Genomic DNA, 285370 nt, shown 5'->3' with positions numbered 1-285370 from the left:
AGGTGTGATATGGGCCATAAAAAGGATTCTAGTGTGAAAATTGGCATTTCTTTAATCACTAGCACATGATTTTCTCTGTATTTTTCCATGTGTACAGAATCTGTTCCTTATCCTTGCTTACTTATCAATTAAAACCTGATGTTGGTCGGGCATGGTGGCTCGTGCCTGCAATCCCAGCACTTTGGGAGGCTAAGGCAGGCAGATCACTTGAATCCAGGATTTTATTTTTATTTATTTATTTATTTATTTTGAGACAGAGTCTTGCCCTGTCGCCCAGGCTGGAGTGCAGTGGCGCAATCTTGGCTCACTGCAACCTCCACCTTCTGGGTTCAAGCGATTCTCCTGCTTCAGCCTCCCAAGTAGCTGGGACTATAGGCGCCCGCCACCTCGCCCGGCTAGTTTTTTGTATTTTTTAGTAGAGGTGGGGTTTCACCGTGTTAGCCAGGATGGTCTCGACCTCCTGACCTCGTGATCTACTCGCCTCGGTCTCCCAAAGTGCTGGATTACAGGCATGAGCCACTGCACTTGGCCAGAAGACCTGTTTCATAAAAAGGGTTATAAAGATAAAAACAATCCTAAAGGCTGGCAATGGTAGCTCATACCTGTAACCTCAGTGCTTTGGGTTGCTGAGATGAGAGGATCACTTGAGGCCAGGAGTTTGAGGCCAGGCTGGGCAAAATAGCAAGACCCTGTCTTCAACAACAACAACAAAAAGCTGGGCATGGTGGTATGGTCCCAGCTGCTCAGAAGGCTATGGTGGGAGGACTGTTTGAGCTTAGCAGTTCAAGGCTGCAGTGGGCTATGATCGAGCCACTGCACTCAAGGCTGGATGACAGAACGAAACACTGTCTCAAAAAAACCCCGAAAACCAAAAACCAAAACAATCCTAAAGACTGCTATAGCCTAATGAGGTTGATATAGTTTGGGTCTGTGTCCCTGCACAAATCTCATGTCAAAATTAATTCCCAGCCGGGCACGGTGGCTCAAGCCTGTAATCCCAGCACTTTGGGAGGCCGAGACGGGTGGATCACGAGGTCAGGAGATCGAGACCATCCTGGCTAACACAGTGAAACCCCGTCTCTACTAAAAAATACAAAAAACGGCCGGGCGCGGTGGCTCAAGCCTGTAATCCCAGCACTTTGGGAGGCCGAGACGGGCGGATCACGAGGTCAGGAGATCGAGACCATCCTGGCTGACACGGTGAAACCCCGTCTCTACTAAAAAAATACAAAAAACTAGCCGGGCGAGGTGGCGGGCGCCTGTAGTCCCAGCTACTCAGGAGGCTGAGGCAGGAGAATGGCGTGAACCCGGGAGGCGGAGCTTGCAGTGAGCCGAGATCTGGCCACTGCACTCCAGCCTGGGCGGCAGAGCGAGACTCCGTCTCAAAAAAAAAAAAAAAAAAAAAAAAAAAAAATACAAAAAACTAGCCGGGCGAGGTCGTGGGCGCCTGTAGTCCCAGCTACTCGGGAGGCTGAGGCAGAATGGCGTAAACCCGGGAGGCGGAGCTTGCAGTGAGCTGAGATCCGGCCACTGCACTCCAGCCTGGGCGACAGAGTAAGACTCCGTCTCAAAAAAAAAAAAAAAAAATTAATTCCCACTGTTGGAGATGGGGCCTGCTGAGAGGTGATTGGATCACGGGAGCGGATTTCCCTCTTGGTACTGTCCTGAGTTCTCATGAGATCTTTTGTTTAAAAGTGTGTAGCACCTACCCCCCACCCCCCACCCCATTTTGGTCCTGCTCCTGCCATATAAGACACCTGCTCCCGCTTTGCCTTCCGCCACCAGTGAAAGCTCCCTTGAGGCCTCCCCAGAAGCATATACTGCCATGCTTCCTGTGCGGCCTGCAGAACCGTGAGCAAATTCAACCTCTTCTCTTTGTAAATTACCCAGTCTCAGGTATTTCTTTATAGCAGTGTGAGAATAGACTAATACAGGGGTTGAAAAACAGGATCATAAGGTGTGATATGGGCCATAAAAATGATTCTACCAACATGGGGCTGACGTTTGTAGGGAAGAACAATTATTTCCCCCTAATTTTTTTTGTTTTTGAGACGGAGTCTTGCTTTGTCGCCCAGGCTGGAGTGCATGGTGCAATTTTGGCTCACTGCAAGCTCCGCCTCCCAGGTTCATCCCATTCTGCTGCCTCAGCCTCCCAAGTAGCTGGGACTACAAGTGCCCACCACTATACCTGGCTAATTTTTTGTGTGTGTATTTTTAGTAGAAATGGGGTTTCACCACGTTAGCCAGCATTGTCTCTATCTCCTGACCTTGTGATCTGCCCTCCTTGGCCTCCCAAAGTGCTGGGGATTACAGGCGTGAGCCACCATGCCTGGCCCTAAATTTTTTTTTTCTTTTTTGTTGCGGGAGCAGAAAATGGGGGAAGAATTTATGGGGTCTGTGCTATTTGTACAAGACCTTGTAATGTTCCTGTTTCATCTCTGATGGTGTCCTAATTCTTCAGGACTCAAAAATGTGTTTTTCTTCCTCCCTGGAATGAAGTTGCTAGTCTATGCTTTCTAGTGTAAAATAATTTTTAAAATATGGGTAAAATTTCAACTCATTTAAAATTCATAGGCCGAGTGCAGTGGCTCATGCCTGTAATCCCAGCACTTTGGGAGGCCAAGGCAGGTGGATCATTTGAGGCCAGGAGTTCAAGACCAGCCTGGCCAACATGGCAAAACCCCGTCTCTACTAAAAATACACAAATTAGCCAGTCATGGTAGTGCACGCCTGTCGTCCCAGCCACTCAGGAGGCTGAGGCAGGAGAATTTCTTTAACCTGGGAGGCAGAAGTTGCAGTGAGATGAGATTGCACCACTGCACTCCAGCCTGGGCCACAGAGCAACACTCTGTCTCAAAAAAGAAAAGAAAAGAACTTTTTGGAGAGTATCTAACTTTTTTGTTTATTATTGGTCTTTATTTGTGGTCACTTTCTTTGTGATGTCAGTTTTAGTAGTCCTTTTCTGAAATACTTACTCATTCTACTTGTTTTCCTGAAAAAAATTTATGATCATATTTATAATAAGAGACTTGTATCCAGAATATGGAAGGAACTCTTAACAACTGAATAAGAAGAAATTTGCCAGGCGTGGTGGCTCACACCTATAATCCCAGCACTTTGAGAGGCCAAGGTGGGCGGATCATGAGATCACAAATTTGAGACAAGCCTGGCCAACATAGTGAAACCCCGTCTCTACTAAAAATACAAAAATTAGGGTATGGTGGCACATGCTACTTGGGAGACTGAGGCAGGGGAATTGCTTGAACCCAGGAGACGGAGGTTGCGGTGAGCCGAGATTGCGCCACTGCACTCCAGCATGGGCAACAGAGCAAGATTCTGTCAAAGAAAGAAAGAGAGAAGGAGAGGGAGGGAGGAAGGGAAAGAAAGAAGAGAGGGAGGGAGGGAGGAAAGAAGGAAAGGAAAGAAAGGAAAGAGAAAGAAAAGAAGACACATGCCAGGCACAGTGGCTCATGCCTGTAATCCTAGCACTTTGGGAGGCCGAGGTGGGTGGATCACTAGGTTAGGAGTTCGAGACCAGACTGATCAACATGGTAAAACCCCATCTTTACTAAAAATACAAAAATTAGCCAGGTGTGGTGGTGTTCGCCTGTAATCCCAGCTACTTGGGAAGCTGAGGCAGAAGAATCGCTTGAACCCAGGAGGCGGAGGTTGCGGTGAGCCGAGATCATGCCACTGCACTCCAGCCTAGGCAACAGAGTGAGACTCCATTTCAAAAAAGGAACAAGACACATAATCCAGTTAAAAAATGGTCAGCAAGCTGGGCTCATGTGGCTCATGCCTATAATCATAGCACTTTAGGAGGCCGAGGCAGGAGAATTCCTTGAGGCCAAGAGGTCAAGACCAGCATGGACAACACAGTGAGATCCTGTCTTTACAAAATTAATTAAAAAAAAAAAAAAACCTAGGCATGGTGGTGCATGGCTGTAGTCCAAGCTACTCAGGAGGCTAAAGTGGGAGGATTGCTTGCACCCAGGAAGTTGAGGCAACAGTCAGTGAGCAATGATTGCACTACTGCACTCCAGCCTGGGTGATGCAGTGAGATACTGTCCTTCTATTTTTTTGAGACACTCTTGCTTTGTCACCTGTGCTGGAGTGCAGCACAATCTCAGCTCACTGCAACCTCTGCCCCCTGGGTTCAAGCAGGTCTCATGCCTCAGCTTCCCAAGTAGCTGGGACTACAGGCATGCACCACCATGCCCAGTTAATTTTTGTATTTTTAGTAGAGACGGGGTTTCACTGTATTGGCCAGGCTGATCTCAAACTCCCAGCCTCAAATGATCCACCTGCCTTGGCCTCCCAAAGTATTGGGATGATAGGCATGAATCACCGCACTTGGCTGAGACCCTGTCTCTTTAAAAAAAAAAGGCAGAAGATTGGAATAGACATCAAAGCAGACATAGGAATGGCTAACATGCATATATAATTGCTCAACATTATTAGGGACGTGCAAATTAAAACCACAATGAGGACTGGGTGCAGTGGCTCACGCCTGTAATCTCAGCACTTTCAGAGGCCGAGGCGGGCAGATCACAAGGTCAGGAGTTCGATACCAGCCTGGCCAACATGATGAAACGCTGTCTTTACTAAAAATACAAAAATTAGACGAGTATGGTGGTCCCAGTCTGTAGTCCCAGCTATTTGGGGGGCTGAGGCAGAAGAATCGCTTGAACCCAGGAGGCGGAGCTTGCAGTGAGCCGAGATCACGCCACTGCACTCCAGTCTGGGCGACAGAGCAAGGCTCTGTCTCAAAAAAAAACCACCATGAGATACCACTACATAGCCACTAAAATGGCTATATCAAAAAGACTGACAGTAACAAGTGATGGCAAGGATGTGAGGAAATAGGAACCCTCGTACATTGCTAGTGGGAATGGAAAATGGGGTAGCCACTTTGGAAAATAATTTGGCAGTTACTTAAAATGTTAAACCTAAGCCGGGTGCAGTGACTCAAACCTGTAATCCCAGCACCTTGGGAGGCTGAGGTAGGCGGATCACCTGAGCCCAGGAGTTTGAGACCGCCTGGCCAACATGGTGAAACCCCATCTCTACTAAAAATACAGAAAATTAGCTGGGCGTGGTGGCAGGTGCCTGTAATCCCAGCTACTCAGGAAGCTAAGGCATGAGAATTGCTTGAACCCAGGAGGAGGAAGTTGCTGTGAGCTGACATTGTGCCACTGCACTCCCACCTGTGTGACAGAGCAAGACCCTGTCTCTAAATAAATAAATACTTGCTATATGACTCAACCATTCAATTCATAGCTATCTACCCAAAAGAAATGAAAACATAGTTCTACACAAATCCTTGTGTGGTGACAAAAGTGACTCCATCTTGGATGCTAATCTGCCATGTTGACCTCAGATTAACCCCAGCCCTGTGAATGCCTCCTGATTCCTTGTTTGTTTACTGTCTTTAATGTAAGAACATGTACTCACAATATATTCTACCTTTAGGTCAAAGCAACCTTGATGTTATTGTGCAACTCATTCTGGCCTGTTCTAGAGGGTTGCCTTTCATCGTCCCTATAGAGCACATACCCCTTTTTCCTATGGTATATAAGCCCTGGGTCAGGGGAATAATGGTGGGGAGATCTACCTGACTTGTTGCTGACCAAGACCATGCTTTTGTCCATAATTTCCCTAATAAATTGCCCTCTGCTGATAAACTGGGTATGTCTGCCTTGTTCTTTGGTTTCTCAGCTCCTTCTGCATTTGGGGGTCATTTTGCATATATGGTCCTTTCATGGAATAACTTGTATGTGAGTATTCACAACAGTGTTTATTATAATAGCTGAAAGGTAGAAAAAATCCAAATGTCCATCAACTGATGATAAAAATATAGTATATCTGTGCAGTGGAATGTTACTCAGCAGTAAAAAAGGAATTAAAGTCCCGATACATTCTGCAACATGGGTGAACCTTAAAAGCAGTATGCTAGTCGGGCACATACTGGTAGTCTCAGCTACTCAGGAGACTGAGGCAGGAGGATCACTGGAGCCCAGGAGTTCAATGCTGTAATGTGCTGTGATCCTGTCTTGTGAATAGCCACTGCCCTCCACCCTGGGAAGCATAGTGAGACCAAAAACCATCAAGCCAGATACAAAAGATAGGCCAGGTGCAGTGGCTCACACCTGTAATCCCGGCACTTTAGGAGGCTGAGGCGGGCATATCACTTGAGGTCAGGAGTTTGAGACCAGCCTGGCCAACATGGTGAAACTTCATCTCTACTGAAAATACAAAACTTAGCCGGGTGTGTTGTTGGGCTCCTGTAATCCCAGCTACCCAGGAGGCTAAGGCAGGAGAATTGCTTGAACCCAGGAGGCGGAGATTTACAGTGAGGCAAGATTGTGCCGCTACACTGCAGCCTGGACGACAGAGCGAGACTCCATCTCAAAAAAATATATATATATATATACACACACACACACACATATACATGGAATCATACCATATAGTATATATATAATGTGTATATATGTGTGTGTGTGTGTGTGTGTATAGTATGATTCCATGTATATGAAATGTCCAGAAAAGGCAAATCTATAGAGATAGATGATAAATTAGTTGCCTGAGGCTGGGAGTGAGAATGGGAAGTAACTCCATTAAGTTTCATCTTGGGGTGATGAAAATCTTCTAAAAGAAGATTGTGATGATAGTTGCACCATACATTTACTGAAAGTCACTGAAATATACACTGGAAAGGGGTGAATTTTATGGTGTTTACATCTATTGAGGTTAGGATCCTGACTCTGCCACTTACAGCTCTCCTATAGTAACAAATAGCCCTCAAATCCCAGTTGGCTTAAAACCGCAAGCACATTCCTCAGTCACATTACATGTTGGAGACCATGGGTTGTTTGCTGCAGTTCTGCTCCACATGGCTTCTCATCCTGGCACCTGGTCTGAAGGAACAGTTCCAACACAGGACTATGTTCTCCTGACTAAGGGGAAGAACAAGAGGCTCATTCACACAAGCTGTGGCTCTTAAAGCTTCTGCTAGACTTGGTAGGTCATGTTCACTCATGCTTTGTTGGACAAGGATGACAATGGAGAGGTGAGGTGCACTCACCCAGCTGGGAGGCTCCATAGCCACCGGACGGCAAGGGGTGCATGTGTATGATCAGCTTACAGAGAAGACAACAACCAAGTAACTGACTATAGTGATCTTACTGAAGTGATTGGACATTTTTTTTTTCTCTCTCTCTCTCTCGTCTCTCTCTCTCTCTCTCTCTCTCTCTCTCTTTCAGATGGAGTCTTGCTCTGTCGCCCAGACTGGAGTGCAGTGGCGTAATCTTGGCTCACTGCAAGCTCCGCCTCCTGGGTTCATGCCAGTCCCCTGCTTCAGTCTCCCGCCTCAGTCTCCCAAGTAGCTGGGACTGCAGGCGCCCGCCACCATGCCTGGCTAATTTTTGGTATTTTCAGTAGAGACGGGGTTTCGCTGTGTTAGCCAGGATGGTCTCGATCTCCTGACCTCGTGATCTGCCTGCCTCGGCCTCCAGGGTGTTGGGATTACAGGCGTGAGCCACCGCGCCCGGCGTGATTGGACATTTCTAGGCCCGTTTCTTTTACCTGTAAAATGCGGAGACAAGCCAAGTGCAGTCTCAAAAAAAAAAAAAAAAAAAAGTGGGGAGACAAGAGTGCCCATTTCATGGGTTTTATTGGGGTTGTTAGGATCAGTAAGTAATGACATGTAAAGTAGGCCTGGTAACTGGTTTAAGGATTAGCCACTGCTGCTGTTCTTTTTATTAATTTTTTTTTTTTTTTTTTTTTTTGAGACTGAGTCTTGCTCTGTCACCCAGGCTGGAGTACAGTGGCGTGATCTCATCTCACTGCAGCCTCTGCCTCCTGGGTTCAAGCAATTCTCCTGCCTCAGCCTCCTGAGTAGTTGAGACCACAGCGTGCACCACCATGCCCAGTTAATTTTTTTTTTTTTTTGAGACGGAGTCTTGCTCTGTCGCCCAGGCTGGAGTGCAGTGGCTGGATCTCAGCTCACTGCAAGCTCCGCCTCCCGGGTTTACGCCATTCTCCTGCCTCAGCCTCCCGAGTAGCTGGGACTACAGGCACCCGCCACCTCGCCCGGCTAGTTTTTTGTATTTTTTAGTAGAGACGGGGTTTCACTGTGTTAGCCAGGATGGTCTCGATCTCCTGACCTTGTGATCTGCCCGTCTCAGCCTCCCAAAGTGCTGAGATTACAGGCTTGGGCCACCGCGCCCGGCCTAATTTTTGTATTTTTAGTAGAGATGGGGTTTCCATGTTGGCCAGGCTGGTCTTAAACTCCTGACCTCAGGTGATCCACTCACCTTGGCCTCCCAAAGTGCTGGGATTACAGGCATAAGCCACCACACCTGGCTGACTGCTGCTGTTCTTATTGCCTAACAAGCTCTTACCCTATAAGGCCCTACCCAAAATCACATCAGCATCTTCGTGATTCCTGATCTTTGGTTTCCAAATCCCTTTCCCTCATAGCATTTGGAAACTCAGTGGCAGAAGTGCAGGGGCTTTGGGGATAGGTGGATCAACATTTGATGCTGCCTCTGCAACACAGCAACTGTGGAACCTCAGAGAAGTTGTTAGAGCTCTGGATGCAATGGTTTTTACAATTTAAAATGGGGTTTATCGGCCAGACGTGGTGGCTCACACCTGTAGTCCCAGCACTTTGGGAGGCTGAGGCAGGTGATTCACCTGAGGTCAGGAATTAGAGACCAGACTGGCCAACATGGCAAAACCCCGTCTCTACTGAAAAAACAAAAAACAAAAATTAGCCAGGCATGGTGGTGAGTGCCTGTAATCCCAGCTACTGGGGGCAGCTGAGGCAGGAAGATCGCTTGAACCTGGGAGGCGGAGGTTGCAGTGAGCTGAGTTCGTGCCACTGCTCTCCTGCCTGGGCAGCAGAGCGAGACTCCATCTCAAAAAAAAAAAGGGGGGGGGGTTATGGTTATCTTACCTGCTTCTAAAGGTCATCACAAGGATTATTTGAGATAAATATATTGTAAAACCTGCTTCTGGCAAGAACCCAACAATCAATAATTGGTTATTATTATGGGCTATTATGATCTCTGTAATAACCCTTATATTGCCTATAAGGTTTTGTTTAAAGGTTCAACACTAAGACAGTTAACTTCTTTAGTACAGGAAATTAACTTATTGTACTCTGGGTCTCTGACACATAGTAGGAATTTGATAGGTAATAAAGACATTGAATAAATGTATTCATTCAACTTTGACATTTTAAATATTTTTAAATGATTGTATCATGGTTATTGAAGCTACCTTTGGGGCCAGGCGCGGTGACTCATGCCTGTAATCCCAGCACTTTGGAAAGCCGAGGCAGGAGGATCATGAGGTCAAGAGATTGAGACCATCCTCGCCAACATAGTGAAACCCTGTCTCTACTAAAAATACAAAAATTAGCTGGGCATCATGGCGTGTGCCTGCAGTCCCAGCTAATCAGGAGGCTGAGGCAGGAGAATCACTTGAACCTAGGAGGTGGAGGTTGCAATAAGCTGAGATTGTGCCACTGCACTCCAGCCTGGGCGACAGAGCGAGACTCTATCTCTCAATAAAAAAAAAAAAAAAAAAAGCTACCGTTTATTTCAATGTAGGCATTTTACATGTGTTCACCCTCCAATTTTATTGTTTTCAAAACCCATAGCAGTTGGTGGTGTTTGCATCTCAGAACCTGACTCCTAATTTGAGGTTCCCTGAGGTGAAGTTAATTCTCCCAGTCACAGAGGTGCTGCTTGTGTCAGGGTCAGGATTTGAATCCAAGGAGTCTGGCCCTGAGGCAGCTCTTTCCACTTTAAGATGTTGCCAGCTGCTATCACTAATGGCTAATTCATGATAAGCATGATCCTCAGTGTGAGTGATTGCAAAGACAAATCCATATAATCATGAAACTCCCTTTATTGTGCTCGTGACAGGGTGAGGCAGCTGGGCAGTGAGCTAGAACCTGCAGTCTTGGGTCCCAGAAGAAGGCCCTCTGTTCGGTTCTCAGAGAGACCTTGGACACATCATGTCCCCTCTGCAGAGAAATTTTCTACATTTGTAAAATAAACTCAGTCTCTATATTTCAAGATTGTTCTGAGGATTGAGATCAGGTTTGAGAACTGGCCCAGGGTAGAAGCCCAAGTATTAGAAATTGTTATCATTTCTTGATTTCTGTGCTCCATTTAAAGTTTTTGAATTTACCTTTCCCTTTTTTTTTTTTTTTTTTTGAGAGTCTCACTCCGTCGCCCAGGCTGGAGTGCAGTGGCACAATCTCAGCTTACTGCAAGCTCCACCTCCCAGGTTCACGCCATTCTCCTGCCTCAGCCTCCTGAGTAGCTGGGACTACAGGCACCCACCACCACGCCCGGATAATTTTTTGTATTTTTCTTGGTAGAGACGGGGTTTCACCGTGTTAGCCAGGATGGTCTTAATCTCCTGGGATCCTCCTTGGGATCCGCCCACCTCGGCCTCCCAAAGTGCTGGGATTACAGGTGTGAGCCATTGCGCCTGGCCTGAATTCACCTTTCTCATGGGGAACAATCTGAAGTAAAGTTGAGCTCTACCTAGTTAGGGCTAAATGGAACCGTTCCATTTGAGTTATTATATGTAAAAACTAAAATCAGTGTTCTGCAACTTAACTGGAAGTGCATCAAAAATAAGATAGGGGCTGGGTATGGTGGCTCACACCTGTAATCCTAGCACTTTCGGAGGCCAAGATGGGAGAGTTGCCTGAGGCCAAGAGTTCGAGACCAGCCTGGGCAACAGAGAGACCCTCATCTCTATGAAGAAAACTCCAAAATGTATCTGGGAGTGGTCATACCCACCTATGGTCCCAGCTACTTGGGAAGCTTGCTTGAGTCCAGGAGGTCAAGGCTGCAGTGAGCTGTGATTGTGCCACCGCACTCCAGCCTGGACCATAGAGCAAAACCCTGTCTCTTAAAATAAAGGATTGATATGAAATCACCTTTGCAAAATTATGGCAGTAAGAAAAACCTGACGTGGTTGACTCCATGTTGCTTCTTTTTTTTTTTTTTCTCCAGAGTTTTGCTCTTTTTTCTCAGGCTGGAGTGCAATGACGCGATCTCGGCTCACCGCAACTTCTGCCTCCCAGGTTCAAGCTATTCTCCTGCCTCAGCCTCCTGAGTAGCTGGGATTACAGGCCTGCACCACCACGCCTGGCTAATTTTGTATTTTTGGTAGAGACAGGATTTCTCCGTGTTGGTCAGGCTGGTCTCGAACTCCTGCTCAGGTGATCCGCCCACCTCGGCCTCCCAAAATGCTGGGATTACAGGAGTGAACCACCGTGCCCAGCTCTATCTTGCTTCTAACCTCCAACCTGGGGATAGGCGAAGGTAACCTTGGGAGGAATTTATAGTTCAACCTTAAAGCAAGGATGACATTAGCCCTTTCCAAAACTAAACTGCCTTTGTAAAACTAATGAAAAGTCACAAGGCTAGGATTTTTATAGGAGGGGCCTGAATTCTGCTAAGGTGTAGGTGTAGTTAAACGATAACGATAACCAGTCATTACTCTGGAAGTCACAAGATTTGTAACTTACTCAGTTACTCCTATAGATAACATCACTATTGCAGAACCTAAAATTTGCCTTTTGAGATGTTTCCTTTTTTTTTTTTTTTTTTTTTTAGATGGAGTCGCCCAGGCTGGAGTGCAGTGGCGCAATCTCGACTCACTGCAAGCTCCGCCTCCTGGGTTCACAGCATTCTCCTGCCTCAGCTTTGAGTAGCTGGGACTACAGGTGCCTGCCACCACACCTGGCTAATTTTTTGTATTTTTAGTAGAGATGGGGTTTCACCGTGTTATCCAGGATGGTCTCGATCTCCTAACCTCGTGATCCACCTGCCTCAGCCTCCCAAAGTGCTGGGATTACAGGCGTGAGCCACCGCGCCCGGCCTTGAGATGTTTCTTTTCAGACTTGCTTTTCTGCTGACTCCACCCAGAGGCTGACTCAGCGCATGAGGACCCCTCCTATGATTGCATCCCCAACCAATCAACATTTCCCATTCCCTAGCACCCTGCCTACCAAACTATCCTTGAAAAACCCTAACCTCTAAGCCTTTGGGGAGACTGATTTGAGTAATAGCTCCATGCACAAAGCGTGGCCTTGTGCATGGCCAGCCTTGCGTCAGTGAAACTCTTTACTGCAATGCCAAGGCCTCAGTGAAGTGATTTCGTCTGTGCAGTGGGCAAGAAGCAGCCTTGGGCAATTACAGATAGATGGATAAAACGATAGATTTTTTAGATAGACATGAGATACTAAGCAAAACATTAATAGTTGTAGAATCTAGGGTATATGAGTGTTCACTGTATGGTTCTTTCAACTTTTCTGTTATGTTTCATATTAAATGTTGTAGGAGGCTGGGCATGGTGAGTCACGCCTGTAATCCCAGGATTACAGCGGGTGGATCAGTTGGGCCCAGGAGTTTGAGACCAGCCTGGGCAACATGACAAAACCTTGTCTCTAATAAAAATACAAAAATAAACCTGGTGCAATGGCGAAAGCCTGTAGTCGCAGCTACTCAAGAGGCTGAGGCACGGGAATCGCTGGAACCTGAGAGGTGGAGGTTGCAGTGAGCCAAGATTGTGCCACTGTGCTACAGCCTGGGTGACAAAGCGAGACTTGGTCTCAAAAATAATAATAATAAAAAAAGGGCCAGGCGAGGTGGCTCATGCCTATTATAATCCCAGCACTTTGAGAGGCCAAGGCGGGTGGATCCCACCTGAGGTCAGGACTTTGAGACAGCCTGGCCAACATGGCAAAACCCTGTCTCTACTAAAAATGCAAAAAAATTAGCTGGGCATGGTGGTGAACACCTGTAATCCCAGCTACTCAGGAGGCTGAGGGGAGAGAATCACTTGAACCTGCTGGGGGAGGTTGCCATGAGCCAACACCTCACCACTGCACTCCAGCCTGGACAACAGAGTGAGACTGTGTCTCAAAAAAAAAAAAAAAAAATGTTGTGGGAGAAGCCCTAAAATCACGGCCACTTCATTATACTCCATGGGGGGCATTCTGTAGCAGACTTACCAGGGCCCCATAAGCCCCAGCTTCCCCTTCCCCAGAGCCTCCACAGGGTTCTCAGTGGGTCCTCTCAGGGCAGTGGAGGATTGTTTGCCATGCTTCAAGGCACAAAGGTACTTAGCTAGGTGCTTGTCAGTTTTGGAGCCTCTTATTTTTTGTGGGGGAGTATCCAGACTTCGCTGACGGTCTGCGAACACAGCTTTAATGGAGTGGTGGGTGGGAAGAGGTGGTGAGTGAGGAGAGTGACAGCAGTTCCCAAGGCTGTCCGGCTAAGTCCTGCTGTGGAGGTGGTTAGAAGACAGGCTCCTGACCCTCTCTGGAGAGAAGACTTTGGTACAGTGGGCCTACGGCTCAGGAGGACTCCTTCATGCCCAAGGTTTCTGAGGGGACAAATGATGGTATTTCAAGGGATCAGACCTGGAGAGAGTGGTGTCAGGATAGGTAAGGGGGTGTAGGTAAGTTCCCCTGAATGCTCTCTATTGTTGCTTCTCTTTCATTGAATACATCAAACAGGATGGGCATGGTGGCTCACACCTGTAATCCTAGCAGTTTGGGAGGCCAACATGGGAAGGCTGCTTGAGCCCAGGAGTTTGAGAACAGCCTGGGCAACACAGCAAAAGACCCCTATTGATAAAAATAACAAAAACAAAAACGGCATGGTGGCGCTCATCTGTAGTCCCAGCTACTTGGGAGGATCACTTGAGCCCAGGAAGTTGAGGCTGCAGTGAGCTATGACCACGCCACTGCACTCCAGCCTGGGTAAAGGAGTGAGACCTCAAATGTAAAAATAAAAATAACCTTAAAAATTCATTTTTTTTTTTTTTTTTGATATGGAGTCTTGCTCTGTCACCCAGGCTGGAGTGCAGTGGCATGATCTCGGCTCACCGCAAGCTCTGCCTCCCGGGTTCACACCATTCTCCTGCCTCAGCCTCCCGAGTAGCTGGGACTACAGGTGCCCACCACCATGCCCGGCTATTTTTTTTTTTTTAGTAGAGATGGGGTTTCACCATGTTAGCCAAGATGGTTTCGATCTCCTGACCTCATGATCTGCCCGCGTTGGCCTCCCAAAGTGCTGGAATTACAGGCGTGAGCCACCGCGCCCAGCAAATTCTTTCTTTATAGGATAAAAATTCCCATATTAAGCCAAAAGAGAATGCTGAAAATGGCATAACCCTGAAGGTCACTTTGGGCCAAGGCCCACTGTTCCCATTGTTAATTTCATTGTGACAATAGTGTGGTGGGCAGAGAGGAACAGGGTTTTAGGAGGAGGTATTTGAAGAATGTGTAGAGGGTCAGGGGGCTGGTGCAGTCAGAAGGGCCACCTCTAATTTCTGCCTTGCATTGGTGACTAGATCTGCACTTTCTGGAACTCCCAGAGAGGTTTGCTGGTGCCTTTGAGGGCAGGTACAGGTCCTGCCTTAACCAGGTAGCCCTGGAGTGGGTGCGGGTGTCCAGGGCAGTAGGGAGGGGCTGAGGGGAGGCTTACCTCTGACACAAGACCTGGGTACAGCAAGGGCATGCAGTAGCATGATCAAAGTCCCCCCAGAGTGGTCCGGGCAGCGTCTCTGATTGGGGACCTGCGTTTCCCTCGCGGGGAAGCAGCCTCCCCTTACCCTTCTGTGAGGCCCTGTAACAAGGCCTACCTCGTGTTTTCAGGAGGGCCAAATGCGAGGACGTGTACAATACCAGCTTCGCACCAGACACCTAGTAAACAGTTAACGTAGCTGTTGCTATTATAACAAATACCTGTTCCCTGTGGAAAATGGTTAAATGCCAACTTATGCTTTTAAATGTCTATAGGGAAACTAGTTTTATGGACATTATTTATTCTTCTCATCTGCATTTGTAGTGTATCTCAGCCCGGCTGCTTCTAATTTTTTGCCATTATAAAACAGGGAACATGAGCATCTTGTGCAGGGTGGGTTTTTTGTTTTTGTTTTTGTTTTTGTTTATTGGCTCACTGTAGCCTCCCGGGATCAGGTGATCCTCCCACCTCAGCCTCCTGAGTAGCTGGGACCACAGGTGCGCACCACCACACCCGGTTATTTAATTTTACTTGTGGAGACGGAGGTCTCCTACGTTGCACAAGTTGGTCTCTAACTCCTCGGCTCAAGCGATCTTCGCGCCTTGGACTCCCACTGTGTTGGGATTACAACCGGGAGCCACCGCGCCCGGCTTTCTGCAAGTTCTTGATGACCGATGGGGGCCTGTGGGCCCTAACCCGGCGGGCCCTAACCCGGCTTCATGCTCCGCCCCGCCCGGTCCGGCCGCCCATACTTCCCACCGGTGTCCACCAGGGGGCGAACGGGAGCCGCGAACGGGGTTCGACTACGCATGCGCACGCCCTGGGAGCACGTGCCGAGGGCGGTGGGGCGGGAGGGTAAAGGTAGGAGGTGAGAGGTGAAGGGGCGGGCGCCCGGCGGCCAGGAGGGAGAGGGCGGGCGCCGCGCACCGGACTGCGGGCCGGGAGCGCGCACGCCGCGCTCCGCCCCCGCTGCCGCCCCCGTCGCCGCCGCCGCCGCCGCCGCCGCCTGGGAGCTGCTGCCGCCACAGGTACCATCAGGCGCCCAGGGCGCCTGCCCGCGGGCCCCAGCTCGACTCCAGCCGCGCGAAGCCGGGAGTTCCGGGATGGGGGCCGCTAGGGGAGGAGGGTGCGTGGGCATGGCGCTGTCCAGCAGCCGTGCGGACCGGCCCTGGAGACCGCAGGCCGGCAAGGAGGCAGGGCCGCCGCGTCCCCACCCCCAACCCGACCGCGCCCCTGCACGGGCCGGCCCCTGGAGCTCCGCGTCCCCACCAGACCTCCGCGGGCCCCTGGTGTGCCGGGGGGAGATGCGCGCCGTCGCATCCCCTGGCCTAGTTGCTCCGGGCAGCTGTTCTAGAACCTGCTTTGGTGCTGTCTGGGTTTTCCGGAGTGCGGGGGAGAGCATGCTTTCCACTTCTGCCTCTTTTGGAAGATCTTGAGAGAGAACGCTAGCTGCTTTGCTGGTTTTGCTTGGTTTCTAGTTTTCCGTATTGCTTAAATCTCAACTTTGCTTCACTAATGTTGCTTCTGTTTACTTCTGAGTGGGTTTATGACTGCAGTACTAAACCGGTTTATAATGTCACGATAGCGTTAGTTGCAGGGAGCCCTGGATCCGGACTGTTCGAAGTCCAGAAAGTTGTCCAGATGGGAATGCGGAGCGGGTGCGGGGGCAGTGAGTCCCAGTGAGGGCTCTGGCAGCAGTCAGCCCCTGGTTCAAGTCACTCACTGCTCCACCTTGTATGGCGACAGTCGGAGCTAGGTGAATAAACTCTGGGGATTTTGTAATACGTATTGTGAAGCGGCCATAGAAAAGGTTTAATGTTGTTAGCTTTGTGTGTTTCTTTTATTTGGCCAAAAGTTTTGTGGAGTTTGGTTATGCGGTGTCCTTATTGGTTTGCTGTCATGTCAGGATATTGTGCAAAAGACTGACGCTTTTATTAGGGAGTCAGGGTCGAGGGTGTCTAGTTAGTGCTGTATCTATTTTAGGTGTTCCTCAATGATGCCTAAAGACCTGTTTTTTGTTTGGAGACAGGGTCTCACTCTGTCTCCCAGGCTGGAGTGCAGTGGCGCGATCTCGGCTCACTGCAGCCTTGATTTCCTGGGCTCAGGTGATCCTCCCACCTCAGCCTCCCCAGTAACTGGGACAACAGGTGTATGCCACCACGCCCGGCTAATTTTTGTATTTTTTGTAGAGATGAGGGTCTTGCAGTGTTGCCCAGGCGGTCTTTAACTCCTGGGCTCAAGCATTATACAAGCCTTGGCCTCCCAAAAGTGTTGGGATTACTGGCGTGAGCCACCGTGCCCGGCCAAGACCTGTATCTTTTAAAATGTGTGCTAATATAGTTTACATTTTAGGTGTTTTACACATTTGCGGTATTCCCACTCAGCACATGATGTAAACAACACTATATACATATATTTCACACTGTATAAATATATTTCCATATTTATTCTTTTGGTCATAAATTGAAATGGAAAGAATTAGGCTTTTTAAATTTATTTATTTATTTATTTGAGACGGAGTCTCCCTGTGTCGCCCAGGCTGGAGTGCAGTGGCGCGCTCTCGGTTCACTACAAGCTCCGCCTCCCGGGTTCACGCCATTCTCCTGCCTCAGCCTCCGAGTAGCTGGGACTACAGGCGCCCGCCACCACGCCCGGCTAGTTTTTTTTTGTATTTTTTTAGTAGAGACGGGGTTTCACCATGTTAACCAGGATGGTCTCGATCTCCTGACCTCGTGATCCACCCGCCTCGGCCTCCCAGAGTGCTGGGATTACAGGCTTGAGCCACCGCGCCCGGCCTTTAAATTTATTATGAACTGATCTGATGTTTGAGTGCTCTCTCTTTTCTTTTTCTTTTTTTTTTTTTGGAGACGGAGTCTCGCTCTGTTGCCCAGGCTGGAGTGCAGTGGCGCCATCTCGGCTCACTGCACCCTCTGCCTCCCGGGTTCAAGCGATTCTCCTGCTTCAGCCTCCCGAGTAGCTGGGACTACGGGTGCCCGCCACCATGCCCGGCTACTTTTTTGTATTTTTAGTAGAGACGGGGTTTCACCGTGTCAGCCAGGATGGTCTCGATCTCCTGACCCCATGACTGCCCGCCTCAGCCTCCCAAAGGGCTGGGATTACAGTCGTGAGCCACCGCGCCCGGCTTGAGTGCTCTCTCTTTTCTTTTGCTATTGCGGTAAAAACAGCCCCTCTCTAGAGATCTCCGTGTACTTTATAATCACTGGTTCGGGGCCCTTCCCCTGTTCCCCCAGTCACTGTCATGAGGTGGGTAAAAAGTTTACTCCAAGTTTATTACTAGAAAAATGGAGGCATATGCTATTCAGGTATTAAATAAACTAAAAAAGGAAAGAAAATGGAGGCATAAAGATTGTGATTTACCTGAGGTCGTATATGAACAACTACCCAGTTGGGAAAGGAACCGTGCCTGTGGACTTCACTGCATATATGTTTATTAACATTTGGTGGTAGAATTTAGGGATATTTTCTCTCTCAGAATCTAGCCATGCATGTGAATGTGCCTCAGGGATCCTGGAATGACAGGTTCATGTGCTGTTTGCTTACTCTCACCATTGGTGGTTGCCAGTGTTTTACTGGCTCTGACAGGTACTTCATATACAGTTTGTGTTATCACCCCTCGTTGAACAGATGAAAGGACTCCTAATGGGTTCTTACAAGGTCACCCAGCGTGTCAAGGGTGGATCATCCTTCAAACCAGGTCTGCCACACCTCTGCCACCTGAGCTCCTTCCGTTAGAACTTGCTACCTTAATGAGTTGGCTAAAGAAACAAGGTTCAGGTGTTGTCTTTTGCCACCCAAAGTAATAATTCTGGGTGATATTGAGTGCTTGTGCTGTTCAGGCACTGTCCCAGGTACTGTAATACTAGCTTATCTCACTTAGTTTTCTTTTCTTTTTTTTTTTTTTTGAGACGGAGTCTCGCTGTGTCGCCCAGGCTGGAGTGCAGTGGCGCGATCTCGGCTCACTGCAAGCTCCGCCTCCCGGGTTCACGCCATTCTCCCGCCTCAGCCTCCCAAGTAGCTGGGACTACAGGCGCCCGCCACCACGCCCGGCTAGTTTTTTGTATTTTTAGTAGAGACGGGGTTTCACCATGTTAGCCAGGATGGTCTCAATCTCCTGACCTCGTGATCCACCCGCCTCGGCCTCCCAAAGTGCTGGGATTACAGGCTTGAGCCACCGCGCCCGGCCTCACTTAGTTTTCATAATAACCAGATGAGATAACTCTGTTATCACCCCCTTTACGGAGAGTTTTAGGCAAGTGATTTGACTGGCCCTGGGTCACCTAGTGAATTTGAGACAGAGTATGTGTGCAAACTGAGATTTGGCTGACAAAAGAGTCCATGCTTTTATGCTGTTCTTGTACCCGCTGGCTTCCACAGTCTGTTTTTTTTTTGGGATGGAGTTTCGCTCTTCTTGCTCAGGCTGGAGTGCAGTGGCGTGAGCTCAGCTCACTGCAACCTCCGCCTCCCAGGTTCAAGCGATTCTCCTGCCTCAGCCTCCCGAGTAGCTGGGATTACAGGCATGCGCTACCATGCCCGGCTGATTTTGTATTTTTAGTAGAGGCGGGGTTTCACCATGTTGGTCAGGCTGTTCTCAAACTCCCGACCTCAGGTGATCCGGCTGCCTCGGCCTCCCACAGTGCTGGGATTATAGGCGTGAGCCACTGCAGCCAGCCCACAGTCTTTTCTGTTGTTCATTGGCAGGTAAGGGTAGTGGAAGAAGGTGGTAGGGGTGATGGGAGGAAGCCTGCGTCACTGACTCGAGTGTCGGGATGGTGGAACTCAGCAAGGTGACAGCAATTTGACCACTGCCATTTGGCAGTTTCTGGTTAAGCAGTCAAGGGCACTAACTTAGAATGGTTGCAGGGATGCTAAGTCATAAGGCAGCTTTGCAGTGGGGTCCAAAGTTGGTGTGTAAGCATAAAGATGCACGTGGATCTCAGGAAAAAAATAAAACTAATTTTCCTGTTTATTTCAGTCTCATTTAATTTTTTTTTCTTTTTGAGATGGAGTTTCACTCACTCTGTTGCCCAGGCTGGAGTGCAGTGATGCTATCTTGGTCTCCTGCCTCAGCCTCCCAAGTAGCTGGGATTACAGGTGTGCACCACCACATCTGGCTAATTTTTGTATTTTTAGTAGAGATGGGGTTTCACCATATTAGTTAGGCTGGTCTCAAACTCCTGGCCTCAAGTGATCCACCCGCCTTAACCTTCCAAAGTGCTGGGATTATAGGCATGAGCCACCATCATTACAGGCATGAGCCACCATAATAATTTTAGCATATACTTTATAATGTACACTGTATTATCACTGTAGTACATATATATAATTTATATGTAAGTGTGCATGTATTAGGAGCATATACTTGAATTTTTGTTGTTTGGGCATTCATGATCAAAACATTTGGTAACCACTGGTTTATTTGATATTTAGCATTTTCAGAAAGCGTAAAATATACAAGGTGTTGGCCAGGTGCAGTGGCTCCTGCCTGTAATCTCAGCACTTTGGGACGCTGAGGTGGGCGGATCACCTGAGGTCAGGAGTTCGAGACCAGCCTGACCAACATGTGTGAAACCCCATCTCTACTATAAATACAAAAGTTAGCCAGGTGTGGTGGTGTGCGCCTGTAGTCCCAGCTACTCGGGAGACTGAGGCAGGAGAATTACTTGAACCTGGGAAGCGGAGGTTGCAGTGAGCCGAGATCCCGCCACTGCACTCCAGTCTGGTCAACAAGAGCAAGACTCCATCTTAAAAAGAAAAAAAAAAATTGCAGTCACTAATGTGAAAGAGGTCTTTGTGTCTCACACATAGCACCTGTCTTAAATTTGAAGCTATGGTGACCAGTAATGGTCCCTTAGACAAATCTAGATGTTAAAATTTTGTTGAACCTCTTCTATTTTAAACATCTTAATTTTGGTTGGAGGCCAGAGGGACTCAAATAATCAGTTCACACAAATATGACAATTACAGTGGTTGTATTTGTGCCATTCCCCAACTTCAGAGTATTTTCAAATCATCTGAATATTGAAATTTCAAATACGTTGATTTTTTATAATTTTACAAGTGAGACTTGGTTTTCTTCATTTCATTCCTCTGCATTCCTGATTTTTAAAATATCTTATTTCCCAGTTTATTTTACAGTTGAATAGATTAGTTTTTGTTTTGTTTGTTTTGAGACAGGGTCTTGCTCTGTCACCCAAGGCTGGAGTGCAGTGGCGCGATCATAGCTCACTTGCAGCTTCAGTCTCCTGGGCTCAAGAGATTCTCCCACCTCAAGCTTCCCAAGTAGCTGGGACTACAGGCGCATGTCACCATGCGTGGCTAATTTAAAAAATATATTTATTTTTTGAGATGGAGTCTCGCTCTGTTGCCCAGGCTGGAGTGCAGTGGTGCAATCTCAGCTCACTGCAACCTCCGCCTCCCCGGTTCACGACATTCTCCTGCCTCAGCCTCCCTACTAGCTGGGACTTTAGGTGCCTGCCACCATGTCTGGTTAATTTTTTGTATTTTTTAGTAGAGACGGGGTTTCACTGTGTTAGCCAGGATGGTCTCGATCTCCTGACCTGCCTCGGCCTCCCAAAAGTGCTGGGATTATAGGTGTGAGCCATCGCACCTGGCCTTAAAAATTTTTTGTAGAGACAGGGTTTCAGCTATGTTGCCCAGGCTGGTAGAGTTTGTGTTTTTTTTTTTCCAAGACAGAGTTTTGCTCCTGTTGTCCAGGCTGGAGGGCAATGGCGCGATGGCTCATTGCAACCTCTGCTTCCTGGGTTCATTCTCCTGCCTCAACCTCCCTAGTAGCTGGGATTACAGGTGCCCGCCACCATGCCCAGCTAAATTTTTTTGTCTTTTTAGTAGAGACAGTGTTTCTCCCTGTTGGCCTTGCTGGTCTTGAACTCCTGACCTTAGGTGATCTGTCCATCTTGGCCTCCCAGAGTGCTGCGTTTACAGGCATGAGCCACCGCGCCTGGCTGAGTTTGTTTTTAATTCAAGTCATCCTTGTTGCAAAATTAACAGGTAAGCAGAAAACCCCAAAGTTAAATTGTAACCCCATTGGTAACCACTATCAGGCTTCTTAGGCTTTTTATCATGCTTTCTTGCTTACTCGTTCTCTGTCTTATAGTGGGATCAGAATGTTTTGTATTCATTGTCTACATTATATTGTGAGGTTCTTTTTGTGGGTAAAACTGCATGACATTTTTGGTTTTTTTTTTTTTTTTTTGAGACGGAGTCTCGCTCTGTCACCCAGGCTGGAGTGCAGTGGCCGGATCTCAGCTCACTGCAAGCTCCGCCTCCCGGGTTTACGCCATTCTCCGGCCTCAGCCTCCCGAGTAGCTGGGACTACAGGTGCCCGCCACCTCGCCCGGCTAGTTTTTTGTATTTCTTAATAGAGACGGGGTTTCACCGTGTTAGCCAGGATGGTCTCGATCTCCTGACCTCGTGATCCGCCCGTCTCGGCCTCCCAAAGTGCTGGGATTACAGGCTTGAGCCACCGCGCCCGGCCAACATTTTTGGTTTTTTGAACATAAAATCTCATTTATTTTTATGTTTTTCAATAATTTTATCCATTGAGCAGCCTTGTTCAGCCCAGTTTGCTGCATTTGGCTGTGGGCTTGGATTGCACCTTTTGGAAGACTGCACTGTCACTCACCAGGTCTCCAGTCATAGTCAGTAGTTTCCCACTCTCATGATCTGCCCCAAGCTGGCCTACCTAGTTAACCCTTCCTCCCTCTGAAAGGTCATGTTCATGCCTCATCTCCATGTTTTGATTAGGTCTCTTCTTTCAGGCCTGAGCCCTGGTAGAGTTTGACAGTGATGTGCATTTGTCACCTCCAGAGACAGTGACTATTAGAGACATATTTAGGAGACAGTTGAGATGTTACATCTCATGTTCTTGCCAGGAAGGATAATCTTGAATTCAACTCCCAAAAGCCACAGCTGAGCTCAACTGTGGAAAGAATATCCACTGAGTTGTGCTTGAAGGTACTTCAGTGTACCTGTTTCAGATCTGCAGTGTTTTGTCTTTGGGTGAAGCTAGATCATGAGAAAGCACAATTCTGGCCCTTCTTCCAGTTGTTTTCACTCATCTCACTTTGCATGGCCCCATCAGTTTATATTGCAGTCTTTATCAGAAGTTCCCAAGGGAACCTCTGGGGCTGCTGAGAAAATTTCTTCAGGTTGAGTGACTGGGATCGCTATACCTCTAAGTATACTGGAACTATGTCATTGATGTTTTTGTCTGTCTGCCTTGGCCACTAGGAAGCTCAGAGTCAGGTTTGTATCCAGGGTCTTCCAGCTTGCGCTTAGTGTATTAATCTTCTAGATTGTTTTTAATGGTTTCTGCTCTTTGTCTCAGGTTTTACTATAAAATACATAACACATTTCCTTCCTGTTCTAAATATTACTGTGATCATATTCTTATAGCCAAATCTTTGTTCTCATTTTTATTTTCTATTATTTTTTTATACTGTTGAATCCCTCTGAGCCTTGCCTTTCCCTGCTTCCTCCTCTGTACTCATTTTTGCCAAAATTTGTAAGGGGATAAATTCTTGAAAAGCTTTGCACATTTTGAGGACTTGTTTTTTAATATTTATTATAGTAAAATTCAAATATACATCCAAGTAGAGAGCAATAAGCCCTTGTGTACCTATCACTCAGTTATATCTGTCATTTAGTCATTAACTCGGGGACACTCTTGTTTCATCTGTATCCTTTAATCCTCATTATGCTTTTTTTTGGGGGGGGAGAAGTTTATTAATTGATAGGTGTTACTTTGGGGTAAATGAGGAGGGAGCCAACTAGTATGCTGGGGAACTGTAAGGTTCTTTTTTTTTGAGACAGAGTTTTGCTCTTGTCGCCCAGGCTAGAGTGCAGTGGTGTGATCTCGGCTCACTGCAACCTCCGCCCCCCGGGTTCAAGCAATTCTCCTGCCTCAGCCTCCCAAGTAGCTGGGATTATAGGTGCCTGCCACCATGCCTGGCTAATTTTTGTATTTTTAGTAGATGGGATTTCACCATGTTGGCCAGGCTGGTCTTGAACTCCTGTCCTCCGGTGATCCGCCCGCCTCGGCCTCCCAAAGTGTTGGGATTACAGTTGTGAGCCACTGTGCCCTGCCAAGGTTCTTTTCTTTGGGATCCTTTCCTGTCCTTAGAGAAGACCTTTTAGCTTTCTGCCTGAGGAGCTGATGCCTAGTTGTCAGGCTTTCTTCTTGTCAAGATAGCAGTGTTAACTCCTGTCTACAGACATTCACTTAATCCTTTTTACCAATCCCACATCTCACTCCAGCCCTATGCTATACCTGGATTTCTCCATCCCAAGCCCCTTTAGGGTGTCTAGTGCCAGTCTTCTTCCTCATTGGCTGTGTCCCCCAGAGTTCTTTTTTATTTTTCCCAATGGTAATGCACTTACTGAGCAGATGCAGCAATCTTCTTACCTGATTGATCCTACATATAACCATTGGCCTAAATGTATGATGGTTTGCCAGCATCAGCAGTAAGACTTTTTTACCCCAGTAGTGGGGTAAAAAACAAGTTCTCTTAAGGCTAGATCTTGATCCCCTGTTCTAAACTGACCAACTTAATCTGAAAATAGTTTGCAGCATGTAAATATTTTAGGATTACAGCCATCTGTATACACACTTAAAAGTAGTTTTGCTACCATTACCTTAGTCTAAAAGAGCCATCTAAGAATGCCAAATGTTATTTTGTTCGAATGCCATGGTTATTTTAATTTAAAAGCATTTCTTTCAAAGCTGCTTCTCTCTTTACAACGTAGAACTCTGGCAGCGAATTAAGAGGTCAAAGATTCAGTGAAACTGTGGCTAATTTCTGGTTCCAGTCTGGGAGCTCTCTTTGTACTGTGATCAAAATGGAGTTTTGCCAGCTGCCCAGGGTAATAGCCTTGCAGGTCTCTTCCTTGTTGAGCAATGAATATAAGTTCCACATGGCTGGAGAGGCCTCACAATCACGGCAGAAGGTGAAAGAGGAGCAAAGGCATGTCTTACATGGTGGCAGGCAAGCCTCTTCTCATTATACTTTTAACATTATTTGGCCGGGTGCGGTGGTTCATGCCTGTAATCCCAGCACTTTGGGAGGCCAAGGTGGGCGGATCACTTAAGGTCAGAAGTTCAAGACCACCCTGGCCAACATGGTGAAACCTTGCCTGTACTAAAAATACAAAAATTAGCAGGGCATGGTGGCACACACCTGTAATCCCAGCTACTCTTAATTCCAGCTACTCGGGAAGCTGAGAAGGAATTGTTTGAACCTGGGAGGTGGAAGTTGCAGTGAGCCAGGATTGCGTCACAGCACTCCAGCCTGGGTGACAGAGCGAGACTCTGTCTCAAATAAATAAATAAATAAAAATAAAAAATAAATTAGCCAGATATGGTGGCTCATGCCTGTAGTCCCAGCAGTGTGAGAGGCTGAGATGGGAGGATCACTCGGGAAGTCGAGACTACAGTGAGCCACGATTGTACCACTGTATCCAGCCTGGGTGATAGAGCGAGACCCTATCAAAAATAAAAAACAAAAAAACTTACAAGTCAACAGATGCTTATTGAATTCTTCCTAAGTATCAGACACTGTTCAAGTTCTGGGGAATCAGCAGTGAACAAGGCTAAGCCCCTGCTTTCTTTCATTTTTTAATTTTTAATTTTAATTTTTTTTTTAGAGACAGAGTCTCACTTTGTCACTTAGGCTGCCAGGCTTGAGTGCAGTGATACATTCTCAGCTCACTGCAACCTTCGCCTCCTGGGTTCAGGTGATTCTCGTGCCTCAGTTTCCCGTGTAGCTGGGATTACAGGCACTACCACACCCAGCTAATTTTTGTAGTTTTAGTAGAGACGGGGGTTTCACCATGTTGGCCAGGCTGGTCTCAAACTCCTGACCTCAAGTGATCTGCCTGCCTCGGCCTCCCAAAGTGCTGGGATTACAGGCATGAGCCACTGGGCCCTGGCCCTCTGGAGTGTTTTGAGCAGGGTAGTGACATTAGTGATCTGTGCTTTAGAAAGATGTATCGAGGATGGAGTGAGGCAGGAATGAATAGAGGCATTCCTGCTGACCCCATGGTCAGTGAGGGGAGAGTAGCCAGGGCGATGACGATGGTTCGTCAGGTTGGGGATCTGATTTGGAGGTAAAACTGTTGCAACCAGCTGTTTCAGATGTGGGCTTGTTGTAGGATGTTTCCTAAACTTTGGGCCCAAGCAGTAAACAGGGTAGCTAGTAGTATAATTAACTGAGATGGCTGGGGAAGAACAGATACTTAGGAGAAATCAAGAGTTCTGTGTTTGGTCTTGTTAGATTTGAAGTACTTTTTTTTTTTTTTTTTTTTTTTGAGACGGAGTCTTGCTCTGTCCCCCAGGCTGGAGTGCAGTGGCTGGATCTCAGCTCACTGCAAGCTCCTCCTCTCAGGTTCACGCCATTCTCCTGCCTCAGCCTCCCGAGTAGACTACAGGCACCCGCCACTTCGCCCAGCTAGTTTTTTGTATTTTTTAGTAGAGACGGGGTTTCACCGTGTTAGCCAGGATGGTCTCGATCTCCTGACCTCATGATCCACCCGTCTCGGCCTCCCAAAGTGCTGGGATTACAGGCTTGAGCCACCGCGCCCGGCCAGATTTGAAGTACTTATTAGGCATCTGAGTGGAGATACCAAGTGGAAATAGTGTAAATAAGGAGCTTAGGGGAGAGGCTTGAGAGGTGTATATGTGAGAGACATCAGCAAACAGATGAGACTTGGACTCAGGAGTCAGGCTGAGAAGCCCTGGGGAGAAAGGGTAGATGAGGAAAGCTGGCCAGGAACAAAGCCTATAGGGAAGCAGTAAGGGAGGCTGAGAAGCACAACCTTCTAGGACACTAGTAGGGACATGATGTCACTCACAACTAGGAAATAAGTAGGCGTTTTTCTTTTTCTTTCTTTCTTTCTTTTTTTTTTTTTTTGAGACGGAGTTTCGCTCTTGTTGCCCAGGCTGGAGTGCAATGGCGCGATCTTGGCTCACCGCAACCTCCGCCTCCCGTGTTCAAGTGATTCTCCTGCCTCAGTCTCCTAAGTAGCTGGGATTACTGGCATGTGCCACCATGCCTGGCTAATTTTTTGTATTTTTAGTAGAGACGGGGTTTCACCATGTTAGCCAGGGTGGTTGTAGGCGTTTCTCATTTCAGCATAGTGTCTTCATGGTCAGCCCTTTCAGTGGCTGCCTCTGATGGTGTTTGATTATAAGTCATAACTCATCCATGAAGGTGTTTTACAGTCTGTCTTCAAGCAGTCAGGTCCTTAGATTGAAAGAATGGAGGCTTCACTGCGTGTGCCTTTGCTACACACATAGTGGATGGGACAGAGGCTGTCAGATGACTGTTTTACAGAAAAACCTTTGACAAGTTGTATGGTAAACTAGTTAAAAGAATAAGCTGATCTTTTAGCTAAGACGAAGGGTTACAGTTTAGGAAGATAAAAAAGATGGATGGTGGTGATGGCTGCACAACAATATTGTCACTGGTTATAGTAAACATCTAAATCTGAGTGCTAGATTGCCTTTTTGTTGTTGTTGTTGTTGTTGTTGTTGTTTTGAAACGGAGTCTCACTCTGTCGCCCAGGTTGGAGTACAGTGACATGATCTCAGCTCAGTGCAACCTCTGCCTCCTGGGTCTCCTGTCTCAGCCTCCCAAGTAGCTGAGATTATAGGTGCCTACCACCAAGCCCGGCTAATTTTTATAGTTTTAGTAGAGATGGGGTTTCACCATGTTGCTCAGGCTGGTCTCGAATTCCTGACCTCAAGTGATCTGTCTGCCTCGGCCTCCCAGAGTCCTAGGATTATAGGAGTGAGCCACCGGGCCCGGCCTAGACTGCTCTTTTTTTTTTTTTTTTTTTTTTTTTGAGATGGAGTCTCGCTGTGTTGCCCGGGCTGGAGTGCAGTGGCCAGATCTCAGCTCACTGCAAGCTCCGCCTCCTGGGTTTTTACGCCATTCTCCTGCCTCAGCCTCCCGAGTAGCTGGGACTACAGGCGCCCGCCACCTCGCCCAGCTAGTTTTTTTTGTATTTTTAGTAGAGACGGGGTTTCACCGTGTTAGCCAGGATGGTCTCGATCTCCTGACCTCGTGATCCGCCCGTCTCGGCCTCCCAAAGTGCTGGGATTACAGGCTTGAGCCACCGCGCCCGGTCTAGACTGCTCTTAAATGGGTTAAAACAAATTATTTTGTTGGGAGGTGCTGGGGAGTCAACTCTGTCATGGAAATGTTCCCCGGGCTGGGAGTTGGAACCAGAGTGTTGACTGTTGTCATTTGCTACATGACCTGGGTCATCTGGCATGACCCTCCCTAAGCCTCAGTTTCTTCCTTACCTATAGGATATTGTGCTGGAGGATCCCATCTCTCCTAGCTCTGAAATCTGGTAACTTTCTGTTCCTTTGCCTCTATAAATGTCTGGAAAGCAAGCATGTTCCAGTCTTAGAAGTGACTGTGAACATTTGGAAGAATTGTGTGGTCCCAGTGCATATCACAGTCCACAGCTGTCGTGTTAGCTGGAAAGTTTTACTTAGTACCAGATTATAGATATGAAAAAGAAGCAACTAAAACTTGCAGTAGGACTTAGAATTTGAAACAGAAACAAAATCTTTGTTTTTTAGACTTTGACCAAATATTTGGGAATGAGCACCATGTAGATGTGATTTGTTTATCTGTGAGGCTTCACACATTGTGACTTGACAGGCACCCACAGCACTTAGGTTTGTGAGCCCAGAGTACCACCCTTTGCCTTCAAGAGTGTGAAGGGAGTCTTAGGGCCAGTGGTGAGCAGGATGAAAGGCTCTTAGAAGCTGGTGGGCATGAAGCGGGTACAGAGGGGAGGCTCTCCTGGGAGATAAGGTGGTGAAAGGGGCTGGTGAAGTCTGGTGTGCTGGAGAGAGCTCTAGGGGCTCCTGGACCCTGACCCCAAGGAAAAGGGGCCCAGGTGAGCCTCATCTCTTGGCTGTCTTCTTTGCTACTTTTCCCCTCACACACTCCTCCTCTCTTTGCACTCTCTGTGTTTGGAACCATCTTCCATGCAATGTTTATATTGAGTTCTTGCTGGGTGCAGTGACTCATGCCTGTAATCCTAGCACTTTGGGAGGTCGTGGCGGGTGGATCACGTGGTCAGGAGTTTAAGACCAGCCTGGCCAAGGTGGTGAAACCCCGTATCTACTAAAAATATGAAAATTAGCTGGGCACAGTGGCAGGCGCCTATAATCCCAGCTATTCGGGAGGCTGAGGCAGGAGAATCGCTTGAACCTGAGGGCGGGGGTTGGGTTGCAGTGAACTGAGATTGTGCCACTGCACTTCAGCCTGGGGGACAGAGTGAGAGTCCGTCTCAAAACAAAAAACAGAGTTCTTGAAGTGTTGCAGGAAGTCAGGGACCCGAACAGAGGGACTGGCTGTCGTGGTGACAGAGGAACATAAATTGTGAAGATTTCATTTTAATATGAACATATTTCAGTTCCCAAAATGAATACTTTTATAATTTCTTTTTTTTTTTTTTTTTTGAGACGGAGTCTCGCTCTGTCGCCCAGGCTGGAGTGCAGTGGCGCGATCTCGGCTCACTGCAAGCTCCGCCTCCCGGGTTCACGCCATTCTCCTGCCTCAGCCTCCTGAGTAACTGGGACTACAGGCGCCGCCTGGCTAATTTTTTGTATTTTTAGTGGAGACGGGGTTTCACCATGGTCTCGATCTCCTGACCTTGTGATCCGCCTGCCTCGGCCTCCCAAAGTGCTGGGATTACAGGCGTGAGCCACTGCGCCCGGCTTACTTTTATAATTTCTTACGCCTGTCTTTAATCTCTTAATCCTGTTATCTTCGTAAACTGAGGATGTACGTCACCTCAGGATCACTATTGTGTTAGCTGTACAAATTGATTGTAAGATGTGTGTTTGAACAATATGAAATCAGTGCACCTTGAAAAAAAAACAGATTAACAGCGATTTTAGGGAACAAGGGAAAACAGCCATAAGGCCTGACTGCCTGTGGGGTCTGGCAGAATAAAGCCATTATTTTTCTTCTTGCAGAGGGACGATATCGTTAAATTCTTTCCCTAGCAAGGAATATTAATAATTAATACCCTGGGAAAGGAATGCATTCCTGGGGGGAGGTCTATAAACAGCCGCTCTGAGAGTGTCTCTTATGCGGTTGAGATAAGGGCTGAGCTATACCCTGGTCTCCTGCAGTACTCTCAGGTTTACTAGGATTGGGAAACCCTGCCCTGATAAATTTGAGGTCAGACTGGTTCTCTGCTCTCGAACCTTGTTTTCTGTTAAGATGTTTATCAAGACGGTACATGCACAACTGAACATAGACCCTTATCAATAGTTCTGAATTTGCCTTTGTCCTATTTCCTCAGAAGCATATGATCCTTGTTCTCCTTTTTGCCCTTTGAAGCATGTGATCTTGTGGCCTACTCCCTGTTCTTGCACCCCCTCCCCTTTTGAAATCCTTATTAAAACTTGCTGGTTTTGTGGCTCTGGTGGGCATCACACTCCTACCGATATGTGATGTCACCCCTAGAGGCCAAGCTGTAAAATTCCTCTCTTTGTACTCTTTCTCTTTATTTCTCAGCCGGCCAACACTTACGGAAAATTGAAAGAACCTATGCTGAAATACTGGGGGTGGGTTCCCCCAATGTTGAAGTAGTAATACAAGACTCATCACATCTCCCATTTTGGGATTTGATTGTATAAAATGTGAAGAGCTTTGATGCCCTCCAGCAAAGCACACTTCTTGTGGGAAATCAGGCAAAAGGTCTTCAGCCTGTGTAGCCTGATATGCTCATGTGTAGCTGGTGGCAGGAGGCTGTTCCTGGCTGTGCTCCTACGAGTACCTGCTGGGGCTGAGGCTGAGGGCCCTCTGTCCATGGGCTAAGAGTCTGATTGTGTGAAATGACAAGGCTGTCCCCATGGGCTCTCAAGTTTCTAGCTTTAAAACGGGTTCTTGGCTGGGTACAGTGGCTCACACCTGTAATCCCAGTACTTTGGGAGGCCAAGGAGGGCAGATCACTTGAGGTCAGGAGTTCGAGACCAGCCTGATGTGAAACCCTGTCTCTACTAAAAATAAAAAATTAGCTGGGCATCGTGGCGCATGCCTGTAATCCCGGCTACTTGCGAGGCTGAGGCAAGAGAATTGCTTGAGCCTGGGAGGCTGAGGTTGCAGTGAGCCGAGATCACACTATTGCACTTCCGCCTGGGCAACAAGAGTGAAACTCTGTCTCAAAATAAATAAACAAATAAATAAAAACAAATAGAACTGATTCTTAGCAGCAGAGGTTCAGTCCCTTTGTTAGTCATTCCTGACCAGGTCAAGAGGGAGTAAGAATGTAGGTAGCTGGCATTGTGGAATAAAATCTTTAATATGTTTGTTGGTGTTCTGCTGTGAAGAGGGTTGACATTATGCACGTGGTTATTTGTGACAACCATTACAACCAATTAATATAATTTGGTCTTCCTTCAGTTTGGGTGGTGGTGTGCCATACCAACAGTTACTCTATTTCTTTTTTTTTTTTTTTTTTTTTTGAGACGGAGTGTCGCTCTGTAGCCCAGAGCTGGAGTGCAGTGGCTGGATCTCAGCTTACTGCAAGCTCCGCCTCCCGGGTTCACGCCATTCTCCGGCCTCAGCCTCCCGAGTAGCTGGGACTACAGGTGCTGCCACCTTGCCCGGCTATTTTTTGTATTTCTTAGTAGAGACGGGGTTTCACCGTGTTAGCCAGGATGGTCTCGATCTCCTGACCTCGTGATCTGCCCATCTCGGCCTCCCAAAGTGCTGGGATTACAGGCTTGAGCCACCGCGCCCGGCCAACAGTTACTCTAAAATGTGCCAATACTCATCCTCTTGAATATGTGTGTTTTTAGGCTTTAAATTCTCTGAAATCAGTTTTTGTTCATTAACTGAAATTCCTTTATTTTTTCCATACTATTTAATTATTATTATTTTTTTGAGAGAGCGTTTCACTCCTGTTGCCCAGGCTGGAGTGCAGTGGTGCGATCTCGGCTCACTGCAACCTCTGCCTCCTGGATTCAAGCGATTTTCCTGCCTCAGCCTCCCGTGTAGCTGGGATTACAGGCACGTGCCACCACGCCCAGCAAATTTTTGTATTTTGAGTAGAGACGGGGTTTCACCGTGTTGGCCAGGCTGGTCTTGAACTCCTGACCTCGTGATCCACCTGCCTTGGTCTCCCAATGTGCTGGGATTACAAGCATGAGCCACTGTGCCCGGCCACGCCCTGCTAATTTTTGTATTTGTAGTAGAGATGGGGTTTCACCATGTTGGCCAGGCTGGTCTTGAACTCCAGACCTCAGGTGATCTGCCCGCCTCGGCCTCCCAAAGTGCTGGGATTACAGGCGTGAGCCACTGTACCTGACCTTTTTTCAATACTATTAACTTGATCTGCTGAAAATTCTCCCAGGTTACTGGCTAATTTTGAAGCTTAAGAGAAGCAGTTTTCTGCTCTGAGCATTGGTCCACTTGACAACTTTCAGGAAAACATTCCCCCAAAGGAATGAATTGTTTGCACCAGTGAACTAGTTTAGCACAGTGAGCAGTCCTGTAGTGACTTTCTGCTCGCCACCAGGTGAGGTGCTGGGTGCTCTAGGGAACTCAAGGTGATTCAGTTATGCCCTTCTCCCGAAGGGGAACACTGAGAGTCCGGGAGGCTGAGAGTCGGAATGAGCAAAGTGGAAATTCATAGTTAGAGAAGCTCAGAGAAGAGGACTGCTGCTTCCACAGGAGACTTTGTTCATTATTTTTTAATTTCAGCTTTTCAATGTAGAAATACATTTATGTGACACAAAATTGGAAAGGTAAACCAGTATACATGGGAAAGTTTCCCTTCCATCCTGCACCTGGCTACCAGATCCTCTCCCTAGAGGCTGCTGGTGCTGCTACTTCTCATGTGTCCATTCCCAGGTGTGTTGTGCATTTATAGACAAATAAGCAGAGACTTCTGTTCTCTTACATGAAAGTAGCACGCTGTTCCCTTGCTTTTTTCTCTGAATGTTTATTTATGATAGTTTATCATTAATACATTTCCTCATTGTCTTTTTTTTTTTTTTGACGGAGTCGCCCAGGCAGGAGTGCAATGATGTGATCTTGGCTCACTGCAACCCCCGCCTCCCGAGTTCAGGTGATTCTCTTGCCTCAATCTCCTGAGTAGCTGGGACTACAGGCCTGCACACCACCATACCCAGCTAATTTTTTATATTTTTGGTAGAGACGGGGTTTTATCATGTTGTCCAGGTTAGTCTCAAACACCTGACCTCAAGTGATCCGCCCGCCTCAGCCTCCCAAAGTGCTGGGATTACAGGCATTGAGCTACTGCACCCAGCCCCTCGTCTTTTATAACTAGATAATATTCCATTTTCAGGATGTCCTTTAATTTATTTAGTCAGAGCTCTATTGATGGAATTGTAGAGGAATTTTAAGTTTTGTTAGTACAGACAGCACTGGGATGAGTAACTTTCTGTGTGCATCAGTCAGTCCACGCATGGCCAAGTATATCTGTCCAGTTACTTACCAGAGGCAGAAGTGCTGAGTTGATGAGGATTTGCTTTTGTAATTTTGATAACTCTTACCAGATAAACCTCCATAGCAGTTTTATCCACATGTGCTCCTAAGCAGTGTATGGCAGTGCTTGTTTATTCACACCCTCTCCAACACTGTGGTACCACACAGTTTGATGTTTGCCATTGTGATGGGTGAAAAATTAGTTTCTCTGTTTAGATTCCACCACCCCCCCCCAAACTTGTTAGTGTAACCTACAGAAAAGTTGAAAGAGTAGTAGAATGAACACTCCTATTATCTCAGGAGGAGTTTTAATTTGTCTCTGTTTGGTTGCAGTGAGGTTGAAGGACCATTTACGTTTTATTTTTTGTGAAAAAAACTATTCAAGCTGGGCATGGTGGCTCAGGCCTGTAATCCCAGCACTTTGGGAGGCCAAGGTGGGCGGATTGCTTGAGTTCAAGAGTTTGAGACCAGCCGGGGCAACCTGGCAAAACCCCATCTGTAGAAAAAATACAAAAATTAACTGGGCATGGTTGTGTGTGCTTGTAGTCCCAGCTGCTCAGGAGGCTGAGGTGGGAGGATTGCTTGAGCCTGGGAGGTCAAGGCTGCAGTGACCTGAGATCATGCCACTGCACTCCAGCCAGGGTGAGACCTTGTCTCAAAAAAACCCCACAAAAACCCTATTCGTATCCTTGACCACTTTTCTGTTGGGCTTTTTTTGTTTGTTTGTTTGAGGTGGAGTCTCATCTCCGTCACCCAGGCTGGAGTGTAGTGGCTCAATCTCAGCTCACTGCAACCTCCACCTCCCGTGTTCAAGCGATTCTCCTGTCTCAGCCTCTCGAGTAGCTGGGATTATAGGCATGCACCACCATGCCTGGCTAATTTTTGTATTTTTAGTAGAGACAGGGTTTCACCATGTTGGCCAGGCTGGTCTTGAACTCCTGGATCCACCCACCTCAGCCTCCCAAAGCACTGGGATTATAGGTGTAAGCCACTGTGCCTAGCTGGGCTTTGGTGTTTTTAAATTGATTTTGTCAAAATTGCTTATATATGTGGGAACTTAACACCTTGTCAGCGATATGAATTGAAGTTGTGTTTTTCCAGATCTTATTTATCTTTTTTTTTTTTTTTTGAGATGGAGTCTCACTTTGTTGCCCAGGCTAGAGTATAATAGCATGATCTTGGATGATTCCGGCTCACTGCAACCTCTGCCTCCTGGGTTCACGCTATTCTCCTGCCTCAGCCTCCCGAGTAGCTGGGACTACAGGCGCCCGCCACCTCGCCCGGCTAGTTTTTTTTTGTTGTATTTTTTAGTAGAGACGGGGTTTCACCATGTTAGCCAGGATGGTCTCGATCTCCTGACCTCGTGATCTGCCCATCTCGGCCTCCCAAAGTGCTGGGATTACAGGCGTGAGCCACTGCGCCCGGCCGGCTATATTTGTTTTTCTATATAAACTTTAAGTTTGTTTAGTTAAAGAAGTCCTATTTTTATTGGGACTGTGTTACATTTCTAGATGAATGTAGGAAGAGTGACATTTTGGTTATGTTATATTGACTCTTCCTCATTAAGAATGTGGCATGCTTTTCTTTTTGTTGAAGTCATCTTTTCTGTCTTTCCGAGTTTCAGAGATTTGTTTTGGTTTCTTTCTTTTTTTCTTTTTTTTTTTTTTTTTTTTTTTGAGATGGAGTCTTGCTCTGTCACCCAGCCTGGAGTGCAGTGGTGCAATCCCGGCTCACTGGAACCTCCATCTCCCGGGTTCAAGTGATTCTTCTGCCTCAGTTTCCTGAGTAGCTGGAATTACAGGAACGTGCCACAACGCCTGGCTAATTTTTGTCTTTTTAGTAGAGATGGGGTTTTGCCATGTTGGCTAGGCTGGTCTGTAACTCCTGACCTCAGGTGATCCGCCCACCTCGGCCTCCCAAATTGCTGGGATTATAGGAGTGAGCCACTGCGTCCTGCTGGGAGTTTCAGAGATTTCTTACATTTCTTTTTATTTTCAAGTTTTTGGTTTTGTTATTTTAGTGTTACTGAATCGTTATAATCAATATTATCATTATTTTATTTTCTGCCTGCTTGTTGGTGATGTATGTGAAGGCATTGATATATATTAGTTTTCACTATCTTATGGTGATTCTTTTAACAACTGTAAAAGGTTTTCAGTTGATTATCTTGGATTTTGTATATAATATCATTTGCAAAAATGATAATTTAACTTTTTCCTTTCCAGTTGTATACCTGTGTTTTCTTTCTCTTGCCTAATTGTGATAACTAGTAGCTCCACAATAGTAATAAATAATGGTGGTTAAATGCATAGCCTGTATGGCCCCTGACATTAGTGAGAACACTTCTAGTGTATTCCCATTGGGCTTGATTTTTAGCTTTGAGATTGAGAAAGATGTAAATATTTAGTTGAAGTCTGTGTGTATGTATATATTTTTATTATTTTTCGAGACAGAGTCTCACTCTGTCATCCGGGCTGGAGTGCAGTGGCACAGTCTTGGCTCACTGTAACCTCTGCCTCCTGGGTTCAAGCGATTCTCCTGCCTCAGCCACCCAAATAGTTGGGATTACAGGTGCCCGCCACCATGCCTGACTAATTTTTGTGTTTTTTAGTGGAGACAGGGTTTCACCATGTTGGCCAGGCTGGTCTTGAACTCCTGACCTCAAACGATTCACTTGCCTTGGCCTCCCAAAGTGCCGGGATTACAGGTGTGAGCCACTGTGCCTGGCCTATATGTATGTATTTATGTATGTATGTAAATCAACATACACATATCTACTAAGCATTTGTCTATTTTTATTTTAAAAGGATGAGGGTTGAATTTTGTCAGATGTCTTCAGCATTGACAGAGATGATCTCTGTTACCATGTTAAACATAACATTGTTTTAACATTAGTACTTACCTGTTTCTGGCACAAAATGAATAGGATGATGTTTAGAGAAGGCTTATGGAGGAAATGGCATTTTATCTAGTGCCTGAAGGCTGAATAGAGAAAATTAGAGGTGAGAATTAGAGTGGGAAGATGGGAAAAGGGCATTCAGTAAAGAGAGAGCCTTGACTGCAAAGGTGTGGAAAGTGGGAATGCAGGTTATTTGAGGGAAGAATGCCAGCAACCCAACATGACTGTGATATTCATGGGGGCCTTCTAGATGGGTAACATGGGGGCAGGTTACACCTCTGGGCTTCAGATTCTTCATCTGTGGAATTGAAATAGTAAAAGTTGTTATTAGTTTAAGGGTTGTTATAAGGATTCAGGAGATAATGTAGGCAAAAGTCTTAGGCCAGAGGCTGACACATGGTTTGTAAATACTAGTTATTTTTATGGCAAGAGAATAAAGCTGGAAAGAGGTTTCAGTATATTTTGAGTGTGCCTGTATAATAAGCAAAGAAGTGTGGCCTCAAATGTGCAGGCACTGGAGAGCCATTCAAGACTTTTGTGCAAGGGGTGACCTAAGCAGGTCTTTTTTTTTTTTTTTTTCCCCATTAAAATATATTTTTTTAAAGAGATGGGGTCTCACTATGTTGCCCAGGCTGGTCTCGAACTTCTGGGCTCAAGCAGTCCTCCCATCTTAGCCTCCCAAAGTGCTGGGATTACAGGTGCGAGCTACTGCGCCTGGCCATGAGCAGGTCTTTATTTTAGGAAGCTGTCCACACTGACCGTGTGGGAAGAGAAACCAGAAGTGAAGTGCAAATGTAGGTAGCAAAATCAGGTAGGAGATTATTAGAATTTTTCAGGCTGGTGGTTTTGGATATCTGCCACTAGTCCAGTTCATTTTTTTATTTTTTATTTTTTAAGATAGGCCTTGCTCTTTTGCCCAGGCTAGAGTGCAGTAGTGGAATCACAGCTTACTGTAGCCTTGACCTCCTGGGCTCAAGCAATCCTTCCCACTCAGCCTCCCAAGTAGCCAGGACTCCAGTCATGAGCCACCACACTTGGCTAATTTTAAAACTTTTTTTTGTAGAGACAGGTTCTCTGTATGTTGCCCAGGCTGGTCTTGAACTTTCCTGGCCTCAAGCAATCTTCCTGCCTCAGCCTCCCAAACTGCTGGGATTGCAGACTTTAGTTAGCTACAGTGCCTGCCCTGCTAGTCCAGTTTAGACATGTTCCAGATGTGGGCACCATAGAGTTGACTGAGGCAACTCTTGGGCTCCAGGGTTTGGTAGGGCAGTGTTTCTCAAACTTGAGCGTATCAGTGTCAACTGGAGGGTGTGTTAAATACAGATTGCTGGGCCTCACCCCCAGATTTTCTGATTCACCAGGTCTGGGATAGGCCCAATAATTTGCATTTCTAACAAGGATTTAGATTGGGACATTTGTGAAGAACAGGATGGATGAAGTGTTCCTTGTCTATTATTTCATTCAGAGAGATGGGATTATTAGCTGTCTCTCTTTCTTCCAGAATGCCTGAGGTGCTTTGTATCACAGTTAGAAATTGAGAAGATATGTACTGAACACTGTCCTGATAATATCTGATCCTGGTTGGGTTGGTTGGTTTGCTCATCACTTATTCAACAAGTGGTTTGTTTTCAAAGACGGGGTCTATGTTGCCCAGGCTGGCATAGAACTGGGCTCAAGGGATTGTCCCACCTCAGTCTCCTGAGTAGCTGGGAGTATAGGTGCATTTAATAAAAATTTAACATACCAAGTACTATTAAAGACCCTGAAGAACAGACAGGGAGTTTATAATATAGTCTCGACAGAGGACAGATAGTAAACTAGGGAATGAGTCATTTGTACAGTTACAGAGTTTTAAATGCACTGAAAAAGAAGAAATAGGCTCTGTAAGGAACAATAGAGAGAACTACTGGAAGACAGGGGAGGTCTTTTTGTAGAAGTCATATTTCAGCTGAGACTTGAAGAGGAAAAAGAACCAGCCTATAAAGAGAAGAGGGAATAGAGGACGGAACAGTATGTGCCAGGCCCCTGAGATGGGAATGAGGTTGGCACACATAAGGCATTGGAAGAGAGCAGAATGGAGAGGTGACATGAGGTGAAGTTGGGGAGGACCGGGGTGGGTTGTGCAGAGCCCTGGGAGCTAGGGAGAGGCATTTGGACTTTGTTCTAAGTGCAGAAGGGGATCCAGCTCATGGCATTGGTAGAATCTGTGTCCACTCTGACCTCTGAGATAAGGTGAATTGGAAAGGGATAAGAAGGGGTCTGTGAGGGCCAGGCGTGGTGGGTGGCTCAGCCTGTAATCCCTGCTCTTTGGGAGACCGAGGCAGGAGGATGGCTGGAGTCTAGGAGTTCAAGATCAGCCTGGGCAACATGGTGAAACCCCATCTCTACAAAAAATAACAAACATTTTGCTGGATGTGGTGGTGTACACCTGTAGTCCTAGCTACTTGGGAGGCTGAAGTGGGAGAATTGATTGAGCCTGGGAGGTGGAGGCTGCAGTGAGCCATGATCATGCCACTGTCCTCCAGCCTGGGTGACAGAGTGAGACCCTGTCTCAAAAAAAAAAAAAAGGTCATTCCAGTACTATTTGAATATTTGAATATAAACATGTATATTTTTACTTTTATAATTGAAAAATAGTCAGCACTGGGGCTCATAAGGGGGACCCTTTGGGTTAATGTTCTGTTTCTTGATGGAGTGATGTTTAGGTTACATGGCTTTGTTTACTTGGTAGTAATTCATGGACCTGTGTGCTTATAATTTGTATGCTTTTCTGTGATATGTTATACTAAACTTTAAAAGTTTATTTTAAATAGGCTTGCACGTTGGCTCATGTCTGTAATCCCAACACTTTTGGAGGCCGAGGCAGGAGGATTGCTTGAAACCAGGAGTTCAAGACCAGCCTGGGCAACATATTGAGTCCCTGTCTCCCCCCAACAATTTTTTTTAAAAAAAATTAGCTGGCCATGGTGGCACATACCTGTAATCCTAGCTACACGGGAGGCTGAGCTGGGAGGACTGCGTCCAGGAATTCAAGGCTGCAGTAAGACACGATGGTACCCATGTACCCCAGCCTGGTTGACAGAGTGAGACCCCATCTCTAAAAAAAGAAAAATAAATAAATGAATGCTTATAGTGAACAATGTAAAGGTATTGAGATTTGAGTTAAAAAAATTTCTCGGCTCGGTGTGGTGGTTCACACCTATAATCAGTTTGGGAGATTGAGGCGGGAGGATTGCTTGAGCCCAGGGGTTTGAGACCAGCCTGGGCAACATGGCAAAACCCTGTCTCTACTAAAAATACAAAAAATTATCTCTCATGGTGGTACGCGCCTATAGTTTCAGCTAGTAAGCAGGCTGAGGTGGGAGGATCACCTGAGCCTGGGAGATTGAGGCTGCAGTGAGCTGTAATCCTGCCGCTGCCTGGGTGACAGAGTGAGGCTCTGTCTCAAGAAAAAAAAAATCCTGCATGTAATCACATTACACAAAGACAAGCAACCACTACTAATGTTTCCCTCTATTCTCCTTTTGTGCACTTTTTGTGTATAATTTTTATTTTTTCAAATTGTAAAAGTAATGTATGCTTTTTGTAGAAAACTTGTATTACATGCTTCTCACAATGAAATGATGTGATTGACAGAAAAATGCCAGTAGGCATAGTGTGAAAAGTTTCCTTAGGGCCAGGAGCAGTGGCTCACACCTGTAATCCCAGCACTTTGGGAGGCTGAGGCAAGCAGATCGATTGAGGTCAAGAGTTTGAGACCAGCCTGGCCAACATAGTGAAACCCCCTTTCTACCAAAAATATAAAAATTAGCTGGGTGGGGTGGCACAAGCCTGTAACTCCAGCTACTTGGGAGTCTGAGGCACAAGAATTGCTTGAACCCAGGAGGCGGAGGTTGTGGTGAGCCAAGATCACACCACTGCACTCCAGCTTGGGTGACAGAGCAAGACTCCATCTCAAAAAAAAAAAAAAGTTTCTTTAAAGGCAAAGAATCGGCTGGGCGCGGTGGCTCAAGCCTGTAATCCCAGCACTTTGGGAGGTGGAGACGGGCGGATCACGAGGTCAGGAGATCCAGACCATCCTGGCAAACACGGTGAAACCCCGTCTCTACTAAAAAAAAAATACAAAAAACTAGCCGGGCGAGGTGGTGGGTTCCTGTAGTCCCAGCTACTCGGGAGGCTGAGGCAGGAGAATGGCGTAAACCCGGGAGGCGGAGCTTACAGTGAGCTGAGATCCGGCCACTGCACTCCAGCCTGGGTGACAGAGCGAGACTCCGTCTCAAAAAAAAAAAAAAAAAAAAAAAAAAAGGCAAAGAATCCTGAAATGTATGAAGATTTTCACATTACAAAAAAGTTTAAGAGTTCTGATTGTGATAAAGATGGAGTAAACATAACTCCACCCTTTATGTCTGACAGAGAGCAACTGAAATCCCTGGACAGAATGCATGGATCAGTGGAGTAACCCCAGAAAGGTAAATGTTAGCACGCAAATTGGAGAAGGAAAGCAGAACTCCAAATACCAGTGAACTGGTAGTGAGTTTCCCATATTTTTTTTCCTCCATATAATATTTTCCAGCCTGGATTTAAAGTCAGCCCCAAACCTGGAAATATGTGCTGGATGTGCACGAAAAGAGGTCTAACAGAAGCTGTCTTTCTAGTTTGAGGAGCAGGAAAGGGGATCATCGTGGGTCAGGAACGGGGATGGAGGAAGAAGTCTCGTGTGTTGTTTGCTTTGTCTTTTCTCCTTTTCTCTTGCTCTGGCCCTCCATGTAATTCTGTAGCGGTGGAGACAGCAGTGACATTGGCAGATGGATAGGAGAGGAAGTCTTCTATTCATAGGGACTGTGGTCCCAGGAGCATGGAGGGAATGCTTGATTTTGTTGTTTCCTTTCTCTCATTGCTTTTCCTTGGAGGTAGTCACAGTTGTGGGAGGTACTCAGCAGGTCAGGGAAATTAAACCCCTGACTTTTAGCTAGAAGACCAGGAAAGGGGCCTTTGAGATCTGGAAAGTATTAGAAAGATTGTGTAGAGGAAGGAGCTCAACAAATTAAACTCATAAAGTTGCATATGAACTCCTGGGCTGTTCTTCAGAATTAACATATGTGCATCTGACCCTAAATAGCATACCAGAGGCTTTGAGGACCAAACTGTGGAGTAGATTACTGCTCAAGTAGTTCCACACTGGCCCCTGCGCAGTATGCTTGGGAAAAACCAAAATAATACTTCAGAGGCTTTTAAAACTGATCTCGGCCGGGCCCGGTGGCTCACGCCTGTAATCTCAGCACTTTGAGAGGCCAAGGCGGGTGAATCACGAGGTCAGGAGATCGAGACCATCCTGGCCAACATGGGGAAACCCCATCTCTACTAAAAATACAAAAAATTAGCCGGGCGTGGTGGCGGACGCCTGTAGTCCCAGCTGCTCGGGAGGCTGAGGCAAGAGAATGGCATGAATCTGGGAGGTGGAGCTTGCAATGAGCCGAGATCGTGCCACTGCACTCCAGCCTGGGTGACAGAGCGAGACTCCGTCTCAAAAAAAAAAGAAAGAAAACTGATCTCATATTGGTACCACAGCCCACAGAAGGTGGGTAGGAACTTGTGGACTGGACCTAATTAGGTTGATTGCTGCAAAGGCAAATTCAGAATTTTTCGTGGGACTTAAACAAGAGCTAGAGTCACATAGCATAATAATCAAAATGTCCAGTAATTCAGAATTACTTCAGCTATGAAGAATCAGGAAAATCATGAGGGGGAAAGACAGCCAACCGATGGCAACCGCAACATAACACAGATCCAAAAAATTAAAAGCCAAAGTATAATTAAAATGTTAATTAAAACCTTGCTATAGCAAGTAAGGGTGAATAACTCTTGAAATGAACAGAAAATTAGAAATTTATTTACTGCAAAATATGACAATCTAAATGAAAAATTAATTGGGTGGGCTCAATAGCAGAATGGAGAAGACAGAAGAGTCAGTGAACATGAAGGTAGAATAATAGAAATTATCCAGTCTGACTAACAGAAATTGAAATAAAATGAAAAAAACAAAACAAAAAAACAGAGCTTCAGGGACCCATAGGACAATAACAGAAGGTTTATCTTTTATGTTTTTGAAGTCTCAAAAAGGAGAAAGAGTGGTGCAGAAAAAATATTTGAAGAAATTATGGAAAGGAAGAAATAAATGTTTTTGTTCACAGATAACATGATAAGTCTTCGTAGAAATTCCCAAAGAATCTACACACACACAAAGACTCTGGCACTTAATAAGTGATTTCAGGACAGTTGCAGGATAAAAGATTAACATAAAAAAATCAGTGTACTAGCAATGAACATGTGAAAACCAAAATTGAAAACATAGTTGCTGAAAAAAGTGAAATAATAGGTATAAGTCTAACAAAACATGTACAGTCATGTATGCTGAAAACTACACAATGCTGATGAAAGAAGTCAAAGATCTAAATAAATGGAGAAATATACCATGTTCATGGATTGGAAGACTCAACATGCCAGTTCTTTGCAAATTTGATGAACAGGTTTAATGCAGTTTCTATCAAAATTCTATCAAGTTTTTTTTTTTTTTTTTTTGAGAGGGAATCTCCCTCTCGCCCAGGCTGGAGTGCAGTGGCGCGATCTCAGCTCACAGCAACCTCCGCCTCCTGGGTTCAAGCAATTCTCCTGCATCAGTCTCCAGAGTAGCTGGGATTACAGGCGTACGCCACCATGCCCGGCTATTTTGTATTTTTCGTAGAGACAGGGTTTCACTATGTTGGCCAGGCTGGTCTCAAACTCCTGACCTCAAGAGATCTGCCCGCCCTGGTCTCCCAAAGTGTGGGATTAAAGGCATGAGCTGCTGCACCTGGCCTTTTTTTCTTTTTTCTTTTTGTTTTTCTTTTTTTTTTTTGAGTCAGAGTCACGCTCCATTGCCCAGGTTGGAGTGCAGTGGTGCAATCTTTGGCTCACTGTGGCCTCCGCCTCCCAGGTTCAAGCAATTGTCCTGCCTCAGCCTCCCAGGTGGCTGGGATTACAAGCACTCACACCCAGCTAATTTTTGTCTTTTTAGTAGAGAAGAGGTTTCACCATGTTGGCTAGGCTGGTCTTGAACTTCTTTTTATTTTATTTTATTTTTTTTATTTTTTGAGACAGAGTCTTGCTCTGTCACCCAGGCTGGAGTGCAGTGGCGCGATCTCGGCTCACTGCAAGCTCCGCCTCCTGGGTTTACGCCATTCTCCTGCCTCAGCCTCCCGAGTAGCTGGGACTACAGGCGCCCGCCACCTCACCCGGCTAGTTTTTTTGTATTTTTAGTAGAGACGGGGTTTCACCGTGTTAGGATGGTCTCGATCTCCTGACCTTGTGATCCGCCCGCCTCGGCCTCCCGAAGTGCTGGGATTACAGGCTTGGGCCACCGCGCCTGGCCTGGTCTTGAACTTCTGACCTTGTGATCCGCCAGCCTCTGCCTCACAAAGTTCTGGGAATATGGGCGTGAGCCACTGCGCCAGGCCTTTTTCTCTTTTTTTGAGATGGAGTCAGTCTGTCACCTAGGCTGGAGTGCAGTGGCGTGATCTTGGCTTGCTCAACCTCTGCTTTCTGGGTTCAAGCGGTTTTCAGCCTACCAAGTAGCTGGGATTACAAGTGTGTGCCATCACACCCAGCTAATTTTTTTCTGTTTTTAGTAGAGAGGGGTTTCACTATGTTAGCCAGGTCTCAAACTCCTGGCCTCAAGCGATCCACCCACCTCGGTCTCCCAAAGTGCTGGAATTACAGGCGTGAGCCACTGTTCCTGGCCCAGACAACTGCTTTTTGACAAAGATGCCAAGCAATTCAATGGAGGAAGGATAGTCTTTTCACCAAATGGTGCTGGAACAATTGGCTATCTTTAGACCAAAGGGGAACAAAAGGAATTTATATCTCACACCTCATCTAAAAATTAACTCAAATGGATCACAGATTTTTATTTTTATTTTTTGAGACAGTCTTGCTCTGTAGCCCAGGCTAGAGTGCAGTGGTGTGGCCATAGCTCATTGTAGCCTCAAACTCTTGGTCTAAAGTGAACTTCCTACTTCAGCCTCCCAAGTAGCTAGGACTACAGGCGTGTGCCACCCTGCCCTGCTAGTTATTAATTTTTTTTTTTTTTTTTGTAAAGACAAGGTCTCACAGTGTCCAGGCTGGTCTCAAACTCCTGGTTTCAAGTGATTTCCCACCTCAGCCTCCCAAAGTGTTGGGATTACAGGCATGAGTCACTGCATCCAGCTGGATTACAGACTTAAACAAATGTGAAACTACACATTTTTAGAAGAAGATATTGAGGAAAATTACCTTATGACCAAGCATTTCCACTCCTAAGAATGAATATACTCAAAAGAAAACAAAAAGAAAAAAAATACAAAAAACCCCAACTGAACAACAACAGAAAAGTAAAAATAAGAATTGGGGGTGGCTGGGCACGGTGGCTCACGCCTGTAATCCCAACACTTTCGGAGGCCAAGGAGGGCAGATCATGAGGTCAGTAGTTCAATATAGTGAAACCCCGTCTCTACTAAAAATAAAAAATTAGCCGGGTATGGTGGTGGGTGCCTGTAGTCCCAGCTACTTGGGAGGCTAAGGCAGGAGAATCACTTGAACCCAGGAGGTGGAGGTTACAGTAAGCCAAGACTGTGCCACTGCACTCCAGCCTGGGAGACAGAGCGGGACTCCGTCTCAGACAAAACAAAACAAAACAAAAAGGTTGGCCAGGTGCAGTGGTTCATGCCTGTAGCCCCAGCGCTTTGGGAGCCTGAGGCGGTCAGATCACGAGATCAAAAGATTGAAATCATCCTGGTCAAGATGGTGAAACCCCGTCTCTACTAAGAATGCAGAAATTAGCTGGGTGTGGTGGCACACATCTGTAATCCCAGCTACTCAGGAGGCTGAGACAGGTGAATTGCTTGAACTCAGGAAACGGAGGTTGCAGTAAGCCGAGATAGCACCACTGCACTTCAGCCTGGCGGCAGAGCAAGACTCTGTCTAAAAAAGAAAAAAAAATTGAGACAGGGTCCGGTGGCTCATGCCTGTAATCCCAGCACTTTGGGAGGCCAGGCTGGCAAATCATCTAAGGTCAGGAGTTCTAGACCAGCCTGGCCAACATGGTGAAACCCCATCTCTACTAAAAATACAAAAATTAGCCTAGCGTAGTGGTTTGCACCTGTGCTCCCTGCTATAAGGGAGGCTGAGGCACGAATCGTTTGAACCACTGGAAGGCGGAGGCTACAGTGAGCCGAGATCGCACTACTGCACTCCAGCCTGGGCAACAGAGCAAGATTCTGTTTCAAAAAAAAAAGTTCGAGTTCGAGACCAAGTAAACAAGAATAATTTGACCCGGTGTGGTGGCTCATGCCTGTAATCCCAGCAATTTGGGAGGCCGAGGCATGTGGATCACCTGGTCAGGAGTTCGAGAGCAGCCTGGCCGACATGATGAAATCCCATTTCTACTAAAAATACAAAAAATTAGACGGGCGTAGTAGCGGGCACCTGTAATCCCAGCTACTTAGGAAGCTGAGGCAAGAGAATCGCTTGAACCCAGGAGGTGGAGGTTGCATTGAGCTGAGATCGCGCCACTGCACTCCAGCCTGGGCAACAAGAGCGAAACTTTATCTCAAAAAAAAAAAAAAGAAAAAGAAAACAGGTGTTCAAACAAATACAGGAATGTTAGAATGTTCATCACAGCACTATTCACAATAGGCAAAACATAGAAACTGCCCAAATGTTTATCAACTGATGAATGGATAAACAAAATGTGGCATGCTCATTTGATGAAATATTCAGCCATAAAAAGTAATGAAGTGGCTGGACTCAGTGCCTCACGCCTATAATCCCGGCATTTTGGGAGGCCGAGGCTGTGGATCACTTGAGGTCAGGAGTTTGAGACCAGCCTGGCCAACATGGTGAGCCTGGTCTCTACCAAAAATACAAAATTTAGCCAGGCGTGGTGGCGGCTGCCTGTAGTCCCAGCTGCTCGGGAGTCTGAGTCAGGAGAATAGCTTAAACCCAGGAGATAGAGATTTCAGTGAGCCAAGATTGTGCCATTACACTCCAGCCTGGGCAACCCCATCTCAAAAAAAAAAAAGTAGTGGAAGTACTGGCTGGGCATGGTGGTTCATGCCTATAATCCCAGCACTTTGAGAGGCTGAGGCAGCTGGATCATTTGAGCCCAGGAGTTTGAGACCAGCCTGGAAAACATAATGAGAACCTGTCTTTACAAAAAAATACAAAAATTTGCAGGGTGTGATAACGCACACCTATAATCCCAGCTACTTGGAAGACTAGGTGGGAGAATCACTTGAACCTGGGAGGCAGAGGTTGCAGTGAGCCAAGATGGTACCACTGCACTCCAGCCTGGTCGATAGAATGAGACTCCATGTCAAAATAATAGAAGGTTCTTGAACTGGAAACTTGCATGTGCACTTAAGGCTTCTGCTTTCGGAAAGGTAGAACGAGCAATAGGCATTCCTTTTGGCTTTTGAGTTGGCTGTGGTGTGACTCCTTTTACTTCTTGTTTCTGATCTTGACAGTTATGAGGAGTCATCTTTGAGTCTGGGTTTTCATCAGTGAGTACCATCAAGCCAAGACACGTGTCTGGGCAAGTTCCCTGTAGCACAAGAAAACAGCAACATGGAACAAGAGAAGTAGGTTTAAACTTGGATTCCATGGGAGGACTCAGTAGGGAAGATAATTCTAGATCCCTGGGCCTCCTGGAGTTTTCTATTCTGATTTTATTGGTTTAATGTTATTTGTTTGAAATCACCAGAAATTAACTTTGGCTAACACAAGCAAAAAGATAATTTATTGGAAGGATATAGAATAGCTTACAAAATGGAAAGAAAAGTTGATGAGCCAGTCCTCGGAAAGGATGGGAGCCAGAACAGCCTGGGGATCTTGGGAGCAGGAACCTCTGTGGGATGAATAAACATCATGAATATCCAAGTTCCTGTTTCTTTGTGTTCAGAAGTCAAAGTCCAGGGAGCGAGGCCCAATTGGTGTAGCTTGGGTCAGCACGGGGCACCTTGACTCATATAGTTAATCCAGGCTAAATCCTGTGGAGTGAGGTGGTTCCCCTGAGCCACACCAGGCTGCTGTTACTCGTAGAAGGGGACAGCTACTGGGCAGGCAGAACAGGAGGTGCTCTCTACCTTTATGTTCCCAGGAACGACTGTAGGACCAAGAGCAGAGAGTTCTACCAGAGTGAATTTTGCTTGGTGACCATTATGTCAGAGACCTAAGCTTTTTGGTGTTTTTATATTGAGGCATGACCTCACTGGACATTCTTCATGAGTGAATCACTATTTGTACAACAGTGTGTTTTGGGGAGGCCATCCCTATGTAAAGGTTTTTCCCAAGGACTTCTCTCAGTGGGGTTGGTGCATAGAGAAGGGTGGGGAAGAATGCCTGTTTGACAGAGAGCAGCTGAAGGTGACGTCTGTTACACAGGCATGGTTTCCTGTGCCACACATGAGAAAAATGCCCTTTGCGGGGTGGCCTTTTAGCATTGCCTAATATAGGAGGGAGAGAGTTGGGTCGGTGAGGGGGAAGAGGGAGAGAGAGAGAGAGTGTGTGTGTGTGAGTGTGTGTGTGTATTTTGGAATTGATGTCACTAGACCTTACATACAGGCATTCTGAAACCATTCCCCAGCCACATAACTATCGCCTCCCTCCAGCAGCCCTAGTGTGCAGAGCCAAGTACTCTTTGTTAACTGGCTTTTCTCCCTTCTGACCAGGTACCTGCACATGTTGTTCTTTGTCAGTGCCGTCAAGTGTGTGCCAGGGTGATCCATGGTCACTTTCCGGGATGGCAGCAAGGTGACTTCGGCTGAGGATGACCCTGACTGAAAGGCTGCGTGAGAAGATATCTCGGGCCTTCTACAACCATGGGCTCCTCTGTGCATCGTATCCCATCCCCATCATCCTCTTCACGGGGTTCTGCATCTTAGCCTGCTGGTATGTTTTTGGGTTGCCTTGGATATGGTGGACCAGTGTCGTAGGACAGTAGGTTTTCTAACCCTAACCACTATGGCGCTCTTGGCCTCTGTATGCTTTTTACACAGTGGGAGCTTGGGCTCCTTCTAACTGTGAGTGGAGAACTCTAGTCCTGGCATGGTTAGCTAATATAATAAAATAGTTCCGGCTGGCCCTGACCTACTGATTCACCAGATTTATTCACATCACTGGTACTCTATCTCAAAATAATGTTTAGATACTTCTAAGACACAGATAATTGAAAGATATGATATTTCAATTTTATTTCTCAGTAGTAGTGGTTTCCTTTTAGTACCGGGTTAAGTGCAGGAGCCTTCTTTGTGTGTTGCAAGGCAAAGTCCATTAGAACAGTACCTTGGGCAGCCTGTGGCAGGCTAACCTCAGAGACTTGCTTCTTTGCTCTCTAGTCATTTTTTTGTGTTCACATGGAGCTTGCTTCAGACCTCTTGTTGATTCTTGTGGCCAGCTGCACTTGCCAAGGACAGGATGTGAGAGCTGTAGCTGCCCTTGTTCCTGTCTGTCTTTCTCAAGGCCTCATAGAAGCCTGAAGGCTATGGCTGACAATGACGTTGTAAAGGAGGAGTTTGATATAAGATGGTATCTGATGACCCTTTTAGCTCTGAAACGCTGACAGTCGTGAAAAGAGCCCATCTTATTACTTTCTCTGGAAAGAATTCTGTTTTTCAGATTCATTGTCTTTCTAACATTTATAGATGTTTTCAGTGCTATGCTGAAGGGAGGATGAGAAGTCAGGAGGGAACTCTCTGTTCAGTTCAGTTGCTAATGATCTCAAGCTCTTCCCTGATTATCAGTAAGAAAGATGAATATTGGCCAGGTGCAGTGCTCATGCCTGTAATTCCAACACTGGGAGGCTGAGGCGAGAGAATCATTTGAGGCCAGGAGTTCAGGACCATCCTGGGCAATATAGTAAGACCCACCCTGTCTGTACAAAAAAAAAGAAAGAAAGATGAACATCACAGAGAGTTTCTTGCTGGGTGCTGTGTTGATGCTTCAGGTATAACATTAGGAAGTGGTGCAGTTATGTTTCCATTTAACAAAAGGGGATAGGGACTTAGAGATTTGCCTGGTCCACATAAAAATTAGGGAAACTGGGGTTCAAATTCAAATCCAAGCCATAGGGACTCTGGTGCTTGCACCTGTGTTACTGTCACCTGGTCTCACTCTGGCTCAGTATGTTTGTATTGGTGTTTAAACTGCTAAATTGTGTTGTACAAGATAAAATACTTATAGCTGTGTCCCATAAGTGATGAATTTGGAGTGCTCTGAGAACTCAGCTCTTGGGTTTTTTTTTTTTCTCTAAGTTAATTGACCTCTTTCTCTTTTCTTCTTTAAAAAAATTTTTTTTTGAGACATGGTCCCACTCTGTCACCCAGGCTGGAATGTAGTAGCACAATCACAGCTCACCTCAGCCTCAACCTCCTAGGCTCAAGCGATTCTCCCACCTCAGCCTCCTAAGAAGCCACGACCACAGGCGTGCGCCATCACACTTGGCTGTTTTTCATTTTTTGTAGAGATGGGGTCTCATTATGTTGCCCTCCTTTGGTTTCACTCTCTGATGGTACTATGGTTTCCTCTTTTGTAGTCACCCTGTTTTTCTTTTAAGAGGAAAGACCTGGCTGGGCGTGGTGGCTCACGGCTGTAATCCCAGCACTTTGGTAGGCCAAAGTGGGTGGATCACGAGGTCAGGAGATCGAGATCATCCTGGCCAACATGGTGAATCCCGTCTCTACTAAAAATACAAAAATTAGCTGGGTGTGGTGGCATACACCTGTAATCCCTGCCACTCGGGAGGCGTAGGCAGGAGAATCGCTTGAACCCAGGAGGCGGAGATTGCAGTGAGCTGAGATCACTCCACTGCAGTCTAGCCTGGCAAAAGAGTGAGACTCCATGTCCAAAAGAAAAAAAAAGAAGGAGGAAAGACCCTTCTGTATTATCCCATTCTTTTTCTTTTTTTCTTCTTTGAGACAGGGTCTTGCTTCCGTTGCTCAGGCTGGAGTGCAGTGGCTAATTGCAATCTCGACTTCATGAGCTCAAGTGATTCGCCTACCTCAGCCCTCTGAGTAGCTGGGACTATAGGCGTGCACCACTAATTTTTGTATTTTTAATGGAGCTGGGGTTTTGCCATGTTGCCCAGGCTGGTCTCAAACTCCTGAGCTCCAGTGATCCACTCGCCTCGGCTTCCCAAAGTGTTGGGATTACAGGCGTGAGCCACCACACCCAGTCTTGTACTGTCTCATTCTTAGTGATGTGTACTTATTTTCCCAAACCAGTATCTTTGTCATGTGATCTTAAAAGTTTTTTTTATTTTTTTTCTTAAAACCTGATTGACTTGAGAACATTTTTCCAAGGCTGGGTGAAGTCTCTCAACCTCCAAAGACTAATAAAAGGTTGTATAAGAGAATCCATAGATTCTGGGACTTGGCCAGAAAACCAGAGATTATGGACCCAGGGACACAAGCTTCACCATTGTCTTCAACCTCAGAAGCTTTTGTGTCCAGAGCAGCAGAGCAGTGCCCCCTTCTTCCAGAGCCTGGGATTGCCTACAGAAAACAAAGTATGGATATAGACTGCTTCTAAGTAGTTTTGCTCGACATTCGGTTTCCATACAGAAAATAAAGTATGGATATAGACTTCTTCTAGTAGTTTTGTTCGACATTCAGTTTCCATTTAATTGCTTAACCTTTTATTGTTCCTGGGATGAAAGGCTTGTACAGCCAAACCCAAAGGACTGCTGCACTTAATTTCCCTATTCAGATCTAACAGCCACCTGAGCTGCAGAAATACTTTTTGCACACCACTGGCTCACCACCACTGAGTCACCCCAGGGAAAGTACAGAGCAGCACTAGAGGGGGTGGTGGTCAATGACAGCTTGGGAATGTGTCGGTCTCCATCAGGCAGAAGAATCTGGAAGTAAGAGAGGGCATCTGTATATGAGGAGTCAGGCTCACCCCAAACAGCACTGAGGATGTGTGACTTTCTTCTCTGAGCTGCTGTTGAGGCTGCAGGTTTCAGTGACTGAGAGCCAAGGATACTACTTCAAATGAACCCGGTGCTGAGCCTTGCAGGTGAGCTAGAGTTAGCTGTTCTTCCTGCCTGGCCCCTGGGTGCAGTGACTGTTCTTTCCTCTGGGAATATCTGATGAAATGTGTAGCAAGTAGGCGTTATGGCAAGAGGTGTCTGTTTGTAACTCTTGGAGGTTAGACCACTGGGCCCAAGATATGTCCCAGCAGCAGCCCAGCAAGACAGAGGGTGCTGTTACTCTGGACCTGCCCTGGTAAGCGGTGGGTGCACCATGGGGTAAAGAAGAGCACCCAGGGCCGGGCGTGGTGGCTCACACCTGTAATCCCAGCACTTTGGGAGGCCGAGGCAGGTGGATCACGAGGTCAGGAGATTGAGACTATCCTGATCAACAAGGTGAAACCCCGTCTCTACTAAAAATACAAAAATTAGCCGGGCGTAGTGGCGGGCGCCTGTAGTCCCAGTTACTCAGGAGACTGAGGCAGAAGAATGGTGCGAACCCAGGAGGCGGAGCTTGCAGTGAGCCTAGATTGCGCCACTGTGCTCCAGCCTGGGCGACAGAGGGAGACTCCGTCTCAAAAAAAAAAAAAAAAAGGAAGAGCACCCATATGCCATGTTAGTTGGACTGCCCTACGTGCAGGTCAGAGAGTGATGTGAGTCATTGAGTCATTTGATTCAACAAGCTGCTGCTCATGGTGAGAGAAGGTGGATTTTAATTTGGAGAGGAAATTGGAATCACATTGTGTTGTTTTTGTTTCGAGACGGGGTCTCACTCTGTTGCCCAGGCTGGTGCAATTTCGGCTCACTGCAACCTCTGCCTCCCAGGTTCAAGTGATTCTCTTGCCTCAGCCTCCCGAGTAGCTGGGATTACAGGTGTGAGCCACCACGTCTGGCTATTTTTTGTAGAGATGGGGTTTCACCATGTTGACCAGACTGGTATCAAACTCCTGACCTCAAGTAACCTGCCCACTTCAGCCTCCCAAAGTGCTGGGATTATAGGCATGAGCCACCTTGCTCAGCCTAGTCATGCATTTTTGACTTAAGATATTTTCAGTTGGCCGGGCGCGGTGGCTCAAGCCTGTAATCCCAGCACTTTGGGAGGCCGAGATGGGCGGATCACGAGGTCAGGAGATCGAGACCATCCTGGCTAACACGGTGAAACCCCGTCTCTACTAAAAAAATACAAAAAACTAGCCGGGTGCGGTGGCGGGCGCCTGTAGTCCCAGCTACTCGGGAGGCTGAGGCAGGAGAATGTCGTGAACCCGGGAGGCGGAGCTTGCAGTGAGCTGAGATCCGGCCACTGCACTCCAGCCTGGGCGGCAGAGCGAGACTCCGTCTCAAAAAAAAAAAAAAAATTTATTTTCAGTTTACAACAGTGTTATCAGGACATAACCCCATCATAAGTTAAGGCATATCTGTACATGTCAAGTGCTTAGAATAGTGCCTGGCACATATTACATATCATGTAAGAGTATTTCATTGTTATTATTCACTGTCTTCCTAGTCTTCTACCTTCACAGCCAGAAAGCACAAGCAGACTCCAAAACATGTATAGTCTAAATATAGAACAAAAACTGACCATACTCTGTGATTACTATGCAAATGCTGTAGCCACAGCCTACATTTTTTTTGAGACAGGGTCTCTCTCTGTTGCCCAGGCTAGAGTGCACTGGCATGGCACGATCTCAGCTCACTGCAGCCTCCACCTTCCGGGTTCAAGTGATTCTCCTGCCTCAGCCGCCCGAGTAGCTAGGATTACAGGTGTGTGCCACTGCATCTGGCCAATTTTTGTATTTTTAATAAAGACGGGCTTTCACCATGTTGGCCAGGCTGGTCTTGAACTCCTGACCTCATGTGACCCACCCACCTTGGCCTCCCAAAGTGCTGGGATTTCAGGTGTGAGCCACCGTGCCTGGCCTAAATTAATTTTTTTTAAGTGGAAGCAAGTTTATTAGAAAAGTAAAGGAATAAAGAATGGCTACTTCATAGGCAGAGCAGCCCTAAATGAATTCTGATCACATTCTCTTGCAGTTGTTTCTCTCTTCCTACTTAGAGCATCTTGGAGGCAGACCGTAGTGTTATCTTTTATATCCCCAGTGCCCAGCATATAATACATACTTAATACATGGTTTTTGAGTGTAGGTAAAGATGGAAAAGCCAGAGAAAAGTAAAAATTGATTTTCATGAAGGTAAGGAGATTGTGTAATTGTTTTCTGTAATTAACATAATAAATGTATTTAAATTATTTAAAACATGGTATTGTCAAAAGACTTGAAGAGGCGTTTCACAAAAGAGGCTATATCCAAGTGGCCAGTAGTAAACTACAGCATGTGCATAGTAATCACAGAGTATGGCCAGTTTTTGTTCTATATTTAGACTATACCTGTTTTGGAGTATAGTCTGAAATAATTTTTTAAATTGTTTCTTATCAGGAAAATGTACATTAAAACCATGCTGAGATACCACTGTCTCTTCCTCTAAATGGTTAACATTAATTGGACTGACAATATCAAGAGGTGACAAGGATTTGAAGAAACTGAAACTCCTATTACACTGGTGATAGTGGGAACATAAATTTGTACAACTGCTATGGAAAACCGTTTGGTGTCATCTACTAAGCTAAACATGCATATAACTCCATACCCAGCCATTTCATCCTAGGAATATACCCAACAGAAATAAGTGCTTATGGGACTACCAAAACCCAATAAAAGATAATAGTTTTAGTCTTTTTTCTTTCTTTTTTTTTTTTTTTTTTTTTTGAGACGGAGTCTCGCTCTGTTGCCCAGGCTGGAGTGCAGTAGCGCAATCTCGGCTCACTGCAAGCTCCGCCTCCCGGGTTCACGCCATTCTCCTGCCTCAGCCTCCCGAGTAGCTGGGACTACAGGCGCCCGCCACCTCGCCCAGCTAATTTTTTGCATTTTTAGTAGAGACGGGGTTTCACTGTGTTAGCCAGGATGGTCTCGATCTCCTGACCTCGTGATCCTCCTGCCTCGGCCTCCCAAAGTGCTGGGATTACAGGCGTGAGCCACCGTGCCCGGCTCTTTCTTTTTTTTTAATTAAAAAAATTATCCAGCCCAAAATGTTTTTTTTTTTTTTTTTTTTTTTTGAGACAGGGTCTCACTCTGTCACCTAGGCTGGAATGCAGTGGCATGATCATGGCTCACTGCAGCCTCAGCCTCCCGGCTCAAGCAATCCTCCCACTTAAGCCTCCTGAGTAGCTGGGACTACAGGTGTGCACCACTATGCTTGGCTAACTTTTGTATTTTTTTTTTTTTCTGAGACGGAATTTTGCTCTGTCGCCCAGGCTGGAGTGCAGTGGCGCGATCTTGGCTCACTGAACACTCCACTTCCCAGGTTCACCCCATTCTCCTGCCTCAGCCTCCCAAGTGGCTGAGACTACAGGCGCCCGCCACCACGCCCGGCTAATTTTTTGTCTTTTTAGTAGAGACAGGGTTTCACCGTGTTGGCCAGGATGGTCTTGATCTCCTGACCTTGTGATCCGCCCACCTCGGCCTCCCAAAGTGGTGGGATTACAGGCGTGAGCCACTGCACCCGGCCATATTTTTTTTTTTTTTTGTAGGGATGGGGTTTCACCATGTTGCCCAGGCTGGTCTCAAACTCCTGGGCTCAAGAAATCCTTCTGCCTTGGCCTCCCAAAGTGCTGGGATTACAGGCATGAGCCACCCGGCCTGGCCAACTTTATTCTTTTTTTTTTTGAGATGGAGTTTTGCTCTTGTTGCCCAGGCTAGAGTGCAATGGTGCCATCTCAGCTCACCGCAACCTCCGCCTCCCGTGTTCAAGTGATTCTCCTGCCTCAGCCTCCTGAGTAGCTGGGATTACAGGCATGCGCCACCACACCGGGCTAATTTTGTATTTTTAGTAGAGACAGGGTTTCTCCCTGTTGGTCAGGCTGGTCTCAAACTCCCAATCTCAGGTGATCCACCCGCCTCGGCCTCCCAAAGTGCTGGTATTACAGGTGTGAGCCACTGCGCCTGGCCCAACTTTACTCTTAATAGCTCAAACCAGAAACAGCCAAATGTTCCTCAACCAGTGGAATAGACAAATGCACTATACTTTATTCATTAGTGGAACAGTATGTATCCAAAAAGGAATGATCTGCTGTATGCACCAGTGTGGAGGAATCTAGCAGATAGAATTTGAGTGAAAGCAGTCAGTCACAAAAGAGTATATAAGTAGAATGGATGATTTCATTTATATGACATTCAAAAATAGGTAAAACTAATTTATGGAGATTCTTTTTTTTTTTTTTTTTTTTTTTTTTTTTTTTGAGACGGAGTCTCGCTCTGTCGCCCAGGCTGGAGTGCAGTGGCCAGATCTCAGCTCACTGCAAGCTCCGCCTCCCGGGTTCCCGCCATTCTCCTGCCTCAGCCTCCCGAGTAGCTGGGACCACAGGCGCCGCCACCTCGCCCGGCTAATTTTTTGTGTTTTTAGTAGAGACGGGGTTTCGCCGTGTTAGCCAGGATGGTCTCGATCTCCTGACCTTGTGATCCGCCCGTCTCGGCCTCCCAAAGTGCTGGGATTACAGGCTTGAGCCACCGCGCCCGGCCGGTGATAGAGATTCCAATAGTTACCTTTGGTGGTTGGGGCAGTGTGCTGTTGACTGGGAGTGGGAACAAGGCTGCCTTCTGAGACTCCGGAAATGTTCTGTAGCTTGATCTAGATGGTAGTTACACAGATACACACATGTAAAAACTTACTGCACTTTATACTTAAGATCTGTACATTGTACTATATAGAAGTTATTTTTAAATTTTAAGAAAGTGAGATGTGAAACAAAATGTACATCTATTTGCCAACTTTTTCTTTTTTCTTTTTTTTCACTTGAGATGGGGTCTCACCGTGTTACGTAGGCTAGAGTGTAGTGGCATGACCTCAGCTCACTGCAGCCTCCACCTCCCAGGGTCAAATGATCCTCCTGCCTCAGCCAGTAGCTGGGACCACAGGTGCACACCACCACACCCCACTAATTTTTTGTGTTTTTGGTAGAGATGGGATTTCACTGTGTTGCTCAGTCTGATCTCAAACTCCTGAGCTCCAATGATCCGCCTACTTGGCCTCTCCCAGAGTGTTGGGATGACAGGCTTGAGCCATTGCACCCGGCTCATTTGCCAACTTTTTGATGCAAGGTCAGGGCTTTTCCTTTGCATATATTGGGTCCATTAACTTACTTTCCTCATGATCCTAGTATAAACCACATCCTTAGTAAATTACACAGAATTTTCATGGTCTGTCCCTTCAAGTGGAACAGTTGCTTAGCTATCCGAATTGGAATCCTGGATTTTTAAAGGTACCCCCAATTTTGTTTTTTATTGTTCCCTTATGTCTGATTTGGCAAGGTGATTTTTTTGTTTGTGTTTAGCATCTTGCCTTTATTAAGTCTCTGAAAACTTTTTTCTTTCAGAGACAGGGGTCTTATGTTGCCCAGGCTGGAGTGCAGTGGTGTAATCATGGCTCACAGCAGCCTCTACCGCTAGGCTTAAACAGTCCTCCCCCCTCAGCCTCCTGAGTAGCTGGGACCACAGGCTCATACTGCCATGCCTGGCTAATTTTTTTTATTTTCTGTAGAGAGGAGGTCTCACTATGTTGTCTAGGCTGGTCTCAAACTTCTGGGCTCAAGCAACCCTCCAGCCTGGGCCTCCCAAAGTGCTGCGGTTACAGGCATAACCCACTGCGCCCAGCCTGAAAAGATATACATAGTGTTATATATTATAACATGTTGGTGTTAATGTTGGTGTTTCCTTTCAGTAAAAGTTACTCATTAAATGTATAAACTAGCCAGGCATGGTTGCTCACGCCTGCAATCGCAGCACTTTGGGAGGCTGAGGTGGGTGGATCACCTGAGGTCAGGAGTTCAAGACCAGCCTGGCCAACATGACGAAACCCCGTCTCCACTGAAAATACAAAAATTAGCTGGGTGTAGTGGCGGGCGCCTATCTATCTATTTGTGTGTGTGTATGTGTGTGTGTGTGTGTGTGTGTATATGTTTATATATATTAATGTTATATATAATGTTATAACTAAGTATACTTATACATACTTAGCTTATACAGCCTGAAAACATTTAACAGAACAGTCTGTTTTACCAGTTGGGCTTCTCTGTAAGGTTTATGTGACTAAAATAAGTTTGAAAAATTCACTGGGGCGCAGTGGCTCAAGCCTGTAATCCCAGCACTTTGGGAGGCCGAGACGGGCGGATCACGAGGTCAGGAGATCGAGACCACCCTGGCTAACACGGTGAAACCCCGTCTCTACTAAAAACTACAAAAAACTAGCCGGGCGAGGTGGCGGGCACCTGTAGTCCCAGCTACTCGGGAGGCTGAGGCAGGAGAATGGCGTGAACCCGGAAGGCGGAGCTTGCAGTGAGCTGAGATCCAGCCACTGCACTCCAGCCCGGGCGACAGAGCAAGACTCCGTCTCAAAAAAAAAAAAAAAGAAAGAAAGAAAAATTCTAATCTAGATGACTTCTGAGTTTTGGCTTTGCAATTTTGTGATTCTAATATTTTGCACATTTGTACAGTCCTAACAGAATTTAGTTATTAACTCCAGTGGCTCCTGTGTCACTGCTGAGAGAGGACTGCCTCTCATAGTGTCTAACCTTTTCTCCTTTTTGTTCATCCCAGCTACCCACTGCTGAAACTCCCCTTGCCAGGAACAGGACCTGTGGAATTCACCACCCCTGTAAAGGATTACTCGCCCCCGCCTGTGGACTCTGACCGCAAACAAGGAGAGCCTACGGAGCAGCCTGAGTGGGTGGGTACTCGGCATGTTCCTGAGGCCAGCACAGAGCATTGGGTGGAGATTGGCTGAGGCAGGGATCTGCCAGTGAGATTGAGGTTGGTTAGCTTCTGATTTGTGAATTCATGTACTTTAACAGCTTTATCAGTGTACCATATAGATACTTAGTTTATACATTTTTTTTTTTTTGAGATGGAGTTTTGCTCCAGGCTGTAGTGCAGTGGCATAATCTTGGCTCACTGCAATCTCCACCTCCAGGGTTCAAGTAATTCTACTGCCTCAGCCGCCCGAGTAGCTGGAATTACAGGCACCCGCCACCATGCCCAGCCAATTTTTGTAATTTTAGTAGAGACGGGGTTTCATCTTGTTGGCCAGGCTGGTCTTGAACTCCTGACCTCAGGTGATTACACCCATCTCAGCCTCCCAAAGTACTACGATTACAGGTGTGAGCCACTGTGCCTGGCTAGTTTATACATTTATTGAGTAACTTTTTTTGAAAGGAAACACCAAATGATGCCAAAGCATAACTATTTTTTTTTTTTTTTTTTTTTTTTTTTTTTTTGAGACGGAGTCTTGCTGTGTCGCCCAGGCTGGAGTGCAGTGGCGCGATCTCGGCTCACTGCAAGCTCCGCCTCCCGGGTTCCCGCCATTCTCCTGCCTCAGCCTCCCGAGTAGCTGGGACTACAGGCGCCCACAACCGCGCCCAGCTAATTTTTTGTATTTTTAGTAGAGACGGGGTTTCACCGTGGTCTCGATCTCCTGACCTTGTGATCCGCCCGCCTCAGCCTCCCAAAGTGCTGGGATTACAGGCGTGAGCCACCGCGCCCGGCCAGCATAACTATTATAGTAAAACTGAGATCTGTGTTTGTTCTAGCTGTGGCCAGCCGGGTCTGGGTTCATAACCTGAGTTGCTCACACATGCTGCATGGGTGTGCGGCAGTATCCTGGCAGACACACAGGCTGTCTCCTTCTTGTCCCTGGGCAGTCAGAACAATTGCACATCCCTGAGAGTGGTCTGACATAGACTTCCAGTGCTATCTAGTATTTGTATCGTGCACCTAATTTTTTCAGATCTGTCAGGTCCTGTTTTATCCTCACAATCCAAAAAGTACAGATTCTAAATCTCTTTTCCAGGTAAGGAAGCTGGGGCTCAGAATGATTAAGTGCCTCAGTTACTTATTTATTTCTTTAATTTAAAAATTTTTTTATTTTAGTCTTGCTCTGTTGCCCAGGCTGGAGTGCAGTAGTGTGATCTCAGCTCACTGCAACCTCTGCCTCCTGGGTTCAAGTGATTCTCCTGCCTCAGCCTCCCGAATAGCTGGGACTATAGGTGTGCGCCACCACGCCCAACTAATTTTGTATTTTTATTAGAGATGGGGTTTCACCATGTTGGCCAGGCTGGTCTCGAATTCCTGCCCTCAGGTGGTCTGCCCACCTTAGCCTCCCAAAGTGCTGAGATTACAGGCATGAGCCACTGCGCCCGGCCAGTTATTTAGTTTGGAATTCTAGGTCTCCTGACCCCAGCCCTCTGTTCCTTCTGGACTGTACTGTTTTCAGTTGACTGTCTCTGGGCCGAGCACTGATATAAATGAGAAAAAAGGTCTTCAGTTGAGGGACTCAGTCAAGGGACCTAACTCACCATCACACCGCACTCATTATTTAGAGCTCATTGAAGCTTGACTAGCTCATCTCTGTACCTTTTGCCTGTCAGGTATGGACAAAGTGCCCTTTCTTCCTGTGGTGTTCTGTGGTCCCCGGATTGGTGCTGTACTTGCTGAATCTGTTGTTGAGGAAAACCAAAGCTCCGTGAACAGAGCTCCCCTCCCGCTTCTCTCTGACAGTCATAGCATATTCCCATTTCCTTTTTGGTTAACGTAGTAGTCAGGTAACTTGTTATGAACTTGACTCTGTGGCTGAAATAGAGGCATATCTAGTAAGATCGGTCTGTGGCACAACTATACATGGTATCAGTGTGGAGTGCACAACCCTGGCTTCATGGGGCTCTGCCTATGAAGGTCAAAGGGTGCATGGTCTGATGCTGGCTGAAACCAGTTTTGTGGTGAAACCAGTTTTGTGGCTTTATGGCCCTGGTTGGCCATTGGCTCACTGGCTCATTATGGGACCTTCTTGGTTAAACCTTTTACCTTCATTAACCATTTTATTTTTATTGTTTTGAGATGGAGTCTCACTCTGTTGCCCAGGGTGGAGTGCAGTGGTGTGATCTCAGCTCACTGGAACCTCTGTCTCCTGGGTTGAAAGCGATTCTCCCGCCTCAGCCTCCCGAGTACCTGGGACTACAGGCATGTTGCCACCACACCTGGCTAATTTTTGTGTTTTTAGTAGGGACGGGGTTTCACCGTGTTGGCCAGGCTGGTCTCAAACTCATGACCTCAGGTGATCCGCCTGCCTCAGCCTCCCAAAGTGCTGGGATTACAGGCATGAGCCATTGTGTTCAGCCTTCATTAACCTTTTAATTCAATTTTAGCACATAAGGGAGTATTTGTGTTTCCTGACTAGAAGAGTTCATTTGGCCCATTGGTGTGGAGTAGATGTTTAATGATGAGGTTGTAAGGGGTGTGTAGTGTTTGTGAGCTCTTTGAATGATGAGATGATGACAGAAAGTGTTGGTGCAGAGTAACAGGAGGGCTCTGGAATCAGGAGGATTGTCCATTTTCTCTCTCTCTGATTGGAGCCCTTATCCCCTGCAGGATTGAAAAGGAGACTTGGGCCCAGTGCAGTCACTTGGTGTCACACAGCTCAGTGGTCAGTTATCTCACCTCCATTGACTGTCCTTGATAAAGATACAGGCCAGCGATACTGAAGTGGGTGGTAAGGACTGTTTTAGTTATGAAGAACAGAAAATTCAACCCAAATCAGAGTAAGTGAAAGGGAGTTTTTGGTTCATATAACTCAGCCAGGTGCAGGGCTGACTTAAGTACAATATAGTTTGAGCCTCAAAAGGAATCCATCTCTTGACTTTGTCCTCTCTGGGTCAGCTTCACTCTTGGTCTTCCCAACAGTGGCCCTAGCAGATTCAGCCCTATGTTTTTGCATCATTCAATCCAATGGAAGATGAAAGGGAGCCCAGTTGGCTATGAATAAGGTTACCTGCCTGTCCCCTTCCCAAGCCCTATGGCTAAAGGCAGGTATTTCATTGTTGTCATCAGCACCTCGCTGGGAATGAGAGAGGATGGTTTCCAAAGGGACAACAGGGCTGGGTGCAGTGTTGCATACCTGTAATCCCAGTGCTGAGGTAGGAGGATCACTTGAGCCCAGCATTTCAAGGCTGCAGTGAGCCATGATCATACCATTGCAGTCTAGCTGGGGCAACAGAGTGAGACCTTGTCTCTAAAAAAATTTTTAAAAATAAAAAATAAAAGGGAAAATAGGAGACTCGGGCAGTAGACAGCACATTGCAGGCATCTGCTGCCTATACCAAGGAGCCAAAACTTCCCTCCCTGCTCTGCTCATTGCTCGGTTCAGCACTCGTTCGTTGCATGTGCGTGGTGTGGAATGATGTGGGGACAGATAGAGGCTTACTGCCCTTGAGGAGATCCTATACTGTTTGGGAAGAGAAGACAAATATTTTTCAAAGTTTGAAATGAATATAGTGTATGTCAAAGAGACATAAGGGGGCAAATTGAAAGAGCTCCCAGTGGTCAGTGCTAGAGCAATTTTTTTTCTTTTTCTTTTTCTTTTCTTTTTTTGAGACAGAGTCTTGCTCTGTCACCCAGGCTGGAGTGCAGTGGCGCGATCTCAGCTCACTGGAACCTCCGCTTCCCGGGTTCAAGTGATTCCCCTGCCTCAGCCTCCCGAGTAGCTGGAACTACAGGTACACGCCACCACGCCCGGCTAATTTTTTGTGTTTTAGTAGAGACAGGGTTTCACCATGTTGGCCAGGATGGTCTCCATCACCTCACCCTGTGATCCGTCTGCCTCAGCCTCCCAAAGTGCTGGGATTACATGCGTGAGCCACCGTGCCTGGCCTAAAGCAATTTTTGCAACAAAATAAACCAGTATTGAATTATAACCCAAAATATAAAATAATTCTTTGTGAGTCCCTCCTGAGTCCATATGCTTGAATAAATATAAATAAATGAATGGATGACAATAGACAAATTTCCTGGGCAAAATAATTCTAAGTAATGTATCCTAAAGTGTGGACTATGCCTGATGACTTTCTTTCAAAGAGGACAGTGTGATTGTGAGAAAAAGTAACTTTACAGTGGAGAAGCCTGATAGACACCTCCTACAGTAAGTGATTGGGGTTAAAGCAGCAGTGATAAATCACAATGATTGATTGTGCCCTTGGTATGTGAGGAGGAGGACATTTTACTGCTGATCTTCCTCCCCCAAACCCATAGCCCCAGTCCAATCATGAGTAAAACATCAGACAAATCCTAGTTGAGGGACACCCTACAAAATGCCTGACCAGTACCCCTCGAGCTGTCAATATCATCAAAAGCAAGAGAAGTCTGAGAAACTGTCACAAGCTACAAGAAGCCTCAGGAGACACTACAGCTAAACGTAACGTGGTTTCCTGGATGGGATCCTGGAAAAGAAAAAGGACATTAGGCAAAAACCTGAGAAAATCTGAATATACTTTGGACTTTGGTTAAGAATTTCACTGTGGACTTTGGTTTTCAGAATGAGGACTACAGAGATGAAATGTCCTTCTTTTTATATACCTTGGCCTTCTAAATTATTGAAAAATTCCCATACATTAAGGTTCAGTCTTTGTGCTGTAAAGTTCTTGGTGTATTCAGTTGTTTGGATTTTTTTAAAAGCCATATTCTAATATAGAGAAATCTCATTGTGATTGTGATGTGAATTTTCATTTCCCAGATGACTAATGACCTTAGTCCCTTTTTCAAGTGCTTATTGTATTTGCCTGTCTTCCTTTGTGATGTGTGTGTTCAGATGTCCCCATTTTGAGTTGTTTGACTTCTTTTTGTTGAATTGTGGATTTTTCTCTCTGTTGGAGATGGCTCTCTTTTTATGTAGCCCTCCTCCTCCCCTTTTGCTAGGTGCTTCTCCACAATGAGATTGATGGCTGCACCCTACAGTTAAACCTTTATGTGTCCTCCAGAAAGGACTCCAGTCAGTTCTGCCATGTCTTTGTGCTCAGAGTTAGGCTTACCCTGTGTCGTCACTGTGACCATTGGCCTCTGTGGCCACTCTTGGGGAAGGGCGGTTCTCTCTGGGCAGAGGGATGTTTTTACCAGAGGAAGAGAGGAACAAAGCAGAAACAGTAGAGACTACGTTTTCCAGCTTTGTGACCTTGGGCAAGTTACTATCACCTTGTACCTTAGTTTCTACATCCATAAAATGGGATAATTATACCTACATTATACACTGTAATTCATATGATTAAGCGAAAGAATGCAAGGGTTTAGCACAGTGCCTGGCCCGTCGCTTGCATTCAGCAGTGTTTGTGGCTGTCGCCATTGCCATCATTGTCATTGATCAAGTCTGGCTGGTCAAACAGAGGGGAGAATGAAGATTCGTGTGCTTGGACTGCCCTGTGGTGTGCACCAGGAGTACCCTCCTTAGGCTTTATCCCTCAGCTCCGTGAAGCTCCAGGAAGCCTTCCCCAGCTCTTGCATTGTGTCCTCTGCTTCTTCTCTGTGTTCTACATGACGACCCCGTTGGAGTCATGTTTCCTTCAAGTTTATATACTCCAGTGTTTTACACAGAGTAGATGCTCAAGAAAGGTTTCTTGTTGAGTAAAGAAACAGCGTGGCTTATTTAGGAGACAGTGAGTCTGCAGTTTTTCTTGGAGCATGGTAGGTGGAACCAACTTGAATCTCCTGGCCTGTGAAGTTTAAACTTTTAATTCCGTAGGCATTGGGAAGCCATTCCCTTAGAGGCAATGACTCGATGACAGTGGTGATAAGGAGACCCGTCGTATTGAATTTGGAGAAACTTGTAGACTGAGATGATTGTGCATGGGACACCAACTCCAGTTTTCATAGTTTTAGGGGATAATAGAAATGATATAACGAATACATTTTCAGATACTTTGCTAGATCTAGATGGTTCCCAGGAGTTGTTTTGTTTGGTCCTCACGGTGCTCTAGTGAGGTCTGAGGTTTTATTCTCATTTCCCTCAGTAAGGGACAAGGCTTGGAGAGTATAGAGACCATCATCCAAGGGACACAGCCAGGGAGTGGTGGCACTGGGATTGGAACTCAGGCAGGTCTCCTGAGCCTGCTCTTCCCACCATAGCCCTTGCCCACCAGGGTTGGAGGGCAAGGATCAGGAGGTCTTTTCTGTAGGAAGAGCTGAGTGGCAGGAGTCCTCCACATCCTGTTCTGAGGGAGCCCACGGGTGCACCAGTGTGAAGGTAAAATACCTGGAGCTCTAGGTTGCTCTATCTAAATAGAAAGGAAGGATTCTGTTTTTCAAAAACCTGAGGTCTCCAGCATTGCCTGGGTCCCCAAGACTGGCTCATTGTGAAAACTTGAGCCTCACACCAAGACCAGCTGGCAGGTCCACAGCGGTGGCTGGACTTGTTGCATGCCAGACTTCTACGGCCAACATTGCAGTGTTTATGGTGGCTGTGTGAGCGTGGACACAGGGTTTCCAGGAAGCTCTGGGTGGGAGCCTCATGCTCTGAACTATGGTGGCTGGAGACTCCAGGGCCCCCAGAACCTCAGCTCCTCTCCCACGCTGCTTGTGCTAGGCCTTTCCTTCTGCATGTTGTTCTCCATGAGACTCACATTCTTCAGAGCTACCCAGCTCTGAGTTTCAGTCCTGGCTCTGTTGCCTATCAACTGTGTGACCTCGGACACTTCATTTTATCTCTCTGAGCCATGGTTTTCTTATCTGGGTCCTTTAGCTCAGGGTCTCTCACAAGACTACAATAGAACCGTCAGCCAAGGCTGCTGCCATCTCAAAGGTCAACTCGGGGAGGACCCCCGTCCAAGCCCACTTAAAGGTAGGCTCCTTACAGGCTGTTGGGCTGAGGATCTCAGTTCCTCACTGTGCGTTGGCTGAAGGCCTCTCTCAATTCCTTGCCACATAGGCCTTCCCTGAGCAGCTCGCAGTGTGGTGGCTGGTTTCATCAGAGTGGTGGCTCCCAAAAGAACGGGGCCAGGGTGGGAGAAGGAGTCATAGTCTTTTGTAACCTAATTGGAAGAGTGATTTCTTGTTGCTGTGGCTGTATTTGTTTGTCAGAGGCAGATCATTAGGTCCAGCCCACTCTTAAGGGGATGGGATTACACAAGGGCATGAGCACCAGGAGGTGTGGACTGCTGGGGACTGTGTTAGAAGGCTGCCTGCCACAGCCTCTCACTGTTAAGAGTCTTTTGCCTAGGGGCATCTGGACCCCGCTGGCCCTTACTTCCTCCATCACCCACTCAAGATACCAGTGTTTCTATGTCCATTTCTCTCTTGAATATTAAGTGGAGACTGTGGGAGCTCAGCACAGTGAGTGTGGGCCGTGCCCACCTCTTCCTTACCAGGTTAGTGCTCCTTCCCTGCTCAGGCCTGTGTGAGCTTCTGGTCACAGCCTGTGGTGGCCAGCTCCATCCAGGTGCCTCTGTACCTCCCAGCAGCTTTTAGTGGCTGAGTGTGGTACAGAAGACAAAGTGGACGAGGCCTTTTGTCCCCAGAGCCCTCACTAAGGCACAGCCACATCAAGTTCACAAGGCTCAGACGGTTGCCTCTGGTTCCTTTGTGCCCAGGGTCCCAGGAGGCATTAACTTGCTCTGCTTGCTCAGCATCTTGGCCCTTGCCTATGCTGTAACCTGGAGTACTGCGTCGGTGAGTGGCCCTGTGACCTCCCCTTCATCCACACACATGCCCCTTGGAGTTCCTGACTGCAGCCCAGGCGTGGGGACAGCCCCTCATCCCTCAGCTGGGCTGGGCCCTGCCCCCTTCAGTCCATAGCTCGCAGTACACCACTGTCTAGGACCGTCTTTCCTTGTCTCCAGTTGTCACCACCTCCAGGGGAGTCTTTCCAGAGCACGGCTTTCATCAGGTTGCCCTTCACCTCAGAGACACTGGGCTTCACTTTGTCAATTGATTAAAATTCTGACAGCTTAGTCAGGCTTCAGTCTAAGCCTGCTTGTCATCTTCCTCATAATTTCTGTTATCCCCTGACAGGTTTCCTTGGTGCCTTCTGTGCTCTCAGCATCCCTTGCAACTCACATTCCCTCCTGCCCCTCTCCTACCTGTTCTTTTCTAACTTTATGGCTCCATTTAGCTTCTCCTGGGCCGTAATCTTGCCATGGCTGACCCAGCATGTTTTGGGGTGCTCCGTGACATGCCTGTCACTGAGGGTTGCATGTGTGAACATGCTTGTCATTTACATCCCTGTTAAGCTCTTGAAGGGTAGATGGCAGATTCTAGTGAGAAAAGTGTGTGATATTTAGTGAGGGAACCTTGGTTTGAGTCCTTGCACCACTCTGCCTGGAGTGTGAAGCTCTAGGCGGGCACGATGCCTGAGCCTCTCCTTGCTTCTCATCAGGCTGTTGTGAGGGTCGGATGAAGTGAAGTGCCTGATTGTTCATTACTGATATTTCTGCTAATCTCTCAGACACTGTGTGTATGCGTGTGTGGTGTGTGCATACATCTTGATGCTGCAGGGTGAATGTCGTCGTTCCTCTTTCACAGTGAGGAAATTGAAATCCAGAGATGTCAAAAGTGTTTCCAAGGTCATATGTTTGGAAAGCTGTGATTTAAAATTGGGTCCTTTGATCTTCAAAACCCGCTACTCGGCTGCAAGTGACGAAACCTGGATCAGTAAGACAGGCTACATGCTTTGGGGAGTGTGGAGTCTATAGTGCGGTCAGCAGACATGTTCCATAAAGGGCTAGATAGTAAGCATTTAGGCTTTGCGGGCCAGACGGCCTCTGTTGCAGCCATAGACAATAGTAATGGTAGGGGTGTGGCTGTGCTTCAGTAAAAATTGGAGGTGGAAAAACAGGCACTAACCAGCCTGGGCAACATAGTGAGACCCCATCTCTACAGAAAATAAAGAAGTTAGCCAGGTGTGGCACTTTGGGAGGCCAAGATGGGAGGATCGCTTGAGCCCAGGAGTTCGTGACCAGCCTGGCAACATAGTAATACCCTGTCCCTACAAAACATTTTTGAAAATTAGGCATGGTGGTGCACACCTCTAGTCTCAGCTACTTGGTGGGTGGGGGTGCTGAGGTGGGAGGATCTCTTGACCCTGGGAGATTGAGGTTGCAGTGAGCCACGATTGGGCAACAGAGCAAGACCCTGTCTCAAAAAGAAAAACAGGCATGGGCCCTGATTTGGCCTACAGGCCATAGTTTGCCTACACCTGGTCCCACATACGCTTTGCCCATAGTAGATGTGTTATTGAGCAAAAGAGGCTCGCTGCCCAATGTGCTAGAAGCCAATACTTATGACACTGAGATTTGGGGAAAAGAAAGCTTTATATTGAAGGTTGACTCCCTAGGAGACAGGAGTCCAGCTCACATCTGTCTCCCTGTGCTGGCTTTAAGGCAGTAATTTTATTAGAAAAGGTTTAGAGGGTGGATACTAGGATTAGCAGATGATTGGTGGAAGGAAGGGGGATTTCTGGAAAGTCCTTGAGCATGCCCAGTTATCTCTTGATGCCACCTCATGTGTCTCATGTGCAAATTCCAGGGAAGTCAGTATGAAACATGCAGTGGAAATTCAGGCTGTGATGGCGGCAGGGTCATTCTGCACAACTCCAGTCGGCCATCTTGGTTCCAGCTTATTTCAGCCAGTTCTTTTATCTCATAAGCGGAGAGAGTTTCTGGGTTTCAGCAAATTGTTTCTTTTCTTATCTACCATCCTGCAAACTCAAGAACTTGTGTTAGTCATTGGTTTCTTTAACTCTGTGGGGCATGGTTTCCAATGCCCATTAAATCCCTTGAATTGGACCGTGTTCCTTCCTCCTGTGCTCAGCTGCCCTTTCTGCCCTCCCTCATTTCTTCTGCAGTATGTGGGTGCCCCGGTGGCTTATGTCCAGCAGATATTTGTGAAATCCTCAGTGTTTCCCTGGCACAAGAACCTCCTGGCAGTAGATGTATTTCGTTCACCTTTGTCCCGGGCATTCCAACTGGTGGAGGAGATCCGGAACCACGTGCTGAGAGACAGGTACCCCCTCAGGGACCCTTGCCTCCCTGAATCCCATTCTGTACTGAAGGGAGAGTTACAGTCCTCAGTGTAACTCCAGTGAGCCAGTCAGCTCTGCAGAGATAGAACAAGCAAGAAGGGTGGAGGGTGAGCCAGCCTTGAATTTCTCAGCATCCTTGAGGGTCCACAGTGGCTGCATTCCCCTTACACCTATGCAGATGGCACACACATAGCCCTGAGTCTCATCCTTACATCTCAGATGGAGTCAGTGTCCACTGAGCTGACTCATGACCTGCATGGCCTCCTGCCTGTGGGTTATGGTGTGAATGTAATGGTGGTGTCTCTGCCGACGAGAAGCAAGCTCTACCGGGGGGTACCTTCTGAAGCCCCAGCCCAGGTTGTGCTCCCCTGCCTGTCAGTGGGTCCCTGGGTTATGCTGGCTCGGCATACAATGTGTGTAATTGGCAAGCTGCATCACTGCCAGGTTTTAGTTAGCTAGTGGCGTTGACAGATATTTTGGTGAACTAAATGAAGCCCCAGATTTACCCCCGTCCCTCCTCATCCACTGAACTGGCCAGGGTGTTTTAGTGGGCGGGATTGTGCATGCTCTCATAGTACACTTGCCTGTCCTCAGAGCTGATGGGCTTTTGGGCCTCAGATGCACTTGAAGTCAGACAGCCACATGGTTAGGTTATTGGCCACCTGGAAGTACTTTCCCCTGCTGCCCTAGTGGTCAGGCTCTTTGGCGTTACTAGAGAGCAAATATGGGGTATTGAAGAACAGACAGAGGACGTCCCCTAAGTACCGCAGATCTGCCCTGTGGTGGCAGACACAGCAGGTTCCTTGTCCTGTCTCCTGTGCAGCTCTGGGACCAGGAGCTTGGAGGAGTTGTGTCTGCAAGTGACCGACCTGCTGCCAGGCCTCAGGAAGCTCAGGGACCTACTCCCTGAGCATGGATGCCTGCTGCTGTCCCCTGGGAATTTCTGGCAGAATGACCGGGAACGCTTCCATGCTGATCCTGACATCATTGGGACCATCCACCAGCACGAGCCTAAAACCCTGCAGACTTCAGCCACACTCAAAGGTAGCCGCAGTACAAGTTCCCTTCAGACCTGCAAGGGTGCCCATTGGTCACTGTCTTTTTGATGTGTACTTAGGCAGATAAGGGTTTACCCTTTGTTCCCAGGGTGGGGGTGAAAAAGGGGTCCTTGGTGGCTCTGCGGTAGCTGTCATTTCTTTGTCAGTACCTGCTGGTTTCTACTTGCAGACTTGTTGTTTGGTGTTCCCGGGAAGTACAGCGGGGTGAGCCTCTACACCAGGAAGAGGATGGTCTCCTACACCATCACCCTGGTCTTCCAGCGCTACCATGCCAAGTAAGATTGACAGCACCCTGGGCTCTTGACTGGTCTGCTGGGTGACATGAGGCTTTGAGTAGTCCCTCTTCTGGTTAGAGTGTTCTGAATGCCCCGCTGGAAACTTGGAGAGTTTCCAGGCCTCCTGTTGAAATGTTTGCATCACTTACACTAGATGATACTGTCTACCACATTTTAATGGGGATGACCTGACAGCTGGTTAAGCATAGGGGACTAAGGCAGGGCTGGCAGTCTCAGTGTCCTGGTGCCTCCTCTGGTCTCTCCTGAGCCTAGGGCAGGCATCCCCAGCTGGTTGCTAGTGAGCCCTGTATGGCCTGAGTCCTTCCCAGTGGGGCACTGCAGGCACCTCCCCAACTGGCAACAGCACTCGAGGTGCTTCTGATCACCTCTCCTGGGTCTTTGGTAATCAAGAGTGTTGGAGGCCAGGCGTGGGGGGCACACGCCTGTAATCCCAGACGCTGGGAGGCTGAGACGGGCGGATCACAAGGTCAGGAGATCGAGACCATCCTGGCTAACACAGTGAAACGCCGTCTCTACTAAAAATACAAAAAATTAGTTGGGCGAGGTGGCGGGTGCTTGTAGTCCCAGCTACTCCGGAGGCTGAGGCAGGAGAATGGCGTGAACCTGGGAGGCGGAGCTTGCAGTGAGCCCTGATCTCGCCACTGCACTCCAGCCTGGGCGACAGAGCGAGACTCTGTCTCAAAAAATAAAATAGGAAAATAAATAAAAAGTGAGTGTAGAGTAGGTCCGGAAAGGGAAGCTGAGAAAGGAGCAGGAGGGGCTCCTGAGAAAACTTTGCCCCTCTGTGATTTTCCCAGCACCCCTGGAGACTACAGAGAAGCCCAGGCACCAGAGAGAAGTTCCCTTCCAACACAGGGGCAGGAGGGAGGTCCTAATGGACCCTCTGTCCAAGGATTGTCTTTGTCCCCGGAACCAAGAGCAACACTTCCATCTACCCCCACCCTACTCCTTGACCAGGTTCCTGGGCAGCCTGCGTGCCCGCCTGATGCTTCTGCACCCCAGCCCCAACTGCAGCCTTCGGGCGGAGAGCCTGGTCCACGTGCACTTCAAGGAGGAGATTGGTGTCGCTGAGCTCATCCCCCTTGTGACCACCTACATCATCTTGTTTGCCTACATCTACTTCTCCACACGTAGGTTCATGGCAGGGAGACCGGGAGCTTTCTCCAAGCTAAACGGGCATTTCTATGTCACCTGCTTCCCTGCCTCTGGAGGTGGCTTGGGGTAGAGAGATAGAACACACCTGGTGGTCGTCAGAGCTAGGGCTTTATCCCCCAGCAGGGTCTTAGGAGCTTGGGTGGGTCCGGGGCTCTTCTCACTTTCAGCCCCTTCCTGGGTTAGGGTTCCTAAAAGGTGTACTATGTCCATGACACTGGGAAGTACTTGTGCCTATCCCTTTCCTTTGGTGAAACCAGGAGCTTTCCCTTCCTCAACTGTCAGGGCAGCCTACTCCCGAGAGCCCCTGTGGGCCGGGGGCTGTGGGAGGGGCTGCCCTGATGTGCCCTCTCTGCCCTCCAGGGAAGATCGACATGGTCAAGTCCAAGTGGGGGCTGGCCCTGGCCGCCGTGGTCACAGTGCTCAGCTCGCTGCTCATGTCTGTGGGACTCTGCACACTCTTCGGCCTGACGCCCACCCTCAATGGCGGGTAGGTCCCCAGCAGGCTCCACTGGGCCACAGGGTGGGCTCAGGCCAGAGAGCCTTGCACTTCTGGGTACTTGGCCTTCCCTGGACTGGGTGTTTGCTGTGACCTCACATCTTCACATTGTCGTTTTTGACATTTAAGAGGTATATTTTCTTCCTCTTCTTTGTCTGGCTTGTATTCATACTAGTGTTTGTATATAGCATATCTAGCTATAGTGAGTGTCCATAGGTACAGAAGTGTGTATTTGTGGGCTGGGTGTGTATATATGGGGTGTGTGTTGGTATGTGTGTTTGTGTATACATGAGTATGTATTGCATGTGTGTAGTCGGATTTGTGCATCTGTGTTTATATATTCTATATACACACACCGCACACACACTGCAGCTTGATGGCTTAAGCCACTGGAGGTGTGAGATAGAGAACATTTCTTTTTTTTCGTAATTAGAACATTTAAATGCCTAATGAAATAGGTCATTTTAGAGGAAGCTCTTTGGAAGATATGAGCACACTGTAATTTGTTGCCTTTTCCACCGATGTTTACTTTCCCCTTGCCGCTCCTCTCTGAACCTTAGTCTGGAAGCCCTTCCCTTGGCTTGTCCTCAGGCTTTGATCTTGGCTCTGGATAGGCCCACCTTCCTGTCTGTCAATCTTTATTAATGGATTATGGATTGGCCTGTCCCCCACCTTGGACCGTCAGGCTGGTCGTATGAAAATCGACGTCGTGTTTTGTTTCTGGTAGTTTCCTTGCTCTTAGATACCTGCTCCCTTTCCTGAGCCTGATGGTGTTAAACACCGCCCTCCCATACCGTCTGCCGTACCCTCTACAGGGGCCCTCCCTTCCTTCGGCTCCAAAGCAGAGGTCCCGCAAGTTATAACTCAGCTGGCGTTCCTCGCACATAGACTTTCGTAGGTTCTGCCGCGGGGAGTGTGGGACGGTGGGCTCAGATAGCTGGTAGAGCTCTCTGTAGGAACAGTTGTTCTCTGCACACAGCTTCTCAACAAAGGTGAGTGGGCCTTCAGGGTGGTTTCATCTCCTTGCGTATTTAGCTGTGATGGGTCCACCCAGAGTTACTGGCGTGGGTTTTGGCAGCAGTCATTGTCTTTAGCCAGCAGTCCTCCTGGGAAGGGCAGGGAGAAGTGTGGTCTAGCAGTGGCGCTGCACAGCTCTCCCTGAGGGGCCTCTCCCAGCCCCCCTGAGCCAGATGGCTAGAGACAGGACAGCTGCTGGCCCCTCCGCAAGGCTCTGGAGCCTGCCTGAAAGCCGAGCACTGTGTAGATGCAGGCCTTGTTGGGTGAGGTGGACAGGGGAGGGTTTCTGCCCAGTGGTTGTGGGAGTCACTCAGCAGCCCCTGTAACAGGCTGGAAACCCCATAGCCTTCCTGAGGGCCCAAGTCTGTTGGGAACCACCACAGCACTGTCCTCACCTTCTCCTTCTCTGTCCCCAGCGAGATTTTCCCCTACCTTGTGGTGGTTATTGGGTTAGAGAATGTGTTGGTGCTCACCAAGTCCGTGGTCTCAACCCCGGTAGACCTGGAGGTGAAGCTGCGGATCGCCCAAGGTAACACAGTGGGAGAGTTGGGCAGGGGGCTGCAGGAGGGGCTGGAGAGGGGCCTGTTCCTCTTGCTGCTGACGCTCTGTGAGCAAACAGAGCCCCTGAAATGTCCCTTGCTCTTGCCTCCAGCATAATATGCAGTGGGCCACTGGGCCCTGGCAGCTCTTGAGTGTGTGCCCTGGGGAGCCATGGGGCCACTGGACTGTACTTCGTCCTGGTTCATGTGTCAGTAAGAAAGCAAACCAGGCTGCGTGCCATGGCTCACACCTTCACACCTGTAATCTCAGCACTTTGGGAGGCTGAGGCAGGTGGATCACTTGAGCCCAGGAGTTCGAGACCAGCCTGGGTAACATAGTTAAACCCCATCTCTACAAAAGATACAAAAATTAGCAGGGCATACTGGCATGCACCTGTGGTCGCACCTACTCAAGAGGCTGAGGTGGGAGGATTGCTTGAGCCTGGGAGGTCAAAGCTGCAGTGAGCTGTAATCACGCCACTGCACTTCAGTGTGGGTGGGGCTTGTATTTGGTGGTGACTTTCTGTTTGGGGATTTTAGTGCCTAGTATTTTCTCTTACTGCCTCACTCCAGCACACTAGCCCAAGCCCCAGGGTCTGGCCGTTTCAGAGATGCTGCCTTCATGGCTGCCAGAAAAGCTCCCTTTGGCCCTGCTGGTAGAAGCTGGGGATCTGGGGTTTTGGGGAAAATGAGAAAAGGGAGAAGCGGCCTTGGAGGTCTGGTCACTTGAGCGTCTTCCTCCTCATCACCTCCTGTCACCCTATGTCTGTGAGGAACAGGACTGTAGGCAGCTGTCCATTCATCCAGAAAACCTCTGTGAGCCTCTGTGATAAGCCAGGCCCCGTGCTGGATATGGAGTTAGGAAGACATGGGGCGAAATAGTCCTTGCCCAGTAGGAGCACAGAGCCTTAGACATGTGACAGTGTGATAGCATGGGATCAGGGCTCACCACAGGAAGGGGCTTGAGGAAGAACGCAGCCAGCTCCTCCACCCCCTGAGTGCTTCTGCCATGTGGCTGGTGGGCACACTGTCATGCTGGCCCATACAGACCAGACAAGAACCACATGCGGAGGTTGGATGTGGCTGGAGTGGGTGGCACTTGGCTTTCCTTGTGGATTTTCTCATCTCCACTCTGCTGCTTCCCCCTTCTGATGGTTATAGCTCTCCCCTGCACCCTCCAGGCTGTGAACACCTGTTCCCTGTAGCAGCTGTGTGGTGGTGACAGCCCCTTAGAGTCTGGGCATTAGCAGGGGCCTGAGGGTTGGGGTGCTTTGGTGGAATGGCTGCTTCAGAGGGCTGGGGGCCCTCCCCATGCCTCTGCCACTCTGAGGCTCTTGAGGTTGTGTGAGTCATGTCGCTGAGTGGCCACGTGCTGCCCTGTGCCCTCTTGCTGCCCTCTGCAGGCCTAAGCAGCGAGAGCTGGTCCATCATGAAGAACATGGCCACGGAGCTGGGCATCATCCTCATTGGCTACTTCACCCTAGTGCCTGCCATCCAGGTAAGGCCCCAAGGCCTGCCACCTGGATGAGCATGGAAACAACTGCTGTGCTCCCCAGCTGTGCAGCCATGGACAGGGTGCTCCCCTCTTCAGCACAGGCATCCTTGCCTCTGAGGTGGGACCTCTTTGCCTGGCAAGCGGATCACTATAGCACACAGATGGCCCCTGGCACGCCTGACTCAGAAGTGCTCAGCAAACTCTGGCTGGGTTCCGAGATTGAGTGCCTAGCCAGGCAGGCTCTGCGCTTGACCCTCTCTTCCTACCCCTCCCTGCCTGCTTCCCCTTCAGCCAGGTGGCAGGAGGAGGCTGCAAGGGCATGGCAGAAACTGGGGACTGTCTGTGCCATTTCAGTCACACCTGTTTCCCATTTCTGAGGGAGAAGCACCGTGGGGTTCCTAGACCCTTCCTCCGGTCTCTTCCTTTGGCCCTGACCCATGCTGCCATCTCCAGACAAGAGGCCTTGCCTGGCCTGACCTGTGGAGGGCCACCACCCATTGCCCAGAGTGACCCAGCTCTTGGCAAAGTGCCCTTGCTCAGCTGTGGGCTGTGAGCAGAGGTGGAGGTGGCCCTGCACTGAGCTGGAACCTCAGACTGATGCCGGCCATTCCAAAAGGAGTTGCAGGAAGGGGAGGATGCCATCTTTTCTCCCCCATCTTTCCCCCAGGGCTGGCAGGCCAGCTGAGAGATGGGGGTGAACAGAGAACAGATGGGCTGTGGGCTGCTTCTCCTGGAAAACAGTAGTATCTGCAGGATAGGGTAGCCTTGGGACGTTAGAGCTGAGACAACCACTGTGCCACTGTCTACCCCACGGTCTTACCCCAGATCCGAGTAGCACTGTGGTGATGCGCTAGAGGTCTCAACACCGACATCTCAGAAAATCCTGTCTGCTGACAGAGCTTGGGGAGCAGAGAGCTCACCCTTTTTCGATTTTAGAGGAGAGTTAATCCCTCTCTCTCTCTCCATTGTTCCAGGGCAGTTGCTGGCTAGGAACCTTTCTGAGAGCCCCTGAATCAGGCCTGGGCTCTGGCTGGGTTGGTGATGCATGAGCAGGGCAGGGGCTCAGTGGGGAAGGACTTTTTGGGGAGCAGGCTGGTGGGGCTTAGAGGTTGCCAGGTTGGATCAGGCCTTCAGTCCTCTCTAGGGGGACCGGAAGATTCAAGGAAGGTACTCCCCCCTCCCCTTTCAGCCCTTTCTGAAGAAAGTGTGAGGGTTTCTGCTGCCCCCTGGTGGAGACAGGGTGAGCTGCTAGTGGTATGTGAGCTGAGGACCAACCAGCATCTCTCTTCATCTCTGCTGTGCCCTGCCTGCTGCTGCCCTGCTGGTTCTGAGGTGGCTGCAGTCTGGGCACTGCTCCTCTAGGGCTGGGGCAGTCAGGTCATGGCACCGCCTCCCCTCCACCCCACCCTGTGTGCTCTGATTCCAGGAGTTCTGTCTCTTTGCCGTCGTGGGGCTGGTGTCTGACTTCTTCCTTCAGATGCTGTTTTTCACCACTGTCCTGTCCATTGACATTCGCCGGATGGAGGTAGGAGTGGGCTGAGCCTTGCCCCGCCCACCTCCTCAGCCCTGGCTGTACTGAGGGAGTCCTGGGTGAGAAGGGTGTGGACCTTGGGCAGGGCAGTGGTCCTGTGCGGGCGCCCTCTGGATGGTGGACTCGGGCCCTGACCACTGTGCCCCCAACAGCTAGCGGACCTGAACAAGCGGCTGCCCCCTGAGGCCTGCCTACCCTCAGCCAAGCCAGTGGGGCAGCCAACGCGCTACGAGCGGCAGCTGGCTGTGCGGCCGTCCACACCCCACACCATCACGTTGCAGCCGTCTTCCTTCCGAAACCTGCGGCTCCCCAAGAGGCTGCGTGTTGTCTACTTCCTGGCCCGCACCCGCCTGGCACAGCGTCTCATCATGGTACCTGCCACCCCTGCCCTGCCCTCTTCTGGAGGGCCAGCGCTCCAGGCCTCTTGTGGTGCTGCACTTGTCCTTAGAGTGGCGAGGGATGCTCCTCAGGCTCTGGTGGCCCCTGGAAACCTGGCTCTGGGGAGCTGCCTGTTGTGTCCTCCCTGCCCAGACCCTGGTGGCTTCTGAGGAGACAAGCCTGTGGGAGAAGCAGCTCCAGGGCTCTCAGGTACAGGAGCCATCCTCTCCCGAGAGTGGCCCAGGACAGGAGCCTGTTAGTCGAGTGCTCTGGGATGGACCCACCTGTGGCCACCACATTTCCCTGGGCCACATTTCATCGGCCGCTGTATGGTGTGCAGACAGTGGAAAGTGCTGGGCAAAATCAGTCACCAGCCAGGCTGCGCTGGCTGCGGGGCAGCAGTGCCTCTCCCAGGGAGCTGAACTGAGACGGGAAGAAGGCTGACGCTCCCTGAGACTAGGCCCTCTGGGGGACTCTGGAGCAGGTCAGGCAGCTGGCCCTCTGGCCATGCTGACCATATGAATGGTAGCAGCTTTCTGATCCCAGCTGAGGTGGAGATTAGGGACGGGGACATTCTGTGTCAAACCTCAGGGTGGTTCAGTCTATTTCCAGGCCAAGAAACTCAGCCCCTAACTGTGGAAAGGGAAGCAGGCCCTCCAGCAGCAAGTGCTGGCAGGTGTTAGCAGGAGGACTCGGAGAGGCAGGAGGAAAGCACACAGTGGGGCCTGTGTCCTCTCTCCATCCCTAGGCCTCAGGTCCCCGTGCTGCTTTCCTCTCAGCATGAGGGCTGAAGCTGCTGGGGTTGAGGCCCATTCCTCCCACTGAGTACCCTGCTCCACTGCAGGCTGGCACCGTTGTCTGGATTGGCATCCTGGTATACACAGACCCAGCAGGGCTGCGCACCTACCTCGCTGCCCAGGTGACGGAACAGAGCCCGCTGGGTGAGGGAGCCCTGGCTCCCATGCCCGTGCCTAGTGGCATGCTGCCCGCCAGCCACCCGGACCCTGCCTTCTCCATCTTCCCACCTGATGCCCCTAAGCTACCTGAGAACCAGACATCGCCAGGCGAGCCACCTGAGCATGGAGGTCCAGCAGAGGTTGTCCATGACAGCCCAGTCCCAGAGGTAACCTGGGGACCTGAGGATGAGGAACTTTGGAGGAAATTGTCCTTCCGCCACTGGCCGACGCTCTTCAGCTATTACAACATCACGCTGGCCAAGAGGTGAGCTGGGCCATGCCAGGTGCCACCTCCTCACTTGATGGTGTCAACTCACCATCCTCTTTCCCCAATGTAGGAGGCCCACAGTTTGAATTCTGCAAATAATTAAAACAATTCATAAGGTTGTAAGGTGGGAACTGGTGGTCTAGGCAGCCATAACCCAAGAGCAACCCCAGGTTCCTCTGAGGAGTCACAGGTGGCTGCCAGCCCTCGCTAGAATGAGACCCACCCACCTGTGCCAGGAGTGGGGAGGGAGATACCCCACACGGTCAGAAGGGCTGCTTGGGTGCTGGTATCTGGGACAGCAAGGTTGGCTGCTAGGCTGGGCTGGGGAGGGACCTACCTCTGTCCCCAACCCCCATGCTGGGAGAGTCTGGCCGGTGGAGCTGAGGCGTGCCTGGGGAGGAGGGAGCGGACTGGCTGGCAGGCACAGTAGGAGGAAGCCTTGGGAGGGGGCCCCCCGCTGAGGCTGCCCACTGTCTGGATCCAGGTACATCAGCCTGCTGCCTGTCATCCCAGTCACACTCCGCCTGAACCCGAGGGAGGCCCTGGAGGGCCGGCACCCTCAGGATGGCCGCAGTGCCTGGCCCCCACCGGGGCCCATACCTGCTGGGCACTGGGAAGCGGGACCCAAGGGCCCAGGTGGGGTGCAGGCCCATGGAGACGTCACACTGTACAAGTAAGGTTGCTGGGTGGGGTGGGGTGGGATAGAGTGCGGGGAGGGGGACAGGTGGGCAAGAGTAGGGGAGAGGGAGGAGGGGAGGGGACAGGCTATGAGGTGTGTCTCACAGCAGTCCGCCTTCCCGTGCAGGGTGGCGGCACTGGGTCTAGCCGCCGGCATTGTGTTGGTGCTGCTGCTGCTCTGCCTGTACCGCGTGCTGTGCCCGCGCAACTACGGGCAGCCGGGCAGCGGGCCCGGGCGGCGGAGGCGCGGAGAGCTGCCCTGCGACGACTACGGCTATGCGCCACCTGAGACGGAGATTGTGCCGCTGGTCCTGCGCGGCCACCTCATGGTGAGCAGGGGCACAACGGCCAGGCAGGGGAGGGCTGGGGCCTGGCCCACACCAACACCAGGCTCCCGCAGGATATCGAGTGCCTGGCCAGCGACGGCATGCTGCTGGTGAGCTGTTGCCTGGCAGGCCACGTCTGCGTGTGGGACGCACAGACCGGGGATTGCCTCACGCGTATCCCGCGCCCAGGGTAGGTGCGGCTGCCCTCTCCTCTGTGACCCCCCATCCCCCTCACCCCACCACCTACCCCGTGCAGCCATGTATCTCTCCTCCTTTCTCCCTCTGACGTATCCCCCAACCCCTCCAGGCTCCCTCCCACCCCCACACCGCACCCTCTCCGCTTGTCCCCTCTAATGGCCCCTCACTTCCCCCTCTCACCCTTTCCCCCTCCCCCACACCCCCTCTCCTACATCCCCTCTCACTCCACCATCCTGGCCCCCAGCAGGCAGCGCCGGGACAGTGGCGTGGGCAGCGGGCTTGAGGCTCAGGAGAGCTGGGAACGACTTTCAGATGGTGGGAAGGCTGGCCCAGAGGAGCCTGGGGACAGCCCTCCCCTGAGACACCGCCCCCGGGACCCTCCACCGCCTTCCCTCTTCGGGGACCAGCCTGACCTCACCTGCTTAATTGACACCAACTTTTCGGCGCAGCTACAGCCCTCACAGCCCACTCAGCCTGAGCCCCGGCACCGGGCGGTCTGTGGCCGCGCTCGGGACTCCCTAGGCTATGACTTCAGCCGCCTGGTGCAGCGCGTGTACCAGGAGGAGGGGCTGGCGGCCGTCTGCACACCAGCCCTGCGCCCACCCTCGCCTGGGCCGGTGCTGCCCCAGGCCCCTGAGGACGAGGGTGGCTCCCCTGAGAAAGGCTCCCCTTCCCTTGCCTGGGCCCCCAGTGCGGAGGGTTCCATCTGGAGCTTGGAGCTGCAGGGCCACCTCATCGTGGTGGGGCGGAGCAGCGGCCGGCTGGAGGTGGGCAGAGGGGCTAAAGGTGGGCAGAGCGGCTGTCCACCCCGGGGATTGTGGGCCTTTCTGGTGGGCAGGTGCTCACAGCCTCTGGACTTAATAGGTGTGGGACGCTATTGAAGGGGTGCTGTGCTGCAGCAGCGAGGAGGTCTCCTCAGGCATTACCGCTCTGGTCTTCTTGGACAAAAGGTGAGTGTGGCCTGATCCAGCCCCAGATGTCCCCAGCCTTTGTTGGCTAGGCCATACTCATCTTGAGTCTTGAGTCCTGGTTCCTGTCCACTGCTGCACTGTATGTTTCGATTGACCTTCTTGATGACCAGCCCCACACGTGTAAGCAGAGGGCAGTCCACTTGGATGGGAAGGTAACAAAAGCATTAGGGGTGTGACGTGCTCGGAATTGGGCCTGGCACAAGGTGACCTCCCAGGGCCTTAAGCAGTGACAGTGGGGAGTGATACACTCCTGTCCTTTCTCGCCCTTCTCAATGAAGCCAGTTTCTCTGATTAGCTTGTCAGTCTTGAGCCTCTGGGGTATCTTGGTTGCATTTTTAGTTACAGAAACAAAGTGTGCTTGCAGAACCCTCTTCTCCTTGGCTGCTGGCGGCTGTTCTCTGCTCTCCCTGGTCCTGTCGTGCTTGCCCTCCTCAGCAAGCCTGCTGGCTGTGGGCGTCGCCAGGGCTCCGTCTGCATGCACACTGCTTGGGGAGTCTCAGTCACCTGGGTTCTGGCCCCACCTCTGAGCTGGTGAACCTGGGTCTCCACCCAATGGCCAGGTGCCTTCCACCGAACGCCTTCGCCTGCCTGTCCCACACTGGCTCCTCCTCCAAGGCTCCTTGACTCTTGGTGGCAGCACCATCTGACCTAGAGCTGGAGTCTTTCTTTTTCCTTGGGGAGGGGGCGTCCCTTGCCCTTAGTGCTGTGGATTTCTGCCAGTGGCTGCTGCCGTCATTCCTGTCAGCACAGGTTCTGCATGGGCCTTGGCTGACATCCTCTCCAGCCTGGCCAATTTCCCCAGGTCCCTCTGTGCTTCTTGGAAATTCTCCTTTGCTGCTTGTTTTAGCTTTAAGGAAAGCCCCGAGGTCTCAGCCCTGATCCTCAGGGTTCCTGGTGACTGTGGTCTCTCTTTGTCCACCCACTTCCAATCATACAACTGTGGCTTCCCCAGGTCTGGTGTGGCCCTTCAAATTCATGGGCAGAGGTTGTAGGCATGCATTGCCTTTCGCTACATTAAGATTTTGAACCCCACCTGCTTTGAGGCTTTGGGGTTATTGGGCAAATATACCCATCCCTGCCTGTCAGACTGTACCTAGGAATTTTGGAGAGCAAAAAAAAAATCCTTCTTTGTGGAAAAAGGAATTGGTGTGGGCTGTGATTGGGTTGAAGCTGCTTTTATGTGGAGAATGCAGGCTTCCACAATGCCCAACATAGCCCACTCTGCATCCTGTTTCCCCTCAGCAGTCTTCCCTTCAGCTCCAGGCTACATGGAGCCCTCCGCTTGTTTTTAATTTACAAACTTATGTGACATTCACCAGGTACCACCTTACACGTTAGCTCACTTGATTCTCATGACCATTATGTGAGGTGGGTACTCTTATCCCTATTTTGCAGACAAACTGAGGCACAAGGAGGTTAATATTTGCAGTTGCCCTCTGGCTCCAGCATCTGTTCTGGTACCATGTGCTTTCCTCTTGGCCATGTCCCTCCTGACCCTTCTTGAACTGGCCCTTTATCTCTCTTGTGCCCACATGCTCAGCCCCAGGATTGGGGCTCTCCTGGGGCTCTAAGGGAGAGGCCCCTGGCAGCTGTTCTTCTCTTCCAGGATTGTGGCTGCGCGGCTCAACGGTTCCCTTGATTTCTTCTCCTTGGAGACCCACACTGCCCTCAGCCCCCTGCAGTTTAGAGGTCGGAGGGCCTGGGGTGGGCAGGTGTTCACACTTCGTGGGATGTGCAGGGGCCGTCTGCCCATTGCCTTCTCAGAGATCCTTCACTTGGCCTTTTGTCCTCAGGGACCCCAGGGCGGGGCAGTTCCCCTGCCTCTCCAGTGTACAGCAGCAGTGACACAGTGGCCTGTCGCCTGACCCACACAGTGCCCTGTGCACACCAAAAACCCATCACAGCCCTGAAAGCCGCTGCCGGGCGCTTGGTGACTGGGAGTCAAGACCACACGCTGAGAGTGAGTATTGTCTCATCTCTTGGGTGCTGGAGTGGCCTGGCGCAGGGTGGGAGCCTGATGCATTTGTCAGGGAGAGGCTGGAGGAGTCCTGGTGAAGGACAGAGGGCATTTCCCGGCCAAAGTATAACTTGGAAAATCCCAGAGACCAGAACCTGAGGTCCATCCCTGTCACAGGTATTCCGTCTGGAGGACTCGTGCTGCCTCTTCACCCTTCAGGGCCACTCAGGGGCCATCACGACTGTGTACATTGACCAGGTGAGGGGCCTGCGGGGCGGGGGTAGGGGGGTACAGAGCCTGTGGCCCATGTTTGCTGACTCCTGGGAGCTGGGCCCCTTCCAGGAAGCAGAGTCAGGGCCCCACCCACCAGGGCACAGGAACACCATTTTTGACAGAGGTACTCCACCACAGTGACCCCGCTCCCCTGACCTGTTTCCCCAGACCATGGTGCTGGCCAGTGGAGGACAAGATGGGGCCATCTGCCTGTGGGATGTACTGACTGGCAGCCGGGTCAGCCACGTGTTTGCTCACCGTGGGGATGTCACCTCCCTCACCTGTACCACCTCCTGTGTCATCAGCAGTGGCCTGGATGACCTCATCAGCATCTGGGACCGCAGCACAGGCATCAAGTTCTACTCCATTCAGCAGGTAGAGGGGGTGGGGATCATAGGATTCTTGGGACTTTAGGGAAGGACTCAGGACTGAGCTTGTCATGTCCTTGCCTCCAGGATCTGGGCTGTGGTGCAAGCTTGGGTGTCATCTCAGACAACCTGCTGGTGACCGGCGGCCAAGGCTGTGTCTCCTTTTGGGACCTAAACTACGGGGACCTGTTACAGACAGTCTACCTGGGGAAGAACAGTGAGGCCCAGCCTGCCCGCCAGATCCTGGTGCTGGACAACGCTGCCATTGTCTGCAACTTTGGCAGTGAGCTCAGCCTGGTGTATGTGCCCTCCGTGCTGGAGAAGCTGGACTGAGCATGGGGCCTCCCTGCCCAGGCAGGGGTCTGGGGTGCTGTGTGGGGGCCAATGCACTGAACCTGGACTTGGGGGAAAGAGCCGAGTATCTTCCAGCCGCTGCCTCCTGACTGTAATATTAAACTTTTTTAAAAAACCACATCTGTCAGGCACTTTGGGAGCTACTTGTCTCTCTCGGAATTGTTTGTGCACACACTCTGCCTGGACCCTCCTCAGAGCTGCTGAGGAAACATACAGCATGGCACAGGTAGCAAAGCGGGGAGGATGAGCAAGCCAGAACTGCAGGACCCTTAAAGAACTGTCCTGGTAGTATAACAAACAGTTTGGTACCATCCTGTTATCCACGAAAGGTGCTAAGTTCCTGCCAGTGCTACTGAAGCTGAGGCAGCAATGGGCAGACTCAGACATGGGCCACAGAACAGGGTGGTTTATTATTTCAATAGCAAAGAGCTGAAAAATGTCAGGTCTCATAAAGGAGCAGAACCTGACCCAGAGCCTGCAGTACATCTCCACCCCACAGGGGTGCGGACTGGGCCAGGCAGGCCAAAGGCAGCAGAAATGGGAGTAAGGGACTGTGCCCACTGAGAAGCTCTGCTGGGTGTGGGCAGGTGGGCATGAGAGATGATGTAGTGTAAGGACCAGGTAGGCGAAACCTGTTCAGGTCTTGTTGAGTGTCCACAGTGGATCCAGAAGGCTGAGGGGGTCGTCAGAGGGCTGGGTGGCCCGTAGCCCTTGCCCGTTATGGGCCTGCAGAAAGTTCTGCTTGCTCATCCGCTGCTTGCCCCGCAGGGAGCTATCCAGGGAGAAGGCCTCTGGGGTCAAGGAGGCCAGCAGCTCCAGGGAGGAGGAGGGGGGCCCCGAGCTGGGGGCTTCAGGCACTGGCGGCTCCTCCTTAGGCTGGGGAGCCTCAGGCAGCGGGGAGGAAAGGGGGGGCGGGGAGGAAGATGGGATTGGGGTAGACTCTGGGAGGCTGGCTGGCGGGAGGCCTGGGGGCTCTGCAGGGCCTGGCAAGCTGGCAACTGGGGACTCCAATCCCCCAGGAGGCCGGATGCTGAGCTTGGCAATGGTGGCCTGGATGGAGCTGATGGGCACATCCCCACCGAGGACCAGGTCCTGGGAGTCCTGAGGAAGGTGGTTCTGAGAAGACAGAGTGGGTGAGGAGAGGGAGTCCCAAGGTTGTGGCTGTCCCAGCAGCTTCCAGGGAACCTTCCTCACCTTCTGGCTGATGCTTGCGCTGGCCAAGGGTTTGCATGGAGGGGGCACACCATGGCGCTGCAGGACCTGCTCCACGTGTCTCACCACTGCCTCATAGCAGAACCTGAGGTGCAGCTGCACAGGTGCATTTGGCCAGGTCAGCCAGGCAGGGGCCCGTCACCCGGAGACAGAAGGCCCATCCCAGCCCCACCTGCCCAGATCCTCACCTTCTCCTGCAGCATGTGCTTCCTCTGCTGCCGCATGCGTCGCACCAGTTGAGGCAGCTCAGGGATTCCATTCCCAGCCTCCACCTCCTGCACAGCTGCGTAGAGCAGCGCAAAGGCTCCCGTGCGGCCCACACCAGAGCTGTGCCAAGAAGGGGGCATGAGGCTGGGGAATGAGGCCAGGCCAAGAGCCCGCATAGAGACTGTCAGGCCCACCCTCTACCTGCAATGCACAACGATGGGCGTGTGCAGCGGCCGCTGATGCAGGTAATGTGCGTGCACCTCCTGGATGAAGTGCAGCAAGTTGCTGGGGCTGTCGGGCAGGCCTCTGTGGGACAGGATGGGGTGGGGAAGAGCCTATGAGCCAGACCTGATCTCAGGCTCTCATCCCTCCCAGCACCAAGGACTGGACAGCACCCCAGACCCCCAGCCACCATCCAGAGCAGTGGACGCACAACTCAGGCCAAGTGGGGAAGTGGAGGTGCACGAGAGAGCGCTTGAGGCTCTGGTCTCGGAACTGCAGGCTCAGCACACGTTCCACATGCGTTTCAGTGCTGCGGACGCTGCTCAATGCCAGGCTCAGGGCACCGTGCACCATGGGCTGGCCCCTCTCGGTGGGGAAGTAGCGTGCCACTTTTTGCTGAGGGACAGACAAACCAAAACAGGGCTGGTTTTCCAGGATCCCCTGTCCTGCCACCCCACACTGCCCTCGTGGGCACCCAGCCCCTCTCTCACCTTCTCCATCTCAGCCTCAGAAACCAGCATGACAATGACTGACACTTTCTGCTCATGGACCATGAGCCAGAAGTCAGCAGCTGTGCCGGGCAGTGGGGCCTGGGTGGCCACTAGCGGCGGGCAGTATGGGGAGAGCCCCTCCACGCAGCTGGCATTGATGTAGTCATCCTTGCCTGAGCGCAGTACCACACGGTTACTGTCGTACGGCATGACATCCTGGTGCCGGTTTTTCAGTGAGTAGCAGCGGGCGATGGCGATGGAACGGCCTCGGGCATCATGTTCCTGCGCATCTTGCAGTTCCCGCCAGACAGTGTCCAGAGCCCCCACATCCCCCAGCTGGCCCCGAAAGGCCTCCAGCTCCTGCTGCAACTGCCGCAGCCTCTCAGGATGCTCATAGGGGTCCCGCTCAATCAGCCGCAGGGCCTGCGGCCGACGGCCCTCAGCTGCGTCCACCTTGGTGGGCTGCAGCAGGGGCTGCCCACCCCCAGGAGGCTGAGTGCTGCCATGCTGGCTCTCCGGGCTGGAGGAGAGCAGGTCTGCAGCTGCAGCGCCTCGGCGCAGGCAAGGGGGTGGTTCTGCTGCTGGGGGCCGAGGGGGCACAGAACCGGGCCCTGGAGATGGAGCAGGTGAAGGCACCAGGTGGGGACTGGGGGTGGGCTGGCCAGCAGGCGAGGGCCCTCGGATGGTAAGAGGGGCTGCCTGGGGGCCCACGGGTCTGGCAGAAGGGGCAGGACCATATGCCAGGGGGGGATGGGGAGGCTGAGGGGGCCCAGGGCTGGGGAAAGGCAGAGCCCCTGAGTGGGCTGGCAGAGGGTCTTGAGCAGGACCTGGGTAGAGCTGGGTGTGCAGGGGGGTTGGCGGCTGCCCCAGAACCCCAGGCTGAGGGGCATAGGAGTAGGGGGACTGTGGGGGTAGGAGTCCTGGGGCCTGGGGTGGGAAGAGGTGCGGATGCTGGAGTGGAAGGGGCTGCTGTGGGGGTTGAGGCCCAAATGCTCGTGAAGGATGGGGCTGGGGCTGGGGCCCAATCCTCGGGGCTGGAAAACCTGCAGGGATCCCAGGAGAGAAGTGGTGCTGGGCTGGGACGGGTTGCTTGGTCCCTACGGGGTAGGTGTAAGGTGTGGGCAGTGACTGTGGTGGGGGCACCGGGAAGCGGGGCTGGGGAGGAGCAGTCGTGGGGTTTGGCCGTGGGGCTGTGTGGCTGGGGATGGGCGCCTGGATGCTATCTACTGTGGTGGTGGCTGGCCGAACCACCATGGTCAGCTCGGGGCTTGAGAATTGAGGAGGTGGGGCGGAGGGCAGACCTGCAACTGGTGGGGCCGGCCCTACCCCCACATAGGGACTGCTCACCACGCCATGCTGGGGGGAGGATCGGGGCACAAGGCCCAGCTCCGGTGTGTAGGCAGGGGCTGGGTAGAGGGCAGGTCCAGGTGCTACGGGCATTGCAGTGGGCCCTGGGGCCCTGGGCTGTATCAGCTGGGTGGGGCCTGAGTAGGTACCAGGGGGCAAGGGGCCTGAGAGATAGTGGGGTCCTGGGCCTGTGGAGCTGGGGAAGGGGCTGGGAGGAAAGTGGAGTGGGGTGGCAGTTCCCAGGAAGGTGTCGGGCAGTCGTGGGCCAGCCACCATGTCAGGGGGAAGGCTGCGCAGCTCCTCGGGGGGGTCTCCTGCTTCCATTGCCTCACTCTCCTCCCTGCGGGGCAGCAGTGGCTTTGGGGCTGTGGGCCGTGGCGGCGGCTTCTTCTTCAGCTCCCTGTGGGACAGGCAGGGAAGAAGTGGGGCCAGGCTCCCATCACCCCAGCCTGTCTGGACCCAAGCCGCACCACAGCCCCAGGGCCACACGAACCTGTCCAAGAGCTGCTGGCGGGCAGCCTCGCGGGCCTGGCAGGTGGACTGCGTGCGCTCCAGCAGAGCAGCCACCTTGCTCTCCAGGTCTGCGTAGAAGTCCCTGCCCTCCTGTGACTTCTTCATCAGGTCCTCATAGGCTTCATACGAGGCCACCAGGGTCTGCAGCGTGGAGTTCCACCTGGTGGGCAGAAGGGCCAGCTCCAGGTGAACCATGGGGGTGGGCTCCAGGTGGCTCCAGACAAAAGCAGAGGACTGGGCACTGACTTTTGGTCCAGGTCACTGAGTACCCGCCGCACGGCTGCGTACTGCACGTTGGCCTCTGTCAGTGCGCGGAGGACACGGTCCTGGGCGGCCAGGTTCTGCTCCAGGTATACCTTCAGCTGGTCGTACTTTTTCAGCTGCTCCTCGAACAGCTTCTGAGGGAGGGGTGGGGGCCGGGGATGGACACTCAGGGCCTCGACTCCTAAGGGTGGGGCCCAGAGTCCCTCCACCCTGCTCACTCAGCCCACCTTCATCTCTGAGTGGTCTGTGGTGACCAGTGAGGCAGTGATGTCATCTTTCTGGATAAGCTCACGCAGCTGCTGCTCCAGGGACACACGCTGGTCCCGCATCTCCTGCACCTTGGCCAGGATGCGCTTTAGGTTCTGCAGCACAGCCTTGTCCTCTGTGGGCAACAGTGGTCAGTGAGGCCAGAGAAACCCCCAGCTCAAGTCTCCCAATGGGGTCGGGTGGGGCTCACCTGGGGTGAGGGCCGGTGTGGGCAGGGCAGCCCGGACCTGGTCAAGTGGCCCGCTGAGCAGGCGCAGGTTGCCGACGTGCAGGTTCATGGCACGGTGCAGCTCACTGTTGGTAAAGGAGGCCTTCTCGTGGACTTCCATGTACTTGGCCCATTCTCGCCTCACCTCTGCCAGCTCAGCCTTGGAGGGGACGGAGGTGGCCCCCGTCTGGCCCACCGCCTCCTGAAACTTCTGCTCTAGCAGCTCATCCTCCTCCAGCAGGTCTCTGATGTCCTTCAGGGAAGCCTCCACATCCGTGAACACACCTGACAGCACTGGGGGTGTGGATTGTAGAGGCAGCCCCTGAGGCAAGCTGACTGGGCACCCATGGGCCCCTCCCCAAAGAGACAGAACCGCCCCCTCAGGTCAGGGCTTGAGGTGTGCTGAGCAGGCTGCATGAGGTATGCGTACACTGAGCAGGGTGCATGAGGTATGCTGATCCAGAGGAGTGGGCATGGATACCCAAGCCAGGGCCTAGAGGGGTGCAGCCTCCATCCTCGGTGACCAGAGACATGGAGGAGGCCACAGCAGATGACCTCCACACTCCCCTCCACCTGCTTGCTCTGCCCCTTACTCACCTTGCATGGACTGGACAAGGTTCCTGACAGTGTCGGGCCGGACGCTGAGGGCCGCACATTTCTCCATGAGCTGGGGTGGGATGTGGCTGTAGGCATCAAGGTTGTCCACGGTCTCGGGATCCAACTGCATTGAATCCATGAATTGGCTGTGGGGGGGTAACAGGGCCAGGTGGGTGCTGGGTGCTGATCCAACTCTGACCATGTCAAAGGAGCCACTAGGGCAAGCCCCACCACTGAATCTGAGGTCTCAGCAGAGAGCAAATTGTGACCTCGGACCCCTACTACCAGGTCTGGCCTGGTCTCACAGAACATGCCCAGGGCACTGCTGGAAATAGTGGGACAGAAGGCACCTCCTCCTCCCAAGACATGACTCCTGCCTTACACACCAGCCCCACCACCCTGGGCGGGAAGGCAGTGTTGGGAAACCTGTTTGGAACGGACATTTCATTCCTTTCCCAGCATAGGCAGCCCTGGGGTTCCCAGAGCCCCAGGACGTGCTGCCTGCCTCCGCCTCCGCCTCCGCCTCCTGGCCCAAGTCCCACACTCACTCCAGGACCTCATTCTTGTCCTCAATCTTGGCCATCATCTCCCGGAGCAGCTTGGCCTTCTCCTCACTGCAGAAGCAACACAGCATTGGCTGGAGACCCACATCTCAAGACACCCAGCCTCCCTCTGTTCCACCCTCCACCCACCTGTAGAGTGACGAGGCCTCGTGGGCAGCCATGGGTACCAGTTTGGCAAAGATGTCAGGGCCTGTAACAGCTGGGTCTGTGGGGTTCACTGGCAAGGGCTTCACTAATGGGGCTCCTGGAGAGGTGGGAATTGTGGAGATCAGGCCCATGCAGAGTCCTTGAGGCAGCCTCCTGTGTCCTGTCTCCACCCCACCGTCACCTCTGCCCCCACCTCTCAGCTCCCCGACCTTTTACAGGCTGAAGGGTGTCTAATGCTGGGACAGCCTCATGGTAGATGAAGTCGTTGTCCTTCTTGGCAGAATTGAACCTGGGGGTCAGGAGCAGGGGGAGTGGGCAGTGACGGGGTGTCAGTGGAGATCCAGAACCTACTTCCCATGTAGGACATCGCTCTCTGGCACTGAAGGCTTCCTCCCAAAGATGCCAGCAGAGACACAGGACCCTTCACAAAAAGAGGGAACCAGGGCCACCCCCACAGACTCACTTTCCCCCAATGACATCCATAGTGAAACGAAGCGCGTCTTGCACCGTGTCAGGCTGGCCCTGTGGGGTTAGGGACAGGGGTGGGGTCTTAGCACCAACCAAGGCTGGCACCAACCAAGGGTCTGAGGGGCAGCCAGGCCTTCCTCAGCTTTACCTTGGCCAACTTGATGGCTTCATTGAGCTTGTCCAGGGCGCTCTGGAAGTACGCAACCTGTGGAGAGTGGCAGGAAAGCCTGCTCTGTCCTCCTCTGCTTGGACCCCTACTCCTCCTGCCTCCCACCCGGCCCTGCCTTTCCATCAGGTGACCCATCAGATGACAAGCAGCTCAGGAGGCAGCCGGGAGCAGCGCCACGCCCTGCCCCAGCCACCCGCTCTGTGGGGAGCCTGCCCCACCTCCTCAGACTCTGAGGGACGAGGGCTGCACAGATGGGACAACACTTAAGACACCAGGCCTGCAGCAGGTGGTGGCCAGGGTGAGACAGAGAAGGCCACCCCCTGGTGTGTAAGGAGTGGGAGCACACCAGCATCTCACTGAAGGCTGCTATCGGTCCCCAGTCCCCTCCTTGCTGCAGCTCACTCACCCGCTCCCCAAACTTCTGCTGCTCCTCGGCCTGCTTTCCCATGTGCAGCTGGGAAAGAAGAAGAGGTGCCATGACTTGCTTCCTGAGCTGTGGCCACTCAGCCCCACCCCACCCTGGGGCCCCAGGCCCTCACATGAGCCACGGCTGCAAAGTAGTAGATCTTCATCTGCACAAGCTTCTTCCAGTCCTTCTGGATCCGGCCCAGCAGTGAGGCAGTGTCGGGGTTCTCCAAAGCCCGGCATGCCTCCTTGTAGTAATCTACTACCTGGGGACAGGGTGGGGCTCAGTGAGTGGGGGGGTCAACAGTAAAATGAAGGCCTCCCATCAGCCCCGTCCCTACCTGTGCACTGATGCGGGCCACCAGAAAGCTCTTCCTGTTGTCCAACATCGACTTCTCCAGGAGGCACTCCTGAGCCTGGCCCTGGGGAGACACATGAGGTGTCCCTCACTCACCCAAGGCCTCACCCTTCCCCTTCCCCTTCCCCTTCCCCAGGGGCAGACTGAGGGATCCCTCTTCACTGCCCTCTCCCCCAGCTGACCCCACGCCAAGCAGCACCACTGTGCTCCTAGATTCAACAAAGCCAAGGCCCCCTGCTTGTCCCTCACTGCCATCAGCACATGGCCTGGTCCAGGATCCAGGCCCAACTGCCCCCTCCCCAGCCATCCCCTTCCCTGGATTCAACTCCACTCCAACCAGGGCACCTCCTCACCAGCATGAGGTTGACGTTGAGAGTAAGGATCTGGCGGCTCATGTCGACGCTGTAGGCTTGAGGGAAGTGCTCCCGCAGGTAGGCGAAGGCGCCGGCTGCGCACTGGAAGTGGGTACAGGAGACCTTCATGCCCTGGGAGGGAGTGGGAGGATGGCCTGTGTCCACTCCATGGGTCAGGATTCATCCATAACTGGCAGGCTGCCCCTCCCTGGTATGTCCACATGTTCCACCACTGCCCCTCTCCTCACCTCCTCAGACACCCGCTTGTCCATGGCCCCCAGCATGGAGTGCAGTGCTCCTGGGGAGGGAGGGGACACAGTGTTAGGGGGCCTGGGGCTGCTCATACCCATGTAAAGGTGAGGCAGAAGGGGCACTGTTGTCATCCACAGTCAGGAAAACAGGGCTCTGAGAACCAGGGCAATGAGTCCAAGGACACCCAAGCTGGAGGGAACAGCGAGACTCAGAAGTCCTGCCCAGTCCGCAGTCTCCTGCTCTGCATTTGGCAGAGGATGGAAGGGCTCCTGTCCAAGGGGTCCAATCTTGAAGCTTCAGGGATGTTTGCACAGAACTCTGGGGCTCCCCAAGCTTCTCCCTTGAGCCAGGCTAAGGCTGACTAGCAGGGCAAGCTGAGGCCAGCCTTGCTCTTCTCCTTCCTGAAGCAGCCCCAAACCACAGTGGGGAGGGGCTGTCCAGTCAAAGAAGAAAGGCCATCTCTCCCAGCCAGAGCACACAGTGGCAACTCTGTGTGGCAACCAGACCAGTAGAACCTCGCCCCAGCAGAGGCTCCCCATGGGCCCAGACCAGAAAACAGCAGAGGAGCTGGCAGGGCTGTAGGGAAGTCAGTGGAGGGGCGGGAATCCTGGAGTTCTCCCTTTATCAGCCCACTGCCTTCGTGGCCATCTGAAGAGCTGAAACCTAGGCTGGCAGGACTGGGGAGTAGGGCCATGGGGAAGGGATCAGGCAGCTCACCAAGGTTGTAGAGAATACAGGCCTGCTCGTACTTGATGTCCTCATGGGCCACAGACTTGCCTGAGAAGATCTCTGTCCTGCAGACATGGCACCCCAGTTATCTCGAGGGCAGGAACTGGCCAGAGCCCTGAGATTAGGTAAGGGGACTAACTACTCCAGTGTGGGGTTGTGGGGAGGCCTAGGGGGACCATACGAGGCCATTCCCCATCCTATGCAGCAAGGAGAAGGGGGAAGGGAGGGAAGGAGCACCCCCACCACCCAGACTCCCCCCCGGGATCCTCCAGCCCTTCCTGGGGCTCTCACCAGGTGACAGGGACAGCGGCCTCCTGGCCCGAGCCCATGGGGACCCGACTCTGCAGGTAATGAAGCTGGCCGAGGTACTTGCGGAGGACACTACAGCCCTCAAAGTCTCGTGGGACACGGACAGCATTCTGGGGGGGCAGGATGGGAGAAGCAGGCCTGTTGTCATATGGGGCAGTGGACAGGCAGGCCAGCTAACCCACAAAGCCAGGAAAACGCATCAGAGCTGGCCGACTGCACATGCCAAGGGATCCCAAAAAGTCCATGGCTACACCTATAGTCGTTCAACAAACCATTCCACAAGCCAGGGCTGGCAGCTGGCTGACTGAATCCATCCCACGTAGTTTTTCTTTTTTTTTTTTTTTAAGGAAAAAAAAAAACAGAGTCTCACTCTGTCACCCAGGCTAGAATACAGTGTTCACTGCAACCTCCTGGGTTCAAGCAATTCTCCTGTCTCAGCCTCCCTATTAGCTGAGACTACAGGCATACGCCACCATGCCTGGCTAATTTTTGTATATTTAGTAGAGACGGGGTTTCCCCATTTTGGCCAGGCTGGTCTCGAACCTTGTGATCCACCCACCTCCACCTCCCAAAGTGCCGGGATTACAGGTGTGAGCCACTGTGCCCAGCCCATCTCAAATATCTGAAAAGCAATTTGCAACATGTTTTAAGTTTTTTACTGTACTTAACTTTTGGCCCACAGTTTTTTGTTTTTAATAGAGACGGGGTTTTGCCATGTTGCCCAGGCTGTTCTCAAACTCTTGGGCTCAAGTGATCCTCCCACCTCCACCTCCCAAAGTACTGGGATTAAAGGCGTGAGCTGCCACTCAGCGTGACCCACAGTTCTATATCTCACAGTTTACAGTAACAGACATCCAGGAAAGTAAATGCTTGGATATGAATAGAAGGATATTTATCACAGCATTATTACCAGGGTCAAAAACTGGACTCCAGATCAGGTGCAGTGGCTCACACATGTGGTCCCAGCATTTTGGGAGGCCAAGGTGGGAGGATCGCTTGAGGCCAGGAGTTAGATACCAGTCTGGGCAATGTAGCAAGACCCTGTCTCAACAAAAAAGAATTTTAAAAATTATCTAGGTGTGATGATGCCTTTAGTCCCAGCTCCTTGGGAGGCTGACGGGAAAAGATCGGTTGAGCGGGAGGTTAAGGCTGCAGTGAGCTACGGTTGTGCCACCGTTTTCCAGCCTGGGTGATGAAGCAAGACTCTGTCTCTCAAAAAAAACAAAAAGGCAAAACTGGATACCCGCCAGAATTCCCATTAAAGAGGACTGTTTTAAATTAATTATGTCAAGGTGCCTCACAAGAGAATATTCTGCAACCATGAAAACTAAAGACAAGAGTCTCTAGTTATTCATATGTTAAGAAGCCTATGGCATGCTATTGGGCAAAAAAAAAAAAAAGAATGTAACAAATGGAATCATACAAATACTGATATCCATATCCAAATAGGTACATAGGCCAGGCAAGGTGGCTCGCGCCTGTAATCCTAGCACTTTGGGAGGCCAAGACAGACGGATCACCTGAGGTCAGGAGTTCAACACCAGCCTGGCCAACATGGTGAAATCCCATCTCTACTAAAAATACAAAAATTAGCCAGGCATGGTGGTGCATGCCTGTAATCCCAGCTACTCGGGAGGCTGAGGCAGGAGAATCGCTTGAATCCAGGAGGCGGAGGTTGCAGTGAGCTGAGATCATGCCATTGCACTGCAGGCTGGGCAACAAGAGCAAAACTCTGTCTCAAAAGAAAAAACAAACAAAAAACCACAAATAGGTACATAAACAAAAAGAAGATTCAGAAGATTGTATACCATAATGTTAACTGTGATTATCTCGGGATGATAAGATTTAAGTAATTTATCTTATTCTATATAAATAGATACATATGGCTGAGCGAGGTGGCTCATGCCTATAATCCCAACACTTTGGGAGGCCTAGGCGGGTGGACCTCTTGAGCCCAGGAGTTCGAGACCAGCCTGGGCAATGTGGTGAAACCCTGTATCTATTAAAAACACAAAAATTAGCCAGGCATGGTGGTGTACACCTGTAATTTCAGCTACTCAGGAGGCTTGGGCAGGAGAATCACTGGAATCCGGCGGGCAGAGGTTGCAGTGAGCTGAGATCCCACCACTGCACTCCAGCCTGGGTGACAGAGTGAGACTCGGTCTCAAAAAATAATAATTATAAATAAATAAATGGATATACATCTGACAGAAACATGTATTTACTTCTTCATATTGTTTATGTATTCTTTATATTAAACATTTTCAATATTTATGATAAACAACAGACCTATTCTTATTTTGGGGGGAAAACAACAAAAAAACAAATGAACCCTCTGCTTAAACAAACAGAAAAGCAAACAGTACACCCTCCAAGGAGCAGGTGCACAGTGAGGGGGACGGCTTGACACCTGTCTGCCCTCAGCCCCCTGCAGAGGACCAGAGCCCCTCACTAGGACTTAGCCAGAAGAAATCCTCCAGGACACTCCACTCAGGGAGCTCAGCTCTGAGCTGCTGGCAGAGATGCTCTCAGAAGGGGTACATACACCCTGGGGACAGCAGAACAGAAGAGTCAGGCATCAGTTGTACTCTACACCACTTCCCAGCAGTATCCTGGGAGACTCTGAAACTCAGTCTCTTCTTTAAACAGGGATGATAATCTCCCTGGTGGTGAGGCCTCTAGAATGCCCAGTGCAAGGATAAGGCATGTCACAGCCACAGCTTACAGCATTAGGGCAGTGCTTCTCAAATCTAGTCATTCTTATCATACCCCTCCATCATGACCTCTGCCATATCCAAATACCACTTGTACTTAACATCTTTCTTTAAACAACCCATTTTTAAAATCAAGAGCCACATCCTAAGCAATAACAGCTCTAAAATAATAGGTGTGATGCACTAGCCACACAGTTTTTTTCAATACTCACTAAAGTAGCACATATAAAAATATTTAAAAATCTTGGCTGGGCATGGTGGCTCATGCCTGTAATCCCAGCACTTTGGGAGGCCAAGGTGGGAGGATCGCTTGAGCCCAGGATTTTGAGACCAGCCTGGGGAACATGGCGAGACTCCACCTCTACAAAAAATACAAAAATTGGCAAGGTGCAGTGATGCACACCTGTAGTCCCAGCTACTTAGGACTACAGGCTTGGGAAGGGGGAGAAGTGATTGAGCCTGGGAGGTGGAGGCTACAGTGAGCCATGATCATGCCACTGCACTTCAGCCTGGGCAACAGAGTGAGACCCTATCTCAAAAAATAAAATAAAAGGCCGGGCATGGTGGCTCACACCTGTAATCCCAGCACTTTGGGAGGCCGAGGTGGGTAGATCACGAGGTCAGGTGGTCTCGATCTAAGACCATCCTGACAAACAAGGTGAAACCCCGTCTCTACTAAAATTATAAAAATAAGGCGGGTATGGTGGTGGGCGCCTGTAGTCCCAGCTACTTGGGAGGCTGAGGCAGGAGAATGGTGTGAACCCGGGAGGCGGAGCTTGCAGTGAGCCAAGATTGCGCCACTGCACTCCAGCCTGGATGACAGAGTGAGACTCCATCTCAAAAAATAATAATAAAATAAAATAAAAAATAAGACGGGCACATTGGCTCACACCTGTAATCCCAGCACTTTGGGAGGCCAATGTGGGCAGATAACCTGAGGTCGGGAGTTTGAGACCAGTCTGGTCAACATGGAGAAACCCCGTCTCTATTAAAAATACAAAATTAGCTGGGCATGGTGGTGGCTACTCAGGAGGCTGAGGCAGAAGAATCGCTTGAACCCTGGAGGCAGAGGTTGTGGTGAGCCAAGGTTTTGCCATTGCACTCCACCCTGGGCAATAGGAGCAAAACTCGGTCTCAAAAATAAATAAATAATAAAATAAAATAAAATTTGTCTTGTACTTCCTAAAACCATCTTTGGGAAACAATGGAAGCAGTCTCCCCTCCAGATCCAAGAGATCACCTGTACCCTTTAATCCATCCAAGAATGCAGCCCCCTGTGGTTGTAGCCTGGTCTGTCAGACTCTCAGACGAACTGCACAGAGGAGTCTGAGAGACAGCTTGATGCTGTGACACCCCCACAGCATCCTCTGCACCTGTCAGTTTTATTCCCTGTAATCACAGAGCCAAGAATGTACTCCAGAGTTTCAAAAGGGAAGTCTTCTTAGAAACAACTATTCAAACCCTGGTTTTACAGATGAGGAAACTGAGGCTCAGATGAGGGAAAGAGGATTGCCTAAAGCTCCCAATAACTTTTTCACTGAAAGATTATTATCAGTGTCCTATGTAAGAAAATTTGTTCTGGGGTTTCAAAAGTTTAAGGAACAGTCATCAAGACTAGGCATGGTGGCTCATGCCTGTAATCCCAGCATTTTCTGAGGCTGAGGCAGAGGATTGCTTGATTACAACAATTAGCCATGCCTGGTGGTGCATACTTGTAGTCCCAGGTACTCAGGAGGCTGAGGTAGGAGGATCGCTTGAATCCAGGAGGCAGAGGTTGCAATGAGCCGAGATAGACTGCATTCCAGCCTGAGCGACAGAGTGAGACTCTGTCTTTAAAAACAAAAACAAAAACAAAAACAAAAACAGAAACAGAAACAGTGATCTAGTCCAACTCGCACATTGCTGGGATAAATTAAACCAAGTCCCAGGAAGGGGAAGTGGCTACCCCAGATGGCCTTGTGTGAGCTTTTTTTGCGCTGGAAAAGCACAGGTCTGAAAGCTGCTGGCTCACAGCTCTCTCAGGGGCTGCTCTACCCAGCCCGTTGCTCTGTGCAGGTTGTCTGCCTTATGCTTTGGAGGATATGTCTCAGAGGACGCTTTGGAGATTGGTGGTAATGCTCCTTCTAGGGTGTGTTGCATCCTTGTGTATAGTGTATGCCTGTGTGTGCAAAATGATGGTTGTCCTAGAGGCTAAGATTATCTCAGTGGTTTTCTTTTCTTTTTTTTTTTTTTTTTGAGACGGAGTCTGGCTCTGTCGCCTGGGCTGGAGTGCAGTGGCTGGATCTCAGCTCACTGCAAGCTCCGCCCCCGGGTTTACGCCATTCTCCTGGCTCAGCCTCCCGAGTAGCTGGGACTACAGGCGCCCGCCGCCTCGCGCGGCTAGTTTTTTGTATTTTTTAGTAGAGACGGGGTTTCACCGTGTTCGCCAGGATGGTCTCGATCTCCTGACCTCGTGATCCGCCCGTCTCGGCCTCCCAAAGTGCTGGGATTACAGGCTTGAGCCACCGCGCCCGGCCAATCTCACTGGTTTTCAAACTTTGTTCAAATAAACCCTTTTAGAAGATTCAATTTATGAGGAGGGTTCTGAGAAGACAGCATAAGAAGCATCAGAAATCTGTCTCCCCACCAAGACAAGCTGCACTGGCAGAATCTGACTTAACTCTGGAGTCTATTGAAGGCTTGCAACTTCTAGGGGAAGGCTTTGACAGTGCAGTTCATTGCCATTAATTTTGGTCAATTTCAGCCCCTACCATAGTAGCAGTCACCCATCCCCCACCCCCAGCACCTGGGAGGTAGCTGTGCACCAGTTCCAGGAGCAGCTTGTGGGAGCCAGCATGGACAAAAAGGACTCTGTACTCCAAATACAGGAGATCTTGCTGATTGCTGCTTCTGATCACAGAGGTACAGAGAAAGAGGCAGCTCCTCCACTATTGCACCTCCCTCCATGGCTGTAAGCTTCTCCACCCCTAGCTGAAGTAACTTCCAAGGGATCTAAAGGCCTGGCATCTTTTCCCTTCTTCATTTTTGTCTTTTTCCTCTTTTGGGAGGCAGACATTCAAGAGTAAGATGTTCAAAAGCAACCACATATATAGGGGAAATGAGAAAGTCACTGCGCATGTAGAATGGTACAGGCTCAGAAAAGACCTGTGAAGACCTTAAGTTTACAAGGCCGGGTGCTGCGGCTCACACCTTTAATCCCAACACTTTGGGAGGCTGGGGCCAGAAGATCACTTGAGCCCAGGAGTTTGAGACCAGCCTGGGCAACAGAGGGGAACCCCACCTCTACAAAAAATTTAAAAAGTAGCTGGATGCAGTGGTGTGCACCTGTAGTCCCAGCTACCTGGGGGCTGAGGTGGGAGGATGGCTTGAACTGGGGAGATGGAAGCTGCAGTGAGCCGGGATTGTGCCACTGCACTCCAGCCTGGACGACAGAACGAAACCCTGTCTCAGGAAAAAAAAAAAAAAAAAACTTTAAGTTTACATTTCAGGCTGATTCTTGGCACAGGGGTAGCCTACAACAATCAAAAACACAAAAACAAAACTAGCAAATTCTGGGGAAGGGGGAGAATCTGATATCCAGAGATATGACATCATTCGATTATTTTTTAATTTCCTTCAAGAATTTTTTCTTTGCATTCCTAACTTGGTGATCTGGTGCAAGAGGCCTAGCTTTTGGCCTATCTCAGCTTTGTCACATGCCTTCCTCACTAAGTGTAATAATTTCTAGCTTTTCTTTTTTGAGACAGAATCTTGCTCTGTTGCCCAGGCTGGAGTGCAGTGGTACAATCTTGGCTCACGGCAACCTCTGCCTGAGCCACTGCACCTGGCCTTGTACTAACTTTGAATAACTGACAGAGAAAATATCTTCACCCAGGCCAGGCGCGGTGGCTCATGCCTTTGTAATCCCTGCACTTTGGGAAGCCGAGGCGGGTGGATTACCTGAGGTCAGCAGGTCGAGACCAGTCTGGCCAACAAGTTGAAACCCTGTCTCTATTAAAAATACAAAAAATTAGCTGGGCACGGTGGCGGGCACCTATAGTCCCAGCTACTTAGGAGGCTGAGGCAGAAGAATCGTTTGGACCTGGGAGGTGGAGGTTGCAGTGAGCTGAGATCATGCCACTGCACTCCAGCCTGGGTGGCAGAGTGAGATTAGGTCTCAAAAAAAGAAAAAAAGAAAATATCTTCACCCACTAGACTAAATGAAAATATATCCAAAAATTTACTGATGGGTAGTATACTGAAAATAGTTGCTAATGCTGCTGGGTTATTGCAAGGATTGGTATGTGGTCCATGACAGATAAGAAAACACTAACAGCTACTGATTTCTATGGCATGTATCTACATCACTGGTACTCAAGCTCAGCCATGCCAGTGCAGACTCTCAGACTTCTAACAAAAACATAAGGGAAAACATGTTGTTATCCAATAATACATAAAATAATCAGGGAAAAATACAGCATACGTCATTTTATTGCACTTAGCAGGTGCTGTGTTTTTTACAGACTGAAGGTTTGTGACAACTCTGCATCACACAGGCCTGTCGGCACCATTTTTCCAGCAGCATGCACTCATTTCATGACTCTGTGTCATATTTTAGTAATTCTCACAATATTTCAAACTGTTTTTTACTGTATATCTGTTATGGTGATCTGTGATCCGTGATCTTTGATGTTACTATTGTAATTGTTTTTGGTGCCATGAACTGCACCCATAGAAGACGGCAGACTTATAAATGTCCCGTGTGTTATCGCTGCTTCACTGGCTGGCCTTTTCCTGTTTCTCTCCCTCTCCTCAGGCCTCCCTATTCCTTGAGACACAATAATATGGAAATTAGGCCAATTAATAACCTTACAATGGTCTCTTAAGTGTTTAAGTCAAAGGAAGAGTCACTCATCTTTCATTTTTTTTGTTTTGTTTTGTTTTCTGAACAGTCAGGATCTCACTCTGTCAGTCAGGCTGGAGTACAGTGGTATGAACATGGTTGGCTCACTGCAGTACCAACCTCCTGGGCTCAAGTGATCTTCCCTCCTCAGCCTCCTGAGTAGCTGGGGACACAGGTGTGCACCATCATGCCTGGCTAATTTTTTTTTTTTTTTTCCTGTAGAGACAGGATCTCACTATGTTGAATTTGGTCTCAAACTCCTGGGCCTGAACTCCAGGAGGAACCGATCCTGCTGCCTTGGCCTCCCAAAGTGCTGGCATCATAGGCGTGAGTCACCACATCCAGCTGTCTTTCACTTTACAGCAAAAGCTAGAAATGGGCTGGGCGGTTTCTTTTTTTGTTGTTTTTGAGATGGAGTCTCGCTCTGTCACCCAGGCTGGAGGGCAGTGGCACGATCTCGGCTCACTACAACCTCCACCTCCTGGGTTCAAGCAATTATCCTGCTTCAGCCTCCCGAGTAGCTGGAACTACAGGCACATGACACCACATCCGCCTAATTTTTGTATTTTTAGTAGAGATGGGGTTTCACCATGTTGGTCAGGCTGGTCTCAAACTCCTGACCTCAAATGATCTGCCCACCTCAGCCTCCCAAAGTGCTGGGATTACAGGTGTTGAGCCACCGCACCCGGCCTAGGCGGTTTCTTTATCTCCCTATCAAACCAATCCTGTCTACCCATGCATAAAAAAACAATACTCTCCTCCTACCTGTCTGAGCAACTCCAGCTTCTTCAGTTCTTCATTGTAGGCTTCTGGGTTCTCTCCATAATTCTTCAGGACAAACTAAAGAAAGAGAAGAACATAAGCCAGTGGCAGAGAAAACCCGTGCCTCGCCCTCTGAGTCCTGGGCAAGCACCAACCAGGGCTCAGGATTAACTGCAGATCTACAACCATAAGCATGTCTCCTGGACCACCAGGAACTTGACTTTATGAAGAGGCAGCACCAAAATGCTGACCATGAGAGCCTTGACCCTGCACCAGCACTCTGGCAAGTCCTCCTAATGCTGCAGCCTCTCTACAAAGTCCAGGAGTCTGCCAGCTCAGGAAGCCAAGGAACTCAGCTGACTGAAATGGGGTCCTAGTAAGGATTCCAGAAAGGGTCACAAACTCAAGCCTCCCTAGATTGGGCCCTGCTGTGTTTTGGGGTCACAACCATAACCTTAAGCTCATAGCAAGTGCAGGCAAGAGGCACCAAACAAGAGTGGGAACAGAAAGCCTCTCTCACCAACCCATCCTCCTGGCCTGGGAAAGGACAGCATAGAAATATGTGATCTGCAGTGTCCTCATCTGTGAGGAAAGACCTGCGGCTATGTGAGGAGAATGGCCCAGGTGGGAGAAGGTGAGGAAGGAGAGGTCACTACCCGCATCAGAGAGAGCACTAGAGTGCCTGTCCACAGTGGCACTCACCACCTCCAGAGCAGACTGTCTTGGACAATGAGCATACACACCCGCCTGGAGGCACAGGCTCAGCCCAAAAGGCCCCCTGTTCAACTCAGATCACCAGACTAAGGCAACTGCAACTGCCCCTGTTGCAGTACTTGCTGCTGGTGTCTTGGCTAGCAATCTGGGGGGGCCAGATCCACTCACGCCACAAACACTAAGAGCACTGATACCCACCTCACAGGGCTCCTTAAGGCCATGACCAAGGTTTGCAAGGTGGAGAGAGAGGCTGGGAAAGGCTGAGATGAGGCAGCCTGCTCTGTCTGGGAGCACACTCACTCACACCATGTGTGTGGCCACCCATCTTTCCTGGGGTCCCTTCCCAGGATCCAGGAACCATGGCTAAGGAATCAGCCACATGGGAACCAGGAAGCCTGTGTGACAGCTTCTATCTGCCTGGTGAGCAAAGGGAGAAGAGGAACAGATGGCAGGGAGGTAACAGCTGAGCTCATTACAGCACCACGCAACCCTTTCCCAAACCTCTGAGTATAACCCTGGTTCTCCTGTTGGTTTCAGCTCCTGAAAGTCCCTGTGTCCATAAGTTCTTTTCTCTCTCCACCTCTGTCCTGGACAATCCACCCCTAAAAATCCGTCCCTTACCAAGTGGCCAGAATTGTTATTTCTAACACAACTCTGAGGTCACTTCTAGCTTTAAATCCTTCGGAAACACACATACACCCCTAGGGAGAAGATAGACCAAAACATGCTTACCTCAGGACAGTGATATGACAGGAAATGACGTATAATCTAAAAAGAATGTGTGCAGTAGCTTCCCAAAGCCTCTAGGACCAAATCTAATCTTGGCATAGAGTTTATGACCCTGCACAACCTGTTCCTGGCCGGGCGAGGTGGCTCAAGCGTGTAATCCCAACACTTTGGGTGGCCAAGGTGGGAGAATCACTTGAGGCCAGGAATTGGAGATCAGCCTGGGCAAAAGAGCAAGACCTGTCTCTACAAACATAAACAAAAATAAACAACCTGCTCCTCACAACCTTCAAGGATTGTCCTCTGGCACCTCCCAGGGACAACCAGCCCACAGTACTTGGGAATTACTGCTCTCAGGTATCAATGCTTATCTACATTGTCCCTACCTTCTCTACTAAGATTCAGCTGAAATGTCACTTCCTTGAATATTAGCTGCTGTTCGGCTCACATTCCAAACATGCCTCCATTATACTGTGTGCTGACAGCAGGGTCATGCCAGTGACCCCAACCTCAAACAACAAGCATTAAGGAATGGTAGGGGCCTTATCAGATGTGTTGTATACTCAGCAAATTATTGCTTTCACAGGAAATGCAGAGGACAGATGAACATGAAAAGGAAACACTCACAAAAATGAAGAAAATGGGGCAACAATGAACCCACTCTTCAAAAAATTAATGTCATTTAAAAGGAGGGGGTTGAGCAGTGGGCTATTCTAGATTAAAAACGATTAAACAGGTTGGACATGGTGGCTCAAGCCTGTAACCCCAGCACTTTGGGTGGCTGAGGTGGGAGGATTGTTGAGCCCAGGAGTTCAAGAGCAGCCTGGACAACATAATGAGACCCCATCTCTACAAATTAAAAAAAAAAAAAAAAAAAAAATTAGCTAGGTATGGTGGCCCAGCCTGTAGCACCAGCTACTCCAGAGGGTGAGGTGGGAGAATCAGCCTGGGAGGTTGAGGCTGTGGTGAGCTGTGTGCACATTCCAGCCTATTTCCAAATAAATAAATAAATAAGTGATTAAAGGGACAGAACACAACTAATGCAATATGAGAACCCCAACTGGATCTGAGTCTGCAAAAAAAGAAAAGTCATAAAAGATAGGGGAAAATTATGGTAGATTTTCTTAGGTATGATAATAATATTGTGATTGTGCAGGAGAATGTCCTCACTCTTAGGAAAAACGTGCTGAGATGTGTCCAGGAAAAGTGATGTCCAAAACTTACTTTCAAAGGGCTTGTGGGATCTCTATCTATCTATCTATCTGGAGAGAACACAAATATGGTGAAATACATCCATCAAAACTAGGTAGCTGGGGACGGTGGCTTATGCCTGTAATCCCAACACTTTGGGAGGCCAAGGCGGGTGGATCACTTGAGGTCAGGAGTTCGAGACCAGCCTGACCAACATGGTGAAACCCATCTCTACTAAAAATACAAAAATTAGCCAGGTGTGGTGGTGAGTACCTGTAATCCCAGCTACTCGGGAGGCTGAGATAGGAGAATAGCTTGAACTCAGGAGGGGGAGGTTGCAGTGAGCTGAGATTGTACCACTGCACTCCAGTCTTGGCCACAGAGCAAGACTCCATCTTAAAAAAAAAAAAAAAAAAAAAAAAAAGCCGGGTGCAGTGGCTCAGGCCTGTAATCCCAGCACTTTGGGAGGCCAAGGCAGGTGGATCACAAGGTCACGAGATCGAGAACATCCTGGCTAACATGGTGAAACTCCGTCTCTACTAAAAATACAAAAAATTAGCCGGGCATGGCAACGTGTGCCTATAGTCCCAGCTACTCGGGAGGCTGAGGCAGGAAGATGGCGTGAACCCGGGAGGCGGAGCTTGCAGTGAGCCGAGATCACGCCCCTGCACTCCAGCCTGGACAACAGAGCAAGACTGTTTCAAAAAAAACAAAAAACAAAAAACAAAAAACTAGGTGATCTGCTAGGTGCAGCAGTTCACACCTGTAATTCCAGTACTTTGGGAGGCCGAGGTCAGAGGATCACTTGATCCCAGGAGTTCAAGGCCAGACTGGGCAACATAACAATAAATCCCATCTCTACAAAAATTAAAAAATGAATCAGCCAGGTGCAGCGCACACCTGTAGTCTCAGCTACTCCAGAGGCTGAGGCAGGAGGATCACCTGAGCCTAGCAGTTCAAGTCCAGCCTGGTGAACATGGAGTAAATCCCGTCTCTAAAAACAAAACAAAACCAAACCAAAAAACTAGACAGTGAGAATTTGGGCAAGCACTGCATTATTCTTCCAACTTTTCTATATGTTTGAAATTTGAAAAGCAAATGTCTTAAGAGTTGCTAAAGAGCTAAATGGTATTTGAACACCACTTTCCCCTGTCAGCGGGTTTTACCTTTTGTGGGTCCTTTGAGAATATGATAAAAGCCATGAAATAAATCCCCCTAGAAATTTTCAACTATGCACAAACATAAGGAATTACCAAGAACTTTAGGGAGCTGACAGGCATTTAACAATCCTCACTCTGCTCTATCCAACTCAACCCCCTCTCCACTCACTCCCTCAAAAACCATGACAACAACAACAACAAAACCACAACGATAAAAAGTGGCCTTGGGTTGGGCATGATGGCTCATGTTTGTAACCCCAGCACTTTGGTAGGCTGGGGTGGATCACTTGAGGCTAGGAGTTCCAGACCAGCCCGGGCGATATGGCGAGACCCCCATCTCTATGAAAAAAAAATTTAAAAATTCGCCAGGAGCAGTGGTGCATGCCTGTGGTCTCAGCTAGTTGGGAGGCTGAGGCAGGACTGCTTAAGCTCAGGAGTTTGAAGCTACAGTGAGCTATGATGGCACCACCTCACTTCAGTTGGGGTGTCGGAGTGAGACCCTGTCTGTATTAAAAAATAAAAATAGGCCAGGCACAGTGGCTCATGCCTGTAATCCCAGAACTCTGGGAGGCCGAGGTGGGCAGATCATTTGAGCCTAGGAGTTCAAGACCAGCCTGGCCAACATGGTGAAACCCCATTTCTACAAAAAGCACAAAAATTAGCCAGGTGTGGTGGTGTGCGCCTATACTCTTGGTCAGTTGGGAGGCTGAGGTGAGAGGACTACTTGGCACCAGGAGTTCAAGGTTGCAGTGAACCATGATTGTGCCACTGTACTCCAGCCTGGGTGACAGAGTGTGACACTGTCTCAAAAATAATTAATTAACTAATTTTTTAAATGTGGCCTAAGCTATGAGGTAAAACTTGACTTTATGAGAGAATGTTCTGTGGTTAACCCCCTTGCAGTAAGAGGTTTTGCCCACCCTTTTAGGTTAGAGAAAATGAGTAAAAGTGTAGCTCAGAGGTCTCGTGGGATAGAGGCCAAAGGAATCAGATGGACATGAGACTCCTATGTCCTAGAAACAAGGCTTCCCGTGATACCACTAGAAACATCTGACCCTGCTGTTCACACAATGGTGACAGAAAGATGCTGCTCCCACCCCTAGCAAATCATGCCTAGAGGTCACATTCTATCTGAGTCTCATCTTGGTCCTCCTGTAAGATCAGCAGCAGATGCTTACTGAGAACCTACCACAAGTCAGGCACTGTGCTAAGTGCCTAGTAAGCACTCTGTCCTTACAACAACCCTAAGAGATAGACACTATTATCATCACCACTTTATAGATGAGGAAATGAGGAAACTGAGGCAAAGAGGGTATTCACCAAGGTCACTGCGCTAATAACTGATAGGGATATGATTGAAACCCAGGCATTTGGGCTCCAGAGCCCATGTTCTTTCCATATTAGACCAATCCATTTCTATTTAAATTTATTTTATTTTATTTTTATTTTACTTTATTTTATTTTATTTTATTTATTTTATTTTAGACAAGGTCTCGTCCTGTTGCCCAGGCTGGAGTTACAGTGGTACTGCAACCATAGCTCACTGTAGTCTCAAACTCCTGGGTCCAAGTAATCCTCCTGCCTCAGCCTTCCAAGCGGCCGGAACTACAGGCACATGCTAGCATACTCAGCTAATTTTCTGTAGAGGTAGTGTCTTGCTATGTTGCCCAGGCTGGTCTGGAACTTCTAGCCTCAAGCAATCCTTCTGCCTCAGCCTCCCAAAGTGTTGGAATTACAGACACAAGCCATCACACCCAGACTTTTCTTAAATTTTGTAGAGACAGGGGTCTCACTATGTTGTCCAGTCTGGTCTCAAACTCCTGGGCTCAAGCAATCATCCCACATAAGCCTCCCAAAGCATTTCTGTTTTTTAAAAATATGGTTCTTACAAACAACTCTGAAAAAACAGGCACAGAAAATGAATCCCTGCCCACACAATGAGTCAGTGGAGCAGCCAGGATATTTATGTTATTATTATTATTTGGAGCCTGTTAGAAGCAAAAAGGATATTTTTAAAACCCTAACAAAATCCTCTGTGACTTCTGATCACTCCTCCACTAAAAAAGAAGAAAGAGGCTGGGTGAAGTTCTTGGAGTAAGGGACAGAGACCTTGTCCTGATTTCGCTATGGTCTGGGACTCTGCAGAACTCGAAACAGTCTAGTAAGGAGTATGAGGCTCCAAAGGAGCCTGAGAAGGCAGGCCCAGCAGCAGACCAGGAGAAAGAACCAGAGGCCCTGACAGGACCCCAGTACCTACACACTAATGGCAGGAAGACCAGAGAACCTCCAAAAACAGCCAGGCTTTGGAGTAGCTGGGGATCCTTTTCTGAAGGAGTAAGAGAAGACCCGTGGAGAGCTCTCAGAGAGGGCACGTCCAGGGATCAGAGCCACCGAGGGGAAAAAGAAAAGAAAGGAGTTACCAGATTACAAGTAGGAAACAGTACCCCTGAGATGCTGTGAAATCTGGGCTTGGTTTTTTGTTTTTTATTTTTATTTTTTAGAAATGGTCTTGCTCTGTCAGGAAGGCTGGAGTACAGTGGTACTATCATAGCTCATTGCAGCCTCAAACTCCAAGTGATCCTCCCACCTCAGCCTCTGATGTAGCTAGGACTACAGGTGTGTGCCACCATGCCCAACTAATTTTTTTTTGAGATGGAGTCTCACTCTGTTGCCCAGGCTGGAGAACAAGGGCGCGATCTCAGCTCACTGCAACCTCCACCTCCCGGGTTCAAGCAATTCTCCTGCCTAAGCCTCCCAAATAGCTGGGACTACAGGCGCATGCCACCATACCCGGCTAATTTTTGTATTTTTAGTAGAGATGGGGTTTTGCCATGTTGACTAGGCTGGTCTCAAATTCTTTTTTTTTTTTTTTTTTTTTTTTGAGTCGGAGTCTCGCTCTGTCACCCAGGCTGGAGTGCTGTGGCTGGATCTCAGCTCACTGCAAGCTCCGCCTCCCGGGTTCACGCCATTCTCCTGCCTCAGCCTCCTGAGTAGCTGGGACTACAGGCGCCCGCCACCTCACCCGGCTAGTTTTTTGTATTTTTTAGTAGAGACAGGGTTTCACCGTGTTAGCCAGGATGGTCTCGATCTCCTGACCTCGTGATCCGCCCATCTCGGCCTCCCAAAGTGCTGGGATTACAGGCTTGAGCCACCACGCCCGGCCCAAACTCTTATTTTTTTCTTTTTTTTTTTTGAGATGGAGTCTCATTCTGTCGCCCAGGCTGGAGTGCAGTGGCGCCATCTCGGCTCACTGCAAGCTCCACCTCCTGAGTTCATGCCATTCTCCTGCCTCAGCCTCCTGAGCAGCTGCAACTACAGGCGCCCGCCAACACGCCCAGCTAATTTTTTGTATTTTTAGTGGAGACAGGGTTTCACCATGCTAGCCAGGATGGTCTCGATCTCCTGACCTCATGATCCACCTGCCTTGGCCTCCCAAAGTGCTGGGATTACAGGTGTGAGTCACCGCGCCCGGCCCTGGTCTTGAACTCTTGACTTCGTGATCTACCCGCCTTGGCCTCCCAAAGTGCTGGGATTACAGGCGTGAGCCACTGTGCCCAGCCTCAGCTAATTTTCATTTTTATTTTGTAGAGACAGGAGTCTTGCTATGGTGCCTAGGCTGGTCTCAAACTTCTGGCCTCGAGCTATCCTCCCACCTCGGCATCCCAAAGCGCTGGGATTACAGGTGTGAGTCACCATGCCCAGTCTAGGCCTGGCTTCTTTCATGTGTAAAATGGGGTTAATAGCACTTGCTACGTCTAGCTCAGAGCTGTTATAAGGATTCAAGTTATTTCCTAAACAGGGAAGGAAGATGCTCAGGTGAAAATATTGTTTACAATAGGCCAAGACCTGTACTAAGAACTTACAAGCATTAGAAAGACAAACTCTGAACAGGTTCTCACTTATTTGTAGGAGCTAAAAATTAACTCCACTGAATTCATGGAAACCAATAGCAGAATGATGAATACCAGAGGCTGGGAAGGGTAGTGGCAGTGTGGGGAGCGGAGTGGGAATGGTTAATGAGTACAAAAATATAGTTAGATAAAATGAATACAATCTAGTATTTCAGGCTGGGCGTGGTGGCTCACACCTGTAATCCCAGCACTTTGGGAGACCAAGGCAGGTGGATCATCTGAGGTCAGGAATTCGATACCACCCTGTCCAACATGGCGAAACACAGTCTCTACTAAAAAGACAAAAATTAGCTGGGCGTGGTGGCTGGTGCCTGTAATCCCAGCTACTTGAGAGGCTGAGGCAGTAGAATCGCTTGGACCTGGGAGGCAGAGGTTGTGGTGAGCCGAGATTGTGCCACTGCACTCCAGCCTGGATGACAAGAGTGAAACTGTCTCAAAAAAAAAAAAAAAAAAAAAAAAAAAGATCTAGTATTTGACAGCAAAACAGGGTGACTATAGTCAGCAATAATTTATTACATTTAAAAATAAAAGTATAATTGGATTGTCTGTAACACAAAGAAACGATAAATGCTTGTGGTAATGAATACCCCATTTACCCTGATGTGATTACTATACATGTATGGCCATATCAAAATCTCATGTACCCCATTAACTTTTGTGGGTACATAGTAGGTATATATACTTATACACCTACTTAAGCCCAGGTGTTTGAGACCAGCCTGGGCAACACAGTGAGACCTTATCTCTACAAAAAATAAGCAAAATTAGCGGCACATGGTGGTGTGTGCCTGTGGTCCCAGCTATTTGGGAGGATGAGGTGGGAGGACCACTTGAGACCTGGCGGTAGAGGCTGCAGTGAGCTGAGATCGCGCCACTGCACTCCAGCCTGGGTGTTACAGCAAGACCCAATCTCTAAAAAACTGAAAATAAAAAAGAACTTAGAAGCATTAACTTTTGATTCTCAGAAGCTTATGAAGTATATTACTAGTTTCATGTTTCAGGTAAGAAAAGTGAGGACCAGATTAGTTATATAATCTTTGTGGCAGCTGAAGGTCATTCAGCTATTAAAGGAATGAGAGGCCTAAATCAAGGTCTGATTCCAATAGCTATGCTGTTTACATGATGCTACTCTGCTATTTTACTGAGCACCAAACAGTAGAGAATTTTGTAACTAGATGAGATCACTGGAAACATCCATCCTGGTCCTGCCATGATTTTGCAGATTAGAAAAATGGGAAACCACAGATGAGCAATGATAGTGCTAGGACCCCAAGATGGATTTCCTGACTTTGGACCTAGTATTAATCCCTCTGCATCACCTTCTCTTGTACTAGTATGTTCTCATTCTTCTATGTATGCTTTACTCTTTTGCTCTTAATTTGATATAACATTTGGAATTTCATCATGCTAATTAAAGCAATAATCCAAGAAGAAAAGGCAATTAAAAGGCATCACATGTGTTAGTTTTACCTTTGTTCACCAATTACATTATGTTTCTTTTTTCTCCACTTCCAGAGTTGACTCAAATGTAGGGCATTCCTTGGGCTACTCCAAGAAACAAGCTTTTTTTTTTTTTTTTTTTTTTTTTGGAGACAGGGTCTCTGACACCCAGGCTGGAGTGGCGAGATCTTGGTTCACCACAGCCTCGACCTCCCGGGCTCAAGCCGTACCCCCTACCTCAGCCTCCCGAGTAGCAGGGACTACAGGTGTATGCCGTGACACCATGCCCATGCCTGACCTTTTTTTTTTTTTTTTTTTTTTGAGTGATCCTCCTGCCTTGGCCTCCCAAAATGCTGGGATTACAGGCATAAGCCAACGTGCCTGACCAGTATTGTTAATTAATACAGTATATGTTCAGTTACTAAATTTCAAATGAGACTAATTATATTCAGAGAATGGCGCATTGCCAAGTGAAATCTTCAGCTCCTTGGTCCATGTCAGCAAGCCTGAAAGAAAACCGCCACAGGCCAAGAGTACTGGGGACAAGAACGTACCTTCATCCTCCCCTTGTCTAATCCCTACAATAATACTCAAGGCCTCGTTCCCACATCTTTTCTGAATGGCCCCTTGCCTGTCTGAACAACACAGGTAACCTGAGTCTTCTCCCAGAAGGTCCTAGAACTAAACTAGGTCATTAAACCAATGCTTGTTAAGCACTCCCTATACACAGGTATTTTATTACGTACTGAGTAAAGGAAAGAATCTGGTCTAAACTCTTAAGTGAAATGGATATAGGCCTCTGGTGTATGAGATTCAAGTCAGAGAAGAATGGACAATCCAGGTCATCTGTGCCTGGAGCTGTTCTGCTACAAATACAAGTGAACAGACAGGCATAGGCAGACCAACTGGGTGACTCCAAATCTGTGACAAGAGATAAGACAGGTCACCACCACAGGTAACTGGCAATGTCCCATGCCCCTCATTGCTGAACAGCCAAGGGCCTTTAAGGCCTCTAGTCCTCTTATTTACCTTTCTATGTGTGTGTTTGTGTATGTACATACATGTGCAAGTTAGTTTTTCAAGAGCCAGCCATCCCATGGAAAATCTGGAAGGGGAAAAAATTCCATAAACCTGAAAAACCAGGCTTCTACCTGGATGTGAATAAAATGAACAGTAAGGCCGGGCGCGGTGGCTCAAGCCTGTAATCCCAGCACTTTGGGAGGCCGAGATGGGCGGATCACGAGGTCAGGAGATCGAGACCATCCTGGCTAACCCAGTGAAACCCCGTCTCTACTAAAAAATACAAAAAACTAGCCGGGCGAGGCGGCGGGCGCCTGTAGTCCCAGCTACTCGGGAGGCTGAGGCAGGAGAATGGCGTGAACCCGGGAGGCGGAGCTTGCAGTGAGCTGAGATCCGGCCACTGCACTCCAGCCTGGGCGACAGACCGAGACTCCGTCTCAAAAAATAAAATAAAATAAAATAAAATAAAATGAACAGTAAAAAAAGGCAACAAGAGTGTGCACTGTGGGCCAGGCACAGTGGCTCATGCCTGTAATCCCAACACTTTGGGAGGCCAAGGCAGGCGGATCACCTGAGGCCAGGAGTTTGAGACTAGCCTAGCCTAGCCAACATGGCGAAACCCCATCTCTATTAAAAATACAAACATTAGTTGGGCGTGGTGGTACATGCCTGTAATCCCAGCTACTCGGGAGGCTGAGGCACAAAAACTGCTTGAACCCAGAGGCAAAGGTTGCAGTGAGACTGCACCATTATACCCCAGCCTGGGTGACAGAGCGAGACTGTCTCAAAAAAAAAAAAGAAAAAAAGAAAAAAAACCAGTGTGCACTGTGTGGGGTGCAGTCTAGCCCAGTGGTGCAGAGCAAGACAGTCTGAATTCAGAGGAGGGTAAAGTTCTTTCTTATTTCTGGCCCTCACACTTGTTGGGCAGCTAAGAGGACCCTAATGAAGTACAGTTCAACCCGTGTGATAAACAGGAGGAAGGGAATTTGAGTAAGGGCCTGAGCAAGGGCAGTGACCAGATGTGGAAAAAGAGAAGCTGAAAGTTCTCATAGGAGAGGATTGGGGAGTGAAGTTAGAGAGGCAGGCTGAAGCGAGCTGGGGACAGGCCATGAGCAGCCTGATGGGAAAGTAGAGATTGAGAGATCAACTTAGCCAGAGTGGGAGGAAGGGAGATGAAGATAAGCCAAGTGACAGGCAGGGTGGCTACCAGCCAGACGTACACCTGCACTTGAGGATGAGGGTTACTGTGTAGATTTCTAGAAGGTAAGTTTGACAGGGTTTTGTGGGGTTTTTTTGGAGACAGGGTCTCACTCTGTTGCCCTGACTAGAGTACAGTGGTGTGAGCTTGGCTTAATGTAACATCCACCTCCTGGGCTCAAGTAATCCTCCCACCTCAGTCTCCTAAGTAGCTAGGCGCTCACCACCATGCCCAGCTAATTTTTGTATTTTCGGTAGAGATGGGGTTTCACCATGTTGGCCAGGCTGGTCTCAAACTCCTGGACTCAAGCGATCCACCTGCCTCAGCCTCCCAAAGGTTTGGGATTACAGGTGAGAACCACTGCTCCCAGCCAAGACACAGGTTTTTGTCACCACTGTACCCAGGGCTGGCACATGACAAGCACTCAATAATTATTTGTTCAATGAATGAATCAGGGATGAATGTCTAACAGCTCAGTCCAAGTGAGCTGGACTTGAGCTCAAGTACAGCTGGTTAAGGGCAAGTGTTTGGGTCACAAAGAAGAAAGAACTTTAAACAGTAATACCTGAGGCCAAATCACTCACTGATAAAGAGGACAAGAGTTATCCATCATCAGTTTCCTCCAAAGTACAAGTTAAGAAGATGAAGGGCCAGTAGCATTTCCCCACTAAAAAAATTACGTGGGTCTGGCTGGGTGTGGTGGCTCATGCCTGTAATCCCAGCACTTTGGGAGGCCGAGGCAGGCAAATCACCTGAAGTCGGGAGTTCAAGACCAGCCTGACCAACATGGAGAAACCCCATCTCTACTAAAAATACACAATTAGCCGGGCATGGTGGTACATGTCTGTAATCCCAGCTACTTGAGAGGCTGAGGCAGGAGAATCACTTGAACCTGGGAGGCAGAGGTTATGGTGAGCTGAGATGGTGCCATTGCACTCCAGCCTGGGCAACGAAAGCAAAACTCTGTCTCAAAAAAAACACAAAAAAACAAGTTACGTGGGTCCAATATCCTAACCTACAGTTAGCCACTGCAGTTCAAAACCATCCTGCTTTTCTGGCTTCTATTTCACATTATGCCTTAATGGAAGGCATGTCCCCTGGCCACCATGAAAGATGTGTCAAAAGCCCCGTCCTCTCAAACAACGAACCCCTTTACCTGTTTGGAAAACTCCTATTCATCCTTTAAAACCCATCTCTGGCAAGCCTTCTCTGATGGCCCCTCCTTAGGCTGGTATTTCTATACACTGCAAATACTTCTCTCTCTTTTTTTTTTTTTTTTGAGACGTAGCCTTGCTCTGTCGCCCAGGCTGGAGTGCAGTGGCGCCATCTTGGCTCACTGCAAGCTCCGCCTCCCGAGTTCTCCTGCCTCAGCCTCCCAAGTAGCTGGGACTACAGGTGCCCGCCACTACGCCCAGCTAATATTTTGTAGTTTTAGTAGAGATGGGGTTTCATGTGTTAGCCAGGATGGTCTTGATCTCCTGACCAGGTGATCCGCTCACCTCAGCCTCCCAAAGTGCTGGGATTACAGGCATGAGCCACCGCGCCTGGCCTACAAATACTTCTACTCTTACATTACTGTCATCACTCTAATTTTTAAATTTCCTTTATGAATTCCTTGAAAAAAAAAAAAGGCTGTCTCTTATTTGTCTGCTTATCAGGGTTCAGCATAGTACTTAACCAGCTGATGTAAACAGAACCAATTTTCACCCTTCTATCCTACATTAAATTCTAACCCTCGGCTCCAATTCACTGGCAGAGGTTCCCACAGCTCAGAGCAAGGATAAAGAAGGACAAGGGTACCAGTGGCAGAAGGCAGAGAAGGGGCTCTGCAGTTGGGGAAGGGGGTGCAGGTTGGGAAGAGTCCCCCAGGCTGCAGTGGTGTCTGCACAGTTTCCTCCAATGTCTATGGAAGGAAATGTTTCATATCTGATACCATCTCGGGCTAAAGGGCTAATGAGCAACTCCTCTCCTGGAGGCCCAGGTGCTTCGAGGGAAGTCACTGGTCACACAATACCCTTTCCGCTCCGTGTGAGTGGTCAGAGCAGCAAAGGCTAAACTCAAACAAAAATACGTCCTAGGAGTTTCTGGGCCAAGATCTTATCCACTGCATTCCCATATATTTATGGTCACCATCTCTAAATTTCCTCTCAGCTGTCATTCAATCATTTGAGAAAGATTTTTCTGACTGCCAACTATGTAGAGGGTACACTGTTAGGCTCTGAGGAACACAGGGATACTTCTCAGGTAACGCACACTTGAACAGCGGGGTTAAAACACGGTATACATAACTGTCACCAGGGAAAGGATGAAAAGAGTTAAGGAATTAAGAGAAAAGAAAGATTAATCCAGGTAGGAAGATTAAGAAAGGTTCTGCAGAAAGGAGAGCTTAAGCTGGACCTTGAAAGTTGGATGGGAGACAAGAAAATGAATTCACAGAGATTGAAGAAGGGCACCTCACCACCCCACAGGGCAAAATGAGAGCTCTTCTAGGCAGGAGGAATTCCATGACCAAAGGCACAGAAGAGGAAACAGTATGGTAAGGAAACAACAAGTGACTGCGAACAGAATCTAGGGTACCTCTATCAGATGCACACAGTAGATGAAGAACACAGTGGGAACTCAATAAATGCTGAAAGAACTGGGATAACTCTGGAAGAACTCTAATGGAAAAGTAAAGATACTGGCTCTATTCCAAGACTCCATCTCAAAAAAAAAAAAAAAAAAAAAGATACTGGCTCCATTCTGTAAAATAGAAAACAGGAGTTTTGGCCTGGCGCAGTGGCTCACGCCTATAATCCCAGCACTTTAGGAGGCCGAAGCAGGTAGTTCACGAGGTCAGGAGACCATCCTGGCTAACATGATGAAACCCCGTCTCTACTAAAAATACAAAAAATTAGCCGGGCGTGCTGGCGGGCGCCTGCAGTCCCAGCTACTTGGGAGGCTGAGGTAGGAGAATGGTGTGAACCCAGGAGGTGGAGCTTGCAGTGAGCCGAGATGGCGCCACTGCACTCCAGCCTGGGTGACAGAGTGAGACTCTGTCTCAAAAAAAAAAGAAAGAAAGAAAGAAAGAAAACAGGAGTTTTGTTGTGTCTTAGAAAAATTCATCCAATTGTATTTTTATGAAAGAGCAGAAGAAGGCCTGTAATCCGAGCACTTTGGGAGGCCGAGGCAGGCGGGTCACCTGAGGTCGGGAGTTCAAGACCAGTCTGACCAACATGGCGAAACCCCGTCTCTACTAAAAATACAAAATTAGTCAGGCATGGTGGCGCATGCCTGTAATCCCAGCTACTCGGGAGGATGAGGCAGGAGAATTGCTTGAACCCGGGAGGCGGGGGTTGCAGTGAGCCAAGATCGCACCACTGCACTCCAGCCTGGGCAACAAGAGCGAAACTCCGTCTCAAAAAAAAAAAAAAAAAAAAAAAACAGCAGCAGATGAAGAGAGTAACGTATGGATAACAGTTAACAAAATTCTAGAAGTTTGGATCAATTAGCCTCATTTCCTGGGCCCAAGAGGCTAAATGATGGACTCAAACACTGTCTGAACTAAGGCAATGGTGTATGGAGAGAAGAGGGGAGATAGCTTCTTGGGAAACTACTTCAAAACCCATTTTCTTTTTCCTATTTGTTTTCCCAAGCATCTCGCTAAGTGGTGCACCATCTAGACTGGGGCTTACTCTGGCATCTGCTGTGCTATGCCCACAAGGCCCCCCACCTGCGACAGCCTCCTGGTTGTTCCTTTTCACTTCTGCTCTATCTAGCCCTCAGTGCTACCAACACAGCGGATGTCTCAGAGGGCACCTGTGTTCAATCACCATACCTGGACCTCTCCACATAAGTTCCTTGCCTTAGTCAACGCCAAACCTGCCCGTCTGTTCTTCCAACACAGTAAGATTTCTCTAAGCTCTACAACACTGTTTATGCTCTCCAGTCGGTTACGAAAAGCAGTAACCCTCTAAAAATGTCATGGGATTGTATCGTTTGGTCCAAAGAGACTCCCGAATGAGAGACCATACAGCATCGCAGCAATTTTAAAACAAACCCTCACCGCACGGGTCGGGCATCTCCCTGGGTCACCGGGGCTCACGTCTTAAACACACGCCCTGAGCCATCCCCAGCGTCTGTCCCAGGAGGGCCGTGGACTTGACAGTGCACCGAGGGCCGGGCGCAGCAGAAGAATCCGCACGGTCAGGGCCGCCCACCGCTCCCGCGCGGGGCGGTCCAGCCATGGAGGAGGGGCGGGGCAGAACTGGGTCCCGAGCGTCAGAAGGAGGAAGTGTGGTGCCTCAGTGGGAACTGCGGATGACTCGGGGCAGAAGTCGGGAAGCGGGTTCAGATGAGGATGCAGGTGCTAGCACCGGGCTATCGGGGAGAAGAATGGCCTGCGAGCCCCTGGGTGTGGGACAGGTTGAGGAACACTGGCGGAAGCCCCTCCTGGCCTCACCGGACCCTGCGACGGGGCCTGAGGTGATGGGCGCGCAGGGGGCGTCACGCGCTGGCAGACGACGGAGATACGCGGCGGATGGGGGGGAAGACGGAAGGCAAGCTCACCTTCTTAACAGCTGGTTGGAAGTGGAAGTCACCAGCCTCCTTCAGATCCAGCCAGATCATAGGCATGCGGGGCACGGCCTCCATGGCGGCTGGCGCCAGCCGGCCACCCGGCCACTCCCGTAGCTGCTGCAGCTGCTGGCTCAGCCACGAGCCCAGCCCCGCCCCTTCGCGCCGGAAGTCACTGGTCACGGGAGGGAATGAAAAATACCACCTGCCTGCCGGGAGTTGCAGTTTCCTCCCCCGCCCGCGTGGTCTTTTGCGCAGGCGCAGTCCCTGTTGCGCAGGCTCAGTCTTCTTCGCGCGGAGGGAGTAGGGCGGGGAGGAGCTCGCCAGCCCGAGGCGAAAGGGTTTCTGGGTTAATAGTCTTCCTCTGCTAAACTGAGAGGCGCGGAGCGACCTTATTCCCCGCTCCCGGGCCAAGCCCGCCTGCCGGCCCCTCCCGCCGCGCTCCTCCCTCCTAGGAAGAGCGTGAGAACTCACCTATGAACTTGCCCTCCCAAGTATTGTCAAGGGCCGTGGAGGACTGGTGCTGTGGTAGAGATGACGTGGCAGGCGGGCCGCTGGGAAGAGATGACGCGAAAACTGGCTTAAGAGAGGGTGCGGAGGGGCCACCTGGCCTGAAGGAGTCGGTGCTGAGAGCAGGGGGTTTCATTCTCAGGGCTGCGAAGGCTTTCGAGCTTTGGAACAGAAGAATGACTGACCAGAGACTGGCCTACTCAGCCCAGCCTGGGAGGCCGGGCAGTGCCCAAGGGAGACGGACGATAGGGAGGGAGCGCCTGGATGGAGCGTCTCAAGCGGAGCGAGGAGGCCCCTGGCCCTGTAGGAAAGTGGGTGGGGGAAGGTATCCGGCCAGGTGAGCTCCCAGGGAGGCCCAGAATATCTGGAAGGAGACCACGGAATGGAGAGCACCTGTTGCCTCTGTAGAGAGGACCTGTAGAGCAGGAATTGTTAAATCGTATGGCAGTATCACCTACTTTTAGAAATAAATAATAGGCTACTCGGGAGGCTGAGGCTGGAGGTTCAATCGCTTGAACCCGGGAGGCGGAGGTTGCGGTGATCCTAGATCGCGCCACTGCTCTCCAGCCTGGGCGACAGAGCGAGACTCCGTCTCAAAATAATAGTAACAATAGAAACAAGTAACAGAGAATGGCCTGGAGATAGTGAGTGCAAAAGTGGGAGCTGGGAGACCAGTGAGTCTTTTGTAGTCTTCCAGGAGACAGGTGATTGTAGCAAAGCAGAGGGAAATAAAAAGTGGGCAAAGAAATATTTTGCCCACTTTGAGAAATATTTGAGGAATATTTAGGAGACAGAAGTATCAGAACTTGGAATGGATGGATGTAAGGGAATGAGGACGTCGAATATGTTTTCCAAGCTTCTGACTTGTGCAGCTGGGTGGCTGTGGGACTGTTTACTGATAAGGGAAAACGGGAAGAGCAAAGGTTCAGGTCTGTGTTAAGCTCAAGGTCAAGGCCTTTGACTGGTTCTAGATGAAATGTGGAGACCACCATGTTTGGCGCAGTGGCTCACGCTTGTAATCCCATCACTTTGGGAGGCCGAGGTGGGCGGATCGCTTCAGTCCAGGAGTTCAAGACTAGCCTGGCCCACATGGCCAAACCCCGTCTCTACAAAAAATACAAAAATTAGCAGGACGTGTTGGCTCATGTACACCTGTAGTCCCAGCTACTCAGGAGGCCGAGGCGGGAGGATCGCTTGAGTCCGGGAGGCAGAGGTTGCAGTGAGCCGTGATTGTGCCATTGCACTCCAGCCTGGGCAACAAAAGCGAAACCATGTGTAAAAAAAAAAAAAAAAAAAAAAAAAACATTGTGGAGACCGTGGGATGTGGGATCTGGGATTCTAAGACAGGCTTCACCCACAAGGTAGAGCCCAGGTCCCTTTGTTATGAGACTTTAAACCCTTTCAGGACTTAGTCAAGGGCCTAGCTTTATTCCAGTTGGAGTTAGAGCAGAAGAAAATGAAATTACATGAATGTTCATAGCAGTATCATTTCACAGTAGCCAAAAGGGAGAAGCAACCCATTCATTGATGGATGGATGCATGAATAAAGATGTTGTATGTACATACAATGGAATATTATTCAGCCTTAAAAAAGAATGAAATTCTGTTACATGCTGCAGCATGAATGAACCCTGAAGACATTATGCTAAGTGAAATAAGCCAGTTGCAAAAGGACAAATACTGTATTAGGCTTATTTGAGATACCTAGTTAGTCAGATTTATGGAGAAAGAAAGTAGAATGGTGTTTGTCGGGCTGGGGGAGGGGAGAATGGAGAGTTACTCTTTAATGGCTGTACAACAATCTGAACATATTTAATGCCATTGAACTGTACGCTTGAAATTGTAAACTTTGTGGCCAGGCACGGTAGCTCACACCTGTAATTCCAGCAATTTGGGAAGCCGAGGTGAGTGGATCGCCTGATTTGGGAGTTCAAGACCAGCCTGACCAACATGGAGAAACCCTGTCTCTACTAAAAATGCAAAATTAGCCGGTCATGGTGGCCCGTGCCTATAATCCCAGCTACTCGGGAGGCTGAGTCAGGAGAATCGCTTGAACCTGGGAAGCAGAGGTTGTGGTGAGCCAAGATTTGCGCCATTGCACTCCAGCCTGGGCAACAAGAGTGAAACTCCATCTCAAAAAAAAAAAAAAAATTGTAAACTTTGTTTTTTTATATATATATATATATATATGAGTTTGCAAATTATTTAAAGAGAAAGAAAAATTTCTCAGTTCTTCTAGCATCCTAGAAGGGTTTGTTTCTGGAAGATATATATATATATATATATTTTGAGACATAGAGTCTCGCTCTGTTTGCCCAGACCAGAGTGCTAATGGTGTGATGTCAGCTCACTGCAGCCTTGGCCTCCTGAGCTCACTCAATTCTCCAACCTCAGCCTCCCTAGTAGCTGGAGTACAGGCGTGTGCCACCAGGCCTGGCTAATTTTTTCTTGTATTTTTTGTAGAGATGGGTTTTTGCCATGTTGCCCAGGCTAGTCTTGAACTCCTAGGCTCAAGCAATCTGCCTGCCTCAACCTCCCAAAGTCCTGGGATTACAGACATGAGCCACTGCACCCAACCTGGAAGACCATCTTGAGGTCACCTGGTCAGAAGTAGAGAAATTTCAGGCAAAGCCGGGCATGGTGGCTCACACCTGTAATCCCAGCACTTTTGGAGGCCAAGGTGGGCAGATCATTTGAGGTCAGGAGTTCAAGACCAACCTGGTTAATATAGTGAAACCCCATCTCTACTAAAAATACAAAAATTAGCTCAGTATGGTGGTGTGTGGCTGTAGTCCCAGCTACTACGGAGGCTGAGGCAAGACAATCGCTTGAACTTGGGAGGTGGAGGTTGCAGTGAGCCAAGATTGCACCACTGCACTCCAGCCTGGGTGACAGAGCAAGACTCTGTCTCAAAACAAACACAAGAAAGAAATTACGGGAAGGCCCACACCCTGCAAAACTGCCCAAACACAATTTGTAGTGAAATACAAAAATATGAAGCAGCCTACCTTGGGGCTTTCTGATGGTGAAGCACTGGTCAGCCATAAGGGAGCTGCAAGACCTAGGCACAACAGCTGAGTCCAGAGCAGGCTGGGAATTGGGAGACTACATCATAGCATTACTGAGCAAAGAAGGAGGCGGCCGCTTGGCCACAGGACACAGGCAGCCCAGGACCCAAACTTGAGGCCAGCAAGGGGTCAGGATTAAGCTGTTGCAGTTCAGTATGGGCTGGAACAGGAAGTGAGAGAGGAAGGGGAGAAGTAGGAAGCCCTAAACTGGGCCTTGCAAGATGGAGAAGATCTATAGAGATGGGCATTCCAGGTAGGTGGAATTGCAGAGGCAAGAGGGAGCTCTGGCTAGCCTCCAGGATTCAGGAGAGCTGGGCAGATGGGTTCCTTCCTCATGAGCTTCCTAGAGTGATAGCTTTGGCCCTACTGTCTTTCCTTCGCCTGGCCTCCACTCCCAAGGTGGAATGGGAACAACTTGTCCCCACATGGTGCTTCTGGAGTTGAACTACAACAAATGAAATAAATTATTCTGGCCGGGCGCGGTGGCTCAAGCCTGTAATCCCAGCACTTTGGGAGGCCAAGACCATCCTGGCTAACCCGGTGAAACCCCATCTCTACTAAAAAATACAAAAAACTAGCCGGGCGAGGTGGCGGGCGCCTGTAGTCCCAGCTACTCGGGAGGCTGAGGCAGGAGAATGGCGTAAACCCGGGAGGCAGAGCTTGCAGTGAGCTGAGATCCAGCCACTGCACTCCAGCCTGGGTGACAGAGCGAGACTCCGTCTCAACAACAACAAAAAAATAAATTAAAAAAATAATAAATTATTCTGTGAGTTCAAGGGTGTATTCATTTGCTAGAGTGGCCATAGGAAAGTACCACATACTGAGTGGGTTAAGCAGAAATGTGTTTTCTCACAGTTCTGGAGGCTAGAGGTCTGAGATAAGGTATTAGCAGAGTTGGTTTCTTCTGAGGCCTCTCTCCTTGGCTTGTTAATGGCCATCTTATCCCTGAGCCTGGTGACCCTGCCTTTAAATTCAGTCACATTCTGAGGTACTGGAGGTTAGGACTTCAAACATGAAATGGGGAGTAATGGAGGGGGCACATTTAGCCCATAACACAGGGTCACAGTGACATGAAAGGCGATTGGTGTGAAAGGCATCAAAGACCAAGAGGACCTTCACAGGCCTCGAATGCTGAGGGTGGGGATGGGTTGGTGGAGGTGAGACAGCAGAAAGAATGACTCCGGGGCAGGGGATGCCCTCCTAACATGTATTTCCCAGCAGAGTTGGAAGTTAGAAGCCTAAGACTTGATGGTACTGGGGAAGAGTCCGCCTTGTCACGAGGGGGCAGCACACTGTTTTCTCAAGATAGCCTCTCCATCACACCCAACAGAGTCAGATGGGCCCTTAAAAACACACACACCCTTCCCCATTTTACCAATGTAGAAACCCAGGCCTGGACTCAGGAGGGAACCACACAAAGTCTCTCAACAAGTGAATATAAATGAGTCTGGGCTGCACTTTGGGAGGCAGAGGCGTACAGATAACCTGAGGTCAGGAGCTCCAGATCAGCTTTGCCAACATGGTGAAACTCCTTCTCTACTAAAAAATACAAAAATTCGCTGGGCATGGTGGCAGGCACCTGTAATCCCAGCTACTTGGGAGGCTGAGGCAGGGGAATCGCTTGTACCTGGGAGGCAGAGGTTGCAGTGAGCCGAGATCATGCCACTGCACTCCAGACTGGGGACAAAGCGATACTCTGTCTCAAAAAAAAAAAGTCTGGGCCGGGCGCGGTGGCTCAAGCCTGTAATCCCAGCACTTTGGGAGGCCGAGACGGGCGGATCACGAGGTCAGGAGATCGAGACCATCCTGGCTAACACGGTGAAACCCTGTCTCTACTAAAAAATACAAAAAAACTAGCCGGGCGAGGTGGCGGGCGCCTATAGTCCCAGCTACTCGGGAGGCTGAGGCAGGAGAATGGCGTAAACCCAGGAGGCGGAGCTTGCAGTGAGCTGAGATCCGGCCACTGCACTCCAGCCTGGGCGGCAGAGCGAGACTCCGTCTCAAAAAAAAAAAAAAAAAAAAAGTCTGGGCTGGACATGAGTCTCATCTCTCTCAGTTCTTTTATTCAACAGATATTTATTCAACACCCACAGTGTCCTAGACATTGTTCTAGGTGCTGTTGAACAAAACAGGTAAAGAGCTCTGCCTGCATGAGGTCCCATTTTAGGGAGGGACATAGACATTAACACAATAAAGAGTAGACAGTATGTTAGATGGCAACAACTGCTGTGGTAGGAAGAAAATCAAACAGGGAGAGGAAGGTGGGAATATAGGTAGAGGACAATGCAATTTTATATTGGGTGGTCAGGGGAGGATTCACTGAGAAGATACTATTTGAGCCGAGATCTGAACGAAGTGAGGGAGCAAGACAGGGCATAACTAGGGGAAGAGTGTTTCAGAAAGGGGGAACAGCAAATGCAAAGGTCTTGAACTAGGACTGTATCTGGCATGCCTGAAGAACAGCAGGGAGGCCAGAGTGTCTGAGGTTGAGTGAGTGTGTAGAATAGAGGAGATGGGGTCACAGAGGCAACAAGGAGGGGTGAGGCGAGGGGTTACAGATGGAGTCAGGTGTTGCAGATAGAGTCAGGTCTCGAAGACCATGATAAGGATGTGGGTTTTCTTTGGACAAGCTGGGGAACCATGGGGAGGGTTTGAATAGACCCAGGGATATGATATGGCCTAAGTTTGTTTAAGGGTTACATAGACTGAGTAGGGGATTAGAGAAAGGGGCCTGTTAGGCCTCTGAGCCCAAGCTAAGTCATCATATCCCCAGTGACCTGCACATGTACATCCAGATGGCCTGAAGCAACTGAAGATCCACAGAAGTGAAAATAGCTTAACTGATGACATTCCACCATTGTGATTTGTTTCTGCCCCACTCTAGCTGATCAATGTACTTTGTAATCTCTCCCACCCTTAAGAAGTTTCTTTGTAATTCTCCCCACCCTTAAGAAGGTTCTAATTCCCCCCACCCTTGAGAATGTACTTTGTGAGATCCACCCCTTGCCCCCAAAACATTGCTCTTAACTCCATCGCCTATCCCAAAACCTATAAGAACTAATGATAATCCCACCACCCTTGCTAACTCCTTTTTCAGATTCAGCCTGCCTGCACCCAGGTGAAATAAACAGCCATGTTGCTCACACAGAGCCTGATAGCTGGTCTCTTCACATGGACGCATGAGACATTTGGTGCCGAAACCCGGGACTCCTTCGGGAGACCAATCTGCTCTCCTCATCCTCACTCCTTGAAGAGATCCACCTACAGCCTCGGGTCCTCAGACCAACCAGCCCAAGGAACATCTCACTGATTTTAAATCGGGTAAGCGGCTTCTTTTTACTCTCTTCTCCAGCCTCTCTCACTATCCCTCAACCTCTTTCTCCTTTCAATCTTGGCGCCACTCTTCAATCTCTCCCTTCATTTCAATTCCTTTCATTTTCTGATGGAGACAAAGGAGACACATTTTATCCGTGGACCCAAAACTCCAGCGCCGGTTACAGAGGCAGTCTTCTCTTGGTATTTAATCATTGCGGGGATGCCTCTCTGATTATTCATTCACGTTCCATTGGTGGCTGATCTCCACGGGGATGCCTGCCTTGATCATTAACCCACGTTCCCTTGGTGGCAAGTCAGTTGCGGGGATGCCTGCTTTGGCTGCTCACCCACGTTGCAGCCCAGGGCTGCTCCCCACCCCACTTCTCCATGTCTTTACCCTTCTCTTTAAACTTGCCTCCTTCACTATGGGCAACATTTCACCCTCCATTCCTCCTTCTTCTCCCTTAGCCTGTGTTCTCAAGAACTTAAAACCTCTTCAACTCTCACCTGACCTAAAATCTAAGCGTCTTATTTTCTTCTACAATACCGCTTGGCCCCAATACAAACTCGACAGTAGTTCCAAGTGGCCAGAGAATGGCACTTTTGATTTGTCTATCCTAGAAGATCTAGATAATTTTTGTCGAAATATGGGCAAATGGTCTGAAGTGCCTGATGTCCAGGCATTCTTTTACACATCGGTCCCTCCCTAGTCACTGCTCCCAATGCGACTCATCTCAAATCTTTCTTCTCTCTCTCCTGTCTGTTCCTTCAGTCTCCACCCCAAGCTCTGAGTCCTTTGAATCCTTCTTTTCTATGGACTCATCTGACCTCTCCCCTTCTCCCCAGGTTGCTCCTCGCAAGGCCAAGCCAGGTCCCAGTTCTTCCTCAACCTCTGCTCCCCCACCCTATAATCCTTCTATCACCTCCCCTCCTCACACCCGGTCTGGCTTACAGATTCGTTCCACAACTAGCCCTCCCCCACCTGCCCAACAATTTCCTCTTAGAGAGGTGACTGGAGCTGAAGGTATAGTCAGGGTACATGTGCCTTTTTCTTTATCTGACCTTTCCCAAACCAGCCAGCGTTTGGGCTTTTCTCATCAGACCCCACTCAATATATACAGGAATTCTGATATTCTAACTCTGTCCTACAATTTAACCTGGAGTGATTTAAATGTCATCCTAACTTCTACCCTCTCTCCAGATGAACGGGAAAGTTTTTTCTCTAGCCCAATCTCGCACTGATAACCACTGGCTTCATGAGCCAGAACTCCAGGAAGGTATTAGAGCAGTTCCCCGAGAAGATCCCCAATGGAACTATCAGGCCAATTCCCCAGGTATAGCTAGGTGAGATTACATGGTTTCTTGCCTAGTTGAAAGGCTTAAAAAGGCAGCTTACAAAGCTGTTAATTATGACAAACTTAAATAAACTACCCAAGGTAGAGACGAAAACCCAGCCCAGTTCATGGCCCACTTAGCAGCAACTCTAAGACGCTTGTGGCCCTAGACCCAGAGGGGCCACAAGGCCGTCTTATGCTCAATATGCATTTTATTACCCAATCCCCTCCCGGCATTAGAAAAACCTCCAAAAATTAGATTCCGGCCCTCAAACCCCACAACAGGACTCAATTAACCTTGCCTTCAAGGTGCACAATAATAGAGTACAGGCAACGTATTTCTGAGTTGCAATTACTTGCCTCCACTGTGAGACAAACCCCAGCCACATCTCCAGCACACAAGAACTCCAGACGCCTGAACCGCAGCTGCCAGGGGTTCCTCCAGAACCTCCTCCCCCAGGAGCTTGCTACAAGTGCCCGAAATCTGGCCACTGGGCCAAGGAATGTCCACAGCCTGGGATTCCTCCTAAGCTATGTCCCATCTGTGTGGGACCCCACTGGAAATTGGACTGTCCAACTTGCCCGGCAGCCACTCCCAGAGACCCTGGAACTCTGGCCCAAGGCTCTCTGGCTCCTTCCCAGATCTTCTCGGCTTAGCAGCTGAAGACTGACACTGCCCGATCACCTCGGAAACCTCCTGGACCATCACACTTTGGGTAACTCTTACAGTGGAGGGATAAGTCTGTCCACTTCTTAATCAATACGGAGGCTACTCACTCCATATTATCTTCTTTTCAAGGGCCTGTTTCCCTTGCCTCCATAACTGTTGTGGGCATTGACGGCCAGGCTGCTAAACCTCTTAAAACTCCCTAACTCTGGTGCCAACTTGGACAACATTCTTTTATGCACTCCTTTTTAGTTATCGCCACCTGCCTAGCTCCCTTATTAGGTCGAGACATTTTAACTAAATTATCTGCTTCCCTGACTATTCCTGGGCTACAGCCAAACCTCATTGCCACCTTTTTCCCCAGTTCAAAGCCCCCTTCGCATCCTCCCCTTGTATCTCCCCACCTTAAAGCACAAGTATAGGACGCCTCTACTCCCTCCTTGGCGACCGATCATGCACCCTTTTTCATCCCATTAAAACCTAATCACCCTTACCCTGCTCAACACCAGTATCCCATCCTGCAGCACCCTTTAAAAGGATTAAAGCCTGTTATCACTCACCTGTTACAGCATGGCCTTTTAAAGCCTATAAACTCTCCTACAATTCCCCCATTTTACCTGTCCAAAAACTGGCCAAGCCTTACAGGTTAGTTCAGGATCTGTGCCTTATCAACCAAATTGTCTAGCCTATCCACCCTGTGGTGCCAAAGCCATATACTCTCCTATCCTCAATACCTCTCTCCACAACCCCTCCATAACCCATTATTCTGTTCTGGATCTCAAACATGCTTTCTTTACTATTCCTTGCACCCTTCATCCCAGCCTCTCTTCCCTTTCACTTGGACTGACCCAGACAGCCATCAGGATCAGCAAATTAGCTGGGCTGTACTGCCTCAAGGCTTTGCGGACAGCCCCCATTATTTCAGTCAAGCCCAAATTTCTTCCTCATCTGTTACCTATCTCGGCATAATTCTTCATGAAAACACATGTGCTCTCCTGCTGATCGTGTCTGGCTAATCTCCCAAACCCAAACCCCTTCTACAAAACAACTCCTTTCCTTCCTAGGTATGGTTAGGTACTTTCACCTTTGGATACCTAGTTTTACCATCCTGACTAAACCATTATGTAAACTCACAAAAGCAAACCTAGCTGACCCCATAGATCCTAAATCCTTTTGCCACTCCTCTTTCCATTCCTTAAAAACATCCCTAGATACTGGCTCTCCCTAACTCATCCCAACCCTTTTCATTACACATAGCCAAAGTACAGGGCTGTGTGGTCAAAATTCTTACACAACAGCTGGGACCATGCCCTGTAGCCTTTTTGTTCAATCAACTTGACCTTACTGTTTTAGGCTGGCCATCATGTCTCAGTGCTGCGGCTATTACTTTTAGAGGCCCTCAAAATCACAAACTATGCTCAACTCACTCTCTACAGCTCTCATAACTTCCAAAATCTGTTTTCTTACTCACACCTGACACATACTTTCTGCTCCCCAGCTCCTTCAGCGAGCTGTACTCTTTGTTGAGTCTCCTACAATTACCATTGTTCCTGGCCCGGACTTCAATCCGGCCTCCCACATTATTCCTGATACCACACCTGATCCCCGTGACTGTATCTCTCTGATCTACCTGACATTCACTCCACTTCCCCATATTTCCTTCTTTCCTGTTCCTCACCCTTGTCACACTTGGTTTATTGATGGCAGTTCTACCAGGCCTAATCGCCACACACAAGCAAAGGCAGGCTATGCTATAGTATCTTCCACATCTATCATCGAGGTTACTGCTCTGCCCCCTCCACTACCTCTCAGCAAGCCGAACTCATTGCCTTAATTCGGGCACTCACTCTTGTAAAGGGACTACTCATCAATATTTATACTGACCCCATATCCTGCACCACCATGCTGTTTTATGAGCTGAAAGGTTTCCTCACTACGCAAGGGTCCTCCATCATTAACGCCTCTTTAATAAAAACTCTTCTCAAGGCCGCTTTACTTCCAAAGGAAGCTGGAGTCATTCACTGCAAGGGCCATCAAAAGGCATCAGATCCCATCGCTCAGGACAATGCTTATGCTGATAAGGTAGCTAAAAAACCAGCTAGCGTTCCAACTTCTATCCCTTGGCAGTTTTTCTCCTTCTCATCTGGTCATTCCCACCTACTCCCCCACTGAAACTTCCATCTATCAGTCTCTTCCCACACAAGGCAAATGGTTCTTGTACCAAGGAAAATATATCCTTCCAGCCTCACAGGACCATTCTATTCTGTCATCATTTCATAATCTCTTCCATGTAGGTTACAAGCCGCTAGCCCGCCTCTTAAAACCTCTCATTTCCTTTCCATTGTGGAAATCTATCCTTAAGGAAATCACTTCTCAGTGTTCCATCTGCTATTCTACTACTCCTCAGGGATTGTTCAGGCCCCCTCCCTTCCTTACACATCAAGCTCGGGGATTTGCCCCCACCCAGGACTGGCAAATTGACTTTACTTACATGCCCCGAGTCAGGAAACTAAAATACCTCTTGGTCTCTGTAGTCACTTTCACTGGATGGGTAGAGGCCTTTCCCACAGGGTCTGAGAAGGCCACAATGGTCATTTCTTCCATTCTGTCAAACATAATTCCTCGGTTTGGCCTTCCCACCTCTATACAGTCCGATATTGGACCGGCCTTTATTAGTCAAATCTGTCAGGCCTCTGAGCCCAAGCTAAGCCATCATATCCCCAGTGACCTGCACATATACATCCAGATGGCCAGAAGCAACTGAAGATCCACAGAAGTGAAAATAGGCTTAACTGATGACATTCCATCATTGTGATTTGTTTCTGCCCCACCCTAACTGATCAATGTACTTTGTAATCTCTCCCACCCTTTAGAAGGTTCTTTATAATTCTCTCCACCCTTGAGAATATACTTTGTGAGATCCACCCCCTGCCCCCAAAACATTGCTCTTAACTCCACCACCTATCCCAAAACCTATAAGAACTAATGATAATCCCACCGCCCTTTGCTGACTCCTTTTTCGTACTCAGCCCGCCTGCACCCAGGTGAAATAAACAGCTATGTTGCTCACACAAAGCCTGATTGGTGGTCTCTTCACACGGACGCATGAAACAAAATCACCCAAGCAGTTTCTCAGGCTCTTGGTATTTAGTGGCTCCTGGTTTTACCTCAAACTGCCACCCTTAAGTCTCACTTGAAGTGGATAGAAGATCTTCAGTGACAAAGTACATTCCAATACTTTCACCCTGATGAAGTCCTATTCTTTACTTTTATACTTACTCTTATTGTCATTCTGTTCTTATGCCACCCTCTACCTCTCCCCAGCTTTCTCCACCACACTATCAATCTCAGTCACTCTCTCCTAGCCGTTTCTAATCCTTTTTTAACAAACAATTGCTGGCTTTGCATTTCTCTTTCCTCAAATTACGAGGTCCAACTTACTCACCACTTAAAAAAAAGAGGGGGGGACTCTGTATATTTTTAAACAAAGAATGTTGTTTTTACCTAAATCAATCTGGTCTGGTATATGACAACATAAAAAAACTCAAGGATAGAGCCCAAAAATTTGCCAACCAAGCAAATAATTACACTGAACCCCCTTTGACACTCTCTAATTGGATGTTCTGGGCACTCCCAATTCTTAGTCCTTTAATACCTGTTTTTCTCCTTCTCTTATTCAGACCTTGTGTCTTTCATTTAGTTTCTCAATTCAAACAAAACCACATCCAGGCCATCACCAATAATTCTATATGACAAATGCTCCTTCTAACAACCCCACAATATCACCCCTTACCCCAAAATCTTTCTTCAGTTGAATCTTTCCCACTGTAGGTTCCCACGCTGCCCCTAATCCTGCTCAAAGCAGCCCTGAGAAACATCGCCCATCATCTCTCCATACCACCCCCCAAAATTTTCACCACCCCAACACTTTACCACTATTTTGTTTTATTTTTCTTATTAATATAAGAAGACAGGAATGTCAGGCCTCTGAGCCCAAGCTAAGCCAACATATTTCCTGTGACCTGCACATATACATCCAGATGGTCTGAAGCAACTGAAGATCCACGAAAGTGAAAATAGCCTTAACTGATGACATTCCACTATTGTGATTTGTTTCTGCCCCACCCTAACTGATCGATGTACTTTGTAATGTCTCCCACCCTTTAGAAGGTTCTTTATAATTCTCCCCCACCTTTAAGAAGGTTCTTTGTAATTCCCCCCACCCTTGAGAATGTACTTTGTGAGATCCACCTCCTGCCCCCAAAACATTGCTCTTCACCACCTATCCCAAAACCTATAAGAACTAATGATAATCCCACCACCCTTTGCTGACTCTTTTTTTGGACTCAGCCTGCCTGCACCCAGGTGAAATAAACAGCCATGTTGTTCACACAAAGCCTGTTTGGTGGTCTCTTCACATGGACGTGTGAGACAAGCCCTACCAAGGATTCCTAAGACAATGCTCTGGGCTCTGTATAGGGGAGCCTGGAGACAGGATAACTGTGTCACTCAGATCTAGCTTTCAGGGTCTTCATAGTCAGATCTTGGTATGGACACACGCAAGAGACATGAAGGAGACTTTTGAAAGGAACATAACCTTGTGGTTTGCGGTATTCAGGCCAGTCAAGTGGGCCAGATCACCCCTACAGAATGGGGCAGGGATAGTGTGAACCCAGAGGGGACAGAGAGCCTAATGGGGCTAGTGAAGAGGGAAGGTTTCCTGGAAGAAGAGATGTGATCCATAGGCTCAGTGCAATTCCTGCCAAACTCCCAAGTTTTTTGTGAGAAAGTTGGCATACTGCTTGTCAAATTTATATGGAAAAGCAAAGACCATAGAAGAGCCTAGACAGTCTCTCTCTCTCTCTCTCTCTCTCTCTCTTTTTTTTTTAAAGAGACAAGGTCTTGGTCTATTGCCCAGGCTGGAGTGCAGTGGCATCATCCTAGCTCACTGCAGCCTGAAACTCCTAGGCTCGAGTACTCTACCGGTCTCAGCCTTCTAAGTAGCTAGGACTACAGGTGTGTGCCACCATGCCTGGCTAAGTTTTTAAATTTTGTGGAGAGAGGTATTGCTATGTTGCCCAGGCTGGTCTCAAACTCTGGCCTCCAGTAATCCTCCTGCCTCAGCTTCCCAAAGTACTGGGATTATAGACGTGAGCCACTGTGCCCAGCCACTAGACAGTCTTGAAGAGAAACAAAATGAGCAGACCTGTTTTACCAGATGTCTAGGCCTGCTGAGTAATTGGGACAGTGTGGGTGTTTGTTCAGGAATGCAACATTAGACCCTCAGAACTGAATAGAAAACCCAGAAATAGACCCAAGGCATCCACATCTATTTAATGGACTCAGAGGTAGTATTGCAGGCCAGTGAGGAAGGATGGCTACTGAATAAATGACGCAGGCTAACTGGTCATCCATATGAAAAACAAAACAAAACAAATTGGAGTCTGTGACAGGTTGAATTTTTCCCCTCAAAAGATATATTGAAGCCTTAGCACCCCCCACCAGTATCTGAATATGACCTTATTTGGAAATAAGGTCTTTGTAGACATAATCAAATTAAGGTGAGGTCATACTGGATTAAGATAGGTTCTAATCAGGCCAAGCATGGTGGGGCTCACGCCTGTAATCCCAGCACTTTGGGAGGCCAAGGTCGGTGGATCACAAGGTCAGGAGTTCAAGACCAGCCTGGCCAAGATGGTGAAACCCTGTCTCTACTAAAAATACAAAACTAGTGGGCATGGTGGCAGGCACCTATAATCCCAGCTACTCAGGAGGCTGAGGCAGAAGAATCGCTTGAACCCGGGAGGCAGAGGTTGTATTGAGCTGAGATTGTGCCACTGCACGCCAGCCTAGGCTACAGAGAGAGACTCTGTCTCAAAAACAAACAAACAAACAAACAAAAACCAAAGCCAACTAATAAATGTATGAAGTATGAGGAAGGATATTAGAAAATCACTATTTGGCAGCCATATTAATAATTCGATGGGCCGGGCGCGGTGGCTCACGCCTGTAATCCCAGCACTTTGGGAGGCCGAGGCGGGCGGATCACAAGGTCAGGACATCGAGACCATCCTGGCTAACACAGTGAAACCCCGTCTCTACTAAAGAATACAAAAAATTAGCCGGGCGTAGTGGCGAGCGCCTATAGTCCCAGCTGCTCGGGAGGCTGAGGCAGGAGAATGGCGTGAACCCAGGAGGTGGAGGTTGCAGTGAGCCGAGATTGTGCCACTGCACCCCAGCCTGGGCGACAGACCAAGACTCCGTCTCAAAAAAAAAAAAATAATAATAATAATTCGATGAAAACCATCAATGGACATAAAAACTAGTAGACTTGAGAAATAAAGTAATAGGGCAATTACACAGTCCATGGTATCTCCCCTAGATACTTAGTAATCAGAAAGGGAAAAACAGTAACTTTATATGGAGAAACTTAGTAGACCTCACCTTAACCAGGTGATGAAGTTTAATATCACCAGGAATGAGAGAAATCTAGATCATGTGCCTTCTGCTGATGCTCTGAGGACAGAGTGTCCAAAATGCATTGCCTTAATCTAATCATGAAACATTAGACAATCCCAAATTGAAAGACATTCTATAAAATAACTGGTCTATCATCTCCAAAAAGTCAGTCTCATGAAACACAAAGAAATACTGTTCTAGATTAAAGTATAGAAAGACATAGACATAACCTCTTTAGTATGCTAAAGAAGTAGAACACATGATATGGGATGTTCTTTTTGCTCTAAGGAAGTGGTCCCCAACCTTTTTGGGACCAGGGACTGGCTTCATGGAAGACGATTTTTCCATGGATGACGGGCGGGGGATGGTTTCAGGATGAAGCTGTTCCACCTCAGATCATCAGGCATTAGATTCTCATAAGAAGCACACAACCTAGATCCCTCACCTGCGCAGTTCACAATAGGATTCGCGCTCCTGTGAGAATCTAATGCAGCTGATCTGACAGGAGGTGGAGCTCAGGTGATAATACTTGCCACCCACGGCTCACCTCCTGCTGTGAGGTTCCTAACAGGCCATGGACTGATACCAGGGGTTGGGGACCTCAGCTCCAAGGGACATTACTAGTATGATTGATGAAATCTGAATAAAGTTTATAGATTAGATAATGGTAGTGTTTCAGTGTTAATTTCCTGATTTTGACAGTTGTTCAGTAGTAATGTTTACATGTAGGAGAATGTTGTTTTTTTTTTTTTTTTTAACTGAGGACGGAGTCTCACTCTGTCACCCCGGCTGGAGTGCAGTGGCTTGATCTCAGCTAGCTGCAAGCTCTGCCTCCTGGGTTCATGCCATTCTCCTGCCTCACCCTCCCAAGTAGCTGGGACTACAGGTGCCGGCCACCACACCCAGCTAATTTTTTGTATTTTTAGTAGACACGGTGTTTCACCATGTTCGCCAGGATGGTCTCGATCTCCTACCTTGTGATCTGCCCATCTCGGCCTCCCAAAGTGCTGGGATTACAGGCATGGGCCACCACGGCCGGCTGAGAATGTTCTTGTTTTTAAGAAATATACACCGGGCCGGGAGTGGTGGCTCACACCTGTAATCCCAGCACTTTGGGAGGCCAAGGTGGGTGGATCACCTGAGGTCAGGAGTTCGAAATCAGCCTGGCCAACATGGTGAAACCCTGTCTCTAATAAAAATACAAAAGTTAGCCAGGTGTGCACCTGTAATCCCAGCTACTCAGGAGGCTGAGGCAGGAGAATCACTCGAACCTGGGAGATTGCAGTGAGTAGATATTGCACCACTGCATTCCAGCCTGGGCAACAAGAGTGAAACTCCGTTTTTTAAAAAAAGAAAAGAGGCCGGGCGCGGTGGCTCAAGCCTGTAATCCCAGCACTTTGGGAGGCCGAGACGGGTGGATCACGAGGTCAGGAGATCGAGACTATCCTGGCTAACACGGTGAAACCCCGTCTCTACTAAAAAATACAAAAAAAAAAAAAAACTAGCCGGGCGAGGTGGCGGGCGCCTGTAGTCCCAGCTACTCAGGAGGCTGAGGCAGGAGAATGGCGTGAACCCGGGAGGCGGAGCTTGCAGTGAGCTGAGATCCGGCCACTGCACTCCAGCCTGGGTGACAGAGCGAGACTCCGTCGCAAAAGAAAAAAAAAAAAAAAAAGAAAAGAAATATACACTGAAGTATTTAGGAGTAAAAAGGCAGCATTCTGCCCTTTACTCCCAAGTGACTTGGAGCTCAGGGAAGGGGAGGGAAGATACGTGTGTAAATATGGGGGCACTGAAAGAGAGAGAGAGGGACACAAATGTCAAATGTTAACATTTGGGGAACTGGGGTAAAGGGTATGAAGACATTCTTTGCACTATTCATGCAACTTTTTGATGTAAATCTGAGATTATGTCAAAATAGAAAGTTAAAAAGAAAAACAGGACATCATAAAGAAAACGAACAGACAAGACCAAATTGGGAGAAGATATTTGTGAGACATAATCAAAAAAGGATTACCATTAAGGATATGTAAAAAAGTCTCATGAGTTCTCAAGAGACACAAACAATCCAATGGAAAAATGGGCACACGACTTGGATGGGAACTTAACAGGAACAGAACAGCCAAAACCACATGGAAAGATGTCCAACCTCATCAGTAACCAGGAAAATGCAAACCCCAACTACACTGAAATGCCACTTGAAATACACTGAAATGCTACACTGAAATGCCACTCATCATTCTGATGAGTATACGTCTGTCAATAATAAGTGTTGGTGAGATGGGGCTGTAGATAGGGCTGTGAATTGGTGCCACCGTTTTGGAAAACTGGCCTTATCTAGTCAAGTTGACACTATCAGTCCCTGTGACCTGCTGGGTGCCTGTATACCCTTGAAAGACTCCTGCGCACAGCACCAGGAGCTGTGTCAGGAAAGAATAGTCATAGCCACCCAAACAGGAAACATGGAGTCCTCCCCTGCTGCCATCTCCCATGGATGAGAATCCAGAACTACTGCATTACAGGTGGGGAAGCTGAGGTGTGCCATGGGAAAGGGACTGTCCAAAACACCACGTGGGCTCTGAGGGAGGGCCACAGGAGAGGTCTGCTGTGGCAGGAGAAGTGGGGAGGAGGATAAGACTTTGAAGGGGACGGGGGAAAGGGGGAAAGCGGGGAGCTCTCTTGGTCTCACACTTGGCAGAGTGGAGGCCAGAGTAGGAAGCATCCCCATCTTATTCCTTCCCTCCCAGCCACCGGCCAGGTTCCTAGAGCTCAGGGAGGGGCCTCTGAGGCAGCCCTCTTCCGCTGGCCTAGAGAGCAGTGGGGACCTTCCCACCAGAGCAGAAAAGAGGTTGCTCAGTGGTGCAGTACTCCTCTTCCCTCCAGAGGGTCCCAGACCCTCCAAGAACTCTTGGAGCACTGGGCACTTTCTACCTAGGAAAGGATCCAATATCTCGGGTTTGCAAATATTCAGGAAGGCCAGAAGCCTCTGAATTCATTCACAAAATCGCAACCCCTTCCCCAGCTCCCAGCCTAGGGGTGGGGATGGTGGGGGGGGGGGGGGGGGGGTGTCACTCAGCCAGCAGATGGCGCCAAGGCCACAGTGTTGCCACAACACAGCCACAATCCTGGGAGGCCTTTGGCTGCACAAAAACACTCCAAAATATTTAAAATCAGGGTTTTTTTTTGCTCAGGACCAGATTTAATTCTTATGCAAGGGGCCCTTTGGTACCAGTGTCTGTGAAAGGAAAGGTAGAAATGGAGAATTTATTCCTCTCCTGGCTGGTACAAACTCCCAAGTTCAGGCCATTCATTGATAGGAAGGAAGGGCCTCTGGGGCAGATGGGGTCTTTGGGATTGCCCAAGTACACCCTCCAAGGTTGTCTAGTGCCAGGCAGTGAGCTGCAGCACAGCGGAACGTGGTGGAACTTTGAGACATCCTCGCCTTTGCAGTGAGACCCTGCAGACTGGCTGGGCAGCAACCCCTTGAGGGTGCCAAAACCACTGGGTCAGGACTGGGATCACCTGTGGGACTCTTAGATGCAAAGCCTTCCTAGCCAAGGTCTCTGTGTCCATGGGTAGTAGAGTGACTTGTATCCACCATTTGGGTTTTGGAACATCAGGTGGTGCCCCATGTGGCCCCACTGTGGCCACAGCAGCTTTCTTCACCCCATTCGACTTGTGCAGGCCACTTAGGCAAGGGTTCCTAGAATCTGTGCCCACCTCCTGGCTACTTCATTACGGCAAAGAGAAGCTGCCACTGAGGTCCCGGGCTTACACAGGCCCACCGGGGTTCTTTCATCACAGTTCTTCAGTCCTTGTGAAAGCTTTTTGCTCCAGCCATCTTCTCAAGGGAGGTGTAGAGGCTTTGGGGACATCCAGAAGGAGTCACAGGTCTCGGCTGCCTGTAGTGCTGGCTCTATGCAGAGAAGATGGGAATAATAACTGGGGAGTGGGACTGCTCACTTGAATGGAACCTTTCATTTCCTGCAGGTGAAGACTTTTCCCAGGGTGAAGTGAGGGAGTCCACTTCTGGCTCTCTGCACCTTCCAGCTGCCACCCAACCTCAGGCCCCAGGGTCAAGTCACATGTGGGGTGGGTCTTGGAGAAAGCTCTTGCTGGGGGTCTGGAATCCTGCCCTCACCTTCTGCAGTTCAGGTCCCAACAGCCAAACCAACAGCAGACTGCCACTCCTCCTCTGAGGGCAGAGCAGCCTGGGGGGTGACACTACCCTGGGGTGGATCCGCAGCACCTCCACTTACCAGCTCTGTGCCTAGGTCCTGTTCTTTTTTTTTTTTTTGAGATGGAGTTTCACTCTTGTTACCCAGGCTGGAGTGCAGTGGTGTGATCTCGGATCACTGCAAGCTCCACCTCCTGGGTTCAAGTGATTCTCCTGCCTCAGCCTCTTGAGTAGCTGGGATTACAGGTGCTTGCCACCATGCCCGGCTAATGCTTTTGTTGTTGTTAGTAGAGACAGGGTTTCATCATGTTGGCTAGGCTGGTCTCGAACTCCTGACCTCCAGGTGATCTACTTGCCTTGGCCCCCCAAAGTGCTGAGATTACAGGCGTGAGCCACTGCGCCCAGACTGGGTCCCGTTCTTAACCTCCCAGTGTATTTGTTTCCTCATCTGCAAAAGCGGGTTAATGGTAGTCCCCTTGTCTATGCCTGGCAGGGGTAAGAGCTCCGTGCTTGATAAGGGTCTCCAGTGCATCTCTGCGCCATCACTGCAGCAAAAGCCACCATACCTGAAGCTTCTCCTATCTCCCACACTGGCCCAGGTTGCCCATATTAGCTTTCTGTCTGCTTTATAGATGAAGAAACTGAATCCCAGAGAGATCGACTAAGAAGCAGTGGGGAAGTGGCAGAGGTGGGATTTGAACCCAGATCTATGGGACCCTGGAGCAGAGGAAGGGCTCATACAGCTGTGCCCTGAAACTGCTCTGAGTTGATTATCAAGCACAAGTTACTGAAGGGTTTTCATGTAGCTATAATGGAGTTTGATCATTTGAACTCATATCCTATAAAGTCTACCTATCAAAAACACCTTTCTTCCAGTTGAAAGTCTCCCACCTGAGTTCCCAAGACTGACTCTACTGCCTTCCAACCTCAAGTCTTTGGACATGTTATAGAGGCTTAGGGTTTGACAGGATCATAAAGGCTACAAGGTCTTGTCCCCATCCCTCTCCATTGGATGCCAGAGTCCTATATTTATTGCATTCATTTTGCCAATAACAGAAAAGCCCACTCAAACTAGCTTTAACAGTAAACTCCAGAGGCCCCCTCCACCTTCAGGCAAAGTGTGACCCAGCAGCTCAGCGACATCAGAAAGGATTTGTTTCTTTCTCGCTCTCCTCTGTGCCTTCTGTGCTGCTGATCTCATTTTAAGGGCAGCCCACCTCATAACCAAGATGTCTTCTTTGTCACATCTAGTCAGGCTCCCTCGTTATTTCCAAGGAGAAGGAAATATCTTGGTATGGTGCAGTGGCACACACTGGTAACTCCAGCAGTTTGTGAGGCCAAGGTGGGACGATCGCTGGAGCCCAGGAGTTTGAGATCAGCCTGAGCAACATAGTGAGACCTTGTTTCTACCAAAAAATTAAGAAGATTAGCTGGGTGTGGTGGTGCATGCCTGTAGTCCCAGCTACTCAGGAAGCTGAGCAGAAGGATTGCTTGAGCCTGGGAGGTTGAGGCTACAGTGAGCTAGTATTGTGCTACTGTACTCCAGCCTTGGTAACAGAGTGTCTGTCTCAAAAGAAAGAAAGAGAGAGAAGAAAGGAAATAAAGAGAGTGAAGAAGAGGAAGAAGAGGACAAAGAAGAAGAAGGAGGAGGAGGAGGAAAGAAAGAGAAAGGAAGGAAGGAAGGAAGGAAGGAAGGAAGGAAGGAAAGAAGGAAGGAAGGAAGGAAGGAAGGAAGGAAGGAAGGAAGGAAGGAAGGAAGGAAGGAAGGAAGGGTGGCCAGACGTGGTGCCTCATGCCTGTAATCCCAGCACTTTGGGAGGCCGAGGTGGACAGATTACCAGAGGTCAGGAGTTCAAGACCAGGCTGCCCAGCATGGCAAAACCCCGTCTCTACTAAAAATACAAAAAACTAGCCAGGCGTCATGGTGGGCACCTGTAATCCCAGCTACTCGGGAGGCTGAGGCAGGAGAATCACTTGAACCCAGGAGGCGGAGGTTGCAGTGAGCCGAGATCGCACCACTGCACTCCAGCCTGGGCAACCAGAGCAAAACTCCTCCATCTTGGAAAAAAAAAAAGAAGAAGAAGAAGAGAGGGAGGGAGGGAGGGAGGGAAGAAAGAAAGAGAAAGTGTTCGGTGTCCTCACCAAAGGTTTTGAGATGTATTCTAATTGGACCAGCTAATCACATGCATACCCCGAACCACATTAATGGAGCGATGGGAGGCACTGGTAAACTTCGACTAAGTCTAGTTAGTCTAAGTTCCACTCCTAGAACCATGCAGATCCTCAAAAGGAAATTGGGGCCTGATTCGACGGGAAAAAAGGTAGGGGAAATAGATGCTGAAGAGGCCAAGCATCAGATGGCCCCTGCAGTTTCCTACGGTTTTCCTGCCAATGAATTGTCCAGACATAGTTCAGTGTCTCCCAAGCCGCCTCTGTCATGCTAGGCTCCAGCTGTTGTAAGGAGGCCTTTCCCATTGACATGTCTCCCTCTGAGAATCTAAACTCTCATTCTGGCTCTGAGGCCACAAAAACATTCTGGTTGTCTTGTTTGTCACAGCCTTTCAAAGGCAGAGCAGGGAACTGAAATCTCCTTGTTGCTCCTCTCCTCCAGATAAATCTTCCCAGTTTCCCATTATTCTACATAAGACTTGGCTGTGTCATTTGGACAAGTTTCCTAACTTTTGTTGCTGTTGTTTAGACAGAGTCTCACTCTGTCATCCAGGCTGGAGTGCAGTGGCGTGATCTCAGCTCACTACAACCTCCGCCTCCCAGGTTCAAGCGATTCTCATGCCTCAGCCTGCTAAGCAGCTGGGATTACAGGCACACACCACCATGCCCAGCTAATTTTTGTATTCGTAGTAGAGATGGGGTTTCACCATGTTGACCAGGCTAGTCTCGAACTCCTGATCTTAGGTGACCTGCCCGCCCTGGACTCCCAAAGTGCTAGGATTACAGGCATGAGCCACCATGCCTGGCCAACTTTTTTTTTTTTTTTTTAAGAGACAAGATCTTCCTCTGTCACCCAGGCTAGAGTGCAGTGGTGCAATCATAGTTCACTGGAGCCTTGAACTCCTGGGCTCAAAGAATCCTCCCACCTCAGCGTCCTGAGTAACTGGGTTACTCAGTAACTGGGTGGGCATGCCACCATGCCTGGCTAATTTTTTTTTTTTTTTTTTTTTTTTTTTGAGACGGAGTCTCGCTCTGTCGCCCGGGCTGGAGTGCAGTGGCCGGATCTCAGCTCACTGCAAGCTCCGCCTCCGGGGTTTACGCCATTCTCCTGCCTCAGCCTCCCGAGTAGCTGGGACTACAGGCGCCCGCCATCTCGCCCGGCTAGTTTTTTGTATTTTTTAGTAGAGACGGGGTTTCACTGTGTTCGCCAGGATGGTCTCGATCTCCTGACCTCGTGATCCGCCCGTCTCGGCCTCCCAAAGTGCTGGGATTACAGGCTTGAGCCACCGCGCCCGGCCAATTTTTTATTTTTTATAGAGATGGGGTCTTGCTATGTTGCCCACGCTGGTCTTGAACTCCTGGGCTCAAGCAATCCGCCTCAGCCTCTCAAAGTGTTGGGATTGCAGGCATAAGCCACCACACCCATCCAGTTTCCTAACTTGTACAGGTCTCATTTTCCTCATCTGTCAATGATGGGGGCAATCTAAGCTTCTCAAACTGATGCGGAGTCACACATTGGGAGAGAAGAGTCCCTGAACAAACACACTACAGCATCTAAAGGCTTGATTTTACTGGAGTTTCTGCTCCACCGTGGAAATATTAATACAAAATATTTCAAAGTTAAAACAGTTATGGACAACTCAACAATAAAAAATATAGTATTTTGGCCGGGCGCAATGGCTTACACCTATAATCCCAGCACTTTGGGAGGCTGAGACAGGCGGATCACTTGAGGTCAGGAGTTTGAGACTAGCCTGACCAACATGGTGAAATCCAGTCTCTAAATAATAATAGTAATAATAATAATTTTAAAATTTGCAAAGGACTTGAATTTCTCAAAGAAGTCCTTTGAGACTAGGCATTTCTCAAAGAAGATATGTAAATGGACAATAAGCACAAGAAAAGATATTCGACATCATTACCTGTTAGGAAAATGCAAATCAAAACCACAGTGAAATATCATTTCATACACACTAGGATGGCTGTAATAAAAAAAGAGAAAGAGGCCAGGCGCAGTGGCTCAAGCCTGTAATCCCAGCACTTTGGGAGGCCAAGATGGGTGGATCACGAGGTCAGGAGATCGAGACCATCCTGGCTAACACAGTGAAACCCCGTCTCTACTAAAAAATACAAAAAACTAGCCGGGCGAGGTGGCGGGCGCCTGTAGTCCCAGCTACTCAGGAGGCTGAGGCAGGAGAATGGCGTAAACCCAGGAGGCGAAACTTGCAGTGAGCTGAGATCTGGCCACTGCACTCCAGCCTGGGCAACAGGCGAGACTCTGTCTCAAAAAAAAAAAAAAAGAAAAAAGAGAAAGAGACTGGGCATGGTGGCTCACGGCTATAATCCTAGCAGTTTGGGGGCCAAGACGGGAGGATCGTGTGAGCCCAGGAGTTCAAGACCAGCCTGGGCAACATAGTGAGATAACATCTCTACAAAAAATTTTAATTAGAAAAAAATTAACTAGGTGTCATGACATGCACCTGTAGTCCCATCTACTTGAGAGGCTAAGATGGAGGATCACCTGAACCTGGGAGTTCAAGGCTGCAATGAGTCATGATCGTGCTACTGCACTCCAGCCTGGGCAACAGAGTAAGAGTCTGTCTCAGAAAAAAAAAGAGCGAGAGAGACAAATATTGGCAAGGGTGTGGGAATACTGGAACCCTCACAGATTGCTGGCAGAAATGTAAAATGGCACAGCCTCTGTGGGAAAGAGTTTGGCAGTTCCTCAAAAAGTTAAACATAGAGTTACCATATAACCCAGAAATTCTACTCCTAGCTATACATTTCTAGATAATTGAAAACATATCCCCATACAAATCTCATATGTGAATATTCATAGCAGCATTATTCATAATAGCCAAAACATGGAAACAACCCAAATGGCTATCAACTGATGAATGAACAAATAAAATGTGGACTATTCATACCACAGAATACAGTTCAGCCATAAAAAGGAATGATGTACTAACACACGCCAGAACATAGACGAGCCTTGAAAATACCACACTAAGTGAAAGAAGCCAGACACCAAATGCCACAGATTAACATGATTCCATTTACATGAAATGTCCTAAATAGGCAAGTCCATAAAGGCAGAGTGAATTGGTTGCTGGGGATTGAGAAGAGAGGAACATGGGAGAATGACTGCTAATGGTACAAAGTTTCTTTTTGGGGCTGATGACAATGTTCTGAATTGTACACTTTAAAAGGGAGAATTTTATGGTACATAAACCTTGTCTCAATAAAAAGAGTTCCATTGATTTTTTTTTTTTTTTTTTTTTTTTTTTTTTTTTTTTTTTTTTTTTTTTGAGACGGAGTCTGGCTCTGTCGCCCAGGCTGGAGTGCAGTGGCCAGATCTCAGCTCACTGCAAGCTCCGCCTCCCGGGTTTGCGCCATTCTCCTGCCTCAGCCTCCCGAGTAGCTGAGACTACAGGCGCCTGCCACCTCGCCCGGCTATTTTTTTGTATTTTTTTTAGTAGAGACGGGGTTTCACTGTGTTAGCCAGGATGGTCTCGATCTCCTGACCTCGTGATCCGCCCGTGTCAGCCTCCCAAAGTGCTGGGATTACAGACTTGAGCCACCGCGCCCGGCCCCATTGAACTTTTTTAAAAGCTGGTTAAGGGCCTCATTTTCCTCATCTGTCAATGCTGGGGGCAATCTAAGCTTCTCAAACTGATGGAGAGTCACGTATTCGGAGTACAGTGTCCCTGAGCAAACACACCACAGCATCTAAAAGCTTGATTTTACTGGAGTTTCTGCTCCACCATGGAAATATTAATACAAAATATTTCAATGTTAAAACATTTATGGATAACTCAACATAAAAAAATAATAATTTGGTCAGGCACAGTGGTTCACTCCTGTAATCTCAGCACTTTGGGAGGCCGAGGTGGGTGGATCACTTGAGGTCAGGGGTTTGAGACCAGCCTGGCCAACATGGTGAAACCCTGTCTCTACTAAAAATACAAAAATTAGCCAAGTGTGGTGGCAGGCGCCTGTAGTCCCAGCTACTTGGGAGGCTGAGGCACGAGAATCACTTGAACCCAGGACGTGGAGGTTGCAGTGAGCTGAGATGGCACCACTGCACTCCAGCCTGGGCAATAGAGCAAAACTCTGTCTCAAAAAAATAATAATAATAAATAAATAAATAAAAAGTTGGCTAGGCGTGGTGGCTCATGCCTGCAATCCCAGCACTTTGGGAGGTCAAGGCGGAAGATCGCTTGAGCCCAAGAGTTTGAGACCAGACTGGGCAACATAGTCAGACCCCTGTCTCCTCAAAAAATTAGTCAGGTGTGGTGGCACATGCCTGTAGCTACAGCTGCAGAGCACCCAGCTACAGAGCAACAGAGCAGGACCCATCTCAAAAAAAGAAAAAAAATGTTGCAGACGTGTTGTGGAATAAAATGCAGACTCCGCGTGGGCATTTTAAAAATACTTTTGTTATTTTTGTAAAACTGAAAGTTGTTTATTATTTTAAAAGTTTTCAAATAATAAAAGCTAAAGAAGAAACATAGAGATAATCATTGTTAACTTTAGTGAACCTCCTTTCAGATGTCCTACTAATGAGTTTGTTAGGATGTTAATTGGTGCTCAATTTTATATACAAGGAGTTATGACTAAATCGGGGGTTGGGTTGACATGCTATCTTCCTTGGTCTGTGCAATCCCCCTCTCTGCTTTTATTTTTATTTTTCCCACCCCATTTCCTACCCCATCCCATTTTCCACCCCCTCAACATTTAATCTTTTAAAAAATACATACAGTTGCATGATCATAGCTCATGCCATGAGCTATGAGTGTCTGTTCTCACACTTGAGCCTCTAACTCCTAGGCTCAAGCACTCCTGCCATCTTAGCCTCCCGAGTAGCTGGGACCACAGGCACATGCCATCATACCTGCCTATATATTTTTTTTTTGAGACGGAGTCTCGCTCTGTCGCCCAGGCTGGAGTGCAGTGGCCGGATCTCAGCTCACTGCAAGCTCCGCCTCCCGGGTTCACGCCATTCTCCTGCCTCAGCCTCCCGAGTAGCTGGGGCTACAGGCGCCCGCCACCTCGCCCAGCTAGTTTTTTGTATTTTTTAGTAGAGACAGGGTTTCACTGTGTTAGCCAGGATGGTCTTGATCTCCTGACCTCGTGATCCACCCGTCTCGGCCTCCCAAAGTGCTGGAATTACAGGCTTGAGCCACCGCGCCCGGCCGCCTGGCTAATTTTTATTTTTTTTTTGTAGAGATGGGGTTTCACCATGTTGCCCACGCTGGTCTTGAACTCCTGGACTCAAGTGATCCTCCCACCTTAGCCTCCCAAAGTGCTGGGATTACAGGTATGAGCTGCTGCTCCTGGCCTACTTATTTATTTATTTTAAAAATTGTTTTATCAACTCCCAAGTGCTTAGACTCCAAAGTCTTAACTCATTCCAGCATTAATTCAGAAGTCTCCCAGCCTGACCACCATGGTAAAAACACGTCTGTACTAAAAATACAAAAACTAGCCAGGCGTGGTGGTGCCCACCTGTAATTCCAGCTACTTAGGAGGCTGAGGCAGGAGAATCACTTGAACCCGGGAGCTGGAGGTTGCGGTGAGCCAAGATCGAGCCACTGCACTCCAGCCTGGGTGACAGAGAAAGACTCTCACTCGAAAAAAAAAAAAAAGTCTTAAGTCCAAAGTCTCATCTAAAGATGAGTCCCTTCCACCTATGAGCCTGTAAAATAAAAAAGAAGTTATTTACCCCCAAGATATAGTGGGGGGGAGGGTATAGGCAGTGAGTAAACATTATCATTCCAAAAGGGAGAATTTGGTCAAAAGAAAGGGGCTACAGGCCTCATCCAAGTCCAAAATCCAGCAGCCATTCATTAAATTTTTTTTTTTTTTTTGAGATGGAGTCTCACTCTGTCACCCAGGCTGGAGTGCAGTGGTGAGATCTTGGCTCACTGTAACCTGTGCCTCCCAGGTTCAAACCATTCTTCTGCCTCAGCCTCCCAAGTAGCTGGGACTACAGGCATGTGACACCACGCCTGGCTACATTTGTTTTTTGAGATGGCGTTTCGCTTTTGTCACCAGGCTGGAGTGCAATGGTGGGATCTCGGGTCACTGCAACCTCCTCCTCCTGAGTTCAAGCAATTCTCCTGCCTCAGCCTCCTGAGTAACTGGGATTACAGGTGCCCACCACCATGCCTGGCTAATTTTTTGTGCGTTTTTAGTAGAGACAGTGTTTCACCAGGTTGGTTAGGCTGGTCTCAAACTCCTGACCTCAGGTGATCCACCCACCTCAGCCTCCCAAAGTGCTGGGATTACAGGCATAAGCCACTGCACCTTGCCTAATTTTTGTGTTTTTAGTAGAGAGGGGGTTTCACCATGTTGGCCAGGCTGGTCTTGAACTCCTGACCTCAGGTGATCTGCCCGCCTCGGCCTCCCAAAGTCCTGGTGTTAGATATAAGTCCTAAATTTATCTTCAAAGAATCAATATGTCAGTATGTTCAATTCTTTGCCTTCTACTTTTAAACTTAACTTCCTCATAAAGCAACCTTTTTCGATTACCTGCTCCACCCTGACTCATTCTCCACCCTGACTCATTCCATAACCATTTTTCCTGCCAAACCACTCACCCCATCACTCTCTTTAAATTAACCAATTAGAATTAGTTTAGCCTGTGTGGTCTAACCCTAGCCAATAGGGGGATGACACAGCAACAAGGGCCATGTGCATCAGGAATAAGAAATTCTTCCCCTCCCTTGCCCAGGTGTGTGCTCACCATTGCTCCATCTGTGAGGGCACACCCTTCTATGGAATTAAATTGCCTTGCTGAGATGAAAAAGAGAAAATTTTTTATTCAAGTGCTATTTCTTTTGCTGCACCAAAAATTTATTTATAACACTGGGATTACAGGCATGAGCCACTGCGCCTGGCCCATTCATTAAATCTTAATGCTCCAACATAATCTTCTTTGACTCCATATCCTGCATTCAAGGCACACTGGTGGGAGGGGTGGGTTCCCAAGGCCTTGGGCAACTCTGTGCCTGTGACTTTTCCACACTGAAGTTGCAAGCCATTGGTGGCTCTAACATTCCTGGGTCTGGAGGATGGCAGCCTCCTTCTAACAGCTCCACCAGGCAGTGCCCCACTGGGGACTCTGTGTGTGGGGTCTAACTCCACATTTCCCCTTGGCACTGCCCTAGTAGAGATTCTCTGTGAGGGCACTGCCCCTGCAGCAGGCTTCTGCCTAGACATCCAGGCTTTCCTCATACATCCTCTGAAATTTAGGTGGAGGCTGCCAAGCCTTCGCTTTTGGACTCTGCACCCACAGGATTAACACCATATGGAAGCTGCCAAGGCTTACTGTTTGCATTCTCCAAAGTGAGACTGCAAAGTGGCAGCAGCTTGAGCTATACTTGGGCCCCTTTGAGCCCTGGCTGGAGCTAGAGTGGTCGGGGATGTGGGAAGCAGTGTCCTGAGACTGTGCAGGGGAGCAGGGCCCTAGGCCTCGCCCATGAAATCATTCTCCCCATTAGGCCTCAGGGCCTGTGATGGGAGGGGCTGCCACAAAGGTCTCTGAAATGCCTTCAAGACCTTTTCCCCATTGTCTTAGTTATTAGCACTTGGCTCCCTTTTAGCTATGCAAATATCTCTAGCAAGTGGTTGTGCCACAGCCTGATTGAATTCTCTCACTGAAAATGGGCTTTGCTTTTCTACCACATGGCCAGGTTGTAAAATTTCCAAACTTATACATTCTGCTTCCCTTTTAAATATAAGTTCTGGCCAGGCATGGTGGCTCAAATGGGCTTTGCTTTTCTACCACATGGCCAGGTTGTAAAATTTCCAAACTTATACATTCTGCTTCCCTTTTAAATATAAGTTCTGGCCAGGCATGGTGGCTCATGCCTGTAATCCCAGCACTTTGGGAAGCCAAGGCAGGTGAATTGTCTGAGGTCAGGAGTTCGAGATCAGCCAGACCAACATGGTTAAACTCCGATTCTACTAAAAATACAAAAAAATTAGCCGGTGTAGTGGTGCTTGCCTGCAATCCCAACTACTCGGGAGGCTGAGGCAGAACTGCTTGAACCTGGGAGGCGGACATTGCAGTGAGCAAGACTGCACCCTTGCACTCCAACCTGGGCAATAAGAGTGAAACTGCATCTGAAAAACAAACTATATATATATATGTATATATACACATATATACACATATATACATATATACACACACACACACATATATATATATATACACACACACACCAACTTTAAGTCATTTCTTTGCTCCCACATCTGAGTGTAGGTTGTTAGAAGCAGCAAGGCCGGCCGGGCGCGGTGGCTCAAGCCTGTAATCCCAACACTTTGGGAGGCCGAGATGGGCGGATCACGAGGTCAGGAGATCGAGACCATCCTGGCTAACACGGTGAAACCCCGTCTCTACTAAAAAATACGAATAAAAAAAAATTAGCCAGGCGAGGTGGCAGGCGCCTGTAGTCCCAGCTACTTGGGAGGCTGAGGCAGGAGAATGGCGTAAACCCGGGAGGCAGAGCTTGCAGTGAGCTGAGATCCAGCCACTGCACTCCAGCCTGGGCGACAGAGCGAGACTCCGTCTCAAAAAAAAAAAAAAAAAAAAAAAAAAGCAGCAGCAAGGCCATATTTTCAATGCTTTGCTGCTTAGTAATTTCTTCTGCGATACCCTACATCAAACCTCCCCAGATCCCTGTGGCATGAACACAATGCAGCCAAGCTCTTTGCTAAGGCATAACATGCGTTACTTTTGCTGCAGTTACCAATAAGTTCCTCATTTCCATCTGAAACCTTGGCAGCATGGACCTCATCATCCATATCACTATCAGCATTTTGGTCGCAGCCATTTAACCAGTCTCTAAGAAGTTCCAAACTTTCCCTCATTTTTCTATCTTCTTCCCAGTTCTTCAAACTCTTTTTTTTTTTTTTTTTTTGAAATGGAGTACCACTCTGTTGCCAGGCTGAAGTGCAGTGGCACGATGTCAGCTCACTACAACCTCCACCTTCCATGTTCAAGTGATTCTCCTGCTTCAGCCTCCCGATTAGCTGGGATTAGAGGTGCGCACCACCATGACTGGCTAATTTTTGTATTTTTAGTAGAGACAGGGTTTCACCATGTTGGCCAGGCTGGTCTTGAACTCCCAACCTCAGGTGATCTGCTCACCTCAGCCTCTGAAAGTGCTGGGATTACAGGTGTGAGCCACCATGTCCGGCCTGAGCCCTCCAAACTCTTCCAAACTCTACCTGTTACCCAGTTCCAAAGTCACTTCTACACTTTCAGGTATCTTTATAGCAATGCCCCAATCCTCACTATCAATTTTCTGTATTAGGCTGTCCTTGCATTGTTATATTAAAAAAAAATACCTGAGACTGGGTAATTTATAAAGAAAAGAAGTTGAACTGGCTCACAGTTCTGCAGGCTTTATAGGAAGCATGCTGCTGGCATCTGCTTGGCTTCCAGGGAGGCCTCAGGAAGCCTGCAGTCATGGTGGAAGGTGAAGTGGGAACAGGCACATGGTGAAAGCAGGAACAAGAGAGGGAATGGAGGGGGAGGTGCCACACAGTTTTAAATGACCAGATCTTGTGTGAACTCAGAGCGAGAGTTCACTTATCACCGAGCGTGGCCCAAGCCATTTGTGAGGGATTAGTCCCCATGATCCAAACACCTCCCACCAGATCCTACCTCCAACACTGGGGATTACAATTCAACATGAGATTTGGCAGTGAGATACACTCAAACTATATCATGACCCCTTAGGGTCGTACAGCTGTTCAAGTGGTATCCTTTGGCCACTTTCCAAAAGCTGAAGCACCTTAAACCTCTGCTGAGACCACTTAACAAGCCCCCTGGCTTTGGCGAAAAGTGCGGACCTGGGCTAAGACCCTTCCAGATGTGTAAACTTAACCTCTCTGTGCCTTTGTTCCCTCACCTGTAAAAGGGAGACGTTCATGACTTTTCTGTTGCTTCTTTAGAACTCAGCTTTATGATTTTTAGGATTAAAGAGATAGTATGCATTTCCAGCTGGGAGACAGCTCCAAAAATGTGCCTTCAGGGAGGGCAACTGAGTCTCTCATCCCTCCAGCTCCCAGCCCCTGTAAGCAAAAGGTCAACTCCTCTCTTGCTCGAAAGAAGATGTGTCTGCCTCCACCCACCTCACTTGACCACTTCACCTGAGGTTCGAATGTGGAAAAAATCGGATTTTTTCTAATTGTTTTTTCTAATTGTTTTTTCTTGCTATAAATTATTGCAAATCCTTATTTATAAAAGTAATACATACTTAAAAAATTACTAAACATAAAAAGAACACACCTGGCAGCGTGGCTCAAGCCTGTATCTCAGCACTTTGGGAGGCTGACGCGGCTGGATTGCTTGAACTCAGGAGTTTGAGTCCAGCCTGGGCAACATGGGGGAAACCCTTTCTCTACCAAAAATACAAAAACTAGCCGAGTATAGCGGTGCGGGGCTGTGGTAGCAGCTACTGGGGAGGCTGAGGTGGGAAGATCACTGCAGCCCAGGAAGTCGAGGCTGCAGTGAGCTGAGATCTCACCACTGCACTCCAGCCTGGGCAACAGAGCGACACCCTGTATCTAAATACATACATACATACATACACACATACACACACACACACACACACACACACGGCCATCCTTTATTTTAATGGATGCACATGTAGTCCCCTGGGGTTCTTCCCAGTGATTGTCTTTCGCTCCTGGCTCTGGTTTGCATCTATGGTTTGAGGACGACTTAGGGGAAAATCCCACGGTGGGGCATGGGATTCCCATGGGTCTACACGGCCCTCCAGGCTCCGGCCTCCCTGGACGGCTGGGGTCCTGGGTTTGGGCAGTCCCGCTACTCTCGGGTTGGTTGGCCCGGACCTTCCACCCCCTGCCCTGTCCCCTGCAGAAGAAGCCAATCTGCACGTGGGGGTTCCTGACCCTCGGTTGCAACAAAGATCCCAGCGCGAGCCAGATGTGAGCCTGCCCTGGTGCGGTCCCCCTGGGTCCCTCCTCTCACCCGCAGACGCGCCTCCCTGAAACTGCCGCGAACCCCTTCCGGCGGCTTTAGCTTGGTTACCTCCTGACCACTGGGGTGCCGCCGCCTGGGCCAGCAATTTAGAGCGTGGTGCCTCAGTTTGCTCATCTGGAAAGTGGGGCGGATCCAGCACTTCTCAACGCAAGCTGTTGGGAAGGGAGAGGCCTGTAGTGTGTAGGGAATGCGAGGGTGATTGCTAGTCCTTGGCAGGAGACGAGGAGGAGGGGCCCGGGGTCTGGGCTCGCTGAGGGCGCCCGGTGCTCTCAGGGCCCTGGCTGTGCTCTGGACCCTGGGCTCTGGCCCCGAGAGATTCCTTGGAAACCCACCCTCCCCCTAATCCCACATTTGGGAAAACTGGAGGCAGAAGTGGAGCCTCCTGGCAATTGAGAAGAACTGCGAGGACGGAAACAAGTCTCAGAGTCTGGGTCCTCTGGGCTCTGGGGAAGGGGATTCAGCCAGGGGCTGCCTCTAGTCCCATCCTTGAGCCCTGCCTGCCCGTGCCTCATCCCCCTCACCCAGGCCTTGAGGGGACGGGTCGGTCAGTGACGGCGATGGTGGTGACTATTCAGTGTGGCTTCTGCAGGTGCCTCCAGTGAGTTGCGGGTCCTCTGAGGCAGCCATGCCCTCCTCACGAGCTGAGAACACCAAGCTACCGCCTGTGGTCAGGGACCTATATGAGAAAGTCAAGTAGACACCATTACCAACATCCTAAGTCATTTCTAGGGCTGGAAAAGGGAGGGGAGGCCTGCCACAGACCTCCCCTTCCCCACCTGTCCAGCTCATTCTGGGGGCTTCAGCACCCCTTTCCTGCACAGTCCAGGGGTGTCCCCTTTAGAGAGCCCCCAAAACTCTGAGCCTGCCCACACTTCTCTGCCTTCGCACACCTGCTTCCCTCTGCCTGGAATTCCTGCCTCATCCTGTATCTGTAAACCCTACTCATCCTTCAAGGCATAGCTCAAAAGTCACCTCCTCCAGGAAACCTCTCTGCTTTCCCAGGTAGAAATGCCCTTCCCTCATCTTTTTACTCTCAATGTTCAGACAGTACTGTGTTGGCTCACAGCGCACCCTCCTAAACCAGCTGTAGGTGGCTGTGGAACAAGGTTCTCTATGAGGTGCTCCTGGCATCCTGGGAGGCAGTTTGTTTTGTGAGGAACCTGAACACCTCTGCTCCCTGCCCAGTCATGTGACAACCAAATGCCCTTTCACATATCCGGACACCCCCAAAGGGGGCAGCCCACCCCTGGGAGAGAACCACGAGAGGCTTAATAAAGCATTTCTGAAAAACATGATTAAGTGAATGAGTGAATGAATAAAGTGTTAGAGAGAGGCTGGACTGGCTTGACATGGGGTAAGGAGATCAATGAGTCAGGTTCTGGGTGGGGGTCGGGAGACTCCCTGAGGTCAGGGTTGGAACCATGGAGAGAAACTGGGGGCCATCAGAGGGTGGGCCTGGAGGCTCAGGAAGGCAGAGGAGTCGGCCACCAGCCCCCTCGACCCCTTTAGTTTCTTAATGCCCCAACTTTTATCACACAGCTCCAGCCAGAACTTCTCCCTGAATAGCGGACTAGGACTACAGGCACGCACCACCACACCTGGCTGATTTTTGTATTATTTGAGGAGACTTGGTTTCACTCTGTTGCCCAGGCTGGTCTCGAACTCCTGGCCTCAAGTGATCCACCCGCCTCAGCCTCCAAAGTGCTGGGATTACAGGTGTGAACCACCACACCCAGCCTGGTTGGCACCTAAATCCTGGTTGGCACTGACTGGTGGGTAAGAGGAGGGGAAAAGGGATGCTGCAAGGGGTGACTCTGGAGTGAGATTGGGAAATGGGCAGGTTTGGGCTGAGCGAGATAAGTCAAGACCCTCAGATCCTCTCCCCTGGTAGAGAAATGTTCAGCTGGTGAAGGCCACTTCCAACCCTTGCAGGCCCACAGAATGCAAACGTACCTCATTCACACCACATCACTCCCTTGCAGGACCCCCACTACCAAAAAAGAGTGCTTTCTGGCCTCATCCAGGTCTTCTGTGGGTCACTAGGCCCAGCCTCTTGGATCTTGAACACCATGGGGCTGGGTTGGGTGACTTCTCCCAGGAAACTCAGGGCCCATCTATGGTGGTCAACATCACACATCACACAAGATCTGGGGAAACTGGCCTTGCAAGATGAGGCTGGCCTGTAGGACCAGCCACAAGGCCCTGCTTCCCGGTGATGCTGATGCTGCCTGTCCATGGACTACACGTTGAGTAGTGAGGCTTTAAAGGACATGCACTTCCAAAATTATTTAAACTTTGCCAATAGTTTACATAAAATAATTTATGTGTAAGCACCTATAAAATAGTTATTTAATTTGGCCAGGCATGGTGGCTCACGCCTGTAATCCCAGCATTTTGGGAGGCTGAGGTGGGTGGATCATCTGAGGCCAAGAGTTCAAGATCAGCCTGGCCAACATGGTGAAAACTAGTCTCTACTAAAAATACAAAAATTAGCCGGGTGTGGTGGTGCATGCCTGTAATCCCAGCTACTTGGGAGGCTGAGGCAGGAGAATCGCTTGAGCCAGGGAGGAGGAGGTTGCAGTGAGTTGAGATCACTCCACTGCACTCCAGCCTGGGCAACTCCATCTAAAAAAAAAAAAAAAAGTTATTTAATTCAAAATCAAAGAGAAAGATGTAAAGTTCCTCAATCCATTTTACTAATCCCAGAATATGCTTAATACTAAAACTTAAAGATAGTGTAAAAATAACATTATGAACAAGTTTGCCATAGTCTACTGGCAAATAATAAAAGTAATGCTGGTAATAGTGTCCGTGGCCCTGCTCTCCCGGGGTCCTTCACCCACACTGTTACACCCAGCAGACATGAAGCCAAATCCTTTCCTACCTAAAACTCCCAGTTTAGGCTTCCTCTAGATTCTTGCAGATTAAGTTCAACCAAATTAGAGCCCAATCTTATTAAAACACATAAAATTAGATCTGAATAAGACAGAAAGACAAGTCTTATTCTAATTTAAGGTCTAAGATGCAGGGAATTTTTTATTTATTTTTATTTTTTTTATTTTTTATTTTTATTTTTTTTTTGAGACGGAGTCTCGCTCTGTCGCCCAGGCTGGAGTGCAGTGGCGCGATCTCGGCTCACTGCAAGCTCCGCCTCCCGGGTTCACGCCATTCTCCTGCCTCAGCCTCCCGAGTAGCTGGGACTACAGGCGCCCACAACCGCGCCCGGCTAATTTTTTGTATTTTTAGTAGAGACGGGGTTTCACCGTGGTCTCGATCTCCTGACCTTGTGATCCGCCCGCCTCGGCCTCCCAAAGTGCTGGGATTACAGGCGTGAGCCACCGCGCCCGGCCTATTTTTTATTTTTTTTGAGACGGAGTCTCGCTCTGTCGCCCAGGCTGCAGTGCAGTGGCCGGATCTCAGCTCACTGCAAGCTCCGCCTCCCGGGTTCACGCCATTCTCCTGCCTCAGCCTCCCGAGTAGCTGGGACTATAGGCGCCCGCCACCTCGCCCGGCTAGTTTTTTGTATTTTTTAGTAGAGACGGGGTTTCACCGTGTTAGCCAGGATGGTCTCGATCTCCTGACCTCGTGATCCGCCCGTCTCGGCCTCCCAAAGTGCTGGGATTACAGGCGTGAGCCACCGCGCCCGGCCGTAAGATGCAGGGAATTTTATCAGTTTTGTTTACTGCTTTATCTCCATACCTAAAATTCAGTAATTTTAATTTAAAAATCGTGAAGCTGGGTACAGTGGCTCACGCCTGTAATCCCAGTACTTTGGGAGACCACGGCAGGCAGATGACCTGAAGTCAGGAGTTCAAGACCAGCCTGGCCAACATGGTGAATCCCCCATCTCTACTAAAAATACAAAATTAGCCAGGCATGGTGGCACGTGCCTGTAATCTCAGCTAATCGGGAGGTTGAGGCAGGAGAATTGCTTGAACCTGGCAGGTGGAAGTTGCAGTGAGCAGAGATCGCACTACTGCACTCCAGCCTGGGTGACAGAGCAAGACTCTGTCTCAAAAAATAAAAATAAATAAATAAATCTTGAACAAGTAGGAAAATTAAATATCATGAATAAATCAGTTTTCTCAACACACACACACTTAATACATTAGAATCCATAAGCATCCTGGCTGGGCACAGTGGCCTATAATTCTAGCATTTTATGAGGTTGTGAGGCTGAGATGGGAGGATCACTTGAGGCCAGAAGTTCAAGACCAATCTGGTCAACAAAGTGAGATCCACTCCCAATCTCTATTAAAAAAAAAAAAAAAAAAAAAAGAATCCATTAGCATCCTAACAAGGTTTTTCTTTTTCTCTCTTTTTTTTCTCTTTTTTTTTTTGAGGCAGGGTCTCACTCTGTCTCCCAGGTTGGAGTGCAGTGGCACGATCTTGGCTCACTGCAACCTCTGCTTCCTGGACTCAAGCAATCCTCCCCTCTCAGCCTCATCCCTGGTTAATTTTTTTTTTTTTTTTTTTTTTGAGATGGAGTCTCGCTCTGTTGCCCAGACACGATCTTGGCTCTCTGCACGATCTCAGTGGCACGATCTTGTCTCTCTGCAACATCCACCTCCCAGGTTCAAGCAATCAAGCGATCCTCTTGTCTCAGTCCTGCTAGTAGCTGGGATTACAGGCATCACCATGCCCGGTTAATTTTTATAGTTTTAGTAGAGACGGGGTTTCACCATGTTAGCCAAGCTGGTCTTGAACTCCTGACCTCAGGTGATCCACCCGCCTAGGCCTCCCAAAGTGCTAGGATTACAGGCGTGAGCCACTGCGCTCGGCTTTTTTTTTTTTTTTTTTTTGTATTTGTAGCAGTGATGGGGTTTTGGCATGTTGTCCAGACTGGTCTCAAACTCCTGGGCTCAAGTGATACACCCACCTCAGCCTCCAAAGTACCTAGCCTTTAAAAATTGATTACAGGCTGGGCGCGGTGGCTCACACCTATAATCCCAGCACTTTGGGAGGCTGGGGCGGACGGATCACCTGAGGTCAGGAGTTTGAGACCAACCTGGCCAACCCACTTTACTGTGTTAAAATGGGTTCTGATGGGGCTACTAATAAAGGCGGTAGAACAAGAAGGGAATCAAGCAAAAGAGGAAGGAAAAAAGTGGGCTGCACTTTCACAAAGCGTGACTGTGAGGCATACTTCTGCATTTACGTGATATGGGGTGTATTATAAGGTGGGCATGTACATAAAGGAATTAAAAAATGTAAAACAGTGATATTCTTTTTTTTTTTTGAGATGGAGTCTCGCTCAGTTACCCAGGTTGGAGTGCAGTGGCACAATCTCAGCTCACTGCAACCTCCACCTCCTGGGTTCTCACCATTCTCCTGCCTCAGCCTCAGGAGTAGCTGGGACTACAGGCGCCCACCACCATGCCCAGCTAATTTTTTTTGCATTTTTAGTAGAGATGGGGTTTCATCTTGTTAGCCAGGATAGTCTCGATCTCCTGACCTCATGATCCGCCCGTCTCAGCCTCCCAAAGTGCTGGGATTACAGGCGTGAGCCACCGTGCCGGGCCAACAGTGATATTCTTGAAGACCATGTGACATCATGAAAGTGTGTCAAATGACAAAAGTAAGATCCTAAAATTTACCCATGTGAGAGAAGCAGGCATCAGATTCAGATATATCCCCACCGCAGCCCAGGAGCTGCTGGCTGGGGTGACCCCCACAGGATGAAGACCACAATGCCTTTGGAGCCCACTGGTCCCTTTACCATCCCAGCCTGACCCCTGCTCCAGGATCTAAGGCCCAGATGGTCACAAAGGGCCCCTCCACTTGGGAAAGGAGACAGCAGACTTTGGGGACTCAGGAGATGTGGTGAGAATCAGTGCTCTGCTGCTTTTTCGAGCTATAATTGACATATAATACCTTGTACATACTCAGTGTACATTTTGCTAAGTTTGACTTATTATATGCCATGACACAATCACGACAATCAAGTTAGTGAACATATCCACCATCCCAACCCCAACTCTCCTCACACCCCTGTAGTCCCTGCCTCTTTCTCAACACCACCACTACCCCCACTCTGGCCCAGTCCTGCTGTCTTCAGGTTGGAACGGCATCGCCAATCTGCTTTCTTTTGCTATAGTTTGCATTTTCTAGAGTTTATATGCATGGAATTATACAACATGTACTCTTTTTCATCTGGCTGTTCTCACTCAGCATCATTATTTTGAGATTCATTTATGTTGTTTTATCTATAGTCCATTCCTTTTGTTGTTGTTGTTGTTGTTGGAGACAGGGTCTTGCTCCATGCTCTGTTGCACAGGCTAGAATTCAGTGGCATGATCTTGGACCACTGCAACCTCTGTCTCCTCAGCCCTAGTGATCCTCCCACCTGAGCCTCCCAAGGAGATGGAATCATGCTCTATTGCCCAGGCTGAAGTGCAGTGGCTCGATCTCAGCTCACTGCAACCTCTGCCTCCCTGGTTTCAAGTAATTCTCCTGCCTCAGCCTCCTGAGTAGCTGGGACTATGGCAAGCACCACCACACCCGGCTAATTTTTGTATCTTTTTTAGTAAAGATGGGTTTTTGCCATGTTGCCCGGGTTGGTCTTGAACTGGATTCAAGTGACCTACCCACGTTGGCCTCCCAAAGTGTTGGGATTACAGGTGTGAGCCACCGTGCCTGGCCAATAGTCCATTCCTTTTATTGTCAAGTATGGATGTATCACAACTTGTTATCTGTTCATTTTTTATTTGTCTTTTTTGGAGCCACTTATTGAATGACCTTGGATAGGTCTCTTCTCCTGTCTTTAGCTTGCTTATCTATAAAATGGGGATACCTCTGCTATGTCCCTTCAACCAGGCTGTTGGGAGGATATGACAAGACTCAATGTGCAAATACTTTATAAAGAATCAAGGTCAGGTGCGGTGGCTCACGGCTATAATCCCAGCACTTTGAGAGGCCGAGGTGGGTGGATCACCTAAGGTCAGGAATTTGAGACCAACCTGGCCAACGGGGCAAAACCCTGTCCCTACTAAAAATACAAAAATTAGCCAGGCATCGTGGCACGTGCCTGTAATCCCAGCTACCCCAGAGGCTGAAGCAGGAGAATCGCTTGAACCCGGGAGGCGAAAGATGCAATGAGCCAATATCACGCCATTGCACTCCAGCCTGGGTGACGGAGCAAGACTCTGTCTCAAAAAAAAAAAAAAAAATCAAGAATGAAGGAGAGCTCTGCTTGGAATGCAGGTGCTAACTGTCCCAGCCCCTCCATCCTGGGTGGGGGGCACACATCCTGTCTGTTAGGGGCGTTATGTGTGAACTGTTCCCCAGGCCATCCCAATAGGAGAATAGGTCCTGAGGTCCTGGGAGCCACTGGAGGGATCTGAGCATGCTGCAATTTACAGCTTTACAATTTCATTCTGGCTGCTCTGCTGTCTATAGATTGGAGGGGGAGCAAGGGGAAGTAGGAAGACCAGTTAGGAGAGCATTGTAGTAATCCAGGTTCTTTTTTTTTCTGGTGGGGGAACGGAGTCTTGCTCTGTCACCCAGGCTGGAGTGCAGTGGTGCGATCTCAGCTCACTGCAATCTCTGCCTCCTGGGTTCAAGCAATTCTCCTGCCTCAGCCTCCCAAGTGGCTGGGATTATAGGCGCCTGCCACCATGCCTGGCTAATTTTTGTATTTTTAGTAGAGATGGGGTTTCACTATGTTGGCCAGGCTGGTCTTGAACTCCTGACCTCGTGATCCACCTGCTTGGCCTCCCAAAGTGTTGGGACTACAGGTGTGAGCCACTGCGCCCAGCCCGTAATCCAAGTTCTTTTTTTTTTTTTTTTCAGACGGAGTCTTGCTCTGTCGCCCAGGCTGGAGTGCAGTGGCGTGATCTCGGCTCACTGCAAGCTCCGCCTCCCGGGTTCATGGCATTCTCCTGCCTCAGCCTCCAGAGCAGCTGGGACTACAGGCACCCGCCACTGCGCCCGGCTAATTTTTTGTATTTTTAGTAGAGACAGGGTTTCACTATGGTCTCGATCTCCTGACCTCGTGATCCGCCCGCCTCCGCCTTCCAAAGTGCTGGGATTACAGGCGTGAGCCACCGCGCCTGGCCTCCGTAATCCAGGTTCTAAAAGATATGCTGATGGTGTGGACTAGTGTGGCAAGAGAGGAGAGAAATGGACGGGAAGTAGCATCAACAGAACTAGGTCATGACTTGGTTACTGGAGAGGAGGAAGAAGAAAATTAATGACCCTCAACTTCTCCCACCTCCAAAACCCACTGCTGGGTTCCTGAATGAGCAACTGGGTAGGTGAGAAGATTGGGAGAAACTGGGGGATGACCAGGTTTGAGGATAAAATCAAAGCTTCCACTTCGAACTATGATCATATTGGACATATCCAAGTGAATGCATGAATCTGGGACAGTTCAAAAAATAAGATTCCAGACACCTTCCTCACATGTGGGATAAGGTGGTACCAGCTAGGGAGAATGCATGGAGTGAAATCAGAATCCAGGGCTGAGCTCTAAGGCCTCTTATATTCAGAAGTTAGAAAAAGGTGGTGGTGGGCAGTACAAGAGTGGAGAACAGGGACGGTCTCCGAGACAAGGAGAGGTGAGCACCCTAAAGCAAAGGAGAGAGGAAAAGTGAGGAGCTTGTAAAGACACACATCACATTCACTCTGGTGATCTCAATCCCTGCTGGGGGCAAGAATCTCCCTAACCACAAGGGTCTCATCCCCTAAGAGAAGCAGATGCCCACCCTAAGGGGGACCCCAGACAAGTAAGGAAAATGAATTAGAAATTTAAAAATTTCTTGGGCCGGGCGCAGTGGCTCAAGCCTGTAATCCCAGCACTTTGGGAGGCCGAGACGGGTGGATCACAAGGTCAGGAGATCAAGACCATCCTGGCTAACACGGTGAAACCCCGTCTCTACTAAAAAATACAAAAAACTGGCCAGGCGAGGTGGCAGGCGCCTATAGTCCCAGCTACTTGGGAGGCTGAGGCAGGAGAATGGCGTAAACCCGGGAGGCGGAGCTTGCAGTGAGCTGAGATCCAGCCACTGCACTCCAGCCTGGGCGACAGAGTGAGACTCCGTCTCAAAAAAAAAAAAAAAAAAAAAAAGCAATTTAAAAATTTCCCACAAAAACAGAGGCCCAGATGGCTCCTCCGGTGAATTCTATCAAATATTTTAAAAAGAAAAAATACCAATCCTTCACACACTCTTTCAGAAATAGAAGTGTAAACAACACTCCTTAACTCATTCTGTAAAGCTGGTATTACTGACCAAAGACATCACATGGAAAGAAAACTACAGAAAATATCTCAAGTGAACATAGATGCAAAAATACTTAATATTAGCAAACCACATCTGACAACATAAAAAATAATTATACACCATAACCAAGTGGGATTTATCCCAGGAATGCAATGTTGGATCAACACCTTAAAAATAAATTAATGTTATAACAATATTAACAGGCTAAAGAACAAAAACCACATGTCACCTCATAGATGCAGAAAAAGCATCTGATGAAATCTCACACCAATTCATGATACAAACTCTCAAGAAACGAATAACAGAATGAAACTTCCTCAATTTGGAAAAGGTATAGATGAAAAACCTACAGGTTAACATCAGATTGAATGGTGATGGACTGAAGGTCTTCCTCCCTAAGATTGAGAACAAGGCAAGGATGTCCACTTTTGCCACTTTCATTCAACACTGTACTGGATTTCTAGCCAGTGCAATAAGACAGGAAAAAATTAAAGGCATACAGATTGGAAAGAAAGAAGTAAATGCCTTTATTTGCAGATGACATGATATTGTAGAAAATGTCAAGGAAGACACACACGGACTTTTTTTTTTTAAATGATAAAACTGACAGATTGAGTTTAGACAGGTCACAGGATATAAGATCAATAAACAAAAATCAATGGTATTTCTATATATTAGCACCAAAAAGTCTGGAAACAAAATTCAGCAAGCAATTCCATTCATAATAGCAAAGAAATATGAACATTTTAACAAAAGGAGTGTAAGACTTTTTTTTTTTTTTTTTTGAGACAGAGTCTCGCTCTGTCGCCCAGGCTGGAGTGCAGTGGCCAGATCTCAGCTCACTGCAAGCTCCGCCTCCCGGGTTCACGCCATTCTCCTGCCTCAGCCTCCCAAGTAGCTGGGACTACAGGCGCCCGCCACCTTGCCCGGCTAGTTTTTTGTACTTTTTAGTAGAGACGGGGTTTCACCATATTAACCAGGATGGTCTCAATCTCCTGACCTCGTGATCCGCCCATCTCGGCCTCCCAAAGTGCTGGGATTACAGGCTTGAGCCACCGCGCCTGGCCAAGGAGTGTAAGACTTATATACTGAAAATAACAAAATATTGCTAAGAGAAATCAAGGAAGATCTAAATAAATGGACATAAATTCTATGTTCACAGACCGGAAGACTTTATATTGTCAAGATGGCAATTCTCAAGTTGATATATAAATTAAACATAATATCTATTTAAAACCTCAGAAGGCTTTTCTGTCTAATTGACAATCTGATCATAAAAGTGACATGGGAATGCAAAGTATCTAGAAAAGTCAAAAGAATTTTGAAAAAGAACAAAGTTGGAGGCCTTACATTACCTGATTTAATGACTTACGAATACTTTAAAGCCAGGGTAATCAATACCACACAATCATGGACAGACACAGATCAATGGGACAGAACTAAGAGTTTAGAAATAAACCCTTATATTTATGCCCAATTGATTTAGACAAAGGTATCAAAGCAATTCAATGGGGAAAAGATACTCTACAACAAATGGTGCTGGGACAAATGGAAATCCGCTCGTGAAAAGGTGAATTTAGACTCTTCCCTTACACCATGCCCCAAAATGAACACAAAGTGGATCACATTCCTACATGTAAGAATAAAACAAGAAGACTTCAAAAAGTTCTTAAGATATGACATCAAAGACATGACCCATAAAATAAACAACTGATAAACTAAACTTCATCAAAGTAAAAAACTTTTACAATTCAAACACCACCACTAAGAAAATGAAAAGAGTCCTTGTTAGTATAGTGGTGAGTAAAAAAAAAAAGAGAAAGGACTGGGCACGGTGGCTCATGCCTATAATCCCAGCACTTTGGGAGGTTGAGGAGGGCAGATCATGAGGTCAGGAGATCGAGACCATCCTGCCCAACATGTTGAAACCTAAAAACACAAAAATTAGCCGGGCATGGTGGCGGGCACCTGTAGTCCCACTACTCAGGAGGCTGAGGCAGGAGAATCGCTTGAATCTGGGAGGTGGAGGTTGTAGTGAGCCAAGATCGCGCCACTGCACTCCAGCCTGGCGACAGAGTAAGACTCTGTCTCAAAAAAAAAAAAAAAAAAGAAAAAGAAAAAGAAAGAAAATGAAAATAAAGACAAGCCAAGACTGGGATAAAACATTTGCAAATCATATATTTGATAAAGGACTTGTATCCAGAATATGTAAAACTTTCTTACAATTCATTAATAAGACATGTGACCCAATTTAAAAATGGGCAAGAATTGAATAGATATTTCACTAAAGATATACAAATGGTTAACAATCACATGAAAAGATGCTCAAAATCATTAGTTGTCAGAGAAATGCAAATTAACCACAGTGAAATGCCACTTTGCACCCACTAGAATGGCTACAATAAAACAGAAAAGTCCAAGTGCTGACAAGAATGTGGAGGAACCTGAACCATTATACATTGCTGGTGGAAATGTAAAGAGGGACAGCCACTTTGGAAGAGCTTGGCAATTTCTTAAAAAGTTAAACCTAAACCTACTATATGATCCCAGCAGTTTCACTCCTAGGATCTACCCAAGAGGAATGAAAATATATGTCTACTAAGACTTATACATGAATGTTCATAGCAGTGTTATTCATAATAGCCCCAAACTGGAAAAAATCTAAACATTCATCAATTGGTGAATGAACAAAATATGGTATAGACATACAGTGGAATACAATTTAAAAACAATAAAAGGAACTATTGGTACATTCTACAATATGAATGAACTTCTACATTATTCTAAAGTAGGAAGCCAGACACAGAAGACCACATATTGTATGATTCCACTTACATGAAATATCCAGAATAAGAAAATCTATAGAGACAAAATAAAATAGTGGTTGCCTGATGATGCAGGTGAAAGAGGGAATTAACTGTAAAAGGCATTAACTGAGTGATGAAAATATTTTAAAACGAGATGGTGATAATGGTTGCACAGCTCTGTACATTTACTAAAAGTCATTGAGTTGGACACTCAAAATGAATGAACTTTAAGGTATGTAAACTATGACTCAATAAAACTAATTAAAAAAACAGTGATGTAAAAAGGAGGAAGACAAGGGAAGCATGATCAGGTGATATTTGAATGTGGATATACCTGATTGTCCCTAAATTCCTCAAGAAGCTATTGTTGAGCCTCTTCTTCATGCCCAATGCTGTGTCTACAGTAACGGAGAGTCTCACAGAGCTCACCACACAGCAGGTAAAACAGGCAAACAGGTTACTGCATGGTAGAATATGGCCAAGGGCCAGCACAACAGATGGAGAAGCGCCACGCCGACCAGAGATGTTTTCATGAAGGTAACATCTAAACTGAGATCCTGAAGACCGTTGCTGGGCAGCTGAGAAGTGTCAATATCTCAGTGACATTCTTTTCTTTTTTTTGAGACGCAGTCTCGCTCTGTCGCCCAGGCTAAAGTGCAGTGGCGCGATCTCGGCTCACTGCAAGTTCCACCTCCTGGGTTCACGCCATTCTCCTGCCTCAGCCTCCCGAGTAGCTGGGACTACAGGCGCCCGCTACAACGCCCGGCTAATTTTTTGTATTTTTAGTAGAGACAGGGTTTCACCATGTTGGCCAGGATGGTCTCAATCTCCTGACCTCGTGGTCCACCTGCCTCAGCCTCCCAAAGTGCTGGGATTACAGGCGTGAGCCACCGCACCTGGCCTAATATCTCAGTGACATTCTATGCCATGCTATGAAGTTTAGGTTTTATGAACTGCAGAACTAGGCTGGGTGTGGTGGCTCACACCTGTAATCTCAACACTTAGTGAGGCCAAGGTGGAGGGATTGCTTGAAGCTAGGAGTTCAAGACTAGCCTGGGCAACATAGTGAGACTGCTTCTCTACGAAAAATAAAAATATAGCCAGGCATGATGGTGCATACCTGCTGTCCCAGCAACTCAGGAGGCTGAGGTGGTGGGATCGCTTGAGCCCAGGAGTTCAAGGCTGCAGTAAGCAATGTTGTGTACTGTGATGTTATTGTGAGTAGCAATAAAAAGCAGCAGTGCTGGACTTTGGGGTGAAGTGGAGTAACTCTGCTGTTGGTCACGAGGGGAAAGGAGTCCAAATAACAAAAACAAAGAAAAAAGAAATGGAAAGTCAAGCAGATGAGTCTAGTTTGACTTAGCAGTCCACTCTTCACCTATGGGGCTCTTTGGCTCTGGTCAAGGGGGCATAGGTTACCTGGAAAGGGTTACTATTACTTTACAAGCATATGGCCTTTCTCCCAGAGGGCAGAGTTCCCAGTCTGGCTATCTCTTTTAGCACGAAGGCGCCTGCTTCTTCACTCTTCCCCTTGCTGCCCAGTCTGCTTTTCCAAGGTCTATGATAGTGCTGGGAGGAACGCTGCTCCCTCTATAGGTGGAAGACACTGCTGCCCTTAGGCAGACCAGACTGTGAGTGTGGAGATGTGGTCTCAATTTCTCACAATACCACTGGTTAGCTGGAGTCAGGTCAATTACTTGGCCCTTCTGAGGCAGTTTCCTTATGCTAAAATGTTACCCGCTCCATGGGGATTACTAAGGACCATGTGAGATTCAACTGACAAGAGTGTTTATATGTAAGATATGTCCTGGTGGGGTGTGTGCGGGAGTGATAGGCCTTCCAAAAACTTAAAAAAATAAAGTTGCCATCCAAGAGTCCAATGGACAAGACTGACCACAAGCTGACTTTTGGAAAAGTGTGACTGAAGAGTTTCCCAAAAGGCAAAACCACAGTAACCACAGTGTAATCTTGGAAGGGCAGATCTGGAATGTGGCTGTATTTAAGGGAGTGAAACTGAAGATGGTAGTTCTCACACTGAAGAGCAAAAAAATCACCAAGGAAACTTGCTCACGCCAGAAAGATGAGCTGCACCCCAGCCCTAGGGAACCTGTCTCTAGAAAGGGACTTAGGAATGAATCTGTGGTTTAAACATTTTCCAGTGGCTTTTATGTGCACCAAAGTTAAAGCACCTCTGGCCTAGAGCATAAAAAAGGAGCTGGAGGTGCTGATTCCAGGCAGTCAACAGGCAGCCACATTCCATTGCGGAACGCTGGAGTTTTAGGGCAGTGAATGGAGAAAAGGGGAAATCCGAGAGTAGGGGTGATCTGGACAGGTACCAATATGCAGTCCCATTATGCAAATACAGTCTTTGCATATTTTTCACCAGAAGTGACTCTCATAAAATAAATCTCTCCAAATACTACTTTTGCTGTACATCTGGCTTTTCCCTTATTTTCACAGAAATATTCCCACTTTGTCCAATATATTTTTTTTCAGTGAATCACAATTAAAAAAAAGATGTACTTCTAATATCTAAGAAACAAACCAAGGAAGGACAAGAGCTATTAGGAGTGTTCTCTTTCTTTATTTCTTTGGTTTCTTAACACAAAAGACATGCATTCTATAAATAAAAGGAAGGAAGATTTTCTGGGAAACAATAAATTGGGAGGAATTCCCATAGTCACACCTCTGTGGTCAAGAGGCTGGTCTTCAGCCCCCATCTGGCTGTAATCTCTGATGAAATCCAGAAGAGAAGGCCCATGTGTTATCCGAGAAGGTGAAACACTCAAGGACAGTGAATGCCACAGTCCTCTGCTCAGAGCTGGGCTAGGCCCTAAGGCCCACTGAGCACAATGTCTACCCTATCTCCTTGTTACACCCTTTTCACAATATCCTTGGGTGAAGCTTCTTTTCATGGGGCTATTGGAAAGGCTCCAATACCAAAGAGCCAGACCAGCCATTTACAAACAGCCATTCACCATCAGACTGAGGAACCTACTGGGAGGGTGTGAATATGTTGGTGTTTGCTCACTAGTGCTCAGAGCCCAGATCAAAACACTGGCTTGATCTTACTTTGAAACACTGACCTCAGGTGCAGCAGTGTAAATTCTACACCAGGAGGTGGGATTGGACTCAGGAAGGCCACTACAAGAGCAGCAGGCCATGGGAAAATGATCTACCATATCCAGTGGCAAAATCTGGGCCAGTATCCTAAGGACCCACTCAGTAGCCCACAGACTGATTCTTAATACCTTCACAATCCAGGCTTGTTGGTGCTACTTCAAATTCACAAAAGGGGCTTGTAATAAGACAAGCACTGATACACTCCTAACAGGAAATGCACACCCCACCCACCTTCCGAGTCTACCCCTACAGGAAGGAGGGAGAAATGCTGGAGCTCTACCACCAGCCCAGGTTAAACGACATCCGATATCAGATTGTTGAGACATTAAAAATAAAAATATCATTTTCAAGTGCTTGTAGCAGAGGCCCAGCTCCTAAGTTGTAGGTAACAAAGGTACTTCCCTCTGAATACATGGCGATTGCACACACTGGTAAACCTGACGGTCCTGGGGTGGGGAAGACACCCCAGGCTCCACATTGTGCCTTTCTGAACAGGCTTCCAGGCCACCCCAGGCAGGCAGCAAAGGACAGGAAACCAACCAGGTGGAGACTGGAGCCCTAAGACCCAGTCTTGGGTTACAGGAATTGCATCTTCTTTTAGTCTCTACTGGAAGAACTTTAAAAAACCAATTTTGGCAGCAGCAGTTGAAGGACAGCCCCACTGCCCAGTGCACTGGTAAGAGAAATGTCCTCCTCTTTGAGTCCCGCTGTGCTACATTAGGTCCCATCCAGGGAGAAGGAGGAAGCAGTATGAAATCTTTCCAAAATGTAAAGGTCATTTGCCAAGATTAGAGGAAGAAATATAAAATCTGTTCTTTGCAGCAGCAAGAGATTCTTTCGGCCTTTAGTTATGTCATAAAAGCCAGCTGTGCTTGAATGTAAAGGTCCACCTTGCTGGTCAGTCTGCCCAGGGCTGGAGGGAGGCCAGACCCTTGGGATTGGCAAGTGGATGGAGGAGCAGTGGAATGGCAGGGCAGACAAGGTTACCAGACCAAGCCAGCCCACAGCTGGTAAAAGGAAGCCCCTGGTTAGATTCTAGAGGTGCATATGGTCAACGTGCCCCAGACGCATCACAATGAGGGAAATCATCCAAGAACAAGATTGACAGGCAAGTGAGAATCTGGCCGGACCTGCTGTTTCCTGCTGGTCAAAAAAGGAAGGAATGTCAGTGAGAGTGGGGAATCTGAATGAGCGCCATGGTGGCAGTAGGAGGTAATCACAGGGGCGTCTGGAGCCCCCAGCCCCAGCTAGGAGCCCCCACCAAGAAGAGTGGCAGTAATTCAGCAGATAGCTCTCTACACCTATGATTTTAAAAGTCCTCTGACAGTGGGTGTGAAGACAAACCCCATGAGCACCTTACTACAGGCCCAGTCAAGAGTGTACTGATTCCACACACACTGGGGCTCAGAGGGAACCCCCAGCTTGATGTGAGGCCTCAGGACCCTGGGATCCGAATGTGGGGTGGATACCGCCCTTCTCCAGTTAGACGGTTTTCCATTTAAACACAGATTTGCCCTTAGTGTCTTTTACACTTTTTTCTTCCTGCAAAAGTTTGTTCACATAAAAAAAAATTATTTTTCTTTCCAGTTTCTTTCAAGTGTTTCTTTGTTTAAATTTCCTTCAGTATCTTTCAAGTATCTTTTTTTCCCTTCTGTTCTCCTGGACAGATGGAAAAGGCCTCACTGAAATCCCAAAATTAGACATGGGGAAAACTTCTCTTCTCCCTGCTTACCCAGCAATGAGGACAGAATCCTTGGTGCCCCACTGTGGAAGAAGGAACGTGCCTGTGTGCAGCCCTCCACTGCTGTGGCCACACCATCTCAGGCACGGAGGACACTTGGGTCTGTCCTTTCACCCCCAACTACATCCCAGTTTCCAGCAGGCTTGGACATTGCAGTCTCCCCATGGCAAAGTGGCCAGAACTCGGCTGGAGAACAAGCAGGCGAAGGGGAGCATCAGATGGAAGGTCTTCTGTGAACAGCGGGCCCACAGAGAGGCGGTGGGTAGGAGCTGGGCCTGGATGGAGCCTGTGTTCGTGTGGACCAGAAAACAGTTCCACGTCACCAGCTGCGGGATCCAGAGGAGCTTGTTTTCCATGCTGTGCATCTTGATGACCCAGGCCTGAAGGTCACAAGGGTGGCACAGTAGGGGAGGGCTTAAGCACCTGGAAAAACTGTACCTCCGGCGAGCTCGCATTTCGCCACCTCTTCTGGTCCACTGCCTCTCCTGAGGGACTGTTCCTGGAAGGATGCGCCTATGTCTGTACCAGATCCCTGCCCCACCACATCCCCATCCTCTGCCTTAGATGGTGAGGAGAGGGATGCAGCCCACACCGACTCCTCCCTCATGGCATGCCATGGGGGCCATGAATGTCCAGCGGTCCGTCTCTGGGTCATACATCTCCACTGAGCTTAGGTTTGACTGTCCGTCGTAGCCCCCTACAGCGTAGAGGCGCCCACAGCTGGCCACCAGGGAGACCCGGCTCCGGCGCGTGTGCATGGGGACAATCAGGCACCACTGGTCTGCCACAGAGCTGTACATCTCAGCAATGCTGAGGAAGCCAGAGCCATCGTAGCCCCCGCAGACAAACATCTTGCTCCCCAGGGAGGCGGCTCCGTGCCGGCAGCGCTTGTTGAGCATGCCAGCTGCAGGGTGCCAGGTGGCAGTGTGGTGGTTGTAGTGCTCCACCTACAGTGGGGAGAGAGGCACAGGTACAGGACAGTCAGAGACAAAGCTCAGTCCATAGAGTGACCATGCAGGGCACAGCAGCCCCCATGATGTCAAACTCCTGTGGGAGGCATGGGGATGAGGAGCTCTGCCAGTATTCCCTCTGCTGCAGGCCTGCTCTTTGGCGTATGGGGCAGGGAGAGGTCACCTCACCTGACCCTTTCTGTCTGCATCTAAGGAAACAAAAAAAAGGATGTGCCCAAGGATGCAATGCTAGGTAGTGACAGAACCTGTATGAGAGCTGGGTCTCCTGTAATCTCCAGGGCTTTCCACTGCGGCACTGACTCACTGTGGAATGACTAGTAAATGGCTGTTGAGCCTTTTTTACAGAATAAATACAATTTCAAACAAATTATCCAAAAGAATACAACTGTTTGCAAATTTACACTTGTAGATTTGCAGTGTCTATGCAGTGTCCGACAGACAGTAGAACAGGGTGGTGGCTGCAGATGTGACTACCCTACACCCTTCTTTTGCGTACACTGGCTCATTCTCTGTAAGTTCAGAATTTCAGAAGACGCAGTGGATAGCCTGAAACCTCACTAGATGATACTTTATTCAGCTACGGCAAGGCTGAAGTTTTTTCAATTAATGATCTTCCAAAATAAATCTCAAAGACAGAAGAAGTAGGTGCCCTTATCCCAGGGGGAGCCCAGACTCACACTGCTGAAGATCTGCAAACCATCGTGGCCGCCTGACACATATATCCTGCCCTCAAAGACCGTAACCCCAGCAGCACTGCGATTCGAGCTCATTGGGGTCACCACTGTCCACCTTCAGGAAAGAGTCAAAATAGGAGGGAAAGCATGAGATTCAGGGTTCTTGTCCCCCCAAGATAGCCTAGCAGGGTTCAGGTGAATTGTGCTGGCCATCTCTCTACCTCTTATCACCTCTCCCACCACCTCTCTGACAGCTCTCCCTGGCTGCCGCCTCTCACCCAAGCTGCAAACCGACAGCCCATCTTCTCTGCTCATCTCCACGGCTGCTCAAAATCATTGTGTCTCATACAAGGCCTCTTTCTCTTACAGTTCTGCTCCTCCCTGCACTCCCTGCCTCGTTAAGCAGACGACCAGCTCTCTAGCTGCTGTACTTATAAATCTCAGTGCTGTTCTGGCTGCTTCTCCCTCACCGTCGACATTCCTGTGGTCCCCCAAGTCCTGGCTGGTTTGCTTCCGAGTCAGTGCTTGTTCCCATCCCCACTGCCAGTGCCCTACCCTGACCTCTCATCTGGACCACTGCCACAGCCTCTTTACAGGCAGCCTGGATTTCACACCAGTCCCATCCAACCCCACCCAGCCAGAGGGATTGCTTCTCCTGTACCTGGACCATGTCCGTCCAGTGGCTCCTCACTGTCTCCTGTAAGACAGTCCAGGTTCCTTCATGTGGTTTTAAACGTTTTTTATTTTTGAGACAGGGTCTCACTGTCACCAAGGCTGGAGTGCAGTGGTGCAATCATAGCTCACTGCAGTTTTGACCTCCCAGAATCAAGCAATCTTCCTGCCTCAGCCTTCTCAGTAGCTGGGACTACAGGCTCACGCCACCATGCCTGGCTAATTTCTCTCTCTCTCTCTCTTTTTTTTTTTTTCGTAGAGACAGGGTCTTCCTATGTTGCCTAGGCTGGTCTCGAACTCCTGGGCTCAAGTTACCTTCCTGCCTCGGCCTCCCAAAGTGTTGGGATTACAGGCGTGAGCCACTGTGCCCGGCTCTTCATGTGGTTCTTTACCTCTTGGTCCTCATCTACCCTTCAGCTTCACCCCACACCATATGCTACCCACTCTGCTCCGTCTCCCATCCACACACTGGGCTCCAGCCCATGAGAGGATCATTGCTGTTCTCGATTACAGTGAACACTTTATCGCAGCCTCGCTCCTTGTTGTCTCCCCGCCTATGATGAGCAAACACCTCCCACTGGCTATCCATGACAGGTCTCACCTTGGAAGACATCCCTGCTACCCTGTCCCTTCCTGCAACCCTGGGGAAGATGAAGGTTCTCTCTGCTCTGTGTCCAAGAGCTTCTGACACAGGCCTCCAGGGTAGGACGATCATGATGCAACCTACGGCCCAACCACACTGGGTGCTTTAAAGGATCTCAGACACCCAGCTTGCTGTCTGATCCATAGTAGACTAGTTAAGTGAACAGAATACTGGCTTAAAGGCATCCTAATAAGTCCATTCAACTAATTTGTTTATATTTTATTATATAAGATGAGAGGATTCAAACACTAAAATGAAAAACTCGGGCTAACCTTGTCAATGTTTTTCAAAGAGTGTTCCACAAATGAGTCCCACAAGACGGTGACTGGTGTGTATTAAAAACCCGAGGTTAAACAGAGTTATTCACTACAGGGTTTCTTAGAGCCTTTAAAATGTTAATATATCTTACGGAAAGACAAGGACTCTGGCAGTTCAGACATCAACATTTTCCATGCCTATCTGACCACAGAACTTAAAAACTTTTTATTTTTTTTCCAAATCATATCCTACCCACTTTGGAACATGCTGTTCATCTACTTCTTATCCCCTCTTGCCTGTATTTCCATTAAAATGGGCTGATTTAGCTAAAAGGTACAGACCATTAAATAACTATTTCCAAGCATCTATGTAGACTATTTGTTTTAAAATTTTATTTACTCATTCTTTCACTTAACCAAGGGTTATTAAATATCTGGTATATACAAAGTACTATAGGGGAAAAAGGGTAAGACATTCTCTACCCTCAAGAAGCTTAAATTTAAAAAACTGCAGTTCTGATTTTTATACTGTTTATCAGCTCCAGTTGCCCCAAGGGAGTTGGATTCCTTACTTGTCCATCTCAGGTGAGTAGGTCTCCACGGAGCTGAGGGAAGAGTTGCCATCGTAGCCCCCACAGACGTAGATCTGCCCATCCAGCACGACTGTCCCCATGGCACTGAAACAGACAGAGCTGTCATCCCAGATGAGCCGTAGCCTTCCTGGAGCAGCCTCTCTTGCCCACTGAGAAACAAACCTACCTACTGCCTCTTTCTGCAACCTAAATCTCAGGTATGTGACTAAGTAAAGGCAAAAAACTGAGGTGACAGAAGCTGCCCCATCATTCCTCTTGTGCCCCACCCTTCTACCGCAGGCTGCCTCCCCTCCCCGCTCTTCTCTGTCCTTAATCTTTCTAAAATGCTCACCTTCCACCTCACCATGTGAAGGTTGAATTTACCTTGAAGGCCCAACGCAACTTCCTCTTTCCTCTTCCTCCCCTTTGTAAGAATTACTCTTTCCTGCCCCTACACTCCCTGAGTGGCTTATTACAGCCGTTGTTACAATCATTCATTCATCCATCAGATCTTTATCAGCTGGGGTTTAGAGTGGTAAGCAAGCCAAAGTTCCAGCCCACAAGGCACTTATGTTCTGACATTATAGGCTACCAGGAATCTATCTGCCACTTCTGTTTGTGTGTAATTTTTAATCAAAGCCTTGATCTGTCACTCAGGCTAGAGTGCAGTGGTACCATCAGAGCTCACTGTGCCTTGAACTCCTGTGCCCAGTCGATCTTCCTGCACTTCAACCTCCCAAGTAGCTGGGATTACAGGTGTGCACCACCACACCCAGCTAATTTTTTTTTTTTTGAGACAGGGTCTTGCTATGTTGCCCAGGCTGGTCTCAAAACTTCTGTCCTCAAGTTATCCTCTTGTCTTGGCCTCCCAAAGTGCTGGGATTACAAGAGTGAGCCACCACACCCAGCCAATCTATCTGCCACCTCTTAATAAGTGAGGACCTCCTGGAAGACAGGAAGGTCCTCACTTCATCTTCATCTGTGTGACCTTCACAGTGATAAGTATGATGTCCTGTATGTAACAGGCACTGAATGTATGTTGAGTTACCTCTGCTTTTTCCCACTCAATTCACATATGTTGTTTTCATCATGTACATGGCCTCTAATTTATCTTAGTGGTTGATGCCACAGCTCCTGTTTGCTGTGCATTTACTACATGTGTCAGGTACTCTACATTTGCTATTTTCTTTTTTCTTTTTTTTTTTTTTGAGACGATGTCTTGCTCTATCATCAGGCTGGAGTGCAGCGGCACAATGATGGTTCACAGCAATCTTGATCTCCTGGGTTCAAGGGATTCTCCCACCTCAGACTCCCCAGTAGCTGGGACTACAGGCACATGGCACCATGCCCAGCTAATTTTCTTTTTGTATAGACGGGGGTCTCACTATGCTGCCCAGGCTGGTCATGAACTCCTGGGCTCCAGCAATCATCCTCCTGCCTTAGCCTCCCAAAGTGCTGAGATTATAGGTGTGAGCCACTGTGCATGGCCCACTTGCTATTTTCAGCCCTTAGCACACCCTGCAAGGAAGGAAAGAGCACCATAATCACTGTACAGACAGGCAGCTATAGCTTGGGGAGGCTGAGGTCTCTCCTCAAGACTGCCCAGAGAGAGGCCTGCCTCAGATTTAAATGAGACAAGCCCAACTACCCAACTCCTCACATGTCAAGTTTTTCTAATACCAAAGACCCAGGGGTCTGGTGTAATCATGTAATCTTCCACTCTACACAAAGCCTTATAAGGAATTCAGCATGAATGCCAAGCTGTATTTTCAAATGTGATGCTGGTGAAGATTAAAAATGAATCTAGGTTTCTAACAAACAGGAAAATAAAACATACCAGGCTTAATGCTACCTTTTTTTTTTTTTTTTGAGACAGAGTCTCATTCTGTCAACCAGGCTGGAATGCAGTGGCACGATCTTAGCTCACTGTAACCCTTGCCTCCCTGGTTTAAGCAGTTCTCCCTGCCTTAGCCTCCCAAGTAGCTGGGATTATAGGCGCCCACCACCATGCCTGGCTAATTTTTATATTTTTAGTAAAGACAGCGTTTCACCACGTTGGCCAGGCTGTTCTCAAACTCCTCACCTTAGGTGATCCGCCCTCTGTGGCCTCGCAAAGTGCTGGGATTATAGGCGTGAGCCACGGTGCCTGGCTTGCTGCTACCTTTTAAATGTACATAGTAATCAAACTGATCCACAGAATGTCCCTTTCAGGGACATGATAACAGACCCCCTGGACCAGCCCAAAAGAGGAGAGGGACTTGCCTTAGGTAAGTACTGAGGGAAGATCACACATTTACTAGACATGATTACTATCCTTCTGGACACGGACACAAACATAAAAATTACATAACAAAACAGGTGTTGAACAATATGAAAATGAATTAAGAGGTGCCACAAAACTGCATGAGATTAACTATCAACTAGGTAGTAAAGGTGAGTGTGAAGAGGAGAAAATGCTGATTAGCATGGACTGGAATAGTCCAGTGTAAGAAAGCTCTATGGGATGGCATAGAACACTGGGGGAGATGGGAAGGAAAGATGGCACGATGTCACTAACTGGCAGGACAGACAGCTGTGTGGGATGTCAGGAGAGAAGTGACTAGGAACGCTTTAAGGGAGCCTATAATTTAAAAGGGATGTAATGGAACCGGGCCCACACTAATAACAGGGTATTAACCACAGTGAAGGAAAGGAATACCCAGAGGACTTTCCTCCAAGACAGCACTCTAAACCAAGTAACATCAAAGCAAGGAAGTGGTCCAGAGCATACATACAAGGAAGGACAGTTGACTGCAGTCAAAGCAAAAAAGCTACTCATGGTTGGGGACATGGAGCAATGAGTCACTCAAACACAGGAAGCTGCAAAGTATCCAAGCAGCAAAAGTGGGGATGGTGGGAGGAAAGGACTCCCAACGCATTCTTGGGAAGGGCAGATCTTACGTATTTTTTTTCTTCCCAAAGGAACCTACCCCAATGTTTTGTGAACTGGTCTCACCAGTACAAAGGCAGATCCCTCCCAGCTCACATCCACATGTGAACGCTGCTGGACGTGGAACAACATTAGGCATATGTCAAGGAAGCTCAATGTGTAAAAGCGATCAATGCAGAGCTGTCCTGGGTAATGGGCAAGGGGGCCCTGGGCAGCTTTCCTCTCCCCTCCTTGGGCTGCGCCAGCCTTTCGGCTGCCCACACGTGTGACGACTCCATCATGTGTCTGACATAATGAAACATGCCACCTGTTGTCACCTCAGCATTAAGAAGGCTAAACACAGGCACCAGGATGTCTTCTAATCCCACTTCTTATTTGGGCAATATAAGCAGAGAAGTGGAGGGAGCAGGTAGCTAGAATGTACTGAGTGACATACCAACTTAGCCCACCTTGCAAATACCTATGTTTTCCTGTCTAGGAGAATGTGTGTGACCTAAATAAAAGAACACTGCTTTGGTTCATATTCTCCCCAGGTAGTGGAAACTCATGTGTGAGGGGAGTCCTGGGGAAGGAAGGTATACAGAAAAACACCTTGGATTTCCTTTTATCACTAATAAAGGTAAATCCTCCTTATTCTTCAAGTTTCAACTTTAATCCCACCTCTTCCCTGAAATCTTCCAGAAGTTCCAGTCCAGTTTCTCTCCCTCCTTGAATCTTCCATAATACACATTTCCAGTCCTTATCTGGCACTTAAAATAACAACACAACTTCCACATGTCCACGTCTGGTCTCCCCAAGTTCCTCAAAGGACAAGGCGGGTATTTTACTTTTAAGCAGATGGGGGCTTGCTCCCAGGAGGTACCGGCAGTGGCTGGCCTGGCTGCAGGAAACTCCTAGGCCAAAGCTTGTATTTTACTTTACTGTGTGCCCCTGCTTTTCTAGCATGGCGCTCCCCAGGTGCTCAGTGTGTATGTTCGGGCTGCACGTGGCTTCCAGAATACCTTCTCTTGCTATTCATGCTCCCCACTCTGGTCCATGTGTCTGTCTCCGGGTTGTACGCCTCCACAGTGCTCAGCCGTAGCTGGCCGTCATATCCTCCAATGGCATAGAGAAGCCCGTTCACCACAGCCACGCCAACACGGCTGCGGGCTGTTGTCATGGGACGGCACCTCTCCCAGTGATTGGCGATGGGGTCGAACACTTCCACCACATTCAGGGAATCACCTGCATAAAAATTTGCTACTCAAATTAAAACAAATGAGACCACTTGTTTAGATCACAGCTATTGGGCATTGATTATACGGAACATTTGACTCAATTCTATTAGCTCTTCCCACAGAATTACTCAAGGCACAAGGGCCCACTAAGAAATTTCAGCCATGATCACCTCAAACCTAATTCTTTAAGGAAAATCAGAATCAGACAGGAGGTATTTATTTTTTAGAGAGGGCAGTTTTCAGTTACAATCAGGTACTCCACCTGCTTAAAGTCAAAGGTATAGGCGAATCGATACAATATTTCCTCCAGGCAGGAGGCATGCCAGAGGGACGGGCATGCGCTCCAGTGCTTTCATTTGCTAGTGGGTGACCCAAGGCAAGGGGCTTTGTGTCCCCACCCTCTGCTTCACACATGAAATGGAGATAATCTTTACGGATTAAATGATGTAACAGGTAAAGCACCTAGCATGGTTCAATATACTTAGTGCTCAATAAATAGTCACAGCAGCAAGGAATGATCATTCCAGCCCTACCTTTTGCATCAGGTTTTTGTGATGATCAAATAAAATAACCCCCTCTTCCTGTGGTATGCTGCTATGGGGCACTTGGCATTTCATTTGCACACTGCTCCAGCGTGCACTGAGTTGAGGACTTACCTGTTCCAGGCCCTATGATTAACAAGCAGCAGCTAGTACCCAACTCTCATTAACATTCAATTAAAAACAAAACTGGGCCAGGTGCGGTGGCTCACACCTGTAATCCCAGCACTTTGGGAGGCCAAGGTGGGCAGATCACTTGAGGTCAGGAACTAAAAACCAGCCTGGCCAACACGGTGAAACTCCATCTCTACTAAAAATACAAAAATTAGCTGGGTGTAGTAGCATGTGCCGGTAGTCCCAGCTACTCAGAAGGCTAAGGCGGGAGAATTGCTTGAACCTGGGAGGCAGAGGTTGCAGTGAGCCAAGATTGCACCACTGCACTCCAGCCTGGGTGACAAGAGTGACACTCCATCTCAAAAAATTTAAAAACAATAAAAAATAAAAACAAAACTGCCTGGGAGTGCCCACCAACTCCTCCCAAGTTGGGAGGCCATGCAGCTTTCTGAAAATCTTACTTTTAGATTCAAAAACTGCCAATAACCCACGGACTGTAAAGCATGTGTGTGTTTCACAGTGGGTGGGGCTGACAGTGGTAGAGCCTGTGTATTTGGATAATCTTTCTCTTGGGGACATTCTCAGTCTAACCCCAGAGATTCATATAACCAAATGTGAATAGTCTGGTATGGAATTGGGTCTCTGACTGTATCCTATCCAGGGCTGACAGGATGCTATACCATAGCCAATGTGATACTAGGGCAAAAGTGCTGGCTCAGGAACCAGTACACCCAAGTTCTAGTCCTTGTTCTGCCAAAAACAATTGTATGAACATAGTGAAAGTTCGGTGGGGCTCAATTTCTTCACTTGTCAGGTGAGCAGGCTAGGCCTCAAAGATTTCTAGAAGGTCTCTTTAGCACTGATATTCTGATTCAATGGCCTGAATATGTGACATGCTCTAACTGTAGAGCAATTGTATAAAATCAAGAGGGGCAAGGGAGATGACAGCACAAAACAGAGAAACCAGAAGGGCCAGGCTAATTTGTTTGGTGCTTCCTCATCCATGGAGTCCAAGATGGGGGTCTATAAAGGGGAGCCGCAAGGTACCTGCTGAGTTGAGGCCCCCCACGGCGTAGATAAGCCCAGCGATGGACGTGCAGCAGCGTGGCCGGGTTCTGAAAGCTGGCAGGTGGGGCCGGCGCTCTGGCATGAGGTGGTAGTCCTTTGCTTCATCTACCAGGTCCCTGGAATAAGGTGGAAGATGCTAGAACAGGAGGTATCCCCCCCTGACTTAGTCCTTGTTTACATCCCTGAGCCTAGCTCCCCACTGCCAACTGCAGGGGAAACCTGGGAGGAGAAGCCTTCTGGAAGGTCTGGTCTCAAAGAAACCAGGTGAGTTCTGGGAAAATCATATATGGCTACTGAGATATATTCAAAATTAAAGGGGCAAGACAAGTAGAGACCACCTCAGCTAGTGTAATCAGGTACAGATTAGGCATGAGAAAAACAGGGTGGTGGCCAAAATGGCTGGACCTGGGAGTTTCGACAAGCAGCATGCACCCTGTCGCCACTCAGACCTAGCCCTTCCTTTCCATCCCCACAACTGCACCTTGGCTTGCAACCTGCAATTAATCACCACTCACCTGCATGGTGGCAGCTCCTCACACATTTCCCTGCCTCCAGCCTATCCCTCCATTCCACTTCCACACTAGAGTTCAAGCTAAGGCCCTTCAATGGCCACCCACTACGGACAGAATAAAGTCCAAACTCCTCAACAGCACCCTTGAGACTGCTGGTCACTGGGCCATAGCCACCTCCAGACACAACTCCACCCTGTCCTGACACACACCTTCACACCACCTGCCATGGACAAGCACTTACTTCCTCCTGAACCAGCTGATCCCAACCAGGACATGGGAAATGAAGGAAAGCTGAATATGTGTAAAGTTTTTATCGGCAAAGGAGAAAAAAATATTTCAGGGTTGTGAATTTGACAAGCAATCTGGAGGAGAATGAACATTTTTCTCTGCTCTTCTACTTTTACAGCAGTCATCCTATAGGGCTGCCATCTTATGAACTGTTTGAGTAGCTCTGCTGTGCCATGTTGTCATTGACTTACTCTGGGTAAAAGTTTCATGTGTTGGTAAACATGTCCGCCCCTTGCCCATCATCATAGATGTAAAGCCTACACCTGCCAGAGGCCCCCCATGCCCATGGCACTGACTAATATTTACAGAAGAGGGCAAGGAGCCCCAGGAATTCCCATTTGCAGCAATGAGTGAGGTGCTGGTGTGGATAGGGTCAGGGAAGGCAGTAAAGATACTTGCACATTCATAAATAGCTCAGTGGGGAAAGATGCTGGAAAATCCTCAGATAACTCAGCAGGAGAAAGCCCTTTCTGCTTTGATGCTCCCACATGGCACATCTCTCTGCCCAAGGAGTAAGATTCGGCCTCTTCACACTTGCTCTTCCAGCTTCTAGACAGACGGCTGACCAATCTGTGTGCCATGAATTAGACTGACCACTCTAAATGCTTTCTTTCCAGAACTGGAACAGGTGGCCAACTCCTCTTCCCTGCTTAGACCTTTAGCAATGTCCTGTGCAGGTCCACCCTCACTCACCTGCATTTGTGGCAGCAACGCACCAGGTCATCCTGCTGTACTCTGTCTGAAAGGAACTGGGGCCGGCAGAGGGGCAAGCGGATATTGGACAGCAGCTCAGGCAGGTAGGGACCCCTCTGCTCCCGGTCGTATCTGACCCAGGCCAATGCAGCTTCAAAGACCTGTCATGAGAGTGGATGCTCTGGCAGCAAATCCTCCCACCCAGGGGCCACACCCCAGGCCTGCAATCTGAATGCCTCCACTTCCTATACTGAAGCAGTCCCTTGGGCCCATCAATCTTTTCTCCTACTTGTCTCTGAAATCCCTGATTTCTCTCTACTTCCTAGGCTACTAGAACAGCTTCCTGAATTTCATTATGATTATGATTGCATAGTGAAAAATCATCAATGGCATCTTATTCCTTTCTGTCAAAAAAAATTCCTGTTTCCCTTCCCGCTGCCCCTGCACCCCTGCTCCCTCTAAACTCCCTCCATCACCCTCTCTGTACTCTATCGAGGCTGGGCTGGTTCTCCTGTTCGCACTGTCCTCCCTCACCTAAAATGCCCTCTCATCTCCTCTTCATCTAAACCCATTCGCCTATTTTAAGGCCTGGCTCTAGATCGATGTTCTCCAAGGAGCCTTTCTTAATGGCTCCAACCACAAGGATATCGCCTTCTAAAGCCCTATAGCCCTTACAAAATTTATCACTCAAATAAATGTGAGCTGCCCCGCCCCCCAGCCCCATCATATTAATCAGTGTAAGAGCTAGGGACAGGACACCTAGTTCTTGGAATGAGGCTTTTTCCTCGAAATCAGTGTCTACGCTGCTAAGCCCAGGGTCCACTTTTCTCTCAGGCTCCTATCAAGCCCGTTTCACCTCCCTAGCATCCCCCTTTCCTAGAGGAAAGAGGAAAATAAATCATACCTTTTAATCCCTCCTCAAATTTCTTTCTTTTTTTTATTTTGGAGACAGGGTCTCGCCCCACCACCCAGGCTGGAGTACAGTGGCGCAATTTCAGCTCACCACAACCTCTGCGTCCCAGCTCAAGCAATCCTCCCACCTCAGACCAAGTAGCTGGGATTACAAGCCAGGAGTTTAAGCTGGACCATGCCTGGCTAACTTTTGTGCTTTTAGTAGAGATGGGGTTTCACCATGTTTCCCAGGCTGGTTTTAAACTCCTGAGCTCAACAAATCTGCCCACCTTGGCCTCCCAAAGTGCTGGGATTACAGGCGTGAGCCACTGCTCCTGGCCCTCCTTAAATTTCTAACATTTGTCCCTCATCCTCACTCTCAGGTGAGAAAACAGAAAATCAGAAGAGAATGTCAGTAAGAATCTACCTGTTCCCTGTCCCTGGGTGTGTGCCCCAGCTCTCCCTCCTGCTATTGTGGATATGGATGGCTTGTGCTCCTATCAAAGATGCACACCCTTACGCCCTAGACTGTCTGTTCTCACTTATTCCAGAACATCATTCCAACAAGTGCTCTCCCATTTCTCCAACATTATCAATTCTTCCCTCTCTTCTGGAAAATTCCCACCAGCAGTCAAATATGCTGTAATTTTGCCGGGCCTGGCGCAGTGGCTCACACCTGTAATCCCAGCACTTTCGGAGGCCAAGGCAGGCGGATCATCTGAGGTCAGGAGTTCGAGAACAGCCCAGCCAACATAGTGAAACCCTGTTTCTACTAAAAATACAAAAATTAGCCAGGTATGATGGCGTGTACCTGTAATCCCAGCTACTCAGGAAGCTGAGGCAGGAGAAATGCTTGAACCTGGGAGGCGGAGTCTGCAGTGAGCTGAGATTGTGCCATTGTGCCATTGCATTCCAGCCTGGGTGACAGAGTAAGACTCTGTCTCAAAAAAAAAAAAAAAAAAAAAAAAGGCCTGGCATGATGGCTCATGCTTATAATCCCAGCACTTTGGGAGGCCAAGGTGACAGGATCATGTGAGGCCAGAGTTCAAGACCAGCCTGGCCAACATGGCAAAACCCTATCTCAACTAAAAATATAAAAATTAGCCAGGCGTGGTAGTGGGCACCTGTAATCCCAGCTACTTGGGAGGCTGAGGCAGGAGAATCGCTTGAACCTGGGAGGCAGAGAGGTTGCAGTGAGCTGAGATTTTGCCACGCACTATAGCCTGCCTGGGCATCGGAGCAAGACTCTTTCTCAAAAACAAACAAACAAACAATCCCTCTTGATTTCACAGACCCCTCCCACAGCCGCCCCAATGTTCTGCTCTTCCTTAGAACAAGATTCTCTCAAAAAGTTATCTACACTTGGCCAGGCACAATGGCTCACGCCTGTAAACCCAGCATTTTGGGAGGCCGGGGTGGGCAGGTCACTTGAGGTCAGGAATTCGAGACCAGCCTGGCCAACATGGTGAAAACCCGTCTTTACTAAAAGTATAAAAATTAGCCTGGCATGGTGGTGCGTGCCTGTAATCCCACCTACTCAGGAGGTTGATGCAGGAGAATTGCTTGAACCCGGGAGATGGAGGTTGCAGTGAGCCAAGATCGCGCCACTGCACTCCAGCTTGGGTGACAGAATGAGACTGTCTCAAAAAAACAACAAAAAAATTATCTATACTTGCTGTTTCTGGTTCACAGCAGGATTACTTCTAATAGTAAACATTGGAAATAACCCAAACATGCAAGAATAAGGTGAGTAGGTTGATAAAAATCAACAATGCTATTTAGACACTAAAATGTATAGAGGCCAGGTGCAGTGGCTCACGCCTATAATCCCAGCACTTTGGGAGACTGAGGCGGGAGGATCACTTAAGGACAGTAGTTCAAGACCAGCCTGGGCAACTTGGTGAAATCCAGTCTCTACAAAAAATACAAAAATTAGCTGGGTGTGGTGGTATGTGCCTGTAGTTCCCACTACTCGGGAGGCTGAAGTGGGAGGATGAGGCTGCAGTGAGCCATGATCTTGCTACTGCACTCCAGCCTAGGTGACAGTGCAAGATACTGTCTCAAAAAAATAAATAAAACACATAGAGAGTTTTCATGAAAAATGCATGATACAGTAAAACAAGCTCCATAATATACAACAGCCACATACATGTCATGATCTTAATTTTGTAAAAAAAAAAATAAATATATAAAACAATGATTATAAAGAGCAGCACCTCATGTCACCTGCACAGACTGCTACTGTGCTCACATACCTGCTCCTCAGATTTGACATTTAGCTCATCCCGAGACACCAGCTCAAGCACGTCTTCCAAGGGCAGGGCCAGGAACTCTTCTGACATGGACACCTCCACAAAGTGCTGGTGGATGAAGCTGTTGGCAGCGTCGTACAGCACAGCACACATCATTGTCTCAGCAAACTGGCGCACACCCAGGCAGTTTTTTGGGTGAAGCCTTTTGGCATAAGAAAAGAAAAAAAAAATTAGAGGAAGAAAGGATGTTATCTTTGATCATTCTCAGGCTGGTTCTGGGTAGAGCCACAGAATGAAAACAAATTCTTAACCTCAGCTTTGTTGGAAACTCTCTGTGTGACACAAGCTGTACTTCTCTGGGACTCAACTTCTAAAGGTATAAAATTAAGAAGAAAGATTATCCTCAAAGGTCCCTGCCTTTTGGGCCTGGTGCTCTGTGGGTCAGGTGGAATGAGCTCTCTGGGTAGTTCTGTAAAGTAAGTGTCAGAAGGCGAGAAGTAACCGTCACAGGAGCGCATGCACTGAAAATCTGCTTGAGATGTTCCACCACTGAAATTCCTGGTTGAGTGTCCAGGGCACTATCTCAACTTTGGTCACAAGGAAGGCACTGAAGTCACAGAATTAGAGTTTAAAAAACAAAGACAGGGCCGGGCACGGTGGCTCACACCTGTAATCCCAGCACTTTTGGAGGCTGAAGTGGGCGGATCGTGAGATCAGGAGATCGAGACCATCCTGGCTAACACAGTGAAACCCCGTCTTTACGGGGTTTACTGTATTTTACTTTGTAAAAATACAAAAAATTAGCTGGGCGTGGTGGCGGGCGCCTGTAGTCCCAGCTACTCGGGAGGCTGAGGCAGGAGAATGGTGTGAACCCAGGAGGCGGAGCTTGCAGTGAGCCGAGATCGCGCCACTGCACTCCAGCCTGGGTGACAGAGCGAGACTCTGTCTCAAAAAAACAAAAAACAAATAAACAAAAAAACAAAAAACATGGAGAGATGGCTTCTTTAATATGGGAACCCTTATACTTTTTCTTTTTTTTTTTTTTTTTTTTTTTTTTGAGATGGAGTCTCGCTGTGTCTCCCAGGCTGGAGTGCAGTGGCATGATCTCGGCTCACTGCAAGCTCCGCCTCCCGGGGTCACGCCATTCTCCCGCCTCAGCCTCCCAAGTAGCTGAGACTACAGGCGCCCACCACCACGCCCGGCTAGTTTTTTGTATTTTTAGTAGAGACGGGGTTTCACCATGTTAGCCAGGATAGTCTCGATCTCCTGACCTCGTGATCCACCCGCCTCGGCCTCCCAAAGTGCTGGGATTACAGGCTTGAGCCACCGCGCCTGGCCTTTTTTTTTATTTTTTGAGACAGGGTCTCACTTTGTCCCCCAGGCTGGAGTGTAGTAGCACAAACATGGCTAACATCAGCCTTGACCTCCTGGGCTCAAGTGATCCTTCTGCCTCAGCCCCACAAGTAGCTGGGACTACAGGCACCACCATGCCTGGCTAATTTTTGTACTTTTTGTGGTAGAGACAGGGATTCACCATGTTGCCCAGGCAGGACTTGAACTCCCGAACTCCAGCAATCCACCTGCCTCAGCCTCCCAAAGTGCTGGAATTTTTTCTTTTTTTTTTTTTTTTTTAAATTTATTTATTATTATTATACTTTAAGTTGGAGGGTACATGTGCATAACGTGCAGGTTTGTTACATATGTATACTTGTGCCATGTTGCTGTGCTGCACCCATCAACTCGTCATTTACAACAGGTATAACTCCTAGTGCAATCCCTCCCCCCTCCCCCCTCCCCATGATAGGCCCCGGTGTGTGATGTTCCCCTTCCTGAGTCCGAGTGATCTCATTGTTCAGTTCCCACCTATGAGTGAGAACATGCGGTGTTTGGTTTTCTGTTCTTGTGATAGTTTGCTAAGAATGATGGATTCCAGCTGCATCCAAGTCCCTACAAAGGACTCAAACTCATCCTTTTTTATGGCTGCATAGTATTCCATGGTGTATATGTGCCACGTTTTCTTAATCCAATCTGTCACTGATGGACATCTGGGTTGATTCCAAGTCTTTGCTATTGTGAATAGTGCCGCAATAAACATACGTGTGCATGTGTCTTTATAGCAGCATAATTTATAATCCTTTGGGTATATACCCAGTAATGGGATGGCTGGGTCATATGGTACATCTAGTTCTAGATCCTTGAGGAATCGCCATACTGTTTTCCATAATGGTTGAACTAGTTTACAATCCCACCAACAGTGTAAAAGTGTTCCTATTTCTCCACATCCTCTCCAGCACCTGTTGTTTCCTGACTTTTTAATGATTGCCATTCTAACTGGTGTGAGATGGTATCTCATTGTGGTTTTGATTTGCATTTCTCTGATGGCCAGTGATGATGAGCATTTTTTCATGTGTCTGTTGGCTGTATGAATGTCTTCTTTTGAGAAATGTCTGTTCATATCCTTTGCCCACTTTTTGATGGGGTTGTTTGTTTTTTTCTTGTAAATTTGTTTGAGTTCTTTGTAGGTTCTGGATATTAGCCCTTTGTCAGATGAGTAGATTGCAAAAATTTTCTCCCATTCTGTAGGTTGCCTGTTCACTCTGATGGTAGTTTCTTTTGCTGTGCAGAAGCTCTTTAGTTTAATGAGATCCCATTTGTCAATTTTGGCTTTTGCTGCCGTTGCTTTTGGTGTTTTAGACATGAAGTCTTTGCCCATGCCTATGTCCTGAATGGTACTACCTAGGTTTTCCTCTAGGGTTTTTATGGTATTAGGTCTAACATTTAAGTCTCTAATCCATCTTGAATTAATTTTCGTATAAGGAGTAAGGAAAGGATCCAGTTTCAGCTTTCTACTTATGGCTAGCCAATTTTAGTGCTGGGATTTTTTCTTGTTTGATATAGAAAGAGACTCCACGGGCTTAATTGTTCAGACAACCAGAAACAACAGTAGCACTATCATTTATTTACCATCAGTGAGTCAAATATTTTGCTAGGCCTTTTATACACATTCTCCAGAATCTTCTTAACCTGCAAAGTAGTAATGCACTCATAGATGGAAAACAGGCTCAGGGAAACCAAAAATGGTGCTCACAGTCCCTCGAGACAAGCAAGTGGAGGTGCTGAGATTGAAATCAGGCCTCTTGTGCATATTCCCACAGTAACCTGGCAGACTTACACTCATCAGGGCTAGAGAAATCCAGGATAAATCCTGGCCCTGATGCTCATGGGGCAATTTGGGTGGGTTATGTTCTTCCAAGTGCCAGTATGTTCTTCCAAGTGTCACCTGAAAGAAGATGATGACAACAGCTACCTACCTCTTAGGGTTGAGCCATGATGCATGGTACCTGGTACGAAGTTAGTGGCTGCCTTAATTTTTTATTATGGTTGCTTTTGTTTTTTGAGACAAGGTCTTATTCTGTCACCTAGGCTGGAGCGTAGTGGTGCAATCACAGCTCATGGATAGCCTTGACCTCTAGAGCTGAAGTGATCCTCCTACCTCAACCTGCCAAGTAGCTGAGACCACACCTGGCTAATTAACAAAAAATGTTTTTTGGTAGAGACAGCGTCTCCCTATGTTGCCCAAACTCGTCTCAAATTCCTAGGCTTGAGCAATCCTCTTGCCTTGGCCTCCCGAAGTGCTAGGATTACAGGCGTGAGCCACTGTGCCCGGCTTGTTTTTCTTACTACTGTTGCATCTAAGAAAATTCCAAACGAGCCCAGTGCGATTCTAAAATCTTGGTGACAGCAACAGACCCTGGGGGATTCTTCTTTTGGCTTCATGACTAATTCTCTGTGAGATGGCATTGATCAGATTAAAAATTGGACAGGCTTGCTTTTCTTCATTAGAAAGGTTTATGTATTTTCCCCGATGTTGATTTAAGGTTTTAGGCACAGAGTTATATTGATTTAGCAATATTCACTATTGTCCCCTAGCAGTTGACCCATCAAGGACTGAATAGGCAAGGTACCTTGGAGCCTGGCTTTATGACTAGTCAAAAATTCTACATAGTTATTTCATTCCAGCCTGAGCTTGCTCTGTCTATTGCTTTGGAAACTGATGTGAATTTAGAAGAGCAAAGAAACATAAGCAGAGAACAACATGTAGGCAAAGTTCATGGCCACTGAGGAATACAGTGCTGAAGGTCAGAATGTCAGCTCTGTCATCTGTCAAATGCCTTTCTCCTAAAGCACTTACAGTGATTGAATAAGATTTGTTAAAGCACTTTACAAATATAAGGCAGACAAACCTTCCCTGGGCCTCTACAGCATGTGCTTCACTATTTCCTATCACTATGACATCAACCTGAGAGGAGGATTCAAAATGCCATGGAGCAGAAGCTGGATCAAGTACAAGGATGTGGGAGCCAATGATCAACGTAGCCACTGGCATTCATTTCCAAACTCTCCTTCTCAGGTTAGGATTCTCATACCTTATTTTTGGGTGTCTCTGATTGGCTTGGCATAATACTGAGCACAAAATACACCTTTTTTTTTTCCTTTTCTTTTTTTTTGAGATGGAGTCTCCCTGTGTTGCCCAGGCTAGAGTGCAGTGGCATGATCTCAGCTCACTGCAACCTCTGCCTCCTGGGTTCAAGTGATTCTCCTGCCTCAGCCTCCCAAGTAGCTGGGATTACAGGCATGTGCCACCACGGCTGGCTCATTTTGTATTTTTAGTAGAGATGGCATTTCACCATGTTGGCCAGGCTGGTCTCCAACTACTGACCTCAGGTGATCCGCCCACCTCGGCCTCTCAAAGTGCCAGGAGAACAAGCGTAAGCCACCACGCCTGGCCAAAACACATCTTCCTTTTTTTTTTTCTTTTTTTTGAGACGGAGTTTCACTCTTATTGCCCAGGCTGGAGTGCAATGGCACGATCTCGGATCACTGCAACCTCCGCCTCCCAGGTTCAAGCAATTCTCTTGCCTCAGAGCTGTCACACAGGAAAGGGGCCCATTCAAGAGGAGGAGGGAGATATGAGGGAAAATAAACCTTCAGGGTTGACGGAGACCCACATCTTTCATTAGCCACATCACAACCTTCTTCCTTGCTGACACAGCTTGACTTTGGAAGCAAGAAGACAGCATAAGACATAATGCTTTATCAGAGGCAGGAAGCAGTGACTTGAATTAAATAGGTTACTGACATGGTTCATTGACATATTTGATGTCCCAATCTACCTCTGAGGGAATTTCAGAAAATACACAGCTCCAAGGCCGGGTGCAGTGACTCACGCCTGTAATCCCAGCACTTTGGGAGGCCGAGGTGGGCAGCTCACTTGAGGTCAGGAGTTCGAGACCAGCCTGGCCAACATGGTGAAACTCCATCTCTACTAAAAATACAAAAATTAGCTGGGCGTGGTGGTGTGTGCCTGTAGTCCCAACTGCTCAGGAGGCTGAGGCAGGAGGATCGCTTGAACTTGGAAGGTGGTGGTTGCAGTGAGCTGAGATCATGCCATTGCATTCCCGCCTGGGCAACAGAGCAAGACTCTGTCTCAAAAATAAATAAAAAAAAATAAAAATACAAAAGTTAGCTGGGTGTGGTGGCAGACACCTGTAATCCTGCTACTCCGAAGGCTGAGGCACGTGAATGCTTGAGCCTGGGAGGCAGAGGTTGCAGTGAGCCAAGATAGCGCAACTGTACTCCTGGGCGACACAGTGAGACTCCATCTCAAAAAAAAAAAAAAAAAAAGAAAGAAAGAAAGAAGATACACAGCTCCAGTAGTGCTTGCCTAAAAGCAAGGAGGCCCATACATTTGAAGGCCGGAAAGAGGGCCACCAGAAAAAGTCAACCCCAGCTTCAGGGGAAAAAAAAGGCAGCAGGTTGAAGATGTAATAGACTGAGCAGCCTCAGGAACTGTGGCTTTAAGAACTCTGATGGCAATGCAGCTTCTCTGTGCTGTCACATATCTTTTCCACTGGTGCTCAGAATGGTTTTCCTCAAGTCGCTGGCAATCAAATCTTAAAATGATGCACCCTCAAGGGCACAGAGGAAGTGGGGAGCTGGGAGACACCACCACATTCTGTAGCCAGGCTCAGGGAGAATCATTCCAAGAAACAGAGACAATAATAGGAACTACTGGAGAGAAAACAGAAAGCAGGCCATGGCTCTGGAGTCTGTGGCAGGAAATAGGAATGAGGTATAGATTTAGGTCTCAGAAGGCGTCCTGAAGGGCTGAATGAACAAATGTCAAGGATAGACTCAAAACATCAGGTTTATGTGTAAGTACTTATTCCTAAAATGTTACTGGTGCGTGCAAACCTGCACTGGCCTAAAATGACTTTTCTTTTTTCCTTTTAGTTTTTAGAGACAGAGTCTTGCTCAGTCGCCCAAGCTAGAGTAAGATGATTATAACTCACTGCAGCCTTGAGCTCCTGGCTCAAGCGACTCTCCCACCTTAGCCTCTCCAGTAGCTGTGAACCACTGCACTTGACTAATAAAATTTTTTTTTTTTTTTTTTTTTTTTGTAGAGACAGGATCTTGCTCTGGCATAAAGGCTGGTCTGGAAATCCTAACCTCAAGCAATCCTCCTGCCTTGGCCTCCCAAAATGCTGGGATTACAGCATGAACCACCTCATCTGGCCTAAAAATCACTTTTCTAAGCAACTTTTAGATGACAGTATTTTACAACACAGCCTGGATCCAGTGTTGACAGTGACTCTCTCAAAAGCCCCCTAGGTGGAGCTGTTGTCCCTTGGTGAAGATTCGAGGATTGCCAACAATCCTTTCCAGGATTAATCCTACTTAGCCACAGAAAGCCATTTCAGCAGTGGTGAAGCCCAAGGCCTCCAAGCCTGGAGCTCTATCTTACAGAAAGAAAGAAAAAAAAAAAAGAAAGAAAGAAAAGAAAAAGAAAAAAGAAAGTCACTTTCCAAGTTCTGTGGGAAAAAGAGGTGAACGAAGTCCAGTCTGGGTCTTAAGAAGCTCACAAATGAGCAGAAGATAGTGTATGCCCCTCACATCTCCATATGCACCCTCTGGCCTGCCCCAGAAGGCATCCCAGAGCAGGGACAAGCTTGGTTCTGCAGCTTTACTCTTACTACAAGGTCTTTATAAAACTGCGAACAGCACCACTTACCTCAAGATGAAATCCTTTACCCAGTGTTCAGCAGATGAGCCCCCCACTAAATCTTAGGCATCATTACCATGATTATTTGACTAGCTGCACACACAGCAGTACTCAGTGTGATGACCATGAGCACCCTGTGGGCAGGATATGAACACACAGCGGGTGTGGTCCACAAGCTGCTAAGTGAACTGGATAGGTGGAGTGAGAATGGGGGAGGGGAGGTCAGCTCCATGAGGGGATGAGGTCCGGGAGGGCAGATCTGAGTCAGGAGGAATGCTGACAGGCCAGCTACCTAGTGATCGGAGTAGGCTCAGGTGAAGGCTGGGTGTGCGAAGCACCACAGACACTGGGGTGCTGTTTGGGTTCCTCCTGCCTGTGTGTGGCCCAGCACTAACCTGCATCCCCAAGCCTCTGCTAGTTAAAAGGCCTTTATCGTATAACTAAGAGCTCTGGCTCTTGAGGGGGAGGGAGAGGCTTCTTAACTGCTTAGGCAGAAGGTCATAGGAGATCCACAGGGCCCCACTGCCAAGCACTGGAAATAGGGGGGTGTATAATCCATGGTCCCAACCATAAAAGTGCATACAATGATAGTTCCCAGTGGACTAAGGAGGATAGAGAATTCCAGGAAGTGAAATTTGGGTAGGCTCTTAAACAACTGAAGTATGAAAAAGAAGATCAAGAAATTCAAAGAGGGCCGGGAGCAGTGGCTCACGCCTGTAATCCCAGCACTTTGGGAGGCCAAGGTGGGCAGACTGCTTGAGCCCAGGAGTTGAGACCAGCCTGGGCAACATGGCAGAACCCCATCTCTACCAAAAAAATTACAAAAATTAGCCAGGTGTGGTGGCACGTGCCTGTAGTTCCCGCTACTTGGGAGGCTGAAGTGGGAGGACTGCTGAACATGGGAGGCAGAGGTTGCAGTAAGGCGAGATCACACCACTGCACTCCAGCCTGGGTGACAGAGCAAGATCTTGTCTCAAAAAAAAAAAAAAAAAAAAAAAAAAAGAAGAAAAAGAAAAGAAAGGAAATTCAGAGGGTAAAGTACCTAAACAAAGATGGAGATGGCTATGGAACAGTTGGGGAGCATTGCACAAATCAGTTTGGTGAGAAATCAGCTAAATTAGTGGCTGGTGAGATTGGAGAGGGAGGAACAGAAGATGCACATGTCAAGCCAAGGGAAAGGGCAGGCTGGACTATGTGAATCATGTTCTGAAAAAGTTCATCTCAAAGAAGTGGGCACTGCTACACACTGATTTCAAGAAATGTAAGCGCTGCAGAATAACCTTTCCAGATCACTCCCCTTCATAAACCTATATATGGTCCCAAGAACTCAGCAAACTGGCGCAAGATTCCAGAAATGAAATAGTCATGTTCTCCACCAGGCCCACCACATCACCTCACCGTTCTCGGAGGAATGTGCAGCAGGCGTCTTTGATGCTCTGCAGCTGCAGGAAGCTCGCCCCCATCAGCAATGACTGGACATTTTGCTGGTCAATGGCAAGGTTGCCATTGTAAGCAAAGTTGATCAGAGCCTCCAGGGCACTAGAGGAAAGAGGGAAAGCTGTGAGATGCTCTTCAGAGACAAGTCTTGGCCCACAGGAGATTCAGGCCCTAACTGAACTGACAATACTTAGCCCAGGCCCTTCGAGAATCTAATGGAGTAACTACTTCACCACAGCCTAAAACTTGTGAAAAAGAGAACACAATTACCTACAATTTCACTACTGAAAAAGTCAACACTGGTTATTTTTCTACATTCATATTTAGTCCCTGATTGCCTACATGCATGAATTATATGGATATAATCAAAAACATGTATCAAGCCCTTTCCCATGTTGCTACACTACCTTCATGTTTATTGTTTTTAGTGGCTGCTATATAATATTTCAACATGCAAATATGCTATCATTTATTTCCTTTATTGGTAAGCATAATAGCTATTACCATCTTATTGCTGTTAGAACATTTTTGAATTATTTCTTTGGGGTAAATTTCTAGAATGAGATTTCTAACATTTTTTCTGCTTTCAATTCACACTGAAAATGAAATCAAAATTCCATCTACAGGGCTGTAGGTGTTCTGGTCCCTCTCCATCTGTCTGTCCTCCTCACCTCCACTTTCTCCTTTTCTCACTTGATTCCAACATTCTGAACATATTCTTACCTCAGGGCCTTTGCAATGACTCCTCCCTGTTTGGAGGACTCTTCCCCCAGATGGCTCACTCCCTCACTTCAATTAAGATGTCTCAGCTCAAATGCCACCCCATGACAGGGGCATTCCCTGATCACCCCAAAATAGCACAGACTCCACCATCCTTCACTAGCCTTTACTCTGCTTTACTTTTCTCATATCACTTTCACTCTTAGCCATACCATGCATGTATTTGGTGACTGCCAAATCACTACTAGAAAGCTGGTAGAGGCAGGGCGCGGTGGCTCACGCCTGTAATTCCAGCACTTTGGGAGGCTGAGGGAGGCGGATCACCTGAGGTCAGGAGTTCGAGACCAATCTAGCCAACATGGCAAAACCCTGTGTCTACTAAAAATACAAAAATTAGCCGGGTGAGGTGGCATGCACCTGTAGTCCCAGCTACTTGAGAGACTGAGGGAGGAGAATTGCTTGAACCCAGGAGGTGGAGGTTGTTGCAGTGAACGGAGATCATGTCATTGCATTCTAGCCTGGGCAACAGAGTGAGACTCCATCTCAAAAAAAAAAAAAGGCGGGTGCCTGTAATCCCAGCTACTCATGGGAGGCTGAGGCAGTAGAATCGCTTGAACCTGGGAAGTGGAGGTTGCAGTGAGCCCAGACCGCACCACTGCACTCCAGCCTGGGTGCCAAGAGTCTGACTCCATCCCCCGCTGCAAAAAAATAAAAATAAAAAAACGAAAGTTGGCAGAATGAGAAGAGGTGCTGTTTTCTCACTGTTATACCTCAGATACATGATAGAGCTATGATCATCATGGATGTTCAGGCAATCTCTGTTAAATGAAGCCCTTGGACTATTCATGGGATGAGCATGCCTCCTTCAGACACACACTTCAGAGAAGAGGAGGGCACAACTGCCCTTGGACACCTTACTTCTATGTCTTTCCTCATAAGTAACTGGCCTAAGATTTCTTTTTTCTTTTCTTTTTTTTTTTTGAGACGGAGTCTCGCTGTATTGCCCAGGCTGGAGTGCAATGGCCGGATCTCAGCTCACTGCAAGGTCCGCCTCCCAGGTTTACGCCATTCTCCTGCCTCAGCCTCCCAAGTAGCTGGGACTACAGGCACCCACCACCTCGCCCGGCTAGTTTTTTGTATTTTTTTTTAGTAGAGACGGGGTTTCACCGTGTTAGCCAGGATGGTCTCGATCTGCTGACCTCGTGATCCACCTGTCTCGGCCTCCCAGAGTGCTGGGATTACAGGCTTGAGCCACCGCGCCCGGTCTAGATTTCTTTCTTTCTTTTTTAAGAGTCAAGGTCTCGGCCGGGCGCGGTGGCTCAAGCCTGTAATCCCAGCACTTTGGGAGGCCGAGACGGGCGGATTACGAGGTCAGGAGATCGAGACCATCCTGGCTAACACGGTGAAACCCCGTCCCGGGCGAGGTGGCGGGCGCCTGTAGTCCCAGCTACTCGGGAGGCTGAGGCAGGAGAATGGCATAAACCTGGGAGACAGAGCTTGCAGTGAGCTGAGATCCGGCCACTGTACTCCAGCCTGGGTGACAGAGCGAGACTCTGTCTCAACAACAACAAAAAAAAAAAAAAAAAAAAGAGTCAAGGTCTCACTCTGTTGACCAGGCTGGAGTGTAGTGGTGTGATCACAGCTCGCTGCAGCCTTGACCTCCTCGGCTCACCTCCCACCTCAGCTTTCTAAGTAGCTGAGACTACAGGTGTGCACCACCGCGCCCGGCCAATTAAAAAAAATTTTTTTATACAGATGTGGTCTATGTTGTCTAACCTGGTCTTGAACTCCTGGCCTCAAGTAATCCTCCCACCTTGACCTCCCAAATTGTTGGGATTTCAGGCGTGAGTCACCTTGCCTGGCCTGACCTGACCTGAGATTTCTACTTTGCCATAGGTATATAAATCCTCTTCCGGTATCAGGGCAGATCACCTTCGATCATCCAGAGGGTAACACACAGTCTCCTAGCTATTTTCTCCCTAGTTGTCACCACTGTCAGATTAAGAGGTTGGGCAATAACTGACTTCCAGCTAAGGGGATAACCTTGGGCTTGATCTCCTTGAGCTTCAATTTTCTGAACCATGAAATAACCATAAAATCTGCCACCTTCTAGACCTGTGTTGTCCAATATAGTAGCCATCAGCCACATGTGACTATTTAACTTTAAAATTAAATTGATTAAAATTAAGCAAAATTTAAAATTCAAATTTTCAGTCCCACTAGTCATATTTCAAGTGCTCAACAGCCATCTGTGGCTAGTGGCTACCATTTTGGGCAGTACAAATAGAAAGAACATTCGCATCACTGCAGAAACCTCCAGTGGACAACACTGTTCTAGGCTGATAAGAAGGGATGTGAATGGAGACACTTATTTAAAGAACTATTTTGTCAGCTAAAATGACTAGCCCAGAAAAGTGCAGAGAATAATATATTACCACTCTTAAACCCAGCCCCATTAAATGTATTTCTCTTATAGTAGGGTAAAAACAGCATCAAAACTCCCATCATTTTAACCCTATCTCAGACCACTGGCTGAGGTTCTAATCTGCTTATTAATCACTTACTATTTGTCTGGAGCTAGGCTATTAGACACTGTGTCCTGCTGCAGGTGCTCAACGGAACCGTGCACAGGCTGAAACTGCACCTGGAAAGTAGCCTGCGAAATCTAATGGTGGGATTCAGTACCTTGGGTCCATTCCTTGCATTACAATCTCATCCTGCTTGCACTCCATCATGTCATTTGTAAACATAGCATGGAAATATGGGATTGAGGCTGCTAAGACGATCCGGTGAGCACTGAATTTGTGGTCCCCAATCTGTGGGCAAAGTAAAATACAAAGACAGATATTGAGGAACGCAAAAAAAAAAAAAACAACAAACCCACCCCCCTCCGCAGCGTACTCCACTGCCCATTGCAACGGTGTTGAGGGCATCCCAGGGCATGGAGGCCAAGGCTTAGCATGATGCCTGAAGTATTTTAAATGCAATATACTCGGTTACAGTAGAAGAATGTAAACAACACATTTTAATGAAGTGTTAAAATAGCTAAAAAATTTAAGCCTGAATATTTCATGTAATCATTTTTACTTATATGGTAGTCTCCAATGCACCTCTTTCAGCTACTCCACCAACTCAAATACCTGATTCCTGTAACACTTTATCCCAACCTCAGGCAGATGGACTAGACAAACAGTCCAAGAATGCTGGTGCTCCTAACAGTATGCTCCTCAAGAAGAGTAAATATGTAGTGATGGGGCCGGGGGGTGGTGGGGGCATGAGAAGATACACTGGTGTTATGGACTGGCTGCTGCTCTGTGTGGTTAGCAGGGACAGAGGCCAACTCTTCCTCCAATAAGTGTCAAATCCTCACTGACGCACCCTTAGCCTAAGGAATTCTATAAAGTGTTTTCCAACTATCTGTCAAAAGGCTCTTCCCTTCAATAAGCCATTTATAGCTCCAAGCTATATAAATATTTTCACTTAAGAACTTTCTATTCTCCAGGAAGAACAAAACAGTCCCTTTTTCCTTTTCATCAGGTTCCACATCAGTGAAATGCCAGAGAATCTCACTATCTGATGCTCTTCTCTTTGTGTCATGTTTATCCAAGGATTCGAAGTTGGAAGATCGAATCCTTGGATAAACAGGCATGAGCCACTGCACCAGCCTCTACTCAAATTTCTTGAAATTGTTCTATGAGGTTTATTACAAAAGAAAAAAACAACAACTAGCAGTCTCTGTTTTCTTGATTCCTTGCCCCTGATTCCCACTCACAGGGGCAACCTCTTGCTTCTAGGACTTTTCTCCATCTTTCTAAATAATATGCTTATATATTACTTGTTGATTTTTCACTTTGAGTTATTCCCTGTGGTACCCAACCTCTAAATAGCTCCCAGTAAACGCTGACTCTTGGTATTCACACCCTTGTGTGGTCCCCTCCCACAACATGTCAGGGTTGGTCTACGTGACCAACAGAATATAGCAGAAGTGATGATGGTATGTCACATTCAAAGCTAGGTCATAAAAGGCATTGAACTTCTTCTTACCCTGTTCTTCTGGATCACTTGCTCTAAGAGAAGCTAAATAACATATCCTTAAGAGAGGCCCATATGAAGAGGACTAAAGCCTTCTATGGCTACCTGAGTGAGCTTGGAAGAACATCCTCCAGCTCCAGTCAAGCCTTCAGATGACAGCAACTTTGTGAGAAATGTCTAAGCTGCTTCTGAACTCCTGGCCCGCAGAAACTGTAAGATAATAAATACTTGTTTTAAGTCACTAAATTTTGGGCCGGGCGCAGGGTGGTCATGCCTGTAATCCCAGCACTTTGGGAGGCCAAGGAAGATGGATCACTTGAGGGTAGATCAGGAGTTTGAGAGCAGCTTGGGCAACATGGTGAAACCCTGTCTCTACAATAAATACAAAAATTAGCTGGGCATGGTGGTGCATGCCTGTAATCCCAGTTACTTGGGTCACTGACACAGGAGAGTCGCTTGAACCTGGGAGGCAGAAGCTGCAGTGAGCCAAGATCGTGCCACTGCACTCCTGCCTGGGCTGGAGTCTCAAAAACAAAAAAGTCACAAATTTTGGGGTACTTTGTTATGCGGCAAAAGATAACTATTATATTACTAATCTAATTCCTATTATGGAAGATGAAGAATTTGTCCTGATACGTTTCTTCATGTACTACCCCATACACTCTCCTTATCTTTCCAATATAATTAGGTCAAATTTTGGTTAAATTAATATGAAGAGTTGCATTAAGTCTATGTAAATGTTATTTGTAGCCAAGCCATGCTGTATACTGTGAGTATATTTCCTTTTTGTATAATTTTTCTTTTCCCTGGAGCATAAGTACTCTATCAGTTGTTTAAGTTGTCTGTTTCTTGAGACATTATCTACTGGAACTCTTCCTGGGAATTCTGTTTTCCTCACCTATATTGACATCCCCATTTCCTGAACCCCACTTAGTCCTCTTTCTTATTTATTCACTTGTTCTGGTAGAAAGCGTCTTCTAGGCTGGGCGTGGTGGCTCACACCTGTAATCTCAGCACTTTGTGAGCCCGAGGCAGGTGGATCACCTGAGGTCAGGAGTTCAAGACCAGCTTGGCAAACATGGTGAAACCCCATCTCTACTAAAAATGCAAAAAATTAGCCTGGTGTGGTGGCAGGCGCCTATAGTACCAGGTACTTGAGGTGCTGAGGCAGGAGAATCGCTTGAACATGGGAGGTGGAGGTTGCAGTGAGCCGAGATGACACCATTGTACTCCAGCCTGGGCAAGAAGAATAACACTCCATCTCAAACAAATAAAAATGTGTCTTCTAGCAGAGCTTCATAAGAAGGGGTCTATGTACAATGTCTGAAAATATCTTTACTACCCTCAAGCTTAGATAATAATTTAGTTGGTTAAAAAATTCAAAGTTTAGACTTTTTTCCTGTCAAAAGATTGAAAGTATTGCTCCATCATCTTCTAGTTCTTTGTTTTTAGAGATGGGGTCTTACTCTGTCCCCCAGGCTGGACTTGAATTCCTGAGCTCAAGCAATCCTCCTGCCTCAGTCTCCTGAATAGTTGAGACTACAGGCATGCTAGTGTGCATCTGGCTATGTTTAAAAAAAAAAAAAAGTATATATATGTGTGTGTGTGTGTGTGTGTGTGTGTGTATTTGTACAGACAGGTCCTGCTTTGTTGCTCAGGCTGTTCTCGAACTCCTAGCTTCAAGCAATCCTCCCATCTCAGCCTCTCAAAGTGCTGGGATTATAGGTGTGAGTCACCATATCTGGCCTAGTTTGTTGTTATTGAGAAATCGAATGCTATTTTGAATCCTAACTCTAAGCATGTACCTGTGCTCTCCAGAAGCCTTTAGGATTTTCTCTTTATTCTTATAGTTCTAAAATTTCACAGTGTTGTATCTTGGTATTGGTTTTCTTTTATTGTGCTGTATCAATCTACAGACATTATTTCAGTTCTGGAAAAATCTCTTCACACTATTTCTTTGATAATTTCCTCCCTTCTATTGTAATTTTTTCTCCTCAGAAATTTCTATTAGTTATGTATTAGATTTCTTGGAATAATCCTCTAATTTTCTTATTGTTCTTCCCTACTTTCCATCTCTTTCATTTGGTCTATCAGTGAGGAAACTTCTTCAACCCTATCTTACAATCTTTCTGTGTTGTAGGTTTTTATATTGGCTATCATATTTTTAATTTTCTAGAGGTCTTGTTTTCAAAAGCTTCCTTTTTAAAAGAATCTTATTCATCTTTCGTGAATGCAATATTTTCTCAAATCTCTCCTGAGATATACAGTTACAACTTTTTTTTCTTCTTTATCTCTGCTTTTACTGTTTGCTGAGATATTTTCTCTTCCAATTGTTTTGATCTCTGTCTTCTATGTTAGAGGTTTTCTTTAAATGTCTGGTGACACTTGGCTAGGGGGTAGGATTGTCGATTTGTGGGCTTCACATTAGGGTGATCAGGCAAGAATCAGCCATTTGATTGAGGACCCCTGGAAGTAGTCAGTACCTTTAGGACTTTTTCTCTGGAGTTAATTTTATCACAGCAGTATCCTCCAATCTCTTGCAGGGAAATATCTGTCAGCCTACAGATATTCTGGAAACTGGGTGTAAGAGGGGGATGGTTCTACCATACACTACTGATAACTCGTATCTTAAAGCCCTTATTTTCAGTTTTGCTCCATATTGCACCCCTCTCTCCTATGCTTGGTGTGCCTGATGCGGAGCCTCTGGTTCAGTATCTAAGACTAAATTTCCTACCTCCTGAGAGGGTGGCGGGGGGAGGGGTGCAGGCATCTAATTGCCTTTCATATAGACTTCCAAGTAATCTTCCTGTTTTCAGTATTTGGTGTCTCCAATTCTGGAACTATTCCAGGGTTCTACATTAGAAATCCTCTTCCTTCTCAGTTTCTCCCCCTGGGAGGCACTTTCAGTTCCTCTGGCCCACTAAGTCTTCCACACATGCTCTCTGGCTTTAATATTCCATTGATTTCTCATTTGCTGATATGTCTTTCCCCTCTTACTACTATTTTAATGGGGTTATGGAGGGGAATGAAAGTTAAGTGTGTGTTCAATTGGCTGTGTTTAACTGCTGTGCATTTATTTTTCATCTAGAAAATAAACAGAAGACAAAAGAACAAGCTGTATGTGCACCAACAGCGTGACCCGGTTTCAAAAAGAAAGAAAGAAAGGGAAAAAAAAACCAGCTACAGAGAAGATAGGTCTATCTTGGGATATGTTAGCCTGATTACATTTGAGTTCTGTATTCAGCTAAGGTGAACAACAAATTGGACCTTGTCTAGATGAGGAAGACCAAGATGGGCAAGAGTATGAAAGCTACATCTTATAAGGAATAGCTAAAGGATAGTCTGGAAAAGATAATTTAGGAGGAACATGATGGTTGTCATCAAATCCTAGAAGGGCTATCACATGGATTAGGGCAGATCTAGAAAATTACAGAAAGGCAGATTTTCGTTTATTATAAAGAATAAGAGCTAAGAATACTTAGGAGGGTCCTGGACTGGTTTTAAAACTATTAAGTGACTACTTAGAGACCTTCCAATTCTACAATCCTGTGGTACTGCATTTTTGTGAAAAGCTTTTAAAAACCCAAACACTCTATTTGTAATCTCAGTTTTTACATGTCTTGTTTTTTGCTGGGCACAGTGGCTTATGCCTGTAATCCCAGCTCTTTGGGATGCTAAGGTGGGAAGGTTTCCTGAGGCAGGGAGTTTTCAAGACAAGCCTGGGCAACACAGCAAGACCCCATCTCTACAAAAAACTAGCCAGGCATGGTGGTGCATGTTTGGGAAGATGGTTTGAGTCCAGGAGTTCAAGGTTGCAGTGAGCTATAATTGTCACTGCACTCCAGCCTAGGCAACAGAGCAAGAGAATGTCTCAAAAAATAAAAAATAAAATAAAATGTCACTTTAAAAAAAAATGAGAGGATCATTTATTGAGCTCCTTTTGTATGCCATGGACTATGCCAAGTACCCATTCTGCACATTTTCTTATTTCAGTCCTCACAGCAACCCTCTGCAGCAGGCAGGTACTGTGAATCATGTTCTATAGATGAGAAAACCAAGATTTGGAAGTTAAGCAGCTCACCCAAAGTCAAGTAGCTATTATGTGAAGAGAAGGAATTATGCTTAGGTTGTTACTGGTGGAATTGGAGAGGGACCTAATACATAGCATACCTTCTCTCAGCTTGAGTTTTCAGTCAATTGATAAAAAAATTAAAAATAAAAAACCTACACATATCATAAAACTACATAGAATTAAATATACATATACACAGAATGAATAAAAGTAAAACTGAAGAAATCTGAATAAGACTAATGAATTATACCAATGTTAATATTCTAGTTGCAATATTGTACTTCCAGTCCCTCTGGCTTAATAGTTTTGCAAGATATTACCACCGGAGAAACTGGGCAAAAGGAACAAGTTGTGAGCATGGTAGTTCACGCCTGTAATCCCAGCACTTTGGGAGGCTGAAGTGGGAGGACTGCCTGGGTCTAGAAGTTTCAGACCAGTCTGGGCAATATGGCAAGACCATGTTTTTACAAAAAATAAAATAAAATAAATTAGCTGTGTGTAGTGGTGTGCACTTGTAGTCCCAGCTACTCAGGCAGCTGACACAGGAGGATTGCTTGAGCCTGGGAGTTCAAGGTTACAGGAAGTTATGATCACACCATTGCACTCCAGCCTGGGCAGCAAAGTGAGATCCTATCTCTATTTAAAAAAGAAAAAATTACGCTGGGCACGGTGGCTCACACCTGTAATCCCAGCACTTTGGGAGGCCGAGGTGGGCGGATCATGAGGTCGGAAGATCGAGACCATCCTGACTAACACGGTGAAACCCTGTCTCTACTAAAAATACAAAAAATTAGCCGGGCGAAGTGGCGGACACCTGTAGTCCCAGCTATTCAGGAGTCTGAGGCAGGAGAATGGCGTGAACCCGGGAGGCGGAGCTTACAGTGAGCCGAGATCACGCCATTGCACTCCAGCCTGGACGACACAGCGAGACTCCAGCTCAAAAAATAAAATAAATAAAATAAAATAAAACTATCAGGAAACCAGGGAACAGGCCTAAGGAAGAAATTCCAAGCTGACCAGGCCACTCTGTGGAGATAAGAGTATGAACTGGAGGGACAGGAGTGGCAGCTAGGAGCACAGCCAGGAGACCACTGCCTGGTCCAGAGAGAGAAGAGCGGAGCTTGGCCTGGATGGTGGCAGTGGGAAAGGAGAAAAGAAGTCAGACTCAGGAAAGATGCTGACCTTAGAACTGCTGTGATCTGGTGACTGACTAGATGTGGGAATGAGGGAAAAGAGGTGTCAAGATGACTTCCAGGTTACTGGTGTGATCTGGCATGTGCAGGTGGCATATACTTAGATCAGGAACAACAGAGAAGGACAAAGTCAGGAGTAATGACCAAATAAAGTTTTGGACAAGCTGACACTGAGTGCCTGGGAGGCATCTAAACAGAGACTATGTAGAAACTGGATGGCCGAGTCTGGAATACAGAGATAAGTCTGGGCTCAAATAACACTTTTGGAAATAACCAGTGAAGACAGAAAAAAAGATCACTTAGGGAGAGAACTCGAAGTGTGAAGAGAAGAGGCTATAAGACAGCCTTGAAGAACTTCAACATCTAAAGATCACCTAGTAGAGGATGTATCAGCAAAGACACAGATGGGAGCTACAGAAAGGAAATGAGAAGAGAAGCAGGGAGAGGTCTGGAGGTAGAAGAGAGTGTAGGTCCACCAGACAGGCAATGTGGCATGGAGACTGGATGGAATCAGAAGGTCCTCACCAGCTCTGCTACCTCAGACAGGGCTGCTCACACAAATTCTGTTCCCTACCACAGGCAGGTGGGGCTCAGTATTCAGGCAGTAAAGCAGCCCAGCAAAATCTGAATTGGGAGTAATCTGAGACAGATGTTCCCAAAGAAAGCAAAAGATATACCCAGAATAGATTTCTCTTTGATGGAAAACATTTTGATACTATTGTTCCTACCTTCAGGAGCACACAATGAATATAAATAAAGCATTAAGAACAGTTAAGTGCTCAGCCTGCATGGACAGAATGCCCTTGGGATCAGTGGGGTTAAGACCAAGCTTTAACGCAGTCACAAAGAACGCTTAAAGTGCATGATAAGTAGTAATTCATAATTTTTATTGAGGCACATATTTGAAACATAAAGGCCATGAAGCTGGTGGGTAAGAATAAGTCTATAAAATGGAGAAGCAGTAGGGATGAATTAATCCCTAAAAAAAAATTAAAAGAATAAGGTACGCAGAACTGCCCTATCAGATGTCAACACTTATTATAAAGCGATAAAAATTAGGAAATTGTGGTACTGAAACAAACAGACCAATTGAATAGAATAAGCAGTCAGAAATACATCCCATATATATGTAAACTTGATAAATGATAGAAATGGCATTGCAGATAATATGGAAAAGAGAGTCCACTTAATAAATGGTGTTGGGACAACTAGTTATCCACATGGAAAAAAAATCAAATTGAATTCCTGCTTCACATCACACTCCAAAATCAATTCCAGATAGAAAAAAGCCTTAATGGCCAGGTGCAGTGGCTCACGCCTATAATCCCAACACTTTGGGAAGCCGAGGTGGGAGGACTGCCTGAGCCCAGGAGTTTGGGATTGGCCTGGGCAACATGGCAAGACCTTGTCTCTATTTTTTTTTTTTAATAAAATACAAAAAAAGAAGAAAAAAAATCTTAAGCATTAAAGGCAAAACTTCAAAATTTTGGAAAAAATATGGTAGGTCTTTTTGACCTTGAGATTAGGATTTCTTAAACAAGAATTCAAAAAGCATTAATCTTAAGAGAGAAGACTTCAATATTTGACTACAGTAAGATTAAGAACTTCTGTCCAGGCCAGGTATGGTGGCTCACGCCTGTAATCCCAGCACTTTGGGAGGCTGAAGTAGGCAGATCACTTGAGGTCGGGAGTTCAAGACCAGCTTGGCCAACATGGTGAAATCCCGTCTCTACCAAAAATATAAAAAATTAGCCGGGTGTGGTGGCATGCACCTGTAATCCCAGCTACTCGGGAGGCTGAAGCAGGAGAATCGCTTGAACCCGGGAGGCTAAGGTTGCAGTGAGCCAGGATCTTGCCACTGCACTCCAGCCTGGGTGACAGAGCGAGACTCCATCTCAAAAAAAAAAAAAGACAAGTTACAAGTGAGAAAAGATATTTGCAAACATCAAACCAACAAATAATTAGTATCCAGAGTACATAAAGGACTCCAATAAATCAACGAATCATAATTTGGAAAAAAAAAAAAAAGTGAGCTTAAGACTTACCTAAAAGTAGGTATTTCATAGACAATGAAACAGAATGGTCCAAAACAAAGGAAAAGATGATCAATCTCAGTAATAATCAGGGAAATACGAGCATCACAATGAGATACAATTTCATATCCAGGAGAAGTCCAATTAGGAAGTCCAATTAGAAGGTATTATTATACCCAAAGCTGCTGATGATGTGGATGGACAGAAGAGCTCTTAAGCACGCTAGAATGTATGTAAATTTATAAAATTTCCACTTTGAAAAATAATGCCAATACTAACATGATCATGAAAAGTTGAACACGCACATACTCAATGACCTAGCAATTTAACTCCTAGCTATATACTTTAGATGCATACACTCCAGAAAATATGTAATAAAATGTTTACATAACTAGTCAGAAAAGCAGAAAACTAAACAAAACAAAAGCCAACCTAAATAACTATTGAGAGGAGAATCCTAATTTCTGATATTCATATAATGGAACATAATTCATCAGTGAAAAATGAATGAATTAAAAGCTACACACAACACAAAGTAAAATCCCCAAGGGCAGGAATCTGACCATGTCAAAAATTTTTCCTCTCTTACAATGATATGTACATTATGCAATATTTGATACATAGAAAACAGTATCTGTAAATTAGGAAAATAAACTCATGAATCCATCAAAGGTCCAACATGCTTGGAAACAGTCTATAGGTCAAAGAGGAAGTCTCTAAAAAAGGAAGGGAAATTTAAAAATACATTGAATGAACGAAAATGAAAATACAATATATCTACAGCAGTGGTGAGATTATGACACTAAATGCTTACATTAGAAAAGTCTCCAGTGAATAATCCAAACTACCACTCCAAGGAATTAGAGAATAAACTCAAAGCAAGCAGAAGGAAGGAAATTAAAAGGAGCAGAAATCAATGAAATTAAAAACAGGAAAACAGTAAACTAATGAAACAAAAAGATGCTTCTTTGAAAATATCGATAAAATTGACAAAGACAGAAAAGACAAATCACGAATATAGGAATGAAACAGTCGATAATACTACAGACACTGAAGTCATAAAAATGATAACAGGAGAATACTATGAACAACTCTACACATAAATTTGACAACTGATGAAATGGAACAATTTCTTGAAAATGACAACTTACCCAAGATGGGGGAATAATTGAAAAGCCTTGTAACTAACAAGAAAACTAAATCTGTAATTTTAAAATGATTGAAAAAGAAATCTACAGGTTCAGATGGTTTCACTAGAGAATTCTATCAATTGTTTAAAATAGAATTAATACCAATTTTAAACAATCTCTTCCAGAAAACAGAAGATTAAGGGATAACTCCAAGTTCATTTTATGCACTATTACCCTAGCACCAAAACTAGACAGACAGTATAAAAAAAAAATACAGACCAATATCCCTCATGAATATAGATGCAAAAATCCTTAACAAAATATCAGCAAACAGAAGTTAGCAATATATAAAAATAATTATATACCATGACCAAACAGGGTTTATTCTGGGGCAAGGCAGACTTAATATTTGAAAATAAATCTATGTAACCCAGTATATTAATAGACTCAAGAAAAAAGAAGAAAAAAGAAGTGATACGATCCTCTCCATGCAAAAAAAAAAAAAAAAAAAACACTTGACAAAATTCAGCACCCATCCATGATAAAAATTCTCAGAACACTAGGAATTGAGGGGAACTTCCTCAACTTGATAAAGAACATCTACAAAAAACTTCCAGTATTCCAGAAAAACACTGAACGGTCGCCCCAAAGATGCTGAACATGGCAAGAATGTCCGCTCTTACCGCTGCTATTTAACACACTCTTGGAAGTTCTAGCAAGCTCAGTAAGGCAACAAAATGAAATAAAAGGAATACAAATCAGAAAATAAGAAATAAAACTATCTCTATTTGCTGATGACATGGGGTTTTTTTCTTTTTCCTTTTTCTTTGAAACAGGGTCTCCCTCTATCACCCAAGTTAAGAGTGCAGTGGTCCAATCTTAGTTCACTACAACCTCCACCTCCTTGGCTCATGCCATCCTCCCACCTCAGCCTCCTAAGTAGTTGCAACTACAGGTGCACACCACCACACCCAGCTAATTTTTGTATTTTTTGTAGAGATGGGATTTCATCATGTTGCCCAAGCTGGTCTTGAACTTGTGAGCTCGAGCGATCCACCCACCTCGGCCTCCCAAAGTGTTGGGATTACACGTGTGAGCCACGGTGCCCGGCCCGACATTATGGTTTATGTAGAAAATCCAAAGCAGTCTGCAAAAAAACAAATAACCCTAGAACTAATAAGTCAGTTCAGCAAAATTACAAGACACAAGATCAACATACAAAAATCAGTTGTGTTTTCCATATACCAGCAAGTAACACATGGAAACCAAAATTTAAAATAAAATTATATTTACAATCACTAAAAAAATTAAATACTTATGTGTAAATCTAACAGACCAATGTACAGGACTTGTGTGTCTTGCTCTGTTGCCCAGGCTAGAGTGCAGTGCCATAATCATAGCTCACTATCACCTCAAACTCCTGGGCTCATGTAATCCTCCTACCTCAGCCTCCTGAGTAGCTAGGACTACAAGATGTGCACCACCATGCCCAGCTAATTTTTTTATTTTGGAGACATGGAGTCTTGCTATGTCGCCCAGGCTAATCTCGAATTCTTGGCCTCAACTGATCCTCCCACCTTGGCCTCCCAAAGTGCTGGAATTACAGGCAAGATTGCTTTTATAGCTATAGATGGTATTATTCTAAAATTTATACGAAAGACAAAGGAACCTGAATAGCTAAAACAATTTCAAATGAGAAGAATAAAGTGTAAATGGCCAATAAGCACATGAAAAGATGTTCAACATTGTTAGCCATCGTATGTGTGTATGTAGAGATAGGGGATATAAGGAAAATCTCTGTACCTTTCACTCAATTTTGCTGTGAAACTAAAACTGCTCTAAAAAAATAAAAGTTGAACTTTGGGAGGCTGAGGAGGGAGAATCACTTCAGGCTAGCAGTTCGAGACCAGACTGAGCAACATAGGATAGAGCTCATCTCTACAAAAATAAAAATAAAAATTAGTTGGGCATAGTGGCATGTGCCTGTAGTCCTAGCTACTCGGGAGGCTGAGGCAGGAGGATCACTTGAGCCCAGGAGTTTGAGGTTGCAATGAGTTATGATCGTGCCACTGCACTCCAGCCTAGGTGACAGAGTGAGGCCATGTCTCAAAAAATAATGATGATAATAAAATAAAAAAAAGTCCATTTAAAAAGGCAATGAAATTCCAGTCAGACACAGTGGCTAATGTCTATAATCCCAAGATAGGAGTCCAAGACAGGAGAATTGCTTGAGCCCTGGAGTTAGAAGCCAGCCTAGGTGACAGAACGAGAGCTTACCTATAAAGCTGCTAAGCCCTGAGCCTTGAAGGAAAGGATGACAACAGCTGCCAGTCTTTTAGTTGTACAAGAAGATAAGGACAATTAAAACTTTTTCTGGATTGGTTCCTTTGATGTTTTGTCACTGAAGTCAGGAAGTGCCTTGCCAGTAAGGGATGGTCTTTTAAAGTTCTTTGATATTGGACAATGCCCATGGCCATCTGGAACCCCAAGAATTCAACTATGAAGGCATCAAAGTGATCTACCTGCCCCCAAACACAATGTCTCTAATTCAGCCTCTAAATCAGGGTGTCACAGGACCTCTGAAGCTCATTACACACAGTACTCTATGGAAAGGATCGTCAATGCTATGGAAGACAGCCCTGGCACAGAGAACATCATGAAAGTCTGGAAGGATTACAGCATGGAAGATGCCATCATTGTTATAGAAAAAGCCGTGAAAGCCATCAAGACTGAAACAGTAAGTTCCTGCTGGAGAAAGCTGTTCAGCTGTTGTGCATGACCTCACAGGATTTATGACATAGCCAATCATGGAAGAGATCGTGAATATGGTCAAAAGTTGAGGGGTGAAGAGTTTCAAGATACAGATCTTTGAGAAATAAAACAGCTAATTGATACTATATCTGAGGAATTAACAGAAGACAACTTGATAGAGATGAGAGCTCCCAAACCAGTGCTGGAAAACAAGGAAGATATACAAGAAGCAGTGCCAGAAAACAAATTGACATTAGACAACTTGGCAAAAGAGTTTCAATTATTCAAGGTTTCTTTTATGACATGGACTCTTCTATGATACCAGCACTGAAACTAAAACAAATGGTGGAAAAAGAATTGGTACCATATAGAAAAGTTTTTGGAGAAATGAAAAAGCAAAAAGTCAGACAGAAATGACAATGTACAGTTGACCCTTGAACAACACAGGCTTGAACTGTGCAGGTCCACTTGTATACAGATTGTCTTCCGCCTCTGCCACCAGGGACAGCAAGACCAACCCTCATCCTTCCTCCTCCCAGACTACTCAATGTGAAGATGATGATGATGATGATGATGAAGACCTTTATGATGATCCACTTCCACTTAATGAACAGTAAATATATTTTCTCTTCCTTATTTATTTATTTATTTTTGAGACAGAATCTCGCTCTGTCGCCCAAGCTGGAATGCAGTGGTGCGATCTTGGCTCACTGCAACCTCCGCCTCCTGGGTTCAAGCGATTCTCCTGCCTCAGGCTCCCGAGTATCTGGGACTACAGGTGCGTGCCACCATACCCAGCTAATTTTTGTATTTTTAGTAGAGACGGGGTTTCACCATGTTGGCCAGGATGGTCTTGATCTCTTGACCTCATGATCTGCCCACTTCAGCCTCCCAAAGTGCTGGGATTACAAATGTGAGCTACCACGCCCAGCCGATGAGTTTCTAAATAACACTTTCTTTTATCTAATTTCCTTTATCATAAGAATACAGTATATAATACACATAACATACAAAATATGTGTTGTTAATAAGCTGAGCACAAAGGTTCACACCTGTAATCCCACTGCTTTAGGTGGCTGAGGCAGAAGGATTGCTTGAGGCCAGGAGTTCAAGACTAGCCTGGGCATCATGGCAAGATCCCGTCTCTGCAAAAAATAAAAAACTCAGCTGGGTGTGGTAGTGGTAGGGTGCCCCTGGGGTCCCAACTGCTTGGGAGGCTGAGGTGAGAGAATTGCTTGAGCTTGGGAGGTCGAAGCTGCAGTGAGCTATGATCATGCCACTGCACTTCCAGCCTGGATGACAGAGCAACATCCTATCTCAAAAAAAGAAAAAAAAGAAGAAGAAACAAAACAAAACAAAGTTAACTGACTGTTTATGTTATCTGTAAGGTTTCCTTCTAGTCAACAGTAGGCTATTAGTAATTACGATTTTGGGAAGTCATAAGTTGCACTTTGATTTCTGACAGGGGGCAGGGGTCAACATTCCAACTCCCACATTGTTCAAGGGTCAACTATATAGCCACAGTAAGACTGTGTCATATTGGTGAAGGGACAGGAACAAAGAACAATGGAACAGAATAGAGAACCCAGAGGTAACCTCACACAAGAATGGCTAGCTGCTTATTGACAAAGGTACAAAAGCATTTAGATGGAGAAAAGAGTTTCTTCAACTATCAATGGGGCTGGAGCAACTGGATGTCCATATGCAAAAAAAAAAAAAAAGAAAAAAAAGAACTTCAACCTATACTTCACACCTGAGGCAAAACTTAACTCAGAATGGACCAAAGATTTAAACATAAAACTTAAAACTATAAAACTTTTAGAATAAAATATAGCAGAAAATAATTAGGACTTAGGGCTTGGTGAAAAGTTCTCAGATATGAGACCAAAAGCACAAACCATTAAAAGAAAAAAAAAAATTGGACTAAATCACAATGAAAAAATTTTGCTCTGTGAAAGAACCAGTTAAAATTAAAAGACAATCTACAGACTAAAAAATGCATCTGCAAACTACATACCTGACAAAGATCTATCTGTATTTATAATATATAAAGAACTCTAAAAACTCAACGATAAAAAAACAAAAAGCAATCCAATGAGAAAACGGGAAAAAGACATGAAAAGATATTCCATTTAAAAGGATATACAGATGGCAAATAAACACATAAGAAGATGTCCAACATCGTTACCCATTAGCAAAATGCAAATTAGAATCACAGTGAGGCTGGGTGCGAGGACTCACGACTGTAATCCCAGCACTTTGGGAGGTCAAGGTGGGTGGATCATCTGAGGTCAAGAGTTCAAGACCAGCCTGACCAACATGGCGAAATCCCCTCTCTACTAAAAATACAAAAATTAGCCGGGCATGGTGGCACATCCTGTAATCCTAGCTACCTGGGAGGCTGAGGCAGGAGAATCACTTGAACCTGGGAGACGGAGGTTGCAGTGAGCTGAGATTGTACCACTGCACTCCAGCCTGGGCAACAAGAGTGAAACTCTGTCTCAAAAAAAAAAAAAAAAAAAAAGGAATCACAATGAGATACCACTACTCATTTAACAGAATGGCTAAAATAAAAAACAGTGATCATATAAAATGCTACGCTGGGTGTGGTGGTTCATGCCTGTAACATGGTGGTTCACGCTTGTAATGCCAGCTGGTCTTGAGCCCAGGAGTTCAAGACCAGCTTGGGCAACATGGCAAAACCCATCTCTACTAAAAATAAAAATAAAGAGAATTTAAATATATATAATATATACACACATATATACACACATATACATATATACACACATATACGTATATACATATATACACATATATACACACACATATACACACATATATACATGCACACATATATGTCTATACATATATACACACACACATACACACACACACACACACACACACATATATATAAAAAATGCTGGTGAGGATGCAAAAGAATTGGGTCACCCATAGTAGTCAGGGTTTTCCAGAGAAATAGAACTAATGAGGAAGAGAGTGGGAAGGAGGAAAAGAGGGAGGTGGGGAAAGAGAGGTGAGGGAGAAGAGTGGGAGGGGGAGAAGGGAAAAGGGGAAGACAGCGGGAGGGAAGAAGGGAATGGAGAAGGGAAAGAGGACAGGGAGTGAGAGAGAGAGAGGGAGGAGGTACTGGGGAGAGAGAGAAACTTATTTTCATTTTAAGGAACTGGCTCATGCAATTGTGGGGGCTGGCAAATCCAAAATACACAGTGTGGGCTAGCAGTCTGGAGATTCAGATAAGATTCGATGTTAGTCTTAAGTCAGAAATCTCCAGGGCAGGTGAGCATGCAGGAAACTTAGGTAGGGTTTTTTTTTTTTTTTTGTATTTTTTTTTTTTTTTTAGTAGAGACGGGGTTTCACTGCGTTAGCCAGGATGGTCTCGATCTCCTGACCTCGTGATCCGCCCGTCTCGGCCTCCCAAAGTGCTGGGATTACAGGCTTGAGCCACCGCGCCCAGCCGGTAGGGTTTTTATCTTACAATCTTTTTTTTTTTTTTTTTGAGACACGGTATCACTCTGTCACACACGCTGGAGTGCAGTGGTGCAATCACGGCTCACTGCACCCTGGACCTCCCAGGCTCAATCAACCCTCCTGCCTCAGTCTTCTGAGTAGCTGGGACTACAGGCATGTGCCATAACATCTGGCTAATTTTTCTATATTTTGTGGAGACAGAGTCTCACTATGTTGCCTGTGCTGGTCTCAAACTCCTAGGCTCAAGCAATCCTCTTACCTCAGCCTCCCAAAGTGCAGGGATCATAGGAGTGAGCCACTGCACCCAGCCTAGTTCGCAATCTTGAGGCAGAACCGCTTCTTCAGGGAAAGCTCAGTTTCTGCTCTTTAAGGCCTTACACTGACTGTATGAGGCCCACCCACACTATGGAAGGTAACTGACTTTACTGAAAAGTCTACTAACTTATTATTTTAAAATGAGGTGGGGTCTCACTATGTTGCCCAAGTTGGCTTCAAACTCCTGGGCTCAAGCAATCCTTCCGCCCCAGCTTCCCAAGTAGCTGGGATTACAGGCATATACCACTGCACTCAACTAAAGTCTACTAATTGAAATGTTAATCACATCTAAAAAATACCTTCACAACAACATCTAGACTGGTGTTTGACCAAACTGGGCCTAGCCAAGAGGACACATAAAATTAACCACCACACTCATATATGTCAAAGGGAATGCAAAATGATATCGCTACTCTGGAAAATAGTTTGACAATTTCTTCTAAAACTAAAATACACAAACTGCATGACATAAAATTCTACTCTTGGGCATTTATTACAGAGAAATGAAAATAAGTTCACTCAAAATCCTGTACATGAATATTCATAGCAGCTTTATTCATAATACCTAAAAACTGAAAAATGTCCTTTGATGGTTGGAAATGGCTAAACAAATTATGGTACAATCATATCATGGACTACTACTCAGAAATATGAAGGAAAAAATGATCAATATGCACAATAACTTGGATGGACCTCATGGGCATTAGGCTGGGTGAAAAAAGGTCATGAACTCTATGATTTCATTTATATAACAATTTCAAAATGAGAGACAACAAATTCACGGTTGCCAGAGATTAGAGATGGTGGGTGGAAGGGGGCTGGATGTGACTATAAAGTGTGGCACATGGAGATCTGCGTAGTTATGAACTAGCTCTATATTGTGGAGGTCATTAGTAACTTTGACAAGAGCAAATGGTGGTGACCTGATATAATTAACTTACCTATCCTTACTAAAACATGGGCTCCACCAAGGGGGCAATCTTTGTATGTTTCATGTTTTCCGGAATAGTCAGAAATTAATATTCAGTATTTGTTGAATAAATGATGATTTGGAATGAGTCAACTCAACATATAATTGAGTCTGGTCATGTCAGTCTCCATTTTAGGGGGCTCCCTACTGCCTACAAGTCAGATCTAAACCCTAAACAGGTTTTTTTTCTCTCTCTTTTTTTTAAAGACAGGGTCTCACTCTTGCCCAGGCTGCAGTGTAGTGACACAATCATAGCTCACTGCAGCCTCGAACTCCTGGGCTTAAGTGATCCTCCCAAGTAGCTGGGACTATAGGTGCATGCCAATGTGCCTGGCTAATTTTTTTATTTTTGGTAGAGATGGGGTCTCACTTTGTTGCCCAGGCTGGTCTTGAACTCCTGGATTTAAGGCATCCTCCTGCATCAGACTCCCAAAGTGCTGGGATTATAGGTGTGAGCTGCTGCACCTGGCCCCCATCCAGTTTTATCCCCCACCATGACTCTCTTCTAAACTGTTGGCAATTCCCAGAAATTGTCTTGTTCCCTCAGGTAGGATTCTTATCCCCTCATTTTTATGCCCAGTGAAGGATTCCTCATCCTTGAAGATTCAGTGCAAATGTTCCCTCCTCTGAGGAGCCTCTGACTTCCAGGCAGTCAGCTCTCTCCTTCCTGTGGCACTTGGTACAAGCCTCCACTATAGCACACATTATATTGTCCTAATGAATGTCTCTCCATCTAGGCTGAATATTCTTCCCAAAGAAAGGAAGGTTATATCCTAGTACTTAACACAGCGCCTCACACTCAGTTGTACTTAATGAATTCTAAAGCCTACTTCATCTAAAAATAGGCTTCATCTGAGATACAAACAAGTAACAACATTTCTGATGAATTTTACTTCTTCTTTTTAACTGTTGACCTTCTGGCTTAGGACTGGCAGAGCTGGTCAAAGTGGGAGCTCAAAGGTGGAAAAGCATGACCTTCTCATCTCATCTGAAAATTGGCTGAAGTAAAAGGCTCAAGAAAAAGATGGTGAGGCTTAGGGTCAATTTGTGGAGGGCTTGACTCCCAGGGTAACAGTGCATTCCCAGTCCTGAAGAAATAAACAGACCACACTAGCTACTTTGTGGGTTTCTAACAAGATGGCATATAAGGAAATGGAAGTGGGGGGATTCTTTCACCTTGAATGCTGATGGCCTGAATGCCAGCCTAGAATATGGGCAGAGAGACACAGGTTCATATAATACTACCACAAGCAGAAATGATGAGTCCTCATAAACTCTTCAGGTTAAGAATCTGACGGCGGCCGGGCACGGTGGCTCAAACCTGTAATCCCAGCACTTTGGGAGGCCAAGACGGGCAGATCACAAGGTCAGGAGATCGAGACCATCCTGGCTAACACGGTGAAACCCCGTCTCTACTAAAAAATACAAAAAACTAGCCGGACGAGGTGGCGGGCGCCTGTAGTCCCAGCTACTTGGGAGGCTAAGGCAGGAGAATGGCGTAAACCCGGGAGGCGGAGCTTGCAGTGAGCGGAGATCTGGCCATTGCACTCCAGCCTGGGCGACAGAGCGAGACTCGTCTCAAAAAAAAAAAAAAAAAGAAACTGATGGCAAGTATAATAAAACATACTGGGCTCAGCCTGCGGTTTTCGATAGCATTTTAGAGCACACTCTTTGAACACTCTGTGATGGAGCTTTGGTCTCTCTGCTTCAGAGTGCCCCACTGGGTAGTGACACAGGAAGGGGGTGAGGAAGGAAGTAGCTGACCAGCTGACACTAAAAAAGGACTTGGGGCTCCAGTCCCATATAAACAGCTGGCTAAAACATTCAGGCTGCTTCCCACTTCTTCCAAACCCTCCCCCTACTTCCTACCACTCATATCCAGCAAGGTAGAATGGGAACAGAGGAAGGGAGACGAGAGGGCAGAGCCCTCAGGAACCACTGAACATGTAACTGTACCAACTTCAACTGATTTGCAGGTGTTTCTTAGCAGTCTAGACTCCTTACCATGAAAATTTAAGTTCACAGTCTGCACTCAACCTACGGCTCCAATCCCACCTTCCACCTTGCTCCTCTATGTCTTATTTGAGAAACATGTAGGTGTACTTTCATGCCTGGGCCTCTGAACACTCTCCCCTGGCCTGGAATGCCTCTTTCCACTGTACCTGTCTGTCAAAGTCCTATTCATCTTGCAATGTACCAAATAAACACCATCATTTCCATGAAATAGTCACAAACCCTCAGAATTGTAAATATTGGCTACTCCTTCGATGTTCCCTTAGGCCTCTGGTGATGCCTATGCAGTTACAGAATTTATCAGATTCTGCCTTTTCCCATAATTATTAGTAATTGGTGTATCTCTATCTTCCACACTCATCTATAAATGTCAAAGACAGAGGCTGACGCCCATTCACAGCAGGGTGTCTCACGTACCTACACAGCACCAAGCACAGGTAAATGCATTTATATAGTATGTTGACTGAACAAGCATCTCAAACATAATGTCGGGGTCAGTTAGGGTAATTCAGTAAATACTTTTAAGTGCTTGAAACATGCTAAGAACTATACTAGGTAAGAGATGGCTCACAATTCAGGAGTTCAACATCTAGAGGGGAAGAAAAACACTCGAACACATCTACATCCTGCTCAGACCGGTAAAGGGAGTAGGACCAATGAGTGGCAGCAATGCTTCTCAAACTTTAATGTGCACAGGACGTAAGAAGCACCAGATTCTAGTTCAGTAGGTCTGAGGTGAGACCTGAAATTCTGCACTTCGAACACGCCCCCACCCAGGTGATGCTGATGCTATTAGTCCAATGACAACACTGAGTAACGAGGGGTTAAGGTGCAATGGAAAAGGGGGAGATGAACTACACCTGGAGGGATAGGAAAAGCCTGTCTTCAGAGAGATGGGACTTCACACAACCCCCCACTGTGATAGGGCAGAGCACAAGAAAGATGGCATGTGTCCCTTTGAGAAAAAAAAACATGGAAGGGGCCGGGCACAGTGGCTACACAGCACTTTGTGAGGCCGAGGCGAGAGGATTGCTTGAGGCCAGGAGTTCGAGACCAGCCTGGGCAACAAAGCAAGACCCTATATCTACCAAAAAAAAAAAATTTTTTTTTTTTAATTAACTGAGTGTGGTGGCACACACCTGTAATTCCAGCTACTCGGAAAGCTGAGGTGGGAAGATCACTTGAGCCCAGGAATTCGAGGTTATAATCAACTATCTTTGCACCACTGCACCAGCCTGGGCAAGAGCGAGACCCTGAAGAAAGAAAAAAGAATAGAGGAGAAAGAGAAAGGGAAAGGGAAAGCAAGGGAAGAAAGAAAAAGAAAGAAAGCAAAGGAAGAAAATATAGAAGCCTAAAGCATGGATAGGACTCTGCTTGGCAGATGTGAGCAGATACGCCAAGCCAAAGGAACACTAAAGCAAAGGCCCAGAGGAGGGAGAACACAGTCACAGAGAGATGGCCAGCTGACGCAAGAGGACACCATGGGAAAGTAGGGGAGAACAGCAGAGAGGGACCACGTCTGCAGGACTCTGAATATCAAGAATACAGCTGGAAGTCTTAGAGAAGTCAACCAGAATGGCTGTGAACAACAGAACATGCTTAAGCTTCTCCCTCTGACGTCCGAGACGGCTGTGACTGGCGGATTTCTATGAGCAGCTTAGAATAATCAGATTCCGTTAAATCAGCAGTTCTTTCCTAAATCCTACAGAAAACTAGCCACCACCTGCTGCTTCTGCATTCCCATTACCCCTCAGACACCTTGATTACGTAAAATGCTAAGCCATATACATGGAAAACACAAGCTTTCCCCAACATGTGGTAGGGACACGTTTTACAACCACGGAGAGCTGAGCAGCTCTGCTAGACTCCCGGCTCCGCTGACAAGTTTCTAATCTCTGATTGTCACTGTGTGCAGAATAGAATTTCCTTGTGGGGAGGGGGGAAGGGGGAGGGATGGCATTGGGAGTTACACCTGATGTAAATGACGAGTTGATGGGTGCTGACGAGTTGATGGGTGCAGCATACCAACATGGCACATGTATGCATATGTAACAAACCTGCACGTTGTGCACATGTACCCTAGAACTTAAAGTATAATTAAAAAAAAAAAAAAAAAAAGAACAAGCCAGAATTAGTCTTCTGACTCCGGCCATTATCATCATCTCTCCTAAATGGCAGAAGGGGAAAGTGCAAGCAAAATGCAGTGCTGTCTTCATGAACCACAGAATATGCATCCTAACTTTCTATACCTTAGGTATACCTCTAACACCCTGCCCTGATTCTTCATTCATAAATACACAATTATTGCTTGGTTTCATTCATTCATAATGTATTTACTGACCCATACCGTACCATGCAAGGAACTGTGCTAGGCCTGGGGGGCTACTTCTCTGACCTCGTGTCCTTGCACTTTTCTCCTCAGTCACTCTGCCCTTACCATTCTGGCTTCTCACTGTTTCCCCAAAACACCAAGTGTGCTCCTACCTCAGGGCTCCATGCTTACTCTTCCCTCTGCCTTCAGATATCCTCCTGGATTGCTCCCTCACTTCATTTAGATCTCTATTCAGAGGCTGGCTCCTGCTTTACTTTTCTTCATGGCACTGATCACCACTGATCTTCCGTCTGTTTATTGTCTGCCACTCCCCCAGGATGTAAGCTCGTACTCAAAAAGGCTTGGCCTACTCTGCTCACTGCTGCACCCTCAGCACCTAGAACCATGCTTGGCACATGGAAGGTGCTGACATACCTGCTCAGCATCTTGTTGAATGAAAATGAAATGAGAAGCCACTCAGAGCAGAACAAGATCAGAATTAAGCCTGAGGAAAAACAATCTGTTAGTAGCCCAAGGCTCATGGGCTCATTCTCTAGAGGGTTGGTAAGAATTCTCTCAACATGCTAGTAAAGTTAAAGAAATCCTGGGTTAGGTAAAAGATGAAAAGGATCTCAATTAGGACAGTGGTTTACTGAGAAGCTATTATGTAGATACCTCAGTAAATAATTCAGTCACAGCCTTGCTCTTGTGGAGTGACAACACTATAAATAATTATGTAATTACTATTGTAATAAGTGTCACAAAATACACATAAGAGAAGATGAGCCAAAGTCAATCCCAAAGTTTCAACTGTGCATGACTAGATGGATTGTGTCCCCTCCTTACATAGAGGAAACAAGAGACGGGCAAGGGTGTTCATTTTAGACATAATGAGTATGAGGACCCACAGGACAAATGAGGTAGAAATATAGATTTGAAAGCTATCTGTAATTTGCAGATGATGCCAACACACCTTTACTCGGAAGACATGTTAGCATGGCTTGTTTTGCTGGTCCTCAGAATAGCTCTGTCAAGGTTACACGACATTTAGAGCATACAAATCAACCCAAGAAAAATAAGCTCACAACACATCTGCATCTCCTAAGTAGGTACCTTCTAGAAGGCAATCCCTTTTAAGTGACCATTTGAAGTGCAGCTACAGGGCTGAGCTAATACAATTTGGCTCTTAACAGCTGAGGTGCCATAGTACAAAAATAAAGAGTAGGAAAGATTACTCCTTAGCATCAGATGTTTCTACTCATTGGGTTTCAACGCAGAGACAAATTCTGTTTTTAGTGTCTACAGTCACAAAGCACTATAAGCAATCTCTCTTGCCCACCTGGTAACAAGTCTTCTTGAACTAATTACCTATCTTTTGAAAACTGGATTAAATATAAATAACATACAGTTTACCATTTTAACCATGTTTAAGTGTACAGTTCTGCGGCATTAAGTACATTCTATAACCATCACCACTATCTGTCTCCAGAATTCTTCATCTTCCCAAACTGAAACTATACCCATTAAACAGTACCTCTCATCCCCCCTCCTACTGGCCCTGGGCAATCACCATTTCACTTTCTGTCTTCATGAATTTGACTATTCTAGGTAGTTCATGTAAGTGGAATCACACAACATTTGTCTTTTTGTAACTGGCTCATTTCACTTAGTATAATGTCTTCAAGGTTCACCCATGTTGCAGCAGAATTTTCTTCCTTTTAAAGGCTAAATAATATTTCACTGTATTATACACTTTTTTTTTTTTGGAGACAGGGTGTCGCTGTTGCCCAGGCTGGAGTGCAGTGGTGTAATCATGGCTCACGGCAGCCTTGACCTCCCGGGGCTCAGGTGATCCTCGCACCTCAGCCTCCCAAGTAGCTAGGACTACAGGTGCGTACCACCATCCCTGGCTAATTTTTGTATTTTTTGTAGAGACAAGGTTTTGCCACGTGGCCCAGGCTGGTCTCAAACTCCTGGGTTCATGCCATCTGCCTGCCTTGGCCTCCCAAAGTGCTGGGATGGTAGGTGTCAGCCACTGCGCCCAGCCATATACCATATTTTGCTTATCCATTCACCCACTGGTAGACTCTTGGGTGGCTTCCACCTTTTGGCTATTGTGAATAATGCTGCCATGAACATTGGTGTACAAGTATCTACCTGTTCTTTAGCTTATTTTTTGAAAGTTTTTTTTTTTTTTTCCAAATGGAGTTTCGCTCTTGTTGCCCAGGCTGGAGTGCAATGGCGTGATCGCGGCTCACTGCAACCTCCACCTCCTGGGTTCAGGTGATTCTCCCGTCTCAGCCTCCCGAGTAGCTGGGACTACAGGCGTGCGCCACCACGCCTGGCTAATTTTATATTTTTAGTACAGATGGGGTTTCACCATGTTGGTCAGGCTGGGTCTCGAACTCCTGACCTCAGGTGATCCACCCAACTTGGCCTCCCAAAGTGCTGGGATTATAGGCGTGAAAAGCATTTTTGTGTTCTGATCAGCTATTCAGAACACTCTGCCCACACATACCATTATATTGGGTCATATTTGAACTACAGCTTCTCTATTTTGCCTGCCAAAAGCCCAAGCTCTGACCTTTACCTTTAAGGCCCTGAACACAGACTGTCTGTTCCACTGGAACCTAAGAGCCATCAGGGTCTCCTCTGGCCGGCCATTCTGCAAGCAGCTAAGCATCCTCAGCTTCAACTGAGACAGAATGGGAACATGGTGTCTTTAGTTAGGACTTTGGAAACATTCTCCTTCAAGTTCTAGCAGAGCTGGAAGGCTTTACAAATGAGATGCTAAATTTAACAGTAACTTCTATGTCACTTACTCACTCACTAGTCAGTATAGTAACATGATCACCTGTAGTAAGCTGGGAGAAATTTTTTCACTTCTAGTTCATTTGTATTCTTTAACAAGAAATGCTTCAATTCCTAAATACTGTGTTGAAACTAGAGAAGTATATGCTGGGGCAACAAATAATAAAAATAAAACCTACTTCAAAAGCCTTAGAGGCCCTATCAGTATATAACAGAGGTCAGAAACTATAGCCAACGGATTCAACTCATGCTTCTTTTGTAGTTTCACTGGAACACAGCCACACCCATTCATTTAAATACTGTGTAGAGCTGCTTTTGCACTATAGCATCAGTTAAGTAGCTGCAAGGGAAACTATATTTCCCATGAATCCTTAAATAGTTACTATCTGGCCCTTTCCAGAAAACGCTTGTCAACTCTTAGTTCACACACCTTGGTTCACCCACTTTTGTCCCCAATTGGAAAAAAGCGGTGATGTAATCAACTGTTCAGATGTTCTTCCTAAGGTCTTCTTAAGCTAACCACAGGCCAGCTGGCTGGTTCCATGCCAAAGAGGCAACGAGAGTGCCAATACTCAACAAGTTCCAAAGTAGAAAGGTAGCTGCCATGCTTGTAATTTGGGAAGGGCTAGGGATGCACCTTTAGAAAAACACTGTGGTCTCATCTTCCATCAACTAGCCTCCAAGCTAAACCAAGTGGGGCTAAGGGGCAAACAATGGAGTCTCATGTACAGAATAATAAAGGAATTATCTGCAGTTAAGAAACATCCCCAAGCACAGGCTTCTTAAATGTACCTGGTGAGCCAGCCAGCCAAGCTCCATAAGCCTTAGGGTGAACATGATGAATGTTGCTTGGCTGATAATGGATCGTCCAAGCTGTACCTCCAACTCTCTTTCCCTACCCACATGTCAGGCAGCATCAAGCTCTCTAATTCACCTAATTGGTGTCCAAATTTAATAGCATTATCCACAACATAACTTGAACAAGGAGATTAAAACTGAATTTTTGATATGAAATTCATATAACAAGTGCTGTGCCCCTCAAGGAGCATGTTCTTCCTCTCAGTTCTGATAGCTCACTAGAAAGAGACAAGGCTGGGCCAGGTGTGGTGGTTCATGCCTGTAATCCCAGCACTTCCGGAGGTAGAGGCAGGAGGATCACTTGAGCCCAGGAATTTGAGACCAGCCTAGGCAATAAGGTGAGGCCCCATCTCTCAAAAAATAAACAAAATTAGCCAGGCGTGGTGGCACACACCTGTGGTCCCAGCTACTTGGGAGGCTGAGGTAGGAGGATGGCTTGAGCCAGAGATTTCGAGGCTGCAGTGAGCTGTGATCCCACCACTGTACTCCAGCCTGGGCGAGAGAAGAGACCCTGTCTCAAGGAAAAAAAAAAAAGAGGAAGATGAAGCTAACTACATAGAGAGAGATAAACCTAACTACATGAAAAATGTCAGTAGAAAACCCTGGTAATGAGCAATATTCAGAAGCACAAGTTTCTAATACAATGTCATTTCAAAATCAGAGTCAAGAATTCATATGTCTAAGAGACTAGTAGAAAAAGCCTGCATCTTCTCTCCTGAAATAAAATGTTGGTGTGGCATCTGGACATTCATATCCCTGCCGTCTGTACTCAAGAATGACACTAAGGATGCTTTGTTCCCTACTCTGCTTCATACCATCAGCAGGGCAGGTGAATAATCTGACAGGATGTAAAAGCATGGCTTCCACCAATAAACAGCTGTGTTAGATCTCAGCTGATATAGCTTTGTGCCGTGGGCAAATCCCTTAATAGCTCTAAGCCTCAGGGTTTTTTACATCTGTAAAATGATGGCTTAAAAATGTTTTTATTTGTATAAATTTATGGGTACAAGTGCAGTTTTGATACATGGATATATTGCATAGTGGTGAAGGCTGGGATTTTAGCGTAACCATCATCTGAATAATGTACATTGTACCCAGTAATTCCTCATCCCTCACCCCACTCCAGTCTCCATTCATTCCACACTCTATGTCCATGCATACACACGTAAAATGATAGCTTTGATAGGGAACCTCTACAATTCCCTTTTTCCTTTTTTTGAGACAGAGTCATACTATTGCCAGGCTGGAGTGCAGCGGTTCAACCATGGCTCACACTGCAGCCTTGACCTCCTGGATTCAAGCGATCCTTCCATCTCGCCTCCCAAAGTGCTGAGATTACAGATATGAAACACTGTGCCCAGCCTACAGCTCCTTTTAATATGATTATTCTAGATCTATAATTAACCCTGTGTAACTCACTGTACTATACACAACATAAAAATGGCATGCATCGACAAGCCCTTAATTCATTTCCTCATATCCTTCTCCACCTACTCTTTCATCACAAAGCCAGTGGTGACAACAAATTAGGCAAGATTCCAGATTCAAATGCGTAGCTCTTGAAGCCAATTTCGTGAAAATTGTGTGCCTACATTTAGTGGGTCACACAAGGAAATATTCTAATACTGTACCTTTCATCCATGGAAAAAACATTTCCTTCTGAGGGCTAAATTATCAGAGCCAGGTTCAAAACCTTGGCAGGAGCCTTGGGAAAATGCTGAGAAGGCTAATGCCAGCAGATCTTTCAGGAACCATTTATCAGCGGTTGCAAAACAAAGGGTGTGTGTCTATATAGGGAGCTCCTCTCTCCTTTAAGCTTATGGCCCTGTGAATAATACTCAGGTTTGGTGACCTCATTCTGCTGTCACTCAAAAAGAAAATAAATGTGAGATAAAGGGAAAGCAGAAATATATGAACTTCAAAGCCTTACAGAAGCATAAGGGAAAAAAATAAACATATGAATCTGGCTCCAAATCTTATGACTAAGAAGAAAAACTCATTAAATCTAGTGAGTGTGCCCAAATGGCTAGACCCAGATGAATCAGACAACACTGCCTGAGCCTTGGGCTCCTGGCAGCCCAGAGCAAAGGACACGAAACTCAACTTAGGGAAGAGGGGACGAGAGCTTCCATGGATGCAAATCTGTCTACCTAGGCCAAGCCTTATGCCAAGAAGTCTTGCACTACAATCCTCATAACTTTTAAGATAAAATGATTTGCCAAGGAAAAGAACCATGGGCTTTTCCTCATAACAGCTTCAAGCCATTGGAGATACAGAAAGCGATTTTTTTTTTTTTAATGAATATGTTACTCTTTTCTGTCATGCCTCTACTTCACTATCCGACAGGCTCCCAATGAATTTAAATTTCAAATATTTCCCAAAAGGAAATTAAGCCTAGGTTCAAGTGTTGGCAGTGAATTTTGAGAATGTGGCATGAATGCTAATACTCACTTTCACGTTCTCCCTATAATTCAGGAAGAGAGAAAAGATGACACGCCCTTAAGGATGAATACAGTAGATCTGAGGTAGATTAATTCATGTGGCAGCAGCTGAAATCAGTTCATTTACCGACAGTGACAGAAGAGGCAACAGGAGAGCATGAGAGAACACCTGACCCTGAATATGGAGACAAAGAGTTTAGTCCCAATGCTGCTTAACTCAACCTGTGACCTTGAACGAGTCCCTTCCCCTTCTGGGCTTGGGTCTTCATTTGTAAAGTGCAGGCTAATGAATTAGTGCAGAGGTCTTTTTTGTTGTTTTTGAGACAGAGTCTCGCTCTGTCCCCAGGCTGGAGTGCAGTGGCACGATCTTGGCTCATGGCAACCTGTGCCTCCCGAGTTCAAGCGATTCTCCTGCCTAGCCCACGCCAGCATGTCCAGCTAATTTTTGTATTTTTAGTAGAGATGGGGTTTCACCAAGTTGGCATGGATGTTCTCGATCTCTTGACCTCATGATCTACCTGTCTTGGCCTCCCACAGTGCTGGGATTACAGGCGTGAGCCACCACACCCGGCTGGCAAAGTCATTTAAGGCAATGAACATTTTGTCCAGATAAAATCATTCAAAATTCATCAGAAGCTAAAAAAAATTCAAAATGGCAGGTTGAACACATGAACTTATCTCCACTCCTTCTAGAAAATTCATTAAATTATTATTAATAAATATACACTACTGGCCGGCCGTGGTGGCTCACGCCTGTAATCCCAACACTTTGGGAGGCTGAGGCAGGCAGATCACTTGAGGTCAGAAGTTGGAGACCATCCTGGCCAACATGGTAAAACCCTGTCTCTACAAAAATTCAAAAATTAGCCAGGCAAGGTGGTATGCGCCTGTAATACCAGCTACTCAAGAGGAGGCAGGAAAATCGCTTGAACCTGGGAGGCGGAGGTTGCAGTGAGCCAAGATTGCGCCACTGCACTTCAGCCTGGGCAACAGAGCAAGACTCTGTCTCAAAGAAAGAAAGAAAGAAAGAAAGAAAATACTCACACACACACACACACACACACACACACACACACTAGTTACTGAGCATTTACTACATGATTATTTGAAGTACATTAACTAATTGAATCCTCAACATTCAAGTAGGTGGTGATCTGCATTTTACAGATGAGACAGAGAATCACCAGTGTTTAAGGAAGCTGCTCATTTTCACAGCTAATAAGTGGCAGACCCAGAACTCAAACGTAGGCAGTGTGGCTGCAGAGTCTGTGTGATACTGCCTTTCGGACTGATGATCAAGGAACAGCAAAGCTCTGAAGGAAAAAGAAGCAGAGAGAGACAGCAGATTAGAAGGGTCAACAAAATTTTAGAAGAAGAAAAGATGAGTAGTAACTGACTTAGAGGATACTGAGTGTTGTGGAATGCAAGCCACTGAAGAATCCCCTCCAAAATGGAACCATTGGAGGGACCAGTTTCCTCTGAAGTTGTGAGCAAGAAGGAGGACTGAAATCAGGAAGTACTGGTCCCCCTCCCTGAGGCAAGCAACTGCTGCATCACCACCCAGGTAGAAGACTGGAGGTTTACTCTTCAGACAGAATGAACAAAAGCCTCTGGACCTGGGTAACCAGGGCACCCCTGAAGACAAGGAAGTGGTACCATTTAGTGGGATTAAGTGAAAGTCTGCACACAGAAGGGAGAACCTCCAGCCCTCTCCTACCATAAGTCTCCCAGAATAACAGCCAGGCTTATACCACCTAGGAAGAAGCCTGGAGGAAGATCTACGGACTTTGAACATATCCCACAGAAAACGACAGGTCCATCACCCTACAACCATGGCCCTCAGAACGTGGTCCCAGACTAAGAGTGGCAGCATAGGGGAACCTGTCAGAAATATGAGTTCTCAGGCCCATGCCAGACCTAATGAATTAGAAATTCTGGGTGAGGTCCAACAACCAGCGTTTTGACAAGGCTACCAGGTGATTCTGAAGTCCACTGAAGTTTGAGAACCACTGCCTGACAGGGAGGCCCACCAGTCAATAAAATATCTCACACCAAAAAGCTTCCAACCAGTTTTTCAGTGTCTGTTTACTTGAAAAACATTGTGGAGTCACCAGAAAACTGAAGAAAGACTTTGACAAGAGAGACAAAACAGATTTCCCAGGACAGCTCTGGTGGCAAGTAGTGAAATGTGCAAAGCCTGATTTGCATGCCCTTTTCCCGGTTCCAGCATTATATTGCTACAGAGCTACTCCTTGGGCTCTACAATACAGTTTTCAAAATCAGTGAAGTAAATGCTCTCTACAGTCCTGTCCAGCTCTAGCGCATGCCTTTATACTAGTCCTTCCTACTGGAGGCTTTTTATTAGAGAGAAAAAAATAAATATACTGGTCCTTATGTTCTAGATCCTTGAAACTAACACAGCAATTCAGACTGACCGTCTCAGTTGAAACTATGTCTGATTCTTTTCTTTCTTTCTTTTTTTTTTTTTTGAGACAGGGTCTCACTCTGTTGCCCAGGCTGGAGTGTAGAGGCATGATCTCAGCTCACTGCAGCCTCTGCACTCCAGCCTGGGCAACAGGCTCAAGTGATCCTCCCACCTCAAGTGATCCTTCCACCTCAGCCTCCTGAGTAGCTAAGACTAAAGGTACACACCACTACAGCTAATTTTTTGTAGAGATGAGGTTTCACCATGTTGCCCAAGCTGGTCTCCTGAGTTCAAAGCAATCCACCTGCCTCGGCCTCCCAAAGCGCTGGGATTACAGGCGTGAGCCACTGCACCCAGCCACGTCTGATAACTTACTTTTCCCTCTGAATGAATGAGCAAAGTTCTGCTGAAAGATTACTATATTCAATATCTGCATTAAGTGTACTATTAATACTTTATGTAGAAGTATATGTGACCATCCCACGCTGCCATGCCCTTTTTGATTCCCTGTGTCTTATAAGATTCCCCTGGTTCACCCTTACAGCCTAACTCTTTTTTTTTTCCCCCAATAGAGATGGGGTTTTGCCATGTTGCCCAGGCTGGTCTCAAACTCCTGGCCTCAAGCGATCCACTCGCCTTGGCCTTCCAAAGTGCTGGGATTATAGGCATGAGCCACGGTGCCCAGTCTACAGCCTAAATTTTAATTTAGAAATTCACACCTATTACTGTTTTTCACTAGTCTCTATTTACACCAAGTGTTGCTGCCACAACCGGATCATTTTTCTGCTTACAAATTTCTAGTGGCCTTAACATCTTCCACCATATAATCACTGTGGATAAAAACTTCTAATTTACTTTTACTTCCTCTGCCTCCTTTAGTCTAGCTCATTTTTCTGAATTCTCTTAGTTCCTCTTTCCCATCTGAGAAGATCTCGTGCCTTCTCAGATCACTTCACTCCTCTCCTGGAAAATAACCTCCTTCAGGAGGGTTTAGAATGATGAAAAGGGCCGGGCTCAGTGGCTCACACCTGTAATCCCAGCAATTTGGGAGGCTGAGGCGGGCGGATCATGAGGTCAGGAGCTCAGGATGAGCCTGGCTAACATAGTGAAACCCCGTGTGTACTAAAAACACACACACACAAATTAGCCAGGCGTGGTGGCAGGCGCCTGTAGTCCTGCTACTTGGGAGGCTAAGGCAGGAGATTCACTTGAAGCCAGGAGGTGGAGGTTGCAGTGAGCCAAGATCACGCCACTGCACTCCAGCCTGTGCGACACAGAGAGACTGTCTCAAAAAAACAAAACCAAAAACAAAAAAAACCAAGGCTTACAGAGATTAAGTAACTTGCCCAAGGTTACAACTAGGATTTTAATCCAAATTCTTCTGCCTTCAAAGCCATACTCAACCATCCTACTCTACCATCTCCAGAGATCTGACTCAACTATGTTGAAGAAGGAAAGTTTCCTTAACCATGCAGAAAATAAGAGCAGGCTGGGCGTGGTGGCTCACACCTGTAATCCTAGCACTTTGGGAGGCCGAGGCAGCCAGATTGCTGAAGCTCAGGAGTTCGAGACCACCCTGGGCAACATGGTGAATCCCCCTCTCTACTAAAAATAGAAAAAATTAGCCGGGGTGGTGGTGTGTGCTTGTAGTCCCAGCTGCTGGGGAGGCTGAGGCAGGAGAATCGCTTGAACCCAGGAGAGAGGTTGCAGTGAGCCGAGATCGCTGCAACTCCAGCCTGGGCAACAGAGCGAGACTCTGTCTCAAAAAAAGAAAAGAAGAAGAGCAAAAGGATCTCTGCAGTTTTATTTTTTCTTTCTTTTATTTCTTTGTGTGTGTGTATGTGAGAGAGAGAGAGAAATAGGAGAAATAGGGTCTTGCTCTGTTGCCCAGGCTGGAGTGCAGTGGTGCGATTACAACTCACTGCAGGCTTGACCTCCTAGGGTCAAGCGATCCTCCCACCTCACCCTCCCGAGTAGCTGGGACTACGGGCACAGGCCACCATGCCCAGCCAATTTTTTATTATTTGTAGAGACAGGGTCTCCCTACATAGCCCAGGCTGGTCTCCAACTCCCCCACTCAAGTGATCCTCTCGCCTCTCAAAGTGCTGAGATTACAGGTGTGAGCCACCATGTCTGCCCTGTTTGTTTTTTAAACAGGGATCACCCACAGATGCTGAGAACTTTCCGGTCAAAGCCCAACAGGGAGCCCCACTCATCATCTCCCGGGCCGGACGTCTCCACATGGTTCGGTGGCTTGGCCAGGGAGCAGCACAGCATGCCCCTTCCACATGAAAAGACCCAGGCACAGGAGGGAGGCTGGCTCTTGCGACCAGAATGCTGGTGGGGAACAGGTGGTTAAGATATCTTTCCCTTTTAATATCAGTCAGCATCCCTCTCCCCAGGCGGCCAGTAGGCCCAGCCCCGGGAAGCTTGTGGTGGTGGTGGTGATGCCTTCCAGTGTGGGGCAGGGTGGCTTCCCACCTCAAAAAATTTCCAGATCAGATTTTAAAAGCTCTTAAGAGACAAAGTAGTGATTCAACAATTAAGGGCAGGCAATGACTCCCAAGGAGAAGCCTTCTCTACAACAGCACAGCCAAGTTCGACAGGCACAAAGAAATATCTGTAGTGACAAGAGAGGGTGCTGAATTCAGTGGTGCCCATCAGCATGTGGGGCCGGCCACCGCCCCTGCCTCCATAGAAGGTAAGTCCATTTTCTCTCGTCTGTATGACAGAAAAGGGAGGCTGTCACCCCAATAACTCCCACTTCAAGGGCCTAAGCGGCGCACCTCTCAACCTTTCCTTTCAGGGGCTGAAAGGTTGTCCTCTTCCTCTCCCCGACTCGGCCCCGATCCCCTTCTGCTCGGCACCTCTCTCCCCACTACTCGGCAACCCTCAAACCTCTTCTCCCCAGCCCTCTCCCCGCTCGACCTCTCTTTCTCTGACCCCCCGCCCCTTTTTACTCCCCGCTCGACCCCTTTCCCCTCAGCTCGCTGCCGCCCAGTCCGCGATACCTTGAGGGTCACGTCGCACAGCTTGCCCTGCCGCCGTATCTCCTCCATGACGCCGTAGCCGCGACTAGGCAACTCGGACACCGAGAAGTGCACCAGATCCTCCAGCTCCTCCGCGCCGTCCTCCACCATCTTCCCCGGCCGCCGCAACTGCGCAGGCCTCGCCGGCCGGCTAGACACTAACCAGGGCGGGGCGATCTAGCACGCCGACAGCGGCTCGGAGCGCGGAGCAGCAATTAGACGGGCCTCTGCGGCCGCCGTAGTTGAAACTCCTCGGCGCCGGAAGCCCCGCCGCCCCGCTTCCTGGTTCACGTGCGGCCTTCGTTGTCTCGCTACCTCGAACTTGGCTTCGCGCATGCATCGGCCGAAGTCTTTCTAGATCAATCGGCCCCATCTCTCGTCTTCCCGATTCGGCCATGACCTCACCCATATCCTCGACGTAGGACCTCGGACTTCATTTCCGCCACCCCGACACTTCCGGAATCCCCGGAAGCGACCCGTTGCCATGGCGACTGTGTACACTGCTAGATAGCCCCGCGTGGGGAGTGCAGGTGGCTTCGGTTGTGGCCGTCGCGTCCCGGGAGCGTCGCTGCCCGGTGAACGGTGAGCAGGGGCTGCGCGCCGGTGGGAGTGGAGAGACGGGAGAAGGGTGTGCGCCTGGACTGCTGATAGTGGCTGGGGTCCAAACACCGCTCTATCTGGGGGTTCCCAGCTGGATCGCTCATCTCTGAATCCCAGGCGAAGGAGGGCGCGACATCACGAGAGTCCTTTCAGCCTGGCCTCGGCTTACGGTCTTCGGAGCTAATGTTCATTGGTCCCATAAAGGGGTCGCGCCCAGGACACAGAGGCCGTGAGGCAGGGAGCCAGAGGTCGTCTGGACTCTTCTGCACTAGTCGATTTTCGTACTAGAGAGGGCTTTGGGATCACCAGTCGCGGCCCTTCGCGTTACAGATGAGGAAACCTCTCCAGAGAGGGACCGGAATGGGTTCAAAGCCCACTGCCGCCCAGGCTTCACGCGGGGGTCCGGCACATTGGGTGAGAAAAAGGAGAAAGGCTAGTTTTGCTTGCGTCCTAGTCTTGTTCAGCCAAGGCCAGGTGCAGTTGGACCCAGTGTTTTGGATTCGGGTGTTGCTGCTGCCGCTTCGGGTAGCTATGAGGGTTCCCCCATGACAGCCCCTCGTCTAAACAGGAGCACTGGAAGACAGGGACCCACCTGGTGCCTACCACCCCAACCACCAAACGCTCCCTTTCCTCTTGTCGAGTCTTCATGGGTGCTTGTTGACAATTCTGTTAATTCCCACTAAAGACAAATGAGGAAACCTCGAGCGTCTTAACACAGAAGTCTCTTGGTGACCATTCAGAGACTTGCTTTGTTATACCAGAAATATCAAAGGGTGGTTCCCCAAGGAGAGACATTCCCCACAAAGTCCTGAGGGAGAAAGGGAGGGGTCCGGGCGCCGTGGCTTACGCCTGTAATCCTAACACTTTGGGAGGCTGAAGTGAGCGGCTTGCTTGAGCTCAGGAGTTCAAGACCAGCCTGGGCAACACGGCGAAACCCTGTCTCTAGGAAAAATACAAAAATTATTCGGGCGTGGTGGTGCACGCCTGTAGTCCTAGCTACTTGGGGGACTGAGGTGGGAGGATCGCTTGAACCCAGGAGGTGGAGGCTATGGTGAGCCGAGATTGTTTCACTGCACTCCAGCCTAGGTGAAAGAGTGAGACCCTGTCTCAAAAAAAAAAAAAAAAAAAAAGGTGGGGTGAGGTGCTGGATGTGGATTTTTGCACCTGGAAACCAAGTGTCCTCCTGGAAGGGCTGTGGGCTTGGGTTGGAGTTGTCATGGAAGGGGAGTGACATCATATGCCCCTTGGGACTCTCTCAGTAGTGACTGAAGATAGATCCACATATGAAGATTCAGCTGCCCTCTGACTTCCAGCCATTACCATCACCACCCACCGCCATTTCCTGAACACCTACTCTGTGCTGGGCTCTGCCCTGGACATTGTGAGGGGATTCCAAAGAGATAAAAAGCACAATCCTTGCCTTCAAGCAGCTTGTAATTTAATTTGGGAACTGAAACCCACTCAAATGAAGCGACATAAGAATGGTAACAAGCAGTATTTCAGTAAGTGCAAGATGGCGTGGGGTCTCCAAATGTTTGGGTGTTAAGGGGCTGCTGAGTAGCAGGCTTACAAGACGGGTGTGCAAAGGAAGACTTATTGGAGGTGGATATGGCTCCTGGCCTGCTTGGAGCCATGGTGTCAGCATGGGGAGGGAAGCATACATGGGGTGACTGCATGTGCATGTGCATGTTGGCAAATATCGGGGCAGAGAAGGGCCAGGCTCTGGAGGGAGAGTGATGCTTTTGCTTATTTGTTTTGTTTTGTTGAGACAGTCTCATGCTATTGTCCAGGCCGGAGAGCAGTGTTGTGCCATCACTGCTTAAGTGATCCTGCTGCCTCAGCATCCTGAATAACTGGGACCACACGCATGCACCACCACACTTAGCAAATTTTAAAAATTTTTTGTAGAGACGAGGTCTTGCTGTGTTGCCCAAGCTGGTTTCTAATTCCTGGCCTCAAGCAATCCTCCCACATTGGCCTCCCAAAGTGCTAGGATTACAGGCGTGAGCCACCATGCCCAGCTGAGGTTGATGCTCTGAACTGGCCTGTGCTACTCTTGTGCAGGGACTTCAGGGAGGGAGGCCCGGGCATCTGCTCCCAGAGCTCCCCTGCTTCTTCATGGTCCCTTTCGGAGCATACCCTGGATGGCATCTGAATTTCTCTGGGCAGGAGAATGGGCCCTTGGATGTGAAGAGTGGTTCCCCAAGCTTTAGAAATTGAGTGTGAGGCTGAGGTGGATGGATTGCTTGAACCCAGGAGTTTGAGACCGCCCTGGGCAACATGTTGAAACCCCATCACTACAAAAATGCAAAACATTAGCCGGGTGTAGTGACGCACACCTGTCCCCCCAGCTACTCTGGAGGTTGAGGTTGAGGTGGGAGGATTGCTTGAGCCTGGGAGACAGGGTGCAGTGAGCTGAAATCACATCAGTGCACTCCAGCCTGAGTGCACTGTCTCAGACAGAGTGAGACTGTCTGAAATAAATGTCTCGAAAATAATAAATAAAAAAAATCGGAAATAACTTTTGTCAGGTAACACCCAATGGACCTCTCTCAGATAATTTTATATAAAATGTTACCATTATTTAATGTACTTTTTTTAAAAAGCAAGATAATCTAATTAAAACAAGTCCCTGTTATACATGAGGGGTTTTTATGGTTAACGTCTTAAAAGTTAGTTAGACTGAGTCTTGCTCTGTCACCCAGGCTGGAATGCAGTGGCATGACATTGGCTCAGTGCAACCTCCACCCTCCAGATTCAAGCGATTCTCCTGTCTCAGCCTCCAGAGTAGCTGAGATTACAGGCGCCCACCACCACATCCGGCTAATTTTTGTTTTTTATTTTTCTTTTAGTGGAAACAGAGTTTTATCATGTTGGCCAGGCTGGTCTTGAACTCCTAACCTCAGGTAATCTGCCATCCTCAGCCTCCCAAAGTGCTGGGATTACAGGCAAGAGCCACTGTGCTTGGCCCAAGTTAGTTTTTTGTGTTTTTTTTTTTTTGAGACATGGTCTCACTGTATCACCTAGGCTGGATTGCAGTGGTATGATCAAAGCTAACTGCAGCCTCAACTTCCCCAGGCTCAAGTGATCCTCCCACCTCAGCCTCCTGAGTAGCTGGGACTATAGGCATGCACCCCTATGCCTGGCTAATTTATTTATTTTATTTATTTATTCATTTATTTATTTTTTGGAGATGGAGTCCCTCTCTGTTGCCGAGGCTGGAGTGCAATCGTGCGATCTCAGCTCACTGCACCCTCCACCTCCTGGGTTCAAGCGATTCTCCTGCCTCCGCCTTCTGAGTAGCTGGGATTCCAGGCGTCTGCCACCACGACTGGCTAATTTTTGTATTTTTAGTAGAGATGGCATTTCACCATGTTGGCCAGGCTGGTCTTGAACTCCTGACCTCAGGTAATCCACCTGGCTCGGCCTCCCAAAGAGCTGGGATTACAGGCATGAGTCACCGCACCTGGCCTCCTGGCTAATTTTTGTATTCTTTGTAGAGATGGGTTTTTGCCATGTTGCCCAGGCTGGTTTCAAAACTCCTGGCCTCGAGGGATCTGCCCACCTTGCTCTCCCAAAGTGCTAGGATTATGGTGTGAGCCATTGCGCCCAGCCAAAAGTTAGTGTTTTAAAAGCCAAGCCATGCGCCTGTAGTCTCAGCTACTTGGAAGGTTGAGATGGGAGAATCACTTGAACTCAGAAGTTAAAGGCTAGCCTAGGCAACATAAAGAAACCCTTATCTCCAAAAATAAAACAATGAAATAAATGTTAATTAAAAAAAAAAAAATTGAACATCAGCTGGGTATGCCTGTAATTTCAGCACTTTGGAAGTCCAAGATAGGAGGATCACTTGAGGCTAGGAGTTCAAGACCAGCCTAGGCAACATAGTAAGACACCATCTTACAAAAAGAAGGTAAGAGAACTAGCCAGGCACAGTGGTACACACCTGTAGTCCCAGCTACTGGGGAGGCTGAGGCAGGAGGATCACTTGAGCCCAGGATGTCAAGGCTGCATTGAGCCATGATAGCACCACTGCATTCCAACCTGGGTGACAGGGTGAGACTCTGTCTCAAAAGAAGAGAAAAAAGTATGTATATATGTCCTATGTCTTCCTTTATTTATACTACTATATATATATGTGCACATGCATATACACACACACTGAAAGAAAATGATGAGAATATAGTTAGGTTTTAGGAGAGCAAGAGGAGGTAGGGGACTGTCTGTGATATTTTTTCTTAATATAGTAAGAGAAGAAAGAATATTTGATTATGGACCAAATATACTTCTAGGGCATTTATTTCTGATCTAGTTAGTCTCTTGGAGAAGAGGATGCTGTATCTGAAGCAAGATAAGTTAATGAAAAGAAAATTAGTTTTAATGTATTTCATAGTAAGTATTTCAGAAGAAAATATAATAAAAGAAGGAAAGTATAAGTGGACTCATCATCTTAGATGCAGAACATTTCTAGAAATGACATCTAAGATTAGGACACTAAAGGAAGCATTCTTTTTACTTTGTATTTCGGTCTCTCTGGGGTCATTGGTGGAAAATGGCAAAGCAGTCTGTGAAGCAGAAAGTGCCTGTATTTGTGGAGCAGTGTCTTGTGGGTAGAACACTGAAATGCTGAGGGGGGAAAAGGAAGACTGGCTTTCAGGGAGAGAGGGAAAAATGGACTGCTTGTCACTCTTTTCTGATCTTCTTAACGAATGACCCCTCTTCTCTACTTGTTATTTAATAATGACTATTCAAAATTTCGTTGTTCCCTTCTTTTTAGCTAGAATGGGTACTAGGAAAAAAGTTCACGCATTTGTCCGTGTCAAACCCACCGATGACTTTGCTCATGAAATGATCAGATACGGAGATGACAAAAGAGTAAGTGCGATGTGTTTGCCTTCACCTGACTGGGCCTCTCTGTCCCACCTTCCTGTAGTGTAACCGTATTTCCAAACAACCTTTGAAGGACCAAGATAGAATTGGACAGGGTCCAATGGACTCTAGTGTCCATCAAGTCCAAACCACCCCCTCACAACGCTGCTAATGAGGAAATTAATAAAATCCCATCTTTGTCTTTTAATAATTTTACCTTTAATAAATTAATAAGTTTACCTTTACCCTCATATCTGACACAGAAAAATTGACATTTCTTCACATTCATAAAGCTTTCTAGTGATTGATCTGTCATTGTATAATCTCCCAAGGGGTGCAGTAAGAATATCTTGAGTTCATTACTGCTTAGCTTATCAAAACATCTGGAGAAATACTTATCAAGAGAAGTGGAAAGATATATCTGTCCCTATATCCTCAGCCTGAGAACGCTTCTGAAGGCTTAGGACAGCGTGAGAGTGTTAGATGTTTTCATTCAGCAGACAATTGTGGGCCTACTCTGGGCAGCATTGAAACATTCTTCAAAGGAAAAATTAAAGGGCAAACTGCCCAAGCCTCATAGATCCTAGCGGTCAGAAAAGAGCTCACATGCAGCCCTTTCAAATGTTTCCTGCTGGACATGGTTTTCAATGAACACAGAAGCACAGAGCATTTAATGTGTGAATGGACCACGTCTTTCTTTCTTTCTTTTTTTTTTTTTTTTTTTTTGAGACAGAATCCTACTCTGTTGCCCAGGCTGGAGTGCAGTGGCACAATCTTGGCTCACTGCAACCTCTGCCTTCCAGGTTCAAGTGATCCTTCTGCCTCAGCCCCACTAGTAGCTGGGATTACAGGCACGTGCCACCATGCCCAGCTAATTTTTATATTTTTAGTAGAGATGGGGTTTCACCATGTTGGTCAGGCTGGTCTTGAACTCCTGACCTCAGGTGATCCACCTGCTGTGGCCTCCCAAAGTGCTGGGATTACAGGCATGAGCCACTGCGCCTGGCCAAGTCTGTCTTTCTTGATCTTAATTTTTCTCTCTCTAGCCAGGTATAGCTTCTGCGTTAGGGCAGTCAGTGTAAGATTTCAGCAAGAGTCTTTACATCAGAAGTTCTCATCAAGAAGACATACCATTGACCTTACCCGGTATGTCCCTAATCCAGCTGCTACCACAATGGCTTACTATGAAGGGGCATGCATCTAAAAATCTGCTGATGGCACCCTCAATTTACTCTTAATTCCAATGTCTGAGAAGTCCATAGCCTTCTCTGTGGCTTTCATTTCATTATCACTCACTTTGGCTCATAGCATGTGTGTGGAAGTAGGTGTTCACCATAATGCAGAGCTGAGAGAGGCCTCACTGCCAGCAACCAGAGCAATGGGGCTGGAGCCCAGGCCTCTGTCGCCAGGCTCACTATTCCCTCTGGCGTAATTGAAGGCCTCCCTGTGCTTATGGAATCTATGTAAAACTTGTTTAATAAGAACATGATAAATTTGACTTCATATCATAGGTGGAGAAACCAAGACAGACAGCACCCTATGAACTAGGGTTAGAGGTGCTAAAACTAGGAAGTGTTCCAGTCTCCTGATCTTTCCACCTCCCTGCAGGAGCTCTCTTCTCCCATCCCAAAGAATTCATCTGGAATATCAGCCCCTACGTGGGAGTCCCTGTTCATCCTACAGTTCACTTCCTCTGTTCCCTCCAAATTAGGCCTCAGCTATCAGTGATTTTTTTAATACCTGTTTTTGAACAAATAACATTTTTTTCTTTCTCACTCTTTTTTCCTAGAGCATTGATATTCACTTAAAAAAAGACATTCGGAGAGGAGTTGTCAATAACCAACAGATAGACTGGTCGTTCAAGTTGGATGGAGTTCTTCACGATGCCTCCCAGGACTTGGTTTATGAGACAGTTGCAAAGGATGTGGTTTCTCAGGCCCTCAATGGCTATAATGGTAACTTAATTAATTAACTGTTGTCTTATATAAGAACCTGAAGAGTAAGAGATGCAAATATTTTATGGTGAATAAAATAAAACCTCACTTACTATCATTTGTATGCTTATTTGTCTGTCTCCATGTTCTTACGTTGCAAAACTTACTGTTTGCTTGTTGACATTGTGGGCATGGCTTGATCCAATGTCCTGGGATTCTACCTTCATAGGAAAATTAAAAGATTGTAGCTGTCTATAGGTCACAGGGGTTCAATTATTATCCTGTTTCAAATCTCTCAAATATTAGTTTTGAAGATGCATCTTTATGATGAATTTGATGGAGTCCAAACATTTGTCTCTCAGCTTCCTGCTAGGAGCTATTTTCATTTATTCTACCAACACAATTAATGTACAGTTGATATTCTAGGAATATATAAAAGAATATATCACAGTTTGTAGACTTTGCCATCTGGTGGCTGCTGAGTAGGATGTTCCCTGTTTTGCAAGTTTAGGTTTTATATTTAAAAGTGTGTTGAGTGTAGATGCTGTAATTTATACTGAATGTGATACTTAGATGTGGTCCCCAGACTTAAGGAGGTTCTCTTTTGGTTTTCACGATGCTCTGAAGGGATTGTGACCTTGAGGAGGTGAAGACAGAGGAACTAAGGCCCAGGGAGATGAATAGTCTTGAGCAGAGGTGCTGTGGAACCACAGATGGGCTCTGAGTTGCAGCTGAAGTGCCTCCTTCCCGTTCATCTGTGCTGGGTTAATAGATACCATTTCTGGCTCCAACTCAGATGCTGAATCAGGGTCCCTTGTGTAAAACCTGCTACCAGTCCCAAGAACTAGAGCGTCTGTGTGACAAAGGCAAAAAATTTCCACAGCCCAGCATTGCCTGGGCAGATCTGCCATGTAAATGCCCATGGGCAGTCTGTGGGATGGGGTCTGGCTCAGGCTGCCTATGCTAAGGGGAAGAACAGATAGGAACTTGAGCTCAGGGTGACTGCATGGTTTGCGTTCCAGAGCCTGGTGGTGATGGTAGACCTAAAGGATGTTGAGAAGTGCAATGAAAGTCTTCCCAGTGGGGGCAGTGGTCCAGATCAGGGCCTGCTCATGGCGGTACATTTCTGGAAGTGACATGGAACCAACTAGGAGCCCTGTTTGATCCTGCAGGAATTTGTAGTCTACAAAGAATTCTCACCCTTGACAGAAAATGCCCTTTCCACTCCATCTCTTCCTGGAGATTTTGAAAGCCCCTCTTTGCCTCTGTGGGAAGTTGATGCCTCCTGCCAACCCTGAGACCCTGGCAGTTCATAGCTATGCTAGAGAAGGGTTGGAGTCTAATGCTCCTATCTCCCTCCTCATCTTTTTAGGAAAAGTTCCAGTTCCTCTGTACCCTGAGATTCCCTGTCCTTCTCAGAAGCCCTAGGGCAGGATCATCTCTTGGTGGAGGGAACAGCAAAGCATTGTGGGGACCACAGATTCAGGGCAGATGTCCTTGTTTTGACCACTTTTGTCCCTGCTCCCCTGTCCACCCATCCTCTTCCATGGTGGAATTCCTGATGTCTTTGGCTGCTCCCACTGGCCATCTTTATGCGAAGGGCCCTGGCTGGCATTAGGCATGCTGGAGGAGGGGAGAGTATCCTTGGAGCTATTTTCCTGGATGTCACCGTGTTTTGAAATGTTTGCAGGCACCATCATGTGTTATGGGCAGACGGGAGCTGGCAAGACATACACCATGACGGGGGCAACTGAGAATTACAAGCACCGGGGGATCCTCCCTCGTGCCCTGCAGCAGGTAGAGAGTGGGCCCAAGGGTGGGATGCCACACAGGTTCCCTCTCTCTGCCATAGATGTTACTGACCCCAGGCCAGCTACTAGAGACAGGGGGGACCAGGCCTCAAAGGAGTTGCAGTGGGTACTGGTACTGGAGAAAACATACACAGGGCTCTGGAGTCAGTAGACTCAGGGGCCTCAGGAAACCAGGAGGTTGGGTGTCACACTCTGACCCATACCCGCACTGAGCCTGTTTCCTCATTTGGGAAGGAGGGAGTCAGGCATGCTAATCAGCCTCTTGCTGCTCCAATGGTCTGTGATCCTGTAATTAAGGATTTGGAGGTCCTAATCGTTCTCCTTCCTGGTTTTAATAAGGGGCATATGGACCCTTGCAGAGCTTCCTTACTGGCCTACTCTGGCTTTTTTTCACCACCACAGACCCTGAAAGATCAAAAGCAAAAAGCAGGGCATGACCTGAGCTTTCAGGACTGTGTCAGCCCTGGGGGTCTCAATAGCATAACTGAAGATAGGACAGAAGGGCCTTCCTTTGGGCCCCACTAGCCTGGGTTCTGTAAGGACCCTCTGGTTGGAGGTAGGAGGCAAAAGACTTTCCCCGAAAACATCTTGGTGGCTTTACAGCCCTGTTCTATAACACTTTTGCAGCCCGGTCCTATAAGAAGTGTAGACATTCCTCTAGTATGTGAACCATCCATGTTCCTGTTTTTGGAGCAATAGCCTTAATATCCCACTGTCAAAGCTTTAGTATCTCAGCATCTTAGACTTTAGTAATCTAGCCCAATGCCTCTAATAGAAATATACTGTAAGTCACATGCAAATTTGAGTTTTCCAGTAACCACATTTAAAAAAGTAAAAATAAACAGATTAAATTAATTGTAATGATATATTTTATTTAACTAAATATATTTAAAATATTTCTGCATGTAATCAATATAAACTTATTGAGATAGTTTACATTCTTTTTCTCATACTAAGTCTTTGAAATCCAGTACATATTTTATACTTGGAGCACATTTCAGTTTAGGCATAAATATGATCAGAAATGCTTGATCTGTATTTAGATTTCATAAAATGTTGAAAAAGTAGATTTACATACCCAAGTTGTTCCAGACATACTTAAAGTTTACCAATAACTGAATTGCATCAGTTTTTAAATCTAAATGTGGCCGGGCGTGGTGGCTCAAGCCTGTAATCCCAGCACTTTGGGAGGCCGAGACGGGTGGATCACGAGGTCAGGAGATCGAGACCATCCTGGCTAAAACGGTGAAACCCCATCTCTACTAAAAAATACAAAAAACTAGCCGGGCGAGGTGGCGGGCGCCTGTAGTCCCAGCTACTCGGGAGGCTGAGGCAGGAGAATGGCGTGAACCCGGGAGGCGGAGCTTGCAGTGAGCCGAGATCCGGCCACTGCACTCCAGCCTGGGCGACAGAGCGAGACTCCGTCTCAAAAAAAAAAAAAAAAAAAAATCTAAATGTAATTAAAATGACATAAAATTTAAAATTCAGTTCATTTGTACTAGCCACATTTTAGGTACTCAGCAGCCATCTGTAACTTATGTCTACCATTTTGAACAGCACAGGTGTAAATTCTTAGAGGAAGGCAGGACCTCAGGAATTATCCCTTCCTTGATAAGCACTGGGGAGGGAATTGGGAGTTGAGAAGGCTAAGTTCTGGCTTTACTTCTACCCTTACTAGCTGAGTGACCATAGACAAATTATTTTATTTATTTATTTATTTATTTTTTTTTGAGATGGAGTCTCTGTCACCCAGGCTGGAATGCAGTGGCACGATCTCAGCTCACTGCAAGCTCCGTGTCCTAGGTTCAAAAGATTCTCCTGTCTCAGCCTTCTGAGTAGCTGGGACTACAGTCGCACACCACCATGCCCAGCTAACTTTTATAATTTTGGTAGAGACGGGGTTTCACCATGTTGGCCAGGATGGTCTTGATCTCCTGACCTTGTGATCTGCCCACCTCCACCTCCTAAAGTGCTGGGCTTACAGGCCGCACCCGGCCGACAAATAATTTTATTTCATGGTGCCTTCCACAAATAGGTATTGCCCCTGCACTGCCTCAATCACAGAGATTTATAAGCGGATGGAATTAAATAGATTCGAAAGAGGCACATAAATGATGAGACTCTATAAAATAAGAAATCCTCACTCCAGAGTCCTTTCCACTCATTATGCTTCTACTTCTTGAGATGGTTCAAGTGTTAGCCAATCTGATGTCAAGCCTCAAAAAACTATAGGATGATACTAAATATCACCCAATTCCTTTAGGACAAGAATAATTCTGTATGTCTTGATGTTCCCTTCTGAGGTAAGAAGCCCCCCTTATGCTAGTTGACTGTTGGAGTTCTACTCTTGTCTGTCATCTAGGTTTTTAGGATGATCGAAGAACGCCCCACACATGCCATCACTGTGCGTGTTTCCTACTTGGAAATCTATAATGAGAGCCTGTTTGATCTCCTGTCCACTCTGCCCTATGTTGGACCGTCAGTCACACCAATGACCATCGTAGAAAACCCTCAAGGAGTCTTCATTAAGGGCTTGTCAGTTCACCTCACAAGTCAGGAGGAGGATGCATTCAGCCTCCTTTTTGAGGTGAGATAATAAAACCTGAGAGTTCCTTTCCTTGTCTCCCTCCCTCCCACACTCCTTCTCAGCTTTTCTTTTTCTTTGTTCTTTTTCTTTTTCCTTTTTTGAGACAGGATCTTGGTTTGTCTCCGAGTCTGGAGTATACTGGCATGAACATGGCTCACTGCAGCCTCGACCTCCTGGACTCAAGAGATCCTCCTGCCTGAGCCTCCCAAGTAGCTGGGACCACAGGCGCATGCTACCATGCCCACTTAATTTTTTTTTTTTTTTGTAGAGACAAAGTCTTGCCATGTTGCCCAGGCTAGTCTTGAACTCCTGGGCTCAAGCGATCTTCCCGCCTCAGCCTCTTGAAGTGCAGGGATTACAGGCAAGCTACTGTGTCCAGCTAGTTTTTTACTTACTTTGATTATCAGAATGGAAATTAACATATGCACATTTAGCATGTTCAGACAGTGCTGAAAAAAATATATAGGAACAAAAAAGAATTTTATTTCCTCTTCCTTTCCTGTTACATAAATAAAAAGACAAAGAAAAAAATGATTCATGCATAATATGTTTTTTACATAAGGCAACAGTAATGTATATTTTAGCTCATTTCCTTCCAGTCTTTTTTCCTGTGCAGTTTTTTCTTTACATAGTTGAAATGATTCTTATGTCCCTTTTTTCAGTTAATGTTAAATTATGAGCTCTTGTATGGAAAAAAATAAGGCCGGGTGTGGTGGCTGATTCCTGTAATGCTAGCACTTTGGGAGGCTGAGGTGGGTGGATCACCTGCAATCAGGAGTTTGAGACCAGCCTGGCCAACATAGTGAAACCCTGTCTCTACTAAAAATACAAAAAATTAGCTGGGTGTGGTGGCGGGTGCCTGTAATCCCGGCTACTAGGGAGGCTGAGGCAGGAGAATCACTTGAACTCGGGAGACGTAGGTGCAGTGAGCCAAGATCGTACCATTGCACTCCAGCCTGGGCAACACAGCAAGACTCAGTCTCAAAAAAATAAAATAAAATAAAAGCTTTTAGAAACCAGTCAAATGCACTGCTACAGTGGCTCACGCCTGTAATTCCAGCACTTTGGGAGGCCAAGACGGGTGTATCACTTGAGCTCATGGGTTTGAGACCAGCCTGGGCAACACAGTGAAACCCCATCTCTACCAAAAATACAAAAATTAGTCAGTCATGGTGGCGCATGCCTGTGGTCCCAGCTGCTTGGGAGGCTGAGGTGGGAGGATCACTTGAGCCCAGGAGGTAGAGGATTCAGTAAACCGAGATCATGCCACTGCACTCCAGCCTGGGTAATAGAGCAACACTCTGTCTCAAAAACAAGAAATCAGTCAAGTGTATGTTATTCTTTTAGAAGTCATATAGGCTAGGAACTCTTTATTTTTTTATGTGAGTTCTTGCTATATTGCCCAAGCAATGGGCACCTGTGCAATGGCTACTCACAGGCATGATCATAGCGCCTTCTCACGGCATAGCTACTTACTTCCTCAACATCAATAGCGGGATCTTTTTTAAAGGCTGGGAGCGGTGTCTCACGCCTGTAATCCCAGCACTTTGGGAGGCCAAGGCAGGTGGATCACAAGGTCAGTAGATAGAGACCATCCTGGCTAACATGGTTAAACCCCGTCTGTACTAAAAATACAAAAAATTAGCCGGGTGTGTTGGTGGGCACCTGTAGTTCCAGCTACTTAGAAGGCTGAGGCAGGAGAATGGCGTGAACCTGGGAGGCGGAGCTTGCAGTGAGCCGAGATCACACCACTGCACTCCAGCCTGGGGGACAGAGTGAGACCCCGTCTCAAAGAAAAGAAAAAAAAAAAAAAAAAAAAGGAGGTCAGAAAGGCAGGGCAAGGCTGGGCGTGGTGTTTCACGCCTGTAATCCCAGAACTTTGGGAGGCCGGGGCAGGCAGATCACTGGAAGTCAGAAGTTCAAGACCAGCCTGGCCAACATAGTGAAACCCCCTCTCTATTAAAAATACAAAAAAAAAAGAAAGACAAGGCAAGAGGGTACTTCAGACGGGGGACTGAAGCATAAAGGTGAATGACCTGGTGTGGTGGCTCATGCCTGTAATCTTAGTACTTTGGGAGACTGAGGCAGGAGGATTGCTTGAGCTCAGGAGTTTGAAACCAGCCTGGGCAACACGGCGAAACCCTGTCTCTACAAAAAAAAATACAAAAAATTAGCCTGGCATGGTGGCCTGTACCTGTGGTTTTAGCTACTTGGGAGGCTGAGGTAGGAGGATCACTTGAGCCCGGGAGGCAGAAGTTGCAGTGAGCCAACATCATGCCACTGCACTTTAGCCTGGGCAACAGGGTGAGAATGATCTCAAAAAAAAAAAAAAAAGATGAAGTGACCCCTTATATTCTTGGTGAGTGTCACTGGATTTGTAGAACAGGCCTGACCACAGACTATATAGCCTCACTGCTATAAGCTATAGAGGTCTGGCCACAGGGGTCTGCTAGGCTTGCTCCACAGCCTCAGGCCTTCCCTCTTCAGCAGGTGTTCTCCTCTCCCCAGGGGGCTGTCCCCTACCCTCACTTTGGGGCTTGTTCATAGCATTTCTCATCAGCATTTAAGGAGACATCAGTCTATCTCTCAAAGACCTTTTTCTCCAAGAACAGCCATTTCCACCACATTCCTTTTTAAGTATATTCTGGTCATAAGGCCTCCTCCTGTAAATTAGAGGTAAGGGCCTACTGTCCCTTTAAAAATACAAATTACTAGGTCAGGCACAGTGGCTCATGCCTGTAATCCCAGCACTTTAGCAGGCCGAGGCGGGCAGATCTCTTTTTTTTTTTTTTGATACGGAGTCTGGCTCTGTCGCCCAGGCTGGAGTGCAGTGGCTGGATCTCAGCTCACTGCAAGCTCCGCCTCCCGGGTTTGCGCCATTCTCCTGCCTCAGCCTCCCGAGTAGCTGGGACTACAGGCGCCCGCCACCTCGCCCGGCTAGTTTTTTGTATTTTTTAGTAGAGACGGGGTTTCACTGTGTTAGCCAGGATGGTCTCGATCTCCTGACCTCGTGATCCGCCCGTCTAGGCCTCCCAAAGTGCTGGGATTACAGGCTTGAGCCACCGCGCCTGGCCGCGGGCAGATCTCTTGAACTCATGAGTTCCGGACTAGCCTGGGCACATGGTGAAACCATGTCTCTACAAAAAATACAGAACTTAGCCAGGTGTGGTAGTGCACGCTTGTAGTCCCAGCTACTCAGGAAGCCGAGGTGGGAGGATGGCTTGGGCCCGGGAGGCAGAGGTTGTAGTGAACCGAGATCGTGCCACCACACTCTAGTATGGGTGACAGACTGAGACGCTCTCTCAAAAAAATAAATAAATAAATAAAAAGGAGAACACAAAATAAATAAATAAAAATATAAATTATTATTATTTTTTTTTTTTTTATTTTTTTTTTTTGAGACGGAGTCTCGCTCTGTCACCCAGGCTGGAGTGCAGTGGCCGGATCTCAGCTCACTGCAAGCTCTGCCTTCTGGGTTTACACCATTCTCCTGCCCCAGCCTCCCGAGTAGCTGGGACTACAGGCGCCCGCCACCTCACCCGGCTAGTTTTTTGTATTTTTTTTTTAGTAGAGATGGGGTTTCACCGTGTTAGCCAGGATGGTCTCGATCTCCTGACCTCGTGATCCGCCCGTCTCGGCCTCCCAAAGTGCTGGGATTACAGGCTTGAGCCACCGCGCCTGGCCATAAATTATTATTTTTTAAAGTAATACAAGCTTACTAAAAAAAAACCCACAAAACTGTATAAAAAAGAAAAAATAACCTATAAATCCCAACCCAGAAGCAATTATTATTAACATCTTAGTAGCAGAATTCTGCTTATTTCTTCTATGAATGCTTTTGCATTCCTTAGATCGTGCTATAATATGCTATAATATGATTTTGGATTCTACATTTCTGTTTTTTTTTGTTTGTTTTTTTAGACGGACTCTGTCGCCCAGGCTTGTGTGCGGTGGCATGATCTCGGCTCACTGCAAGCTCCGCCTCCTGGGTTCACGCCATTCTCCCGCCTCAGCCTCCAGAGTAGCTGGAACTACAGGCACCTGCCACCATGCCCAGCTAATTTTTTGTATTTTTAGTAGAGACGGGGTTTCACCATGTTAGCCAGGATGGTCTCGATCTCCTGACCTCGTGATCCGCCCACCTCGGCCTCCCAAAGTACTGGGATTACAGGCATGAGCCACTGCGCCCAGCCCCATTTCTCTGTTATTAAAAACTATGTGTTAGCATTTTCCTGGCTGCCCAATATTCCATTATACACATAGATCATTCCCAAATTGTTGGACATGCAGGTTGATTCTGATTCAATATTCATAGATATTTTTAAGGCTCTTGATTTTTATTGTCACTTTGCTTTTCAGAAAGCTATACCAATTCACACGTCCCCAGCAGCGGGTGAAAGTATAGATGTGGACTCCAATTGGACTCCCTTTCTATTAGTTTATAATAGACGTTTGCCTGGAAGGCCCAGCTGATTGCAGTGATGTGTGACTACTTGTGTAGCTATTGGTATAATTGAAAAATGACACAAGTGCCTTGTCGTTTTTGTTTTTCAAAATGTTGCCTATGATTCCCTTCCTCTTCAGGGTGAGACCAACAGGATTATAGCCTCCCACACTATGAACAAAAACTCTTCTAGATCACACTGCATTTTCACCATCTACTTAGAGGTAGGTGCAAGCTCTTTGATCAGCCCAGGCGGGGCAGTCAGTTCCCATGGGGCCTGCTCAGTCAGAAACTTCTCCCTGTGACAGTCTAACTTCTGCTTGGATGTTTTGTAGGCCCATTCCCGGACCTTATCAGAGGAAAAGTACATCACTTCCAAAATTAACTTGGTGGATCTGGCAGGCTCAGAGAGGCTGGGGAAGTCTGGGGTAAGTGATGGGGGCTGGAGGTTGCTACTCAATAAGCCACAAGCCCTCTTTCTGGCATAGTGCCCGCACATCTGGGCCATGACTCATTGGATATTTGTGAACACAGTCCTGAGCTAGGCGAAGTAGGACGTGTGGGCTTGCTGGAGGGACAGGATTGGCAAAGAGGGAACAGCTATTACCTGGGGGCGGTTCCTATCTCAGAGGATTTTTGTAAACATTAAATGAGATAGTGCCCTCTACATTCTTAGCAAAGTGCCTGGCACTCAGTGCTCAGTAAATATTCTTTGCTGGTTAGCATTTCTCTGTGTGTGTGTTTGTTGTTGTTGTTTTGAGACATAGTCTCACTCTGGCTCCCAGGCTGGGGTACAGTAGCACAAACACAGCTCACTGCAGCCTTGACTTCCCAGGCTCAAATGATCCTCCCACTTCAGTCTCTCAAGTATCTGGGACCACAGGTATGCACCACCATGACCAGATAATTTTTAAATTTTCTTGTAGAGACGGGGTCTTGCTATGTTGCCAAGGCTGAACTTAAAGTCCTGGGCTCAAGCGATCCTCCTGCTTTGGTCTCCCAAAGTGCTGGGATTACAAGTGTGAGCCACCACACCTGGCTTCTTTGTGAATGAATATGAGTATTCGCATGAATATTTCAAATAAATATTTGTATGAGTGTTTTAGCACGAGTATTAACAAGAGTATTCAGATGAGCATTTGTATGTGCATTCATGAGTGTTTGTGTGAATATTCACGGGATTCTTTGCTCAAATATCTAGACGAGTATTTCAGTACATATTCATACTAATGTGAATCTTTGAGTGAATGTCCATATGAATATTCATGTAAGCATTCCCATTCTCACGAGCGTTCACATGAGTGTTCAAATGAGTATTTCTGAGTTTTGGTATTACCATTATTAGCCCAAGATGGAATACAGTCACATGACACTGCGGGAAGACTCTGGTTCTGGGAAGGAGGCGCTGGCCTGACCACAGACTTACAGCGTTTCTCCAGACCAGGAAGGCTGCTGTTCTTAGTGGGGCAGCTGCTTGATTCCATCCAAAGTGGAACTGACCTTTGCTTTCTAGTCTGAGGGCCGAGTCCTGAAGGAAGCCACCTACATCAACAAATCGCTGTCATTCCTGGAGCAGGCCATCATTGCCCTCGGGGACCAGAAGCGGGACCACATCCCCTTTCGGCAGTGCAAGCTCACCCACGCTCTGAAGGACTCGTTAGGTGAGGGGGTACAATTGCTGCCCAGGGAGGAGGGTCTGTGTCTTTGGGGAGGGACAGGTTTGGCACATCTGCCAGTGGCGGTAATAGAATTGCTCCCTCCTGGTGGCATGGATTCACCTGCAGCACATTCACAGTGACTTCAGACACCTGGAAAGGCAGAATCAAGCACTGTGCCCAGAACACACCATGCTATTCACTCCTCGGAACCTTCCTTAGGCTTTTTACCTGTACTAGGAATACCTTCTCTTTTCCCCTTGTCTTGAGGGAACAGCTGGCAGAATCCTTCACAGCCTGAAGACTTGGGGCGAGGGCCTCTCTCCGATGGTGTCTTCCCTTCCCCTGCAGCCTCCTAGACAGAGCAGCGGGGGCTGTGTCTCATCATCCTTATGGCCCTAGGCCTTTGTGTTAAGCCTGACAACACAGTCACTAGTGTCTGATTGTTAACTGAGTGCCACCCTGAGCAAAGCTCCGACTCATACCTCCCTCTGCTGTCCCTGCCCCTCCCTGCCCTGTATCATCTCTCCTCTGCTGTTTTCTCCTGGATCCTCTTTCAGGTACATGTGGTGGCCTCTCTTTCTCTCTTCCCCTTACCTCCAAGCCTCACAGATGTATGTGTCCTCTCTGACCCTGTCTCAGTTCAGGCTGCTATAAGAAAATACCATAAGCTAAGTGGCTTAAACAACAGGCATTTATTTCACATAGTTCTGGAGACTGGAAGGTTCAAGATTCAAGTGCCAGCAGATTCAGTGCCTAGTGAGGGCCCTCCTCCTGGCTTGCAGATGGCCACCTTCTTGCGTATCCTCACATGGAAAGAAAGAGAGGGCTCTGGTCTCTTTCCTTATAAGGACACTAACCCCATCGTGGGGGCCCCACCCTCTGACTTCAACTAAACCAAATTACCTCCCCCTCCCCAAGTCCTCACATCCAGATACCATCACACAGGGGTTATGACTTCAACGTATGAATTTTGTAAGGACAAAAACATTCAGTCTTGACCAGGTGCAGTGGCTCACACCTGTAATCCCAGCATTTTGGGAGGCTGAGGCAGGAGGATCGCTTGAGGCCAGGAGTTCAAGACCAGCCTGGGCAACATAGCAAGACCTTGTCTCTAAAAACAAAAAAAATTAGCCAGGTGTGGTGGTGTGCACCTGTGGTCCCAGCTGCTTGGGAGGCTGAGGCAAGAGGATTGCTTCAGCCCAGGAGATTGAGGCTGCAGTGAGCTGTAATCGTGTCACTGCACTACAGCCTGGGTGACATGGTGAGGCCCTGTTTCAAAAAACCAAACAAAAAACATTCAGTGTGTAACAGACCCCATCAACTCCTTTGAGCAGAAAAAACACATGGTTCACAGCCCTTCTGTGGCTTGCTTTCTGCAGGGGGAAACTGCAATATGGTCCTCGTGACAAACATCTATGGAGAAGCTGCCCAGTTAGAAGAAACGGTATGTAAACACAGTCAATGAAACCAGGTCGGAATCCCCCCTCATGGGTGCCAGGGCAGGGTAAGGCTGCAGGCTGGCTAAGCTGGCACAGTGACCATAGACATTGTCAAGAGTGGAAGGATCCAGGGGTGAGTCTGAGCCACAGTTGCTGAGGGGGCCCAGAGCCAGAATCCACACACCAAGCACTAAACTGTGTGGAGGAAGAGGGCCAGCCAGCAGGCGGGCTCGGCATGGGGGACTGCATGAGGAGGGAGACTGAGAGCCAGCTTTGTGAAGACAAGGACCATGTTTCCTGGGGTGCTGCTCCTGGAATTGAGATCAAGAAAGATCATTGATCACTTGTTCTTTATAATCGGGCATGTTTAAACATCTTGAAAACCCCACAGGGTTCCAGGCTGTGGTTATAAGGCCAGTATGAGCAGATGGTATTAAGCACCTACCACGTGCACCATGGTAAGGAGGCGTAACCTGGTAGAAATTAGTCATAAATGGCCTTGGGCCTCAGCATCCTCAACCCAGAAAGAGAGAGAAGCCATGGTCCTAAGTAATGTGAGTCCCAGAAGGAGGAGACCTTCAGAGGAGGCCAGGATGGGGGTGATGGGGAACTTTTCCTGAAGCTAGAGTAGGGAAAGGTGGGCACTGAGCTGGCTGGGGTTAAAGGCTTGGTGGTAGGATAAGTGGAGGTATTCCTGGCAGAGGTAATAGTGGGACTGAAGATGTGACCCACACCAGGAACATCTGTCTGCTGCGGGGGTGGGGGCTCTCAGCAAGAAGAATAAAAGAAATCACAGGGGCTGAATGGGCCCTGGTGGCCCAGCTGAGGCCTTGGCTGTTCTCCTACAGGTGGCTGCATCTGTCACAGGGAGGGCTGTGGCCAGAGGTGGGATTAGTCAGGGAGATTATCCAAGTGGCAGGACACAGGTGGCCTGGGGAAGGGAGAAGCCTGTGAGAATTAGAGGCAGGAATAAAGGTCTAGCTCAGTGACACAGGTGAGTCCACACAGCTGAGCACCTCCAGCCTGGGACTTTCTCAACCTTCCTCTGAAGTGCCACCCATCATACATAAGACAGATTAGGGGCCGGGCACGGTGGCTCACGCCTGTAATCCCAGCACTTTAGGAGGCTGAAGCAGGTGGATCACCTGAGGTCAGGAGTTCGAGACCAGCCTGACCAACATGGTGAAACCTTATCTCTACTAAAAATACAAAAATTAACCGGGCATGGTGGTGCACGCCTGTGGTCCTAGCTACTCGGGAGGCTGAGGCAGGAGAATTGCTTGAACCTGGGAGGCAGAGGTTGTAGTGAGCCGAGATCGTGCCACTGTACTCCAGCCTTGGTGACAGAGCGAGATGTCTCAAAAAAACAAAAACAAAAACAAAAAAACCCACAAGAGACAGGTTAGAAAAGCTATCATTAGACATTTTATTTTTCAAGTGTGGATGTTTAAGGCAAACTTCAGTCACCTGGATAATCTACTTAGGTGAAACAGGTTATTTCCAAAGATGCTTCAGGGCAAGACATGCCTGCAGGGTCTCCCAGCTGTGTGCATTAGGGACTGTCCCAGCTTCCAAGGAGAATGCTCCTGTCGTACATCCAGCACCCTGGGACTTGGGAGGTAGGGGAGGAGAGCTCCAGCTGACGTGCAGGCAGCATCCCCAGAGGAAGGCTTCTGGAACTTCTTGGTCTCATGGCATAAAAAGCATGGTTGAGGCCAGGCATGATGGCTCATGCCTGTAATCCCAGCACTTTGGGAGGCTGAGGTGGGCAGATCACTCCTTGAGGTAAGGAGTTTGAGACCAGCCTGGCCAACATGGTGAAACCCTGTCTCTACTAAAAATACAAAAATTAGCAGGGCATGGTGGTGGGCGCCTGTAATCCCAGTTACTTGGGAGGCTGAGACAGGAGAATCGCTTGAACCCTGGAGGCAGAGGTTATAGTGAGCAGAGATTGGGCCACTGAACTCCAACCTGGGTGACAGAGCAAGACTCCATCTCAAAAGGAAAAACAAACAAACAAACAAAATACATGGTTGAACCCTAAGAAGAGCCATAAGAAATAGGCTTCCTGGCTGCCTTGTTAAGAAAGATGCCCTCCAAGACAGTAGAAGCTCCCTGTCTCCCTTTATCCCCACCTCCTGTGATGGTTACAGCTCAGGAAACAACTCTCCTAGTACCCGCCGTCTCCGGGGGCTTGTGCCCATATACCACTTGGGTTCTCTGCCCAGGACCGAACCCAGAGCCCAGAGGAGCTGTTGGAGGAGTCTCAGGGGTTTGGGAGAAAGGTATATTGGGCGTATGAAAGCTAATGATTGTCTTTTCCAAATATGTTAAAACTTGAAAACTATTCTCATCATGGATTGTGTTGCTTTACGCAGTGACATTGTACATGTGTGCGTGAGTAACCACAGGGATGGGACATGGCCATACTTGCTGCTATACTTGGAGCAGGAGAGTCTGACTTGGTCCTGCACAGAAGCAACACCACCTGTAATGACAGAGACGTCTTCCTGAGGGCTTGCTGTGAACCAGCTCTGTACATTATACACCTTAGCGAGGCAGCTCTCCCTTCACCTTACAGAGAAGTTGTGAGATCTGTCGGTGGTCACGCAGCGGGTCAGTGGCTGAGCTCTGAGCCACCAGAGTAGATGCCCAAGGAAGAGCCCTTTCAGTCTTTCCTCTGGGCCACTTAGGGGTCAGCCACTCCTAGCCTACTTCCTCATTTCAGGATCATTCATTGAAATACGAGATAGCCCAGCATGGCCTGAGGCTAGAATCTCTGGGCCTGCCTCCTGAGGCCCCTGGCTGTTTGTCACTGCCAGGGAGGAGCCCTCCATCCCTGAGCTAACATCCGAGCAGTGAGGCATGGGATCTGGACCTGCTCCCATAGCTGCCCCAAAGGCCTCCAGCCATAATTATCCTTGGCTGGCTACCCCTCCAGAGAGACTCTGCTGGGACCCTGCAGGCATCATTCACTCTTAGTGTCTTGGGCCCCAGAGTCCATTTTGGAGCATGCTTCTATGCAGATATTTATCTTTCCTAGTGGTCTCATTTTACCTATTTTGCAAATATCTCTATTCACAAGCAATGGGCCAAAGACATAGAGGCCAGTCAGCACACACACACATTTTAGACCTCTGCTGAGTTGAATTTTTAGCCTCATTACTGAATAGCAAAGGTTAATGAGCATTCTAATGCCTCCCTCCTTTCAGGTTCGACATTTACCACACACCTACCACTTGCTGGCCTTACCTGAGAAACTGATTCCCCAGGCCTATGATTCCTCAAGGCCCTTCTCAGTTCCACTGCCAGTACCACTGAGTCTCCTCCCAGAGCGCCCTGTCATTGTCTCAGTCCGCCTGAGATGTTGACCTGGCTCTCGCCTCCCTCACACTTGGGGCCTACTGTTCCTCCATCAGGATGCCCTTATGCCTTCCCCATCACCTGGCAAACTACTCTTCTGACCCCTCCCAGGCCCCACCCAGTCTTTAGGATGGGTTTCCTATCGGTCCTGCTCCCAGCCGTGAAGAGCACAGACTTGGGAGCTGGAGTGCCTGAGTTGAATTCCTGTGTGGCCACAGACCAGCTCTGTGGCCGTGAGTGGGTGACTTGACCTCCCTGTGTTTCAGTGTCCTCATCTATAAAACTGGGTTGATGATGCATCTACTTTATAGGAAGTTGTGAAGATTAAATGAGCAACCATGCCTCTACACTTAGAACAGAGCCCGGCCACAGCAAGCGCCGTGGGAGGGTTGGCCCTATCGTAACTTGGCATGAGCTTACCTACTCATTATCTGCCCCTTCTCTCACAGAATGAAGGGCTGAGCAAGCTGAGGCCACTCTGGGAAGTCCAGGCCCCAAATGTTGGATGCAGGGTTAGACATGATAGCCATAAGCCTTGCGGAAGGGAGGCTGAGAGAGCCCAGTACCCCTCCTGTCCTGACATGGCCTCGTGGCTCGGCAGCAGAGAGGTCCCTGAGGGAAGTATATACAGAGGACGAGGCTGGTAGGGGCCTATCCCTGTGCCGGCAGTGAAGCCTTTCAGCTCAAACCTGTGGAGACTCCCTGTGGATGGTGGGGAGGACACTTGGCTGAGGCTGGTGGGCAGAGTCCAGGCTTCATTAACAGATTGGTCATGCCCCAGAGCAGCATTTCTCAGCATGTGTGGCTGGAGGCCCCTGCCTCCAAATGCAGCAGAACTACCCATTCCCACCCACACTGCTGAGTCATTCATCAGGGGGCCTGAGCATCTGCCCTCTGGGGAATGGCTCAGGGGAGTCTTCACAGGGTAAAGTTTGAGCAGATGCTGCTCAGGGGCTAGACCTGCACTGGCTACTACGGCAGCCACTGGCCACATGTAGCTATGGAGCACTCAGATGTGGCTAGTCCCGACTGACATGTTATGCAAGTGTAAAATGCACACCAGATTTCAAAGACCCAGCAACAAAAAAAGAAGTGTATCAATCCGTTCTCACACCTGAGACTGGGTACTTTATAAAGAAAAGAGGTTTAATTGGCTCATGGTTCCACAGGCTGTACAGGAAGCATGGCAGCATCTGCTTTGGGGGTGGCCTCGGGGAGCTTTTACTCATGGCGGAAGGCAAAGCAAGAGAAGACGTCTTGCATGACAGGAGCAGGAGGAAGAAAGTGAGGGGCAGGGAGGTGCCACACGTTGAAATGACCAGATCTCATAAGAACTCACTCACTACCCTGAGAACACCACCAAAGGGGAAGTCTGCCCCCATGATCCAATCACCTCCCACCAGGCTCCACCTCCAGCATTGGGGATTGTATTTCAACATGAGATTTGGCTGGGGACACAGATCCAAACCATATCAGATGGTAAAATATTTCAATAATTTTAAAATGTTGATTACATGTTGAAATTATAACATTTTGGGACCAGGTACAGTGGCTCACACCTGTAGCCCCAGCTACTCAGGAGGCTGAGGTGGGAGGATTGCCTGAACCCAGAAGGTTGAGGCTGCAGTGAGCTAACATTGTGCCACTGCACTCCAACCTGGATGACAGAGCAACACCCTGTCTCAAAAGAACAAAACAAAACAAACAAAGCCCCACAAACAAATCATAATATTTTTGATATCTTGGGTTAAAATTTAAATAAAACATATTAAAATTATTTGCACCTGCTTCTTTTTAACTTTTCTTATATGGTACTAGAAAATATAAAATTACATGTATGGCTTACATTTGTAGTTTGCATTTTTATCTCTGTTGGACATGGCTGATCTAGACCCTGAAAATTGCATGAAGGAGGGGAAACACTGTGGTTTGTGGAAGGGGCAGAGACGTTTCGTGTGAAGGAAAACCAGGAGGGCTCAGGAAGGAAGCTGGTTTTCAGCTGAGTCTTGGAGAGAGAGTGGAACGTAGGAAGGCAGACAGCATAGGAGGACAGAAAAGGGTACTCCAGGCAGGGGTCACCTGAGCAGAGGCCTACAGGTAGAAGAGAGTCAGGTTTGTGTAAGAAATAGACCAGTGTGCATCCTCATAGTTTGCCTGACGAGGACCAGGCTGCTGGATGTGCCCTCTGTCACCTTCCTGCTCTTCTCATGGGGACCTCATACCCAAGAACCCTTTTGGCCAATGTCCTCTGGGGGAAGGGAACAAACATGGGTTGACAAGGGAGCCTATGGAGCCAGGAAAGGGCAGGCAAGGTCTCTGAGAAGGCCGGTCTCTTGGGGTCTTACTTTAGTAGCAAGCCATCTGACGTCTACCTGCTTTGTTTTTCAGCTGTCTTCACTGAGATTTGCCAGCAGGATGAAGCTAGTCACCACTGAGCCTGCCATCAATGAAAAGTATGATGCTGAGGTACATCAGGGGTTGTGGGCAGGTGTCCCACTGTGGGGAAAGTGTGTGGGTTTGCTACTTGGGTCACACAGGCGAGGCTTCCCTTCCTGCCTCAACCAAAGATCGCCATGCAGCCCTGGGTCAGCCCCTTTCCACTCCTGGACTGGCCAGAGTCTTCAGAGTCCCTGGAGACCCTTAGGGGCTGTCATGGGGTGAAAGGGCTAGGTCAGGCCACCAACAATTCACATGTGAGGCTTCAGGAACTCTGGGTGCTCTAGGCTTCTACATGAGGTTTCCTTAGAGCTAAGGGCTAAAGTGGTGCGGACCATCTTTCAGAATCACCTGGCTGTGTCACTACAGAATCTCTTTCCTCCCAGAAAACAGAGCTGGCCAATCAGAGGGAGTGCTCAGCATCACCATTAACAAGGGAAATACAAATTAAAACCTCAGTGGAATTCTACCCTCAAATTAGCAAAAAATAGAATGTTTTTGGCAACACAAAATGATGATGAGAATGTGGAGAAATGGAAACTCTTGTCCACTTCTGGTCAAAGTGTAATTGATACAACCACTTTGGGGAGCATTCTGGCAACATCTGGTGTAGTAAAAACACATTTATTGTTAATCTGGCTTTCCTCTAAGATACTTATGGAATCATAGCTCATGGAGAAAGGAGCATTTGTAAGCCCTAAGCTCAACAAACCAGTTAAACGTTTCAGATTCTAAATCCTGAAGGAAAATGACAGTCCCTGTGGCTCTGTAGAACTAGCCCATGGTTTGGAGATTGGGGAGGGAGTGGAGCTTAGAGCAGTGGTTCTCAGATGTGACAAGGCATCAGAGTCACCTGATTGATGCTGAACCACAGGTCACTAGATCCATTCCCAGAGTTTCTGATTCTGCGGGTCTAGGGTGGGGCCTGAAGATTCCCTTTTTTTTCTTTCCTTTTTAAAAAATTTTCGTCTTAAGGTCAGCTTCTATTCCATTTCTAGTAAGTTCTTTAGGCCCTTTTATGACACCGATGCATCCTCTCTTGGGGCCACACTTTGAGAACCACTGGCATCCTAGTTAAGGCCATGGCGACTGGATTGGGCTCTCCTGGGTTTAGCACCCTGCTCTTTCCTCCACTAGCTGTATATAGCCTCAGCAAAATACCTACACTTTTTTTTTTTTTTTTTTTTTTTTGAGACAGTCTCCCTATGTCACCCAGGCTGGAGTGCAGTGGCACAATCTCGGCTCACTGCAACCTCTACCTCCCAGGTTCAAGCCATTCTCTTGCTTCAGCCTCCCGAGTAGCTGGGACTACAGGCGCATACCACCACACTGAGCTAATTTTTGTATTTTTAGTAGAGACAGGGTTTCACCATGTTGGCCAGGCTGGTCTCAAACTCCTGACCTCAGATGATCTGCCTACCTCGGCCTCCCAGAGTGCCAGGATTACAGGAGTGAGCCACCACACCTGGCCAAAATAGCTGCACTTTCTAAGGCTCAGTTTCTTCATTTGTAAGTTGGGTACATAACACAATCCATGCTCAAAGAGATCTTGTGAAGAATGAGATAATGTGTAGAAACCTCTTAGCATAGTGCTGTCAGGGGGTAAATATTCAATAAATGTTGACTAGCACTCCTCTCCCTTCTGCAGAGCAGCAGTATTGCTTCTAGGTATATATAGTCTAGAGACATTCTCACATGTGTGAGAGACTATAGAAGTCACTATTAAAACAAGCACTGTGAGCACCATTCTTCTACAGAGTCTACAAGTCTCTTTATAGACTTATTGTAATAATGATTAAATAGTGACTCTTTATAGTACTTAACTGTAATAGCAAAAAAATTAGAAACATAATCAATATCCTTTAACAGGGGAGTAGCTAAATGAGTTGTGGGGTGAGGGAGCCAGAGCTAGAGCTACCTGAATGGATAAATCTCAAGTGAGAAAAAACCTAGATGCCTGACGTGGCCCAAATGATAGTCTCTATTATTTACACCACATATAAAAACATGCGGAGAGATGCTGATATCATTAATGGATATATGTGTGTGCAGTAAAAGAAAAAATGCATGGGAGTGAAAAAAACAGACCGAAGCCAGAGGTTCCTTTTGGGATGGGAGGGGAGTGGATTTGGAGCATGGTATACAGAAGCTTCACATTTATCTGAAATGTTTTACTTCTTAAAAAAGCGTGGCTCGTGCCTGTAATCCCAGCACTTTGGGAGGCTGAGGCAGGCGGATCACTTGAGGCCAGGAGTGCAAGACCAACCTGGACAACATGGAGAAACCCCATCTCTACTAAAATATATAAAAATTAGCTGGGTGTAGTGGTGCATGCCTGTACTCCTAGCTACTTGGGAGGCTGAGGCACAACAATCGCTTGTGCCTGGGAGGCAGTGGTTGCAATGAATGGAGATCATGCCACTGCATTTCCAGCCTGGGCAATAGAGGGAGAATCTGTCTAAACAAACAAACAAACCAAAAAACCACCCTTGAAGCCAATATGACAGCATGCCATTGAAGTCAATTTTGGGGCAGTTTGCCCAGGTTTTATGGCATTATTTTGTATGCTTTTCTGCTTTTCGGTATTCTTGAAGATTTTCTTAGCTTTTTGTTTTTGTTTTGTTTTAGATGGAGTCTAGCTCTGTCTCCCAGGCTGGAGTGCAGTGGCACAATCTCGGCTCACTGCAACCTCCACCTCCCAGGTTCAAGCAATTCTCCTGCCTCAGCCTCCTAAGTAGCTGGGATTACAGGCACCTGCCACCACCCCCAGCTAATTTATGTATTTTTAGTAGAGACAGGGTTTCATTGTGTTGGTTAGGCTGGTGTTGAACCCCTGACCTCGTGATCCTCTGGCCTCAGCCTCCCAAAGTGCTGGGATTGCAAGCATGAGCCAACATGCTCGGCCTTCTTATCTTTCCTTATTTGGCGTTCCCTTAGCTTAGGATTATCAACATTGCTACCTGTGAACTTGGCTGGGTGAGTGTTGTACCTTTCTTGAAGGTTTTTCATGCCCCTGTTTTTTATTTTTTATTATCTTTTTTTAGATAGGGTCTTGCTTTGTCACCCAAGCTGGAGTGCAGTGGCACTGTCATGGCTCACTGCAGCCTCAACTGCCTGGGCTCAAGCAATTCTCCCACCTCAGCCTCCCAAGTAGCTGGGACCGCAGGCCTGCACCACCACGCCTAATTTTTTTTTTTTTTCTGTAGTGATGGGGTCTCCCTATGTTGCCCAGGATGGTCTTGAGCTCCTGGGCTCAGGGGATCCTCTTAACCTCCCAAAGTGCTGGGATTACAGGTGTGAGCCACTGTGTCTGGTGAAGTTGGAGAATCATGCTTTTTCATGTCATTTCTGTTCCAAGATCTGCACTGTTGACCCTGGACAACTGAGTGAGTCTCTGTGCCATCCAGTGTGAATGTGGGTATAATCTTTCTGATAAGCATTCTTCTTTACAAACATGAGTTCTTGACAGAGACGTGGAAACATTATTTTATTACTGCCTTTCCTAGACCGTAGCCAGTATTCTCAGGTCATTTTCAGCACTGTCTTCTGTATTGACGCCTGTTTTCAAGAGGGTGGAATCGCGTCTTCAGAATTTCTTTGGCTGATGGGGCTGGCTATAAGGCAGAAGACTGGGTTCCTAATCCACCTCTACCGCAAGCTCTCTGTGGCGAGTTGCTCAGACCCTCTCAACCTCAAGGTCGTCTTCTATGAACAAGGAAGTTGGCCTGATAACCTCCAGTGACCCTCCACTCTGCCAGTCAGTGATTCTGTGAAGGGATGTAAAGGGCTGTGAGGCTCAGGCATAAACAGCCAGCAGAGAGAAACTTAGTATACCCCACTCTGCCAAGAGAAGATACACCGGCAAGCTGCAGTGGGATGAAAATTGGAAAGCAGCCTGACCCAAGAGCTGCCCCACAGCCTGATGTGCAGCTTCAGCAGAATTCTCTGAATTATCCTCATTACATTTATAATGAAAATGCCTATTAGGAAACTTACATGAGTCTGTGCTCTTTCCAAGGCATTTTTTTTTTCTATCTAAAAAAAGCCCTGTTTGTTGTTGTTGTTGTTTCTGAGACAGGGTCTCACTCTGTTGCCCAGGCTGGAGTGCAGTGGCGTGATCTCAGCTCACTGCAACCCCTATGCCCCAGGTTCAAGCAATTCTCCTGCCTCAGCCTTCTGAGTAGCTGGGGTTACAGTCATGTGCCACCGCGCCCAGCTATTTTTTATTTTTTATTTTTAGTAGAGACGGGGTTTCGCCATGTTGGCCGGGCTGGTCTTGAACTCCTGACCTCAAGTGATCTGCCCACCTTGGCCTCCTAAAGTGCTGGGATTACAGGCATGTGCCACTGCACCCGGCCTCCTATATCGCCTTCTGATTGGCCCAGACATGTAAGTTTGGCTCTGCTGTGCCTCGCTGAACAGAGTCATCGAGCTGGAGGCCCCTGATGGCTCAGTCAAACTTTCTATAGCTGGGCCATTATATATTTTCTAGAGCTGGGAGAAAGAGGGCATGTGGACAGGTGAGACTGGCCACCAGATCTCTCCCATTGATCCCACAGGAAGTCCACACCTGAAGGAGACCTTCGTGGGGCTTCCCAGAGGGGCAGATCCAGCATCTGGACACTGGTCACATGCCTTGGGTCCCAGGCTTTGTACCTGAATTGCCACAGAGCCATCAGGATGCCAGGGGTTCTGTAGACCCTTGCTATATGAGGGCAGATGGGCCTCAGTGCCCAGGTGACCTGGTTGGATGAGGGCTAGAGTACAGCAGGCCTTTGGTGGGGCGGTGGACTGGTCACAGTTTTGGTTACCAGTCCCGGGATCCAGGTGTCAGGAGCTCCCTCCAGTGGCCCTTTTATGACAACTAAAGGAAGTTCTACTGTTCACAGCAAGGGTTCTCAGCTTGCAGTTCCTTGTGCCTCTTTTAGGGAAGACACTCAGCCAGTAAATATCAAATATAAAATGACTTAGCGATTCTTCTCGAAATGTATCATTTATTTTCTTACCTAAAATCTATGGAGTGCTTACTATGTGCCAGGTGCTTTTTAAAGCACTTGGGATACCTGACTGCATGAACAGAAACACAAATCTCTGAGCCTGCAGTCTGATGGGAGTAGGGGAGATGCGTAATAATAATCACAATAAATAGGTAGGTTCTAAAGCTTCGCTATTTAATACAGTAACTGCTACTCAAATGTGGCTGTTTAAATTAATTAAAATTAGAATTACTTCTTCAGGCACCCTAGCCACATTTCAAGTGTTCAGTAGCTGTATGTGTCTCATCATTACCATACTGGGCAGCACAAATATGGACATTTCAATCATTGCAGAAAGTTCTATTGGACAACACTAATCTAGAGTATGTTAAAAGGCAAAACGTGCTATGAAAAAAAAATTAGAGATTTTTTTTTTTTTTTGAGATGTAGTCTCGCTCTGTCGCCCAGGCTGGAGTGCAGTGGCCCGATCTCAGCTCACTGCAAGCTCCGCCTCCCGGGTTCACGCCATTCTCCTGCCTCAGCCTCCGGAGTAGCTGGGACTACAGGCACCCGCCACCTCGCCCGGCTAGTGTTTTGTATTTTTTTAGTAGAGACGGGGTTTCACCGTGTTAGCCAGGATGGTCTCAATCTCCTGACCTTGTGATCCGCCCGTCTCGGCCTCCCAAAGTGCTAGGATTACAGGCTTGAGCCACCACGACTGACCAAAAATTAGAGATTTTTAAAGCATGTTGCAGGGGTGGAGAAGGAATTACAATTATTTATTTATTTATTTATTTTGAGACAGAGACTCGCTCTATTGCTCAGACTGGAGTGCAATGGCATAGTCTCAGCTCACTGCAACCTCCACCTCCCTGCAACCTCCACCTCCCGGGTTCAAGCCATTCTCCTGCCTTAGCCTCTCTAGTAGTTGGGATTACAGGCACACGCCACCATGCTCAGCCAATTTTTGTAATTTTTGTAGAGACGAGATTTCATAAGGATGGTCTTGAACTCCTGACCTCAGATGATCCACCTGCCTCGGCCTCCCTAAGTACTAGGATTACAGGGCTGAGCCACCGCACCTGGCTGGAATTACAATTTTAAAGAGTAATTGTGGTGTACCTAATTTAGAAGCTTTTGAAAAAAGATTTTCAGAAGGTAAGTGAATGAGTCTTGGAAATACCTAGGAGAAGAAAATTCCAGGGCAGTGGACAGGCAATGCAAAGGCAGAAGCATACCAATTTGTGGAAGTGGTTGGAGTGCACCAGGGAAGAGAAGCAGAAAAGAGGTAATGGGGGCAGATCTCAAAAGCCTCATAGATCGCTGTGTTTTTCTGCAGAAATCTAAGGACATAAATATGAATACAAAAATGTTCTTGCAGCATTGTTTGTAAGCAGCAAAAAATTAGAGGTGAGGCCAGTCACAGTGACTCACACTTGTAATCCCTGCACTTTGGGAGGCTGAGGAGGGCAGATCACCTGACGTCAAGAGTTCGAGACTAGCCTGGCCAACATGGCAAAACCCCGTCTCTACTAAAAATACAAAAATTAGCTAGGCGTGGTGGTGTATGCCTATAATCCCAGCTACTTGGGAGGCTGAGGCAGGAGAATCACATGAACCTGGGAGGCAGAGGTTGCAGTGAGCCGAGATCACGCCACTGTACTCCAGCCTGGGCAACAGAGCGAGACCCCATCTCAAAAAAAAATAAAAAATAAAAAATAAGAGGTGACATACATGGTTATCATTGGGGAGTGGTGATATGATCATGCAGTGGTTGGTGAGGATGAGGGTAAAAGGATGAGGGTTATAACCATGCATAGAAAGCATCCTGGAGGCCGGGCACGATGGCTCACACCTGTAATCCCAGCCTTTGGGAGTCCGAGGCGAGAGGATTGCCTGAGCCCACGAGTTTGAAACCAGCACGGGCAACATAGTGGGACCCCTGTCTCTACAAAAATTAGCTGGGTATGGCAGTGTGTACCTGTAGCATGACCTACTCAGGAGACTGAGGTGAGAGGATTGCTTGAGCCCAGGAGGTTGAGGCTGCAGTGACCCATGATGGTGACACTGCACTCCAGCCTGGAGGACAGAGCAAGAGCCTGTCTCTAAAAAGAAAGCATTCTGGTGCTGGGTATGGTGGCTCATGCCTGTAATCCCAGCACTGTGGGAGGCTAAGGTGGGCGGATCACCTGAGGTCCGGAGTTTGAGACCAACCTGGCCAACATAGTGAAACCATGTCTCTACTAAAATTATAAAAATTAGCTGGGTGTGGTGGTGGGCAACTGTAATCCCAGCTACGCAGTAGGCTGAGCCAAGAGAATCACTTGAACCCAGGAGGCGGAGGTTGCAGTGAGCTGAGACCACACCATTGCACTCCAGCCTGGGCAACAAGAGCAAAACTCTGTCTCAAAAAAAGAGAAGGCATTCTGGAGTCTATAGACTGCACCGAAAGGGCCATTATCCTGGTAGACTGGAAGAAGCTTGGGGCCCCTGGGAGTTGGGGTTTGAGGTGGCCCTGTAGCTTGTGCTGTCTCTTTTGAGGCAGTAGCAAAGGCTAGGGTACTATTCAGGTCCTCCCAGACCCTGAACTCACCCCAGTTGGGGAAGAGTCACCAGTGGGGAGGTAATCGACAGAAGCTGAAAGCATACCCTGTGGATCCAGGAATGGCCGGGATGTCTGGGCACAGAATGAAGAATTGTGCTCTTGCTGTGGAAGAGACAGGGTAGCTTCTCTGATGACCCTTCCTGTTGGCCCCCACCCTACCATGTTTCCCGGCAGAGAATGGTCAAGAACCTGGAGAAGGAACTAGCACTGCTCAAGCAGGAACTGGCCATCCATGACAGCCTGGTAAGAGGCTAGAGGCAAGGAAGGAGGGCAGAGGTGCTGGGATAAGGGGCGACTGGGGCTAGGGGCAGACAGCATAATGGGTCAAGGCCGGTAGTAGGCGGGGTCAGGGGGCAGGCTGAGTGGCAGGAAAGGGGCAGCAGCAAGGGGCCATGAGGACAGGGGGTGGGGGCAGAGTCTTCCGGTGGTCCTGAGGGGCCTCAAGCCAGAGGCAGGGCATGCCTCCCGTCCTCGCGGTTCTTATGCTGCAGAGTCTGCTGGGACTCAGGCAGCAGAGCCTCTGTCTGGAGTAGCAGGCCCCATGTCTGAGGGACTTTCCTTTCCTCCCCGACCCCATTACCCATCTCTGACTCAAGCACCTGGCCTGTGTGTTAGGCCCTCTGGCAGGACCCGATGATGAAGGGAATGAGCCAGCTTGGTCAGCCAGGGCCTGTGCCCAGCCTCCCTACTTTGCCTCTCAGAATGGCCCCTGCCACTCCCGCATGGGCTCGGGTTCTTGTTGCTTATCCACATGTTCTTCATCCTCCTTCAAGACCAACCGCACCTTTGTGACCTATGAAGCCATGGATGAAATCCAGATTGCTGAGATCAACTCCCAGGTGCGGAGGTACCTGGAGGGGACGCTGGACGAGATCGATGTAAGGAACCCCTCTGTGACCACTGTGCTGAGCCAGCCTGGACCTCCCTATCCTGGGCACACCCCAACGCATGCTCTGCTAGCCTCAGAACCTCACATGAATGGGTGCAGTGGGTGGAGGGTGGTGCTGGACTCTTGATGTCAGGGACCCTTCAGCTCATCTCAGGGGCACAAGCACAGGCCCTAGAGCCAGGCTTTCTGGGATTGAATCCTAGCTCAGCTGCTTCTTTGCTGAGTGACCTTGGCAAAATACTCAACCGCGTGTACTTCAGTGGCCTTACCTGCCTAGTGGGGAGGGAAACGGAGTGGTGATGAACTGAACTGCTGCACCTGGGTGGCTTGACTGTGTCCGCAGAATGAAGCTGATAAAGGATGGTGGTCATGCTGGTTGTCTACAAGGTAGACCCCAGGGCCCATGTTGGAGTGGGCCAAGGAGGGGGAAACTGCCCCACAAGGAAGGGTCCTCAGGGGGAAGAGGCTGCATCCTGTTTTCACAGTGCAGTCCATCGAACCCCTCTTCTTGGAGACATGGGCAGACCCCCCTGGCTGTTACTATGGGCAGCTCCAAGAAGCAGGCCTGGGGCAACTAAGGGATGGACTCTTCTGGCCTTCATAGGAGGGGCAGTCCCAGATTAACCCTTGGTCAAGGGGAATGCTGTGGGCTTTAGGCCCGGGGGGAGGCCAGTAACCTTCCTCCGGCCTCGTGTACGTGTCTGTGCCCATGCAGACAGGTCCATAAATGGGCTCCATCTGAAGACAGCAGGCAGAGCCTTTTGGAAGAGAAAGCTGAGGAAATACGTTTTATTTATAAAAAACTTTAGAAGGTATTTTCAAGGTATAGAATCATTTCGTTTTATAGAGGTCTCCACTTAGAAAAGGTGGTTTTTATAGCCTCAGCAAACACTTAGTTTTAAAACTATTAATCAGGTGTTTCTCTGCTCTGGAGAAGGGCTTGGCTGCCACTTTGCTGAGAGGCTGTGTGCAAATGTCCTCTTCTCGAGACAGATGGTCCAGGAGTCAGCCAAGGGGTCTTGATTTCTCTACTAACATAGACGCAACCTGGTCCCTCTAGGTGCCCTTGGTCTAACCTCTGCCTTGCTCTCTTCCCTCCAGATAATCAACCTTAGACAGATCAAGGAGGTGTTCAACCAGTTCCGGGTGGTTCTAAGGTGAGAGACCCCCACCGCTGCCTCACTCCTACATCAGGCTGCCATTTTCATCTCCTGCGATCTGGGCACTTGCCTCCAAGAGCATCCTCTTCATGCTTGTGGATAAAGAGCCAAATTAGAGTCCTTGGGGGCATGCCTGGGTCCCTGGTAGATATTCAGTGAGTTCATTAATTGGACAGGAGGTGTTTATGAAATGCCAGCTCTGAGTGTGCCCAGAGCAGGGCGTTGTGAATATTCACCTTGTGAATATTGCCACACACCCCCACCTCAGGAAGCATTTGTGGTTTACTTGGGTGCAAACATACCCATAGTCTAAGCAGCTTATGCTAGGTGGTGTCACTAAAGCTGGTCACATGATTCCAAGGGGCCTGTTAGAGACAGAACCTAAGACAGAACCCCACATGGTCCCAAGTGAAGCTTACAGTCCTTATCAAGTGTCATCTTGGAGCAGATACACATGGCATAAGGTGGCCCCTGCAGGTTTGGGGGTTGGACAGTGGGTATATGCAATGGGGCAGGGGAAAGTGAGTCCTTTGTCTTTTGTCTGGTCTGGTTCATGATGAAGGTGTGGCCCCATACAAGGGACCTTGCCCATATGACTTTTAACCCCAGTACTTGGTTCTTACCCCAGTGGATTCAGCATGGCTCCAGGTACAAGCTGTTCTCTTGTGCTGTCTCCCAAGCCAACAGGAACAGGAAGTGGAGTCCACTTTGCGCAGGAAGTACACCCTCATTGACAGGAATGACTTTGCAGCCATTTCTGCTGTCCAGAAGGTAAGCATAGTTGCCACTTGCCGACAGCACTCACCTCAGATTTCCCATCCTCAGACCTTTGCAGAGCCAGCAAGTATTATGCATTAAACCAGAGCTAGGATTGCAACAGATAAAGGTAACACCAGAATGAACATAGGTGACCTGTGTAAGAGTAAACCACTTTTGAATTAAAAATAATTTCCATAAGGTAGAAACATGGATAATAATATTAAAGACAAATTCCTGGAATTAGGTTGGAAATAAGCTTTTAAATCCCCAGAGTATGGAATGAGGTGCCATACTGGTGAGGGGGTGCATGTGGAAAGTGAACATTTGGCAGAGTGATCAGGGACCGCTCTACTGGGGACAGCCTGAGGCTGGCATTAGCAGCTGCCAAACCTTGGTGTGTACGGTGAACATGTCCACCCTGAGCCTTGGGCCATATACACGTGGGTCCCCAAGGGGCCCAAGCCCTTAATCTAACTCACAGACCTTTGGCTGGCCTCTCTATGTAGGCGGGGCTTGTGGATGTTGATGGCCACCTAGTGGGTGAGCCTGAAGGACAAAACTTTGGACTCGGAGTTGCCCCTTTCTCTACCAAACCTGGGAAGAAAGCCAAGTCCAAGAAGACATTCAAAGAGCCCCTTAGGTGAGTGACCTTGCCGCTCTGCCTCCTCAGCAGCTGGCCCTCCTCGGTGGGTGAATGGGAGGATGTGCACTGTTCCCGCCTTCCCCCGGTGTCTCAGCTACTGGGTTGGCGCAATGGACGTCACTGCTGCCAATACTAGCAAGTCTGTGGGGTCCGGGCTGGGGTTGGTTTGGAACCCCACAAGAATCACCTCTCATCTTCACAGCAACCTGGTGAGGTGGGAGTTAATGTCTTCATTATACTGATGAAGAAACAGAGGCTTAGAGAGGGGAAGTCACTCCCCAAGGCCACACCACCAATGACTAGTAGAATGGCAGCGAGAAGCTGGACCAGCTCCCCAGAGCCCATGCCCTCTGGTACTTTATGTTGTACTGCCTCCCCTCACTTCACTAGGGTCTTCCTGCCGACTGGCACTCAGGTCACCTAAAACTCCAGTTCACCTTTCAGGCAAGATCCGTTTGTATGTGCAAGGTGGGAAGAGCATTTAGGTTCACTTAGTGAGCCCACTCTCCCGGGGTGCTGTGTAGTGGTGGGTAAGAGCACAGGCTCTGGAGCTGACGCCCGGGCTCCCCTCCCTGCTCTGCACTTCTCACACCCAAGGGGTCACCCCATGTGAGACATGAGAACCACTCTGTGCCTGTTTCTGCATCTCCAAAATGGGAAAAATAATAATAGCATCCAAGTCATTGAGGTTGTTGTTGAGGTTGTTGTGAGGATAAGTGAGTGAGCGCAGGCCACGGGCCAGAGCTGATTGTAGAAAACTGTTACACGCAGGACAAGAGTCAGGCGGCAGAGGATGCCAGTGTCCCTGGCCTCCTCCTGCCTCTTCATGAGTACAGTCACACCCCAACCCTCTCTGTTCTGCTTCCGGATAACCAGTGCAGTAGTTGATTGGTTGAGGCTCAGTCCCCTGAGCCATACTTGTTGCAAGGAGGATGAAAGAGGAAGAAACAGATTTTCTATCCTCAGACCTTTGGGAAGAGCCATGGGCATCCTCCTGCCAGTTCGGTCCTCAGATCTGCCTCTTCTTGGAGAAAGGCACCAAGCACTGTTGCTTCGGCAGGGAGGACAGCTACTTTTCTGGGAGCTGGTGTGGAGAACAGGGTGTGGACCAGTAAGAACAGCAGGGCAGGCCGGGCGCGGTGGCTCACGCCTGTAATCCCGGCGCTTTGGGAGGCCGAGACGGGAGGATCACGAGGTCAGGAGATCGAGCCCATCCTGGCTAACACAGTGAAACCTCATCTCTACTAAAAATACAAAAAAATTAGCCAGGCGTGGTGGCGGGTGCCTGTGGTCCCAGCTACTCAGGAGGCTGAGGCAGGAGAATGGTGTGAACCTGGGAGGTGGAGCTTGCAGTGAGCCAAGATCACGCCACTGCACTCCAGCCTGGGCAACAGAGGTAGACTCTGTCTCAAAAAAAAAAAAAAAAAAGAACAGCAGGGCAGAGCCATCCTGCCTTACCATTGGTCCACAGACAGACCCACCCTGTATGGGGCTCTGCCAGTCCTTCCCAGGGCAGCCTGTATGACTCAGACCTCAGCAGCCATGGTGGTTCCTGAGAACCTGTGGCCCATCCCACAGGTCCATACACTTTCAGTCCCTGGAGATTGTACCCATTTTTCCCAAGCGTCTCCTGCCAAGACCACTGAGAGCTCTTTGTTCTGATAAAAGGGAGAAAAATGCCCTCTTCTTCCTCCACATCTGCCTGGCTTAGCATCACACTATTTGCGCTTTTACCTAGGAATATGAACAAGGTGGGAGCTGAGTGAGGTGGGGCTCCCAGTGTAGTGAGTGCTGAGAAAGGTCACTCATCCTGGCATCTGCGATACCTCACTGCCCATGACTGAACCCTGGGGCTTCCATGCCTTCTTCCAGCTCCTTGGCAAGAAAGGAAGGTGCCAGCAGCCCTGTGAATGGGAAGGACTTGGATTACGTTTCCACCTCCAAGACCCAGCTGGTCCCATCCTCCAAAGATGGGGATGTCAAAGACATGCTTTCGCGGGACCGGGAAACTTCCAGCATTGAGCCCCTTCCCTCAGACTCCCCGAAGGAGGAATTACGCCCAATTAGGTAATCAGCTAATGTTAGCTTCTGCACCAGATCAAACAAAACCATATGTGATCCTCAACATGTAAAGAGTACCTGCAGATAAAAGAGAAATAAAATAAGGAATAATAGGCAAAGACTAGGAGCACAGTCCCCAAGGAAGAAAACATGACTATGCACCTGCAAAATGATCCAACCTCAGGAGTCATCCAAGATGTACAATTAAACATGGAATCATTTTAGACCCTCCAAATAGCAATTATTTAAATAATTAAAGTTATGTATCTTTTGTACAAGTACTGCATTCAAAAGATTAAAAATTTTTAAGATATGAAAGAATATAACCTCTTCCCTTTCCTTGAATCACTCAGCCTCTCTCCCTGATGAGTTTTTAAGGATCTATCGTAAGGAAATAGATGTGAAACAAGATTTATGCAAAAGATATGTATTCATCATTTATTTAAAAAGCAATATATATATATTTTTGAAATACCTTCAGTCAGTAGCCAACACTAGGGAAAGGGCACTAAGTGAATTGTTCTCTGCCATTGGGTTGTCCGTGAAGAATTTCAGCCTATGAACATTTCTAAACATTCAGAGAAGTTGAAATAATTGTACAGCGAACACCTGTACACCAAGCATCCTCCCAATTCTACAATTTACATGTTACTATTCTTGTTTCATTCTGCCTCTATCCTTCTATTCCTCTATGTTATTTTTTTGATGCATTTCAAAGTTGCCCACATCAATCCACTTCCCCTTGCCCCAACACTTCATCTTACACTCATTAACTAGAGTTCTCAAAGGGTTTTTAATAACATTAAATGCTCTTTTGAAAAAAGTAAGATGTAAAATTAAACATACTGCATGGCCTTAGCCATTCAAAAATATATCAAAGAGGCCAGGCATGGTGGCTCATGCTTGCAGCACATCGGTTGGCCAAAGTGAAAGGATTGCTTAAACCCAGGAGTTGGAGAGCCTGGGCAACATAGTGGGAGTCTGTCTCTATACAAAATTAAAAGGTAGCTGAGCATGGGAGCACATGCCTGTAGTCCGAGCTACTCAGGAGGCTGAGGCACGAGAATTGATTGAGCCCAGGAGCTCAAGGCTGCAGTGAGCTATGATTGAGCTACTGAACTCCAGCCTGGGCAACAGAGCAAGATACTGTCTCAAAAAAAAAAAAACAAAAACCATATATATATATACACATAAAAGAAATCCAGGGCCAGGCGTGGTGGCTCATGCCTGTAATCCCAGAACTTTGGGAGGCCAAGGCCGAGGCGGGTGGATCACCTGAGGTCGGGAGTTTGAGACCAGCCTGACCAACATGGAGAAACCCAGTCTCTACTAAAATTAAAAAAATTAGCCGGGCGTGGTGGCGTATGCCTGTAATCCCAGCTACTCGGGAGGCTGAGGCAGGAGAATCGCTTGAACCTAGGAGGTGGGGGTTGCAGTGAGCCAAGATTGCGCCATTGCCCTCCAGCCTGGGCAACAAGAGCAAAACTCTGTCTCAAAAAAAAAAAAGGAAAGAAATCCAGAAGGAGACACACCACCATACGCCATTGTTCTTTTCTTTTCTTATTGTTGTTTTTTTCTTATACTTTTCCTTGCTTTCCTCCCTTTCTGCCATGGGCATGTGACCTTGTACATGTGCTGAGTAAAACAAAGAGGAGGGAATGATTCACAGAGTTTAGCTCCTGTCTGGGGTAGGTGGTGCCTAGCACTTCTGCCTCCTGCCCACAGAAGCCCCAGGGAAGAAAGATGAAGTGCCTGGTGGCTCCAAGGCAGCCACCTCATTTATCCTCTTTGGTCTCACCCTTGCATCTCAAGGCCCGACACCCCACCCTCCAAACCAGTGGCCTTTGAGGAGTTTAAGAACGAGCGAGGTAGTGAGATCAACCGAATTTTCAAAGAAAACAAATCCATCTTGAACGAACGGAGGAAAAGGGCCAGCGAGACCACGCAGCGCATCAATGCCATCAAGCGGGAGATTGATGTGACCAAGGAGGCCCTGGATTTCCAGAAGTCACTGCGGGAGAAGCAAGGTAAATGTGATGGAAAGATGGCTAGGGAGCTTTGGGGTCTCAGAGTCATGCTGGTCGAAGCAGAACAGCCCTTGGCACTAGAGGACTGAGATGGGAGGGGCCAGTGGGGGTACTGGGGTGTGGCCTTCACCCATAGGTCAGATCACTTAGCTCTGGTCAGCCCCTGAGAGCCTCAGAGTCCTCCCCTGTCAGCCAGCCTCTGCCTGTGGGTCCCTCATTGTTGCATTATCTCAGACCTAGGTGCTGGGCCTTCCACCCCATATGTGCTACTGTCCATGGTGAAACAGGCCTTTTGTCCTGCAGAGGTATCACTGGGAGATGGGTAGCTGGTGACTTCTACAAGGTCCGTGGGTCTCTGTGTGGTTTCCTCACTGCTCCAGGTGGTCAGATTGAGGTGGGGCTGCTGGTAGGGACTATGGAAAACCAAGTAAGGGAACAAGAATATGGATGCCAGAGAGCCAAGGGACTCACTTTCAGTAAGGCCATTCCCTATGCTGAATCCGTGACACCGGTGCTGGTCTGTCAAAGTCTTGTCTCCTAGGGCAGGTGGCAGAGGGTGCTCCAGGCTCAAAGAGCAAAGGACCCCAATGTGGGGAGGGTGCTCACCTGGTTACCCTGACCCAGTGTCCTTGTCCTGGTGGTGTGCACCACCCACACCTGCACTGAGGGCCAAGGCCCATCAAGCTTACGTGTTCAGATGACTTATCTGGGAGGGCTGCTCAAGTGCAGATTCCCAGCCCCTCAGCAAGTGGTTCTGACTGAGGAGAGATGGAGCAGGGCCCAGGACCTGCATTTTAATGAGTGACAATTCCAACTCTGGGACAGGTGGTTTAGAGGCCACCCTGTTCTTCACACTCCTGGCTCAGTCTCATTGTCTTCTTCCAGACAGGAAACACCACAGGTTACTGGGCTTTCCCTTGCTAAATCACAACCCTGTTCCAGGCCAGCTTTCATAAGTGATCTCCAGATGTCACTTGGTTTATTCCTGCAAGTCAGATGCATCATTTCACTCACAGAAGGTGCATTTTACTCATTTATTTCTCAGAGGAGCAGGGTATGGTGGTGCACACCTGTAATCCCAGCATCTTGGGAGGCTGAGGCATGAAAATTGCTTGAACCCAGGAGGCAGAGGTTGCAGTGAGGCAAGATTGCGCCACTGCACTCCAGTCTGGGTGACAGACCAAGACTGTCTCAGAAAAAAAAAAAAAAAAAAAAATTAAACAATTATTTCTCAGAGGGCAACTTTATGTTCTAATTCTTGGGGCCATTCTTATACCTCACAGACCAATTATGACATGCTGTTCCTAAGGGCAAAGCCCTCCACGGGTCTGGGAAGCTGGAGAAGGCCAGTGATGGTGGCTATAGACATACCCCTATCCAGAACCACAGGGAGAGGACGTGGTGAAGATTTTATGGGACAAACAAGCACTTCTTTGTCCTCTCTGCTCACACTTTCTTTGAACATACAGCTCCTTATTACATATTTAAGATAAAACATATGCATGCTATGCTGGCATATCATGTACTCCTAAATACACCTGAAAGTGGACAGTTTCAAAGGATGAGATGAGGAAGGCATTAAAATTATTTTTTTTTCTTTTTTGAGACAGAGTTTCACTCTTGTTGCTGAGGCTGGAGTGCAATGGCACGATCTTGGCTCACTGCAACCTCTGCCTCCCGGGTTCAAGCAATTCTGCTGCCTCAGCCTCCCAAGTAGCTGTGATTACAGGCATGCGCCACCACGCCCAACTAATTTTTATTTTTAGTAGAGACAGGGTTTCTTCATGTTGGTCAGGCTGGTCTTGGACTCCTGACCTCAGGTGATCTGCCCACTTCAGCCTCCCAAAGTGCTGGGATTACAGGTGTGAGCCACTGCACTCGGCCAAAAAAAATTTTTTTTGTGTGTGTGACAGAGTCTCGCTCTGTCGCCCAGGCTGAAGTGCAGTGGCGTGATCTTGGCTCACTGCAAGCTCCACCTCCTGGGTTCACGCCATTCTCCTGCCTCAGCCTCCTGAGTAGCTGGGACTACAGGCACCTGCCAACATGCCCGGCTAATTTTGTGTATTTTTAGTAGGGACAGGGTTTCACCGTATTAGCCAGGATTGTCTCAATCTCCTGACCTCGTGATCTGCCCTTCTCAGCCTCCCAAAGTGGTGGGATTACAGGTGTGAGTCACAGCGCCTGACCCAACAAATTTTTAATATTTAAAATTTTATCTATCAGTATCAAAAAAACTCATTTTTGTGCTCTCCTCCAAAAGTAGTGTTTTTCCACTGATTATTAAAATATTAATAAAATACCTTTATTTTATTGAATTTACTTGAACAGATCAAGTAAAGTCATATCTCCTAGGCCAGGCAAGGTGGCTCACACCTGTAATCTCAGCACTTTGGGAGGCCGAGGTGGGTGGATTGCTTGAGCACAGGAGTTTGAGACCAGCCTGGGCAACAGAGTGAGACCCTGTCTCTACAAAAAAAACATAAAAAATTAGCTGGGCGTGGTGGCACATGCCTATAGTCTCAGTTACTTGGGAGGCATGGTAAAAGGATCACCTGAGCCAAGAAGGTTGAGGTTGCAGTGAGCCATGATCGTGTCACTGAACTTTAGCTTTGGCGACAGAGTGAGGCCGTGTCCAATCAATCAATCAATCAATCAATCTCTTAGATACCTTATGATTGATAGCCACTTGTTGACCCAGAAAGGTCAGCATATTTGGAACATTAGTCTTTTGTAAAAGAAAAATACAGGGCCGGGCGCGGTGGCTCAAGCCTGTAATCCCAGCACTTTGGGAGGCCAAGACGGGCGGATCACGAGGTCAGGAGATCGAGACCATCCTGGCGAACACCGTGAAACCCCGTCTCTACTAAAAAATACAAAAAACTAGCCGGGCGAGGTGGCGGGCGCCTGTAGTCCCAGCTACTCGGGAGGCTGAGGCAGGAGAATGGCGTAAACCCGGGAGGCGGAGCTTGCAGTGAGCTGAGATCCGGCCACTGCACTCCAGCCTGGGGGACAGAGCCAGACTCCGTCTCAAAAAAAAAAAAAAAAAAAAAAATACAAAATTGCCAGTTGTGGTGGCATATGCTTGTAATTCCAGCTATTTGACAGGCTGAAGCAGGAGGATTACTTGAGGCCAGTAATTCAAGAAAAAGAAACAAAGAAAAGAAAAAAAGAAAAATGTAAAAATGTAAAATCATCTTTAATTCAACTCTTTTTTTTCCTGGAGATAATCAGAGATTCTCTGAGTAGAACAAAAGATGTTCACAGTTACTCCCTATCTCAACAGAGTACTGTAAAGACTCTACTCTGTAAAGGATTGTGGCTTATTCAAATAATCACATCAGAGACCTCCCACAGCATAGAGACCGCAGCAGATTGCTCCGCACTGAAGGTGAGACACCTGGTGAGGGTGACTCCCACTCCCCACTCCAGATCCCAGATCCCAAAGTCAAGACACTTGCTTTTCCATTAATGACTCCATTAGTGACTTTTAATGTGTCTCACTTTTTTCTCAATAAACATCAGTGGAAGTGCTAACACTTTCCTCTAGCCCCTGGGGGCTGCCTCATGCACCCCAGCCACACACCTCAGGTCATGTGCAGAACACACTTGCCTTACACTTGGGGATGGGGATTGATGTGATGCCTTTGCTAAGCTTTCAGGTGCTGTGAGCAGTGGAGAGCAGGGTGAATGGCTTTGCACATCATATTATTTTGTGTTAACCCAACAACTGTCACTGAACTGACAGACCTTAAAAGATCCTTGCAAAGAGACGAATAGCACTAACCCTTGTCCCTGGAGCCCTTTGACAGCTACTCAACACGATATAGATGTCTAATCATCTCTAACAAGAAGGTAGCTAGTGAGCTGCGCATGGTGGCTCACGCCTGTAATCCCACCACTTTGGGAGGCTGAGGTGGGCGGATCACCTGAGGTCAGGAATTCAAGACCAACCTGGGCAACATGGTGAAACCCCGTCTCTGCTAAAACTACAAAACTTAGCTGGGCGTGGTGGCACATGCCTATAATCCCAGTTATTCAGGAGGCTGAGGGAGGAGAATCGCTTGAACCCGGGAGATGGAAGTTGCAGTGAGTTGAGATTGTGCCACTGCACTCTAGCCTGGGCAACAAGGCAAGATTCCATCTCAAAAAGGAAAAAAAAAAAAAGTAGCTGGTGGATGTGGGAATCAGCAAGAGACAATTTGAACATCTGCTGTTATTAATAAGGAGCCTTGCCCAAGTGCCTTGTAGTACTAGCCAGTGATGGCAGTTTGTAGATGTAATTTACAAGAAAAATAGACATTTGTATACTAGGGGTGCTTACTAAATATCTTTGACTAATAGAGTTTTAAATAAAGTAAGCGTGGAGCATGGGCCTTCTGCACCTTCCCCTGCCGTCTGCTCCTGTTTGTCCTAAAATGCCAGTGTGGCCCCACTGAGCTGAGCTCCCCTCCCTGTGAGATTATGCCCTGGCAGCCTGGCCTTCTTGTGCTTTACCCATCTCCTTGCCATGACCCAGCCCTGCCTGTGGTCTCCTGTCTTCATGATTTGCCAGCTCTGTGCCCGCCTTCTGGAATCCCTTCCTCCCCCAATTTCAGGTGGACACCTCATTTCCTGACTTCTTCTATCACCTTGCAGGTGAATATGAAAACAAGGGGCTGATGATCATCGATGAGGAGGAATTCCTGCTGATCCTGAAGCTCAAAGACCTCAAGAAGCAGTACCGCAGCGAGTACCAGGACCTGCGTGACCTCAGGGCTGAGATCCAGTATTGCCAGCACCTAGTGGATCAGTGTCGCCACCGCCTGCTCATGGGTGCGACAGTTGGGAAGGTTGGCCGCCACCTGAGGTACAAGGAGGCTCAGGGAGAGGCCACAGCCTGAGTTCTGGAAGCACCCTCAGAGTTTCTCTCTGGCAGAGCCAGGGGCTGGGTAGGGGCTTCAGATGTGTGGTTCCCAGGACTGTGAGGGCCACAGATGGAGATGGGGACAGGGTAAGACCCTGGAGCAGAAAGTAAACAGGTGGTGAGTCTGCAACAGATATAAGACAGATGAGAGCACACAGCCCTTCCCAGCTTCCTCAGGTTCTGTCTCCTCACCTCCTTGTAGAATTTGACATCTGGTACAATGAGTCCTTTGTCATCCCTGAGGACATGCAGATGGCATTGAAGCCAGGCGGCAGCATCCGGCCAGGCATGGTCCCTGTGAACAGGATTGTGTCTCTGGTGAGCAGCACAAGGGCAGGAGTGTGGCAGTGGTTAAGCATGGGGCAATGGGCAGTGCCCCTTGATCTCTGTTCTCATCACAAACATGGCAGTGTGTGTGGTGCACCCAGCCTCTCCCTAGCCAGCCCAGGCAGGTGGGCAGGTACAGGTCTCTCCTCGGTTACCAAGGGATGGGGGAAAATACCACTCTTGCTACTGCCACCTTTCTAAAGCAGTTCATCCTGCTCAGGCAGCAGTTACAGGTTGTCTGTGGGAACACTGACAGACATGGGGGCTGGAGGGCTGTGAGATGCCCTTTTGGTATGGGGGTGTATGGCACAAACCGTCCTGATGCCCATCACAGGCTCTGCTAGGGTATATCCTGACAATACCATGCTAAAGAGACTCTCCTCCCCCAGGGAGAAGATGACCAGGACAAATTCAGCCAGCTGCAGCAGAGGGTGCTTCCTGAGGGCCCTGATTCCATCTCCTTCTACAATGCCAAAGTCAAGACAGAGCAGAAGGTAACTCAGAGGCCTATGTCTCCAGGAGGCTGGGGGCCTCAGTGACCTCATGACTAGGAAACCCAGGATCATATTCCCTACTTTAGAGAAGTAAGGGAGGAGTGATTCCTTCCAAGGAGATTAGTCACCCTGTCAGTGGGTGTCTTCTGCCAACTGGACTGCGATTGGGCTGGACCCTAGAGGAGTCCCACCAACCATGGCCAGGCCAAGACATGGCTGGTCAGTACTGACTAGCCTATGTATGGTTTGCAGCACAAAGCCCAGGGATCCCCTGAGGCTTCCACCTGTCAGGGAGGACCAACAGGGTCCACTCTGCACAGGTGGCAGGGGACAGAGGATCACATGCAGCTGAGGCATAGCTAGACATGGTGTTAGCTATAGATTGGGTGGGGTACTCTCCTCCTCGAGCAGGTTAGGCTGGTGCAGAGGGTCTCCACTCTACTAAGGCCTGGCCTAGAGCTAGAACACAGAGGGCCCTGTGCACTGCACACTCCTGTTCGTGCAGAGGCAGTGCTTATACAGCAAGTGGCAGATGCACACAGGGCAGATGCCCAAGTGAGTTCATTCTTTCATAAATATTTTTGTAGTTATTTATTAACATACTCAATAGGTGCTACATTCAGGTGTTTCAAACATTAAGAAAGCGTGAAAGTACATGGCTGGGCACGGTGGCTCACGCCTGTAATCCAAGCACTTTGGGAGGCTGAGGTGGGTGGATCACTTGAGGTCAGGAGTTCAAGACCAGCCTGGGCAACATGATGAAACCCTGTCTCTACTAAAAATACAAAAAATTAGCCAGGCGTGGTGGCACATGTTTGTAATCCCAGCTACTCAGGAGGCTGAGGCAGGAGAATCGCTTGAACCTGGGAGGTAGAGGTTGCAGTGAGCCAAGATCATACTACCTTTACTCCAGCCTGTGCAATAAAACGAAACTCTATATAAAAAAAAGAAAAAAAAATGCTGGGCACAGTGGCTCTGGCTGGGCACGGTGGCTCAAGCCTGTAATTCCAGCACTTTGGGCAGCTGAACCAGGTGTATTGCCTGAGCTCAGGAGTTCGAGACCAGCCTGGGCAACATGGTGAAACCCTGTCTCTACTAAAATACAAAAACTTAGCTGGGTGTGGCAGCGTGCTCCTGTAGTCCCAGCCACTGGGGAGGCTGAGGCAGGACAATTGCTGGAACCTGGGAGGCGGAGGTTGCAGTGAGCGGAGATTGCACCATTACACTCCAGCCTGGGTGACAGAGTGAGAGACTCCGTCTCCAAAAATAAAAAAGAAAGTACAAACACTGTCCCCTTCCATCAGCTCCCGGCAACCCCCTCTGATAGGGCACCCCTGTCACTTGCTTCAGATCCTGGCAACCCCTCTGACAGGGCACCCCATCACTTGTTTCTAGCGTTTCCCTCAGTTTTCTCCCTTCCTTCCTTCCTTCCTTCCATTCTCTCCCTCTCTCTCTTTCTTTTTTTTTTTTTTGTTTGGGGGTACAGAATTTCACTCTTATTACCCAGGCTGGAGTGCAGTGGTGTGATCTTAGCTCACTGCAACCTCCGCCTCCCGGGTTCAAGTGATTCTCCCGCCTCAGCCTCCTGAGTAGCTGGGATTACAGGTATGCCATCATGCCCGGCTACTTTTTTGTATTTTTAGTAGAGATGGGGGTTCACCATGTTGGTCAGGCTGGTCTTGAACTCCTGACCTCAAGTGATCCACCCACTTCGGCCTCCCAAAGTGCTGGGATTACAGATGTGAGCCACTGTGCCTGGCTTCCCCTCAGTTTTCTGCATCTTGCTTTTTCTACTTAGCAACACATCCTGAAGATCATAAGAACATGCCGTGTCAACCTATAGGTGCTTCTGTGTCCTTTTTTTTTTTTTCCTTTTTTTTTCTTTTGAGACAGTGTTGCACTCTGTTGCCCAGGCTAGAGTGCACTGGCATGATCATGGCTCATTACAGCCTCGACCTCACAGATTGAAGCAATCCTTCCACCTGAGCCTCCCGAATAGCTGGGACTATAGGCATGCACCACATGCCCAGCTAAATTTTATTTATTTATTTTTTTTGGTAGAGATGGGGTTTTGCCATGTTGCCTAGGCTGGTCTCAAGCACCTGGGCTCAAGTGATCCGCCTGCCCTGGCCTCCCAAAGTGCTGGGATCACAGACATGAGCCATTGTACCTGGCCAGTTTTTTCTTACTAATTTTTAGGATTTTTTTTTTTTTTCTTTTTTTGAGACAGAGTCTCACTCTGTCACCCAGGCTGGAGTGCAGTGGCACAATCTTGGCTCACGGCAACTTCTGCCTCTGGGCTCAAACTATTCTCCTGCCTCAGCCTCCTGAATAACTGGGACTACAGGCACCCGCAACCACACCCAGCTAATTTTTTTGTATTTTAAGTAGAGACGGAGTTTCACCGTATTGGCCAGTCTGGTCTCGAACTCCTGACCTCAGATCATCCACCCACCTTGGCCTCCAAAAGTGCTGGGATTACAGATATGAGCCACTGCACCTGACCAAGAAGTTAGCTCTTTGTGATATGATTTACAACTATTTTTTCCTGTTTGTCATTTGTCTTTTGACTTTCCTTATGGTTTTTTGTAGGTATTTTGTTATTTTTAAGAAATCAAGCTTAGTCCATTTAGGCTGCTGTAACAAAATACCTTAGACTGGGGAACTTCTAAACAGCAGAAATGGGCTGGGCGCAGTGGCTCATGCCTGTAATCCCAGCACTTTGGGAGACCGAGGTGAGTGGATCACTTGAGGTCAGGAGTTCGAGACCAGCCTGGCCAACATGATGAAACCCCATCTCTACTAAAAATACAAAAATTAGCTGGGCCTGGTGGCGCATGCCTGTAGTTCCAGCTATTTGGGAGGCTGAGGGAGGAGAATTGCTTGAACCGGGGAGGTGGAGTTTGCGATGAGCCGAGATCGTGCCACTGCATTCCAGCCTGGGAGACAGAGTGAGACTCCATCAAAAAAAAAAAAAAAAAAAAAAACCAGCAGAAATGTATTGCTCACAGTTCTGGAAGCTGGCAAGTGTAACATCAAGGCATCAGCAGATATGGGCTAGTAAGGGTTTGCCCTCCACTTCAGAGGTGGTGCCTTCTAGTTGTGTCCTTACACAGCAGAAGTGCAATAAACTAACGAGCTCCCTCAGGCCCCTTTTATAGGGCACTAATCCCATCCCTGAGGGTAGAACCCTCAAGACCTGTCACTTCTCAAAGGCCTCACCTCTTCATAGCATTGCCATGGGGGTTAGCTTTCAACATACGAATTTTGGGGAGACACTGACATTTAGACCATGGCACGAGTTTATCGGTCTTCTTTTTCTTAGTTTCTGGATTTTGTGTCATCATTTCCCCCAGTTGACTTCACTCTTTACATTTAGGATTAAACTGACATCTTCACTGACCTGATGGTTGTGAGGAGCTGAAGCCCATCCAGAGAGGCTTAAGCATAGGGGTTTCTTACATGGATTCTGAAGGTCCCATAGAGCAGCATGTCTCATCCTGTGCTGTGCACACAAATCACCGGCGGTCTTTTCAGAATGCAGATGGCCGGTAGCAATAGCTTATGCCTATAATCCCAGTACTTTGGGAGGCTGAGGCAGGCAGATCACTTGAGGCCAGGAGTTCAAGACCAGCCTGGCTAATGTGGTGAAACCCCATCTCTACTAAAAATACAAAAATTAGCCAGCTGTGGTGGTGCATGCCTGTAATCCCAGCTCTTGGGAGGCTGAGGCGTGAGAATCTCTTAAACCAGGGAGGTGGAGGTTGCAGTGAGCCAAACTTGCACCACTGCACTCCAACCTGGGCAATGAAGAGAGACTCTGTCTAAAAAAAAAAAAAAAAAAAAAAAAAAAAAAAAAAAAAAAAGCAGATACTGATGGAGCCTGAGATTCTATATTTTGAATAAACTCCCAGATGATGTCCATGCTGCTAGTCCAGGACCACACTTGGGGTAGCACACTTACAGGCTTTACTTTAGAACCTGCTCTTTATTAGGTTGAAGATGTTCTTTTCTGTTCCTATTCATTGAATGTGTATTTTTTTTTCTCAATCATGAAAGGGATATTGAAACTGTTATCTTTTTGCATACTGCCTCCCTTTTCTTTCTATTCTCATTCCTAGGACTCTGATTAGATGTATTTTATTTCATTCTGTCCTCTGTATCTCTTAAAATATCTTACGTTTCTTCCAGCTCCTCATCTCTCTATGCTGTAATTTAGGTAACTTTTTTTTTGAGACGGAGTTTTGCTCTTTCACCCAGGCTGAAGTGAAATGCCACAATCTCAGCTCACTGCAGCCTCCACCCGCTGGGTTCTAAGGGATTCTCCTGCCTCAGCCTCCCAAGTAGCTGGGATTATAGGCGTGTGCCACCATACCTGGCTAATTTTTGTATTTTTAATACAGACAGGGTTTCACCATGTTGGCCAGGCTGGTCTCAAACTCCTGACCTCATGATCCACCCGCCTTGACTTCCCAAAATGCTGGGATTAGAGGCATGAGCCACCGTGCCCAGCCTGGGTAATTTCTTTTTTTCCTGCCCAAGATGGAGTCTTCCTCTGCCGCCCAGGCTGGAGTGCAATGGTGTGATCTTGGCTCATTGCAACCTCCGCCTCCGAGGTTTAAGCAATTCTCCTGCCTCAGCCTCCTGAGTAGCTGGGATTACAGGTGCACGCCACCACACCTGGCTAATGTTAGTGTTTTTAGTAGAAACAGGGTTTCACCATGTTGGCCAGGCTGGTCTTGAACTCCTGACCACATGATCCGTGCACTTTGGCCTCCCAAAGTGCTGGGATTACAGGCATGAGCCACCACGCCTGGCCTGGTAGCTTCCTTAGATTCCTCTTTTAGTTTATTAATACGCTCTTCAGTTGTGTTTCATCTCCTACATCTAAACATTGTATTTGGTTCTCCTTCAAATATGCTTGGTCTTATTTTTTTCTTTCTTTTCTTTTCTTTTTTTTTTTTTTTTGAGATAGAGTCTCGCTATGTCGCCCCAGGCTGGAGTGCTATGGCACGATCTCGGCTCACTGCAAGCTCCGCCTCCCGGGTTCACGCCATTCTCTGGCCTCAGCCTGGCCTCTTTTCTTTTTCTTATTTATTTATTTATTTATTTATTTATTTATTTATTTGAGATGGAGTTTTGCTCTTGTTGCCCAGGCTGGAGCAATGGCACAGTCTTGGCTCACTGCAACCTCTGCCTCCTGAGTTCAAGCGATTCTCCTGCCTCAGCCTCCCAAGTAGCTGGGATTACAGGCATGCGCCACCACTCCTGGCTAATTTTGTATTTTTAGTAGAGATGGGGTTTTTCCTGTTGGTCAGGCTGGTCTCAAACTTCCAACCTCAGGTGATCTGCCCACTTCGGCCTCCCAAAGTGCTGGGGTTACAGGCGTGGGCCACCGCGCCTGGCGTTTTCTTTTTAATTAAAAACATTTTTTTAAATAGAGATAGGGTCTCCCTTTGTTGCTCAGGCTGGTCTCCAGTTCCTAGACTCGGGGGATCCTGCTGCCTGGGCCTGCCAAATTGCTGGGATTACAGGCATGAGCCACTGCACGAGGACTTACTCTTTTTTTTTGACAAGGTCTTGCTCTGTCACCCAAGCTGGAGGGAGTGCAGTGACACGATCATAGCTCACTGCAGCCTTGATATCCTGGGCTCAAGCAGTCCTCTCACCTCAGCTTCCCAAAGTGCTGGGATGATGGGCGTGAGCCCCTATGCCCAGCTAGTTATTTTAAATAAATCCTTATTTTATGCTTTTTTTTTTTTTTTTTTTGAGACGGAGTCTCACGCTGTTGCCCAGGCTGGAGTGCAGTGGCGCGATCTCGGCTCACTGCAAGCTCCGCCTCCCGGGTTCCCGCCATTCTCCTGCCTCAGCCTCCTGAGTAGCTGGGACTACAGGCGCCCGCCACCGCGCCCGGCTAATTTTTTGTATTTTTAGTAGAGACGGGGTTTCACTGTGGTCTCGATCTCCTGACCTTGTGATCCGCCCGCCTCGGCCTCCCAAAGTGCTGGGATTACAGGCTTGAGCCACCGCGCCCGGCCTATTTTATGCTTTTTAAAAAGCTTTATTGAGATAGAATTTGCATACCATACAATTCGCCCATTTAAAATGTGCAACTCACCAGGCCTGGTGGCTCATGCCTGTAATCCCAGCACTTTGGGAGACTGAGGTGGGCGGATCACTTAAGGTCAGGAGTTCAAGACCAGCCTGGCCAACATGATGAAACCTTGTCTTTACTAAAAACACAAAAACTAGCCGGGGATGGTGGTGCACATGTGTAATCCCAGCTACTCAGGAGGATGAGGCAGGAGAATCACTTAAACCTGGGAGGAGGAGGTTGTAGTGAGCCGAGATTGTGCCACTGTATTCCAGCCTAGGTGACAGAGACTGTGTCTCAAAAAAATAAACAAATTCTAAATCATTAAGCAGAGGAATCCTGTATTTCTACAGTCAAAACTCTATTCTCTCATCATTCCCCAATCTCTAGAATTCTCTGTATTGGCCATTTTTAATGTTTAAGATATGTCCATGCACAAACTTTTTATGCAAATATTATACTTGAACCATTCCATGTTCTTTCAATTCTATGTTATAGTTATTTAAATATATATTTTTATATAGGAAATGTATAGATCAGATTTTTCATGGTCAAAATCTGTTTCCTGTTTTACTGAGTCTCATGGTGGCTTGACGGTGGCGTGTGTGTGTGTGTGTGTGTGTGTATGTGTGTGTATTGAAATCATGAGCTTGTGTTTGACTGAACTTAAGCTCAAGGAGACCTGAACACATAAATTGAAATTATTTTCCCACTGAAAAGGTTTGCACTTGCTTTCTGCAGTTAGCTGTAGGGCATTACCAACCCAGGACCATTTTAACCCTCTTCAAGAATTCCAGTTTAATACGGGAGCTTCCGTTCAGACTCCTACTTTGTGGGGAACCTAAGATTCCATGTTCCAAGCTAGTTTTAGCATTTGCTGGCTTATAGCCCACTGTTTCTGTTTCAGCCCACAGTTTTCACCTGCTTTCTAAGAGCCTAGCAATGCATTAAAAAGGTATAATTTGTGAACATCTGATTGATTGCAGTGGCAAAGAGAGGGCCCTTCTGAATACCTGGCCCCTAACTCCTCTGGAGATAGAACCCTCTTCTTTTCTTTCTGAACCTGTTCCCTGTCAGAAACTCTCAAGTATGCCCTTGAGACCTACATGCCTCCTTTCAAATATGCCTGCCAGACTGTTTTAAAATAGTTTTACACACTTTCTTTAGGATAAAAGAATGAAAGAGTTTGAATGGAATGTTATTTCTCACAGAATTGGGGCTACTCAGAAGGAATCCTTGTCCACAACCTGTGATGTTTGCAGGAGGAATGATAGGGTGAATGTGAGTGGCCTGGTCTGAGTCCCTGCTAAGTCTATCCCTCATAATGAGTTCCTGTTTTCTCCTCCCTCTGTGTCCAGCATAATTACTTGAAAACCATGATGGGTCTCCAGCAGGCACATAGAAAATAGAACCTCATCACCATACCTTAAAGGACAAGACCAGCAACTCTAACCTACTGTAGTGGAGCTGCTCAACCACCTGCCTAGAGCTGCAGCCCTTCTACTCCAAGGCTGGGACCCAAGACAGAGAACACATATGGCCTGCATGCTGGGAGGAGTATCCTCCAAGGACAACCTTGCTCCTCTTCACAGAGCACTTTGGGTTTTAATTCACTGTCTTATATGCAGGGACAGGATAAAATAACTTTCTAGTTTAGACTTTTAGTGCTCATCTGAGAACTTTGTCTTATTTCCTGTCTGAAAGGACATCTTCTCTATGTATGTGTGAGGTCAGAACTGAGTCTCAAGTAGGAAAGCAGAAAAGTAGCTCAGCCAGGCTCCTCCTGGCAGGCCTTTGTCCCACTGGTCAGCCCCTTTCCTGGATAGACATCCTAGGGTGGGGGTGGGAAGCTCAGTCTGAGGAGCTCTGCTTCTCACAGCTCCCTCAGACCCTAAGTTCTCTCAACACATCTTTTCTGTGTTTCTGAGCCAGTGAAGAAGACAGGAGGAGGCCCTCCTTCATTTGGCAACCAGGGGAAGATAAGGTCTAGCCACAGAGCCCAGAAAGGGATGAGGCAGAGCTGGCTGCATGTACCAGGGAATAAATGAGCAGCTTCTGGGAGACATGTCCTCCATGTGTTTCCAGAACACCACAGCCTTCCCTACACAGCATGCACGGCCAGGTGCCTCCCCTCCCCTCATTCTCTCTCTGTGTAGGCTGCGCTGAGCAGAAGTGAAAGTGGATGATTTACCCTGAATAGGAACTGGGATCGCTGTCAGAGCTGAGCAGGGAAGAGAGAAGATATCACTCTCTGTCAAGTTATCAGGCTGCAGCTTGGGCCCTTGGTGGTGGCACCAAAGGGAAAGAGTTCACTACTTTGCTCAGAGAACAAACTCAGGCCCTCTGGGGCCTTCCAGGCTGACTAATACACCCCTAGGTTGGTAAACTGAGCCTCCACTGAGTGAAAAGTTTCAGCACTTCCTTGGAATTCTATCTCACCCCCTCTTCTGTTCTTGTGGGTCAAGGCCTTGGCCTGGCACTCTGTGGGTGCTCCCCCATCTGACACCCTCATCAGGCCCTTGAGGTTGCTGTTATTCTTCCAACAGTGGGAGAGGAGGTTCTGCTCACCTGGCAGCCCTGTCATGGGAAGCTGTGAGAGAAAAATACATCACTTCTGGTGGGTAATATCCAACTCTGGGACCACTTTGTATGAGGAAAGATGGAAGGAACTAGGTCTCCTTACCTGAAGAGGAAGAGAAATGTGAAAGAGGCCATGAGGGGCTGCCAGGTAGAAGGGAAAGCAAGAGGATGTGGGCTGAATGAGTAGCAAACATATTTCCCAAAGCTTTGTTTTGTTGTTGTTGTTGTTGTTGTTGAGACAGGGTGTCACTCTGTCATCCAGGCTGGAGTGCAGTGGTGCCATTACACCTCATTGCAGCCTGAACCTCCTGGGCTCAATCCTCCCACCCCAGCCTCCTAAGTAGCTGGGACTACAGATGCGCACCACCATGCCTGGCTAGTTTTTAAATTTTTTGTGGAGATGGAGTCTCACTATGTTGTCCAGAATGGTCTCAAAACTTCTGGGCTCAAGCGATCCTCCCACCTCAGCCTCCCAAAGTGCCGAGGGATTACAGGTGTGAGCCACCTCGCCTGGCCAAGATTGTTATCTCAAAATAAGAAGAGGCTTAAAATGAGAACAGTCCTGGCATGAAGTCATTAGTGAGGGCCCTGCAGCAATAGGCTGTCTGACAAGGAGGTTGCACCCAGTTGAAGGTTGAACTGGATAGCATCTATCCAATCAAAAACCCTGTGATTCTGCTCTTTAGCCCATCAGCAGATGGACATGGATTTTGTTGAAGAAAGTGATAGGATTGCCTTGAAGGCTCTGCCCTCTCCCTGCTCCAGCTCCTTTCTCTTCCCCTGACTAATGCTTCCAGGAGTCGATGCTTCCAACATGGCAGGAAGGTAGGGGGTGTTGTGTTCATTCAGATGGGTCTGTCGTTCCAGAAAATAAATCCTGCCAAGTTAATTTGACCATCCAAGTCACCCCTGGGGGGACTTCCAGTTGCAACAACATGACAGGTGAGATAACCTGAAAACATTCCTGCTACAAATAGAGGTGCTGACTAAAGTATAACATTCTTTTAAATACAATTGACCCTTGAGGCTGTGTGCAGTGGTCCACACCTGTAATCCCAGCACTTTGGAAGGCTGAGGTGGGTGGATCACTTGAGGCCAGGAGTTTGAGACCAGCCTGACAAACATGGCAAAAACATGTCTCTACTAAAAATACAAAAATTAGCCGGGTGTGGTGGTGCATGCCTGTAATCCCAGCTACTTGGGAGGCTGAGACACAAGAATTGCTTGAACCTGGGAGGCGGAGGCTGCAATGAGCTGAGATCACGCCGCTGCACTCCATCCTGGGGAACAGAGTGAGATTTTGTCTCAAAAAAAGAAAAAGAGAAAAGAAATACAGTTGACCCTTGAACACCATGGGTTTGAAATGCACAAGTCCACTTATACATGGGATTTTTTCAACCAAAGGTGGATTGAAAATACAGTATTCAAGGGATGCAAAATCCGCATATGTGGAGAGTCAACTTTTTGTACGTGCAGATTCCGCAGGGCTGAGTGCAGGACTTATGTGTGGATTTTGGCATATGCAAGGGGCCCTGGAGCCAATCCCACATGTATACCAAGGAACGACTGCACAAAGTAAAATTTGCAAGAAAGAAAGAGAACTGTCAGGAGCCGGAGGTAAAGGAGGAACTGAAAACCTGAGTGGTCAGTATGTGAACTGGCTATGGCTTCTAGGGACCAGGAGAAGGTATGTGAGTGGATTGTTACTTTTGAGAGTTAAATGTCCACATAAGTATGAGAATTAAGACTTTGGTTCATGCCATATAGGAAGTTGGAAATGGGACTGCCTAAATAAAAATGGCACCCTGAAGGCTTCATCACTGGTGAAGAGGTGAGCTAGAAAGCCAAATGTCTAATTGTCTCCCTAAACGTACTTTACCCATAACCTTCCTTAGCCTAATTGCTCAGGCTAAAATCCTTAGTTTTGTACTTCATTCCTCTTTTCTCTCACTCCTCACACTGAATCTGTCCAGAAATTCAGTAGGCTTTACCTTCCTACTATATTCAAAATCTAACCACTTCTTACCACTTCTTGCCTGGAAGAAGACAGGAAGACAACAGCTTCCTGTCTCCTGACTTCCCCTTTTGCTATTTCCAGAACAGCAGCCTGGCTGAACCTTTTTTTTTTTCCCCCCAGAGGCAAGGTGTTACTCTTTGCTCAGGCTGGAGAGCAGTGGCATGATCCTAGCTCACTGCATCCTCAAACTCCTGGGTTCAAGCAATCCTCCCATGTCAGCCTCTAGAGTAGGTAGGATTACAAGTGTGAGCCACCATGTCTGGCTCTGGTTGACCTTCTGAAATATGTTAGATCACATTACACTTCTTTTCAAGTTTTTAATGGTTTCCTATTTTGCTCAGAGTGAAACCAAATTCCTTAAAACATCCCACAAGATCCTATATAATTGTGACTTCTATGATTTCTCTACTCTTGTCTCATCTACTCTCCCCTTGCTCACTCTACTCCAGCCACATGGGCTTCCTTGCTTTTCCTCCCAACATGCTAGACAGACAGCTCCTGCTTCGGGGCCTTTGCAATGGCTGTTTCCTCTGCCTAAAACATTCTTTCCCTACATGTCCACATGATTCACTTTCCTGAGTCCTTGCTTAAATGTCACTTTTTTTTTTTTTTTTGAGTCTGAATCTTGCTCTGTCTCCCAGGCTGCAGTGCAATGGCACAATCTTGGCTCATTGCAACCTCTGTCTCCCCGGTTCAAGCAATTCTCCTGCCTCAGCCTTCCGAGTAGCTGGAATTACAGGCACATTGCCACCACACCCAGCAAATTTTTGTATTTTTAGTAGAGATGAGGTTTCACCATATTGGCCAGGCTGGTCTCTTGGCCAGGCTGGTCTCAAACGCCTGACCTGGTGATCCACGTGCCTCAGCCTCCCAAAGTGCTGGGATTACAGGCGTGAGTCACCGCGCCCAGCCCTGTTTTGAGACAGAGTTTCACTCTCTTGCCAGGCTGGAGTGCAGTGGTGCAATCTCAGTTCACTGCAACCTCTGCCTCCCGGGTTCAAGCGATTCTCACACATCAGCCTCCGAGTAGCTGGGATTACAGGCATGCACCACCACACCCAGCTAATTTTTTTTTTTTTTTTTTTTTTTTTAGTAGAGGCTGGGTTTTTCACCATGTTGGCCAGGCTGGTCTCAAACTCCTGACCTCAAGTGGTCTGCCTGCCTCAGCCTCCCAAAGTGCTGGGATTATAGGCATGAGCCACCACGCCCGGCTTTAAATGTCACATTCTGTAGCAGATGCTGTCATGCCTTGACACAGTCCCTTGCACTTGCCATTCCCGCTAATGGTTTCCTAGTGAAAGCATCTGCAACTTTCCATATAAAGGCTTTGTCTACATAGGTGTTCATCAGCTTCAGGGTAGTTCCAAATGCCAGGGAGTTAAGGACACCTTTAGGAGCAACCCTCAACCAATAAATCAGTGGATTAGTATCTCAACTTTCTCCCCTTTGGGTAGAACAACTCCTTTGGGGCATGTTTTCCACTAAATGGAACTTTCCCAGGACTTCCCGGCATAAACACCCAAATCCACACATACACGAATGGAGCCAAAGAAAAAAATGTTGATATATTGTTTGTGGACTTGTCAATGAAGTGATAACATCTTAAAATATTTAGGCTGGGCGCAGTGACTCATGACTGTAATCCTGGCACTTTGAGTGGCTGAGGTAGGAGGATTGCTTGAGCTCAGAAGTTCGAGACTAGCCTGGGCAACATGGCAAAATCCCATGTCTATAAAAATAAAATAAAAAATTAGCTGGGCATAGTTGCACTCCAGCCTGACAACAGAGTGAGACCCTGTGTGTGTGTGTGTGTGTGTGTGTGTGTATATGTAAGAGGAATTTGAGGAGAAAAGTAAGAAAACAAAAAAGCATAAAAAAGAATATATGTGATATATATAACATTACTTTAACAGCTTTAATTTTTATTTATTTATTTATTTTTTGAGACAGGCTCTCACACTCACCCAGGCTGGAGTGCAGTGGCATGATCCCAGCTCACTGCAGCCTTGACCTCCCTGGGCTCAAGTGATCATCCCACTAAAAATCCTGGCTAATTTTTTTTTTTTTTTAACTTTCTATAGAAACAGGTTCTCACTATATTGCCCAGGCTGGTCTTGAACTCCTAGGCTCAAGTGATACTCCCACCTTGGCCTCCCAAAGTGCTGGGATTATAGGCATGAGCTATTGCACCTGGCCTATATTTTTAATAATATATATTACAAAAGTATAATGAAAAGGATACGGTTGAATCAGGATAGCACCCAAAGTTTCTTTCTAAAGGTCTGAGATTCAAGGTAGGACAAAAAGCTCTGGAGAGTCCCCCCTATGTTCCATTATCTTTAATCCAAAGGGCTCAGATACCTCTACTGCTATTTCCTCTGGCACTGTGAGGAAGTTCCAATCCACCTGGTCCACACTAGCTGGGCCCAGGGAGTCTGGGCTTGATTGTTGGTCAGTGGATTGCACTTTTATGAAGCAATACACAATAGGGACAGATCACAGGCGTTGGGCCCAGAGACACCTGAGTTTAGATTGGGATTCTGTATCTTACTGACATTTGACGTTGAGTAAGTTGTCTAATTTCTCTGCTTTTCTTTCCTTGTGTATAGAACCATGATCACCATAGGGCTTTGTGGAATGAAGGAATTAATGTATGTGAAGTGCACAGCAGGTCCTCAACCAATTGAAACAGCCATGACAGTAACAATAACTGTAATAATAAAGATGCAAATGTACCCAGCATTATGTTTGATAGGTGATTAGCTTGTACACACACACACACGCACATACATATACATGCATGCACACATACAACCAATGTTAGGCTCCCTCTCCACTCCCTAAAATGGATTTTGGATTTGAAGAGGCAGCATTTGGGCCAATATTATCTCTCTCCAATTAATGCTGTCTGTCATGGCATTTTAAGACCAATCTCTGGCCGGGCGCAGTGGCTCACACCTGTAATCCCAGCACTTTGGGAGGCCGAGGCAGGCGGATCACTTGACGCCAGGAGTTCGAGACCAGCCTGGCCAACATGGTAAAACCCCATCTCTACTAAAAATTAAAAAAAAAAAAAAATTAGCTGGGTGTTATAGGCGCATGCCACCCTGCCTGGCTAATCAAAACTACAAAAAATTAGCCAGGCCTGGTGGCACACGCCTCTAGTCCCAGCTACTCGGGAGGCTGAGGCAGGAGAACTGCTTGAACCTGGGAAGTGGAGGTTGCAATAAGCCGAAATTGTGCCACTGCACTCCAGCCTGGGTGACAGAGTGAGACTCCATCTCAAAAAAAAAAAAAAAAAGGAAAGTTGACTTAACAGAGGAGAGGTAGCCACTAAAAATATACCCAGTGCCATCATGGGCAGTGTTAATGGAAGGCAGGGGTCCTGGTAAGGGAAGTAATATTCCCACATCTGCCTGCCCACACTTATAACTTCATATCAGGGTCTGAAGGTAGTGTTTAAGTTAACAAACTCCCCAGAGGAAGGTGACCAGCATCATGAGAGGCTCTGAAAACTCTGTCAAGCAAGGAATAATCACAGCAACTATGGACATTCAATCTGAGAAGTCCAAACAGGGCAGATTGTTCTGTAATTTCAGGAGGAAAAAAGGATGAGAGCTTGGTGCCAACTGGGCTCCCAGTCCCTGGAAGATGCAAGCAGTGTCTGGGCAGCCCCCATCAAGATACGTGTGAGAGAAATCCTCAAACCAGAAAGAAAGGATTTGGATGCCTCTGGGTTCCTTCTGAATCCAAATTCTGTGATTCTATTGAAGCAGTTGTGCGGCTGGGCACAGTGGCTCATGCCTGTAATCCCAGCACTTTGGGAGGCCGAGGCGAGTAGATCACCTGAGGTCGGGAGTTCGAGATCAGCCTGACCAACATGGAGAAAGCCTGTCTCTACTAAAAATACAAAAAATTAGCCTGTAATCCCTGCTACTCAGGAGGCTGAGGCAGGAGAATCGCTTGAACCTGGGAGGCAGAGGTTGCAGTGAGCCGAGATCGTGCCATTGCACTTCAGCCTGGGCAACATGAGTGAAAGTCCATCTCAAAAAAAAGCAGTTGTGGAAACGTTATTTAACATAGTTGAAAGTTATATTCTATACATATGTATTTA

At 47.7% G+C, this 285370-nt stretch overlaps 4 protein-coding genes and 1 long non-coding RNA gene across 28 annotated transcripts; 3 read left to right on the top strand and 2 right to left on the bottom strand.

Moving 5' to 3' along the window:
* Window positions 1-15452: 15452 nt before the first annotated feature.
* Window positions 15453-82340, top strand: SCA (SREBF chaperone). 5 transcript variants are annotated; one of them, XM_011739130.3, is made up of 24 exons: window positions 15582-15598; window positions 40407-40462; window positions 47735-47954; window positions 57678-57807; window positions 67732-67889; window positions 68732-68952; window positions 69136-69241; window positions 70220-70392; window positions 70778-70904; window positions 72347-72459; window positions 73873-73967; window positions 75391-75489; window positions 75648-75866; window positions 76718-77094; window positions 77582-77770; window positions 77903-78104; window positions 78176-78291; window positions 78544-79066; window positions 79164-79249; window positions 80877-80959; window positions 81064-81230; window positions 81405-81485; window positions 81669-81875; window positions 81956-82340. In XM_011739130.3, the coding sequence occupies exons 3-24, from the start codon at window positions 47833-47835 to the stop codon at window positions 82199-82201; spliced, it is 3840 nt and encodes a 1279-aa protein (XP_011737432.2). In that variant the 5' UTR covers window positions 15582-15598; window positions 40407-40462; window positions 47735-47832; the 3' UTR covers window positions 82202-82340. The 5 variants fall into 5 exon arrangements, with proteins under 5 accessions (XP_070947691.1, XP_011737435.2, XP_011737431.2 ...); XM_071091590.1 differs by lacking the exon at window positions 40407-40462 and having other exon boundaries at window positions 15453-15598; window positions 75777-75866; XM_011739133.3 differs by lacking the exon at window positions 40407-40462 and having other exon boundaries at window positions 15453-15598; window positions 78547-79066.
* A 273-nt stretch (window positions 82341-82613) lies between these two features.
* Window positions 82614-115748, bottom strand: LOC105480383 (protein tyrosine phosphatase non-receptor type 23). 4 transcript variants are annotated; one of them, XM_011739125.3, is made up of 25 exons: window positions 115570-115748; window positions 99665-99739; window positions 91286-91413; window positions 90983-91059; window positions 90262-90311; window positions 90014-90145; window positions 89644-89724; window positions 89437-89568; window positions 89304-89351; window positions 88877-88933; window positions 88724-88782; window positions 88470-88549; window positions 88243-88357; window positions 88099-88164; window positions 87551-87696; window positions 86936-87247; window positions 86706-86860; window positions 86461-86612; window positions 86195-86374; window positions 84355-86101; window positions 84075-84259; window positions 83843-83947; window positions 83623-83761; window positions 83417-83530; window positions 82614-83338 (listed from the first exon to the last, which is right to left on the bottom strand). In XM_011739125.3, the coding sequence occupies exons 1-25, from the start codon at window positions 115651-115653 to the stop codon at window positions 82859-82861; spliced, it is 4899 nt and encodes a 1632-aa protein (XP_011737427.2). In that variant the 5' UTR covers window positions 115654-115748; the 3' UTR covers window positions 82614-82858. The 4 variants fall into 4 exon arrangements, with proteins under 4 accessions (XP_011737427.2, XP_011737428.2, XP_011737429.2 ...); XM_011739126.3 differs by lacking the exon at window positions 115570-115748 and adding an exon at window positions 115067-115287; XM_011739127.3 differs by lacking the exon at window positions 115570-115748 and adding an exon at window positions 100574-100790.
* A 76-nt stretch (window positions 115749-115824) lies between these two features.
* LOC105480384 (uncharacterized) lies at window positions 115825-128842 on the top strand. Its single transcript, XR_986444.3, has 3 exons — window positions 115825-116422; window positions 122251-122474; window positions 128440-128842. It is a non-coding gene; the product is annotated as an uncharacterized lncRNA (long non-coding RNA).
* Window positions 128843-162889: 34047 nt separating this feature from the next.
* On the bottom strand, window positions 162890-224839 carry LOC105480380 (kelch like family member 18). 4 transcript variants are annotated; one of them, XM_071091588.1, is made up of 11 exons: window positions 224563-224690; window positions 202223-202308; window positions 191387-191517; window positions 187943-188083; window positions 179485-179683; window positions 176339-176499; window positions 174825-174961; window positions 172909-173146; window positions 168979-169083; window positions 166838-166949; window positions 162890-166136 (listed from the first exon to the last, which is right to left on the bottom strand). In XM_071091588.1, exons 2-11 carry the CDS (start codon window positions 202277-202279, stop codon window positions 165750-165752), a joined length of 1668 nt encoding a protein of 555 aa, XP_070947689.1. In that variant the 5' UTR covers window positions 202280-202308; window positions 224563-224690; the 3' UTR covers window positions 162890-165749. The 4 variants fall into 4 exon arrangements, with proteins under 4 accessions (XP_070947689.1, XP_070947688.1, XP_011737418.2 ...); XM_071091587.1 differs by lacking the exon at window positions 202223-202308 and having other exon boundaries at window positions 224563-224839; XM_011739116.3 differs by lacking the exon at window positions 202223-202308 and having other exon boundaries at window positions 172909-173131; window positions 224563-224839.
* Window positions 224840-224856: 17 nt separating this feature from the next.
* On the top strand, window positions 224857-284207 carry LOC105480381 (kinesin family member 9). 14 transcript variants are annotated; one of them, XM_071091582.1, is made up of 23 exons: window positions 224887-225162; window positions 226440-226682; window positions 229001-229093; window positions 229958-230055; window positions 231839-232004; window positions 233674-233780; window positions 236157-236381; window positions 240966-241049; window positions 241161-241253; window positions 242339-242486; window positions 243863-243927; window positions 249674-249751; window positions 257477-257545; window positions 258076-258180; window positions 259293-259348; window positions 260032-260122; window positions 260617-260750; window positions 262626-262820; window positions 264627-264841; window positions 269477-269653; window positions 269947-270062; window positions 270461-270565; window positions 283866-284197. In XM_071091582.1, exons 4-23 carry the CDS (start codon window positions 229963-229965, stop codon window positions 283941-283943), a joined length of 2400 nt encoding a protein of 799 aa, XP_070947683.1. In that variant the 5' UTR covers window positions 224887-225162; window positions 226440-226682; window positions 229001-229093; window positions 229958-229962; the 3' UTR covers window positions 283944-284197. The 14 variants fall into 14 exon arrangements, 13 of the variants coding, with proteins under 13 accessions (XP_011737420.1, XP_011737422.1, XP_011737425.1 ...); XM_011739118.2 differs by lacking the exons at window positions 229001-229093; window positions 283866-284197 and adding an exon at window positions 278018-278720 and having other exon boundaries at window positions 224857-225162; XM_071091578.1 differs by lacking the exon at window positions 229001-229093 and having other exon boundaries at window positions 226443-226682.
* The last annotated feature ends 1163 nt before the right edge of the window (window positions 284208-285370 follow it).

This window comes from Macaca nemestrina, chromosome 2 (assembly GCF_043159975.1).
Source record: "Macaca nemestrina isolate mMacNem1 chromosome 2, mMacNem.hap1, whole genome shotgun sequence".
Lineage (NCBI taxonomy): Eukaryota > Metazoa > Chordata > Mammalia > Primates > Cercopithecidae > Macaca > Macaca nemestrina.
The sequence above is the reverse complement of the archived record's forward strand: the minus strand, read 5'-3'. Positions and strand labels throughout refer to the sequence as shown.

Bases quoted from the DNA above. Each gene is read 5' to 3' on its own strand.
- LOC105480383 (XM_011739125.3), bottom strand. From the start codon at position 115,653: ATGGAGGCCGTGCCCCGCATGCCTATGATCTGGCTGGATCTGAAGGAG. The intron at 88,934-89,303 runs GTGAGTGAGCTG...CACTCTCCACAG, and splicing joins AGCAGAAGTTTGGGGAGCGG to GTTGCGTACTTCCAGAGCGC. The intron at 83,339-83,416 runs GTGAGGAAGGTT...CTGTCTTCTCAG, and splicing joins GCGCAAGCATCAGCCAGAAG to AACCACCTTCCTCAGGACTC.
- SCA (XM_011739129.3), top strand. From the start codon at position 47,833: ATGACCCTGACTGAAAGGCTGCGTGAGAAGATATCTCGGGCCTTCTAC. The intron at 69,242-70,219 runs GTAAGATTGACA...CTCCTTGACCAG, and splicing joins TTCCAGCGCTACCATGCCAA to GTTCCTGGGCAGCCTGCGTG. The intron at 75,490-75,647 runs GTAGGAGTGGGC...TGCCCCCAACAG, and splicing joins TTGACATTCGCCGGATGGAG to CTAGCGGACCTGAACAAGCG.
- LOC105480381 (XM_071091578.1), top strand. From the start codon at position 226,646: ATGAAGCGACATAAGAATGGTAACAAGCAGTATTTCA. The intron at 257,546-258,075 runs GTAAGAGGCTAG...TCCTCCTTCAAG, and splicing joins TGGCCATCCATGACAGCCTG to ACCAACCGCACCTTTGTGAC. The intron at 262,821-264,626 runs GTAATCAGCTAA...TTGCATCTCAAG, and splicing joins GAGGAATTACGCCCAATTAG to GCCCGACACCCCACCCTCCA.
- LOC105480380 (XM_071091587.1), bottom strand. From the start codon at position 224,691: ATGGTGGAGGACGGCGCGGAGGAGCTGGAGGATCTGGTGCACTTCTCG. The intron at 179,684-187,942 runs GTGAGGTGATGT...TTATGCCAAAAG, and splicing joins TGCACATTCCTCCGAGAACG to GCTTCACCCAAAAAACTGCC. The intron at 174,962-176,338 runs GTGAGTGAGGGT...ACCTTATTCCAG, and splicing joins CGTTGCTGCCACAAATGCAG to GGACCTGGTAGATGAAGCAA.